The sequence below is a fragment of the Leucopleurus acutus genome (assembly GCF_964270905.1).
Source record: "Leucopleurus acutus genome assembly, chromosome: 11".
NCBI lineage: Eukaryota > Metazoa > Chordata > Mammalia > Artiodactyla > Delphinidae > Leucopleurus > Leucopleurus acutus.
In genome coordinates this window covers 91,523,762-91,809,573 of record NC_139152.1, presented here as the reverse complement: position 1 = coordinate 91,809,573, position 285,812 = coordinate 91,523,762, and the positions used below count along the sequence as shown (strand labels likewise).

Sequence of the window (285,812 nt, the reverse complement as noted above, 5' to 3'; positions counted from 1 at the left end):
TGCCTAACCTGGAACCCACCTATCTCCTGTCTCAGGAAATGCAAACAGGAGGCTAGTTGTAAGTGTCCGGCCTGAAGCCCACTTTTCCTGCCCTATGAAATGTAAACAGGAGGCCAGTTGTAAATGTCTGGCCTGAAGCCCATCTATCTCCTGCCTCAGTTGGAAGAGAAACAAAAATAATTAAATAGATGATTGCACTGCTTATAAATGGTGATGAGTTTTATACATTGAGCGATGGAGTGCTGACATAGAGAATGTCAAAGGAACCCCTTTTGGTCGAGTCATCAAGAAGGCCCTTCTGAGGAGGTGACATTTAAGCAGAGCCCTGAACGAGGGCACAGTGCAGGGTGGGGAGATTTCCAGACGGCGAACCGACCTGAGGTGGGAAATAGCTCAGCGTGCTTAGAGGGTGGAGAGAGGGTAGAGCCAGGTTGTAGGATGGCATGATGAGCTTGGGTTCCATTTTAAGGGGCGCCAGTGAGAAAGTTTAAGCCAGGAAGCGGCTCAGTCTGATTTCTGCTTTAAAATGCTCCCTCTGGCTGCCATGGCGGGGATGGGCTTCCCAAATCCTCCCCAGCCGCCCCTGGGCTCTGAATTCCCCTAGGCCACCTCTGCCCTGGCCTCTTTGTCTCAATCCTCTGCCTGTTTGCTATTGTCGCCTCTCAGGCACAATCTCCTCCCAGGTTGGGACCCCTTCAGCCTCTTCTCTACCCTCAGCACCTGGTGCACTGGCTGACAGCCCCTTCCTCCAAAGCAGTCAGCACCCAGCAAGCCCTTCCAGGCGCTGTGCTGTCTCCCAGGGGTCAGCAGCCTGACAACACGCTTCATGAAAGTGGCCCACCCCCTCCGCTCGGTCTACACCCCTGACCTCATGCAGCAGGCAAGGCTGGGGCCGCCACGGACCGGCACGAGGCCTGGGTTTGCTCAGTTTTATGACCATGCCCGTGTCTAGAAACAGAAAAGCCAGGCGAGTCTAGTAATTGATTAATGTCTCCCCATTAATGTCACCAAGCTGGACTTCTCCCTCCCGGCCCCAGTTGTCCCCAACTCCTCCCCCTCCCCCTCCTTTGGCTGAATCAGGCTGTCCAGGGACACAGGAGAAAAGGACAGAAAGAAGACGTGTTCCCTAGCCTGAAAAGCAATGCAGACACTCCCTCAGATCATCAACAACCCTCCAGCTTTGCGGGGAGTAGACATCCCACCACCAACCAGAGCTGTGTTAGCAGCTGGTGGCCTCTGGGATCAAAGGACAGCATATCTGATGGCTCTGGGGTAAATCGGGTCTCCAGGCCCGGGATGGAGGGTGGGAGCCGGGGAGATTTGGAATGTCCTGGAATGTCTTGGTCTCGTCCCTCTGCAGCCTGGTCACATCCTTCCTCCTGTGACATTTATTGCTCTGGACTGTATGTTTCAGATACCAAGTTTTGGCTTCCTGGAACACCAAGAACCCTTAGAGATCAACCCAGGCCTGTCCGATACCCATGGGAGAGGAGTCACACCCCAGCTAGTCACCCTGGCCCAGGGGAGCCGCAATTCTCAGCGACGGGAGAGCGAGGGCCACAGGGCTGCTCTGGAACCTCTGAGAGTCTGAATCACATCTCTACATGATCAAACTCGTCCCCCACCCTCACCCCTTGCAGGATCACTGGGCACGCCATGGTTAAGAGCTCGCCCTCCGAGCCAGGCTGCCTGGGCTGGAATCTCTGTTCTCCCACTTCCTAGGTGTGTCAGTTTCCCCGTCCGTAACATGGAGATGATAACAGAACCTTCGTGACGACTCTGACCTGTAACGTGCTCAGCACAGGGCCTACCACACAGTAAGTGGTCCAGAAGAGTGGGTGGCTGTTCTTATTTGCCACTGAGGCTTCTCAAGCCAGAGACGGGCAGGGGGCTCACCCACGGCAGCCCCGCAAGACCGGCAGGTCCCAGGCTGGAACGCGGGTCTCCTAACTTCCAGGCCAGCGCTGTGTCACTGAGCTCACAGAGCTCTGATGGCTGCAAAGACCTTGGGAGGTGCACTGCCAAGGCATCGAGCTGCCCCCCAATAGCCACACGCAGAGACACACAGCATCTCCCCAAGGGACACACAGACGAAATCACAGCCAGATGCACAACGTATGTGTACGCCCAGGCTCTGATGCTGAGATACTGACGCTTAGAGCAGTGCGCGCGCACACACACACACGCATGCACGCCCACGCACGCGCACGCACGCACGCACACACACGCACACACACACTCCAGGCTTTTCACCTCACTGCCTTCTCTCTTTCCTTCCTTTCTGTCTCCTCACCCTTCCTCTCCCTCCACCAGCCACCTATTTGTGGCTGTTTTCCCAAAATCCCTGGCCTGTCTGGAAGGAGGGGTGATGTTGTCAGCTCCTGTTGCCAACCAGAAGCCCAAACTTCTGTTCCCAGCCTTAGGTCTCAGTGTCCCTGCTCACCTGGAGGGTCCGAGTAGGCCATGGGGTGGAGGTTTCAGCTGGGGCCACCTCCTCCTACGCTCATCCCCCCGGGGATGGCAGGGGGCAGCTGGGGGCTCTGGCTGAGGCCCTCGGGGAGTGGGAGGGAAGCTGGGGTCTTCATGATCTCCACCATCACGGCAGCTCAGAGAGGTCCAGCCCTCCAGAGCCCCCCACGTTGTATGAAAGATGGAGCCTCAGAACTTTATAGTATCAGGGCGGGAAGGACCCCCTCCCAGCCATCTAATCCAGCCCCTCCTTTTACAGATGGGGAGACTGAGGCTCAGAAAGGGGATGCGATTTGCCCAGGGTCGCACAGCAGAAGCCGACTCCCAGCACGGACTCTCTCCTGGACTCACACTGAGGGTCCTGAGGTTGATCGCCAGCCTGATGCGGACCCCACATGGCACTGCCCACCACTGCTCACTAGTTCCTGCCCCACAGCCCTCCAGGCCCTCCAGACACGGGCTCTGATTCCTCAGCTGAGGCCACACAGTTCTTTTGTGATGGTCTCCAGAGTCAGAAAGCTTCCCAGAGCCTGTCTAGAGACTCGGCTGTGATTTTTTTCCCTCTCCCTTCCTGTTTATTCAACCCCCTTGGCAAATAGCCCCAGGGGAGAGAATTTATGAGAGGGGGAGGAGGGAAGTGGGGAGAGATGGGCTGGGGAGATGAGCCATGGTTGATAAAAAGGAGAGGAGAGAGGAGGGAAGAGAGGATTTAAGGAGAAAGCAACACAGGTTGTGTGTTTGTATGAGCAGGAAGGGCTGGGCTGACCAGCGTCCGCAGGTCCACGGAAAACCCTCCCTGAGAATCTCTCAGCTGGACTGCAGGTGCTCCCATGGATGCCTGGGCTGGGGAGGACATCTCGGGGTCCCCAGGCCACTCCCAGGGGGAGAGGCAGCTGGGAACGCTGCACCAAGGAGCCCCCCACCCTTCTCAGGGTGCCCGTGCTCCCGCCCCTATGCAGCGTTCAGCAAAGCCCTGGGATGCACAGGGCCCCTGAAAGCACCATGTATACAGCAGGGGCTCCATAAAGGCTGCATGGACACCTGGTAGGAAACAGCCAGGCCCCTGGGTTCTTGCCCGGCCCTGACTGATTTGACATGTGGCTTCGAGCAAGATTGTTCCCCTCCTGGGCCTTGGCTTCCTCCTCTGTCCAGTAAGGGGACACGCTGGGTGGTGGCTAAGGGGCGTTCCGGCTCTGACAGCCCAGGGGTTTGGAATTCTAGAGGTCACCAGCTAAATGTCATACAATAGCCTTGACCTCCCCCACCCCATCCACTCCCAGTTCCACACGCAGAGGAGGTGCCAGGGCTCCCCAATATTCCAGCAGGTCCCCGAGGGGCTCACATTCTCACCCTGCCTCCTGGGTGCCTGGTGAGAGCGTCAACCTACACCTGAGACCTGGCTGCTTCGTTCAGGCCTGACTCCATCCACCCACACTGAATGTTCCAGGGAGATGCCTTTCCACGTTCAAACATCATCCTATGTATGGGAGAAACGACGTAATTCTTGGGAGAAAAAATGGAGCGGGGGAAGACATGAAACCAGAGTGGCAGAGCTGGGTGTTGGGTTCATGGAACTTATTATCCTGTTTGGTGATGTCCATAATAAAATGTCACATAATAACACAGAATTTTAAATGCATCTTTCTGAGATGCCTGTGAAATGCACCGTGGGTAGTCAAAGAAAACACTCCTGCTCCAATAATATTAACAGTAATGTGATACCTATTGGCAAGTTTGAAATCTAAGGAGGTTGAGGAGAGTGTAGAGTGCCCTGGGATTTCACAGTGGTTTACGGGGGCTTATGTGTTAATACGATAGAAAAGCTAAACACACTGCTTCTTTCCACCTGTCCACAGAATCAGGCTGCATTGTCAAGTCCCTTGGATATTTTCAAGGGTTTGGAACCATTCTATATAATAAGCACTTAACCGCTTCATGCTAATGAATATGGCTTGCTTAGTGTATTTTTGTTTGTTTTTGTGGGAATTTTTGTTTGTTTGTTTTGTTTTTTGGTTTTTTTGGCCGTGCCGCATGGCACGCAGGATCTTAGTTCCCTGACCGGGGATCGAACCTGCGCCCCCTGCAGTGGAAGCCTGGAGTCTTAACCACTGGACCACCAGGGAAGTCCCCTTGATTAGTGTTCTTTATCTTTGTGATATATGTATGGTTTTCCCCTTATTTTGAATTAAGTATGTCCACAGAATTACTAAGATTATTTTTGAAATGGAAAAAAAGAGTAATTCAGGTCAACTAAATATTTTCATAAAGTTTTAAAAAATGTCCTGTCTCTCTCGTCTCTTCTCCCTCTGTCCCTCCACCCCACCCGACTCCTGCCCCAACAGCAGATCCACTGGTCTCCTGCAGAGTGGTTTTACTCCCTTCCCTCTGCCCTGCTACACGCCCAGGCCTCCCACTCCATGCATTCAGCAAGGACTCAGCAAAGACTGTTTCCTCCCTAAGAAGAATCCTGGGACTGCAGGATGGCTGCAGGACCACAGAGGCCAAAGTGTGACTGGGAATGAAGGAGGCAGGTCAAGATGAGGTCCGGACCATCCTAGCACCGATGGAGGAATCTCTTGCCCTGTGGCGCTTGCATTGGGAGTGATTTGGGGACCAGGGTCTTCCCGTGCCCATGAGGACTCTTCTGAGGTGACTGGCTTTCTGCTGATCCCATGCCCAGGCTCTGCCTACTAACCAGACACAGGAACCTCATAGGACCTTAGGACCAACAAGCCCAGCTTCCTTGCTTGATAGAGGAGAGGAGACACTCGATATTACACAGCAGAGTCTGTGGGCATTGGATGCTAATCTGACCAGCCTCTCCCCTGCAGAGAATCTTGCAGTGGCTCCCACCGCCCACAAGACAAGGTCAGATGCCCTGGCCTTGGCGCCCAAATTTTCAAGACCTGCTCCTGCCCCCCATTCAGCACCACCTCCCACCAGTCTCCCCAGCCTCACACCCTTCCCTCCGTCTTTACCCAGACAGCTCTAATTCCCCCTGTCCGGGTCCTCATCCCCGGGAGGCACACTTGCTCAAGGGGCGGGGCTGGCATTGAAAGTGAGTCAGACTCCAGAGCCCACCGTTCTAACCACTCTGCTCTCCTTCCTCAGCCAGGGCGAGGGAGAGGCGATGGAGACCTGGTTCCTGCTTCCCAAATCTGTGCCTTCCCTTTCACTTCCCGGACACCACTGGGCAGAGGTGAGAAGTCAGGAGGAGAATGGGGCAGGAGTGGGGAAGGCAGGCAGAACGGTCCCGCCCTTTGCCACATCCTCCATCACTCTTGTTCTTGAAAACCTCAGAGAGAAGACAAGTCTGGAGCTGGGCCTGTGCTGGGTAGAAAGCTAAAGTCTTCTGCTTCTCTCTTGCCCCATACCTTTACTTTCAGGAGCCCAGGCAGGACCAAATGAGGGGAAAATATTGCCGCCTGCTGAGGGTGGGGCTCTGTCCCTCCCTGCCCTTTACACCGCCTCCCTTTCGCTGTGACCCCTGAGGCAGACATCCCACTCATCCCCCGACCCTACCTGCTCGTCCACTGTCAGCCTCAGCGTCACTGCGGGATGCTCACCAGGTGCATCCTGGGTAAGAAAGGGGTCTCGGGGGCCCGCCCCGCTGGGTTGAAATCCTACCTCTGTCACTTATTATTTGTGTGGCCTCAGGTGAGAAACGGAATCTCCCTCTGCCTCCGTCTTCTCATCTGGGAGATGGGAGCAGTAGCAGTGCTTGTCTCCTGGGGTCGCTGTGCCAAGGAAACAAGTTAAGATATATTAAGTGTTGCAGATGGTGTCTGGCAAATCATTAGAACACCAGCAGTGTTAGCATTGGGTGCTTAGCCCAGGGCACCAGGCACTGGACTAAGTTTTCCTTCTCAGCTCATCTAGCTGGGTGGCCCTAGGCGGGTTACCTAAGCCACAACTCTCTGCCTCCGATGTGAAATGGGCACAGTCATCACACTGCTTTATAGCACTGAATACAGTGACCAGCACGGGGGCGGCCATTCTCAAGATGGTGTTAATGACAATGATGTGCTTGCCCTCAAGGAGCTCGCAGTCTGGCAAAGGGGCAGCTCAGCAGCTGCGCTCCGGGAGCCCCTGGGACAGTGTGTGGGAGCCGCCAATGCGCCTGGCAGCTCAGCGGAGGCTGCAAGTGCAAAGGCATGGAGGGAGCGGGCATGGCGCCTGCAAGGATAAAGGACACCCCATAGAACTTCTTACCCTCTCCAGGCTTCCTCCAATGCAGCTGAGGGGACTGGCTGGAGGAGGCAGCTCTGTGTCAGTGGGGGGATAAAGAAGCAACTCGTGTCCAAACTCTAATTCAAAAAGACACATACATCCCTATGTTCATAGCAGCACTATTCACAATAGCCAAGACATGGAAGCAACCTAAACGTCCGCTGACAGATAAATGGATAAAGAAGATGTGGTACATATATACAAGGGAATATTACTCAGCCATAAAAAAGCATGAAATAATGCCATTTGCAGCAACATGGATGGACCTAGAAATTGTCATACTAAGTGAAGTAAGTCAGGCAGAGAAAGACAAATATCATATGATATCACTTATATGTGGAATCTAAAATATGGCACAAATGAACCTATCCATGAAACAGAAACAGATTCACAGACATAGAGAACAGATTTGTTGCTACCAAGGGTTAGGGGGAGGGATGGACTTGGATTTTGGGGTTAGCAGATGCAAATTCGTGTATATAGAATGGATAAACAACAGAGTCAGACTGCATAGCACAGGGAACTATATTCAATATCATGGGATAAACCATAATGGAAAAGAATATAAAAAAGTATATATATACATGTATAACTGCGTCATTTTGCTGTATGGCAGGAATTAACACAACATTGTAAATCAACTATATTTCAATTTTTAAAAATTCACAAAAAAAGAATAAAAGAGGCAACTCATGTTCTAGTCATCTCCAAGGAGAGACCATTAAGGAGACATTCTTGGGAAGAAGGAGGAGGGGAGAAACTGGGCCATGAATCTGGAGATCTGGGACCAGCTGCTATGTGACACTGGACAAGTCACCTGACCTCTCTGGACGTCAGCTTCATCGTTGGTCACGGGTGCGGTTTGAGATGCTGATTAATCTGCACTTGCCCCGCTGGCCTGGGAAATCAAGCCTGTGGTCTGGGACAGTTGTCCTGGGTCTCCATGCAGGTCACTTCCCAGATTTCTCCCAGTCCCCTGGGACTTGCTGCATGGGAATGCCAAGCCCAACCTTCTTCAAAGCCACTGGGTATCCAAGCTGCCTGATATCTCCCACCCTCATCCTCCACCACTGTCCTCCAGCCCCAAAGCAAAGGCGAAAGGCTGGCAGAGTCCCGTTTGGTGGAAGGCAAGCACTAAACTTTGTGGCACACCTACTATGTGCCAGATTCTTGGCAGGTGTGAACTCCTTCACTTCTCTCAATAACCCAATGAAAAAACAGTGGTTTCCATTTTATAAATAGGGAAACTCAGATTCAGAGAGGTTAAGTCACTTGCCCAAGAACACCCAGCCAGTTAGTGGCTGAGCCAGGATTCCAAGTCAACGCAAAGTCAGCTGCTTGTCCTCTGCCATGATGCTCTGGGGGCCAGAGGCACACCAGACTCCTGCCCCTGCAGCTCGAGATGCAGAGCGAGGAGGAGACATAAGGCCAGAGAGAATGGAGGCCACCCCAAGCAGGGGATAATGTCATGAGCACTGTCCTCACCTCCAGAAATGGCAAAAAAGTTCCCTTCCTTCTGGGTCTTCTGAGAACCACCTTTGCAACTGCTCATTCATGGAGGAAACAGCCATGCACCAAGCATCTACCACACTCCAGCTCCAAGCTGGGCATAGCTGCAGTGACCAACACACAGTCCCTTCCTCTTGGGGCTCATGGTCCAGGGCAGGAGACAACGGAGGTCCAGAGTGTGCTAAATATCATGGCGGAGTAGCCTGGAGGCTACATGAGCCCAGAGGAGGGACCCCTATGCTAATCCAGAAATCAGGGAAGGCTTCCTGGAAGAGGGTCCAGGTACAAGTGGTTTCTCAGTGGGCTCAGACAGAGGAAGGTCTGTCTTGCTCAATTCTATTTCCCTAGGATTGAGGACAATGCCTGACTAAAGCGAGCTCTCAGGAAAAACAGCTGAAATGATTTGCTTAATTGGAAGCCCCATGACAAAAGATGAAAGCTGTTAAGCTGTTAAGAAAGATGAAGTATATAAAAAAGTGTATCAGGAAGTATATAAAAAAGAAATGAATAGGGTTGAAGATGCTGCAGGTGCATGGGGACTCAAGCGGGCAGTGGGGACGGGTGAGCTCTGTCTTCAAGACCTGCAAGGCACTCACTGGGAAGAGGAAACTGACCGGACCTAGGGGAACCCAAGGGGCAAAGGCAGGACTAATGAAAGGAGGCATGTTGGGCTCAGGGTAAGCAGGAGCATTTCAACAATTCAGCAGTTAGAAAGGTTGAAAGCTGGCTCGTGAAGTTGAGTCCCCTGTTAGAGGGGCTTGAGTTGAGGCTGGATGACCATGTATTAAGGATGCTGGAAAAATAAAGAGAGCAAAGAGCTTGGTGGGAAGTGCTGTCAGCTGACTTTGTAATGTCCCACCTGTGGCTGAGTCTGGGATTTGCCTACCCAACCACCGACTCACTTTAGCCTTACTAACGAAACTCCCATTCAGGGTGGAGCATCACAATGCCCAATACAAAGGCTAAAAATGATTATGCTAAGCCATTTACATCTACTCCATTCCCCTTTGCCAGACCCTTTTCCGGCTTGCTTTGCAGTAGCAGTAGCTATGTGACGCACTTCTGGCCGATGGTATGTAAGGGCAGGTCTGCTGAGCAGACTTCTAGAAAACTTCTAGAAAAAGTCTTGTGTCCCCCACACACCCTACCCACCCACTGCTGAGCTGGCCCTTTTCATCCATCCTCATGGGGATGATGGTGTGAGGACATGATGCTTGGCAGCCATTTTGAGACCATGAGGCAACAAAGCATAAGGCTGAAAACCAATTTCTCAGGATGGAAAAGTTCAAGATAGGAAAGTTTAGCAATTCTATGATACACCATATTTTCACATTTTGACATCTTTGGAATCAAGATATAGCTTATAATAATCATTGGGTGTCAAGAGTATAATTGGCTTTTTTTATTCAATCATTGGAGGTACAGCATGGGATTTGCCCAATACCCCATAAATAATATGGTGGAACCATGATTCCAATCCAGATGTTTTCCATCCTAGCATGTGAAACATGATCTGGGAAAAGGGAGGGAGGGCCACAAACAGACTAAACCCCTTTTATGTGCCAGGCACATGGCCGAGCACTTCACAGGCACTGCTTCTCCTATCCCTCACACCACCCTGAACTTGACCACGGTCACACACCTGGTAGGTGGTGGAAACAGGACTTAGATCATCTGACTCCAGAGTGGAGGCTCACACCATTTGTGTCCCTCCGTCCTCCAGCTGTGCCCCCTTCCAGTTCCACAGCCGAGGGTCTAAGCACAGGAGACATCACCCCCTCACCAGTTGCCACTATCCCTGTGGTTTTCATCCACTTGCCCCTTTCCCTCTGTTCTTCACCCCAAGAGTTTGATCTTCATCCCGAAGGCCATGAGGAGCTGCCACAGTCCTTTTAAGAGGGAAGTGACCTGGTCACTAGTGAGTTATTCCTTTGAGTTAAGCATTGCCCTCTCCAGACTCCTTGCTTAAAAGGCAGGTGCCCCTGGGAGGGGAAGTACACACATGACCTGCCCCTGAAGGGGGCCAATTCTTAACAATAGCCAAGACATGGAAACAACCTAAATGTCCATTGACAGATAAATGGATAAAGAAAATGTGGCACATACAGACAATGGAACACTACTCAGCCATAAAAAAGAATGAAATAATGCTGCTTGCAGCAGCATGGATGGACCCAGAGATTATCATACTAAGTGAAGTAAGTTGGAAAGAGAAAGACAAACACCATATGGTATCACTTATATGTGGAATCTAATATATGACACAAATGAACTTATTTACAAAACAGAAACAGACTCACAGACATAGAGAACAGATTTGTGGTTGCCAAGGGGGTGGGGGGGTGGGGGGGTGGGGGAGGGACGGACTGGGAGTTTGGAATTAGCAGATGCAAACTACTATATATTTAATGGATAAACAGCAAGGTCCTACTATATTGCACAGAGAACTATATTCAATATCCTGTGATAAACCATAATGGAAAATAATATGAAAAAGAATGTATATATATATGTATAACTGAATCACTTTGCTGTACAGCAGAAATTAACACAACATTGTAAATCAACTATACTTCAATAAAATAAAATTTTTTTAATTAAAAAAACCTTAGCATACAGACCGGTTGTGAGTATCAAATAAGACAAAGAATATAAAGTATGTAGCATGGGTCTAGAGCAGAGAACTCTATAAATATCTCGATTACTATTACTATTGTTGCTATTGTCTAATAATCATATCTGTAGGAACGAAGGCTCAGAGAGGGGACATGAATTGCCCAGGATCACACAGCCAGTTAGTGGCACAGCTGGAACCGGAACCTGTGTTTCTCTCCACTTAATATAATAATAAAAATAACAATAATAGCGGCTAACACTTACCATGTAACAGGCACTCTTCTAAGTGTTTTGTGTCTGTTTTCTCACTTAACTCTCACAACTCTGTAAGATAGGTATTAGTATCCTTATTTTATAGATGAGAAAACTGAGGCCCAGAGAAGTTAAAGAATTTTCCCAAAGCCACAAAGCCTGTCAGTGGTGAAGTGAGGATTTGAGCCCTGAGAGTTCCGGCCCCCAAATTCAGCATGTGCTTGTCATATGTGTAGCCAGTTTACTAAATGCCTTCACCCTGGACATGCCTGATGCAAAGACGTGACTCTAGTGGCAGTGGTCAGGCCCCATGACAGGGGAACCAGGTCCGCCTGGTAGGACCCTTCACAGCACACAAAGTGATGGAGCCGCCGCCCCGCCTGCTGCTCCTGGGCGCCTCCTGGGGCCCCCGTGTCGGGCAGACGCTGACTTCCTGAGCTGGCACAGTTGCCCAGCGCCACAAAGCCGTCCCTGGCTCTGCACAGTATCCCTAGATGCCTGAAGGCTGTGTTCAGAGAGGCAGCGAGACCAGGGCCAGGAACACACGGGTGCCAGCCCAGCCCGTGGTCCCCGTGGAGGCTGCAGGCCCCGCATCGGCCCCAGGCAGCGGAAGCATCACTCAACTGCTGCCAGCCTTGGAATATTCACTTCCTGGTTCCGGCACAACCTCTCCCTGGCCTGCACATTCCTCCTCACCCAGCGCTCTCAGCCACAGGGGCAGATAGCACAGCCAGCCTGGTCCACAGCTCAGACTTGCAAAGCGACTCTGTCCTCCCTCTACCGAGGGTGTGCAAACCTGCTTCTTAAGTGGGGCACGTGGAGATGCTTAGAGGCTGAGAAGAGAGAAATTGGGGGGTGATGGAACTGTTCTGTCTTGATTGCGATGGTTAACCAATTGAGTGCATTTGTCAAAATGTGTAGAACTGTGCACTAAAAATGATCGACTTCAGTAGAGAACACTGCAAGAAGCCTGACTAAAAATCATATATAAATGTAAACACAGAAATAAACATAGGATTAGAAAAGAAGGAGCCCGTGGGCACCCGGCCACTCAGACCAGGCCAGCACAGAGGACACTGCAGTGGGAGAAAGCCTGTCCCCTCCCTCAGCCACCTCATGCGGCCCACGGGCGCATCCTGCTGGCTCAGCCCCCAAACACTCCCAGAACCTGCGCCTTTGTCTGGGAGCACCCATCCCTCGGGATGCTTGGGGCTCCCCACCTTGTTGAGCCTTTTTCACATGTGAGGTCCATGTTGGGTTTATTCCCATCACATGTGAGACCAAACTGAGGCTTGGAGGGACCGAGGAACCTGCTCACAGCCTCCCAGCTAAAAACATGAATAACAACAAGGCTATGCATTATCCCTTTATCTTCACAGCAACCTTGATTTTATGGATGAGAAAAATGATGCACAGAGATGTTGGTCAACTTTTAAAATTCATAACTCGTGATTTCCTTGGTTGAAATAAATATAATTTTTATACCTTAAAAAAAAGCACAGAGAGGTCAAGTAACTTGCCCAAGGTCACACAGCTTATAAAAAGGCAGACTTAAGGGTCGAACCTGGAGACTGGCCCCAAGGTTCAGCTCTCAGCCACTATTCTCTTTTCCCACTAAAGAGGCGAGCAGCCTCCACCTCCGCCCTCCCTAGAGACTGTGCTCAGAGCCATTACTCTTCCTAGTGGTTCACTGTGGGCCCAGGCACCTCCTTCTAAGAGCTGAGCTGGCAGGATGGGCAGTCCCCAGGGCAGTCCCATGGGAGGGTGCAATTTAGCCACCCCTGGACGACACTGTCCACCGGTCCCTCCTGTGTAAGCCCAGCGAAAACGCCTCATTCGGTTCTGCCACAGCTGTGTGACTTTAAGAAGTTACTTCACCACTCTATGCCTGGGCCTTGTCTGTGTAGAGGATGATGGTAGCACAAACCTCCCAGGCCACCGTGAGCCTCTAACAAGTGAATATGTGTACAGCTACATCCAGCAGGGACCAACTCTCCAGGAGTGCAACCAGTGTGGTCTCAAATAGCATTTTCATCACTGTGCAAGGAAGGGAAGGTAAAGGTCTAACCGCAGCCAGAGGCTCAAAGTACGTCCACCCGTCCTGCAGGCCCCAGTGATAGAGTCTCACCCACATGCTGGGGCACCGCTCTGGTCTCCTCAGCCCATCCCCATCCAAGGGGCAGGGAGGGTCTCAGAGTTAGACCCCGGGTCTTCCCTCCTGTGGTAACCATCCAGCATCCTCCTTGGAGCCCCTCTTTGGGGTTCTGTCTGTCCCTCCATTTCTTCTGCTGCTGTGTGGATGGGGGAGGGGAGGGTTGGGAAATTTCAGGCCTTGCAGGTCAGGGAGGGGAGGGGATCAGCATCGAGGTCAGCTCCCAGGGTGGTTTCCCCCAAAGCTGCTCCATTGCGTGTATCTTACTGTGTTAAAACAGAGTCTGTCTTTTTTTTTTGGTTACGTGGGATCTTCCTCCACCAGGGATCGAACCTGTGCCCACTGCTCTGGAAGCACGGAGTCTTAACCACTGGATTGCCAGGGAAGTCCAAGTCTGTCTGATTCTTGACCATGAGCATTACTACAAAAGGCTGCCTTCTCCAGAGCACAGTGTCGTCCTACAGCATTTTGTTTAATTCAATTATTTAATGGATGCCTTCCAGATGGATGAGGAGAGGGGCTGTGTTTCTCTTGTTCATGGCTGTATCTCCAGAGCCTGGCACAGACGGCAACTGAGGATGGATAGATGGGTGGATGGGTGGATGGATGGATGGGTGGATGGATGGACGAACAGACGGATGGGCAGACGGATGGATGAGTGGATGGATAGATGGGTAGATGGGATAAATGATGCCCAGCAAAGGCTGGGGCTGGGGCTGGGGGCTGAGCCGGACCATCTGTCTCCTCTCCACCTGCTGTTCAGGGCTGAGAGCTTGTGATATCTACTCTATTGGTCCTTTCAGGGACCTTGGTCACTCTAATCAGTGGGTCGGCCCCTGAGCCCCCCAGACAGGGACAGAGCAGCAGACTAAAGAACAAGATCTGACAGAGGATAAAAGCAGAATGAGGGAGGAGCTGGGGGCAGGGGCAGAGGGTGGGGGCAGAGCTTTCCAGAATAAAAGTCTGGGAAAGCAGAAAGAAAATGTTCATCAGGTGAGGGAGAAAGGGAGGAGGCGCAAAACAAAAGCTGGAGGCAGATGGGATACTTGATTAGAGGAAAGATAAACGGGGCGACGATGCTCCCCGGTCCCTTCTCAGCACTTTGAGAGCTTGCATGTGGGTAAGAGCCTGGCTGATTCCTGAGCACTTTTCTCTCCATTAACACAGCTCAGTCTCACAACATCCTTGAGGGGCAGCATTATTATTATCCTTCCATCAGTGCGGCCCCAAGAAGGAAGACGTCAGCCCCACGCCCCTGAGCCTGGATCCCCCTCCCCCATCGCTGGCTGGGGGACCTGGGTGGATCGTATGGCCGCTCCTAGTATCACCTTCCTCGCCTGTAAAACAGGGATGACAATGATACTACCTGGCAGGGATGTCACCAGAAGGAAACTAGAGCATGCCTGCAAGGGTCCGGTACTCAGGCAGCCCACCATCCTCCTTTCCTCCCTCTTTCTCTCCCTGGACTGAGACGCAGGTGCCCACGTAGCTAGGGAGCACTTGTCTCATTGACGTGGGGGTGGGGCCTGGCCACCAGGACCCTTAAACTCCCCAGGAGATTCTAGTGTGCAGCTGGAGTTGAGAAGCTCTGGTCTAAGACAGAAGCTCTGCAAAGAGACCCCAGGAACTGGTCACAGTAGACAGTGTATCTGGGGAGGGCAACCCAGTGGCCTGGGGCACGAGGTGGAGGGGGAGGGGGAGGATTTTTCTCCGAATACCCATAATACCTTCTGTTCCATGTGCCCATGGTATCTATTCAAAGAGCAAATTTAAATTCTTATAATAATAAGCAAATGGAATTAAATCCAGCTTGACCTGCCCCCAAGATTGGCAGGAAATCCTTAGGGGGGGGCATTTTCTGTTCCTTCCCCTTCCCGTCGATGCCACAGAACCCCAAGGTTACCTGGTCCCTGAAAAACAGAGGTGGCACTGGCCTCAGCTGTGGTGGTTGCCACTACACAGCTATTGTGACTGAATTGTGTTCCCCCAAAATTCATGGGTTGAAGTCCTAAACCCCAGGACCTCGGAATGTGATTGCATTTGGAGATAGGTCTTTAAAGAGGTAATTAAAGTGAAAAGGACTTCCCTGGTGGTCCAGTGGGTAAGACTCCACGCTCCCAGTGCAAAGGGCCCAGGTTCGATCCCTGGTCAGGGAACTATATCCCTCATGCATGCTGCAACTAAGAGTCCGTATGCCACAGCTAAAGATCCACATGCCACAATGAAGATCCCGTGTGCCACAACTAAGACCCGGGGCAGCCAAAATAAATAAATAAATAGATAGATAAATAAACAGATAAATAAAAATAAGTCTTAAAAAAAAAGAAAAGGAGGTCTTTAGGGTGGGCCCTAATCCAGTGTGACTGGTGTCCGTATAAGAAGAGGAGATTTGGACACAGATATGCACAGGTGCAGAGGAAAGGCCAGGTGAGGACACAGTGAGAAGGCGGCTGTCTACAAGCTAAGAGGAAAGGTCTCAGAAGAAACCAACTCCGCTGGCGTCTTGATCATGGACTTCTAGCCTCCAGAACTGTGAGGACATACATTTCTGCTGTTTAAGCCTCCCAGTCTGGGGTGCTCTGTTATGGCAGCCCAAGCAGACTTACTTGTGCAGGAGAGTGGGTCCCTCCACAAACACCTTCAATCCCTGCCACTAGGTGTGGCCATAGGAGGACCAGCTCAGGCCTAGACATCCCCAAGCCCGGCCATCCCCATCCAAGCCCCTAACCCTCGGTTGTACCAGGCTTAAGGCCCAAGGCCTGAAAGGACCCACAGCCCCTCTGCCCCTCTAGTCCTGGAGTTGGGCCCACACCCCCACTGGACAACCTTGCTCAGCCTCTAGAGCTTCAGACAACAAGGTCTTCAGGGCAACCATCCCATGTGACAACCTCTCTGTCAGCCCTGGAGAGCAAAAGGGCTTATACTGCCTTCAAAACACAAAGGCCCGGCTAGCACCCTCCCTTCCTTCCCTCTCAGTGCATCTGCAGGGGTAGACACCATGTAAGGACGCTTCTCAGCCTTCTTGCCTGCCCTGCCGTCATCCTCCTCCCTCCCTCCCCCTCCCTTCCTTCCTGTCCTCCCATAGCCTCAGGACTCCTGCCATTGCCTGCCACTGTGTCACCAAGCCAAGACTGGACCATATGGAACACAATTGCTCTTGGTTTACATTATCATCACCCCCATTGTACAGATGAGGAAACTGAGGCTCAGAAAAGGCAAGCGTTTGCCTGCTCCCAGGTCACAGAACAAGACAAGGGCACAACAAGAGCTCAACCTTTGGCTGCCTGGCTCCAATTTTTCGTGCTTCAAAAGGATCGTCTGAACTTCCCTTTCATGTAAGTATTGGTCAAAGGAGTCCGTCTCTCCGGTGCATGTACAGTAGGATTTGGGTCACAAAGAAACAGGAGGGTTGACACACTTTGCTTAGAGTAAGAGCTACTAGGGCCTTTCCTGGCCACCTGCCACCAATGCCACAGTTTCCCTTAGCAGAGTGCTTGGGTTGCCACCAGATAAACTTTCCTATTAAACCAGAATCCTGGTTCAAGAGGTACCACCAAGCCCCAGCCCCCCAAATCTGCTGGATTGCCCTGGCATTGTCCTCTTTCTCCCCCACTGAAGCCCGGAAATGAGCTGTCACCAGGAGAGGGTGGCCACCACTCCCCCACCCTGGGAACAAGAGAAGGGTGGGCAGACTGCCCAGGCTGATAAAAGAACCCAGAGCCACCGATGGACGTCTCCTTATGCACGCAACACATGCTCATGAACTGTGCACAGTTCCTCGGGCTTGCGGACCTGCAGGCAGGCACTGTCTCTGTCGTGACTGGCTGTGCTGCTCTGGCCAAGTTGCTCGACTTCTCTGAGTTCAGCGGGAGTCACAACACCAATGCCTTAAGATGGGAAAGCGTGCTTGTAGACAGCATGCTCTTGCGCAGGCATCTACTAAGGCACCTCCTCTCCTGCTGTCCCCTCCAAGCTGAGGTTGCAGGGTTGGGCAGGAGAAGGGACCATTTTCCTTTGGTGTCAGCTGTTTGTTTAACGGAGGGCTGCGACAATCCCCAGGACACCCTCGAGGTGTAAATGTAAATATTTACCCGCAGGAGGCCCCCGTCCTGGAGTGAAGCAAGGTCCTGAAGAACATCCCCCAGGGTGGAGCAGAGGGAGGGGGGAGAGGTGGAAGAGGAGGTGAAAAGAGGAGAAATCGGGCTTCCCTGGTGGCACAGTGGTTGAGAGTCCGCCTGCCGATGCAGGGGACACGGGTTCGTGCCCCGGTCCGGGAAGATCCCACATGCCGCGGAGCGGCTGGGCCCGTGAGCCATGGCCGCTGAGCCTGCGCGTCCAGAGCCTGTGCTCCGCAACGGGAGAGGCCACAACAGTGAGAGGCCCGCGTACCGCAAAAAAAAAAAAAAAAGAGGAGAAATCACACAGAAATATTTCTGAAGGAGAGAAAATCCACACGTGGCAGAACTATTTAACAACCGTTCTGCTTGCACAAGAGCTGGCCACGCCGGCACCAGGGTCACGGCCCGGAGAGCGGGTGACGGTGGCTCTGGAGCAGAAACACACACATAGGGCAAACCAGGAGCTCGAAAGTCGATGAAGAGCTGGGCTTCTGCTCCTGGAGGCTTCCTTGTCACTTCACATGTAACGCAGAAAGTTAAGAGCAACGGTTGTCATCATGGAAGCCCAGCCCCATGCCAGGCACCTTCCCACGTGGGGGCAAGTGTGATCCCTAGTCTCGCTTCTCCAGGGGGCGCCTGAGGCAGCCACCGGCCTCTCCTCCAGCATGTGTTCACTGGTATGGCCCGATGCGCCTAGGAGGGATGGGGTACATGAGTGAGACAAAGTTCCCGTCGCATGGAGACAGACCTGACTCAGAGTGTGACACCAGCAACGGAGAAAGTGGACAAAGGGGCGTGATCCCGGCCAGCGTGTGAGGGGTGAAGGAGAGTGAGGTGTATAGAGGGATCGTGATCTGGGCAGGGGCTCGGCAGGTGCAAAGGCCTGGAGGACCAAGCTGAGGGTATCTGGGGAATCGGGGAGCAGGGCAGAGTCGCTGGGACGTCCATAGTTAAGGGGACCATGGGGGGAGCAAGGCGGGGTCATACATGCAGCCCACCGGGTAAGGCAGGCCCTGGGTTCAACCCTGATCTGAGTCCAAGCGGGTTTCACGCGAGGGTGGAGGACAGGATTGGAGCGGAGGGAAGGGCAAGGGCAGAGGCCAGGGACTGAGGCTGCCCGGGCTGTGGGACCCAATCCCTCCCAAGCCAGACCCACCCCAGCTGCCCTGCAGGACGAGGTGCCCCGAAAGCGGATCCTGGTGGGGTTCAGACAGCCCCCCGAGGAGGCCAAAGGGCCTGATGGCCTCTAAGTGGCCTTGTCTATTCACAGATCGGATGGTAGCCTCTCTCCTGGTCACCCGCTGGTCTCAGTTTCTCCCTCCTTCTCCCGAGAGAGGTGCTCATTCTTTTAACCCACTCAGCAGCTGCTGCTGACAAAGCCAGGGTCACGTTCATCTGTGCTGAGAGCCCCCATCTGCTTTGCCAGGGGACAAAGGACAGACCAGTTAACAAGCGAGGGCGGGGGCAGTAAGACGGTGACGAAAAGCGCATCTCAACACAAAGATGACCCAAAAGCCACCCTTTGGGAGCTCCATCCACCTGGAGGCTGCCCTGTGCAAAGCCACATGGGGCTTATCCCCTGTCGGAGGAAACCAGAGACAGCAGAGCAATCGTCTTGGCCCTTCGAGGCAGGCTTCCCTCCCCACAAATGCACAGCGTGGCACTGGCAGAACTGCCTGGCAAGGGGGCTGAGTCTGTATGACTGGCTAAGGGTGGTAATCTCCCCACACTGAAACCCAGGAGGTCCACTTAAATATTCCGGTTGCCATGGCAACCTTCTGGGCTGGCTCTTTCCCTGTCATTCTCCATCGCAAACTGTGGTAGGAAGTTTTTGCTTCAATTGGAAACTTATGGTTGCCAAGGCAACCACCTTAGAGCACACTGAAGATGCAGGTGGGCTGCAGGTGAGGCGGGGATCTGTCTATTGGGGGCCCGAGATGGCTGCATGATGGGCCGAGGAGGGGTCCAGGGCCATGATGGGCGGAGGTGAACACGTCTGGGGTTCTGGAAAGAGAGGACGATGGGCCTCCACAAACACATTCATTCACTCCCTCGCTTGTAAGTCATTCATTCATTCACTCACCTGCACACTCACCACTTGCGCATCCGTTCTGTTTTCTGGCCCGTTTTTGCCTGCGGGCTGGGCGGATGGAGGCGCAACCAACCCTCCACGCGTGTACAGCCCACGTGGAAAAGGGAACAGAAAGTGCCTGGCTGTGGAACCCGGCAGACCTGGGTTTTTGTTTAGACCCTTGGCTCTCTCCTCTTATAAATGGAGTGTAAGACTAGGACCTGCTTCTGAAAATGCTGGAAGTAACAAACACCCAAGTGCCCATAACAAGGCATGGAGACAGGTCTTCTGCCCCCGAGGAGCATGTGGGCAGCAACCGTGGCTCCGGCGTGGTCCTCCAGTGGCAGGGGAGGGCTGATCCCGAGGGGGGGCAACTTGGAAACTGGGACTGGGCCAAGTCAGAGGGCAAGGCTGGTGGGGTCCTCACCCACTCGGAGAGAGAGACAGGAGCCCTTCCTTCCTCCCTTGAGGTCGGTCCCAGAAGGAAGCGACAGGGGGGTGACGTTCCAGGAGGGCCTCCTGGCCTTCGCTTCATCCCAACGACCCCACCAGGCAGCCTTCCTTCCCCCAGTTTTGCAGGCGAGGAAACTGAGCCCCAGAGAGGTGGAATAAGGTCAACCGGAAAGCAAGCAAGTTGATCCAGAATTCAACCGTGGGCCGCGCTCCTTCCGAAATCCCTCCTGTAATTCTCACAACGTCCTAGGAGGCGGATTCCATTATTCCCAGTCCGTGGATGGGAAAGGCCGACCAAGGTGAGGCCACACAGCTCCCCCCGTGCCCGCTCGGCCCAAACCCCCAGACCTGGGGCCAGAGTAGGCCTGTCCAGCCCAGAAGTCACTGGGCAGAGGGGCGGAAGGGGAACTGACAGCAACCTATTATTTCTGCCCCACCCTCAGCCCTCACCAGCCTGGCTTCGCTGGGACCCGGGCCTGGCCTCTGGTCCCGGTGCGAGATGGGGGAGAGGGGCTTGGGCGGGGCCCGCCGAGCTCCTGCAGCCACACGGGGGTGCACACAGGCTGGAAGCCAGGCAGGCAGCTGGGGCAGGACAGCCCCGTGTCCTGCTCCTTCACTGGAATTGTCAACGCCAGATGTCCGGGCAGCGCAGAACTGATCAGAAGCCCCTTAGAAGTGTGAAGGGGGCGGGTGGGAGAAGGGGGGAAGGAAGAAGGTGAGCCGGGGAGGTGCGGGAGTTGCATCTCCTCCCTACGGAGGAGGAAACCATGGTTCAGACGCATGAAGCGATGCATGCAAGGCTCCCAGTGACCCAAGGACATGCAGATCTGAGACTCCAGCCGGGCCTCTGCCTCACCCCAGCGTCCCTCCGGTGACAGGGGGATGCTTCTGTTTCTGGGTCCCGGTCCTCTTCCTCCCCACATGCAGCGAGGGCAGCCCCGGGCAGCAGACCTTCAGCAGCACGTCAGGCCACCAGCTCTTCCTTATTCCTCAAACCCTCCAGGCCTCGTCCTTCCCAGGAACTTGGCCCTTTGCTCACCGTCCGGCCCGGAACGTTCCTCCCCCAGATGGCCACTCACACTCCACGCCGGACTTTGCTTAACGTCCCCTCCTCTGAGAGGCTTCCCCTGACCATCTTACCTGATGCAAGCACCCCCTTTGCTTAAAATAATCAGCTTTGGGGGCGGAGGAGGGGGTGCCAGACGAATGAGGCGAGGCCGCTGTGCTAGGTGATGGGGGTCATCGATCGATTCTCTGTAACTTTCTCTATGTTTGAAATTTCCCATAATCAAAGTTTTTAAAGGGAATTCCCTGGTGGTCCAGTAGTTAGGACTCCATGCTTTTACTGCTGTGGCCCATGTTCAATCCCTGGTCAGGGAACTAAGATTCCACAAGCTGTGCGGCGCAGCCAAAAAAAATTTAAATAACAAATACTAGGGGAGTACCCTGGCGGTCCAGTGGTTGGGACTTCGCCTTCCAGTGCAGGGGGTGCGGGTTTGGTCCCTGGCCGGAGACCTGGGATCCCACCTGCCTAGCGGCCAAGGGGCTGAGGCATGAAACAGAAGCTATGTTGTAGCAAATTCAGTAAAGGCTTTAAAAAAGTAAATAGATAAAAGAAAATAACAAATACTAGAAACTGACATTCCTTCCCCCGACTCTATCCCATCACCCTGTTTTATTTCCTTCGTCGTCTCTGACTGCACCTGACATCTCATCGTGTGTCTAGCTGACCATTTGTAGGCGGCTCCATGAGAGCTGGGCTTTGTGTTGTTCACATCTGAATCCCAAGGGTCTGTGCCGGACACAGAGCTGGTGCTCTGTAAATACTTGCCCAGTCAGCGAACGAATCAGACACGGCAATGGAAGTGCGTTCTGAAGAATAGAAGCGCCGTGGTTCGGGCTTTGGGCCTGGGCCAGTTTTAACCATAGATGTAGGATTGAGAGAGGGATGAATGCATTCCTCATTTATTCATTCCACAAATGTTTAGGAAACCCCTTCTTGCCAAGTCCTATGCTGGCGCTGGATTCACCGGCTGGGTCTCCAGGGAGTGTGTTGGAGATAGGCCAGGTGCTATGGGAACCCTTGGAAGGGAAGCCTCACCCCGTCTCAGGCATCGGGGAAGGCCTCCTAAAGGGAGTGATTTCTAAGTTTAATCTTAGGATGAGTAGCATTTCTCCAGGGGAAGACAAAGGATGCTCCAGGCAGAAGACACAGCCCAGCCAAAGGCCCAGCGATAGGACGGAGCACGGGCCCTGGGAGAACTGCCTACGTCGGTGTGACTGGGGCTGAGAGCGCCCGGGAGGTGCCCAGGGGGCCAAGGCGGGGGTGTTCAGCATGGACCAGCGTGTGGAGGCCTTGATGGGCAGGCAGAGGAGCCTGGCCCTGTACCAAGGGTGACGAGGATGACAGAGAGGGCGCTCCCGTCCCACCTGCCTTTTTTTTTTTAATTGAGGTATAGTTGCTTTACAATGTTCTGTTAGTTTCTGCTGTACAACGAAGTGAATCAGCCACATGTATACATATATCCCCTCCTTCTCCTGCCACTTGTCGGTGCCAACGACGCAGCAGTTCATTCTCACTCCTGGCGTTTCGCGCTCGGTGTTCCCTCCTCCTGGAATGCTCTTCCCTGTCTGCACACGGGCTCTCCTCCTCCTCCAGTCTAGGCACGAGCCTGGGCTGCTCAGAGAGCCTGACCGTGACCAGCCATCAGAAGTGGCCGCCTCAGGCCACTTTATCTGTCCCAGCTCCCTCTCTGCCTCTTGCAGAGCCTGGGACAGTTTCCCTCGCTGCTTCCAATTCTTCTCCCTGCATCCACCCTGTGTGTCCTGTGGCTTTGCAGGATCTCCCCACCCCAGAGGCAGGGTATCTTTTCCCAGCACACTGATGATGGACTTGCACATGACACTTGCTTTGGCCAGTGGAATGTGGGCAGAAGTGTCCTACTTCTGAGCCTTAAGAGGCCTTCCAGGTTGCTCTCTGCCCCCTCACCCTTCTGCCATCCCCAGGAAGTCAGGGACGAGAGAGACCTATGGAGCAGCCCTGAAGCCAGGCCCCACTGAGCCCGGGGGAAATCCACTGAGCCCCAGCAGATCCGCAGACTTGTGAGTGAGAATAAGTGACTGTTGCTTTAAGCCACTGAGTTTGGAGATTGTTAGTTAGGTGGCATTAGCATGAGAGTAAGTGACTGATACACAGGACTTAACACTTTCTCATTAGTCTACCCATTTCACCATTGTCTTATCTTACACTAGACCACTGCCCTGTCTTCAGTGCCTGGCATGGCGTCTGATGCGTGGGAGAACTTCAAATACGTGTTGAGTGAGTGAATAAATGAATGTGATGTCTGGAAGGGTCTTAGGCAAAGGAGAGGCATGAGTGTACAAGGGGCCCAGGAAGATGACTGATTGCTATAAGAGGAGACAGACGTGGTGGGGGAGGATTTTGCAAAGGGGCCAGGGAGGAAGCTCTCGCCACAGTCCAGAAGGGGACAAAGGTGCCAGGACCCAGGAGAGAGCAGAGAAGGGTAAGCGCAAAGCTAAGCCTGACTTAGCCTGTCCTGTAGGCCAGGTTCTCCCTCCGTCTCACCTCATTAAATCCGCACAACCACCATACCAGGCAGGGACTTTGATAATCCCCATTTTCAAAAAGAGGAAACTGAGGTACGGAGAGAGTCAGAAACCTTCCCAGGCCAGGCAGAGAGTGAACGGCCGTCCAGCCCTGGCAATCTCGTGCCACGCCTCGCCACCGCCACTCCAGTCTCACAGTTCAGAGCAAACCTCAGCAGACCCGAGACACTGAGGGCTTTGTTGGAGACCGAGAAATTCACCCGCAGCACACGGGGGACGAGGGGATGGTTCCCTACTGGAGGGAAACCAGGGGGAGTGCGGTTGCTTTTTGTGGTTTAATTCAACCTGCTGGGTCATGGCCCTGGATTGCCTACTGGCCACAGACGCCAGGCTCCAGAGGCCCCTGACTCCGGGTGGGCTGGAGCGAGGCAGAGAGGCGGAGGGCTCCACAGGCCACGCGGCTGCCTTTCCCGCCCTGTTCCTGTTTCCTTCCCACTCCCGAAAAAAGCGCTCCTCATTCATTCACTCCTCCATTGACTTCCAGGCTGTCTGGCAGCTCCAGGAGCTGGAGATGCAACAATGGCTGGACGAGGTCTTATGTATGGGCGGCGTGGGAGCCAGCACGGGGCGCAGGAGAGAGGGCTTCTTTTGCTCTCACACCTGGGCACCTGACTTTCTCAGTGGTGAATCCAGGAGCTAGCATGTTCCAGCCAAGAACTGGTCACAGCGGCCCACTCTCTCCTCACGGCAGCCTGGCATTCCCCAAGCAAGGCTTTGCTCCCCTTCCTCCAGATGTCGCTCCCTGTTAGACCTGCCCACCAAAGCAGAACACACTGGCCCCTGTCCATCAGTGACCCCTGGTGGGTCCTTGGTTTTATTTGTTCCAGTGCTTAGTACAGAGCCGGGCACGAGAGGTCACCGTGGGGTGTTTGCTGACTGGATACAGACAAATTCGTCTGTTCAGTAAATATCTAGGTGATGCCTGCTATGTGCAAGGCTCCAGGCCAGGCGTTGAGCACACCAAGGTAAACCAGAAACATCATCGCAGGCCTGCAAGAACACAGGGTCTGGGGCTGGTGACAGGCACAGATCAAAACATCGCAATACGACGTGATGAGGAACCACATCTGTGTGGTCGCTCCAAGTTTCCGAGTATCAGGTATCACTAAGAATGTCTGCTGGGGCTTCCCTGATGGCGCAGTGGTTGAGAGTCCGCCTGCCGATGCGGGGAACGCGGGTCCGTGCCCCGGTCCGGGAAGATCCCACATGCCGCGGAGCGGCTGGGCCCGTGAGCCATGGCCGCTGAGCCTGCGCATCCAGAGCCTGTGCTCCGCAATGGGAGAGGCCACAGCAGTGAGAGGCCCGCGTACCGCAAAAGTATGTCTGCTGAACTGAATTCAGGGGCTAAACGCCCAAAACTTTTCCAGAACACAGTCAAATGCATCTAACACCGTACTACATTTTCCTTTATGGCCCAGAAGGACCATTAGAACTGTGAGACACTCTGACTGCCATTTCCCAGGTGAGACAACTGAGGCTCAGGAAGGCCACACAGCTAGGACATGGCAGACCTGGAGGGCAAACTCAGACCAGTGTGACCCAGCATCTATATTCTTTCCATGACAGTCCAGCTCCTGTTTTCCAAATAGCCTGGGCTTTCTCCTGCCTTGTCTTCCTCTACCAGTTGGAGAAGAGACCCACTCGCAGCAGGAGGGAAGGAGCCCGGCACAGGGACACGCAGAGCCACGAGGTGCAGACCAAACAGGAAAACAGCAGCTTTCCCAGGGCCCTCCTAGCTGACTCCCATTTGCAACTCATGGGCCAGAGGTAGGTCACATGGTCAACCGAGCTGCAAAGGAGTCTGGGAGGTGGGTGTGTTCCCAGCCCCCAACACACCTGGCCTTCTTTCGAAAGGAAGAAGGAGGATGGACATGGCTGGGCAACTTTGCTGTGCCTGCCTCGTTCTGGATGATGGTGATGAAGATGATCACTGTGGTGATTATCATTATTATTATGGCCATTCCCTGCCTGTCCCCAGCACACCTCCCAGACCCAAGCCAGGAAGGCACTTTTCCCATCCCAGCCCACCACACACACACACACACACACACACACACACACACACACACACACACACACAGACCCTGCATAAGGGACTCCCAAGCCCCCATCCCAGCCACTCAAGGCATAGGTCACAGGGGCTCCCTGCCAGGCTCAGGACCACAAGAGCCCAGGTCCCCAGGATGTGTCCAGATGGGTTCCCAGCCCTGCCCCTCCCCCAGCCCCAGCCCCAGCAGAAACAGCTATTTTGAGAGTAGCTGGCTGGCAGGTGGCACCTCGTGACAGAGCAGTTTTCATCTGAGCCAGGCGGACCCTGGCTGATGCCCTCTGCTCTCTCTGCCTCCCCCTCAGGCCACCTGGCAGCCTTCACTCCCCAGCCTCATGCCCCCTCTCTGAGTCCTCTCCCTCCCATAAAGCTCTTCCCAAACTCCTTCTCTGTCTCTCTCTCTCCCTCTTCCTCTCACCTGCCTCCCAGTCCTATTAAATCCAGCCAACATTCCCTGAGTCCCTAGCAATGACCACAGATCCAATGCTGACGAGGCCTGAGCCTTCACTGTCTGCCAGTCACCAAGCTCTTCTCTTATAACATCATTTCATTTCAACATCAAAGCCATTCTATGAGGCATCCCTGTCCCCACTTTACAGATGTGGACACTGAGGCATAGAGAGGCTCAGTAACTAGCCCAAGATCACAGATCTAGTAACAGCAGAGCAGGGATCCCAACCCAGGCGCCCCGGCAGCTTCACCTCTGTATCTGCATCGTGCTCTTCTCCCCAGGGGCCTGCACTGGGCTCGAGGACACTGGCCTGAGATAGAGCAGCAGCCACCCTTGAGCTCACCATCCGGAGGGGGAGCAGCGAGGACTCGGCCTCCTGGATGGACAGGGGGACCCCTCTGCGCCATCGCTGTGCGGGCAGCCACAGGACTGGAAGGGAAGGAGAAGGTGGCCTCCTACGTTGGAAGAGGCGGGCAGGAGAGAGGAATCCAGGCTGAAGGAACAGCAGGGTCTGGGCAGGAAAGGTGACATGGGCACAGGGCCGGGTGGGGTGAGGAGGGTGGGGCACCGGCTCAGCCCTGAAAGTGGGAGCTTCCTTAAATCTGCACCCCAGGTGCCGTGCTTGCCACACCCCCCTGCCAGCCCCGCGCACGCCACCAGGGGAACTTTAACCAGGGTGACCTGTGAAGGTGTGAGCAAGGTTGAGGAAGGCCAGGGCCCTGAGATCAGAAGCCACATCCACGGCTGGCAGGAGAAGGGCGCAGCTCTGCCCGGCCAAGGCAGGAGCTGTGGCCTCAGCAGGGATTCAGCCGACATAACAGCCCTGCGGGAGGGAGCCCAGAACACAGTCCCCAACCTCACTCCCCTCCACGTCCACCTCCAGCGTACCCATGATGCACACTGCTCAAACCCAACAGGAAAGCAAAGGCCAGGGAGCCTGTTGATGCTTCCATGGTGAGCAGAATGATGTTTCCCAAAGGTGTCCACAGATGCATCCCTGGAACCTTACATGGCAAAAGGGACTTGGCAGGTGTGATCCAGTTAAGGACCTTGAGGTGAGGAGATTATCCTGAATCATCCAGGTGAGCTCTATGTAATCACAAGGGTGCTTAAAGAGGGGGGCAGGAGGCTCAGAGTCAGAGAAAGAAGATATGATGATAGAGCTCGAGGGTCACAGAGAGACAGAGAGGCTGGAAGAGGCTCCACTGTTGGCTTTGAAGATGGAGAAACGGGGCCGTGAGCCAAGGAATGCAGGCAGCCTCCAGGAGCCAGAAGACAAGGAAACAGGTTCTCCTAGAGCCTCAAGAAGAAACCAGTCCTGCCGACACTTTGCCTAGCTATGTGGGGCTGATTTAGGACTTCTGATCTCCAGAACTGTAAGACAATAAATTTGAGTTTTTTGTTTTTATATATATATTTATTTATTTTTATGGCTGTGTTGGGTCTTCGTTGCTGCACGCGGGCTTTCTCTAGTTGCGGTGAGAGGGGGCTACTCTTCGTTGAGGTGCACAGGCTTCTCATTGCAGTGGCTTCTCTTGTGCACGGGCTCTAGGCACACAGGCTTCAGTAGCTGCAGCACGGCTCAGTAGTTGTGGCTCGCAGGCTCTAGAGCGCAGGCTCAGTAGTTGTGGCGCACGGGCTTAGTTGCTCCGTGGCATGTGGGATCTTCCCGGACCAGGGCTCAAACCTGTGTCCCCTGACATGGCAGGTGGATTCTTAACCACCGCGCCACCAGGGAAGCCCTAAATTTGTGTTGTTTTACGCCACTGTTTGTGGTCATTTGTTACAGCGGCCACCGGAAACCGCCACACCGTCTCTGTAGACCAGCCTCCCAGGACAAGAAGCAAGTAGGGAAAGACAAGGGTGGCTCTGGAGGGGCAGACAGTATAGCCCGCACAAGAGCAAAGGTACAGTGGGCATCAAACGCCCCCCCCGCGCACGTGCGCGCGCGCGCGCGCACACACACACACACACACACACACACACACACACACACACACACACGACATGTGTCTAGGGTATGGTAAACTGTCTGCTGGGGCTGGAGCCTAAGACACATGGTAGTAGGTGGCGCTAGAGAGGGTGGGACAGGAAGGCCTTGAAACAACACCAGGAGGAGGAGCTTGGACTTCATGCTCAGCCAATGGGGAGCCATGGAGGACTCCTGAGCGGGAGCAGCTTGGTGAGCTTTGGATTCCATCAGATTCAAGAGGGACTGGACGGGAGTGAGGAGGCTGGAAGGGCAGAGGGAGGAAGCTAGTCAACACGCAGTTGTGATAAGCTGGCTGCCTGATAGGAAGGGCCCTCTGAACAAAAAAAAGGGACCCTACCGGCGGTTTCGGGTCTCCTGTAGGCAGTTCTAGCCCTGGCCCATTGGTCCCCGCCCAACCCTCACACGCATGCCATGTTCCCACATCCAGGCCTCTGTACCTACCGCTTCCCTGGCCTGGGGACACCCCTGCTTCTCTCCCCCACTGAGCTTTCCCAATCTGAGAGTTTCAGTTTGAGGGCACCTCTTCCAGGGAGCCATCCCTGATGAGCCTCTAAAGCCACAGGGGCCTCAGGAACCATCTCGCCCAGCCCCTCCCCTGCTCTTTTTTTCAAATTAATTTTTTAAATTGAAGTATAGTTGATTTACAATGTTGTGTTAGTTTCAGGTATGCAGCAAAGTGATTCAGTTATATATATACATTCTTTTTCCCATATAGGCTATTACAAAATATTGAGTAGAGTTCCCTGTGCTATACAGTAGGTCCTTGTTGTTTATTTTATATATAGTAGCGTGTACATGTTACTCCCAATCCCTAATTGATCCCTCCCCTCCTCTGCTGCTCTCCTGCATCCCCCTTCACCTCTGCTCACATGGCCCACTGCCAGGATGTTCATCACTTGTTCAAACCCCACCCCCTCCACTTCCTAGCAGGTGACTCACCCTCTCTGCCTTGATGTCTCAGCTGTAAACTGAGGACGGTGGTAGCATCTACTTGGTAGGGCTGTTGTGAGGACTAAACAGACACGAACACACGGAGATTCGCACAGGGCCTGTGGGGTGCTGGATAGGCAGCCAGCAATGTGTGCATCTGCTGTAATGAGCCCCAAACTGAGGGCTCAGGGGTGCAGGGCCCCTTCCTGAGCTGAGCTGGGTGTAGTCTTATGCTCACTCCTCTTGAGGCAGGAGATAGATGGGCACCAGGCTGAACAGTTTCTCCCCTGCGGACAGGAACTCCATAAAAGCAGGATGATGGAGGAGGCTGGGCCCGGCCCAGATAAGAGCTAAAAGACTACGTATGCCTCATTCTCGAAGTCAAGGAGACCTCCCCGACTACACATGCGCAGAAAGGCTCCTTGGAAGTCAAAAAGGGAGGTGGTGCCACCCCATAGTAAGTGATGTCAACCACCATAGGCCTCTTCACTAGAATCCATCTTGGCTAAGAGATTCACCCACGTACATACGGACTCAGAACCAGGCAAAGCAAGATGATTGGCCAAAGGAAACCCGGAAGAAACGCCCCTTAAAAGTGATTCAAACTACCACAAGGGCGCGACTCTCTCTCTGAGCCCACCCATATGACTATCCCCACGTACTCTACTCTTTTTTTTTTCTCCTAATAAAACACTTTACTTGTTTCACTACTTTCCATCTTTGTGGGAATTCTTTTCTGCAAAGCCGAAGGGCCAGGGCCTTGTCACTGGCCACTGGTCGAGTGGCTAGCATTTGGTGCTCTCACCGCCGCGACCCGACCTCAATCTCTGGCAGGGGAACCAAAACCCTGCTTCAAGCTGCTGCAGGCCGAGGTCACCCGACATCACTCCCACTGGCCCCAGCCCTGCCCCTAAGTAGGAAGATAGGAGAGTGGGAAAAGGACAGGTGGGGAATTACCACTAACTTGCTGTGTGTCCTTGGGCAAATTGCTCCCTCTCTGGACCATGCCTAGGAGATAGTATAAGGCCAGGACTTCCTGTGGGTGGGCCTGGTTGGGTGGGCAGTGGCAAAGGAACAGTAAGAACACGGGGCTGCTCAGGGAAAACGGGAAGCCATGGGTTTGGGTTCAGTGCAAACCTCCCCACCATCACTGCCCTCCCCCCGGCCTTCCATGAAGTCTGCTGCCTCACACTGGAGACAGGGGTGTTGTAGAAACTCAGGAAAGGGCTGACTTCCACATCTGGGGTGAAGTCACACGTAGCAGAGGGAGCTCAGTGACGCCATGGGAAGCTCCGGAAGCTGGGTTCAGTCAGAGAAAGCAGAGCCACGGGGCCCTGAGGAAGGGGAGGCAGGAAGGGCGGGGGTCCAGTCAACACCTGGATCACACAGCACTAGACATTTTCCTTCTGTCTGGGGAAGCCCAGCAAAAACATCATTTCCTTTTCACTCTCAAGGAGACAGAGGCCCCAGAGGTCACCGGCAGGCCCGCAGCAGAAGCAGGCCTAGAACCCGGGCCTCAGCCTCCAGTAGAGGCTGGAGAGGCCTAGTCGAGAGGCTGATGGGAGGGAGCAGCGAGGGCTGAGGCAGAAGCCCAGAGGGGCTCCCCTTTCCTCCACCTGCCCCTCCTGGCCCAGGCATCAGAGGACAGGCCCACGGGACACAGGCTGCAGCAGGAGGGCCCGGGAACATCGCCACCACTGTGTGGACCAAGTTCTAAAATAAGCCCCAATCGTGAGAGTGTAGTCACCATGGCAACAGGAAAGTTGTTCCACAGAAGGAATCAAGCACAGCTGTCACTGTCAGTGTCACGGGGAAGAGCCTGCTATGGCCAGGCCCTGGGGTAGGCACTTGCACACACACGCTGTCCCACTGAAGCCATCGTCATCCTCATGCTGCACATGAGGGCACCTGGGCTGAGACAGAGGCCCCGGCCAGAGTCACCCCGCAATGGATAGGAATTGGGAGGCCCGGATCCAAACTCCCATCTCCTTCCCTGTCTCCTTGCCTCCCAGGCACACCATTTCTTCTGAGCCTCAGTTTCCCCCTCCCTACCCAAAGCACTGTCAGGGGTAAAGATGGGGGTATTTCTGCATCCCTCCAGCGTGGCAGGGTGGGGGGAGCAGGCATGATCACCCATGAGCAGGGACTCTGGGACTCCTGTAATAATCTCCTGCCCTCTGGGCTTACTTACAGCAATGGCCCTCGTGGGATTCACTAATAGTGCTTCCCTTTGGCAGGTAGTGTTAAACAGACTTGTTAGTTAACACTTTATGAGTGCCCAAGCTTTCTCATCCCCTTCTGGGGACCAGCCCTGTCCTCTGGCCACAATGGCAGGAAATGAGCCAGGTCTAACCAATCAGTCGTTGACCCCATCTCTCTGACAACTATGATTGGTCCAAGAGAGAAGGACTGGCCCAGCAGAGCCAATCAGAGAGCTCCCGTGGGACTGATATGTGGCTACCAGGAAAAGGAAGCTCTTGCTTTCCCAGGAGGTGGGGGAGGTTGCTGAGCTGGGACTTCCAGTGACCTTGTCCCATACACTGGAGAAGATGTGACTATTTCCCAGGCTTCAGTGACAACAGATTTTATTCTAGCTAGTCTAATCAAAAAGAGATTTTGTTTTAAAGCATATTAAGTGGCCGAGCATCCAGGAACAACTGCCCAAAACACACTGCAGAACTGGGCCACCAATGGGGCTGCAGCCCCTGCTTCCATCAGGAAGCTGTGGAAGTCACCACTTGGCTGCCAGCTCCAGAACCATGCCTGCTCGACTTCGATCCATGCAGGGAAACGGGTGCTCCGTGCTCTCTTTCCACACAAAACTCAGTTCCAAATTCTAGTCCATGCAAGTGTTCTTTATGGCAGGATTTATGTTACAACTGGATTGCTACCTGCAGGAGAGCCTGGAAAATGTAGTCGTGGAGTTTTGCAGCTTCTGCAGCACAGAAGGCATGCTACGTGGAGGGTGTGGCCAGTGTGACACATGTCACAGGCAAAGACTGACTCTCACCATCGTCACTATCACCCGAGGAAATGCTGTCACCACTTCCCACACGGCCCTGAGCTGGAGTCAGGGACCTCGCCTGGGTCCTGCTGTTTCCTCACTGTGTGTCCTCCAGCAAACCATCTCTCACCATGGGGCTCAGTCTGTTCTTCTGTCATTTGGGGATGTGGAGACCTGTCCCAAATACATCTCCAAGCAGTTGTGAAGGTCAAGGTGAGAGAGTAGGTGGGAAAGGCCCTGTCCACTGCACAGACCTGAGCACCTGGGGAAGTTATTACTAGTCAGTAAGTGGCTTTAACCAAGAGGAAAATAAACCCAGAGAGGGTGAAATGACTTCCCCAAGGTCAGGTCAAAGTCAGGCAATAAAATGTGGAGGACTAGAACTTGAGACTGAACTCTCCCTTAGGTCTCAGGGGAGTGGGAGGGAGGGAGGAGGACCAGGGAGAAGCGGGGGGGTGGCTCCAGGAGGTGGTGGTGATGGGTTGTATTAAGCTGTCCGTGACTGTACATCAAATTTCCCCAAAACGTAGTAGAGCAAAACAACATACATTTATTATAGTTTCTAGGATCAGAAATCTGGGCAGAGCTCAACTGGGGTCTCTGGCTCAGAGTCTCCCATTGAGGTTGCAGTCAGGGTGTCAGCCAGGGCTGTGGTCTCATCTGAAGGCTCATCTGGGGAGGGGCCACTTGCAAGCTCACTCCCACAGCTGTTGGTCGGCCTCAGGTGCTGTCTGGCTGTTGGCACTACCAGGCAGCTCATGACATGGCAGCTGGCCGCCAGCAAGCGAGAGAGAAGGGGGGGGCACTCCCGACACAAGCCACCGTCTTTAGTAACAAAATCTCAGAAGTGATATCCATACTGTAAGTCCCCTACATACAAACAAGTTCCATTCTGACAGCACGTTTATAAGTCCAACAAAGTTAGCCTAGGTACACAACTAACACAATCGGCTATATAGTCCTGTACTGTAATAGGTTTATAATAATTTTCACACAAATAATACAGAGAAAACAAAGAAAAAATAAAGAAAACATTTTGAATCTTACAGTACAGTCCCTTGAAAAGTACAGTAGTGCATTATAACAGCTGGCATACAGGGGCTGGCATCCAGTGAACAGGCAAGAAGAGTGACTGACTGTTGGAGGGAGGGGAGGGGAGATGGTAGAGCTGAAGGACTGTCAGCAATAGGAGACGGAGGGCGAGCTGCAGTTCCACTCACGCCTGACGTGGATGGCACAGGTTCTGGTTCCTTGCTGGATTCAATTCTATCTACCCTCTTGAAAAATCGATCCAGGGATGTCTGGGTAGTACTGTACTGCGCCAGCTACATCACTGCTGCTTTTCGCCTGCTTCCAGACATCCTGGGCTTGAAGTAAAGATACTGTACTACTGTACTCTATACAGTACTGTACAGGAAAGTACACAGAAGCACAGCCTCTTGTAGAGGATGCACGCACGTGACAATGTACGCCAGACACGCGAACTAAACGTGACTGGACATGCAAACGCATGTTCGCATCTTTGAAAGATCGCAACTTGAAGGTTAGTATGTAGGGGACTTACTCATTCCATTTTTAGACTCAAGTCTCTAGATCAGCCCACACTCAAGGGGGGAGGATGACACAAGAGTGCACGTACCAGGAGGTGGGGTCACCCAGGCCATCTGAGAGGGCACCCACCACAGAGCTTGAGGGAGAAGCCCCACCACAGGTCCCTGCCCCCCAGGCCCAGCCTGCCTCTGAGAAGAAGGTGGGTCGGTGGGGTAAGGGAGGCTGCTCCCAGCTCCTCTGCACCAGCCCTGGGCCGAGGGTGGAACAGCTGAACGGAATCTGCACTTGCTTGTGCCCTTTCCCCTGAGGGGAGAAGATGGAGGAGGGAGAACAGGACAGAGTGCAGGGTTACACACATCAGCAATGGCAGCAACGTGGCCCCCCTCAGATTAGGGTTTTCCAATAAAACAGGAGGCCCCGAGGCCCCAAAAGGCAGCGTGGTATCATGTGAGGAGCACTGGACTAAGAATCAAGAGGTCTGGGTTCTGACTCTGGGTAAGCCCTTAACTGGCTGTGTGTCTGTGAGGAAGTTACACAACCTCTCTGGCCTCAGTCTCTCCAGCTGTAACACAGCGGTGGTGATCTGATATTGCCCAGGTGCTCTTGGGCCCCAATGGTCAGGGTTCCCCTCCACGCAAAGGGGCTCATGATCAGATGGAGGCAGCATAGGGGTTTGGCCTAGGCTTCCACCACCTGCCCCCAAGGCACCTACCCCCAAGGCACCTGCCCCCAAGGCACCTGCCCCCAGCAGCCCTCACCTTCCCCTCCATCCTCTCTCGCTCTGCCTCCCTCCTTAGTGCTGGTTCCCTGGCCTTCCTTCCTGACCCACCATCTGTGTGTTCACACAGCCCAGCCTGCTCCCAACCTCCTTCCCTCTACTCCAGCCACCCCAGCCCTGCTGCCGCTGAGGGGCAAGGTGCGTGTTGGGACCGTGAATAGAACCGGCAGAGCAGCACTCTGGCTCCCAGGCTGGGGGCTTCCGTAAGCGCTGCCGGCCACCCCCAGCCCCAGCCAGCCCCCGTGGCTCCATCTCAAAGCACAAGGCCACCCCAGTACCCACACACCAGGCCTGCACGGAGTCCCTTCCTATTGCAAGATCCCCTAGCGCTCTGTGCTTGCTGACAGGCTCGGCGCCTTCACACTGGCAGCAACATTCTTTTCTGGCCTTACTCCCCCAAGGTAGGCAGGAACAAGCTTTGTTCTCTCTAGTCCCAGGAAACACAGTGGATGCTCAGTAAATTTTCTTGAATGAACTAGAAAAGACTGATAATAACAATGGAAACATTTATAGAGTATTCACCATGTGCCAACCACTCTAGGAACCTTATACACATTAATGTACTTAATCCTCATCACAATCTTATATTGGAGGTACTATTAATATCTCCACAACACAAATGCATGAATGAGTGAATGCCATATTCTTTCAATGGGAAGGCACTAACCCACGAGAGATCAGACACATCACCAGGCATAAAGCATGAGAGGGTGTGAGGGTGAGTGATAAGATAATAATCTATTCCCTGTTACATACATCTCTTTTGATTATCACAACTCTCCAGGGAGGTATAAAGGGCAAAAATAAACAAGGTCCTACTGTATAACACGGGGAACTATATTCAATATCCTGTAATAAACGATAATGGAAAAGAATATGAAAAAGAATAGTGTATGTGTGTGTATAACTGAATCACTTTGCTGTACAGCAGAAATTAACACACCATTGTAAATCAACTATACCTCAATAAAGTAATTAAAAAAAAAATACCGTCATAGGGCTTCCCTGGTGGCGCAGTGGTTGAGAGTCCGCCTGCCGATGCAGGGGACGCGGGTTCGTGCCCCGGTCCGGGAAGATCCCACATGCCGCGGAGCGGCTGGGCCCGTGAGCCATGGCCGCTGAGCCTGCGCGTCCAGAGCCTGTGCTCCGCAACGGGAGAGGCCACAGCAGTGAGAGGCCCGCGTACCGCAAAAAAAAAAAAAAAAAAAAAGGTTTATTTCTCACTTGTGCAACATATCCAATAGAAGGGTGGGAACAGGGATCTCTGTTCCCTGCTGTCCCCGCTGAGGAACCCACCTGGAATTTCCCATCACTGCTCAGGGGGAGGGCAGCAGGAAGAACCATGCACTAGTTCTGAAAGGTCTCCACCCAGAAGTGACATGCTACTTTGGCTCTGATTTCATTGGCCAGAGCACGTCACATAGCAAACTCAAGGGGCTAGGATGTGTAATCTTCGGTGGGCCCAGAAGCAGGCGGAACTGTGGGTCTGGGTGGAAAGTATTGGGTTAACTGAGTCATCTATGGAGTGTCTGCTCTGTGCTAAGCAATGGGAAGAAACACGAAATTTGGTAGGGCCCTGTCTTCCCCGAGCACACCTTCTAATGCGGAAACAGATAAACAGAAGAAAATCACAATCCAGTGAGACTAGAGCTCTGACAGAGGAGAGGGATGCTCAGAGGGGGTCCCTGACCTGGCCCCGGGGAGGAGGGCTTCTGAAAGAGGAAATAACAGCTGAGTAAGGCCAGCCTTCCAACCCAGATCCCAGGTGGAGAAAGGACACGGCAAGGCCTGCCCTGCGTGGACCCACCACCCTAAGCCCCCATCTTGCAGGGTACCCCATGGGGACAGGGGTCTAGCCTCGGTGCCCAATGCCTACCATGTGACTCTGGGCACTTCCGCTCTTCCCTCCAAAGGGGGCAAATAGAAAGTGGGTCCACACCAGGAACAGGGGGGCCTTTCTGGGATGAGGACCCCTGGAGGAGGAGGGGCAGAGAGAGAATGCAGGACCAACCTCCTTTGTACTGGTGGGGACACTCTTCTAAGTACCACTGCCCCTTCTAAAGGGATGGGTGGACTTGAAGCCGGGTGTCGGGGGGGATTCCAAGAGCCAAGAAAGACCCTTTAGATCACCTGGGCTGTGACAGAGACACCAGTGGGAGCCTGACGGCAGGGGGCTAAAAGCAGCTGGGGCCCAGGAGACCAGGTCACCCAGAAGTCCACCGAATTCTAACATCTGGGAAGAGACCCAAGAAACTGTAACAGTGGTCACCACCAGGGAGGGAAAGTGGATGGCTGGGGCCAGCCTGCAGAGAAGGGGGACTGATTCTTCCTTTTGTTTTTTCAACCAGGTATTACCTAAGTGGAAAAATAATTAAACAAGTATGTATTTGACTTGAATAAAAACTTGTATAGGTCTAGGCTTTATAAGCCTCTAAGAGTGTAAGATCCTTCTAAGACTAGGGTTCTCAGAGGCAGCTGGCAAAGACATGGGGGTGAGATGCCCCTGGGTTTGAACCCTGGCTGCACCCACTGCTGTGACTTAATGTCACGGTGCCTCCGTTTCCTGGTCTGGAATCGGAGACAAGGATACCTTCTTCCCCTGGAACATTTTAAGATTAAATTAGATAAAGTATGTCAGGTGTCCTCCCAGGGTCTGGGACACCACGAAGCCTTTGTCTAAACAAAGCAGTGGTGAATACCCAGAGCCTAGAGGATTCTCCAGGCTGAGTCCCAGCCAGGGCGTTTCCTGATTCCCAGGGAGGAACAGGAGGTCCCTGGGAAGCCGCTGGTGACAGCAGGTGGGCAGGGAGGGAGGGAAACAGACACTGCTGCTGTGGCTGGTGCTCTGGCGCCCCCTCCTGGACACTGTCCTCCTTACACCCCTGGGAGAACGGGAGGCTTCACTTTTATCAAAAATCTCCCTTTGTTTGGGGTTATTTTTTAAAAAAGGACCAACGCTAGAGACAAGGTAAGAGGCCCACTGGCTGCTTTGGGGCCCCAGCCCAATATACAGCACTTGGCAAAAGTTCTGCAGCTCTTGTCAATGACTTAGTAAGCACATTATTAACCACAGGCACCACCTGCTGAGCCAAAGGTGATGCCCGCACTCTCGAACGAAGTGCTCTGCCTGCATTGTTTCACTTCAAACTCCTCACACTTACTCAGTCTGCATGACTATTAACCTCTTCTAAAATCTGGGGAAACAGCGGGCTTCCCTGGTGGCGCAGTGGTTGAGAGTCCACCTGCCGATGCAGGGGTCACGGGTTCGTGCCCCGGCCGGGAGGATCCCACATGCCGTGGAGCGGCTGGGCCCGTGAGCCATGGCCGCTGAGCCTGTGCGTCCGGAGCCTGTGCTCCGCAACGGGAGAGGTCACAACAGTGAGAGGCCCGCGTACCGCAAAAATAAATAAATAAATAAAAATAAAAATCTGGGGAAACGGAGGCCCAGGGAGATAAACTAAACTCAGGGCACACAGCCAGGTTGTGGCGGCATTAGGATCCAGGCTCAGGCCTTTCGGCCTCCACCTCGCACTCGGGAAGGCTCAGTACCTGCACCTCCCATTGATTGAGCACTGGCCCCGTGACGGGTACCGAGCTGAGTGCTTTTACACGTGCCGTTCAACTCTGATTACAACTCTTCGGGGTAGTTTTTTTTTCCCCCATTGCAGGGTGACCGACTGTCCTGGTTTGCCCAGGATGGAGGGAGTTCTGGGATGTAGGACTTTTGGTGCTAACACCAGAAATGCCCTACCCACGTTACAGACAAGGAAACAGATCCAGAGAGGGCGATACACTACAAGCAACTATATGCCCATAAAATGGACAACCTAGAAGAAACGGACAAATTCTCAGAGATGGTGATAGACAGCACTGCTATCAGGCGTGGAGCCTTAAGTCTGCATCCAGAATAAGGCAGGTCAAGTAGCTCAGAAAAACAGGCTGAGGAACTTCCCTCGTGGCGCAGTGGTTAAGACTCCACGCTCCCAAAGCAGGGGGCCCAGGTTCAATCCCTGGTCGGGGAATTAGATCCCACATGCATGCCTCCACTAAGGAGCTGGCAAGCTGCAACTAAAGGAGCCCACCTGCCGCAACTAAGGAGCCCACGTGCCACAACTAAGACCCGGTGCAACCAAATAAATAAATATTTTAAAAATCTTTAAAAAGAAAAAAGAAACACAGGCTGAGGGACTTCCCTGGTGGTCCAGTGGTTAAGACTCCACGCTCCCATTGCAGGGGGCCTGGGTTCGATCCCTGGTCAGGGAGCTAGACCCTGCATGCCGCAGCTAAGACCCTGGCACAGCCAAATAAATAAATATTTAAAAAAAAAAAAAGCCCACAGGCTGAGCTGGTTCCATAAGGAAGAACAAAGTGAGAGGGTGGGAGGGGGTGAGGAGAAACAGTGGGAGAGACAAGAAGCCCTTGAAGGCACTAATAAGACCACCCTAGGTTGGTAACCTGGACCCTCCACTTACGGGCTGAGACATTCTTTTCCTTAAAATCCGAGCCTCGATTCCCCATCTGTAAATTGAGGATGTGCTGCTCACTCACACAACGGCTATTTACTGAGTCCCTAAGGCAAACCCGGCACGAAACAGAACGCAAACACAGTAACAAGTAATTAACGGGTGTGAGTCCCTGGCACAAAGTACTGATTAGTCACCAGGGAGAATTCTAGACCCCCAGACCTGGAAGACCAAGCCCTGCAATGGGTCCTTGACTGCCTACAGAGACAGAGCGCTTACTATCCCACAACACTGCCAATCTTTTAGCACGTGCCAATGCATGTCGGTTCCTGTGTGTCTACAAACGTTTCTTTTTAATAAATAAATAAATAAATAAATTTATTTATTTACTTTTGGCTGCATTGGGTCTTTGTTGCTGCACGTGGGCTTTCTCTAGTTGTGGTGAGCAGGGGCTACTCTTCGTTGCGGTGCGTGGGCTTCTCATTGCGGTGGCTTCTCTTGTTGGGAGTACGGGCTCTAGGTGCTCGGGCTTCAGTAGCTGTGGCTCACGGGCTCCAGAGCGCGGGCTCAGTAGTTATGGCCCACAGGCTTAGTTGCTCCGCGGCATCTGGGATCTTCCCAGACCAGGGCTTGAACCCATGTCCCCTGCACTGGCAGGCGGATTCTTAACCACTGCGCCACCAGGCAAGTCCTATCTATGAGGCTTTTTTTTTGGCCGCGGCTTGCAGGATCTTAATTCCCCAACAAGGGATCAAACCCATGCCCCCTGCAGTAGAAGTGCAGAGTCCTAACCACCAGACCACCAGGGAATTCCCACATTTGATAAGCTTTTACTCTGTGCCAGGAGCTTCTAAGTGTTTTCCATGTTTTAACCCATTTAATCCCCACGGCAGCCCTCAGTATCTGGGCAGGGTTTGGGCTGGAGCAGTCTGTGCCAACGGAGAAGGAAAAAGCTTTCTGACCAATTTGAGATGTGGACTCCTCCCTCTCTCTGCCTCTGCCAGGGTTCTGCCTGAGTTGGGGTTCACCCTCCTGATATCACCTGACCCCCCTGATTACTGATCTGCTTCCTCAGGCAAAGATTTCACTGGCAACCTGGCCCAGCCCCAGCAGGACCTCCCTGCCCCCAGGGCTCTCTGGGAGGGGGAGGTCCGGCTGTGAGCACCCTCCCCACTGCAGCGGTGGTGGCATCATCAGCCCCCGCCCACCCACCCTGCTCCCCGAACTGACCCAGGAAGGCATTAACCCGGAGAGCAAGCTGAGCATTTGGGCCTTCCAGTGAGCAGCAGCTCCGGCCCTTCCAGCTTCCGAGGTCCATCCTAGCCCCAGGCCTCCCACCCCATCTGTGCCGCAGAACAAGGCTGAAAGTCACATAAAGTCCTCTCTGGAGCTGCAGGGGACTGCTTGAGAAGAGACCCTGGCAAAGTCTCAGGGGTCTTCCGACACTATGGACACAACATCAGACTTGTCTTTGTCTGATACATGTATCAGGCAGCTCATCTGTACATGAGAGTCCTCAGTGTGATGCCACTGCTACCACTCTTCAGCTGTGTGACCTTGGGAGACTTACTTAACGCCTCTGTGCTCGGTTTCCTCATCTATAATATGAGGGTAATAAACCACGAATTCATGGGGTCTCAGGGAGGATCAGATCATAGAATATACAAGGAGTGCCTAGCACACAGCGGTGCTCAATAACTGTGGGTCGTTGCATTCGTTCATTCATTCAACAAGCATTGTGCTGGGGAACTAGACTCAACCTACACATGAACTGCCAGGGAGCAGGCCAGGGTAAAGGAAAGCACCAGAAGACCCTGGTCCCCAGGTGAAGCCTGCTCCCAGCAACCCCTCCGGCCTAGACGGACCATGTGAGGCAACGACAGGAAGGCAGCCACACACAAGCCACGGAAAGGGGCCTCGGAAGAAACCAAACTCTCCAACCCCTGGATCTTGGACTTCCGGCTCCAGAACTGTGAGAAAATCAATGTCTGCTGTTTACGGCGCCCAGTCTGTGCTATACTGTTATGGCAGCCCTAGCAAACCGCTCCACTCCCCCCCACCCCGCCCCCCAAACCCCAAGGACAAGTTACAGGCTCGCCGGAACTGGCCTTTGGCTGAGTTTGGGTGGAAGGTGCTGGTTACCAGTCGACTGCTCCCAGCCAATTCCACTTCCCACTAAAACAGCTCTCGAGACCCAGAACATGGGGGTGGGAATCATAACTGCCTCTTGCAAAGTTTCCAAATGATAACTTGCTTATTCAACATCGTGCTCGAATGTTCTAAATGCTCACTGAGGTGGCCGATCCACTGTCCCCAGGGCCTGCCACATTCTCCAGCTTTTTTTTTTTTGATTCACAAACAGTAACATGTGCCATGAACTTGGAACCCACTTTGAAATGTTTATGCTTTTTATAAGTTTAATATTAGCACATACCCAGAACACTTCCTGTGTACCAGGCACAGTCCAGTGTGCTTTATAAACACTAACCTATGGAATCCTCACATCTCTCCTGAAGAGACAGTATCACCCCCATTTGACAGGTGGGGAAATCAAGGCTCAGAGAAGTGCAGTTAAGTGGCTCAAGGTCACGAGCTAGAAAGCAGCAGAGCTGTAATTTGAGCCCAGGCCACCCGGCTCCAGGTCCATGCTCTTAACCACTATGCCTTATTGCCTCACAGTGTAGGAGAAACATTGTTCTTTTTGATCTATATCCTATCAAAAGTTGTATTAGAAATCCTTTTAATGTACTCCCTGGCCAGACCATAATGATTAAAACAAACATCAGGACTTCCCTGGCAGTCCACTGGTTTAAGACTCCGCACATCCCAATGCAGGGGGCATGGGTTCAATCCCTGGTTGGGGAACTAAGATCCCACATGCTGCACGGCACAGCCAAAAAAAAAAAAGTCTACTTTGGCTCCTCCAGACATGAAGGTTCCATTTACATCATTTATTGTCAAATACAAAACTGACATACATACTTTTATGTTTAAATACATAAATTTGTTATGGCATCCCAAAATACAAAAACTCCTTTCATGAGCTGATAGATGGAATGCTTGTCTCTAGTATTTTTTTTAAATCCAGTATTTTTTGTGGTTTTATTTCTTAAAGAGTAGAGAATGCGTTAGGCTGCTACTCACAAGCACTTCTCCAAAATCACACATTTCAAGTGGGGACTCTGTTTATTTCCAATGCAAAAAAAGCCAAACTCACATAATCTTCACTACACTTTCCTTTATAATATGGGTCTTGAGCACATCTGCACCGTAAGACGTCTGATCCAGTGCGTGTGAACTGACAGGGGAAGATCACGTTGAGGGTTCCCACTGTGGGAATAAATTAAGCCGTATCTGACTAAGGGCAACTGCAGCGGTGTTAAGTCTCCAGACCACGGGCAGAGGGCCTCAGTCACAGATCCTCATCAGCTCTCTCCTCACTCATGCTTTTTCTCCTGAATTTTGGACTGGAGATGGGGTACAGGGTGGTTCTCTTAGTGGAAACAGAAGTTCAAAGACCCACAGAAACCGGGGATGGGTGGGGGACAAGGGTGCCAGGAGAGGCGCTCAGCCATCTGGGTAGGAAAAGGTGGAGTCAGAATGCAGAAGCCAGAGGCAGAGAAAACCACAGATGCCCAGCCGTTCCTGGGATCCCCTCCTCTGTACCAGGCACAGGCCCGATGGAATATCGGTCACCTCATGCGTCCTCATAGCCACCCCAGGAGGGAAAGACTACTTGTCACCTCCTTCTTACAGATGAGAAAAGGGAGGTGAGAGATTACAGGACTTGCCCGGTGGAGGAGTCTGCAGGAGAGCTCTCCTTGGGCGAGGGGAGGGAGAGATCTGAGAGCAGTGAGGTCTCAGGAGAGGGAGCTGCCTGGGACGGACCCAACCTGGGCCAGGACCCTTCTGCTCAGACTTCACCAAGACCCTGGGCCCAGTCCCGCATTGCTCCCACCCTGGATGCATCCACACAGCCTTCCTGCTCCTCCCTCCAGTCTCTGTGGAGGCTCCGTCGGCTTCCCCAAATGCCCAAGTATTCCACCTTCACAGCCCCTCTGCCTGGAAGGCTCGGGGCTCCACGACCTGTAGCTGTCCAAGTTCTCAGCATGAGCCCCACTCCCGCCCCTACCAGCCACAGCCAAGCTAGTCGCACCCCATCCGGTCCCTCAGCCCTCCGCCTGCCATAGTCGGGCCATCTGCCCCAGGGGACAGTGACTATGCCCGGGAGGTCTTGCCCCTGGACCGGCACCTCCGCCAGGCTGTGGTCCAGGAGGCTGCGTGGTGGGCAGGTTCAGAGCACAGCCGGGTCTGAATCCTGACCCCGCCCTCACTCGCTGTGACCCAACCTCTCCGAGCCTCAGTTTCCCCATCTGTAACAGTAACAACAGCCATGACTGTTGGGGGGACAAGTGCATCCCAGCTTACAAATGTGGGGTGATGTAGCTGGAAAATCACTGCTTTGCAGTCTCCATGGCTTTGGGCACCAACCCTCACTGGCTGAGACCTCCAGTGAGCATATTCCTGGGAGAAAGTTCCCTCTCCATCCCCAAGAAATGCAAACCCAACCCGGCTGCAGGGTTAAGGCTCCCACACTCCTCAAACAGAGGAACAGAAGGATGGGTCCTGCAATGAATGTAGCAAACACTCAAGTGTCTCCGGCTGAACAAGATGAAAAAAGGTAAAGAGGAACCGGAAATGCTCTGATGCTCTCAGGAAGGTCGGCATCCAGACAAGACAACAAAGCGCTGTGTGAAAGGTTCTCCTCCAATTATCAAAGCAGAAATGGGCTTTGAACACGAGTGAGTCAGAGGAAAGCTGATTTAGCCCTTCTCATCTCTCCGTTTCCCGCAACGGTGCCGTCTGAGAGCTTGAAGCAGCTGGAAATTGTGGCACAAAAATACACTGTGATTCAGCAATGACCACACTGGGGCACCAGTTCAAGTCTTTAGGAAAATCAAATCGTCTTACTTTGGGTTTCTCATGACTGTCTTCATTTTTATATGGTAGTTATTTTTAAACACTTTAATAATTTATTAGAATAAGATATTTAACATATACTGGTACATTCGTGCTTTGCTTGAGGTTTTCTATTTCCAAATGTATTTTAAATATCAAATATTTTATTTCACTGATATGTTGTTAATTTTGTGAATTCTACCTTTTTAAAAACAAAATATACTCATATTAGTATTTCAGTATTAGGCAAAATAATGACCAAAAAACTGGCACTGGGCTTCCCTGGTGGCTCAGTGGTTAAGAATCCGCCTGCCAATGCAGAGGACACAGGTTGGAGCCCTGGTCTGGGAAGATGCCACACGCAGCGGAGCAACTAAGCCCATGTGCCACAACTACTGAGCCCACGTACCACAACTACTGACCCTGTGCTCTAGAGCCCACGAGCCACAACTACTGAGCCCGAGCACCACAACAACTGAAGCCCATGCACCTAGAGCCCGTGCTCCACAACAAGAGAAGCCACCGCAATGAGAAGCACGTGCACCTGCAACGAAGAGTAGCCCCCGCTCGCAGCAACTAAAGAAAGCCCGCACGCAGCAACAAAGACCCAACACAGCCAAAATTAAATAAATAAATATTTTTAAAAATGGGTAGATCTGAATAAACATTTTTCCAATAAGACATACAGATGGCCAACAGGTCCATGAAAAGATGCTCAACATCAGTAATTGTCAGGAAAAAGGAAATCAGAACCATGAGGTTATCACCTTACACCTGTTAGAATGGCTATTAGCAAAGACAGTAAGTGTTGGTGAGGGTGTGGAGAAAAGGGAGCTTCCCCTTGTGCACTGTTGGTATGAAGGTAAATTGGTACAGGCACTAGGGAAGAGTATGGAGGTTCCTCAGAGAATTAAAAATAGAACTACCGTATGATCCAGCAATCTACTTTTGGATATTTATCTGAAGAAAACACACACTAACGCAAAAACGTATCTGCACTCCCATTTTCATTGCAGCATTATCTACAATAGCCAAGGTACGGAAACAACCTAGTGTCCATCAGTAGATGGAAAGATAAAGAAAATGTGGTGCATGTACACAACAGAATATGATTCAGCCTTAAAAAAAAAAATAAGGAAATCCTGCAATTTGTGCCATGGATGGACCCTGAGGGCGTTGTATTAGGCACACTAAGCAGGACGCAGAAAGAGCAGTACTGCATGATCTCACTTATAATGTGGAATCTAAAACAACAACAACAAAGCCAAGCTCAGAAATAGAGAACAGGTTGACGGTTGCCAGAATCGGGAAGAGGAGGGGGCCGGAAGGTACAACACACAAGGGAAGGGGTTTAAAGGTACAAACTTCCAGGTATAAGATGTGCCATGGAGATGTAATGTACAGCACGGGGACTATTAGTTAATAATATATACTGGGTATTTGAAAGTTGCCAAGAGAATAGATCTTAAAAGATCTCATGACAACAACAAAACAGTGTGTAACTATGTATGGTGGCAGATGCTAACTAGACCAAAAAAAGAAAGAAAGAAATGGCAAAATTAATTACGGCATATCAAAGAGAACAAACAAACTTGGGAGTTCCCTGTTGGCCTAGTGGTTAGGATTCCAGGCTTTCGCTGCTGTGGCCCGGGCTCAATCCCCGGTCAGGGAACTGATATGCTGCAAGCCGCGTGGCTAGCCAAAAAACAAAAAACCAAACTCAGGCCCAGAGAAGTCAGGAGCCTCACCCAAGGCCACACAGCTTGCAAGTGGCCCGCCAGGAGAGATCCAGTCTACTGAATTCCAGCACCCCTCTTACCTACTTTGCTCTAAGGCTCAGTGAGAATCCACCTCCCTGAATCCAAATGCCATCAGTCTCCCCACAATGCTGGTCCTTCCTGGACACTCACTACCAGTAGCTCTCTTCTCCTAAGCTCAACCCTGTGTCACCCCCATTTACAGATTAGGAAACTGAGGCATGGCAAGTTTCGGTGAATCCAGTCTGATGCAAACCCACGGCTGTCACCCACACACTGGCTGCTGGGGAACAGCTACGGACTTTCCCAAGCACCTCCGCACACTGGATCTTGCTGAACTCTCACCAGTGCTGGCGAGATGCGGGCTGGACCCTCCCCACCGAGCAGCTGCAGAACCTGAGCACAGAGGTGAATGCCCTGCCCAGGAGCCCAAGGGGCAGATGCAGGTCAGAAACCCAGGTCTGTCAGATTCCAAAGCCTGTCCTTGCCCCGCATGAGGGCAGGATGGGGGTGACAGGCCACCCAGTGCAGAAGCCCACAGACATCCAAACACAACACGGTTTTATTATTTCAATAAACTCCAAAAGCACCTTTCCTGGATCTGCACGCTGAGGCAGAAGCCAGACGCAGCGAGGCAGGGCAGCTGGGGTCCCTCTGTCCAGAGCGCGTGGGGGGCTCAAGGAAGTGGAGGTGGGGTGACAACAGCATTCCTGCGGCGGGAGGCGCAGCTCACTTGAGGCGGTAGAGGACCTTACGCTGCATGCGATGCTGGATCTCGCCCCGCCGCAGCATGAGCTGCAGGACCTTGTGGATGGCGTGCTCCGGGTATTTCTGCAGGACACGGGGTCGGATGAGGGGCGTGCCTCCCACGGAACCCCAGACACCCCTCCCTCCGGAAGCCCAGGTGTCCCGTGCTCATCGGGGACTCTCCAGCCTTCACATCCTACCTCTCTGCATCCTAAGACAAGCTCACACTTCCTGAGCGACTACCACGTGCCAGGCCCTGTTCTAAGTCTTCACATACTTGAACTCGTTCTATCCCATAACATCCTCACGCAGCTGGTACTGTGATCATCACCTTTATACAGAAGAGGAAACTGAGGCACGGAGAAGCTAAGTCACTCACTCCAAGTCACACAGCAATTAAGTAGTAGAGCTGAGACTTCAGCTGAGCCCACGTGACTCTAGAACCCAAGCTCCTGACGCCCCTAAACCCCTGTAAGCCTCCGTCTGCTCATCTCTCAAGCCGGCGTGGTATCACCTACTGCATAAAACCGCTCTGAGGATCAAGAGGAGATGACGCACATGAGGGGAGCAGAGCCCAGAACCTGGGATTGTCCCTGCGATTTCAAAGACGGTGACAAGTTGCGCACAGCTTCTAGAAGACCCATCCCTTCTCTATGGGGTCAAGAGCACTGTCCCCGGCGAGCTGGGTGGCTCATCCTCCTGGCTCTGCCCCTCCCTTTCCCCCACACACAAAGGCCAGGCAATGAGGCGAAGGGAGAGATGGAGGGCTGGGGAAGCCTGGCAGACTCCAGCAGGACCTCAGCCACCTCTCCTCTCCCCACAACGTGACAGAGAAAGTCACAAGGGGAGGCACACTGGGGACGGGCCCGGGCCGAGGAACAGCTGCCCCTTCCCCATCCTGGGCCTGTCTGCTGAGCAACAGGACGCAGTGTTAGGTGGCTGGGAACCAGGCCACAGGGAGCCCGCAGGACTCCCACCGGGACGCCGGGAAGGCCCACCTGCTTGGTGAAGTCCTGGACGATGCTGTGCTCCGACACCTGGGATCCAATGGCGAAGCGGCGCTTGAGCTGCTTCTCGATGCGGCTCAGCAGCTCCTGGTCCTCCTGGCTGGTGAAGCCCTCCACCCCTGTGGGTGTGAGGAGGGAGACCGGTGGGTGGGGACCACAGTCTGCCCACAGCGGGTAAGAGTGAGCCAGGCCCGGAAGAGAAAATGAGAGGAAGAGGAAGAGCGTGCCCGGGGACAACCAGGGCCTGACCGAGATGACTGACAGAGACCCAGGGTCGGGGATGGGGCTGACGTGTGGGAAGGATACTGCAAGCAGAGGGGACAGCAGGTGCAAAGGCCTGGAGGTGGGAAATATGCCCATCTCGATCAAAACCCGGTCAAGGGGCCAGGGACATGGCCAGAGTGGGGGCACATCCTGTGGGCCCTGGAGGCCACAGCACAGGTTTTTCTTTGATTCTGGTGAGCAGAACAGCCACTAGAGGGCTCTGAGGAGGGCCACGAGCTGACGACAGCACCTGGCCCCCAGGCAGCTGGATAGGCAGCAGCAGGAAGACTTCCTGGAGGAAATCTATCTCAGGGGAGGGGACCCAGCAGTGACCCAGAAGGGCGCGCAGGCTGCCCCGGAGACCACATCTGTGAGGCACCCCAGCAAGCAGGCTCGTAATTTCCAGCTATTGCCCCAGGATGGATCTCCCCTGCTGACCCAGGCCTGCAAAGGCCTTGGTGTTTCAGCTACAGAGAGGGTTGGGACCGTGGTGGGGGAGCCACTGAGAGGGACGTCAAGGCTCCAAGTTGAAATGAGTCTGCAAGGTAAACTCCTACCCAGCCTGCGAAGCCCAGCTCCAGTTTCGCTACCAGGAAGGCCCTCCAGGGCAGAGGCTGAGTCATCTTCACCGAGGGGACGGCGGGGCGATCAGACACCACCCACCTCCCTGGCTCCAGCCACACGGGCCCTTGAACATGCCGAGCCTGCTGCCCTTGGGGTCTTGCCACTCAGTCCTCGCTCTACGTGCCAGTCCCTGCTTCCTGCCACCTCCTCAGAGCCCACCCGGACCACCCGAGGATGGTCCCCAACATTCCTGACCTGCTGGGCTTCTCCCCTCCGTGCTCTTTACCCCCTGAGCTTGATCTGTTTGCCTCTTTGCTGCGTCTCCCCCGTGGAGAAGGGGGGCCTCACAAGGCGCGGACTTAGAGATCTGCTCACTCCTAGACTCCCAGCACCTAGAACAGCCCGGCAAATTCTAAGCACTAAGTACCTGCTGGGGAAGGAATGAATTCGTCCCAGGGGAGCCTGGCACAGAATCAGCGCTCCAGAGGTGCTCAGAGGCTGAGCCCGAAGCAGGCAGCAGGACTTAACGGCAGCCTGAACCCCGCTGGCCTCGGGGTCAAGAGACCTGCATTCTAGCTGGGCGAACGGTGACCTTGGGCACTGTGAAAAGGCCTCTTTGGGTGTCAGTTTTCCCATCTCTAAGAGGTGAAGGGCTAAGTGCCCAGCCTGGCTTCTGGGGGCAGCTGTAAGTGAAACGGAGGAAGAGCTCTGGAAGCACTCAAATGGTTACGGCTCAAAAACAGGGGTTCATGCAGACTTCCCTGGAGGTCCAGTGGTTAAGTCTCCATGTTTCCACTGCAGGGGGTACAGGTTCGATCCCTGGTCAGGGAAATTCCATATGCTGCGTGGTGCAGTCAAAAAAAAAAAACAAAACAGGTGCCAACTACCATTCTTCACGGATGATAAAACTGTGAATTATAATACTGAACTGGGTCAAAAGAATTGTGCTCCAGAGTCTGGAGAGAGGCTGTTCTTCCCATCTTGGGGGAAACTGGCTGGTGGGGGCTGGGGACAGGAGACGGGCTTATTCCCAGGAGGAAGCATGGAGAAGCAACGCAGAGAAGCAACAAGCACAGCAGGTGTCCAGCATGAGCCCTGCCCACGGAGCCCACAAGCCACCCGAGCCTGGGTCCCTGCGTCTGCTCACCTGACAGGGTGCCGGACAAGGCGGCATCCAGCGTGGACACCTGGAAGAGCCTCAGAGCCTCCTCCACATCCGCCTCCGTGGCGAAGGGCTGCAGCTTCATCTTGCTGAGGGCCTCAGCAATGCGCACGACGGCCTCCAGCTGCCTGTGTGGGAGCGACGGGACGCCAGGGCAGACTCAGCCCATCTTCTCTCCTCATCCCACCCTGACCTCCAGGAGGTGCCTGCCCCAGGCACTAAGAGTACAGGGGTGACTGCTGGCTGTCCCCGTGATCCATCTCCCTCAGTAACAGAACCCCGACTTCTATTCTAGCAAGTGGCGCCCACCTAAAAGACATTTCCCAGACTCTCTTGCGTCTAGATGTGTCTGTGTGACTAAGATGTGGCCAGTAAGCTGTAAGTCCAAATATTTTATGGGAACTTCAGGAAGTGTCCTTAAAAGATGGACCTTTCTTTTTCTTCCTCTCCAGCCACCTGGAATGTGGAGGTGATGGCTGGAGTTCCAGCAGCCATCCTGGACGATGAGGATAAGGGTGAACCTGAAGGAGCCCAGGTTGCTGATGACTGAGGAGCCATCACATAGGTAGGACTACCTACCCTCAAATGTTTTTACAGAAGAGAGAAATAAACTCCCAATTTACTTAAGCTACTTCACGTGGGTTTTCTATTACATACAGCCAAATCCACTTCTAACTAATCAGTGCTGGAAGCAAGATTCAAACGAGGTAGGTTCAAGCTCTTAGTCACTCTACTGCATAAACTCACAAGAGTGACAAGAACTAACAGCTGAGAAAACTGTGATCCAGAAAAGGAAAGCAATTTCCCTGCAGTCACACAGTGGGCTGGAGGCTAGGACCAGGTCTCCCTGGACCCCAGGTCCCAGCCTGGACCCTCCTTCACCCTCAGGCTTCCCAGCGATGAGGGAAGCTAGACCGAATTCAGAAGAAAGGGTTCCAGATTTTCTCAACAGTAAACAAAACAAGAGATACAGATGATCAGGGAGGCCACTGTTTTCACTCCCAAAGGAGTGCTCCCTGCTCCGCAGCCCTGACCATGGCCTGCACCACGTAGTCAGCAACAGCCCAGCCCCAGACTTGCTGGGCACATCGTGCCTTGTAAACCGAGGCATCTGCCCAGCCCGGCCCTGGCCTGCCCGCCTGCTCACCGCACGGTGATGGGGATGCTCGAGCGGCGGTCACTGTCCCTTTCGTGCTGACGGGCCCCGCTCCGCATGATGATGTACCGGTTCTTCAGCTTCTCTGCAGCCTCTGCCGACAGCCGAGGGCCGCACTTCCTGCAGGATGGGGAGTGGCTGCCATGAGGCCAGGAAGAAATCTTGGGGTACTCACCCCATCCCCGGCCCTCTGCTGGCTTGCAGACATATGCTTTCCAGGCCCACCAGACGGTGGCCTCTCAGCGGTCCTCCCCCCAACACATTCAGGGACAAGATGCACAATGACACCCACAAGAGGCTCCCAGAGACCGCTGTCCAGGGCAGGGAGCACGCCAGGCTGGGGGTGGGGGAGGGGAGCAGCAGGGGTGTCTGCTCAGGATCTACCCCCACCACCCCGCAGCCCCCCCCAGCCAACTGAACTGTCACTGATTTAAGGCAAGCCTTAGCTCACCTAATCCAACCCTCATGCTGCGGATGAGGTGAGCAAGGCCAGAGGGAGGGAGAAAACTCCCCATAAGCCACGTGGGACCTGGCGTCAAGGGAGGACTAGAATCTGGGGCTCTGAGACTCACACCCAAGGGCCCAAGCCTCTGAGGACAGGGCCATGAAGAGCTCAGGCATGACAAAGACCCAGGTACCAATGGGCACCGCACCACCCATCACCCAGGAGGAAGCGGTGAGTAGGGACCCACCTGAATGCAGCACTTCACTTCCCATTAGAAAGGCACTCAAAGATCCCTCCACCCTTGGGTTTTAGTTCCAATAAGAGACAGCTGAGGTGTGTGTCCAGAATCTTGGTACAGGGGCTAAAAGCACAGCCTTTGGAGCCAGGTACCTGGGTTCAAGTCTTGGCTCCACTACCTCCTGTCTGTGACCCTGGACAAGTTACTTAAGCTTTCTCTGCCTCAGCTTCCCCATCTGTAAAATGGAATAATACACCAACCTCATAGGTCTGGGAAGAGGGATGGTGTTCACTTATACATAAAACTCTCAGGATAACATCTGGCACAGACTAATTACTATGTGTATGACTATTGTCATTGTCATCTGTGAGAACGACAATATTTAAGGTTGCAGCTGCCATTTACTGAGTATTTACCTGGTGCAGGGCTGTGCCACTCACTCATCATTTTGTGTGATCCTTACAAAAACCCTAGGACACAACCACCCCGGGAAAGCGAGGCTCAACTGACTTGACCAAGGTCACACAGTGGGGGCAGGAGTTACCCAGAGCCCATGTCCACAAGCCTCCCTGCACACCAGAGTCAAGGGGGTCTTCAAGACCATCTAAATTCTTTTTATTTTTTTGGCCTCACCGTGCAGCATGCAATATCTTAGTTCCCCGACCAGGGATTGAACCCATGCCCCCTGCATCGGGAGCGTGGAGTCTTAACCACTGGACCGCCAGAGAAGTCCAGAGACAATCTAAATTCTCCACCTTCGCTTCGGAGATGGAGAAACTGAGGCCAAGAGCCACTGAGCAACTGTGCGGGGTCAGGAAGGAGCAGAGCTAAAATCCTCAGGGCCTGATCTCAGGCATCCTGAATGGGGCCCTCTCCCACTCCAGGGGAGCCGGGCAGCCCCACCCCTGCGGGGCCTGCATCCAGGACTCACGCGCGGCAGTAGGCGATGAACTTCTTTAGCTTGGTCAGGTCGATCTCGCCCTCCACGGCCTGGGTCTGTGTCAGCGCGCTCACGTGCAGAGTGATGACGTGTTTGGCCAGCATCTGGGAGGCAGAGGGGACACGGGGTCAGCCCACAAGCCTTCCCAAGCCAGGTCCCAACACAGAGGTGGAGCAGGCAGGGAGGGAAGAGCTGCCAGGGCTAGAAGTGGTGGAGAGGAGGAGGCCCTCGCTTTTCCTGCGGGTTGTCAGCTGGTAAGACGACATCCCAGAGCTGCCAGGCCCCTCTCTGCCACCACGAGGTGCAGCTGCCTGAGAACAAGCCTCCACTAAGGGAGGCCAGGCCGAGAGGCAGAGACAGCGGCGCCCAGACGACCCAGAGACCTGACCCAGCCGAGCCTCGCACCTCCAGGCTTGTCCATTACATAAGCGCTGGAGTTCGTTTCAGAAGCTGACTGACCAAAACTGGGGTTCTAGTACTTGCATCCAAAGGCCAACCCCCTCATTTCACACAGAAGGGACCGACACCCAGGGAATGACTGACCCCAAATCTCACGGCACCTCGAGCACAGGAGAGGTAGGACCCGGGACGCCCAGTGCAGCGCTCCTGGAATCCACAACCCCGCCTCCTTGGTGGCCCACTCACGGGCCGATCTGGGGGCCAAGACTTCGGGTCAAGCCCCTTGTCTGCCCACCCTCGCCCCCCAACCCCTAGAACCGTGGGCCTGGCTGGAGTCCAGCCCCCCACGCACCATATCCCTCTCCTCGTTGTGCTCGTCCTTGACGATGAAGATCATGTCGAAACGGGACAGGATGGTGGGCATGAAGTCGATGTTGTCCTCCCCCTTCGTCTCGTCCCAGCGGCCAAACACTGAGTTGGCAGCAGCCAGGACTGAGCAGCGGGAGTTGAGGGTGGTGGTGATGCCGGCCTGACAGGGAAGCGTGGGGGGAAGCAGAGGACAGGGAGATGGGAACGCGGGGTCACAACCCTCTCAGGTGCGCACACCCATGCCTGCACGCACACACGCACACACACAGGATTCCAGGACCACTGCTGCGGCCAACAGAGGTCGGGCCGCTCAGGGCAGCCTGAGGACGGGGCCAGAACCCGGCCCCTCCCAGCACCCCGGAACAGCTCTGCCGGGCTGGACCAGGGAGGATGCTCACCTTGGCGATGGAGATGGTCTGCTGTTCCATGGCCTCGTGGATGGCCACGCGGTCGTCTTCTCGCATCTGTGTAGGAGATAGAAACGTCCACCAGACCCAGGTGAGGGGCCGGGGCACGGTGGCAGCAGGAAACCCTACAGGAGCTACCATTCCCAAGTCCCGACCCTGTGCCAGGCCGATGGCAGGAACCGGGTCACCTCTAGTCACGGAGACAGTGTGTGGGCTTGGCTCTCCTCTCCCCACTCTCAGGTGCGGAAACTGAGGCTTGGAGAGGTGCAGCTACTTCCCGATAGTACCGGGAGGTCTCCACATCACAGGTGGTTTCTGCCGTCCAAGCACAGAAGGCCACACCCCCAGCCCGCGGCCAGCAGGCACCACCACCACTGAGCCACCACCACACCCTGCCAGGCTCACCTTGTCAAACTCATCGATACAGACGACCCCACCATCGGCCAGGACCATGGCTCCCCCCTCCATGATGAAGTTCCGGGACGAGGGGTCCCTCATCACCGAGGCTGTCAGGCCAGCCGCGCTGCTGCCTTTCCCGGACGTGTACACCTGGGGGAGGGAGGCGGGAGGGTCAGGGCCCATCATGGCTCCATGCTGACCCAGTAAGTCAAGGGGCCCCAGGAGCTAGGGCTCAACCAAGGTCACACATCACAGCTGGCTGCAGAGCACAGACAATCTCAGTGTTCCTCCTCTGATGGGGGGACCACCCCAGCCCCAGCCTGGCGGCTCTCCCACAGGGGAGCGTTCACATCCATCACTCACCTGAACCCCAAGACTGTCCCATGAAGCAGCCCCTGGGGGCCCAGCTCACGGAGGAGCAAACTGAGGCCGAGAGGAGAGCAGTGACACTGTTCCAGGGGGCCTCGGGGCTGGGTCGACTCCTGACTCCCAGGAAAGGCATCCCCACCCTGAGTCCCTTGTCATCTATTGCTATCGATGTTAAGACTTAGCGGATGGATAAACTGAGACTCAGAGAGATTGGGTGACTTGCTCAAGGCCCACAGCCAATTACCAGCCAGGCTGAGACCAAACAAACCCCATCGAGTCCAGCACTCCGCCTGCTGCCCCAAACCTACACATGCTGTCAGCCCCCTTCCTCCTCTATCCTCTGCGGCCCCGCCCGCAGCCTTCCTCTCCGCAGCGCAGCTAAGGCGGACAGAGGTCACCCTGGGCACTCACCCCGATGGGAGAGCACTTCTCCACAAACTTTAGCAGCTGGGACTTGGCCGTCCCCGGGTCCCCCAGCATCAGCAGGTTGATGTCTCCTCGGCGAGTGAGGCCGTCGGGGAGCCTGGGGGAAGGTGGGCAGGCGGGCCAGGTGAGCAAGGCGAGAAACCCAGGGCTGGGTGGTCACAGTGGTCTGGCTGGCGGCCCCCGACCTGTCATGAGCCTCAGAGCAGGCGGGGAGGCAGGGGCTCTGGCCTGAGAGCCACGTTCATAGCGAGCTGTGTCCCCTAGCCTCATCCGTGGTAACTTGCTTCCAAGGGAGGGGAGGTTCAGAGGAAACGGCACTTAGAGCTGGGCTTGGGCACACACAGTCAGCATCTGATAAACACCCCCCAACCCAGCTGGAAAGAAGGAAAGAGAGGGAGCCACCAGCGGGCCGCACGCGGTACTGTGGAGGGGACACCGCGAGGGCAGGCTCCTGGCCCCAGCGCACGTGCCTGTGAGCAAGTCCCTTTAGCTCTCTATGCCTCCACTTCCTCGTCTGTGAAATGGGCTCGATCGTAGCTTTCTCACAGGGCTAATCTGGGGACTGACTGGGTTGGAAACACATAAAAGCACTCAGAAGAATGTCTGGCACGTGGTGAGAACTCAGTAACTGGTAGCTGCTAATATTATTACTTCCTCTACCTCTACTATTTTATTTTAAAAGGACGGGACGTCCCCTGAGTAAGAGGCTTTCACCCGTCTTATTCATGTGGAGACTTGGGTTCAGAGAAGTGGTGTCTCTTGCCCAAGGTCGCAAGGTAAATAAGCAGCCCTGAGAGATGTCACCCCGGTCTCAGACTCCAAGCCCGAGCTCTCCCCGGCACTGGCCAGGCCCCTCACACCGCCAAGGCCCCGGCCTAGCCAGGGCCGGGCAACTGCTCTGGAGGAAGGGTGTGGGCCAGCCCCCAGCCGGCTGGCAGCCAGCCTGGGAGGCGGGGAGGGTGCCTGAGAGGGGCAGGCGGGGCTGAGGGTCCTGGGCAAATAAATGAAAAGGGCATTCATGTCCTGACCACCTGGCAGCTGCCCTCCTGCGGGCAAGTCACTAATTCCCCTCCCCGGGGCCTGGATACCCACCTCTTTCGGGAACCCCCGAAGAGCAGGCAGGCAATGGCCTTCTTCATGTCTGTGCCCCCAAAGATGGAGGGGGCGATGCTCTTGGAGACGACCTCGTAGACGCTGGGGAGGGCGGCCAGGCGCCGGAACTCCTCCTCCTCCTGCGGGGTCACGGCCCCAGCAAAGCTGCGGCCTGGGCGGGCAGAGCAGGGGCCTGCGTGAGCGCCCCGAGGGAGAACGTGCTGCCTACAGCCCACCGCCCTGGGCCGGCCCAGGGCCTCCCAGAGCAGGGCCCTCAGAGCCAGGCAGCACAAGCGTCAGTCTGAGCAAAGACAGAACCCCAGGTCTCCGCACCAGGCGTGGGCCTGTGTGTTCCAGGGTCCAGCGAGCAAGCGGAAGAGTGTGGAGGGCGGGGGGGTGACCTGAAGAGGGCCAGGTGAAAGGGCCCTCAGGGACATCTTCCATCTTGCCGACGGGGGTGACACGGCGTCTCTGGTGAGAACAGCACCGCTCACCCGGCTGCCGTGCGGGACAGAGCGCAGGGGCAAAGGTGGACACGGGGAGACCAGGACGAGGCCCACCGACAGCCCAGGGGAGGGACGACGGGGGTTCAGCCCAAAGCACACTCACTGGAGCCATCTGTGTCCACCTGGATGCCCAGGACCCGAATGTAGGCGCTCCGGATGCCCACGCCCACCCTGTCGCGGCCCCTGCTGGTGGTCAGGCCAAACTTCTTGATGGAGTAGATGCCCATGATGGTGACCCTGTTCCCAGGGACGACCTTGTCACACAGGTACCTGAGAAGAGGATGGGGAGGAAGAAAGTGAGAGGCTGGTGGGGGCAGGGAGCCCCTGGCTCCCCCGACCCCGTCACACTCGCCGTCCATCCACCTCGCCATCTCTACACAAGGCCCCAGCACCGTGGGCTCCAGCCCCCGCACCGCCCAGGGCCCTCTCCCTCTCACCACAACCCAGCCCATGCTTGGACGGCCCAGCTGCTGGAAGGAAGACAGGCCTTGGCCTGACCTCTCCACGGGCCTCAGGAGCTCATCCATTATGCTGGTTGGAGTTGGGGGGCACCCACCCCAGCCCCTCAGGTGCCCCGCCTCCATCTCATCTGCTGTCAGACGCACTGCAGGACCCCCCCCTCGGCCATCTCGGGGGAAGCCCCCCTCCTCACGCCCTCCCAGCCTCCCTGCAAGGGCCGCGCGCCGCTACTGCCTCTTTCACGGCTCCACGAGCTCAGCCAAGTCATTCTGCCTCTGGATTTTAATTTCCTCTTTAAAAAAAAAAAGGTGTTGAGGGACTTTCCTGGTGCTCCGGTGGTTAAGAATCCGCCTTCCAACGCAGGGGACACGGGTTCGATCCCTGGTCGGGGAACTAAGATCCCACGTGCCGCGGGGCAACTAAGCCTGCGCGCCACAACCAGACAGAAGCCTGAGCGCCGCAACAAAAGATACCACATGTCACAACAAAGATCCCGCGTTGCCGCAACTGAGACCCAGCACAGCTAAATAAGTAAATAAATACTTTAAAATATATATATGTGTGTGTGTGTATATATATATATATATATATGTAGAGAAGAAAAGAGAGAGAAACAGGAAGTCTCTGAGCCCCTCCAGCCTGTGCAGCACAGAAAGGACACTGGGGCGTGTATCCGTACTCTGCTGCTTAGAAGCTGTGTCACCTCTCTGAGCCTGGGAGGGGATGATAAAGTGATCTGACCTGCTGGGTTACTGTGGGATCAAGTGAGGTACGAGGCCCAAAAGTGCTTTATCCACTAGAGTCATATCCTCTAAAGGACCCTCACTGTCTTTGTTAACGTTCTATGACTCCCCTCTTCCCAGACCCCACTTCCTGAGCTTTGAATAATCTAATCATAGACCATTTGAATAATCTAATAAATACCGAATATTTAATCTGTATTAAGGAATTGTGCTAGAGACACAGTGTAGAGAACAAATGTATGGACACCAAGTGGGGGAAAAGGGGGGTGGGATGAATTGGGAGATTGGGATTGACATATACACACTAATATGTATAAAACAGGTAACGAATGAGAACCTGCTGTACAGCACAGGGAACTCCACTTCTCTACACAGTAGAAACTAACACAACATTGTAAAACAACTATATCTCGACCAAAAAAAAAAAAAAAGAAAGAAAAAGGAACCGTGCTACACACTCAACATGCATTTTCCAATTTAAATCTCCCAGCAGCCTGATGAGGTTAAGGCCTGTCACTGTCCCCGTTCTCCTGGTAAGGAGCCCATGTAACTTGCCCAAGAGCCTGACCTCTACACCTTCCACAGCCACTAAGGAAGCTAATGACCTACGGAGCCCCTCCTCCGAGAAACGTGCAGCACAGACCATCTGCACGTGATGTCGGGGTGCAGGAGCCCAGCTGAAGAAGCCCAGTCCACAACTCCACACCTTCCTCCCAGGTCACCAGGAGGGGACCGGGCTGGCCCAGTACCCTCTCCCCCTTTCCAATCACCCAGCAACATCCAAGGAAGAATCTTAACAGAAAGCCTGGGGTGGGCGTCAGGCTGGAAAGAGGCTCCCCCAGCTACTGGCTGTCCAGCTCTGGGCCTCCCAGTTCTAAGAGGGCTGCGGAGACTCTGCAGGAAGAACGCGGGCTGGCAGCCCAGCCCCTCCACTCACTGAGCCGGTCACACATCCTCGTCTGCAAAGAGGGGTGGACCCGCCCCTGCAGATTATGGGGAGACGAGATGAGAGGGAGCATGGGGGCGGCACCAGGCACGGAGCAAGTGTCCTGTAACCAGCCACCCTCCCCCGCACCCCACTGCGCTCAGCCAGCCACTCGCGGCACCCAACTCAGGGGCACGGCCAGGGAGCCCGCTCACCTGTCGCAGTAGAGCTGCATGTGTCTGGGCATCTCGCCGTGGGGCACCGCATCCGGCAGCTCCTGCAGCTTCAGGGTCTGGAAGTCCACGCACTTGCACTTGTCCGGCATGATGAAGTATGGATCCAGCGGGCACTTGGGGCGCCCGGCCTGATCCCTGTCGGTGGGGAGGAGAAGGGTCACCAGAGCTGCCCCCAGAGCCCCAAGGCCAGCAACAAGCTAGGGGTCTCCGGGACCCTGGGAGAAGGCCCTAAAGGAGGGCAGCTCAGCGGGGGATACCCACAGGGCTAGGAGTGGGGAGACCTGCACACAAACGGTATTCAAAGCCCGAGACAGGCAAGGCGGTTAAGTATAGAGAAAAGAAAGGTGGCTGAGGCCTGAGGTCAGGAAGCTGAGGGGAACCAGCAGCCAGAGAGGCTAGGGGCCCTTGCGATCAGGGGTCAGCAATGGTTTTCTGTAAGGAGCCAGAGACAAACATTTTCAGTTTTGTGGGCCACGAGGCCACACACTCTGCCTCCGAAGCGCAAATGCAGCCACAGGCAACGTGTAAACGAAGGAGCCTGGCATGTTCCTGGGCCTTCCCTCCAGACCTGCCCCAGCGAGCCAAGGTTTGCTGTAGAAGACTCCCGGTGGACTCCCAACCCTGGCTCCCGGCACAGGTTGTCTGGGCGCCCTGGAGGGACAGAACTCACCACTGCAGAGGGACGCCACCGCCCCAGGGCATCAGGTCTGCCCCAGGCCCACAGGGCACACCACTGCCCCAGCCCCTCCCTGCTGCAGGTGGTGCAGGCCGGGTCCTCCTCCTTCACATCTCCGCTGAGATGTCACCCTGTCACCCCCACCGTGCCACAGGGCCATGCAGAGCCCACTCACGTGTTGCACTTCCTGGGCAGGGCATAGCCCTCCAGGCCGGGGCGCATGGCGACGTTGGTGAGGGTGTTGCGGCAGCTGCGGCACTGGACGGAGATGCGGGTGGCCTTAGCACGGACCCCAGAAGCGGCAATGATGATGCCGGGGATCTTCACCAGGTGTGACATCGTGTCCGACTGCAACAGAGCCACGGGGAGGGTGACTGGTTAAAGGGAGCCGGGAACACCTGAGATCACGTAAGAGAATCTTTTTCTAATGTGTACTGAAGTATTCAGGGATACAGGACCATGTCTGTAACTTACTTTAAAATACTTTAGCAGGGGGCTTCTCTGGTGGCGCAGTGGTTAGGAATCCGCCTGCCAACGCAGGGGATGCGGGTTTGAGCTCTGGTCCGGGAAGATCCCACATGCCGTGGAGCAACTAAGTCCTGTGGCGCCACAACTACTGAAGCCCACGTGCCACAACTACTGAGCCCACGTGCCACAACTACTGAAGCCCACGCGCCTAGAGCCCATGCTCTGCAACAAGCAGCCCGCGCACGGCAACGAGTAGCAGCCCCCGCTCACCACAACTAGAGAAAGCCCGCACACAGTGACGAAGACCCAGCACAGCCAAACATAAATAAGTACATAAATAAATTTATTTAAAAAATAAATAAAATAAAATACTTTAGCAGAAAAAAGAAAAAAGCAAATAAGGCAAAATGTTAACAGCCATTAAATCCAAGCAAAGGTAGATGGGGTTCATTACACTATTCTCACTACTTTTGTCTGTGTGATATTTTTTTTATAATAAAAAGCAAAAAATAAGAAAAGCTCCTTTCAACATCATCTCTTCTTCCCCCTCCCAGAAGCTTTTCTGGGACAGACAGGCAGGCTACAGGTTCGTGCTGAGGCCCTTCAAAGCCCAGAAGGTGGGGAGGGGAGGGGAAAGGTTCGGGAAGGAGGCTGCCCCCCCAAGAAGTGAGACCAGAGGCATGTGTTGCTGCCACGGCCCGGGGACCCCAGACGGGCTGAACCACCCCCCCGCCCCCCGCAGAGCTTGTCTTCTGGAAAACTATCTACAAGCTGCAGGAAGCCTAGCCCTCCAGGACCCCAGGGTTGGAAAAGACTGAGGCTGCCTCAGCCCATAAGCCACCCCGACAAGCGATCCTTCTAGAGAGGACCCCTCCTCTACCACTGGACACCCGTCACCCGAGGCAGGCCAGTCACTGGGTTTTCCAGTGGGTCTGAGAATAGGAAGCTTGTCCCATGTGGTGCTGAGCTTTGCTTCTCTGAGGAAACAGCTGCCTCGCAAAACAAGTCCAATACCGCCTCCGCAGACAGGCAAATGCGTGATGCTTGGGTGAGTTCCACACACGGTCCCAGGTCCCCTCCCCGGTGCTGGGCACACAGACGAAGCCAACACGCTCCACAGCCTCGAGAGCCCACAGCCCAGCCCTGCTTCTGGAACAGAACTGCCATTGTGCTAATCAAGGAGGATTTGGCAGGGACCCCAGCCAAGCTGCAGGACACGGGGATTCCAGCAAAGACCAGGGCGTGGCCTTCTGGTAACACAGAGGTGACACTACCTGGGCCCACAGTTCAAAGGCACAGCTACACGCATCCTTTCATTTGCTTCTCACGACAGCCTCGTGACAGAAGAACCAACGTCAGGCTCTCACTTCCTCCTCAGGAAGCTCTCCTGTCCCACCCCTGCCTGTTGTATCAATTCTTTCACACGGCAGCCCAAGGGAACCTTTGAAGATAGAATCGGCCCGTCCTCCTACCTAACCTTCAACTCAAGCTGCTTTCCACAGCAGCCAAGGCCCTGGCCATCTGGCCTCTCTACCCACTCCCTCCCTTCCTCTCCTCCCACCCTCACTCCCTGAGGTCCAGCCACACTGGCTTCTTTCTGTCCCTTGAAACCTGCTGCTGTCCCCACCCCAGTACCTTCGCACCTGCTTCTCCAGGAGCCTGGAACGCTCCTCCCTCAGGCTGTCACAGGGCTGCGTATCCCTCAGGTTTTCGCGCCAACATCACTTCCTCAGAGGGGCCTTCTCCGACCACCTCCCGGACCCCTGGCCACTGTCACATTGCCTGTTTCCTTTGCTTCATGACTCGTATCACAGACCTGAAATCAGCTCACTGCTCCTTGTCTGCTTCTCCCACTGTAAGCTCCATGGAACCAAGTCCTGTCTGTCTACAGTGAGGGTCGGTCCCCTAGCACCCGGCGAGGGGCAGTCACTCGATAAGCGCTCGTTGAATAAAACCAAAAAAGACTGGATGGCAGACTGGCTCTGCCAAACTCTCCCTCGGCCTCATCACTCTCCAGCCATGCTGGCTGTCCTTCCCTCGGCCTGGCACACACCCTGCCCCCCTTGCCTCGCAGGCTTTGTACCAGCTGTGCCCTCCCTGCCCCCCCGAACATTCTCTCCCAGCTGTTTGCGTGCTGCCTGTTCTCACCCTCAGATCTCCACTCAGACGTGCCCTCCTCAAAGCAGCCTTCTTGATGTTTTCCAGAGGGGCCCCCACGTTTTCTCATCACCCTCCTGGTTTCTCCCATTGCTCTTACGGTCATCTACAGTGACCATGGGTGATGTTCACCGGCTTATCCAGTCTCCCCGGGGACAGCAGCTTGTCCTGAGTTCACCACTGTTTCTCCAGGACCCAACTCACGCCTTGCCCACAGGAAGAACTCAGCAAACATTTGCCCAATGAGCTAAGTTTTCAGGGGCGCAAAGAGGCTCAGAAAGGTCGAGTGAGTTGCTCAGGGTCACACAGCTGGCACCCAGGTCTCTCTCCAAAGCCCCTCCTCACATGCAGCCGCCACCGCCACCCTTCAACTGGCCTGAGTGGACCCACCTTCAGGCTACGGATGCTGGACGGGCTGGCATCCGACTTGAGCATGACTTGGATGTCCTGGAGCACCTCGTCGCCAGCAGGCCGGGGCCGGGTCACCTCATCGGCCACCTCCTTGGCAGCCTCCTCCAGCTGGAGAGGAGGAGGGGGGCAGGCTGTGAGTGACCAGAGCAGGGCCAGCCCTGGGGGTTCGGGGCGGGGGGCGGGGAGGTCCCACTCACCAGCTGCAAATGCTCAGCCGGCTGCTTGTACAAGTAGTCGGCCAGGTCCTCGTCGAAGCTGGCAAGGTCCTCCATCTCCACCTCGATCCAGTACTCCCCCAGGTTATAATGTCGCTTGAGTTCATCCCTGGGGTGGGGGTGGGGAAGGAGAAGAGGAGACAACGCTGGCTGAGGTGCGCCCACACCCTGAGTCTCCCACACCACTTGCCCCGCCACCCCGCTTCCCAAACACATCTAGTTCCAGGCGGTTCTGTTATTTAACCCTGCAGAGGTCCCCCCACTGCTGAAAGGCATCCTCCAGAGAAAGCTCCACGGAAGGGGTCCAAGCAGTAATCAAAGGGCAGTTCAGCGCTCACAGACAGGGTTCTGTGCACAGGTGTCTGGAGGACTCTCACTGCAAACCAGTCCTTTCAGTGGACTCCTCGGAGCCTTTAATCCTCTCTCAGATACTAACAAGGCACACGGCTAGAACCTGGAGATTGAAGGCAGCAGAGACCATGCCTGTCTTGTCAACCACCAGAATCTTTTCACAGAGCATCCTATGGGACTATTATCCCAAAAACACATTCGGGGGCCACTGACCTCCTCGGCCTCACCCCTGTCTACCTCATGTCCGGAGCCGCATATAACAGCCAGCCTGGCCCCGAGAGCCCCTTGCTGTAACACGCCACCCCATACCCTGCCCCTGCGTGCAACTGCTCCTATCTGAAATGCCTTCCATGCTTGACACTCTCCTCTCAGCTCAAGGTCACCTCGGCTCCCCTGGAAGCCTCCCTAACTCCCCTTGTACATTCCTCCTTTGCGGTAATTATCACTTTGTAATTTATTTGTAGCTCCCTATGCCTCATTCCCACTGACTTAGAAGCTCCTTGAGAGCAAGTAGTATGAATCTTTTCATCTTTGCATCTCAGAGTCCAGCACATAGATGGTCACTGTCGGCTGATGCATGAATAAATGGAGGCAGGAGTGGCTGTGCCGTTTTACTGATGAAGAAACTGAGGCCCAGAGAGACCGTCACTTGGAAGTCACTCAGTTAATAATCAATCAGGCCCGAGCCTGGACCTGCAAACTCACGTTCTCTGCATTTTAACAGCCTATGAGAATCTGGTGCGACGGCACCAATGTACAATGACTAGGAACAGGGGCCTTGCCCAGCTCATTCAGTGCTGCAGCCCAGCACCTGGAACAGTGCCTGGCATGCAGCAGGTGCTCAGTCAATAGGAGGTGACTGAGTGGAATGAAGAATGAATGAATGAGTGAAGTAAAACATAACTACCATCTTCACCTTTTGCACCCACTGAGAACTTGGTTTACACGATATCGCAGACATTACACGAAAGGACAGTAACAAATAAATGAACAGGAACAAATCCTGGACGAAGAACCCAGGTGAGTCACTCAATCGTTAACTTTAGATGTGAAACGTACAAAACCATACGCCACGGGGGTGCGGGGCCCAAGTGAGTGGACGAAACACCGCTGGGACCGCACCTCCCCTCCTGCACCGCTCCGGCCCGCACCTGTACTTGAAGGTGAAGCCCGTGCGGTCCGTGCCCACTCGGTACTGCCGCAGGAACTCCTTGAAGCGCCTCTGCAGCTGCGACTTGCGGGCCTGCCCCTCATCGGCCGCGTTGTCGCCCCCGAAGCTGTCGCTGTAGAAAATGCCGGGGTCGTCGAAGCCCGACATGACTGCACCTGACGCGGGGACAAGGAGCTGGAGCAGATTCGTGGGGGGGGGGTTATGAGGCCGCGCGGCGTCCCCTCCGACACCTGGGTCCTAGGCTGCGAATGCGGGACGGGCGTGAGCCCGGTACCGCCTCCCGGACCCCTACCCCAGTTCTCCCAGGAGAAACCCCTGCCCAGACCTACTGCGCCCCAAATGCAGATGCCTGTCGAACCCTGGGCCCGGCTCCGCGGTGCCCACTCCCCAGCCCCAGTGGCCTCACCTCTCCCTTCCCGCGCTCCCTGGAACCAAAGAGACAAGAGCCCCGACAGTCCGCCGCCGCCTTTCGCGGGAAAAACCAGACGCAGCGTTTGGACACCGCGGCCGCTGCGCCCTCATTGGTTCGCCGGGACCCCGCGGCCAGCGATTGGACCGTGCTGCGCCCGCGAGTCCCGCCCCCCACGAGCGGGCCGCCGGAAAGGATTGGCGGCAGGGCGCATGACGTCAGGCCTCCTGGCCTCCTTCCGGGCTCCATTTTGTGTTCTGGACAATTTGGCGCGAAACTGACCCGGAAGTAGCGGCGGGGCGGGGCGCAAAGATGGCGGAGGGGCGGGCCGAGGGCCGGCGCGGGCGTGCGAGGGCTTTTCTGTGTACTCGTCTTAAACCTTTTTCAAAGTCTCTGGAGGAAACGACCCCTTTCAGAGTCCCTGAGAAGTACCCCTTGCCGGGTGTGAGGCTGCTTCCCCCTAGCGGCTGGAGGGGGCGCTGCCTGCTTGCGCTCCCAGCTCTCACCCTAAACACGCTTCCAAAAGTGGGGGATTAATCATCAAGAAGCCACCTCTGGTCTCGTTAGCGCCTCTAGGACGAAACTCAAACTTGGGACTCGAGGGATGTTTCCTTAGACCCGATTGGTGATTTTTTTTTTTTTTAGTTGTATAAGAGTTTTCATTATCTGGCAATGCTGAAAATTTGTGAAAATTCATGACCAGATTCCCAGCCTAACTTTAAAAACGGGAAGATCTGGCAAAACTTGACGGATTCTCAAGCGGCAATAAGCACTGCATAATCTCCCCTCCCTTCTTTTCCATTCTCACTGGCAACATGAACTATTTTTTCTAATGTTTATTATTTATTTGGTTGCACTGGGTCTTAGTTGCGGCAGCCTGGCTCCTTAGCTGCAGCACGTGGGCTCCTTAGTTGTGGCATGCAAACTCAGTTGCTGCATACGTGTGGGATCTAGTTCACTGACCAGGGATTGAATCCGGGCCCCCTGCACTGGGAGCGCAGAGTCTTAACCACTGTGCCACCAGGAAGTCCCACAACCTGAACTGTTGGAAAGAACTTTTTATTCCATAGGCTACATTGGCACATACTTACGGGGAGTGTTTAAAATATGAGTCTGTGTATAGGGTTTCAAAATTAGATCAAACGAATCTGAACCTTCAGGGAAGTCCCTCTGCATGGAGACATAGCGTTAACTCATTCTATTTAACAGTTCTTTTATTTTCCACCGTGTGAAGAGAATACAAATTATTCAGCCATTTTCCTGTTAGTAGAATTTAAGATGGTTCTCTCTCCTCTCCCTCTCTTCCTTCCTTCGTCACTACAAACGGTATCAATGCCCTTGTCACAAAAAAACTGGCAACAGGGCCCAGGGTGGGAAGAGCTAAGTCGCTATTTTGAGTGCCTACCCTTGGCATACATATCTCATGAACAGTGGCTCCTGGACCTGGTTGCACCTTGGAATCTCCCAGGAAGCTTTTTTAAAAAAATACATTTATTTATTTATTTTTGGCTGCGTTGGGCCTTCGGTGCTGTGTGCGGTCTTTCTCTAGTTGCGGCGAGCGGGGGCTACTCTTCGTTGCCGTGAGCTGGCTTCTCATTGAAGGGGCTACTCTTTGTTGTGGAGCACGGGCTCTAGGCACGTGGGCTTCAGTAGTGGTGGCTCGCGGGCTCTAGAGCGCAGGCTCGGTAGTTGTGGCGCACGGACTTAATTGCTCCACAGCATGTGGGGTCTTCCCCGATCAGGGCTCGAACCCATGTCCCCTGCATTGGCAGGCAGATTCTTAACCACTGCGCCAAAGCTTTTCGTAAACAGCGATTCCGAAGTCCTGTCCCAGATCTCCAGAATCAGAACCTCTCCGGGTGGGGCCCAGGATATGCGGGTGTTGTGATGCCACCATCCACAGACTGGGGTTTGGAAGCCACTGGACTCTCCTAATAGCTGTAGGAGGCAGGTGTACTGTTAGTTTCAAGGAGACTTGAAGTGACTTAACCAAGGTTCCAGACTTGGTGACAAAGCCAGAACTAGGGAGAGGTCTCCTGGCACCCAATCCTCAGTCACATAGGAGTCGTATAAGGAAAAGCCTTGTCCCCTGCTTTGCTAAATACACCTCCAGCCAAGGGCTTTCACTCTCCCAGACTGGGAGGCTGCATTTCTACCATTTCAGTGGCTTTCGGGACTTCGGAGAGTGGAAAAGACTTGGGTTTAGAACTGGCCGGACCCGGTTTAAATCCTTCCTGACCCTCAGAGAGCGTTAACTCTCCTCACAGCTTTTCTCTGAGGATCAAATGAGATGATATCATGGGTGAGATGATTAGCAGGAATCACAAAACACTGATCTCCCTTGTTTCATAATAGTATTATACACTGTTGGTATTTTACATGCATCTCATTTGCTTCTCAAAACAGATGAGCTGGGTCTCACTGTATTCATGTTAAAAGTGACAGAACTGGGCCCCCAAAAAGGTTAATAACTAACCCCAAAGGCAGAGCTACAAAATGGAGTAGCAGGGATTTGAACCAGGGATCGTACTCCAGTCCCTAGGGTTCACCGTACAGGACACAAATTTTACCCCCGAATCTGCTCATTTCAGCCTAACAGGGAATCCCATCCTCAGTAAGGCTGAGTCTTGCATCAAGCAGCGTTCACCACAAAGATCTGCCCACCGACTGCTTAAAGGTTTACCACCCCCCCATCCTCAGAGCAGAGCACAACATCCCAAACCAGCTCCTGTCATCCCCACCTTCACCCCTTCTCCCCACCAGGCTTTCAAGAAACAAGTGAGGACAAGTCAGCTCCCCAAAGGTAACAGAACCCAAGAAAAACACTTCAGGTTACTATTAAGCCATGTAGTTTATTATTTCACATAAAAGTTAGCGACCAAGGCCACAGTGCTGTTAAACCCCTCCCTCCCACCCCAACCCTGTTATAAAAACAAAACAGAACACAACAAAATACCGCAGCTCAGGCCGAGTCAGGAACGAAAAGTGGCTCCGACGAAAACAAGACGGAAACACGAGACACAACATCTTTGCATATTTATACAAAAACTGCCACGGCCCAGGGGGCAGGCGGTCACAGCATGTCAACAGGGAGACCGGGGACCCAGGGCATTTGGAGGTTCACGACAGCGGTCACTTCTGGCTACATCTTTTGGGCTCTACTGCAGGAACGGGGTGGGGAGGGTGCCCTCAAGGCTGGGCAGGACCCCTCGTCCCACTCTAAAGTTCAGGTCATTGGCTGGACGTGCTTTTGGTTGGGAGAGATGCCGCAGACTCCTTTCTTCCAGAGACAGAGGGACGCAGGGAGACGGCAGGGACCCCAACAGCTGCTCCCACCCCCCATGCCCAAGGGAGGGAAGTCGGCCAAGAGGCTGTCCCTCTCCAAAAAGAGTTCACGGCCAGGAGCCAGCATGCTTACATTCACAAGGTGTAAAGCCCCACGGCAACCGTTGCCAACAGAAAGCTGAACATGAGGACCCATCGCATGAGCGGCACCTGGGAGAGGATGCTGAGCTGGGGCTTCCCCCTGGACGCCTCCGTGGGAGCAGAGTCTGAAAGAGAAAGGGGACAGTGTCAACACCAGGAGGACAGAGGTGGGCCCGTCTGACATCACAGAAAGACAAAGCAGAGGGGCCTCAGCAGGGTCTAGTACAGTCCCGCTCAACGCAAACCAGTAGCCCTCCGGCCACTGCTGACATACCTCCGAAGACAGGGAGCTTACTACTTCTCCAAGCTCTCCAGTCTTCCATTTTCAGCTACATTGTGAGGAAGTACCCTCCAGGGATACCCAGGGGACCACACTTTGAGAACCAGTGCGTTAGGGCCAAGTCCCCTCACCCCCACCAGGTAGCCAATCCCACCAGGACTGGCCACATTCCAACGTTCCCGGGCTCAATCCCGCCAACAGAGGGGTCGACGTGGGCCTAGCACACATGAGAAAGCCGCAGGGCAGGCGGGCGAAGGCGGCCCTGGGAGCAAAGTCCTGAGGTGACCTGCCAAGCAAGTGGCTGAGCCTCACCTCTCCCCTCCCCCAACTCCCAAAGTCACACTGCCACCCACCGGGGTGTCAGGGGACATTGGGTGGAGCACTCCGGTGCTTTTGGAAGTTTCCCAGATGTTCTCTCAGCACAGCCACCCCGTCGAGAGCTGTCTGAGAAGTGTGAGGGAGGGACTGACACGAGACACGACCCCGAGGTTACGTGTCTTCCCTGCGTCCATGGCAGGGGAAGAGCTAGCAGCTGTCCTGGGCTCCCTGCCCCATGTCAGGGCGTCTCTGCGTGGGAACCATTAAAAGGTCCCCAAAGGAACCTCAATTAAGAGGGGAGAGGGCTTTGCCGTGACTTCTGAGGGTCCTTGGTGTGCAAGTCTTCCTTTCGAGCCAGTGACCTAGAACGAGCCCAACCTCCCTGATTCTAGAACTGGGGAGACCGAGGCGTGGAGGGGTCACCCACGTGGCTGCAGTCACCCGCTGAAGGCTGGCCCCACGCCCTCTGCCCACGCCCAACTTCACATTTAAAACATTGAGGAGACAGAAGAGTCAACAGGTGCCGGAGCCAGAGAGCTGCGCCACACTCCCTCCAAATGCCGCCCCCTGGAAGCCCTCACCTTGCGCCCTGCTGCCAGCCCGCCTGCGAAGGCCTGGTGCCTGCGAGGGGCTCTGGTCCTTGGCGTCCTGAGTCAGCAGTTCCTGCAACTCCTCAAACAGCTGCAAGACAAAAGACACATGTCTCTGTGAGAGGTGGGGACCGGCCAGCTGAAGGGAGGTTTGAGGTGTGTGGTTGTGAAACGTCAGGACAAAATCACGGGAAAAGATACTGGACATCCATGGACCTTCCACCCCGCTTAAGAGATAAGATGTCACAAGTCATCTGACCCGCCTGCCTGCTCCTCCCCAAATACTCCCCAGTAACAGCCACCGTGAATTCAGAGTTCACCGTGGCCACTCACGCCCTTATGTTGCATCCCTCTGCAACTGATGTCATGAGCGGTACCCTAGCAGGCACTCCATTCTCTTGGTGAGATTCGCCCCTGCTAAGTGTGCTCCATGGTATTCATGAGCCAGGGTTTACAGATGAGAAAACTGCAGCTCCCAGAGATTCAGTGCCTGGGGCGAGGCTATCCCAGAGGTCAGGCAGCACAAGCCAACTCTCCCATGGGGCTCTGGCTCCAAAGCTCCCGTTCTTTCTATCCCACCTCTCTGAAAGACAGATTTTCTTGGAGGACTGACCAGGTTTTGTGGGTGATGATGTCGTTTTTTAGGGGAATGCAAGGAAGGGGCATTGCTCCATTAAGGAGTGCTCAGACCAGGCTCTTCTGGGGTCCCAGGCTGGGAATAAAGAGCCAGGGAGAGCATAAGCTGGGAGCCCCAGTCCCCATGGGGCCTCCAGGTGGGGGGAGAGCGATGGGATTCTCAAACATCCGGATTAGAAGAAACCTCACTCGCCCTGGGAACACACCCACCCCCACCCCTGCCCAAGAAGTCATCCTTCAAGGAAAGGCCTCGCTTGAAGCTCACCTTCCCCTAGATTTGAGACACTTACAGAAAGACACACCCAGCCTTCCTGGCTGGGCTGAGGCCCAGAAGGCGGAGGCCACATCTACAGCACCCATAACCCCTGCAGTGCCAACCTGGCTACACACAAATGCACAGGCAACTTGTATGTTGTCACAGAGGATTGCCACAGAGTGCCACAATGGTGACGCTCGCATCCCACAATAACCAACCATAGCTAATATTAGACAGGTGATGCCATGCCAGGCGTGCTATTAGGACCTGATGGATTTAAATTTGCTTAAACCTCACAACTCTTACGAGATAATGTCATTTCCCCATTTTACAGACAAGGAAACCGAAGTACAAAGCGATTAAGGGATTTGTCCAACATCACCCAACCAGTAAGTGGCAGAACTGGAACCCTGGCCCCCGAGCCCCTGTCCCTAACCGTGACCCTCGGCCCCCACCTCCCCTGCTCTGCGTGAAATGTCCCTGGAGGGGCAGCTGGGGGACGCGGCGGCCACGCAGGGCAGCCAGACCCTCACCTGGATGTTGAGAAGGAAGGCAGCCTTGGCCTCATCGAGGACCCTCTTCTTGACCTCGGGGGTCATCTCCAGAGTGTTCATACGGGAGCGGTACAGCTGCTTGAACTTGGTGGCACTGGCGATGTTGGGGAAAGTGAAGAAGGCCAGGCCCTCTCCGGAGCTGGGCAGGTCCAGGGCCTTCTGAGCGATCTTCTTGAGGACCTGGCCCCCGGACAGGTCACCCAGGTAGCGGGTGTAGGTGTGGGCCACCAGCAGCTCAGGCTCGGCGCGCCCCACCTCTTGGAGTCGCTGCACGTAGCGCCTGGTGGCCTGCGTGTAGGGGATGGCCTCCTGCCAGCGGGACCCGTACCAAAAGGCCATGTCCTGCTCGAGGGCCCCCCTTCGGTGCAGCTCTTCCGGGAAGTAGAGGGGAGTATAGACCGGGTTCTCCTTGTTGCGTTCGATCTCCTCCTCCAGGGCCACATAGATGTGGTACAGAGATGCCATTACCAGCTGAAACCAGAGCGAGCAGGTCGGTATAAGAGCTCCCCATCCAGCCCCTTCACACTACTGCCTTCAGAGGGACCCTCGTCACCTCCCCGGGCCGGGCCCCCACCTCCTGCCAGCCCCTCCGATCTCCTCCACACAGCAGCCAGAGGGAGTGTCACAAGAGAGAAATTCGATCATGCGCTGTCTGGGCCTAAAACCCTTTTATCACACTGCATAAAACACGCAGCCTCACTTCATCCTTGGAAAAATCCAACAAAGGCATAGCTATGCCCATTTTACAGAAAAGGAAACTAAGGCCCAGAGAGAGTATGTGACATGGAGGTCACACAGCTAGTAAGAAATGGAAATGGAGCCAAGCCCAGGCATGGCTAGGGGGGCCATCCTGGCTCTGGAAAACGTACGTGAATGAAAGTACTTATAGGAGATGCCAGGCACCTCCGGCCTTTGACCTCTCGATGACCATCTACAGGGCATGGTTCTCCTCCCCAAAGGACCCCTCTGGAAGCTGAGCTGGGGGACAGGGCCAGTGCTCCTCGGTTCGGGGAACTCCCGTTACACATTAACTCTCTAGTTTGAGTTTGAAAGAGGACAAAGGATAAATGCTCTGGTGGAGGTTTCCAGATGATTTCTGAGCCATAAACGTTCACGGCAGCGCCATTTCTCACCGGGGCAGAAAGCCAAGCAGCCTGGTACAGAACAGCCTGGGCCTTCGACTCTGACCGGCCTGGTTCTAACCCGGCTCAGCCAGTCCTCAGCTGTGTGACCATGGATAAGCCACTCGCCCTCTCTGGGCGATGTGAGGTCTGAGTGGCTCTGCACGAGTCAAGCCTTGGTTCCCTTCCCTGCAAAGAGGAGTAATCCAACCACACAGTAATGGGCTGGTGTGCAGGTCCAGCAGGATGACACAGGTAAAGCGCTAGGTGCAGCCGGGCACTTAGCCCTTGAGTCAGAGGCCACGGTGATAAAAAAATGCTACCTCCATCAGCATGATCCGAGTGAGCACTGGGTCCTCTCGCGGACCTTTGTGCTGCCTTTGAACTCAGCGGCTGAGAAGAAAGACCCAAAGTCTACAGTGCCTGGGGATGGGGTACTCCAGCAGCCATGTCCCCACTGCCTCTGCCCCAGCCTCATTTCAGCAACTGTAGGTCAGCTTTTTTTTTTTTTTTTGGGCGGGAGAGGACAAGGGAGCAAGGGCATAGGCCAGGGCCCCAACCCCTTAGAGCTGCACCTTAAATCTCCCTTCACTGAAGCACCTCTCATGTTGGAAGTGGGAGAGGCTCCCGAAAGCAAAAGGCAGGGGTGTCAGGAGTGGAGGGCTACAGCTCCCCAGCCCCACAGCTCAACCGGAACGAGCCTTTCCTCACACCCAGCACCTGCCTGGTTCTTTGCCACATGCTTTCCTTCTATTTTTATGAATTTCACAGTTGTACTGGGAAATAGCAAAACCTGTGCCTCACATACAATGGGCACTTAAGAAAACCCTGCAGGGAATTCCCTGGCAATCCAGCGGTTAGGACTCTGAGCTTCCACTGCAGGGGGCATGGGTTCGATCCCTGGTCGGGGAACTAAGATCCCGCATGCCATGCAGCACAGACAAAAAAAATGAAGAAAAGAAAACCCTGCTGTTGAAAAATCTCATTTCATTGATGAGAAAAAGGTACCTTAGGGTGGATAGATGAGGTGTCCTTAGTCTTACTATTAGGAAATGGATGTGCTCGGGCTCGAACCCACATTCCCCCTTGCCTTCAGAGGCAGATGAGAACTAGATCAGAAGCATAAGCTCTGAAATGAAACCAGCCTTGGTTCCCTTTTGGCCTTTCCCATTTACCTACTGGCTGTGTGACCTTCTGGTAATTACTTAGTCTCTCTGAGCCTTCCTTTCCTCATCTTCCTTATCAAGACTGAGGCACTAATTAGAAATTAAGTAAAATGCCAAGCAGAGCCTAGGTGGTCAGCTGATGGTAGTACTGCCCCAGCCCCTCCACAACACCACACAGCAGGCTGTGAATCTGCTGTGTGACCTTGGGTAAGTCACCTCCCCTCTCTGAGCCTCAAAGTCACGATCTGTAAAAAGATTCCCTTGAACATGCCCATCTGGCCCCTCAGCATCCCTGGTCCCCACCCCCACTTAAACCACTGCCCTGAGCCTTGGGAGCACCCACACCCAACATTCCCTCTGCCAGGGCTGGTACCACCAGGCCACATACCTTAAAGCCTTCTCGGGTCACCTCGCCCTTCTGAAAATTCTTCATGAACTGGGCGTTCTCCGCCAGGGTGTGCACCTCCTTGGTGGCCTCCTTCAGGGCCTCTGACAAATCCTGGGGCATACTACAGAGAAAGGGAGGAACGTGAACAAGGTGGGGGGCTCTGAGCAGAGTTCTTCCCAACGTTGAGCTTCTGAGGGTACCCCCGCCTGTCGGCAAGACTTAAAGAGATTTCAGCTTTTATCAGGCTTCTCTGCAGAAATCCAGCCTCCCACTTAATAAACAGCCATGTTTCCAACTGCCTTAAGATGCAGCCCCGTCCACACTTTTCAGTCATTAAGATACTATGTAACACGGTCCCCCCCAAACCAAGAGGGAAGTCCTGGTACCAGTTATTCTCAGTGGAGGAGAGGAGGCAGCAGCACAACCCAGGGAGAAGCAGCAGTTGACAGGATTCACATTCAACTTTGTAAGTGCTTTGATTGGCTTTTAGACCCAAGATTTAATTCATTAACTTTGTTGAGCTCAGATACAAATCTCATGACCCCTTATAATATTTTGCTCATCACAGAAGTGTTTGAGTTAAAAAGGCTAAGTAAATTCAGCTCTACTCAAGAAAAAGTCCCTTTCGGCGAGTATTTCTGCCGTATGTCTGCAACCGCCTCCCGAGAAAAGGGTCATTTCTCCTTTCTCTCCCACACCTCTTCCAGAAACATCATCCCCTCTTCTGTATGTGCTGATCAAATTCTTGGGAGAAGGAAAGGAGCCAGACTTGGAGGGGGACAAACCAAGGTTCACATCCCAGCTAGCCAGGGAACCTTGGCCTTGCTGCCTCCCCCAGCTGTGCCATTCTCATCGGTAAATGGGGACACAGAAGCCACGGTGATGTCCTGCTCCTGCATTCAACAGGTAGTGAGAGGTGGATGCGGCCAAGAGGGGGCTCTAGTGAGAAAAGCAGGCACTCACAGCCAGCCTTGGACAGCCCCCAGGATCTCGGATTCAGCACACGGCCACCTCCAAGCACACACAAGTCCAAAGCCAAAAACAAAGTTGGATCCCACGGCAACACTCCCATCGGGTCACCCACCCGGAGCCAGGCATGTAATTCATCTTTCATCGCTCCGACTACCCCACCGGGCGGGACTGGAACCCCGCTCCTCCTTGTACCAGAACCCAAGAGACCGGCCGCCCAGCGAGGTCGCTTCCTGCTTCCCGGCTGAGTCTCGGCAGCTCGGCAGGAGGGCAGGGGCAGGGGCAGGGGTCGCCCCTCCCGGGAGAGGCCGGTCCCTCGCCCCGCGCTTGCCTGTCGGGCTGCGGGCGCTCCATCCTGCGGTGGTGCTGGTGCGGGGTCCGGTGCTGGCTCCGACGTCTCGGGACGGGCTCTTGGAGGCGGGAGAGCGACTGTGCAAAGCCCAGACCGTGCCGTCTATTTATCCCCGGGGCGGGTCACGTGGCCGCCGCCAGACAGCCGATCCACACTTACTGGCCCGACATTGCAACACCCGCGAGGGCCGGCGCCCCGCCCGCCCCTGGCCTGCGGGGGTGGAGTAGGCGCGGTCATATGACCCTTGGAAAACAAAGCTATTTAAAACAGGACGTGAAAAGAAAAAAAAAAAAAAAAACCAACAACTTCTGGAAATCTGAGCAGCTGTGTGATCCTGCCACTTCCAGAGCCTCCCACCCAGTGATGGGACTTGAACGCTCCAGGGGTCTGAATGGTTCCAGAGGGCTGGGAGGCCGCGCTTCTCAGAGCAGGAGGTGTGTGGGGGGGGGTGGCAACGTCAGGGACTCTCCGACCCCAGAGCCTGCCTGCAGTTCCCCGCTTCCCCTCCCCAGCCTGCTCCCTAAGTATCACCTCCTCCCAGGTCCCTCAGCTGGCAGCCTGCCTCCTCATACACCCTTTAAATGTCCACTTAGGTCCTTTTATTTTTTCTTGAGAACCTACTACGTGCTAGAGACTGCTGTTTTCATGGTTCATCCCTCCAGTTACCCTGTGGGGTAGATCACTACCATTTTACAGACAGTGAAACTGAGGCTGGGGAATGAAGTGACATGCCCAAGGTCACACATAAAGCAGGAAGACGGGACCCAAGCCCCAGGGTGAGTCCAGGTCGCTGCCTGCCTCCTCCAGGCCTTCTTAGCACTTGGTACCCAACCGGACAGCAATGCTGGTCATCCGGACCACCTCCCTGCTTACCTGTGTAGGGCGCTCTTCCAGGACTCATCAGGTCTGATTCGTCTCACCCTCAGTGCCTGCACCAGGCCTGGAACGGAGCTGGCTCTCTGATCAACTATGGAATTAATTATGCAGGAGATTGATTCCTTAGGACTGGGGATAAGTATGTCACTGGGTGAGCCCAGATGACAAAACAAACAGCGAGGATGATTCCTAAAGCCCCTTCCCAATGCTGCAATACTGGATTCTAGATTAAACAAAACAAACAAAAAAGGTAATTTTGGCTCATTACAAGGATGTTGTTTGTAAACAGGGTAGCAAGTGCCCCATTTCTGAAGGAATGTGAGTACAGGCTTGAGGACCGCCCGTCAAGCACGGATTCCCCAACTGGGGAACTACGGTGGCTGAGGCATTCCTTCCCAGCTGTACCCCTATAGGAGTCTCCAATGTTTGGAGGAAGTCTGGAAGAACCAGGCAGGTATGGGAGGTCAGTGTGTCCATCCAGTCCAGAGTCAGAGCTCTGGCCCATGATCCACACTCTTCCAGGGTCACTGACCTGAATTTCAGTCACCAAATCAATCCAGTGACCTGGGGGTTTCTGAGCCTCCTAGATAGAAGGGCTATACGCCAAGGAGTTCAGCTCTTGGTATAAATTATATACCCACCTTCTGCTTCAATGAACAGTGATAGCAATACGAACAGCTAATGTTCACTGAGCACTTACTGTGCGCCAGACGCTGTACTGAATGCATGTATTAACTGATTAAATCCTCATAACACCTCCATGAGGTTGGTACTGTTATTGTCCCCGTTTTACAAATGAGGAAGCTGAGGCAGAGAGCTTAAGGGTTTGAACCCAAGCAGTGTGGCACAAAGATTTCAAAATTTAAGGTGCAGTGTCATCTCCCAGAATACAGCGGAGGGGGAGACCACCCGAAGGAACATGGTTATCCCACTACAGCCCAGAAGTCATCTCCGAGGTTGTCCTTGAAAGGCTCATGCTACAGAGGGTGGCATTTACTGGTTCACAAGATTCACAGACGTCAGACCTAGAACTGGAGCTGCTAAAAGATTTCAAAAAAGAGTTGCCAAGAACTTTCTAGAAAGAACAACTATTAGAAACAGATGCCCCCATTAGAATGTAAGCTCCAGGAGGGCAGGGGCTTTGCTTTGTTTTGTGAAATCTCCAGAGACCGGAACCATGCCTGGCAAGTAGCAGACAACATCGAATGAATGAATGAATAACTAAATAGTTGCCACAAGATCTCTTTCTGGTAAACATGATAATATTGCTAGGCTGCCAGAAAGGGCTGGAATCAGGCTACAATTACGAATTGTGATCTGAGCCAAACTTCATTGAACACTTACTGTGTGTAGAACCTTTACGTGCAAGATTGCATTTAATCCTGGCAACAGCTCTGTCATTTTCATCTGCGTTTTGTCCATGTAAATATTAAGGCACAGAGAGGTTAAGTAGTTTTCCCAAGTCACACAGCTAGTGATAACAGAGCCAGGATTCAAACCATGGCACTTTGAAGCCACAGCCCATACTCCTGACCCCCACACCACATGCCTTCTTACAGGGGGGCTAGTCTGTCCTCCAGGAGTTTAGAGGATAAGCGTGTGAAGGTCTGAATGCTTCCCATCAGCCTGTCCGTTCAGAAACCCCAGAAGGTAAAGCTCGTGTGATCTGACATCTTCGTACTTAACGTGGGGGAGCAGAGGGCCCAAGAGGGGAGTGACGTCCCCAGGCTGTGCCCCGTAGGACACAGAGCCTTCAGTGACCCAGAGTTCCTGGCTGCCAGTCCGGGTTTGCTACTCATTCCAGCTTCTTCCCTGGGAGCCCCTGACTTGGTAAGAAGAGACCACCCCTCCGTCCCAGACGACCCCAGGGCAAAGGAGGCCGGGTAAGAGTTGATCTAGTGTCTCGTCTGTCCCAGTGTTGAGCTTGTGGCCCTTCTCCGTGCTGATTCAGCTTCCTGACTTACCCCCTTCCCTGTCCTCAAGCAACTGGAACGATGTGAATGGTATTCTTTCTCCTCCTGTGGTAGGCTGAGGTTCACATCCTAATCCCAGAACCCCCGCATATGTTACCTTACATGGCAAAACGGTTTTTGCAGATGGGATTAAATTAAGGATCTTAAACTGGAGAGACTATCCTATATTATCCTCATGGGCCTAATGTGATCAGAAAAGTCCTTATAAGAGGGAGGCTGGAGGGTTACAGGTACGGAAGGTGATGTGATAAGGGAAGCAGGACACAGAGAGATTGGAAGATGCTGTGCTGCTAACTTTGAAGATGGAGTTAGGGGCCACGAGCCAAGGAAAGCAGGCACCCTCCAAAAGCTAGAAAAGGCGAGGAAGTAGATTCTCCCCTAGAACTCCAGAAGGAATGCAGCCCTGCCCACCCATTTCAGGACTTCTGACCTCCGGAACTCCAGAGAATCAATCTGTGTTGTTTCAAACCACTGTGTTTGTGGTATCTGCCACGACAGCTTCGGGAAGCAGGACAGGGATGGAGAGACCCTTCCTGCCATTTCCCAGCGTTACAGCTTTATTGCATCAGAGAACCCACCACCCTCTCTCTGGGATTTCCTTTCAGAGTCAAATGCTTGAGCAGCTGAAACGGGCCAGTTTTGTATGTGTGCTGGAGGTACGAAGCTGAAGAGGCTAGAAGCCCACCGTGACAGAATGTGGGTGCTCAGGGTCCTAATGAAGTCTGGGCCTGGGGAAATGATCCAGAAAGGGGGCAGGGGGCACCAGAGACAAATGTGAGTGGAAATCGGAAAGAAACACTGGGGTCTGCTCTGAGCCAAGCATTCTCCCAGGCGTGGTCACGTTTCATCCTCCCCAAACCCAGGAGGTGGGTGTTTATCTGTGGTGGGCAGAATCATGGTCCCACGAAGATGTCCTTGCCTAATCCCTGCAACCTGTGAATATGTCCTATTACCATCGAATAGGGGCGTACTTTGCAGATGTAATTCAGGTTACAGACCTCAAAGCAGGGAGATCACCCTCGAGTCTCTGGGTGGGCCCAGTCTAGTCACAGTAGAGAACTTTCCCAGGCTGGAGGTGGAAGAGACCTGGCAGGAGAAGTCAGAGAGACGTGAAGTGTGAGAAGGACTCCGCGATCGTGATGCTAAATCAGAGTCCGGTCAGGGCGGGCCATACAGGCTGGGAGATGTCGGGGGTGGGATGTTGTTTTGGGGCCGCAGGGAAAAGGCACAGCCGAGGCCCCTGGTGGCACAGACCCGGCAGGGACAGGCAGCAGCATGGAGGCCAGTGTGGCTGCAGCAGAGAGTGGGAGGGGACAGGGCAGAAGATGGAAGCACGAGAGATGCGAACAGAGCCTGTAGGGCCTGCAGGCCGTTGTAAGGACCTTCTGCGAGTAGGGGAGACTGCAGGGCTTGGAGAGGAGGAGTGCTGGGGTCTCACTTGGGGTTTCCTGGGATCAATCACTGGTTGCTATGGGTGACACAGGACATGGGCAGAAGGCTACCTACTGCACAAATCCAGGGAGAGATGATGGTGGCTTGGAAAGGGCGGGGAGAGAAGTGGCCCAGGACATTCATATTTTAAAGGCAGCACTACCAAGAATGTCCGAGGAACAGGAAATGGGATGTGAGAAAGGGGAGAAGTCAAGGATAACTCCAAAGATTTTGGTTCAGCCAAGTGGGAGGATGGAATTGTCAGTTTTCCGCAGTGGGGGAACCTCAGCAGCTCAGTCTTGGACAAATCCATTTTGAGATGTATGGGACAGGGCTTTGCCAACGCTGTGCAAACACTTGAGTGGGAAGCTTCTACCCTCTTCTAGAAGTTTCACTTCCTCCTGCCAGCTGTGAAAGCTGCCCTTTCACCAAGCACCCCGTTGGAGGCTGAGGAAGCAGCTGGTGACTCAGCAAAATCTGCCTTTCCTGTCTCCGCCAGTCCCCCCTCCCAACCATGACACAGCAGAAACGCAGCTGGTGAGAGGGCAACGTGGAAACGGAGACTCAGCATTCCGAAGGCGCCGCCCCGCCCGCCTGCCTGGAAAACAGAAGTGGTTTGGACCGCAGGGAGGGGCCAGGGCTGCAGCTCCCGAGGCTCCAAAGTGAAAAACAGAGGCAAGGCCCCCGCTGAGGCTGGGGGAACACGGGGTTGGAGGGTGGGCGGCCTCTAGCTTCAGCTGGACCGGTATTCCAGGGGAATCGGTGGACCCCCGCCTGGGTAAACAGGGTCACTCAGGGTGTCCTGACCGCACCCATGCCCCACACAGACCTTGACCCAGCGGGTGTGGGGCGGGGGGTGGCATGGGGAGCGCAGTAGTGATGTGCAGCCTAAATGGACCACAGCCTTCCTCTCCGCAAGGCAGACGAGCCCAAGTCGTGAAAACCATTCTCAGTCTGGACTGTAAAACGCTGAATCTTTCAGGGTTGTGAGAGACCTCATAAGGAAGGTTGAAACCCCACCAGGAGAATGGGAGAAAACGTTTGCTCCACGTGTAACAGACAAAAGATGAACGTTCCTAATAAAAGAGCTCCTCATGTTATATGTGTATAACTGAATCACTTTGTCCACTTGAAACTAACACAACGTTGTAAATTAACTGTACCTTAACACAAATAAAAATAAAGTAAAAAAGAGAGAGGAAAAAAAAGAGCTCCCCAAAGCAGTAAGACGGTCACCAGGAAATGTTAGCAATTTTTTTTTTTTTTTTTTTTTTTTGCGGTACGCGGGCCTCTCCCTGTTGTGGCCTCTCCCGTTGCGGAGCACAGGCTCCGGACGCGCAGGCTCAGCGGCCACGGCTCACGGGCCCAGCCGCTCCACGGCACGTGGGATCTTCCCAGACCGGAGCACGAACCCGCGTCCCCTGCATCAGTAGGCGGACTCTCAACCTCTGCACCACCAGGGAAGCCCCAATGTTAGCATTTGATAGGGGTTGCTTATCATGACCTTCCTGGGAGGGCTGGATGTCCTCATCCACAAAAATGCAGGAGAAGGGGGGGGGCCCTGGCCCTGACGGAACACCTTTTCATTCCTTATCTCCTGTACTCCTTCTCCTGCCCCTGATTTTGCTGATAAGGCAACTGAAGTGTTGGCAGCATTCCTCTGGTCAATACGCATGGCTAGCTCCACATGGCCCCTGAGATAAAGTGCAAACTCTTTAGCCTGGCACTCTGAGCCCTCGGCCACGTCTCCAGTGGGAGGCATCTCACCCTTCTTGCTCCGTCACACCCTGTGTGCCTGTCTCAGGAATGCCTACCTCCCCCTGAACTACCGAGGCTCGCACGCCTCTGGTCCCTCTTGCCTAGAATGCTCTCTCCTGTCCCTTTGCTGGGCTGGTCACCTTTCAAGACTCAGCCCAGAAACAGATTATAGGCCTCCATGAAATAGCTAAACCTATAAAACATATAGAATAAATCATAAAGGAAAATCTTACTGACCTTAGATTTGGCAAAGATTTCTCAAATACAACCAAAAAAAAAAAAAACAAAAAAAAAGCACAAAATATTAAAGAAAAAAAACAACCAATGGGACTTCATTAAAAGTTAAGACTTTTGCCCCTTCAAAGACACTGTGACCAAGAAAAGAGGCGTCAGAGACTAGAAGAAAATGTTTGCAAAAATATATCCACCAAAGGACTTGTCTGTAGAATATGTAAAGAACCAATATGATTCAATAATAAGAAGGCAAATAAGTGAATTTTTAAAAACAGGTAAAAAGTCTGAACAGACAATTTACCAGAGAAGATATGTGAATGCTAACTAAACACATGAAAAGATATTCAAGTTCATAGGTCGTTAGGGAAATGCAAATTAAAACTGGTATGAGACATCACTACACACCTATCCTAATGGCTAACATTAAAAGCTGGTTCTTCCTGCTGCTGAGAATGCAGAGCAACGAGAACACTCATTTACTGCTGGTGGGAAAATAAAATGGTACTCGCAGGAGGCCAAGTGTGACACCCCCCAAACTACCAGTTTGGTATGAGGGTTATTTTGAGCTGAAGACAACTGAGAAAGAGCAAATGCCAGGAAACCATTCTCTGCTTTCCCCCTTACTTGCTTCAAAGCAGGCTTAGACAACTCCAGACTCTTAGCCCAGGGATGGCACTCAGAGGAATCGGCATAACACACCTTGCCAAATTAACCCTTATCTTCCATTAGTTTCCCCCATATATTTACCCTCCCCCAGCTTGCTGCCCCCCAAAGCCTAAACTCTTTTTCCTTTTTCTTGTCACCTGTCTACACATTTATTCTAAGATGCTACATAAGCCCCAGTTCTGACCACTCTTTTGAGTTACTCAGCACTGTGTTCCTCCCATGTGGATGTACGCTGTGTGTGTTAATACACTCTGCTTCTCTCTTATTAATTTATCTTTTTAAAAATTAATTAATTAATTTGGTTGCACCAGGTCTTAGTCGCGGCTCGTCAGCTCCTTAGTTGCAGCACGTGACTCCTTAGTTGTAGCATGCGAACTCTTAGCTGTGGCATGCATGTGGGATCTAGTCCCCTGACCAACGATTGAACCCGGGCCCCCTGCATTAGCAGCTCAGAGTCTTAACCACTGCGCCACCAGGGAAGTCCCTAATTTATCTTTCATCGGCTTAATTTTCAGGGCCCCCAGCTGGGAATCTAGGAGGGTAGAGGAAAAAGGTTTTTTCCTCCCCTACAGTACAGCCACTTTGGAAAACGGTCTGGCAATTTCTTAAGAGGCTAAACATACACCTACCGTACACCCCAGTGATTCTACTCCTAGGTACCTATTTGCCTACAAGAAATGAAAGCATATGTTCACACTTGTACATGAATGATCACAGTGGCTTTATTTGCAAAAGTCTCAAACTGGAAACAACCCATCAACAGGTGAATGGATAAACGAATTGTGCTATGAACATACTCTGGTTACTCAGCAATGAAATGGAATGAACCATTGACCCACACAACGTGAATGAGTGTCAAAATGATTACGCTGAGTAAAAGAAGCCAGGCCCCCTGCAAAAGAGTACTTACTGTATAATTCCATTCATATAAATTATATAGGAAATGCATATAGAACTATATAAAGTTTCAGGAAATGCAAACTAATATAATCAGATCAGTGGTTATCTCATTGGAGGCAGGGATTACGAAGGACCATGAGGAAACTTTTGGGAATGATGAACAAGCTCATTATCTTGATTGTGGAGATGGTTTCGTGGTATACATATGTCAAAATTCATCAGTTTGCATACTTTAAATACGTAGAGTTTATTGTATGTCAGTTACATCTCAATAAACCTGTAACTCAGCCCAGACTTTGCTGACGTTCTCCCCTTCGCCTTATGGGGTCCCCCCACTGAGGTCCCTGTGTCCCAGTTGCCCCCATCCTGACCGTGAGCTCCTTGAAGACAGTGAGGACCGTGTCACTTCTATGCCCAGAGCCTGGCACAAGGCAAGAAATCGGTATGTATTAAATGAATGAAGCTTAGCAGGGTTAAATCTCCTGCTGATGGTCACACAGCTCACCTAGGACTTGAGGCCAGGTGTGTCTGGCTCTAAAGCATGCTGAAGTTCTACAACACTGAGCTGGGCCTAAGGCAGTGAGGGGTGGAGAAGGACCAGTACCTTTCTCGAACACTGCCTAGCCTCCATTAGCACAGGTCCAGGGGCTGAAGACCTGTGGCGAGACCAGGCAGCAGTCCAGTGTTTGGGAGCTTAGACGGCTGGAGAGCTGGGCCAACATGGAGCCTGACTATGGCTCCAAGACCTGGTTGGACCTGGTTCAATCTGATCACAGCACTTGTAGGTAGTGTAGACTGGTCAAAACAATGAACCCTAAGCAAAAGGACTGCCGTCAAATCTGGGATTCATGACTTACCTCATGTGTATACTTCAACCCCACTAAGCTTTTATTTCGTTGTCTGACAAAACGAGGAGACATAATTGCATCAGCTCAAGGGGATGTGGTGAGGATTAAATCAGTTTAATATCTGTGGGAAGCTCAGAGCCGGGCCTGGCACAGGAAGCCTGTAATGAGTGTTAGGTGTTGTTTGGTCAGAAAGGGGCATCCAGTTCCCCTTTCAGGATCCCCCAGAGCCTTCTTCCTATCTAGAAGTCTCTGGATGGTTCTGAGTAGGGTGGGGTCACTAACATCTGACAAACCTTGCTCTCAGTTGGGAGTTTTGAATATCAGATTCCTCATCTTTATTTTTTTCTCAAAAAGTAATCTTTGAAATAATTTCAAATATGCAGAAGTTGCAGGAATAATACAGAGAATTCCTGTGTTTTCACCTAGATTCACCAGTTGTTGGGTTAGCATTTGGTCACATTTGTTTTATCATTCATCCTGTCTCTCTCTTGATTTTTTATATATATACATACTCTTTTTCATATAATATATATTTATTTATTCGTTATTTTTTTAATTAAATTTTTTAAATTTTATTTGGCCACAATACATGGTGTGCAGCATCTTAGTTCCTTGACCAGGGATGGAACCCATGTCCCCTGCGTTGGGACTGCAGAGTCTTAACCATTGGACTGCCAGGGAAGTCCCCATATAATATATATTTTAAATAAATTTTTCCTGGCTCATTTAGTATGTATTATATCTGGAAGACTGTCTCTCGTAACCTGCAGTACAAGTATAAACATCAGGAAATTTGACTTTTATACAAATCATTATATAAACCCTATATGCAAATCTCACGAATTGCCCTCAAAGGTCCTTTATAGCCCTTTCCCTCAGTCCAGGTTCTAACCCAGATGCTGCATTGCATTTAGTCGTCCTGCTTCTTTGCCCTCTGCAGCCTCTGTTTCATGACTGTGTCGTTTGGGGATGCTCCGGACTGGCTGTTTCCCAGACGACCCTGCCTTTGACTAGATCCCCATCTCCTGAAGAGGATCATCACGCCCACCCCACTGGGCTCTGCAATCTGCAGTGTGAAGCCTCCAGCACTGCGCCTGGCCGCCAAGAAATGTTAGTTCCCTAAAACAGGGATGAGGCGAGGACAGCAGGCTGGGAGGAGGGGAAGGGAGGAGGGGAGGAGGGCTCGCCTTGCTGGACTCCGCTGTCCGAGGGGACGTGCAGTATCCAGGGAGTCACCGCCTCCCCCCCCCGCCCGGCAGCGGAGATTTTGCCCAGAGAAATTAAACCGGGAGCAGCTGGAACCGTGACTCAGCGAAAACAGATCTCGGGACCGTGACTCAGCGAAAAGCCGCAGGGGACCGTGACTCAGCTGTACGTGCCTGGGAAATGATTACTCAGCAGGGCAGGCGGAGCCCGGCCACGTGCGCTGGCGCCCAAGCAGTCCTCAGGAAGGGGACAGCGTGCCGGCCTTGACCGCCGAGTCCTCCCCAACTCCTCACTTTTCTGAGAGCCAACAGCCGTTTAACACCAGGGCCAACCGTGCAGGGCTGTTGGGAGGCTTACATGAGCTCATGGCAGACGTTCACAGGGTACCTTAACAAATGACCTGGAGCGAGTGACACCGCCACTCACTGCCTCAGCAGTGTGGGAACTGCTGCAGCGCCTCGAAGGTGGTTGGCCCAGCCGAGTGATCAGCGATTTCCTTCTGCCTGATTCAATAAATACTTGGTTGTCTCTCTGAGACTTCAGTTTCCCCATCTAAAAACTGAGGGACAGGGACTTACCTGGTGGCCAGTGGTTAAGAATTCACCTGCCAATGCAGGGGACACGGGTTTGATTCCTGGTCGGGGAAGATCCCACATGCCGCGGAGCAACTAAGCCCGTGCACCACAACTACTGAGCCTGTGCTCTAGAACCCGCGAGCCACAACTACTGAAGCCCACGTGCCTAGAGCCCACGCTCTGCAACAAGAGAAGCCACAGCAATGAGAAGTATGTGCACCTCAACGAAGAGTAGCCCCCGCTCACCGCAACCAGAGAAAGCCCGCGTGCGGCAACGAAGACCCAATGCAGCCAAAAATTAATTAATTAATTAAAGAAAAAGAAATTAACAACAACAAAAATACCTGAGGGACAAGATAAGCTCCCTTCACTTAATGACAGTCCATGGTCTATTATCATCCTTGAAGCTTAGATAAATTTTTAAAATAATCTGATTTACCCACCAGTTATGAAAGTACTGCATGGCTATTTGCAGCAGTGAAATCTGTAATCTCACACTTGCAGACAATCAGTGTTAATATGCTAGCATTTTTTTAATTGAAAAAATGAAAAAGTGTGTCATACTCACAAAGGAGTAAGTATACAATATGATATGTAAGAAACAGTGAGCACAGCTTAAGAAATAGGTGTCTTTCTTTACAGCCTTTTTCTTTGCAAATTCTATATGTTGTGATCATGTCTATTTTGTGCCTTTTTTCCCCTTTTACTTAACCATTTTCCTCAAATATCACAAGCCCCTTGTAAGCATCATTTCAAAGGCTGCACAAAAATCCACTAAGTGGACATATATATTCATTCAACATATAATATACCTAAGTGGCCAGCCCCTATGTTTAACCTTTGGGTTGTTTTTTCTTTTCTTTTCCTTTTTTTCTATCAAAAGGGGAAGATGAGTATTTAAAACAAACAAACTAAAATAACCTCAGTGGATTTCATATAGCAGGGGAGGGGCATAATTCACATCAGAGATTTGCCTTTTTGATTTTGGAACACACTTTGCTGCCTCACACCCACCCCACAAGGTCTGAAAGGAGAAGGTGAAACAGAAGGAGAAAGGGTGGAGAAAGGGTGGAGGAAGGGTCAAGGGGGAGGGGCTTCTGAGACAGGGTCCTTCAGCTGAAGCTGGAAAGTCAGCCCACGGAAGTCAGAATACAGCCCAGCTGCTACACTGAGGCTTAGGGTGAGAAAGTGGTGAATGGCCACTGGGCTTGTGGACAAAGGTAGCAAATATTCAACTTTAAGGTGCTGCCTTTGCTGCGTGCCCTGGAATTCTCCTCCACCACCCCAGACCCTCAGTCAAAATCTGCAGTTCACAAAAGTCTCAGGCAGCGATCTTTGCAGAAATGAAAAAATGGGTTCCCTGAGAAGAGATGGAGGCTTCAGAAGCAAGAAATGCGGGCAAAGGGGGGTGGCCTGGGGGACTGTGAGCTCCCCCAACAAGAGATGCCTTGTGGGGGGGGGCTGGGGACTTTGTATTTGAAAATTAAAAAACAGGGTGTTTCTACATAATTCAAGAAGTTGGGGCACCAGGGAGGCACACACTGGGTTACACATCATTGTGAATAACAACAAAAGGAACATCTTCAGGCAAAAAGTGTTTCCTTATATAAAGTAGATAAACAACAAGGACCTACTGTCTAGCACAGGGAACTATATTCAACATTTTGTAATAACCTATAATGGAAAAGAACCTGAGAAAGAATATATATGTATATATGTATAACTGAATCACTTTGCTGTATACCTGAAAGTAACACAACATTGTACATCAACTGTACTTCAGTAAAAGAAAGTTTTTTGAAAAAGTGTTTCCTGCATTTTTGACTATGGGTTTCCATAGAAACCTGAGAGCAGAATTACTGGGTCAAAGCATATACATATTTTTTAAGGCCTCTAGAGTCTTTTACCTAATTATAGGTAAAAGTAAGTTATTGCTTTTTAAAACTTTGAATATTTCCCACATTTTCTATAGTAAATATGACTTTTATTATTGAAGCGGGGGGGGGGGGTTGTTTTCATTTGTTTGAGTGACAGCCTGGGGGAAGGACCACCTCGGGGTCCTGTGAGCAAAGGCAGCGAGGGGTCCGGGGCCCACCCCCTCAGGAAAGGAGAAGGGATTCTGGGGCTCCAGGAAGAGGCCTGTGATGCTGCACCCAGGGTAGGGAGGAGCCTTCTCACAGGTCACTTGGCAGCCCTCACCCCCAGTACATCAGTGTGTGACTTTGCCCTGAGCAGTTGGCTGGGCAGCTGGCTGTAGGTATGTGTAAGTGTGTGCCTGTGCGGTGTGTGCCTGTGCTGTGTGTGCATGTGCTGTGTGTGCCTGTGCTGTGTGTGCATGTGCTGTGTGTGCCTGTGTTGTATGTGCCTGTGTTGTGTGTGCCTGTGCTGTGTGTGCATGTGCTGTGTGTGCCTGTGCTGTGTGTGCCTGTGCTGTGTGTGCATGTGCTGTGTGTGCATGTGCTGTGTGTGCCTGTGCTGTGTGTGCCTGTGTTGTGTGTGCCTGTGTTGTGTGTGCCTGTGCTGTGTGTGCATGTGCTGTGTGTGCCTGTGTTGTGTGTGCATGTGCTGTGTGTGCATGTGCTGTGTGTGCCTGTGCTGTGTGTGCATGTGCTGTGTGTGCATGTGCTGTGTGTGCCTGTGTTGTGTGTGCCTGTGCTGTGTGTGCCTGTGCGGTGTGTGCCTGTGCTGTGTGTGCCTGTGCTGTGTGTGCATGTGTTGTGCAGGGATGCAGTGGGGTGGTGGAGGAGGCAATAAGGAATGGAGGAGAAGCTTGGTGGTGTGTTCAAGGGGGGGAAGAGCTCTCCTCCCTCCCTCCTCCCGCCCAGAGCTCAGCCTCAGCCTCTGCGAGAAGGGGAAGCAGAATTGGCTGATATGTGCCCCTGTGGAGTATGGGGTGAAGTTCAAGGTAGCTTATGCAATAGGAAAGAAGGAACCTAACTCCACATTGGTTCTGTTTCTTTTACTTGAACCTTTGTATTCTATTGCTTTTGCTGCAAGTTAAGAATGTTGCCTGTAGCCTGAAATACACAGGATAGCCCATTCTGAGGGCTCTGACCTTTAAAGGGCTAACACTTTTCCATGCATATAGAGAGAAAATTTGCAGAACAGGGTTTCCCTGGTGGCGCAGTGGTTGAGAGTCCGCCTGCCGATGCAGGGGTCACGGGTTCATGCCCCGATCCGGGAAGATCCCACATGCCGCGGAGTGGCTGGGCCCGTGAGCCATAGCCGCTGAGCCTGTGCGTCCGGACCCTGTGCTCCGCAACGGGAGAGGCCACAACAGTGAGAGGCCCGCGTACCGCAAAAAAAAAAAAAAGTTGCAGAACAGAGAATAACATTTGTCTTGTTGGAGGGTTCCAGGAACATCATGACCTGACCTACCTGGACAGCTGCAAGAACAAAGGATTCTGACAACACGAAGTCTACAACAACCAAACACCCGCCCCCACTGCTTTAGAACAAAAGAAGCCTGAATTCTATGTTGGGTAAGATCGTTCTTTGGGACACTAGTCCACCATCTTCTCGGTCAGCTGGCTTTCCGAATAAAGTCACTATTCCTTGCCCCAACAACTTGCCTTTTTTTTTTTTTTTCGGTACGCGGGCCTCTCACTGTTGTGGCCTCTCCCGTTGCGGAGCACAGGCTCTGGATGCGCAGGCTCAGCGGCCATGGCCCACGGGCCCAGCCGCTCCGCGGCATGTGGGATCTTCCCGGACTGGGGCACGAACCCGTGTCCCCTGCATCGGCAGGCGGACTCTCAACCACTGTGCCACCAGGGAAGCCCATGCCTCTTGATTTATTGGCCTGTCGTGCAGTGAGCGGTACGAGCTTGGACTCAGTAGCACTTAGGGAATGTTCTAGGCAGAATTGTGTCCCCCCAGAATTTATACGTTGAAGCCCTAACTTCAACGTATGAATGTGACTGTGTTTGGAGATGAAGTTAACAGGAGGCCCTTAGGGTGGCCCTAATCCAATGTGACTGGTGTCCTTCTAGGAGGAGAGATACACAGAGCCCCGGGGCGCATGCCCAGAGGAAGGGTCATCTGCGAGCCATGGAGAGAGGCCTCAGAAGAAACCAGCCCTGCTGACTGTTGCACCTCCAGCCTTCGGAACTGGGAGAATGAATGTGTGTTGCCACCCGGTCTGTGGCACTTGGTCCTGGTATCCCTAGCAAACTAACATGGGGTCCCCGACTCCAAAACCTGGAGGGACCCTGAGAGACCAGACTTACCAACTCTGCCTTCCTGTCCTCTTCTCCCTTTCTCCCTTTTTATTGTGAAAGCATCTCAGACCTTCCAAAAAGCTGAATGGGACAGCATGGTGAGCACCAGCACACCCGTCCCTGAGGTCACACACTGATGACACTTCGCTGCTTTTGTTTCTCTCCCTCCTTTTCTTTTTTATAGGCAGACCTTGGAGATATTTGCAGGTTCGGATCCAGATCACTGCCATAAAGCCAAGATTGCAATAAAGAGAGTCGCACAAATTTTTTGATTTTCCCGGTGCATATCAAAGTTGTACTATACTGTAATCTAAGTGCGCAATAGCATTATATCTAAAAAAACAATGTATATACCTTAATTTAAAAATACTTTCCTTATCATGCTAAGTGAAGTAAGTCAGATAGAGAAAGACAAATACCATATGATATCACTTATATGTGGAATCTAAAATATGACACAAATGAACTTATCTATGAAACAGAAAACAGACTCACAGATATAGAGAACAGACAGGTGGTTGCCAAGGGGGAGGGGGTTGGAAGAGGAATGGAGTGGGAAGTTGGGGTTAGCAGATGTAAGCTTTTATAGATAGGATGGATAAACAACAAAGTCCTACTGTATTCAATGTCCTATGACAAACCATAATGGAAAAGAGTATTTTAAAAAAGAATATATATCTATATATCTACATATATCTGAATCCCTTTGCTGTAAGCAGAAATTAACGCAACATTGTAAATCAACTATACTTCAACTTAAAAAGTTAAAAAATAAAAATATTTTCTGCTACAAAATGCTATCATCTGACAACACAGGGTTGTCACAAACCTTCAATTTGTAAAAAAAAAAAATGCAGTATCTGCAATCACAGTAAAAAGAGGTATGCCTGCATTCTTTTTTTCAGCACTGTTTAGAAGTAAATTGCAGACATCATAACCCTTCACCTGTGAGAGAAAGGGCTCATGCTATCATCATCACACTAAAGAAGGTGACCGCTGACTCCATGATGTCCTTCACCATCTGTCCACATTCCATTTCCCCAGGGGATCCCCAAAACAGCTCTTTAAAAGACACCTTCCTCCCCCATAACCCAGTCAAGTTTCACACCTTCCTTTTGCTTGTCATGTCTTTTTAGTATCTTTTAACAGTATCTTTTTTTTTTTCTTTTGTGGTATGCGGGCCTCTCACTGTTGTGGCCTCTCCCGTTGCGGAGCACAGGCTCCGGACGTGCAGGCTCAGCGGCCATGGCTCACGGGCCTAGCCTCTCCGCGGCATGTGGGATCTTCCCGGACCGGGGCACGAACCTGTGTCCCCTGCATCGGCAGGCGGACTCTCAACCACTGCACCACCGGGGAAGCCCTTAACAGTATCTTTTGACATTAACTTGTGAAGAATTGTTTTGAAAATTTATGTCAGTTGCCTTGAAAATGTCCCATGTTCAGGACTTTCCTGATGGTCCAGTGGCTGACTCCATGCTCCCATTGCAGGGGGCCCAGGTTTGAACCCTGGTCAGGGAACTAGATCCCACATGCTGCAATGAAGATCCCGTGAGCCACAACTAAGACCTGGCATAGCCAAATAAATAAATAAATATTAAAAAAGGAAAACAATACTCCCATTTACCATTGCAACAAAAAGAATAAAATACCTAGGAATAAACCTGCCTAAGGAGGTGAAATTGTATTCAGAAAACTATAGAACACTGATGAAAGAAATCAAAGATGACATAAACAGATGGAGAAATATACCATGTTCTTGGACTGGAAGAATCAATATTGTGAAAATGACTATACTACCAAAAGCAAGCTACAGATTCAATGCAATCCCTATCAAATTACGCATGGCATTCTTCACAGAATTAGAACAAAAAGTCTTACAATTTGTATGGAAACACAAAAGTCCCCGAATAGCCAAAGCATCTTGAGAAAGAAAAACGGAGTTGGAGGAATCAGGCTTCCTGACTTCAAACTATATCACAAAGCTACAGTAATCAAGACAGTATGGTACTGGCACAAAAACAGAAATATAGATCAATGGTACAGGATAGAATGCCCAGAGATAAACCCATGCACATATGGGTACCTAATTTACAACAAAGGAGGTAAGAACATACAATGGAGAAAAGACAGCCTCTTCACTAAGTGGTGCCGGGAAAACTGGCAACATGTAAAAGAATGAAATTAGAACACTCCCTAACACCATACACAAAAATAAACTCCAAATGGATAAAAGACTTAAATGTAAGACCAGACACTATAAAACTTTTAGAGGAAAACATAGGAAAAACACTCTTTGACATAAACCACAGGAAGATCTTTTTTGACCCACCTCCTAGAGTAACAGAAATAAAAACAAAAATAAACAAATGGGACTTAACTAAACTTAAAAGCTTTTGCACAGGGAAGGAAACCATAAACAGGACAAAAAGACAACCCTCAGACTGGGAAAAAATATATGTGAGTGAAACAACAGACAAAGGATTAATCTCCAAAACATACAAAGAGCTCATGGAGCTCAATGTCCAAAAAACAAACAATCCAGTTAAAAAATGGGTGGAAGACCTAAATAGACATTTCACCAAAGAAGACATACAGATGGCCAAGAAGCACATGCAAAGATGCTCAACATCACTAATTATTAGAGAAATGCAAATCAAAACTACAATGAGGTAACACCTCACGCTGGTCAGAATGGCCATTATCAAAAAAGCTAGAAACAATAAATGCTGGAAAGGGTGTGGTGAAAAGGGAACCCTCCTACACTGTCGGTGGGAATGTAAATTGATACAGCCACTATGGAAAACAGTATGGAGGTTCCTTAGAAAACTAAAAATAGAACTACCATATGACCCAGCAATCCCACTGCTGGGCATATACCCTGAGAAAACCATAATTCAGAAAAAGTCAAGTACCACAATGTTCATTGTGGTACTATTTACAATAGCCAGGAGATGGAAGCAACCTAAATGTCCATCGACAGATGAATGGATAAAGAAGATGTGGCACATATATACAATGGAATATTACTCAGCCATAAAAAGAAACGAAATTGAGTTATTTGTAGTGAGGTGGATGGACCTAGAGTCTGTCATATTTAGTGAAGTAAGTCAGAAAGAGAAAAACAAATACCGTATGCTAACGCATATATATGGAATCTAAACAAACAAAAAAATGGTACTGATGAACCTAGTTGCAGGGCAGGAATAAAGAGGTAGACATAGAGAATGGACTTGAAGACAGGAGGTGGGAGGTTGAAGCTGGGGCAAAGTGAGAGTAGCATCGACATATATACACTACTGAATGTAAAGTAGTTGGCTGGTGGGAAGAAGCAGCACAGCACAGGGAGATGGCTCGGTGCTTTGTGATGACCTAGAGGGGTGGGATAGGGAGGTTGGGAGGGAGGCTCAACAGGGAGGGGATACGGGGACATGTGTGTGCATATGGCTGATTCCCTTTGTTGTGCAACAGAAACTAACACGGTATTGTAAAGGGATTATACTCCAATAAAGATCAAAAAAAAAAAAAAAGAAAGGAAAAAAAGGAAAAAAAGAAAATGACCCATGTTCTAGATTTGTCTTTTTTCTCCTGATTAGATTCTGGTGAAACATTTTTGGCAAGAATACTATGTGGTTATGTTAAACCTCCGCATAAGGTAAATAAGGAAACTGAGATCCAGTTAGCTGGCGGCAGAGTTTAGATGCTTTTTATTACCAGATTTTTAATTTGCCTTTATTAGGCCTATGACTGATTATGTAGGACTTTTAGGAAAAGTGCCTTTGTGTCAAGTGGGAGATGCTCACTAAACAAAGGGAAACAGACTTATAAACGATGCTATTCCTTCTTTATAAAGCCTGGTGGTTAAACACATCTAGACCTGGCTTTGAATCCCGTTAGTAATAAGCCATGTGACCTGGTCAAGTCTATTACTGTCTCTGTGCCTGGGTTTTCTTATCTGTAAAATGGGGATAATTATAGTATCTACCTCCTAGCTTGTGTGAAATCAAATTATCCATGTCAAATATTTAGCATTGTGCCTGGCTTGTTATAATTGTTTGATAAAAAGTAATTATTTCCGTGGATATGTTTTTTTTTAATTTGTAACTGATATTTTCTTTTGAATAAAAAGCGACATATAAAAAACAGAGTTTTTAAAAGAAGCTTTTCCATGTGATTTGTCAACTATTTTTTTCTCAATCACTTCTTTCCTCTAAGCTATTCTTTTTTTTCTGTTTTAATATTTTAAAAATTGAAGTACAGTTGATTTACAATGTGTTAATTTCTGCTGTACAGCAAAGTGATTCAGTTATACATACATATATACATCTTTTTTAAAAATATTCTTTTCCATTATGGTTTATCATATGATTTTAAAAATATATTTATTTATTTTTGGCTGTGTCGGGTCTTAGTTGTGGCATGCGGGCTCTTTGTCGCATTGTGCGGGTTTCTCTCTAGTTGTGGCTCATGGGCTCCAGAGTGCGTGGGCTCTGTAGTTGTGGTGTGCAGGCTCAGTAGGTGTAGCATGCAGGCTCATTTGCCCTGTGGCATGTGGGATCTTAGTTCCCCGATGAGAGATTGAACCCGTGTCCCCCACATTGGAAGGCGGATTCTTGACCACTGGACCACCAGGGAAGTCCCTATCGTAGGATACTGAATATAGTTCCCTGTGCTATACAGTAGGACCTTGCTGTGTATCCATCCTATATGTAAAAGCTTACATCTGCTAACCCCAGCCTTCCACTCCAGCCCTCCCCCAACCCCCTCCCCCTTGGCAACCACCAGTCTGTTCTCTACGTTGGTGATTCTGTCTCTGTTTCATAGGTAGGTTCATTTGTGTCATATTTTAGATTCCACATATAAGTGGTATCGTATGGTATTTGTCTTTCTCTTTCTGACTTACTTCGCTTAGTATGACACTCTCTAGTTGCATGTGGATATGTTTTTATAATTATGATGATTGAGAAATGAGTGCCCTGGTCCTGCCCCCTGCCGCCTTCTCCTCTCCCTGAAGTGAGTGAGCAGGAGGGAGGTAGAGGTGGGGAAGACCTGGAACTTGAGCGAGCCCCACACAGGAGGAAAGGCATGGCCTGAATCTGGAATGTCACAGGATTCTCTGCAAGGCACAGGACTCAGGGCTTGGGGACACTGGGGCGCAGTCCACGCTGTGGACCATGTGAAAGACGTCTGAGGAGGTTGCTGCTCTAAGCCTGGAGCCATGATCTTCCCCCAGAGCCCCTGGGAGGGTGGGCATTCATTGTACACCTGAAACTAATACAAACTTCTATGTCAATTATATGTCAAGAAAACTGGGGAAAAAATGAGTAAAAGAGTGGAGTGGCTGAGAGGAGGGATCGTTTCTCACCTCAGCATCACCCGGCGCATCCTGACTGGCGCCCCCGTAACCATCGCTGCTCTTTCCCAGGTCCGTCTTCTTGTGGCGGCTGCCTCATCTCTCCTTCCTCTCTGTCCTCGTCAGCCCACTTCCTTCCCACATTCCTCCCCAAGTGCCTTTCAACTTGCGCACCTGCTGTTTCCTACACACGCGGGGGAGGGGACCTCAATTCTGCCTGCCGCGATGAGGACCCCCACTTTACAGATGAAGAACCAGGGCTCCCAGAGCTGGTGAGGCAACAGGGAGTCAAGGTTAGACCAGGGGACACAGGAATTGTGGCGAGGGGTGAGGACCGCGCCTCGTTCGTCTGTGTCCCCTTGGAGTGGGGCATGTCTGCAGCTGGACGGGGTGCCTGACTGGCCGTCTCCTCAGGTTTCCCAATGAGCCACCTGCTCGCCTCACCACACAGGCAAGTCCACTTTGCTGCCCATCAGCAGAGCCACTCCGGAGGCTCTTTGGAGGATTGCGGTGGATGCTGGCTGGGCCCCCTGCGATTCTAGATTTTTCTCGTCCCAGATGAGTTACTTACTGGGAAAGTCACTCTCCCTCTGGGCTTCATCAGACTCCTCTGTGAGATGGAGATGTTGGATTAGATCAGAAATCCTGACCTCAGAGGCCTCCAGGGGGCCCGGCAGGCAATGTGAGTAAGGGAAGTTAAGGGGTAGGGGCCCATGGGTCCCGTCCAAAGGGAGCAGTTGGAACTCAGCTCCAGCCAGCTCTTGCCATGAAAGACACCCTCTTTTATTTATTTATTTTAAAAAGAGATGAGAAATTTCACAGGTTATTTTTTTTATTTTTTTTTTTGGACATTGACAATAAACTCAATCGAAAAAAAAATCCCCTTACGAGACTTGACATGGCCCGCGAGCTGCCAGTGTGAGCCCTGTGGGTTACCTGGGTCTTCCACTCCCTCCTGTTCTCCATCCGGTTCTCTGATGGTTTGGTGGGTCTGTGATTCCTGGGCGGGTCAGGTGGGGTTGATCTGGGATGAGATTTCAGAGATGGCAATTCCTGCCTCCTGTCCTTCCACACATCCCCACGCTGTCATGTGTCACCCGACATTCCCAGGAGGCCACACATTGCACCAAACAAACATTCCGTGTGCTGAGTGCTCAGGGACCAGTGTCATCCTGTGCCACTGTCATCATTCTACCCAGGTGAGGTCTTCAAGGATGAATCATTGTGGGCCAGCCCTGCAGGTTTCACGGAGACTGGAGCCCTGTAGGTTTTTACTAACAAAAAGTAAAGAAAAATTCTGATTGTTCCCTGTGTGTCAGGGAGGACGAGGGCTCTGACTTATTCCGTGACGCATCCTCAGAGCCTCAGAGCCTAGTACATAGTAGGCTCATAGCAGGGGAGGGTCACGGTGACTGTAATCCCTGCGGGGGGCAGCGGCAGGACTTGAAGGTGGAAATACTGAGCCCAGATTTCCGAGGCCTGAATGAAAGCAAATCAGGATCAAACAGCATGGGGCGCACTAAGAGTTTGCCTTAACTATTTTTTTGTTTGTTTTTAAAAAAATTATTTACTTGGCTGCACTGGGTCTTAGTCACAGCACGTGGGATCTTCGTCTCGGCGCACGGGCTTCCCTCTCGTTGTGGCACGTGGGCTTAGTTGCCCCGCGGCATGTGGGATCTTAGTTCCCTGACCAGGGATCGAACCTGAGTCCCCTGCGCTGGAAGGTGGATTCTTAACCACTGGACCACCAGGGAAGTCCCTTAACTCTTAATTATATATGTTTTTAGAGTAATCTTTAAATGGTTACTTTTAAAGTACTCAAAAAATGGTATAGATGATCTTATTTGCAAAGCAGAAATAGAGACACAGATGTAGAGAACAAACGTATGGATACCAAGGGGGAAGGGGTGGGTGGGTGGGACGAACTGGGAGATTGGGATTGACATCTATACACTGTCGATACTGAGTATAAAACAGATAACTAATGAGAACCTACTGTTTAGCACAGGGAACTTCACTCAGTGCTCTGTGGTGACCTAAATGGGAAGGAAATCCAAAAAAGAGGGGATATATGTATACGTATAGCTGATTCACCTTGCTGTACAGTAGAAACTAACACAACACTGTAAAGCACTTATACTCCAATAAAATTAATAAAAATAAATAAAAAATAAATAAAAGTACTCAAAGCGACACAAGCTTGTAAGTTTTGAAGCCCAGAGCACTTTTTTTTTTTTTTAAATTATGGTAAAACTACATAACATAATATTTACCATTTTAACCTTTTTTTTTTCAAGAGGGTATTCAATTGTTTATTTATTACACATGATAATGGATGATACACAAGCTTCATTCCCATCTATATCTGGTACCATAATCCAATTTAGATATATTGCATAGGGTGTGCCAACAATCATATTAATAATCAAAAAACTCCATGACTTGGCTTGGGTGACCCTCTGCACGGTGAACTCCAGGTCACAACGCAGTAACTGTCAGTTCAACTACGCCAAGGTTTCAGAAGACAATAGCTTCTCCACCAGAGCAGGTTGTAAATATATTTTGAATGGAACCTGGCATCACTCTGAAGGAATACTAACTTCACACTGTTGGGGTAGTTTACCAAAATGGCTTCAGAGTAGCCTAACTTTACACAGCACATTTAAAAAAAAGACACATTTATTCAGCGTCACGATCAGACTATTATATTTAGCAATCAACAGCATGGGTGCAAAAAAATAAAAATTTGACATTAAAACCCTTTGTTGGAATGCTTTCCACTTTCCACAGAAGAGAAACTAAAATAAACTTTTATACAATTAGTCACAAATACAGTCCTCGAGTTTTTTTGCCCATACACAGGAGTATTGTCTAAAACGTGTCTTCTTTGTAGCAGCTAGGCCCTGCCAGCGCTGTGCTTGGCTGAGCTCACAGATCTGCTGTAACCCGTAGCTTCCCTGTCACTCCTCTGGCTCCCCTCTCCTGCTAAGCTTTGTTTCCTGGCAGTCATCAAAACCTTCTGCCACTGCCGTAGCTACTGCTGCTGGTGGAACCACCATAGCCACCTTGGTTTCGGGGTTTGGCAAAGTATTGGCCTCCACCACCATAGGGGCCAGAACTTCTGCCTCCAAAGTCTCCTCCTTTCATGGGTCCAAAATTTGAAGATTGATTGTTGTAGCTGCCAGAATCATTGTAGCTTCCACCATCTCCAAAATGGCTTCCATCGTTACCAAATCCATTATAGCCATTTCCACTGCCACCACATCCCCCGCCACCACGGCTGCCACCAAAGGCACCTCGACCCCTGAAGTTTCCTCCACGACCACCACCAAAGTTTCCAGAACCACTTCGACCTCTTTGGCTGGATGAGGCACTAGCCATCTCTTGCTTAGATAGGGCTTTCCTTACTTCACAGTTGTGGCCATACACAGTGTGGTATTTCTGAATGACAATCTTGTCTACAGAGTCACGGTCATCAAAGGTTACGAAGGCAAAGCCTCTGTTTTTGCCACTGCCTCGATCAGTCATGATTTCAGTCCGTTCAATTTTCCCACACTGTTCAAAATAATCTCTTAGGTGATGTTCCTCAGCATCTTCTTTAATGCCACCAATAAAAATCTTTTTCACAGTTGAGTGGGCACCAGGTCTTTGAGAATCTTCTATTGAGACGGCCCTCTCTGGTTCCACAACTCTTCCATCCACCGTGTGTGGCCTTGCATTCGTGGCTGCATCCACCTCCTCCACAGTGGCTTATGTGGCAACCCCGAAGCCTCTGGAGCGCCTGGTGTCTGGATCCCTCATCACCACACAGTCTGTGAGCACTCCTCACTGCTCACAATGGCTCCTCAGACTGTCATCGGTTGTTTCAAAGCTCAGACCTCCGATGAAGAGATTCCTCAGCTGTTTGGGCTCTTTGGGTGACCCTGACTTAGACATGACGGTAGTGGAGGCAGGGGGGAGACGTCAACGATGCTTACTCAGTGGCGTCCACGGGCAGAAAGGCCATTTTGACCATTTTTAAGTGTACCTTTCAGTGGCACTAAGTACATTCACATTCTTGGGCAACCGTCACCACCATCCACCTCCAGAACTTTTTCATCATCCCCGACTGAAACTCTGTTCCCATTAAACAATACGCCAATTAGCTTTTATGGCTTAACGATGGGTCGGTGGTGGGGGTCTGGTCAGGTGGGATGGGCCTCTGTGGGAGTCGGTGGGCACCCCATCGCTGGAGGTGAGCAAGCCGACTGGTGTCAGATGCAGGGATTAGCTGAATGGCGCCAGTCCATGACCCTGCACCGGTCTTCACCAGGATTCTGTCGGAGGATGAGACAAAAAGCCTCACTTGTTGCTGAGGTGGGAGGTTTTGCTGTGTGGGCTTTTTGTGTGTCCCAGGGGACATGCAGTTTACCTGGATTAAAAAAAAGCTGTCCAGTAATGAGGCTCCATCATACCTCACACAGCCCACAACCTCATCAGGCCAGTGTGAGTCCAGACCTGAGACATGGTGAGCTCATTCGTGCTTCTGCCCATTCCATCACTTTCCAGAATACATGATAGCCCCCCTCCACCCCTGCAAGAGGGTGCAGACACTGTTGGTTGTCTACTTAACAGCCATCCCCCTGCCCCCTCGATGACAGACCTTCACTTTGTTGGGGATTCAGATGTACTCAGGGAACGTGTGCCCAGTGCCAGGGCATGAATCATGATCGTTCTAAGGTGTGGACTCTGAGCCATGTTGTGGTTGTTCCATTCCTCTTTGCCACTGTAATCATGGTGGTAAATTCCAAGACGGATGGATGACTTGGTCAGGAGCTCAGGAGTGGCTTGTCTGAGCTGAGCCCTGAAGGGTGAGTGAGTTAACTGGGGGTTGGGGTTGGGGTGGGGCAGTGCTAGAGAGAACAGCATGTACAAAGGCCCTGTGGTCAGTAGGGTATGAAACTTCTGAGGTGAGAAAGCCAGCCTGTATGTCTAGAGTGCAGAGAGTCTGGAGAGGGTGGCAGGGCCCAGACCCCAGAGGCCTTGCGGGACGGGCCAGGAAGTGGGCCTTTAACTCAAGAACAAGTGAAGGGTTTTAGGTGTGTGTGTTGGGGCTTGGGGGTGCAGGTGTTATAAAACATGGTCAGATTCGCCTTTTGAGATTTATTCTGATTGTGTGTGAGGAAATCACTGGGGGGAAGGCAGAGTTGATGCTTTAATCTTCTAACTTTATGTCCAGTAAAAGTCCAAAATCCTCCACAGTTTCAGAGATTCCTGGACACTTATGTTTTCACCACTTCCCCTGCCATTCTTGCTTCTTCCTGAGCGATTTCTGCTCAGTACTGTGCTGACTCAGACATGAAACTTCACCCCTTCTCCATTTCCATAAAACCCTCCTCTTGACAAATACTGGTGAGTGGAACATAGATCTTGGGGTCATAGAGAGGGGTGATATCAGGTCCCACACAGAGGACACTTCACAGGGCATCTTAGATAAGTCTATTCTTCCAGACCTTTTGGGGATACTCTGTTCCCTCCCCTCCCCCAGTCCAGTAGTTCTTCTCCAGATCTTCCCCCAACCCTTTGCCTGGTCACCTCGGCTCCTCTCTCCTCCTCCCCTTCGCTTGTCTCTGGGCTCCCCTCCCCTCTACCAGGGGGCATTGGAACTGTAGGATTCATCTCCCACCGACACACAGAGCAATTCCGCTCTCCCCAGCTCCCTCTCCAAGCTTGCAGATCCCAAGTCACAGTTCACAAACCTGACCATGACTTCTGTTCATTTTCTCCTACGCCTGCCTTTGATGGAGCCCAGTCTCCCATTTGCAGCCTTTTTGCAGCCTTTTTGACACCTCTGGCGGTTTTGTTAACTTTCTTGTTACTTTCAAGCATGAAAAAGTCCAAAGTTAAATCTCACATCTGATTGAACACCCACCTCCTCAGTTCCCAGGGCCTTACTGGAGAGACTTGGAGGGGGTGGGGTGGCCTGCTCCTTTACCCCCCTTCCCCCTGTCCTTTGGGTCCCTTTCTTCTCTGGTGGGCTATGGTGGGGACAAGAAACACAGAAAGGGCCTCATCTCTTATCAGGTGGCGCTGCCGTGGTCCTTTCTGTGTGATGTCCCTGCTTCTGTGGCCCTCATTGGTGGCTCTTGATGTCCCCTGTGTGGCAGGTGTCTATGCAGTCTGGATAGACCGGCGATGGAAGGAAGGAGGCTGTACTGGCATTTGTGTTGGATGAATGAGTGGCGGGATGGTGGATGGATCGGTGGTGCACAGATGGGGGGAAAGGGACGCCGAGAGATGGAGGAGGGAATGGAAGGCATTGGGTGTTCGCACCTGGAGGTCTCTGACTGCCCCTGTCTGGCCCTTAAGCTCCATGGCAACATCTGAGAAGGCTCAGCAGTACCCATTCTTGATCCTCAGTGGGTGGGCAATGGGTAGAGAACACGGTGGGAGAGTAACCGGGGAGGGGTGAGGGAGAGAGGGGATGGGTCTTCTCACCGCAACTTGGGGTCTAAAAGCTAAGATTCCAAGTGCCAGGGAGGGTGGGGCAAATGGGACTCAAACAATTTGAGAGTCTGGGTTTGCAGGTGTCAGAGGGAAGAACAAATCTGACTCCATATTGGATCTGTTTCCTTTAACCTGTGTATTCTACTGCTTTTGCTACAAGTTAATCACTAAAAGAATGTTGTCTATAACCGGAAATATACGGGATAACCTATTCTCAAGGCTCTGACCTTTACAGGTATAACACTTTTCCATTCATATAGAGCTAAAAAGTTGCAGAACGGAGAATAACATTTGTCTTGTTGGAGGTTTATAGGAACATCGACCAGATCTATAAGCTGCAAGAATAAAGGTTTCCGGCACCAAGAAGTTTACAACAACCAGCCACGCCCCCTCCCCTTTTAGTATAAAAGAAGCCTGAATTCAAACCCCGGTAAGATGGTTCTTTGGGACACTAGGCAGCATCTTCTTGTTCTGCTGGCTTTCAGAATAAAGTCACTATTCTTTGCCCCAACAACTCATCTCTCGAGTTACTGGCCTGTTGTGTGGTGAGCAGTATGAGCTGGGACTCAGTAACACAGAGTTGAGGTGGGAAGTGGGAGCAGACTGTGTCCACAAGGGAGAGACCAGTGCAGAAGCCTGGGGTCAAGAATGGCCACGTGCGCAGTGGTTGAGAATCCGCCTGCCAATGCAGGGGACACGGGTTCGAGTCCTGGTCTGGGAAGATCCCACATGCCACGGAGCAACTAAGCCCGTGGGCCACAACTACTGAGCCTGCGCTCTAGAGCCCGTGAGCCACAACTACTGAGCCCACGTGCCACAACTGCTGAAGCCCGCTCGTCTAGAGCCCATGCTCCGCAGCAAGAGAAGTCATGGCGAGGAGAAGCCCGCGCACTGCAACGAAGAGTAGCCCCCGCTCATCACAACTAGAGAAAGCCCACACACAGCAACAAAGGCCCAACACAGGCAAAAATAAATAAATTAATTAAAAAAAAAAAAGAATGGCCACGTGTGGTGAAGGTGAAGGCCGAGGCCTGTGGGAGCTTGGCGGGTGCCCTGGCCGATGGTGAGCTCAGCTGTCCTCATCCCCTGCCCCTTTAGGTGGTGGGACTGCCTCAAACAGCGGGCAGGCCCAGTGGGGCTGGACAAACAGGCTGCACAGTTAGTTCCCACGAACGAGCTGCTGGGGCGCGTCTCGCTGGAATGAGAAACTACCTCGGTAGGCGATGCAGTCCGATTATGACGCACAAAAGGTAAAGTATGCTAACTCCTCATTGCATTGCAAAGTGTTCTGTAGGCAAAACACCAAGACCAACAAAAAACGTGCAAATTCAGGTCCTGGGGAAACCGTGATAAAGGAGGTCCTTGGTGGGAGAAGTTTTATAACCTGCAGACCAGTTGGGGAGCATTAACATTCTGGGGGAGCCAGGGGTGCGTACAAGGGGCCAGGAGGTGTTTCCATGGAGGGACTCCCAGCTACCGTCCTTTCCCTGCTCCCTGCTGGGCAGGTTCCATGGGGGACCTGGATTCTAGTCCTGATTCTGCCACAGATTTGCTGTGTGGCTTTGAGCAAGTCTCTGCATCACTCTAGGCCTGAGAAGGGACCCTGCCTTGCTTCACCCTGGCAGCCCCCTTCCTGCAGGTGGCCGGAAGCTCCTGCAGACTAAAGGGCACGTCCAGCCCAAGCTCCCCAGAGGGCAACCGGTGTGCTAGCAAGGAGGTGGCCCAGGGCCTTCCATGTCTGCTGACCTGGCCAGCAGGCATTTTCCCACTCCTGTGGCTCCTGCAGCGGGAGAAGGACCCTGGGACCCCGTGTTGCCACTTCTGTTAGGAGGATTTGTAGCCTCCCATTTTTTTCCCAGAGGGAGGATTGTGGAATTTGGGGGTTGAGGGAGCAGAAGAGCAGAGTGGGAGGAAGCCTCAGGGTCATTTAATCAATCTCCTTGGTTCATAGTTGGGGAAACTGAGGCCCAGGCAGGAAAGGGCTTGTCTCAAGTCAAACTGTAAATCAGTGGTGGTATGGGCCAGAAGCTGTGTCTGCTGATCCCCCACCAGGGCTTGGGGCCACACAGTCTCTGCCGGACAAATAAGGCCTCCACCCTGGCCTCGCTGAGCTCTCAGGCTGGGCTGAGGGCTGCCTCTTCCGGGGCAGGGAGGCCCCTCCCCTCCCTGGGCCACTGTTTCCCTGTCTGTGATACCACAGTGGCCCAGCCTGGACTGTGGGGAAAAGAGGGGTGCAGGCTGCTCTAGGGCAGGGGCAGGGAGAGGCCACAAGATTCCTGAGCCAGAGGCAAAGGGAGAAGATGGGGCCATGTGAGGCTGCTTCCCTAGCTTGGTCCTGCTGCCCAGGGCGGGCAGAAGAGAGCCCTGCCAGCTCACTGCCTTGGAGCTGCTCTAAAACATAGTAGGTGGCAGTGGGGACCAGGACAGCCCCTAGCCCAGGCTCTGGGTGCCTGTGGCCTCCTCGCCTCCACCTCCTTCCTGTTCTGCTCTGCTCCTGGCCCCAGTGGCTGGCCCTTCCTGGGCTCCCAAGGCCAGGTTGGCCCAAGGATGGATCAAACCACCCTCAAATCCCTAACAGGGGTGTGGAGGTGGGTGTTACATGTGGTCACTCCTCGGCAGAGCCAGTGTAGGTCAGAGGTGATGCTGTTCTAGGATGGGGTCCAGAGCAGAGTGGTCATGCCCTGGGAGGATGGCCAGAGGGGCCAGGACTTTGTATATCTGACCAACTGTGGACTGAACTGTGTCTCCCTCAACTTCAGCTGTTGAAGTCCTAACCCCTAAGACCTCAGCATGTGACTGTATTTGGAGATAGGGTCTTTAAAGAGGTAATTAAGGTAACGTGAGGTCACTAGGATGGGCCCTAATCCAGTATGACTGTGTAAGAAGAGGAGATGACGACACAGATACACACAGAGGGAAGACCATGTGAAGACACAGGGAGAAAACGGATATCTGCAAACCAAGGAGAGAGGCCTCAGGGCAAACAGCCTGCTAGCACCTTAACCTCCATGCCCCAGAATTACGAGATAATATACTTCTGTTGTTTAAGCCCTCAGTCTGTGGAACTCTGCTATGGCAGCCCTAGCACACTAATACACTGGCCAAGGACTTTTGTGGTGTTTTCTGATGCAAGAGGTAGGCAGGGGTAGTTTGGAGGTGTCAATACTAGGTTTGCACAAACATTTGGATGGTTTGAGGAGACAGCGGGACTCAGACATCACTTTGGAGTCTGATCATTCTTCTTAATGTGAAATCTCCTCTTCCTCTTCCACTCCTGTCCTGAATAATTGGTTTAAAGCCATCAGATGGGACCAGGCAAGGCAGGCAGCTGCCTTGAGGCGGGGCTGGGCTGCAGTGGCCCCTAGTGGGGTGTTGGAGCCTGCACTGGGCGAGGAAAAGTCTGAGCAGGGGCTCTGGTGGTCCATCCAGGGATGTCAGGACCCAAACAAGGTGAGGACACCTACAGGGCCGGGGCAGCGGGGACAGTGGGAGACTGGCTACTGATGGGACTGAGCAAGTAAGTCTGTGCACAAAGGGCAGCAGGAACCAGGCTTCTCACTGTTATCGAAGGGGGTCATAGGGAACGGGGAAAACTAGAAGGAATCTCTGATATTGGGTTGTGATTGGAGTTGTTGGTGTAAACTTGTGCTTTTCTGCCTATACAGGTAGAACTAGACATACACAGGGGTCTGAACTCGGCGTCCGCTGAGCAGGCCCACAGGAACGAGTGCCCCCCGGGCTTCGCAGGAGGCACTCAGAGCTCCCTTTTGCCGGCCCTCCCGGCTTGTCAACTCGGTGGTGCTGGCCCCACTGGCCCTGCTACATGCAGCGCTGCTGCCATCTCGTGGTCGCTGTGGGACACTGTCCTGAGCCAGGGTCACCCCTGGAGAAGGGGTTGGGGGCGCTTCCCAAAGCTCCCCACTGTGCAGAGCCCGATCCAGGACCAGCGGGCAGACCCTGCCTCTCTCTCATTGCCGGGATCAAGACACTCCGGTCCCACTCAGGGGCAGCAGCTCAGACCCAAGAGAGGGGCACAAGGGCCCTGTTGTTGGAACTGCTGTCTGGGAGGCAGCGAGCACCCTTGAGAGCTGGGAGAGCAATACCAGAGGCTGAGCTGGGGTCTCTGAAATTACCCAGGAGTTGGCGGGGCAGTGCCCCTGGCTGGGTGTCAGATGCAGAGGCCGTTCTGGATGGAGGGGGTACCATCCATGACAACATGTTTGGAACATTTCCTTGACAGATGTTGTGGTACTGGTCCTCTCAGTTAACCCTCATGACAACCCTATGAAGCAGCAACTGCTATTAGCCTATTTACAAGTGAGAAAGTTGAGGCACAGAGAGGTTAAGTAATTTGCCTAAGGTCACACAGTTCAGAAGGGTAGCATCATGATTTGCTGTTGTATGACAACTGGAGAGGCTGGATGTTGACACTGGGATTGGGGGGTGGGGTCAGCGTCCAGGCCCAGGGTTGGGTCTGGGCTGCGGTGGGGGGTGGTGGTCACGGAAGCCGGGAGGGTGCAAATAGGGTGAAGGCCCTGCTAAGGGGCTTCTAGGTAGCTCTGGTCAGAGCTTCCTCCAGGCTCCAGGGACTGCCTCCCAGGTGGCCCCTCCCTACCCACCTGCCTGCCTCCACTCAACCTCCCTACACCCCTGGCCAGATGCCATTTCCGAGGCAGAGGGCCCTGCAGGAGCCACTGGTGCCTGGTTAATCCTGAGGCGGGGGCCGCAGCCCGAGGCTCCCGCCTGCAGCTGGTCCTCTTTTACGTGGGGCCGCATGACTTCCCGCTGCTGTGATTGGCCCAGGACCTGTGGCCTCAGACACCGCCTGGTGCCAGGAAACCCAGCCTGGCCAGCACCAGTGGCTCCTGCCGGGGCTCCCTCGCCCAGCCCAGCCCAGCCCCAGATGCCTTCTCTCTCGAGGGGTCCTCAAGGTGGGGCTGTCCAGAGCTGCGCCCTCCGGGGAAGCCTGGACACCTTCATGGCAGGGCTCTTTGGGCAGGCCTCACCTCACTAGCCTTGGGTCCTGGTCAGAGGCCCTCCCCGGCCTCCTAGCCCCTGTCACTTGGCATTAGTCTCCCTTTCCTTCATTTCAGAGAAGGTGGCACGTTTGCAACTTCCACCTGTCTATATTGCCCCCTTCCCTCCACGTGACCCATTCACCAGGCCCGTTCACCTCTGTATTCCCAGCACCTAGAACCATGCCTGGCGTGCAGCCGGCGCTCCTACCCACACGCAGCAAAGAACAGGTCACTGGGCAACTTTAGCCATTCACAGGCCACGAGCCCCTGCAGCCACCGACTGAGGGTTCCCTGGCTCGCCGTCGCTCACCTGGAGGAGGGGCACGCAGAGGGGAGAGGCAAGGGCGCCAAGAGGAACAGGTCCCGCTCTTCCCTTACTTAGGGTGTGACTGGTCCTGGCGTGCCCCGGCCTCAGTTTCCCGCTTGTAAGCAGTGGTCAAAACCATCAACCCCGCAGGACCGTCGTGAGGCATGGAAAGGCCCAGGCCAGGTAGGGCCCACAGCAGGCATGTGGTGGGGATGGAGGGGAGGACCTGGGAGAGCTGGGGAGCTGCAGGGAAAGGGGAGAGGCCCCCAGTCTCCCAGGGGCTCAGGTCAGGTCCCAGGACAGATGGCTGGAATGGCCGTGCGAGCAGGTGGCACACCTGTCTGAGCTCAGCGGCGCAGCGCGCCCCACTGCGCGTGTGTGAGCATGAGTGGCGGCCGTCCAGCCTAGCCAGCGGTGGGGGTGGGCAACCCACCGAGTATCCCCACAGTCCTCTCGTCTGACCGCCAGGTGCTGCCAGCCTCATGATACAGGTGCACATTGTGAAAAAGATGGTCACCAAAGCCAGGTGCTTTAGGGACCTTCTCAGGCTATGAGTCAAGCACAGACTTCGGCTCCGGCTCCAGACGCTGGTGGTCTGGTGTGTGGTGGCTGGCCGTCGGCCAGAAGCGGCCAGAAGCGGCCGGGGAAGGGGCCTCTGGAAGCGACCTGCTGTCATGAGTGCTGACGGGAGGAGGCGGCCGGGCCAGCAAGATAAAGCAGACTGGGGAGTCGGGCCGCGGTCCCCAGCACCCAGCCGCCTCTGCGTGACCTAAAGCAGAAGACGGCGGGGGTGCTGGTGGCCGTGTGACAGCACGGTACACCAAGTTGGGCTTCTTCCCAATTTTGAGTCCCAGCAGCCTCGGCAGGGCTGGCAAGGCTCCACCACCTCGGCACAGGTGTCACTGCTGAGCAACTAGGCAAAGCTGGACCGTGTCCAGGAGATGCTTAATACCTCGTTAAAACCACTGCCTTCCCCTTACCTGGGCGGACACAGCTAACTTACGCAGGACGTAGGCGGTAACCTTGAGTTTGGACCAGCTGAGCTTGTTAGGACTGACGGGTGAGGGCCCAGGGCACCTCCATCTCCTGAAAAGCTGTCCGGCCAGGCCGATGGCTGGCTACCCAGGGACAGTGATATGGCTGCTCCCCTTGGGCAGGGGTGGTGGGGAGAGGAAAAAAAGGTGGTTTAGGTTGGGGAAATGGGTCAGATGTCACGTTCAGCCGCCTTTCCTCCAGGCTAGCTCCTCTGCAAAGCTCTGAATCTCGGCCTAGACGATAAGGCCCCTCCTCCCTGCTTAGGGGATGGACAAGCCTCCCGTCCCCGACCGACCGTCCCGTTGTACCCGCCTCCCAGCTGCTTCCCTTGCCCCAGCTCCACCTGGAGGGCTGGCTGAGCCTGGTCTCCTGTGTGCACGGCTCTAGGCCACGCCTCAGAACGCATGTACAGCCCACCCGCTCGCTGCTGATGGGAGCTGGGGGCTGCTCAGAGACCCAGGTGAGCCCCACTCCAGCTGCCCAGGTCCCCTGGACCCAGGCATTCAGACTTCTGCTGTCCTTCATGGGCTGACCTTTCAGGCAGATCAACTGTTCCAGCCCCCTTCCCTCCCACCACCGAGTGCTGGGCCAGGGGGCACCAATGTGCCTCAAGCAGTGGCTCCTGGAGAGCCTGGTGTGAAGATCCCAGACCAGAAAAGGTGGTACCCCGAGACCTGGGGTGGCTGAACTGCCATGGAGATAAGAACTGACGCCCGCGCCTGACCTGTGTGCCCAGGCAGCCACGCTGAGCCTCAGTGCTGTCATCTGCAAAATGGGGACGACGCACTGATGCGTGAGGAAGTGCCCAGCACCTGAGAAACAGCTGCACCTGGGGTGGCTCACATGACCCACTGAGTCACAGACTCAGTCTCTGTAAAACAAGATGCAACTCTGCTCCGCCCCAGGTTGTCGAGACGATTCCACGAGCCCACGTATAGCCTGGTACAGCGCCTGGCACCCAGGCCTCAGACGGGATGGCCGTATCCTCCCTGCAGGCTCTCTGCCCCACCATCCCCACACCTGCTCCGTCTCTGTGATCACAGTGCTACTGCTGCTGGGCAGGAGCCAGCCTGAGTGCGGACGGCAGTGTGAGGCGCTGAGGATGCAGACGCGTCACTCGTGGAGAGCAATGGGGCCACTTGGCAGGTAACGCGTGGCTGGAGCCTGTGCTGGTGTGAGCTGCGGCTGGGTGCCCAGGCCTGCGGCTGCACCTGCCTCGCCTGCAGATGCCCATCTCACGGGTGGCCCCCAGCCCAGCCCAGCCCAAAGGAGTCCCTGCCTCTGGCGAGGCCAAGAAGTCACCTCCTCCTGGAGACTGAACACTGCTAGCAGGATGCTTTTCTACCTTTAATTGGGGATACAAAAGGCACCTCTCCCAGGACAAGAGGATCAACCAACAGGTGCGGAGGCCCAGTGCCTGGTGGAGCCCTGCGTGGGAGGAACAGAGGAAGGCCGGAGGGCGAGGAAGTGGAGGTCGTGGGGGCCACAGGGGCCCCAGGCATCCCTGGAAGCCTCCCCTGGCGGCCTGGGCCTGGCGAGGTCTCCCCCCACCACGTGCAGCTTCATATCTGGACAGCGTGCGCTCAGCAGAGGGCCACACGCCCTGCCCTCGACAGCTGGCCAAAGCCTTTGGGCTCCAAGGCAGGGCCTGCGGAATGGACCTGAGGCTGCGACAGAAACTTCTGCTGTCTCCAGCCCACGGCCAGGCCTCGACTGTCAGTATGGGCTCGGAAGAGGGCTCCTCTGGGCACGGGTCCAGGGAGGGGCAAAGGGGACTCACGCTGGGGCAACCAAGCAGCCGGCCTCGTCTGTCCCGGGGCCTCCGGGTTCTCAGCCAAGTCGCGGTGGTCAGTTGGGGTGGGAGGGGAGGCAGGGGTGTCCAGGGTTCCGAAGTGCAACTGACCTGTTCCCCCAATTCATCCGGCTGCCCCCCACACCCCCAGGCAGCGCGGCCCCAACCTCAAGGGGGAGAGAAGGGCATACGTAACAAGCCCCCCCAGAGCAGCCGTGACGCTGAAGGAGAGACAGGTCCCCGCGCGGGGTGTGGGAGCAGCGGGGGCTCGGGCTGCAGGGTGCCAGACCCCACACTCATAAGGCAAACAGCACGTCGTCATCCTTCTCCTGGGTCTTCTTTCGAGGGGCACTGCCAGGCGGGGGACCCGGGGGCCCCTCGGCGGAGGGGCTGGAGACGTTGGGCAAACGGTCAGCCACTTTGGCTCGTTCTTCCAGGAACTTGTCAAATTCTGGAGGAACGAGAGGGAGGCTGCGGGTGGGCTCGGAGGCTGGAGCGGGGCAGGGGTGGGCAGGGCCAAGGTCTACTACCTTCGCTGGTGACGCCCTTGGGCTCCTCCGCATGGTTCCCCTGAGAAAGCAGAAGGTGAGGTTAGCTGCGGCACTGCGGAGCGGGCTGGGGCGCAGGCTGCTGACCCCGAGGGGTCCAGACCTCGGCCCCACCCCTTCCTGAGCCCCAGGCCTTGGCCCGAGCCCCTGGACTTCTCTGAGCCTCGCTTTTCTGCTTGGTGGCACTCACAGGGTTGTCGGGAAGCTATAACAGAGGAGTACTTGCAGAGGGCCAGGCGCAGGGTAGGGTGCCCGGTGGGCCCCTGACAATCGCTAGTCCCTTCCTTCCAGTGTCTAGAGGGGTGGGCAGACTCGCCCCATGGTGGAAAGGCTGACACCCAAGCCTGAGGCCACACATGCTCACGCTGGGGGCTGGGGAGCGGATAAGCCTTCACCCACCAGATGAAACGGATGGACCTTCTCCTGACCTCCGGCAGAAACATGGTCTTGGCCACTTGCAGAAGGCGGCCTCTGGGCCTGGAAGTGCCCAGGCCCTTGATCCTTGGTGCCAAGAATTGGGGGGCGGCTCTGGAGACTGCCGCCCCCCACCGCGGGCGCGGCACCCCTCGCAGCTATCAGCCTCCCGACCTGCACGAGGGGGCTGCCGAGCTCAGTGCTCCCATGGTCCCGGCTGCCCTCGGCCCACCTGTCCTGTGCACAGTGGGACCTCGATCGGCAGCAGGCTCAGGGGAGGGAAGACCCCGGAGGCTGCGAGGGGTGCGGGGCCGGGCCCTCCTCTAAAGGGAAGAGCCGGGGGAGCGGCAGGGGAGGGGACACCAGCCCCGCTAACGCCCTCTCCTCACCGGTCGCTCATCCTGACCCCGCCCCCCCGTCACCTCCTCATGAGACAACAGGAGCCCCGGGTCAGGTGGGCGAGGAGGGGGCCGGACTTACCACGTCCGTGGACAGCCACTGCTCGATGTCTTCCATGAGGCAGGCCTGGGTGACGGGGATCTGGAGGGAAGGGCAGCGGGTGAGGGCAGTGCGCCTCGCCGGTCTGGGGCCCACCGGCCGCGGTCTGGGGCAGTTGCCCACCCCTGGGACTCCTCCCTCATGCGATGGGGCCAGTCGGACCTGCCCTGGGAGTCCTGCCCTGGGGGCCAGTCGGACCTCCCGTCCCCGGCAGTCCCTCCAGGATGGCTCCTGCCCAGCTGCCTGGGACCCCAAGTTCTGCCCGTTGTGCCAGGCTGTGGGCAAGGGGGAGGCGGGGCCAGCAGGCTGAGCAGGGGATGGGGAAGGGCTCCTGACAGCTGGAGCAGGGCCACGAGGAGAGAACGGACCCCCGGCTCCTACAGGCCAAGGGTGCGGGCTTGCTGCGCAAGCCCAGGGCCGGGACCAAGCACAGGTGCTCAGGGGCATCTGACACAAGAATATTCATAGCCCAGGGAGCGGCCAGCCAGCAAGGCTGAGGCAGGGGGCACGACTGCAGGCTGTCCCCCTACACCTCCGCAGACTCAGCGTTCGTGGTGGAAGGGGGCAGAGGTGGGCCGGGACAGAGGGAGGGGCCGAGGCCACCAGATGAGGCCAGGCCGGTGCACGCCAAGGGGCTGCGGCTATGCACGGGGACACGGCACTGTGGCTCCACCACACAGGCTCCTGCACAGAGGCGGGGGGCTGAGGGCTGGACTGGGGCAGGGCTGGGGCCTGGGGGCTTCCCACGCGAAATGCGTCTACAGCGGGAGAATCCAGCTGGAGGTCAGGGGCACAGACTCTGGGATCAGAGAGACCAGACGCTGGCCGGACCCCTGCGACTCGGCGCAGGTGACTCAGCTTCTCTGACCCTCACTTCGCTCATCGTTAGAGAGGATGACAGTACCTACCGTCCAGGTCCAGATCGCTGTGAGGAGTAAACGAGACGAGGGAGCTAAAGAGCTCAGCACAGCGCCCGGCACAGCGTAGGTGCTCGGGGAGACGCGCTTACCACTCAGCTACTTTGGGAAACAGAGGGAGAGCGGGTCTTTCTCCAACCAAAGCCAGGTCAGTCCCCAAGCCCCGTCCTCAGCACCGAGGGCCCCAGGGGGCAGCAGGAGCACCCAGAGAAGAGGCAGGAGCTGACTTCCCAGCAGCGGCAGCAGTGACTTCTCTGGGCTGCCCGCCTCAGCCCCCTCTGCAGGCACTCGGCCCAAGCCCAGGAGAGCCCCGGTCGCCTCCCGGCTGCCACAGGGGCTGCCCGGGCCTTGCTTCCAAGGCAGCACCGAGGGGCCGTGGAAGCGAGAGCAGAGGGAGCCGGACCATGCTGGGTGGGCACCGGCAGGCCCTTGGCTGCCCACCCTGCTCTCCTCTGGTTCTGACGGACAGTACCGCCTGGGGGGGCCCCCTGCGAGTGTGCCCGGCCCCTCCTCTCCGTGCCTGGTCTCACCATCCAGTCACTGAGGCTCTTCTCACTGCCGCCTCCCATGTGGGTGAGAGAGGGTCACGCTGAGGGTGGCGGGAAGGCCAGGGCCAGGGCCACCGGTGCGCTGGGGGCCTCCTCCGGCAGGGGCCTGCTACCGTCTCAGGAGCCTCTGTGCGCGCATGTGCGTGCGCACGCACCCAGGCTCGTGCTGGGCTGGTGGGCGGTAAAAGGGGACAGCAAGCAGCAGAGGGCGCCTCCCTGGGGGACTCCGGAGTCCTGGACGGGCAGGGCAAAGCTGCTCCCCTACTCTTCACCCCAAGGGTCCCTGGGGGTGGGGAGCTGAGCAATCCTGGATGGTGGAGTAGGCAGCCATTAGCCCCGCACTGGTTCTCGGGGGATTCTGATGGGCACCCAGGGTTAGGAGCATTGCTCTACCCGGTCCCCTCATGTTTACTGATGGGCAAAGAGGAGATCCCTAGGGCCCCAGAGCAGACCGACAGTGGAGGAAGCCTCGGGTCCTGGCTCCCAGCCCATCACCCTGTGACTGCCTTCTCCGCCTGGACAGACCCAGCCTGGGGCCTGTCACATGCCATCCAGCATCCCCACCTCCCAGGACTCACTAACCCCGGGGGGCAGCCACTGGCTGCCCACAGAGTCGGCACTTGATTCCATTCTGTACATTGCTGCCCGGGATCATGTTCTGACAACCGAGAGGGAGAAAGCCTTACCCCCCAGCCAGACGTAAGCACCTCGGAGCAGATGTTTATGACCTGGTTTTAAGGAAGTCACACTCTGATTTGGTGGAAGTCACTTAAATCTCCCAAGTCGTCAGAGATGAACGAGCAGAACTTAGCCAGCGCCTGCTTTTCTGCAGGCAGTGGTGTGTGCGTGTTTCTGCCCCGTGGCCGCCTGCCAGGTGGGGCAGCAGTCAGGAGACCTGCATCTACTGCTCCTCATGCCCTTGCGTTGCCGTTGCTGTGTGCCCCTGGGCAAGTGACACCCGTCCTGGGCTGCAGCGGTCAGCACAGCCGGGCTATTCGGTCAGCCTCCGCCCATGGGAGGTCAGGTGGCGTGGGAGGGAAGGGCTTCCCGAGTGTCCTGATTCATATGGAGTCCTGGAGCCAGAATGATGGCCCCTGGGAAAGGAAGGCTGAGCAGCAGGGGAGCACCTCTGCTCCTTAGAGCTCCACAGGCCGTCTGGGGTTCTTGTTACCAGCACTGGCTTCCAAGCTGGACAGACCAACAGCTGTGAGATCATGGGCAAATGACCTCAATTCTAAGCCGTGGTGTTCTCCTCTGTGACTGGGAAAAACCACACTGCAGTGATGTAAAGGTTAAAAGCTTCACTGCGTGCCGGGCACTGTGCTAAGGATGTGACGTCTGTGGTCTCACTTAACCACCCTCTGTAATTAACCCCTCATCTGTAAAAGGGGATACCTTAAGGGTTTGTGTGATGACTCACTCAGTAAGCTGGGGTCGCAGGGTGCTTAGCACAGGGCACAGGCTCAACAAATGACTGCTTACAAAGAAAAATGGTGGGAGGCTCTGAGACGGGGGCGGGAACGCGCTCTGCGTGGCAGCAGGTCCACAACGCACAGGAGGCATCTGAGTCCTTGCTGGTCCCACCTCCACAGTGTTCCAGGTCTTGCCCTGTCTTGACTTGGGAATGACTCCCAGGATGCTGGGGACGCCTGTGGGGAGTCGCTGGGGATCCCTCCTGCACCCCCTGCCCCGCGCCCCACTCCAGAAGACTGGGCAGCTTCCACGGCCTCCTGACCGCTCTCCCAGCTTCCAGGCTGGGTCCTTCTAAAATGGAAGCCAGATGAACGTTCCCCTCTGCTCAAGACTGCTCAGGGCTCCCACCTCATGTGGCATAAACCCAGTCCTCCCAGTCGGGCTCCAAGCACCCAGTCCCACCTCAGCCTCTGAAGCCCTACGCTGTCACCAACCCTCTCCTCTGCCACGCTGTTCACTGCCCCTGCGTCTCCAGCTCCCAGGTCCTGCACTTTCTAACCACCTCCCAGGGAGCTACTCAGCCCACTTACTGGGACAGAGATTCTCTCTTCCCTACAGGCACCCAGAAACAAATTCAAAGGTGCGAGAACTGTACTTGGGACCCTTGCGAGGGGGAGGGGTCGCCCACAGCGCCTGCTCGGTGTGGGCACGTGGCTGTCACTCCACACAGTCCAGGAGTTAAATGCAACAAAAATGGCGCCCTTGGATGCCGCCCTGTGGTCTTAGGGTCTGTTCTCCCGTCCGCCTCTGTCCACACTCCTGCAGATAACAGGTCTCTGGAGGGGCAGTGAGGCCGAATACTGACTCAGCTCCCGTCTGCCCTCTCAGGCTGCCTATTATAAACCACCGTGGGCATCGCTGGGCAAGCATCCCCCGGCCCTCCTTCCGGACAGGCCCCAGGGTGGCGGCAGGGCCCCTCTGCTTACCGCTCCGGTGCTCTGCTGCCGGGCATCCAGGGCTCCAGCCAGGCCATCTGTTGCTTGAGGGGCTTCGTATTTTACCCTGAAACACAGAGGCCACCGTGGCCATTACGTGCCGCCCTTGCCTTACCAGGCATGCCAGCTGACGTGAGGACAGAGGCGGCTGAGTGGGGATGAGCTGGACTCACAACCCGTGTGGACTTGGGACGTGCCTGGGCAGGGGCGGCTCAGACCTCAGGAAGTGTGCCAGCTCTGCAGGCCTGCCTGAGGATGGTAGGAAGGGTCTCATTTCCTGCCTTTGGGAACCGGGATCAGACGTGTGACCCGCGTGACAGGCAGAGCAAGGCTGGAGAGGGGAGGGAAGGTGTTGGGGGCCAAAGACCAAGACCACCAACCTCCTGTGACCAGATCTGGATGAGAAATAGCGTCACTGACCCCACAGCCATAGAGAATTTGCATCTAGACCCTTTTCCGAGCTGCTCCCATTCCATAATTTCAGAAATCATGGTTCTGTGCAAGGCTGCATTTGAATGGGGGAATCCCATTCTGCAGCTGAAAACAAACGTGCAGACTACGGGTGAGGATTCTCAATGTCCTCTGGGGGAGGCCGGCCGGCGGGTACTGGGAGGAAATTGGAGCTGATACCACAGCTTCCGGACAGAGGAGGACGGGGAAGAAGATGCCTGTGGTGTCTGAGGTGAGGTTCCAGGGGAGCGAGAGAATAAACCAGGAGTGGGACTGGGTGCTAACGAGGGGGCTGGGTGTCTCTCTGACTGCTACAGAGGGGACGTCCAGGGGAGGCTTTGGGGACTCAGCTCCGGCACTGGGAAAGAGCAGGTATCCTTGCCCTGAGCTGCTGGCGGAGAGGAGGTGAGACCGGGTCAGTCATTGAGGCACAGACGAGGGCACGGAATTCTAGGCTCAACGGGAAAGCCGGTACGGATAGAGATGAGGGCTCTTCTTCCAGGTGGGGCGGGTTGGGGAGCATCTCACCCTCTGCTGGAGCCAGGGCTGGTCCAGCTCGAGGCTTCAGGAGCCGAGACCATAGCACGTGTGACTCTCGTAACGCCAACCTGCCCCCCTGGGGACTGGGTAGACTGGCACTTAAACAGGCCTCTTGAGGAAAAGCCCCAAATTCTCAGGCAGCCTCTCTGAAGAGCAGCTGTCCGCTACTCCCACAGGACCTGGAGGCAGCCGGAGAACGCGCTCATCAGCGAGCTCACCGCCCCCCACCCCCCAACGACTGGCGCCCATGCACGTGGGCTGCGGCCAAGCCGGAGGCCGGGCGGCGGGCGGGGCGCCCAGCCCTTCTGGAGGGCAGCTTAGCACCCCTGGCTAATCGGGGCAACAGGAGCTGGCGAGGAGGAGGAGATGCCGAAGCCTGAGCAGCGCATCCTGACCCGGGGAGGCTCTGACTCTGGGGTGGAAGTGGCCGTGCACCTAGGATACAGTGGGTGCGCTGTGGGGAAAGGCAGGGATGAGGCATGTCCAGCCCCAGGAATGGACAGAAAACGACGATGCCCTTCATTCAAAAGAACCATGTGTTCCTTCCTAATTACTCCCCACCATCTCGGCTTTTCCGTCTCTCTCCTGCTCTCATACAGCCCCCAAGGCCAAAGCCTGGTCATCCCTGGGGGCTGTGCCTGCAGTGGTGGGGCCCACACGACACACACGGGACTGCCGGCCCTGTGCCTGGCGCAGGAGGGAGGAGGGCCACCCCTCAGGTGGTCTCGGTGAGGCTGAGGGGCAGGGGCTGGACCCGGGGCCACTTGGGGTGACACTTGTCAGTGCCTGAAGAAGACACAGCGGCACTGGGGAGCAAGTGAGCGTGGAAGACGTTGAGAAAGAGAGCACCCTTGGGCTCCCCTGGTGGCGCAGCAGTTAAGCATCCACCTGCCGGGCTTCCCTGGTGGCAGTGGTTGAGAGTCCGCCTGCTGATGCAGGGGACATGGGTTCGTGCCCCGGTCTGGGAAGATCCCACATGCCGCGGAGCGGCTGGGCCCGCGAGCCATGGCCGCTGAGCCTGCGTGTCCAGAGCCTGTGCTCCGCAACGGGAGAGGCCACAACAGTGAGAGGCCCGTGTACCGCAAAAAAAAAAAAAAAAAAGAATCCGCCTGCCAATCAGGGGACACAGGTTCGAGCCCTGGTCTGGGAAGATCCCACATGCCACAGAGTGACTAAGCCCGCGAGCCACAACTACTGAGCCTGAGAGCCACAACTACTGAAGGCCACGCGCCTAGAGCCCGTGCTCCGCAACAAGAGAAACCACCGCAATGAGAAGCCTGGGCACCGCAATGAAGAGTAGCCCCCGCTCACCACAACTAGAGAAAGCCCCTGTGAAGCAACAAAGACCCAATGCAGCCAAAAATAAAAATAAATAAATTTATAAAAAAAAAAGAGAGAGCACCCTTGCTTCTGGCCAAACCTGGCTAAGGCGACCCTAAGTCTGCTCACCCAGATGTCCCCAATGGCTCTACTTGGCATCCTGAGTGGAAGAGCCTGGTCAGCTGGTGAGGCCGTGATTGTGCCAGCTGTGGTCGGCACAGGCCAGAGACTCGGTGGGCAGAAGAGGTCTTGGAGGGTTCAAAAGCCCCAGGGTACAGGGCAAGGTGGGGAGTCCAAAGGCCAGCCAGGTGACCAGGGCTAGAAGACCCAGCTGATGCATCAGAGAGGGACGGCCAGGGAGGCTGGCAAAGCAAAGAGGAGGCTCGGGCACTCCCATCCCGCAGGGCGCTTTCTGCTGGGGTGGAAACCCCGCCCCAGGGAGGGCCTGCAGGAGGACCCACGACCTGAGACGGCACTTGCTGCCCTCTCAGTACGTCTTCCCTGGCCCCGGCGTCTCACATTCTCCCGTCTCTGACCCTTTGCACGTACTGTTCCATGGCCTGAAGTGGCCTCCTTGACCTCCCCACTGCGTGGTCCAGTCCTGAGTGCCCTCTGCAGAGCTGCACGCACCTCCTCCGAGTCCACAGTGCTGGGTCCGCCCCTCCAGGACGGCACCCGGCCCTGCATAGCAGCGGTCCGCATGCAGGTCACTCCCCCCGTGAGACTGCGGGCCCCAGGGGGCAAGCTCGGGTGCGCTTTTCTCTGTTCTTCAGGACCCCGCTCCCCAGAGGAGTGACGGTGCAGCAGCAAACCTCAGCCGGGGTGGGGCTCTCGGGTAGGCTGCCCTCCAGGCTGCAAGTCCCCCCAGACTCATTAGCCTGCAGCAACACAGCAGCCTCAGTGTGCCCCTAACTCCAAGGTGACCGTGAGCCACTGGTCCTGGAGCACCTGGGCTTGGGAGTACAGGCTCTGCCCCAGCCTAGAGGTGCGGTTCACGGCGCAGGGCTGGTTAGCCTAGTGGGCAGCCTGTCAGGTTCCACCTGATTGGCCAGGGTGGAGAGGGGATCCCCCTCTTGGTATCCCCCAAGACAACAGAATGACCACTAGGGAGCTGGGGAGTCTGCTGGGAAGGTCCCTGAATCCAGAGCTTTCCTTGGCTGTACATGCTGGTTGCCCTGGGGTTATAAGCAGAGGGCTGACAACAGCCTCAAGCACACTACTTCCAGCCTGTGCGGAGCCGGTCCCGGGAAGCTGGCCCTGCTGGGCACTCGGCCGCGTGCCTTGGCTGCTGAAAGCCTCTCCCTGATGGAGATGGACAGTCCCAGAGGAGGACAGAGGCCCAGCTCCGGTGCAGAGCAGGCAGACTCGGGTGGGGTAGCAGGACTTCTCTGGCCGGTTACGGAACAGCAGAAATTACTGGTCCAGCCCCCGAGGGCTTGGTACACAGCCTACAGTGCAGTGGAGAGCTGGGCTGGGCTGGAGGCACTGTGTTTTGGAAACAGACGGCCCTGGGTTCCCAACCTAGCGCCTCCAAACATTAGCTGCCTGACCTGGGGCAAATGACCCAGCCCCTCAGTGTCTCGGTTTCCTCATCTGAGCGGATCATGTAGGATCCTGGCACCTAGCTGGTCATCAACCTACAGGCATCCCTCCCCCCATCCATCGCTGCCTGTAGGGCACAGGGTTCCCCGGGCCTCCCAGGATTGGCTCGGGGGAAAGAACTCTGCTATCCTGAGGGGGTGCAGGCAGGGGCTGGTGTGCCCACCAACAAACTGGGCTCAGGGACCTGGAGAGAGGCCCTCCCCTGATAGGGGGCGACCCAAACTGCAGGGGCCCAGGGCGGGGCCCGGCCACTCACTCTTTGCGTTGGTCAGCCAGTGAGCTGCCCCGTGTCAGCGCAAACATGTCAAACTCATCTTCCAGGCGGCCAGAGGTCTCCAGAGACTGCAGGCCAGCCCTCACGCTGCTGGAGCCCAGGTCTGTGGGGACAAAGAGGCCACGTGAAGGGTCTGCCTGGCTGTCCTTGGACACTGAGCCGTGGCTGAGCTGCTCCCTGCCAGGCCCAGGTCGGTTCTGGAGAAGCAGCGTGGCCTGGAGTGGTGGTGGGGGCGGGGTGCGTATGGACGGAGCAGGCCACCTGCTGGCTGAGGGACCAGGGGCAAGTCACTTCCTCTCTCTCAATTACTTCCAAGGGCTTGGCGTGAAGCAGGCAGCCAATAACGCTCATCACGGTGACGACGGTGGCAATGGCTAACGCTTACCAGGAGTGCACTCTGGGCCTGGCCCTGGTCTAAGCCCACTCTGTGCAGAAGCTTATCCAGGCCTCACGATGACCTGTGAGCAGGGCCCATTCCTGCCCCTGTTACAGAGGAGGAAAAGGGCCCAGGATGTCCAAGTGACGTGCCCAGGTTCACCAGATGATTCAGGCCGGGGGAAATTCACGGTGTTGATGGGAAATCACACAACAGTGGGATTTCTGAGATCTGAGGGGGCTCAGGAGTTGTGAGACTGCAAGGGAGGGTCCCCTGTGTTTTGTCCTGGCCGCTCAGCCTTGCAGAAAGATTCAGCACTGGACCCTGGCGAGGAGGGGTCTGGGCCAAGATTCTGCTGTTGGCACTCCAGCTGCAACTGTGTAATGGGACGGCACCCCCAGAGCTGCAGGGGTGTCCGCAGTATGTAAGGTACCCTCAGCCCAGAAACCCGCACGCTGCACTTACTCATTCCCGCCAGCTGGGATGAGAGGCTGCTGGTGGCTGCAGGGTCAGGGCCCATGTCGATCAGGTCAGCGGCCACCTCGGCCTCGCTTGGGGCCTGGGGGCAGGGGAGAGGCCACCGTCATCCTCCCAACCTGACCTGCAGCCTCATTCCCTTCTGTCCTGAAGCACTGGCGCCTTCATTCTTTGCCTGAGGGTCTGTCACCAGTAATACCCCCCCCCCCACACCCCGTCCCTGCAGCAGTGATTGGGAGTCAGGGAGTCTTGCTCCCTCCCCTGGGCCTGTCTAGCTCAGCTGGAGGCCCGGGAGGCTCAGAAGACCCTGGGGCATCAGCTGGCGGCAGAACCTTATCCACCCTAATGGCACAAGGACACAAAAACTGAGAAGGGGCCCCGCTGGAGATTCTGGCTAAGAAGGCACATCCCAACCAGGACACCTGGGGAGGGAAGTGGGCCCAGCCCTCCTTCTTCCCATTATCACGGAGAAGCAGCCTCTTACCTTGGCGGTCTGGCCTGTTCGGAAGCGTTCAAACCTACGAGACAGAAAAGACCTGAGTCAAAGAGAAGGACTGGGTGGCCCCTTAGCACAGCTAGGCCAGAGCTTTTCCCACTGCAGGTCTCAAAACCAACAGAGTGGGTCACAAACAGGGTGATGACACGGCCTGGTTTACCCTGGACAGATCCAGTTTATGCCTGCTGCCCCAGGGAAGTATTAGCAGGGCCTGTTTTTCACTTGCAAGTGTCCCAATTAGATTATCAATTATCTGGTCACCTTAGTCACCATTAGCATTAAATAAACAACAGGAATAGACTAAAGCAGAAAAGGAAACGGGGGTGCGTGCACACAGCAAAGGTAAGTACTGGTTTTTGGAACTTGTTCGGTAACATACATTTGCGTGTGTGCGTGTGTGCGTGTGTGTCTCTAAAGCGGTGTAAGGAAGACACACTGCTTTATGGAGCCATTTAAAACCGCCCTAGACAGGTCAAGGGGCTGGTGGGCAGACTGAGGACTTCGGTCTGAGATCTGTTCCTGACCTGGCCCTGTCCCTCACTGTGTGACCTTGGGTAAATCACCTCACTTCTGAACTTCAGTCTCCTGTCTATTAATAAGCAGGTGACAGTGGAACCTGCCTCCCAGGTGTGAGGATCAAGCGAACCACCCAACAAACGTAAGGTCTGATGAATAGGCGTCAGAGGGGTCCCAGTCACCCCTAGATCGGGCCCTTGGGCCACCTCACGGCAAATGGCAGGGGCTCTTAGTCCCACCAGGTCAGCGAGCAGGAGAGGCCAGGCAGCCGTGGCCTGCCACGGCCCCGCCCCCTCACCTGATTCAGAATCACTCAGCAAGTGTTTGCTGATGGATAAAACCACGAAATGAACCAGTGGCTGGAGGCGGCTGGCATAACTGGTACCCTGTGCCAGACAGCCTGACCACCGAGTGCTTTATAGGCATAACCGCACGGGCCCTCAGTTATCTACAAGGAATCATGAGCTCCGTTTTACAGATTCAGAGGAAGCATGGGGGACATCATTTCTGCAGGCCCAGCATCTCTCCCTGTCTTTATAACAGCACCTAAGTGCTCCTCTGGGGAGCTGCTCCCCCCCTTTCCTGTGATCCCGGCGGGACTGTGGTCAAGGGGGCCTGTCCCCTCCCACACCTGCATCCCACAAGGACGCTGAGCCAATCAGAGTTTCTCGTGGGGAGCTGACTCTTGGACAGAATGGTACAAGGTGGGCAAGCGTTTGGAGTCCATGTATTCATGATGACACCCTGGGGTCATGGTCCAGGAGTTTCTGCCCCGGAGGCCCCTGAACTGCCCTGGCATCTGTCCTTCCTGCCCCACTGGGAGGCCTGACTTTTATTCTTCTTTGGATTCTGAAAGCTATCCATTCAATAAAGGCTGTTCTCCTAATGACTTCTTTTTCTGCTTAAGTTAGAAAGCTTAAGCTGTGATCCTGGATGCAGGGACGCAGGCGGCAGGAAAGGACGTGTGGGGTGAAGGGCGGGCGCTCCTGCCTACGCTGGACGAAGACAGCTGAGGGCATGTGTGCTGGGCAGCTGGCCTGGTGTTTGAGAGGGACATGAGAAGTCAGAGGGTGTGAACAGGGGAGAAGGGAAGGAAGAAGGTGGGGCGGCTGGCCCGAGGCGGGGCAGACAGCGGGGCTACCGTTCGTGGCGCAGGAAGACGTTGTTGAGGTTGTCGTTGACGATGAGTAGCTCCTCCGTCAGCTGCTCATTGGCGACGCGGGGGATGAGCTCCAGGACCCGCTGCTGCATGGCTCGGCATGTCCGGTTGAGCTCCTGCCAGGGGAGGAAGTGAGACAACCACGGCTGCTGGACCCGGAGCGAGGCCGTCTCTACTGGACACCTGGCCCTGGGCGCAACTTGGAGGCGGAGAGGTTTCCAGACTGGACTTCAGGTTGCACAGAACAGCTTTTGGGGTTCTACGGACGACCACTGGCATCTCATTTCTAAGTGTTTAGCACACAGGAGACGACCAACATGGGGGCCGTGCTGTGGGTTTAACCTGGCTGTGCGGCCCTCAGGGTGAAGCTCCTGCCCTCACCTCCGCATCGCGGAAAAATCAAGACTGTGAGGTGGCTGGTGGAACACCTGCCACTTCTCTGGGTGCACTGAGGTTTTTTGTGACCAAAGCATAAAAAATAAACTGGATGATCCAACTATTATCCCAACTCTGAATGTCTGCCTCATTACTCTTTTTTTTTTTTTTTTGCGGTTCGCGGGCCTCTCACTGCTGTGGCCTCTCCCGACTGCGGAGCACAGGCTCCGGACGCGCAGGCTCAGCGGCCACGGCTCACGGGCCCAGCTGCTCCGCGGCATGTGGGATCTTCCCGGACCGGGCACGAACCCGTGTCCCCTGCATCGGCAGGCGGACTCTCAACCACTGCGCCACCAGGGAAGCCCTCTAATTTCTTTTTTAATGCTTTTTATTTTGGAATAATTTTAAATTTACAGAGAAGTTGCCAAGATAAGACACACAGGGTTCTTCACCCAGCCTCTCCTTAGTCTGGCATTTGTCAAAACTATGACATAGATGTGGGTTCAGTGCTGTTAACTAACTACAGACTTTATTCAGGTTTTACCAGTTTTTCCACTAACGTCCTTTTTCCTCTGTTCCCACATTGCATTTAGTCACCACGTCGCCAAGTGACTCTTAATCAGTTAGTGTTATGTATTTAAACTTGTTTGGGAAAAAGAAAAAAAAATAGAAGCCGAAGCATTTACAGGCTTTTTATTTGTAGGACTGAGTGTTTCCGTCCTCAGGTGCCTGCCATCAGGTGGACAGGGGCCCGGGTCACGGTCCTGAGGTCCCAACAGATGGTCGGGCACTGCTGACGGTGGCCACGCGCCAGCACTTTTCTCCTGGCATCATGAAGACCACTGATTTTGGTTCTTTTCAGACCCTGCTGCCCCCGCCTCCCCCCAGGCCAGACCCTCTCCCGGGATTTCCTCTCTTGCCTGAGCTGGGGCAGGGCAGGCCCAGGGGACTTCCAACATCCTGCGGGCCTCCCCTCTCCTCCCCACATGACCAAGCACACCGCAGCTTTGTCCCTACTTCCTTTCCTGCCCCTCTCAAGAGCAGAAGAGCAGCTGGTGGAGCCAGGGTCCTGGGTTCATACCCCAGCTCTGCTGCTGACCAGCCCTGTGACCCTGGGGGCATCCCATGACCTCTCTTTGCCTCAGTTTGCTGACCTGAGATGTGAGGATAACAAGAGTACCTACCTCATGGGGGGGAGGGGGAGGATTAAGTGAGTGAATGTACATCACGTGTCCACATCAGAGCCTGGCACACAGGACATGCTCAGTGTGCATCAGCGGTCCCTGTGTCACCCCTGCCTGCCAGCCAGCCTTCTGAGTCCCCAAAATCGCTCACACCCGCAAGGCCTTGGCTTGGGACACCCAAAATTAACTGCGCTACAGCAATCCTGCTGCTTCCCAACTCACTCAAGCTTCTGTCATTTATTCTTTTAAAAAAAAAGAAAAATTTTTATTTTTGGCTGTGTTGGGTCTTCTTTGCTGCACGAGGGCTTTCTCTAGTTGTGGCGAGCGGGGCCTTCTCTTGTTGTAGAGCACGAGCTCTAAGCACACGGGCTTCAGTAGTTGTGGCACTTGGGCTCTAGAGCACAGGCTCAGTAGGTGTGGCGCACAGGCCTAGCCGCTCCGCGGCATGTGGGATCTTCCTGGACCAGGGATTGAACCCATGTCCCCTTCATTGGCAGGCAGACTCCTATCCGCTGCGCCACCAGGGAAGCCCTGTCATTTATTCTTCATATTCGTGTGTTCACTCAACTGTGAGACTCTGACTTCACTCCCCTCAACCCTGCCCCCTGCTCCCACCATAAGGTAAGGACCCCGGAGCAAGGACACTGTGTCAGCTTGGTCGGGCCCAGGGACGGAGAGATGAGCACAACCCAGCCTCGCCCTCCAGGAATGTGAGGCCCAGCAGGAATGACACAAAAGGAGGTGATCATGCCAAGCCCTCTGTCCCCTCACAGGTTCAGGTTGACTCCTGGGCCTCGGGGGTCCCTAGCTTTCTTGGCGTGTGGGGAGGGTGCCTTTCCCCACACACAACCCCCTCACTCAAGTGGGGCCCCAGCTGGGGGTGGCACCCTGGGGATATCACGTGACATACGGGAGCCCCAGCCTGCAGATCCCGGCTCAGGCCTGCCTGCTAAGTTTCATATTCTGAAAGGTGGACACCTCACCTTCCAGCTTTTCCTCAAGGCCACTGATGGGGAGCTATTTGCAACCAGGCACAGGGAGGGTGTTTTACGTGCAGAGCCTTATTTAATACTCAGGTCAAACTTGTACCACAAAAGCAAACTTACCGATGAGGAAACTGAGACAAGAGGGGCTGTTCTGTTCAAACCACCAAGTGGTAGAGCCCCGAGTTCCAATCTGATGGAGCCCAAAGTCCCTGGCTTTATCATCTCCCACTGTGACCCAGGGGCTCAGAGTCCGCCATGGAAAGCACCGCGGCGGTGGCGGGGCCGGGCGGCCGAGCCGGGCGACCGCTGCTCACCTGTAGCAGCTCCAGGTCTGCCGGCTCTGCCTGGGTGGGCACAAGCTCCGTCAGCATCTCCGACATCACCCTCACGTTCCCGCTCACCATCTCCAGCTCACTGCGCAGCTTCCCGATCTGGAACACACGGTTGGCCCCGCTGAGAGAGGCCGGGGTCTGGAGCCTCTGCCGCTCCTGGGACACAGCCTGACCCTACCAGCCCGACCTGCCGGCACCCTCTCTAGGCTCCCGGGCCACAGCCCTGCGCCAAGAGGCCCATGGTAGGCTTGCCCTCACCCCCGCTGACCCCCTTACAGAGATGTTAGCAACTGTTACAAGGCGCCCAGTGCAGGGAGAGGCCAGGAGGAAAGAAGCTGAGGGCGGAGGTGGCCCTGAGTGTGGCTGGAGGGCTCTGGCATCTCCTGGGTGCTTGGCGCCTAACAAGGCCCTGGAGGGGGGGGTTCCCCTGAGGGGAGAGGAGGGAGGCCTCCCTCCTAGGAGGACCCGGTTCTGTCTTGCTCCTGGTCCGCTTTGGTGCCCCAGACTCTTCCAAGGATGAGGCCCAGTGCCGCCCCCCACCCTGAGTATGAAGCTGAGACTGAGCACTCGTTAAAGGGACGTGAGCAGGTTTTCAACGATCAGAGGGTCCCAGTCTTGGCTTGGGGAATAGCTGCAAATCGAGTCGCACAGTCTCTGCACTCAGGCGAGGTGTGGAAAGGCCCCTGCCGCGGCGTCTCACGCGGCGGGCTCTGCGGCGTTTCCTGTCCTCGTGGACGACGTGGACACTGTGAATGTCCAGGAAGGGGCCAGTGTGGACGTTCCCAAACCTGACCTGGTTGATGACCCCTTCGATCATGGGCTACCTCACGGGTCTAGGATTGAGCAGCCTACGTTTTGGGGAACGCTGGTGCGTCCTCAGTTGGCTGAACCAGCTGATTTCAGAATCAGTGTCACCAAATAAATTCACGGCGCCTGCCTGTGAGGGCAGCCACCGCTCTGATCACCTCTAAGGCCCAAGCACTTAATGTATGTTGCCACTTAACCTTGACCATAGTCTCATGAGGAAGGTATCACTGCCCAACCCTTACAGATGAAGAAGTGGGAGTGCAGACACAGGCCCACTACGGTTTGCCAGCAGCTTCCAGACCCGTAAAACGTTTGGTACGTTTGGCCTGTTTAACAAACGCTCCTGGCAGAAGCAAGGGAAAAACAACTGATCCCAAACCCAGCGTGTCCAGGTCAGATGGGACCTAATTACAAGGAGTCTGGGAGTTACATCAGTGCTGCCTGAAAGCCTTAACGTGTCCCAGGAGACGGAAGGGGACTCTGAAATTAGACAGACTACTCGGTCTTGTTTAGCAAGAACCTTCTTCCCCTGGACATAATCAGAGTCTGAATCCACACAGACTTCAGGCAAACTGGTTCAAATTATAACCAGGTGAGATCAGTTTTGGATCCCAGGGTGACTTTACCACTTTTATGCACTTTTAATTATTGGGCCTGTTAGGAAAACGTTTCTAGTAATGTTATTTGTAACTCTGGGGGTTGATTTCTTAACTTGCTATAAGTACAGAGGTTTCTCTTTAAATAGGTTTGGGTATGAAAGGCTGTTGGTAAGTTTATTTGTTTGTTAAGACCAAACGATACCGTAGAAGTTTGTAAAACACCTCAAAAGTGGGCACCCCCAGTGTGCAGGCCTCGAGCAACCCCGCCATCCACGACTAAAATGACCGCGCACCCAGGAATGCCGGTCATGGCTGTGGATGTCCCTCGTAGGGCGGCGGCTAAGGCTGCCACAAACTGCTCGGGGCCAATGTGCAGGGCGCTGGCCTCACTGGCAGGAGGGAGGGGCTGAGGGACAGGCGGCCTGGTCTGAGGAAGGCAGTCTTGCAAAGCTACTCACGGGGCCCCAGAAAACGAGGCCCAGGCCCGGCCTCCAGGATCTTACACTAGGCCTCAAACCTTCTTCTTGGGGCTTGGTGGGAAGCATCATGGTGCAAGGCAAGGGTTTAAATTTTTTTCTATACAGATGTTTTAGAAACGTTTTTAGCAAGAACCTCCGTCCAAATGAAATCTTACGTGAGACCCTGAGCAAACCCCAGCAAGGAAGTGGAGCCGCTGCGGCCGAAGGGCTGCTTGCTGGGTGCTTCCTCTCCCTGGAGCTGCCCGCAGGGCTCCACGGAAGGCACAGTTTGGAGAAGGGCCCAGGTGCAGGACAGAGCCTGCCTGGAGTCAGATTTGCGCTTGAATCCCAGCTCTGTCTCTGCTGAACTGTGTGGCTCTGGGCAAGTGAACTGATCTCTCTGAGCCTCACCTCCCAACAGGAAGGATGACACATGCCCTGTGGGGCTGCCCTGAGGACTGGGCAGAGTAATTTCCACACTGACAGGGGCCTGCCCTGACTTGTGGGGAGGGGGAGGCCCACGTCCTGACCTGTGTGGCTACGGCCCAGGCTTGTTTACCTGCTCAGCGGTTGGCGTTATGGGTGTGTCGCTGGGGAGTAGGGCCAAGGTGGGCAGCGGGGTGGTGTGCTGCCCGGAGTCCCCTTGATGACTGGCATCAGTGCCCACAGAAGAATTCTGTCCTGACGGTGTCTCTGAGTTGAACACGGTCTAGAAGGCAACAAGCTGAATCCGTGAGGCTGGCAGGTCGGGGCCACCAGGAAGCAGCACCTGCTCTGGGGGTGACTCCCGCTGCCCCTGCCCGCCGCTCCTCACCCTCTGGGGCGTGTGGATGGGGGACAGCATGTCCAGGTCGGTCATGGGGAACTCCAGGCCCTTCCTCCGCAGGTCCTCGTAGACAGCGACCACACCCGTCAAGTCGGGCGAGCTGCGGAACGCGTCAGCCCAGGACTGAGAGGGGACAAGGGGACACAGCCGGTAACCACTGCTCACCGGCTCCCCTGCGAGCCTGCTTGCCAGCCCCCAGGGAGCAGAAATTCCCTCCTGGACTCGCTGGTCCTTTGGTGGCATCACCTGGACAGCCCGCTCCACAGCAAGGCCCTCAGCCAGCAAGGCTCCCCCCGAGCCCCCCTTAGAGGTCCCGTCGGCAGAGGAGCAAGACGGACCCAAGAGAACAGACGCGAGAGCAGCAGTGGCGGGGGCACCGTCCTCCCGTCCCGCCCGCGGCCGCCCGCGCTCACCTGGATGAGGGTGAGCACCTTGTCGTGCACGATGGTGGGCGGGTTGTTCTTGGGCAGGATGGTCTTCACCAGCACGCCCTCCACGAAGTCCTGGCTGGCCACCAGCACGTGGAAGCGGTGCCCGCAGTTCTTGACGCAGGTTTCCAAGACCTGGAGGCCGTGCGGTGCCCGTGAGCACCCAGCAGAGGAGCGGGAGCGCCCGGGTCCCCACCCTCACACCCCACCCATGTCCCAGTGGGGAGGCCCAGCAGAGGATGCAGCTCCCTGAAGTGAGACCCAGGACATGGAGGAGACGGGATCACACCAGATTCGGCAGCTGGCTGGCTGGGGTGGGGAGGGGACTCGGGCGGGCAGAGGGCCGCGCGCTGGCTGGAGGCCCCTGGCTGAGTGGCTCTGGTGCCCACAGAACCCTGTCCCGAGGCCGTCTCTGAGCTGAACACAGTCTAGAGGGGAGGTGGCTCTCCAGGTGTAAACCAGAGAACTTTCAATCAAATGGCGACTTCGCGGCCTGCGACAAAGGCGCCCACCTTCCCTCCCCGCTCCTGTCCCCGCTCCTGCCTCTCTATTCCCGGGCAGGAGCTGCCTCTGATCTTCAGTTGAGCAGATGGATCCAGATGTAAGTGCTGCCACGGGGGAGGCGGAGACAGAGTGCTCGCGCCCCCACTCCCCAGCCAAGCCCACCCTGACTGCCAGGCTGCCAACTCCTGCCTGTCCCGCCCTGCGGTGAGCAAGGACTGTCCTCAGCCTCTGGCCTTTGCTTTATGTTCATTTTTCAGGGCCAATTAGGCCAAGTGCCAACTGGAACCCAACTTGGGTACTGCCCCCCAGAGGCCTGGGTGCACTGAGCTTCTGTGTCACCGGCAGGTCCTCTGCCCACGCGTCCCATGACGGGCCCTTGAGGGATGTGGGCCTCAGTGTGTCTGCTCCCTGCACCGGTAGGTTAGAGAGAACTTTTCCAAATAGCCTCTCTTGCCACTCCTCGTTGGCCAGCCGTGTAGACAGGACAGTGCCTTGAAGGCTGACCACAGCCCTTGAAAGAGTAGCCCCAGGGGGGCTGGGAGTCCTGCTGGGCCCCCAGGGGACTGTGGTCCCGCCGTGGATGGAGGGACGGGGCACTCACCGTGAGAGCCAACATCACCTCGTGGAAGTTCTTATTCCCCACGATTCTCTTCTTCACTGCTCGGAAGGCATCTTTGGGGCTGGGAAGAAGGACAAGAGGAAGGACGGGCTGAGGCATGGAACCTCCTTACCCCACAGAGGAGGCTGCGCGCCTAAGGTCAGGAGGCACTGGGAGACGGAACGGCTCTTATTTACCCGTCTCCCTTGGTCCCGCCCTGTTTTGTGTGTCCAGGTTCTAATCACATCAGAATCTTCCTGTCCCACCAAAATCCTCAGTAGATGACGACTGCTTGGCAGGGATTCTCAGTGTGCAGTCTCTGGACACCCTGCACTAGAATCCCTTAGTGGGGAGGTGTGAGTGCTTGTTAAACATGCGGAACCCCAGACCCGACCCTAGACTCCCTGAAGCAAGCTCTCAGGGGATCTGCATGCCCACCGTGCCCCTGGGGCTTTATATGCAGTAGTGAAGGTTAAGCACCAATAAGCTACAGGCACAGAGTTCTTGTGCCCCATCCTGGCCAGCTCCTCTACTCACCCCTGTTTCCACCCAGGCCTTATCAGGCACCAGATGTGCCCACACCAGGCTGGGTGCTGGGACGCACTGGTGAATAAGACCCTCGGCCCTGCTTCAAGGATCACATGTTCCAGGGAGACCCACCCAAGGGAGGGAAGCAAGCAGGTCCCGAGGTAAGAGCGAGTGTGCATGTGTGAGTGTGTGAGTGTGGGCGGGCGGGTGGGTGCCAGAGGTCAGGGAAGTCTTCTCCCAGGAGGTGGCGCCACAGCTGAGCGTGAAGGATGGGATGCAGCCAGTTGCGGGGAGCAGGGCACGCGGTTCGTGGAGGCAGGAGCCTGGACCAGGGCCCGGGCAGGCGGGCGGGGAGGAGATGAAAGGAGGCCGCTTGGGGGAAGGTGGAGGGAGGGGCTGGGGAGGCCGCATGGTCATGGCGGGGAAGCCGGCGGCAGCCTGTTCTCCCCGCCTCATCGGTAACTCCACTGACGCCCCCAGGCCTGCCGCCTGCACCCTTGCCGCTCAGCCCTGTACAGGGGAAACCCACGTTGCCCGGACTGTCCTGGCCTAGGAGTCTTCGTGGCCCCCCCAACTTCCACATCTACCAGGTAGAAGCCCAGCTAAAATCCGCTTCGCCCGTGGCACTTTCCCAGTCCTCCATCTCCTGGGTGCACTGACCCTGGGACTGCCCGGCTAGAGAGGATGCTCCCTAGAGGCCAGGGGTGGCGTCCTCCTCTGACACTTTGCCTCCCCAGAGCCCAGCACGCTACAGGAGCTCAAGCAACACTTCTTAGGCCGGGAGGGCCTGTCCTGCTGTCTGCTGGGCATCTGTCAGACTGTCAGTGCCAAAGCCATCATGGGCAAGTCGACAGAGTCGGGAACCCTGACATGACATGGGCCCCCCGACAGGAGTGAAGGCGGCAGGCAAGGCTTTCTGGAAGAGACCTGCGTGGGGGTGGCTGTGACGGAGATGACACGAGGGGTGAAGGGCCACGGCCCCTGACGGGGTGGGACCCTGCCCCTGAAGTGTGAGGGCGCTTTTCAACCCAATGCCCTGGGGCAGCTCCTCGCCCTCCGGGCTCCATCTCAGGGGAAGGTGGCTTCTGTTCCTGGCTTGGCCACTCCCCTGTGGCCACGTCAGCTCTCTAAAGGGACTTGTTTCCACTCCTTACAGAGTGACCCAGAAGTTCTGGCCTGTGTGCCACTACTGTGGGCTTACCGTGTGTCTAGTACTCTGCCAGGAGCACAGCACAAAGTGGGTGGCACGGAGGCCACACACAACCCAAGGCGGGAGTGGACAAGAGACTAAAGCTTAGATGACAAGCTCTGTGAGGTCAAGGGTCACATCTGCCTGGCTCACTGCTGGGTCGCCTGGGCCTCGTGCAGAGCCTGGAACCCAGGAGGTGATCAAATCAATAGCACCTGAACAAGTCTGACCCCAGTTCTGCCGACGTTTACAAGGGAGATGGGGACTTGCTTCTCCAAGGACACAGCAGTGACTTGCAGCCCCGGCATTCAAGAGGCTCTGAGAGGTTTTCTGCCTCAGTCTCCTCTCTTGGTGGCCCTGCCGCCCGCCCACCACTCTCACCCCCGACACTTATGAGTCCAGATGCAGGGCAGCGTGTCCCCTCCCAGCGCCTCGGCAAGCCCATGGCACACGGCTGGGGAGCTGGAAGGTTCTGGCAGCCCCCGTGCAGTCCTAATTGGCCTTGACCGTGTGCTGCAGACTCCCACAGCCTCCTCAGGCTCTGAGCTGGGTGCTCCCCGTCTGCTCCCTCCACACACAAAGCACCACGTGGTGAGACGAACCCTCGCAGGGCAAATGGACCATCCCAGTGAAAGATGGGAGAGAACTGAGGCCTGCTCCAACTGCTGAGCCTGTTTTTCTGGAACAGAGGCCTCATCTGGCGCTTCTTGCTGGCTGTGGTCATCACACCCCTCCCACCCCTTCCCTGGTTTCTCCTGAGAAGGACAGTGACCCTGCATCCATCCCCTCGCTGCTCCCCTCAGGGCCTTGGGCAGATTGCTGGAAGGATGGAAGAGCTCTTCTCTGAGACAAAGACCCAGAGAGGTAAAGTGATTTGCCCAAGGTCACACCGCTGGTCAGTGATGCCGGTCAGAGCCCAGGAGCCAGGACCACGGTGCTTGCCCCACACCATGTCTCTGGCGGGGCTGCCTGACCCCAAGCAGGATGCCGGGACCCGAGCGCCAGAAATGCTCGGCCAAGGCTAACCCTGACCAGCCTCTCGGGTCCACTGCACGTTTACTCCCCTCCCTGCTGGCCTCAGAGCTTAAGGAAACGAAAGTCCGTTCTTGCTCACTGGGGAAGCTAGGGGTCCCTGCTGCACAGTCTAGCCTGCAGCATGCAGATGGGGCTGGGGGCTTCCTCCTAATTCTAAGAGCTGCCAGCTGGCCTTGTCCTAGGAAGATGCCGTCCAGGTGACGTCCTAGGAAGGGCCAGTCGACTGCACTGCTGCTGCTGGGTGGGCCGCACACCCCATATCTCTGGGCTTCTCATCCATTTGATGAGACAGTCAGACTAGATCGTGGTTCCGAAACGTTTAAGGTGTGCTGCTGTGGCCGCCCCGCCGGCGTCCCGCCTCTCCCCGGGGGTCCTCACCCTTCCTCGGTCTCATTGATGATGTCGCAGATCTCCATGTTGAGTGCCCAGTTCTCGCTCTGCAGGGAGCCATCTGTAGCTTTCTCTGAGGACAAGAAACCACAGGTCACACCGGCGTGTGGGGTTCCCAGACAGACAAACTCAGCGGGAGTGGGGAGGACAATGGGTGCTTTCCGGGCACCCGAGATGGGCCAGGCACCATATAAACGGTGTCACCTTCATTGCCCCATTTCGTCACTTAATTGTTAGAGTAGCCGTGCGGGGCCGGGGAGGGAGCCATGGCTGAGTCTACCAGATGGGTGAGCGGGACGGGGATTCAGGGGGCCTGGCCTCAGAGTGCTTGTTTTTGACACGACAATATAGAGACAGGGTTTTGTTTTAGATTTTTGTAAAGAAATGTTCCCTCTTGACCCTTTTATTATCTTTTGACTTGGAAACCATTCACATGGTTCAAAATGGTTCAAAAGCTCCAGAGAGGCATCGAATGGAGAGTAAATCTACCGGCCTCCCCTGCCCCCAGCTCCCTCTTCCTGGAGGCCCCCCGTTTCCTCTCAAATCTCCCAGAGATATTCTTTACCTCCAAAGCCAAGGACACAGGGTTTTAAATCCCAACTCTGTTACCAACAGGAGGCCTGGCCGTGGTCTTCCTCTACAAGCTAGCTTGTCTGTAGGTGGGTAGAAGCGCCCCGGGGTGTCTGATAATGCAAACCAGGCATATGCATGGTACTTGGTCCAAAACAGGTACTCAGTGGGTGGTGGGTCTTTTTTATTTTTTTTCAATTGAGGTGAAAGTCACACAACATAAAATTAACCATTTTAAAGTGAACAGTTCAGTGGCATTTAGAACATTCACAATGCTGTGCAACCATCCTGTCTATCTGGTTCTTGGGGTCAGGTCTCCAGGCCAGGAGCCACTACGAGATTCTCCGGGCCTGTCGAGGCCACAATTGGTGGCCCTTTGCTGTAAGATCTGCTCAGTGTTGGGACCTGGCTGCCTTTCGTGTGCTCTAGTGTGAGAGGAGGTGGGCGAACAGTGAACACAGGAACAGAACATACTATAGGACGTTCAAAAACGTTCTTTAAAATCGAAGTGCTGGGGCTTCCCTGGTGGTGCAGTGGTTAAGAATCCATCTGCCAATGCAGGGGACATGGGTTCGAGCCCTGGTCCGGGAAGATCCCACATGCCGCGGAGCAACTAAGCCTGTGCGCCACAACTATTGAGCCTGTGCTCCACAGCCCGCAAGCCACAACTCCTGAAACCCGGGCGCCTTGTTGCTCTGCAATAAGAGAAGCCACTGCAATGAGAAGCCCGTGCACTGCAACGAAGAGTAGCCCCCGCTCACCACAACTAGAAAAAGTCCGCGCACAGCAACAACGACCCAATGCAGCCAAAAATAAAAATAAAACCCCCGAAGTGCTGTCCTTGCATTCACATCACCACTTTCCCTGCCCTCTCCATCTTCTAGATTCCATCCTCATGCAGACCTGACTTTAAAACGAGTTCCAATTGGACACAAGATGGCGTACTAGGAGGATGCAGAATCCGTGTCTCCTTCCAACCAGGGCACTTATCAGGCACTGGTGGGGGACCACAGACACTTAAGGGGACGGGAGGAACCCCCAGTGACCGGCTTGCGGGATCTTGGTTCCAGGGCTGGAGGTTGGGCCCGAGCTCCTGTGGTGGGAGCTCCGAGTCCAAACCGCTGGACTAACAGAGAACCTCAGACTCCAGGGAATATCAGTCGGAGTGAGGCCTCCCAGAGGTCCTAATCTCAGCACCAAGACCTGGCTCTATCTAACTGCCTGCAAACTCCAGTGCTGGACGTCTTAGGCCAAACAACCAGTAAGACAGGAATACAGCACCACCCAACAAAAACAAAAAAAATGAAACGACAAAAAAATTTTTACAGATGAAGGAGCAAGGTAAAAACCTACAAGACCAAATAAATGAAGATGAAATATGCAACCTACCTGAAAAAGAATTCACAATAATGATAGTAATAAGATGATCCAAAATCTCGGAAACAGAACGGAGAAAATACAAGAAACGTTTAACAAGGATCTAGAAGAACTAAAGAGCAAACAAACAGTGATGAACACCACAATTACTGAAATTAAAAATACTCTAGAAGGAATCAATGACAGGATAACTGAGGCAGAAGAACGGATAAGTGAGCTGGAAGGTAAAATGGTGGAAATAACTACTGCAGAGCAGAATAAAGAAAAAAGAATGAAAAGAACTGAGGACAGTCTCAGAGGCCTCTGGGGCAACACTAAACACACCAGCATTCGAATTATAGGGGTTCCAGAAGAAGAAGAGAAAAAGAAAGGGCCTGAGAAAGTATTTGAAGAGATTATAGTGGAAAACTTCCCTAATATGGGAAAGGAAATAGTCAATCAAGTCCAGGAAGCGCAGAAAGTCCCATAAAGGATAAATCCAAGGAGAAACACGCCAAGACACATATTAATCAAACTATCAAAAATTAAAAACAAAGAAAAAAATATTAAAAGCATCAAGGGAAAAACAACAAATAACATACAAGGGAATCCCCATAAGGTTAACAGCTGATCTTTCAGCAGAAACTCTGCAAGCCAGAAGGGAGTGGCAGGACATACTTAAAGTGATGAAAGGGAAAACCTAGAACCAAGATTACTCTACCCAGCAAGGATCTCATTCAGATTCAACGGAGAAATTAAAACCTTTACAGACAAGTGAAAGCTAAGAGAATTCAGCACCACCAAACCAGCTCTACAACAAATGCTAAAGGAACTTCTCTAAGCAGGAAACACAGAGAAGGAAAAGACCTATAAAGACAAACCCAAAACAATTAAGAAAATGGTAATAGGAACATACGTATCGATAATTACCTCAAACGTAAATGGATTAAATGCTCCAACCAAAACACACAGACTGGCTGAATGGATACAAAACAAAACCCATATATATGCTGTCTACAAGAGACCCACTTCAGACCTAGGGACACATACAGACTGAAAGTGAGGGGATGGAAAAAGGTATTCCATGCAAATGGAAATCAAAAGAAAGCTGGAGCAGCAATTCTCATATCAGACAAAATAGACTTTAAAATAAAGACTATTACAAGAGACAAAGAGGACACTACATAATGATCAAGGGATCAATCCAAGAAGAAGATATAACAATTGTAAATATTTATGCACCCAACATAGGAGCACCTCAATATATAAGGCAAATGGTAACAGCCATAAAAGGGGAAATCAACAGGAACACAATAATAGTAGGGGACTTTAACACCCCACTTTCACCAATGGACAGATCATCCAAAATGAAAATAAATAAGGAAACACAAGCTTTAAATGATACATTAAACAAGACGGACTTAACTGATATTTATAGGACTTTCCATGCAAAACAACAGAATACACTTTCTTCTCATGTGCCCGTGGAACATTCTCCAGGATAGATCATACCTTGGGTCACAAATCAAGCCTTGGTAAATTTAAAAATTGAAATCGTATCAAGTACCTTTTCTGACCACAATGCTATGAGACTAGATATCAATTACAGGAAAAAAACTGTAAAAAATACAAACACATGGAGGCTAAACAATATGCTACTAAATAACCAATAGATCGCTGAAGAAATCAAAGAGGAAATCAAAAAATACTTAGAAACAAATGGCAATGAAAACATGACGACCTAAAACCTATGGGATGCAGCAAAATCAGTTGTAAGAGGGACATTTACAGCACAACAATTCTACCTCAAGAAACAAGAAACAACTCAAACAACCTCACCTTACACCTAGAGCAATTAGAGAAAGAAGAACAAAAAAACCCCGAAGTTAGCAGAAGGAAAGAAATCATAAAGATCAGAGCAGAAATAAATGAAAAAGAAATGAAGGAAACAATAGCAAAGATCAATAAAACTAAAAGCTGGTTCTTTGAGAAAATAAACAAAATTGATAAACCATTGGCCAGACTCATCAAGAAAAAAAAGGAAGACTCAAATCAATAGAATTAGAAATGAAAAAGGAGAAGTAACAACTGACACTGAAGAAATACAAAGGATCACGAGAGATTACTACAAGTAACCATATGCCAATAAAATGGACAACCTGGAAGAAATGAACAAATTCTTAGAAAAGCACAACCTTCCGAGACTGAACCAGGAAGAAATAGAAAATATAAACAGACCAAGCACAAGCACTGAAATTGAAACTGTGATTAAAAATCTTCCAACAAACAAAAGCCTAGGACCAGATGGCTTCGCAGGGGAATTCTATCAAACATTTATTAAAGAGCTAACATTTGAGAAGAGCTTCCTTCTCAAACTCTTCCAAAATATAGCAGAGAAGGAACACTCCCAAACTCATTCTACGAGGCCACCATCACCCTGATACCAAAACCAGACAAAGATGTCACAAAAAAAGAAAACTACAGGCCAATATCACTGATGAACATAGGTGCAAAAATCCTCAACAAAATACTAGCAAACAGAATCCAACAGCACATTAAAAGGATCATACACCATGATCAAGTGGGGTTTATCCCAGGAATGCAAGGATTCTTCAATATATGCAAATCAATCAATGTGATACACCACATTAACAAATTGAAGGAGAAAAACCATACGATAATCTCAATAGATGCAGAAAAAGCTTTTGACAAAAGTCAACACCCATTTATGATAAAAACTCTCCAGAAAGTAGGCATAGAGGGAACCTATCTCAACATAATAAAGGCCATAAATGACAAACCCTCAGCCAACGTCATTCTTAATGGTGAAAAACTGAAACCATTTCCTCTAATATCAGGAACAAGGCAAAGTTGCCCACTCTCACCACTATTATTCAACATAGTTTTGGAAGTTTTAGCCACAGCAGTCACAGAAGAAAAAGAAATAAAAGGTATCCAAATTGGAAAAGGAGAAATAAAACTGTCACTGTTTGCAGATGACATGATACTAAACATAGAGAATCCTAAAGATGCTACCAGAAAGCTACTAGAGCTAATCAATGAATTTGGTAGACTAGCAGGATACAAAATTAATGCACAGAAATCTCTTGCATTCCTATACACTAATGATGAAAAATCTGAAAGAGAAATTAAGGAAACACTCCCATTTACCATTGCAACAAAAAGAATAAACTACCTAGGAATAAACCTACCTAAGGAGACAAAGGACCTGTATGCAGAAAACTATAAGACACTGATGAAAGAAACTAAAGATGATACAAACAGATGGAGAGATATACTATGTTCTTGGATTGGAAGAATCAACATTGTGAAAATGACTCTACTACCCAAAGCAATCTACAGATTCAATGCAATTCCTATCAAATTACCAACGGCATTTTTCACAGAACTAGAACAAAAAATTTCACAATTTGTATGGAAACACAAAAGACCCCGAATAGCCAAAGCAATCTTGAGAAAGAAAAATGGAGCTGGAGGAATCAGGCTCCCAGACTTCAGACTATACTACAAAGCTAGAGTAATCAAGACAGTATGGTACTGGCACAACAACAGAAATATAGATCAATGGAACAGGATAGAAAGCCCAGAGATAAACCCATGCACATATGGTCACTTTATCTTTGATAAAGGAGGCAAGAGTACACAATGGAGAAGAGACAGCCTCTTCAATAAGTGGTGCTGGGAAAACTGGACAGCTACAAGTAAAAGAATGAAATTAGAACACTCCCTAACACCATACACAAAAATAAACTCAAAATGGATTAAAGACCTAAATGGAAGGCCAGACACTATAAAAAGGAAAACATAGGCAGAACACTCTATGACATAAATCACAGCAAGGTCCTTTTAGACCCACCTCCTAGAGGAATGGAAATAAAAACAAAAATAAACAAATGGGACGTAATGAAACTTAAAAGCTTCTGCACAGCAAGGGAAACCATAAAAAAGACGAAAAGACAACCCTCAGAATGGGAGAAAATATTTGCAAAGGAAGCAACTGACGAAGGATTAACCTCCAAAATATACAAGCAGCTCATGCAGCTCAATATCAAAAAAACAAATAACCCAATCCAAAAACGGGCAGAAGACCTAAATAGACATTTCTCCAAAGAAGATATACAGATTGCCAACAAACACATGAAGAGATGCTCAACATCACTAATCATTAGAGAAATGCAAATAAAAACTACAATGAGGTATCACCTCACACCAGTGAGAATAGCCATCATCAAAATCTACCAACAATAAATGCTGGAGAGGGTGTGGAGAAAAGGGAACCCTTTTGCACTGTCGGTGGGAATGTAAATTGATACAGCCACTATGGAGAACAGTATGCAGGTTCCTTAAAAAACTAAAAATAGAACTGCCATATGACCCAGCAATCCCACTACTGGGCATATACCCTGAGAAAACCATAATTCAAAAAGAGTCACGTACCACAGTGTTCACTGCAGCACTGTTTACAATAGCCAGGACATGGAAGCAACCTAAGTGTCCATCGACAGATGAATGGGTAAAGAAGATGTGGCACATATATACAATGGAATATTACTCAGCCCTAAAAAGAAACGAAATTGAGCTATTTGTAATGAGGTGGATGGACCTAGAGTCTGTCATACAGAGTGAAGTAAGTCAGAAAGAGAAAAACAAATACCGTATGCTAACACATATATATGGAATCTAAAAAAAAAAAATTGGTTCTGATGAACCTAGGGGCAGGACAGGAATAAAGACACAGACGTAGAGAATGGACTTGAAGACACGGAGAGGGGGGAAGGGTAAGCTGGGATGAAGTGAGAGAGTGGCATGGACACATAGCCACTACCAAATGTAAAATAAATGGCTAGTGGGAAGCAGCCGCATAGCACAGGGAGACCAGCTCGGTGCTTTGTAGACCACCTAGAGGGGTGGGATAGGGAGGGCGGGAGGGAGACGCAAGAGGGAGGGGATATGGGGATATACGTATGCATATAGCTGGTTCACTTTGTTATACAGCAGAAACTAACACAACACTGTAAAGCAAGTATACTCCAATAAAGATGTTAAAAAAAAAAAAAAGAAAAAGACCAAGTTCCAGCAGAGTGTGCAGAGACAATTCCATACTCTGCTTGTCTCAGGCAACATTCCGCCCCGCACGTTACTCCTGCGGGTCTGTCAGGACCACACACGAGTTTTTAACCATCGGTTGGATCAGCATTTAGGGCAGTAGCCAAGTTCCCCCATCACGGCTGTGTCTTCGGCTTCAGAACCTGGCTCCAGGCTCAGAGCCCTCACACCCGCGGCCTGAGTGCACCCGCGGGCATAGCTCTGTGGGCATCTCCCAGGAGCCCCGATGGACCGGGCACACGGAGCTCTTATTCCACGCGATGGTGCAAGGGAGGCTCTCTCACCACCCTGCTCTCGGGTGAGACCCCTCACGCGTCCGTCGCACAGCTACTGACGTGGCAGGCCTGCTCTAGGCACTGGGGATGCGGTGTGGACAGATGGACACGGTCCCTGCCCTGTGGTGCCCAGAGAAGCCGCACTCCGAGCCAGGCCCGTCAGGATAGACGGGGCAGACTCCGTGTGACTGGGCAGGGCCCTCTTCCAGCTGGGCAGGCAGCCCCATCCTGTGGGCAGAGCCTGGGCTGGGCTGGCACAGTCAGCTCCCTACAACGGTGGCTTCCATGATCCTGGTTTTGAAACTGGCCTGACTTCAGTTCCACCCTGGGTCCCCCTTGGGTCCTGCGGGCTGGATGGATGCCAGGGTGGCCCAGGACACATGCCAGGCAGCTGAGGCATCCAGGTATGGACCCAGCAGCAGGGTGGGTTGCTTTGCTCCTGGGTTAGGGCTGAGGGAGGGGATGAGAAAGGTTGCCCTTTAAATGGGTGAAAAATGGACTCGCTCATCCCACAACTATGTCCTGGGTGTGGCTTCTTTGGGCCACACTCCCACCCCTGGAGTCACGCACATACTGAACCACATAAGAAGAACCAAAGAGAGCTGGACAAGTGCCTCCTGAGCGGGGGGTGGGGGTGGGGTGGGGGGGTGGGGGGGGTGCTGGGCCCTGCTTTGGAGGGTCTGGGGATGGCGGCTGGTCAACCACGCAGAACTGCTCCTCCTTCGGAAGCCACGTCTCAGTGACTTCCTGGCCTGGGGGATTCGCCAACCTGACTCCCGACCGCCTCTAAGGGGCCCCTGAGTCCTGCCAGTTCCAGCCCCTGAGGCTCTCTCCATCCCGGGCCTTCCCTTCCCGCCCTGCCCTGGGCCACCGCCCCAGCTGGGCCACCGCCCCGCCCTCGTCAGCCACGCCTCGGCTCCTCCTGCCTCCCTGCCCCCATGCGTCCTCCATGCTGACCCAGAGTGAACCTTCTGGAGCTTGAAAGTGACTGTGTCCCTCCCATGCCCCTTCAAAGGCTCCCTTGCCCCCAGCTGGGCCCTGGGAATATTTTAACTTCCCAAGTTAGATGCTAGGTAACACCAAGCATTTGTTAGCTGTTTGCTGTTTATGTAAAGAAGGTGATTCAACCCTCACACCTACAAGGCTACACTATTGCCCTTGTCTAATGCGGAACCTGAGGCCTGGAGAGGTCACACATGGTGGAAAGGGAGGATGGCTGTGGATGCCACTGCTCCCGCCTCCCATCAGGAGTCAGGGAGCTCTGCTTTTCCAGAAGGATCCGCCTGGACCCCTCAGGCCATCTGCCCCCTCCTCCACTAGCAGCCCTCTCAGTGGTTCCACCATTGGATCCCCTATGACCTCTCCCAGTGACCGCTGAAAACGATGGGCGCCTCCCTTCTCCTGTGGGAGAGAAGGGCGGGGTTTCAGAAGGGATTATGATCATTTTGGAACAGCAAGCGGGCTGCTAAGGGGGCAGCTGGGACATTTATGAGTTAGAGGCAACCCATCCCAAGGAACCAAGGTGGATGTATCAGGACCCCTGGAGCGTGAGTCTGATGCTAACCTGAGTACAGGTGCCAAGTTCTTTAGTCCTGAGTGCCAGTCGTGGGCAGAGCCATTAAGAGGATGGAGTTTTTTGGAGGGAGTCGGGGGAAAGGAGGGAGCTTCAATCAGTCTAAATAGGTGTGGGGGGGTGGAGAGGAAGAGGAGGAAGGGCAGAAGAGAGACAAGAGCCATCTGGTCAATTCCAGAAGAGAGGTGTACCCAGACCCCTCCCCTCAGATCTGGGAGAAGTCTAAGACTTCCTTAATAAACATGTCCAAGGGGCAGGCATGCTCCGTTAAGGGCAGAAATTTAAACCCACAGGAATCTGGGGATATGTGTTCTATTTTTGGTTTTAACCACAAAAGTAACTCAGCTGGCTATTTTAAGAAGGGGGGATAAAAACACTGACAATGGTTACCAGTTCTAAAAGACAGCCCGCTGACTTGTCCAGCTCTGGGCTGTTGGCAGTAACCTTCAGAGGCCCTGCCCTTGTCCCCAGCTCCTGAGGAAGCTGGGCCCTGCAAACCACCTGCTGTTGTCGGGGGCTGGGGGGCGGTGGATGGGGTCCCCGGGCGTCCTTCTGTCTGCTCTGTCCTCTCCACGTGGGGCTGGTGCCCGCACAGCTGGGCTGGGCGGTGGCACAGCTTTGGAGTGGGATGAGCCTGTCCCCACCTCTGAACTCGGAGACCACGCGCAAGGATCCGAGCCTCAGAGTCTCGGTTTCCTCATCTGTGAAACCAGGAGAAGACTGACTGCCTCCCTCACAGGTGTTGGGACTCTTCAGCCAGACAATGTACGTATGGTGTCAGCTAAAGGGCAGCGACGGGTCACTGCTAAGTCCCATGACTGTGACTTGGACCGAGAGCAGCAGAGTGGCCACCAGACACTCTCCAGCTCCGGGGCCCTGGTGCCAGCCTGCGCATCCTCGGGGGCACCCTGGGTATCTGGCGAGCCTGCCCTCTCGGCCACTGGGGAAGCCCTGCTTTGCAGGAAGCCATTTCTGCGGCAATCAGGGGACCCGTGGTCAGCACTGTGGATGTGAGTCACACTGGCCACCTCCTGCCAGGTCAGCCCGAGGGCAACAGCCTAGAGCCTTCTCCCCACCACCCTGCATGCTCACTCACCGGGGCTCCAGCTGAGGGTTCCAGCTGCTCAACGCCTCCATCATCACGGCCACGGCCCTGGCTCAGGCACTGTCTCCCACCCAGACCTGGACCGTCACCTCCACACTCTCCTCTTCCAACATAAATCCAACCAGTGCTTTTCTCTGTCTAAATGTCATCCATGACCCCCCCACTGCCTGAGGGTCAAAAACCGGACCTTTTCAGGGGCTGAGAAGGACAGCTGGGCCTGAGCTCAGCCCCGACCCACTGTGTTGTTCTCCCTCCCTTTGCGGACCTTGTTCTTTCAGGCGTTGGGGCTTCTGCCTGGGATGCCTGGCTCCCCTTCAGGCCGGCACTGGTTCACAGGTGACGACGAGACCACCCCCCACCGGCCCACCACACTGACTCGCTGGGCTGTCACCACACACCAAACACGGGGCTCTGCACTTCACAGCAGCTCCGCCGGCCCTCACCACAGCCCCTAAGGCAGAGGATGGGTACGCTGAGGGGCACAGAGAGGCCAGTGGCTTGCCCATGGTCACACAGCTTGTACGTTGCAGAGCAGAGGTTTGAACCCAAAGAGGTCTGGTTCCCAAATCCGTACCCTTAACCACTAGATTATGTGCCTCTCGAACATACTCAGCATGTGTCACGTAGGCCCTGGGAGACGTCAGAGAGCAAAACCAACCAGGTCCTGCCCTTGGGAAGTCTACAGTCTGGTGGGCGGCCACAAGTGACATTACAGACGGCAAAAATGCCCCGACAGAAAAGAGCAGGCACTGAGACAGTAGAGGGGCTGAGATTCAGACGAGCCGATGGGGACGGCTTTTAAGGCCCTACCCCAGTGTCAGCCCCGCAGTGTCACCTCCAACTGGGCAAACCGTGCCAGGCCTCATCCCGCACTGCGGCAGTAACACTGTGGACAACAGCGACCAAATGACCGGCCTTCGCTGCATGTCAGCCTGCGCAGGACGCGGCGTGGACCTCTTGTTACTGCCCTACAGCCGCCACCACGTGTGGGCACAGCTGATGCCCACACCTGGCAGTGGAGTACAGGGATGCAGAGACGGGCCCGGGGGCCTCTGGACCCGTGTGCTCTCCCTCTGCTCTGCCCCCGCCTGCCTCGGCTGGACCCTGAGCTCCGGGGACATCTCTGTCTCACCGGGGCCTACCCTCTGGTGGGAAGGAGGGTAGAGGTTCGGCCAACGTCTGCGGAAGGAGCGGCCGAGCCTCCAGACCCCCTTGCCGCCCCAGTTCAGTGCTGAGCACCCGTCCCCACCCCATCCCGGGGAACATTCCTCATGTTTCACTGACCCTAAGCTCCCTTGTCCACTCTTCTTTTTTTTTTGGCCACGCCACATGGCTTGCGTGATCTTAGTTGCCTGACCAGGGATCGAACCTGGGCCCCGGTAATGAAAGTACGGAGTCCTAACCACTGGACCGCCAGGGAATTCCCCCCTTGTCCACTCTTGAGCCCCTCTGATACTGGGATGTTTCTTACAAACGATGACCTGTCAGAGCTCAGTTGGTAGATTTTTCTTTCTAGATTCAATGAAATATGGTTTGTAAATAGTAAGGAACTGTCTTAAAGGTCAAGGCCGATAGCAGCCCTAGTCCCACCTTAACTATGACCAGGTCTAGGGCAGGGCTCACCCACCCGGGGGATAGGGATAGAATGGGAGTTAGCTGACCGTGATCAAGAAAGCAGTGACACGGTGCGTCAGCTCTACCCAGAGCTCCCATGGGGGCCCTCTTTCAAGATCCTTTTCCCATGACTGGCACCCCTGCAAAGGTGCCCACAGCCGTTTTGTTTTTAGTCCACATTCATGGAATGTCATCTTTCCAGTGTAACGGCCACCTACTAACGTCACTCAAAGGAACGATGGTGAACCTCTGAGGAGATTTCCTTCTAGTCTTTACTGTTTTCAGGCTTTAAAAAACACATCTGCATAATTTTTTTTTAAAGTGTGTAATGGTACTGTGATTATGGCTTGTTTGTTGGTTCCTACATGGGAATCCTATTCCATGCCCTTAAGAGACACGCTGAACTATTTATGAACGAAATGATATGCTGTTTGGAATCTACTGTAAGTAGTACCCACCCTTTTGCTCGACTCCACTCCCCCCACCCACCAGCTGCCTCCATCCCTTGCCCAGTGCCCCTTTATCCCATCTGCCCCCCAGCTGCCTCCTAGATGCCCTCTTCCCGCCCATCTATTCTCCATCCTACGACACGCTCGGAGCAGCTACTGTGCCAGGTGCTAGAGAGGCAAAGAGGGAGAAGAGAACCCCTGCCCTTAGGGAGGCCCTACAGCGGTCAGTGAGAACAGCTGGACAGGCGTGTTCAGTGCAAAATGACAGGTGATGTGACTGAGGTCAGTCTGGGGCGCTGTGGGAGCCGGGAGCAGGGGGTCAGCACCTCAGGGGAACCGGGAAGGCTCCGGTGAGGAGGTGCCGACTGAACTGAGCACAGAGCACAAGCTGCCAGGCTGGGGAAGGTGAGGAGGGATGTTCCTGGTAGAGGAAGAGCACATGCTGAATGAGTGAATCCGTGATGAAACCTCAGGGATGACGGGAAGAAGAGCAGAGACGAGGGGCCTGAGGGTCAGTCTGAAGGGCCTGAGGGAGGGAGAAAAGGCCGTGCTGAGACGGGGAAAGGTCCAGGAGCCCAAGGGAGGCTGAGGGTCAGGAGGGAGCAAGGCAGCCGGAGGAGAAAGGCAATGATGCCAATGGCTTGGCAGACCAGTCTTCAAAGCCAGACAGAGGGAATCAGGCACAGACACCCCCTAGCCTGCCCCCCAGCCGCTCCTTCCTCTTCCCCACCCAAAGCAGCAACCCCTCTCCCCTTTGCCAGAGCCCGGTCCAGGAGTGGGTGAGCTACCCAGTCCGGATCCCTGGGGAGTACAGGGTGTCGGCGGGGCCTTGTCAGGGAGGGGAGAGCCTTGTCCACCCCCCCACCCCCCGGTCTCCTTCTGTCCTCTCTTCTGGGAGCCAGCATGGGAGCACGGCGCCTGGAGCTCGGGCCGAGGTGACACGCTCAGGACACGAAGCCAACATATTCAGGACAGAGAAAGAAAAAGCCTGGACGTTGCAATGCATCGTGGATCTGTGAGACCAATCCTGGAACTGCCGACCTTCCGACTTCTTGCCAAGTAAGCCCAGCGCGTGGGGCCGGCTCGCCTGTCTCTCGGTCACTTGCAGCCGAGGTACCCCGAAGCCTGGTGGCAGCCTACGGCGTGCAGACCGGCCTTCTCCCCGCTTCCTCCTCCCATCGCCTGGGCCTTCTGCCCGCTGCTCCCTGCGGGGCCTGCCCTGACCCCCAGAGGGCCTTCCCCTCCATGCTGGGCCAACGGCACTCTGCGCGCACCACAACCACAAGCTCTGCTTAGTGTTACAATAACCCTATAGCATTTACTTCTTTGTTTCTACGTCTCTCTCATTAGGCTGTGAGCTCAAGGGTGGAGGTTACAGCTTGTGAGTCCTTGAATTCTCTACACCACACAGGATGACCGGGCCTGTGAAAAACCTGCAGGATGTGCTTGATGAATGACTGAATGAAGGATGAGGCCGTATTCACCATGACCATAAGCCCTTAGAGCACTTTAATTTAAATGAAGTACTCCCACCCTTTGGCCTCATTGATCCCTTAGTAGCGGTTGTGCAGAAATCCTAATCTTTCTTCAGCTCAGCAGTCCTGCGAATGTTTTTAAAAAGTACCGTGTGCCTCCTTCATCTGACCTCCACGTTACCATCCTCAGTTCCTGTGACCACTCCATTCTGGAAGTGACTTCTAGAGCCTTCACCGTTCCTACTGATCCCCCTGGGATACCGCCCAGCTGTGCTGTCCTCCTGGAAACAGTGTGGGAACCCACTCACCTGCCCACGTGGGATATGGTATTTGTGTTAATTCACCCTGTGACTACATTGGATGTTTATCGACTCTACTGCATGGAACTGACTCCTGCAGAGCTTGTTGCTGTGAAAGACACTCTCCACTGGCCCACACTGTTTAGCTTTTCTAGCCTCCCTTGCAGCCAGAAGAGGCCCTGTGTTCTGGCCACTGAGGTGTGGGTGGAATTTTCTTCCCAGTGGCTCCTGGGGAAGTTTTTCCTCTCCTGATAACAGAGGCAGCACCAGAGGGTGCCTTCACCTGTGCTCTCTGTTATGTGGGGTCTAGCAAGAGGAGGAAACCAATATGCTGAAGGTTGGGGTGGTGGGTGGAGAAATACAGAAAGAACCATTAGGAACAAACTCATCCTAGATGGACCCTGAACCCAGACATTTTCACTCTAAAGGAAACCCGCCAGGTCCCTTTCAATTCTAAGGGGAAGCAATGAGGCGGGAAAGTTAGGAGAGTGGGATCTGGACACAGACAAATCCCAGTGCAAGTCCTGACTCGAGCACTCACTAGCTGTGTGTCCCTGAGTGAATTCCTTAACCTCTCTGTGCCCTCGTTCCTCCCCTGCAAAATAGGGATAACTAAAGCACTCACCTTCCAGCGTTATGTGAGGAGGAAATGAGAGAATGCACTTCATGTGCTTTGCATCCCACCTAGCACAACAGCTAACACCAAAACAAACGTTACCAACTACAAAAATATCAACCTAAAAATCACTGTGTGAAAATTTCAAGCATTCCCATAAAATAGATTTTTAAATCACATACATGCAGAAGCCATTCATTTTTCCCCAGCCAGCACTGTCCTGAAGCCTATTTTCCAAACGAATAGCTCTTTCCAGACCTAGCATGGAAAGTTCCATCAGTCTCCTAAGCTGCTGAGCCATCCTTCCTCAAAGCCCTGGCTGCCTCTCCCCTGCCATTTTGTAACCACAGGCCACAGGAGGAACTCTAAAATACTTTACAGAGGCATAACTTTGGCAACCCACAATTTTAAAGTTGATATAACTAACTATAGTACCTAACTGAAGAAAATTTCAGTTAGATGAAGGATGGCTTTTAAAAAACTATCTAGGTAAGAAGGAGCAAGGCCATGAAAGTAGAGGCGTGAAGGGGCTGGCCAAGGTGTATATGACATTCTTTTTTTGTTCCTCCAACCCACGAATGTAAAAGATGTTACTGACAAATGTATGTATGTAGGTATGTACGCACCTATCAAGAGATTTAAGGAATTGCTTGTGCTATTATGGAGGCTTGGGAAGTTCAAAATCTGCCGGGTAGACCAGCAGGCTGAAGACCCAGAGGACAGATGCAGCTTAAGTCCAAAGGTCGTCTGCTGGCAGAATTCCCTCTTCTTGGGAGGCCAGTCTTTCTTCTATTCAACAGATTGGATGAGACACACACACACTACGGACAGTCATCTGCTTTTCTCAAAGTCTGACTTAAATGTTCATTTCATCTAAAAAATACCTTCATATAAACGTCTAGATTAACGTTTGGCTAAATATCTGGGTACCATGGCCTGGCCAAGTTGATACATGAAGTCAACCACCCCAAGGGTTTATCCTGCATCAATACAAACAAGTTCCACTGGAACAGGGGACACCTCTGTCTGTCCTCCAGTTCTCCTGGTCTCAGCCTGTGTGGCCTCGCTGGCTCCCCCCCCCGCCCCCCTGCCTCCCTCCTTCCTTTCTCTACCTCCCCTGCAGGAGCAAAGCCCAGGTGCTCCCCACGGGTCTTGCACAGCTGCTTGGCTCTCTGTGGCACTTTCTGGTGCTTTCTCAGTTGTCAAGCTTCCCACCTCCGTGGGGGCGGAGGTTCTGTCACTTGCCTGCGGGATGCGGCTGGGAAGGGGAGGAGCTGGCACTTGAACCCACATCTTCTGATGCAGGGTCTAAGCTCTGACCCTATTCAGACTGCTTACGTCCCTGTGGTCAAAACGTGCCACCTGGGAACATGCTAGGTGCGCTCATGGGCAAACGTAAAGACATTTTTAGAGTTACCTATTTACTTGAATGTCGAGTAGAAGGGAAAAAACACAAACTAGCTTATCAAAGTCATGATTTCAGGATATAATCACACAGGATAAGGTCAAATTTAAAAAGTGAGTGAACAAAAGGAAAACACTCTGAAAATAAAACTAAAGGTGGTACATGAAGGGCAGACACATATCATAAAGGTGGTACACGAAGGGCAGAAGTCTGGAGAGTGCTAGCCTAGACCGAGGCCTCCTTGGTAAGAAGGTAAAGAGTTAACTTGTCCTGAATCCTCCTGCTTCTCACGGGGTGATGGTCCCAAGCTAATTAGAAGACACTGAGGGTTTTTGTTTCTTTCTAAAACCAGAAGGACGGAACTCCAGGACTTTACTCTTATTTCTTTGAGCTCAGGGAGGGAACAAAACCTATTCACCAGTTCCATCTGTAGGGTCAGGCAAAGGCTTTAATTCCCAAGTGAGAACCGGCTCCACCCCGCAGCCTGAAACCTGACCTGTCTGTGGCTGTGGCTGCCACCCAGCCTGCGACTGCTCATTCCCAGTGACACCAAGACCAGACAGAGGCTGTGCTGGAGCCAGGGCCCTGGGTGGGCACCTGGGCTCTGCCTCAAACTTAGACTACATCCCAGCAATGATGATAATACCGGGTAAAAAATCACAACAGCTAACAATTACGGACAATTACAGTCTGGAGGGCACCGGGCCAAATGCTTCACAACGTGACAATACTACAATTTCCCAACACAGCAATGCAGCAATCCCAACTGATACGTGCTATTATTATCCTCATTTTTTAGACAGGGAATTGGAGAACAGAGAGGTTAAGTAACTTGCTCCAGGTAACAAAGCAGGTGAAGGATAAACCAGGACTCAGACCACCTGGCCTGACTCAGGAGCACATCCTGGATGGTACTGTGTACCATGCGGCTAGCTGACACAAAGCCCTTTCTAGACATTAGTCCCTGTTATCCTTAAGACAGAAATTCTGGGTTCTAACCTGGCGCCAGCACTTATGGATCAAGGTATTGGAGCTTCAAGATGCAAGGGCTCCCCACGGCACAGAGTGGGAAGCGGTAGAGATTCTGACTCAGGGGGTCCAGGGCTGGAGCATCCTCAAACATCTCTGACAGGGGTGCTCTGTGACCCCAGTTTGAAGAACAAAGAACTTAACCATTCTGCCTCTGGCTAAGAGGTCAGCAAACTATAAACCCACGTGCCAAATGCAGTCTGCTTTTGCATGGCCCACAAGCTAAGGATGGTCTTTACATTTTTAAATGGTTGAAAAAAATCCAAAGAAGAACAAATTTCATGACCCGTGAAAATTATATGAAACTCACATTTCAGCGTCCATAAATAAAGTTTGATTGGAACACAGTCATGCCCTTTCATTGACTTATTGTCTGTCTGCCGTCGTGCTCTGAGGGCAAAGTTGAGCCGTTTGCAGCAGAGGCCATATGGACCATAAAATCTAAAATATTTACTATCTGGCCCTTTAAAGTCTGCAAATCCTGGTCTAGTCTACTCTGCCAGCCATGCAGCATCCTCCTTACAGCCTCCCTCCCCTCCAACCTCTGCCTTCATACCTCCAGGGTCAGGGAGCTCACCACCAAACAAGGCAGCCAGGCCCACTGTGAAAGGCGCTGGCACTGAGCTCCTCTGGTAACCGGCCACTCTGCCCTCTAAGCCTGTGCAGTCGGTTCTATCGCCCCTCCGCAATGCCCAGCCGTGTGCTTCTTTCCTCCAGCATCAATCCTTCCTGTCCCCATCGTCCCCTCAGTTGTTCAATTCTCTGGGAAACAGAGGGAGGACGGTGGCACCTCTGTGTGACAGGTAAGGGAGGCAGGGGAGAAGGAGTGTGACATAATCAGCAGTGGAACTGCAGGGGGACCCAGGTCTCCTGCCACCCCGCCTGGTGTCCCCTTGACAACCTTGCTTGAGTGTCCAGTTTGGTTTCCACTCATCACTCCCAAAATGGCAGCCCCGAGGGCCCGAGGTGTTCTCTTCCTGCTAATGCCTATGGTCTCTTACCTATGACGCCTCCCGGTGGCCGCCCTGGCTTGGCCTTTGTGGAACTAAGCGTGGCTCTCCCCGACCTTTCACCTCTCCCGTCCAGCCCAGGACTCAGTCTTAGGCTCTGGGCTCTCCGCCTGGCCCATCTTGCTCTGCCGCACCCGCGGCCGGGGCTGGTCCCCAGGCACTGCCCATGCTCATAGTCTCTGCTGCTTGCAGCTTGCTCTCCTGAGTCGCCTGCATCTCTAGTTCAAAGTGCCAGGGGTGAGCCGACAGCCTGAAGTGGAATATGGGGCTCTTGGGTTGCCTTCTGACGTCTCTCTATAAGACACAGCCAGTAAGGGCTGTCCTCAGAGAATACCTGGGAAGGGTTTTTAAATCCTTGGAAGAAGAGGGCTGTGTCCACACCAGCTAGTACTCAGTTATCTGGGATCTTTTCAGCCCCAGGCTGCTGCCCGCTGGGGAAACGGGAAGCTCTCCTGGTAGATAAGGGTGTGCGGACAAAAAACGTCACCCGCCATTTCAGTAAACAAAGGCAGCTGTGGCCATCAAGCCTCTGGCCACTGCAGCACCCTCCCCTCACCCAAGGTGCACCTGAGTGGAATTCAGGATGGAGAAAAACAGGATATTGGCACTAGATACTGAAGATGCATGTCAAAGGACTGATTTCAATAAGCCCAGACTCTTGCATCTTCCCACACAGAGGAAAGCGCTAAAATCATTAACTTGAGATGTCTGTTTTTTGTGATTAGCAGTAATCTTTTTATGTTTGACTACTTTTTTTTTTCCCCCCAGCAAAAACTCCTGTATATCCTGGCTCCTCCCTCACCTCTTTGGAACAGTCCCTCAGAGCTAGCTGAGAGGCTGCCTCGCAGGCTGTAATCCTCAGTAAGGTCTCCAGATGAAACATAATTCTCAACTTTTAGGTTGTGCATATTTTTCTTTAGTGGACAGCTGAGTGACCTGGAAATGTGCACAGGTCCAGGTGTGCACTGCAATCGGAAAAGCTAGTCTGTGGGTCAAACGATAACTGTATGTTGGAGGGCTGGGATGCTGCATATTCCAAACAGGTGTTGATCAGCCAGAGGCAGTGTGGTGAGGGTACGAGAGAGGACCTCGGCTTTGCAGCCAGAGACTCTACTGAGCTGTGAAACCTTGGGAAGTGACACCTGCCTTCAGACTTACCTTTAGTGACATGGGAAAAAATAGCAAAACCCTGCAGGGTTGAAACCGAGTCCCCCTAAAACCGACGTCCTCTGCCGAGTTCCTGATTAAGCTCTCCATCCAAAACTATTCCCTTTCTCGTCCCACACCTGTTCCCCTCAAGACTTACGAATATCAAAGAAAAGGGAGCTTTGAAACTGAGCGGGACCCTGTGGGGTCCTTCCGGGCACAAAAGCTTTTCCGTGTCCCCCTTCCCTCCCTTCCTTATTTCTTGTTTGTGGGAGAAAGGCTTCAGTCTCCTAAATCTCCCCGAGTGCCAAAGTGCAGATTCAAACAGTTACTAATTAGGGAAGGGAGGGAAGGCAGAAACAAAGGAAAGGCAGTCAAGAAACACTGGTGCAGCGATAAAGCAGAGTCCCAGCTCCGCCTCGAGGGATTTACTTAACAATCTGATACAAATCTCTGAGTTCTTCTGCTGGACCTGGGGGTGCCACCCAGGGGGAGGATGGTGACTTCAGGTCTGCATAAGCAGACCCCAGAGTGGAGGGAACCAGAAGGTTGATGCCTGAGATTCCTGGAGCACCATCGTGTCACCTCCCCACCAACCAATCAGAGGAAAGTTACAGACCCTGCACTCCCCCCAACCCCGCAGCCAATTTTGCCTTTAAAAACTCCTCCCTGAAAACCATCAGGGAGTTTGGGTCTTTGGAGCACAAGCAGCCCATTCTCCTTGCTTAGCCCTTGCAATAAACCTTTCACTGCCCCAAACTGTTTGGTTTGTTTAGCCTCACTGTGCATTGGGCACACGAACTTGGGTTCGACAACAGGGTCGTGATACCAGCGTGGCACCTGGCATTTGCTCACAAACTGTTACTTTCCTTTTCTCTTTTCTTTCCTCCTACTATGCGCCAGGCACCATGCTAAGAGCCAAGGGTCTGGATCAGTAAGGTACAGCACCTGCCCTCAGGAAGCCCAGGCTAGCCGGGGAGACACAAGCACAACTACTAACAGAATGGGACAGTGCTTTATTAGTGTGATGACGGTGAAAATAATAAAAATGACAATGATGTTTCCCCAGCACTGACAATGTGCCAGGACCTGTCCACGGAGCAGCTCACTTCACTCTCACAACCATCCTGAGAGGTGGATGCTGGTATAACCCCCATTCCACCCAGGAAGGAGCAGAGGCTCAGAGCCCAAAGGCAGACAGTGAGGGAGCCTGCAGAGCTAGGGTGATGGGAGGGCACAAAAGCAATGGCTGGATCTGAAGGGGTCAGAGAAAGCCTCAGGGAGGAGGTGATGATGCCCGGGGCTTTGAAGGATGCACTGGGAGCAGGCAGAGGGAGCAGCAAGCACAAAAGGGTGTAGGTGGGTGGCTGGGGACTTTGTGAGTTGAGTCCTTTGTGAGTTACTTTGTGAGTAACTTTGTGAGTTAATCACCCCTGATTAACACCGTCAGGACCCACTGTGCTCAGGGCTGCCAACTGGACAGGACTCTACTCTCAACAGAGAGATGGAGTTGGCAGTCTTGAGAAGAGATTATTTCACCCCTGCAGTTTACAGAAATGCAAGCAGCTAATACTAGGTCATTAGTAATAGTAATCACAGCCAATCAGGGCTGTTGCCGTCTCTTTATCAAAAAAAGAAAAGAAAAAAGGAATACTGAGGGTATTAACTCAAATGGCAGACATTCTTCATTTAATCCTACTTTTAGAGCTTCTTCAGCTTTGGTTCAGATATCAGGGGCTCAGGGCAGTTCATCTCAGCTTTCCTATCACTTCACTGGGGTCCTTGGGTGAGTCCTAGTCTCCACCTCCCCTCTCTGGGCCTCAGTCTCCTGTATAAAATGAAGGGGATGGGCTAGAACAGAGGGTTTTAATGTGTGGTCTCCAATCCAGTGGCCATCTCAGACCTATAGGGTCACGAACTCTGGGGATGGGGCCCAGCCTTCGATGCTTTAACAAGTCTTCCAGGGGATTCTGATGAGAGCCCTGGGTCACAAGAGCCCCAGGGTAAGGACTGTTCCTGCAGTAATCCTTGCTCTGTGCTCTAAGGTATTAAGGGTTAGTAACTCTTTGGACTGAGTTATCTCTTGCCCAAGACAGGCAACCTTTCAGAGTAAGAAAAGAAACTGTTTTCTTTGACCATCTAAAGCCCAGAGTCCAGATGAGCTTTTCTAGAGAGGCTCAGACACATGTGGCTGACTGTGAAAGCCAGAATTTTTTGGGGCGGGGAGGGGTAGGAATTCTCAAACTTGGCATGTGATGAAAGCAGTGGTATCTGCAGCTAGAGAAATAAAGATGAGAGACAAGCTGCCTTCTCTTTTCAGCTCCAAAACAATGACTCACCTGTGCGTGTGTGTGTGTGTGTGTGTGTGTGTGTGTGTGTGTCTGTAGTAGGTGGGGCAGGGAGGTGGCCCTGAGAGGTACAGCTTCCCCTCTCTCATCCAGGAGCTTCCTGGTTGTAAATTCTCTACTGACAGCCTCCTCTTGAAGACATTTCATTACAAAACCTCAGAAGAGCCGCAAATGGCCACGGGGGCGATTTCAACAGAGCTGGGTCAACAGACTTAAGCGAGGTTTGGCTTCCAAGATAGTAAGAATGGAAAGAATATCTTGTCTTAAAAGATCCAATTTTCCCAGTTTGAACTTAAGGCTAAAAACCGTCAAAAAGTTGGAGAGAGTTTCACAGTACTGCCCTGGGCTTCTTCATGCAAGGAGGCACACCCAGACTGCCCTGGAGAAGTGTTAGCGGTTTGGGCCACGGCCTGTGGGTCCTCTCTGCGTTGGTGGGCAGAAATGAGTGCCTATGAGACCAGCTGTCCAGCCATTTTCAGGAATTCCAGACCCTCACTTGGCAGTGTCTCAGTAACAGTAATAAATATTACCACTTTCTTTTATAGAGCATCGGCCACGTGCCAGGCGCTAAGTCCTTTACATTTATTAACGGGTTTAACCTACACAACAACCTCACGGACGTAGGGATCATTATTATCCCCTAATCACAGGTGAGGAATCCTCCCTACAGAGGCAACGTCACAGAACTAATAAGTCTCCCGTCAATAGGGGGCGAGAGATTCAGGAGATCTGGGCTCTGAGTGAGCCTGAGTCTCTGCCACAGGGCTTGGCCATCCCCTCTACTGAGAAAGGAGGGAGACCGAATCAGGTGGTTTCTAAGATCACTCCCAGCTCAGAGTCTGCGACTCCATGCGGTCCATCTGATGCCGGTTGGTGAGGGCGGCCAAGGCCGGCACGTCCTGAAGCTTTGGCCTGGCTTCCTCATGGAGCGGGTTCCTCAGCGTCTAGCCCCGGCCCGGGGGAGGCAGGGCTCCCTGTCCCCCTCCCAGCAAGACGCCCACCCAGCCGCCAAGCCCTTGTCTCCTGGTCCTGGAGAATGGACTTCTAGCCCTTCTCAGGTATCCGTGTCCGCAGCGCCGAGTGAGACAGGAATGAGACGGCAAGGGCCCAGGCGGCGCGACTTGCGCCGGGTAGGCGACGAGAGAAACATTCGAGGGGCCCATGGACTGCAAAACCACGCAGTCCCTTTAACCCCCCAAACTTTCTCCCTTGATTAGCGACCCCAGCAGCCGCACATTGGCTGAGTCGCGGCCGCCAGGACCCGCCTTCTCTCTTTATCTATTGGTTGCTGTCGGTATCCATCACAAGCCGAGGCTTCTTAGTGGACCTCGGCTTTTGTCAATCAAAGCAGGCGGGCGGCTGGGCGGGGCCAGGTCAGGCAGAGACACTCCAGCCTCGTTCCTCTCCCTGCCTCCCTCAGGTGTGTAACTGGGGACCTGGAGGCGCGCCGGGGGGCCGGTGCCGGGCGCGGAACCCTGCGCTGGGGTTGGGCCGGGCCCCGGGGACTTACCGATGCGCTGTCCCACTGGAGAGCTGAACGGGTTCCCCAGGAGAAAGTCCATCGCCACGGCTGCCGCTGCCGCTGCCACTGCCACTGCCACCAAGCCGGGGAATCAGCTGACAGCAACCGCGAGCGCCGGACCCGTCACGTGACGCGCCGGACGGTCCTCGAGGAGGCGCGGCTGGGGCGGGGCGGAGGGAGTCTGGAGCCGGCCGCAGGCCCCGCCCCTGACATGGAGGGTCGGCGCCTCGAGGCGGAGGACGATGACTTCACTGCGGTGTACTCGGCGTCGGTGGACGTCACGCACGACGTCGGGCGGCTGCGGGCCTGGGGCGCTTGGGTCTAAGCCACATCCTTCACGTCTTTTTAAGGATTAGGGGCGTTGTCTTTGATCTCTACACACCCAGAAAACCCAGTCTCAGACCAGGGAAATGACTTGGGTAAGGTTACCCAGCAAGCTGAGACTCCAGCTCTCGCTCTTAGTTTTAGCCTCTAGGACCTCACTATGACTACACACCCACTGCTGGGTTTGACAGCCTCTCTGGCCTGTTGTCTCCCTGCCCAGAGAAGACTCTTCCTATTTGAGATCGAGGTCTCCCGGCTGCAAAATGTATCCTCTTTGCAGCCCAGATTCCGTTACCTCAAAATAGGAGGGAAGGGCCAAGGGTTTTGCGACACCTTGACACTGAGAGCCAACTCAGTGAATTGCAGCTAGGGACGGGCTAGGGCCCAGGGTGGCAGAAAGCACACAGATGTCACGAGTGGGTCCTGGGACCCATCTCAGCCATTCATTTACTGTGTGATTCAAACAGTGGGCTTCCATTTTCTCTGGATTCTGGAATTAGGTCAAGGACCTTTCTTTTTTTAGGTCACTGGCTCCTTTGAGAAAGTGTAGAAAGCCGCGGAGCCTTTCTGAAGAAAAAAGGCAGAGATACAATTTGACCTCAGGGAGTTTCTGGGGTCCCTCAGGTGCAGCAGTGGACCCCAAGCTAAGAATTAAGAATCTCAAAGGCTCTTCGCAGCTTTGTAATTCTAATATCTTCAACCTTCTCGTGTGCTGTGTTTCAGCTATGTCATCTACTCATTAGATACCAATATTAGATCTATTGGTTATTTTTTTTTGCTTCTAATGACATGCACTCCAAAAGATACAATAACCACTGCTTTGGTAGTTTGGGTTACTGCAGGATGCTTCAGTATTTTTTGGGCATATCTGTGAATTTTAAATTTGAAAGGCTAGTAAATTGCAGAAATTTAGGACGATAGAAAACGTGAATTAGATCTTAATCACTTCCGTTAATCTGAGCAGTCATAGGGGCTGACATCTTTACCGTACAACATAAAAGCTTTATGGACGTCATGTACTTCTGTGCTTTGAAGTGTTTTAATAATGCTCATGAGACCTGTTAATACATGCCCATACCCCCAGTAGTCTAGATGCTCTTTGAGGGCTGGGATGCTATGTCCATTTCTCTCACTGTTGTGCAGCACAGTGACTAACGCATGAAAATCTAAATCAATCTACCTTTCTGTAATGGTATTTGGACTATAAGGGGAGATGTACACTTAAGATGATCTTCATGTCAGGTACCTTCCATGTTTTTCTTCATTTAAACATATTGCTTGGTTGTATGGAATATATTTAGCATGATTTTCCATTGGATTCTTCCATTAACAACCTTTAACATCCCCATGTTGGGTGGTGATTTAACCAGAAGTTCTTGCCTTCTTGCACCACTCTGGTTTAAAGTGATTATGGGCAGGGCTTCCCTGGTGGCGCAGTGGTTGAGAGTCCGCCTGACGATGCAGGGGACACGGGGGTCCGGGAAGATCCCACACGCCGCGGAGCGGCTAGGCTCGTGAGCCATGGCTGCTGAGCCTGCGCGTCCGGAGCCTGTGCTCCGCGACGAGAGAGGCCACAACAGTGAGAGGCCCACATACCGCAAAAAAGCATCGATTAAAGTGATTATGGGCAGATCTTGGCTTTCTGCCAAGAATAAAACAGCCATAAGTTTTATGCTTCATGGTAAGAAACTATATACCCCCAAACAGGGAGTGAAATCATAGCTCTATGTAAACAGAAAGCTATTTAGCTATTATATTAGAAATGGAAGTGTGTGGATTTTGTCAATAGATAGGAATGTAAATTGCAAACATTAAATGTAGTACAGAACTAATTAAAACTATGTGTTCAAAGTGTTTCCTAACAGGAACAAACTCATTTAGTAAAAAAGTCTGTTTTAATTTAATTTTTCCTTTTAAGTGTTTTAGCAATATCAATATCAAAATGCCAGACGCAAGAGAGAGGAGATATGGGGATATGTGTATATGTATAGCTGATTCCCTTTGTTATAAAGCAGAAACTAACGCACCATTGTAAAGCAATTATACTCCAATAAAGATATTAAAAATAAAAAGAAAAAAAATCTAATGCCTTCCTAAGGATAAAAATGTTTTAAGTCCTTTAAAATTGACATATTGCATAAATGTAACATAGTTATATCCTTTAAGTACTTTTAGACAAAAAAATCAAGATACTTTGCCTCCAAAGCTTAAAGACAGCAGGATGACAAGAAAAGTGAGGTCTGTATAGTAAAATCCAGCTAGGACAAAAGGACGTTTGAACAATGAAAAGGTCTGACAGTTTTCCTACAATCACATTTGCTCAGGACTGCATATAATGGGGAAGGATTCTGATGAATTACATACACAATTTAACTTTGAAAGTGGCCTGGGGTTGAAGAGAGCCTCAGCTTTGGGCTCAACTGTACCAGTGTGTTTATTCTGGCTTTGCCATTTATGTAGCTGTATAAACTCAGGAAAAGTACTTTTCTGCATCTGTCTCATTTGTAAAGGGGGATAATATTCATAAAGCCTTGGGGAGGAGTAAGTGTGATAAAATATGCCAATCACTCTAGTCGTTCAGTAATATAGCTGTCTCTTTTTTGCTGCCTCTCCATAAGAAGTGAGCCTTTCAACCAATCATAGTATTTTGCTATTTATGACTATTAACAACCTTGTGTTTGAATTGAAATTTTTACTTTGAAAGGTCTGATCTCATATATTGAATGTTCACAACTACTAAACTTCATGTCAGGCTGGCTGGCTTCAAGGCTTGTAGACAGGGAAGTGACTAACACTATTTTACAGATTAGACTGCAGATGCCCATAAAGATTAAGTGACCTATCCAATCCAACATCACTCAGTAAGGACAGTACTGAAACACATGGTTTAGCACAAGATTTGGATGTGATTCTTATACAAGACTCATAGGTATTTCTTGAGTTAGGCCAACAATGTAATGTACAGACAATTTCATTTGCCAATGAATAGAGCTACGCTTATCAGAGCCACTGGCTTTGCAGTTTGCAAGAGAGAAGATGGGAGTCCGCAACGTAAAAGTTACTAGAAACAGAGCAAGATGTTTGTTAGGAAGATGGCTATGATCAGAAACTTGACCTCTATTCCAAACGGATTTTTTTTTTAAAGAAAATTATGGTAGGATATAGTGTGAAAGACAGGTTTAAAATTTCATAGCAACTTTCGTTAGCAACAGGGAAAAGATAGCTGACACTGGACTACAAATATTAAAAATGTGATTTTTAATAATATAAGTACAAAATTTTATTTCTTTATACAACTGTAATGGGATTTGGATCAAACAGCTAGAATTTATTTAAAAAACAAAATAAAACAATGATATAAAAATTGCAAGAAGGTCTGAATCCAAAGTTTTTCCTCTAATAGTACCAAATACCACAAGGAACAGATTATTATACAAATGTGTACAAATTTTAAATACAAATACAATAGGTTTGGATTTTAAAGGAAAACAAACAAACAAAAAGCAGGTCCTCGTCAGGACTTCATTAATGTGTACAAATGACAATGGTAGGACTGACTTCTTTCCGTACTAATCCACGTCTCCGAGGCCCTTCCTTGATACCCTGTGTCAAACAGAAAACTGACATGGGTACAGAGGAGGCGTGGGATAGGTGCTAACACACAAAATTAAACCAGGATTTCTGCTCTTCGTGATTTTGGTTCCCAAGAATTCCTGTTTCCTTCTGTTTCCCAGTTAAATTTCAAAACTGCTCTGAGGTGAGAAAGGCATTAAGCAGCCAGAATACCTTTAAGAAACACAGCCCTGTGACCACACTGGTGGGAAAAAAGGAAAGAATTAAATAGGATGCAGCAGAATTAAATAGGCTGGCGGCACTGTCCTCAAAGATCTACTTTGATGCTGCAGTGCTCTGTCCAGGCCAAGGGAAGAAAGCAGTCACCTCAGAGCTTGGTTTTGACGGGGACTCTCAAACCGAATTTAAAAACAATGCTGAAGTGCTCAACTGTTTTCTTTGGAACTGGGAAGCAAAAGCCTGGTTCTTTGGAAATAAGGGCAGCTGGGAATGGTAACATTCCTTTTTATTTACTTTCTTGACATTATTCATTTTTAAAGAACTAGAATCCCAACATAATGATTCCTTTTTGAGGCACGATACCTTAAAGTGTAGATGATTTGGAGTTTGCAGAGGAGACCAGAGGAAGGAAGGGAGGCAGAAATGACAAATCTGTATCTTCCACATGCTGTTGCTGGTGGAGGCTCTTGTTTTTAAATTATATATACAGAAATTTACAGGATAAATTAAAATCTAAGAGAGTTTTAAGAGTTAAATACACATAATTAAACACACATTCACACACGCACATAAATAACCCTACATGAGAACAGAGTACTTTTTTCGCAATTCGCTTATGTGTGGAATGCAGAACGCTGTGTATCTGCCCAGCAGGGGAGCCAATGAGATGAACCCAGGAATCAGCCTGGGCAAAGCTCACCTTCCACACCCGCCAAGCAGCTAAGCAGCAGAACTGTGAGCTACGCTGACGCGGCCAATGGAAGATACCAGCTCTTAGTTCTGCAGACCAAATGCTCTGGGTCAGCTCACAATACAGGCCATTCAACTGGTGGCACTGACAGCTTTACCCTCTCCAGGGCTCACAAATCTCCTTGGCTCCGGCTGAGGCTGCCAATGGTACCAATGACTACAATAAGTTTTGCGACATGGACACTGGTAGAGCAGGAATTGGAATGAACCCCCTACTAAGTTCACTTAAGCCATCGCAATAACTTTCAGATGGGAACGATGTTATCACTTCCCACCTAGGTCACTTCAAGTTGAAAAGCTTTGTACTTTCAGTTAACTGACATCTTCCCATAATCTTTCCCATTACATTTCAGACTGTAAGACTGGTAAGGCAAATGGTCAGTGATGGGTCTGGAGGTACAACTGAGTTTGGAAAAAAATCACATTTTAGCTGACCTTAAAGCGATGCACTTGGCATCCAGAACAAGCCCCCAGCCCCCAAGTTACACTGATTTTTAAGGCAGATTTATCCACCACAGTAGAAGAATCCCAAGCCCATATTCACGCCAAGGTTTCCTCTTGGCTAAACCTTTGCCATTTCATAAAATTATTAAAAGCAAAGTAGTTACAGTCCTATGTATATATTATACATTATATATATAGATATATATATATATGCATATATATAAAAATTTAAAACCTACACCCAGATGCCAGTGAAGGGATCTGGAACAGTCACATATACACAAGCCAGCAACAGGCAGGATAAGGTTTCTGTCCCAGGAGTCTTTGCTGTCACAGTCCAGGCATGATGTAAGCAATGTTGTCTAGTGTGTTTGACTGCAAAACAAAGGAAAAAGGTTCAGCTGAAGAGTATTTTACCTTAGTTCCCTGAGACATATTTCTTTATTCAAGGGAGAGAGATGAGAAAGAAAATCTAGAGTTAGAGAAAACAGGGAGAGAGAAGATGTCACGCAGTTGTCTGCTATGCTGGGAGCTTTTCTGCTGGCTTCTCCCGTTAACCCTAGTAAAATAGAGGCAGGAGACTCCTGTACTTCCTTTGTCCCTGGAAGAGCAAATAGGCAACACAGGAGGTGCAGTACCTTAAGGGCTACAACGCTTCCCTCCAAAGGAGAGAAATCTTAGGAAACGGCGTGTTTGCTGTTTCACTGAAAGCCTGGCAGGCATTCAACACTCAGTGTCATGTTCATGGGGCGACAGCCTATGGCAACGCTGTATCCAGGAAGCCTATGGGCTTGTGCTTCACAGGGCTCTTTAAGGCAGGGCCTCTCTGGCTCCCAAGGGGTCTGGCCCCCCAAATCCCAGGAAACAAGGAAACTCACCAAGACCTGTTTGGGACAGCCATTCAACTCAGGTAGTTGTGTGGTCAGACACGCCAAGGGGCCAAGCGCACAGATGATGGAATCCAGAAGCACTGACAAACTGCCGGACACAGCAACCATGCCCTGAAAAGGAGAGCGTGACAGGAGAGGACTGAAGCTTGACTCACACTCCTGAGGCTCCCTCCAGGCTCTGGGTGAGTTCCTTGCATGGTTCTTTAAGTCCTGGGTGGTTCTATGAAACTTGTGGCAGAAATGGAAGGTCTCTGCTTTGATAAGAATACATTCCCAGGTTTCCTTTCTATATTCCTAATCCACTGTACCCTCTGTGAGACCTTAGGTTAGTCACTTAGGAACAGTAGGAAAAAACCCCAAAAAACCTATATCGAAAAATCGTAAAAAATGCCTCATCTATTCTGGAGACCTGCTGGGAAGATTTGTGGAGATCATGTATGCAAAAGTATTTTTCTTATGAACTCCACAAATATAGCTCAAATGTGATAACCATGAGAATTCTACACATTAACATTTAACACACACACACACACACTTCACATATGTGGCTTTTTTGATAGTGGATGATACCACTTTTCTGTTCTTTTTAAAATTTAACTTATAAAATGCATATTGTTTATATCTCTGTGATTCAAAGACATAGCAAATAAGATTGCTTGCTACAAATAATGCTGCCCAGCTCTTGTATAATCTGCTTCAACCAGAAGTACTGTGAGGATATGTCACCTAGGAAGGCAGCACAGAAGCGTCCTTCAGAGAATGAGCTCTGGGCTTGAGATGCAGGGCTGAGAACCTGGCTATGTCCCACTCACCGAGAGGGGCAAGCGGCTTTCTATACTGTGCCTGAAAAACACAGCACTGACAGCATCTGTAGCACGGAGTGGGTTAAGTGAGACAACAGACATCAAGTACCTGGGGTGGTGCCTCGCACCTGGGAAGTGATCAGAAAGTATCAATAATGATTACTACTATTACCAACATCTTCATCTCCAAAACTGCCTTTCTGGCTGCCTGCTAGGGCTTTCATTTTGGATATTTCTCAATCTCAACATACGGTAAAGAGAAATAACCTACCCTTCCTCCTAGCATCCCTTCCTCTGCTAAAATCACTACCATTCACACATCTGCCCAGTCTCAAGGCCTTGCCACCGCTGACTTTTCTTTCCCTTCATTCTCCTTGTCCAATGTCTCCCCCCACTTCCAAGGCAGGCAGCAAAGGGTTAAAAGCATGGACCCTGAGGTCATACCACCAAACTCAAGGCTCTGTTTCAGCACTTATGGGCTAAACTCTAGAGAAAGTTCCTTAACCTAAGTCTGTTTTTCCTTCTCTAAAATAAGGGAACACAAATTTTGTTTCACAAAGTTGCAGTGTGAATTAAAGGAAAGGATCCATGTACAGCACTCTGAACCAAAGCTGCCTGAGTGAGCATTCAACGGAAGACAGCAATTAGGAATATTATTCCATACTTTTGCCCTACAGTTAATGATAGCTAATATTTTATGTTCGACTCTCCCAATAAGCAACCTGAGAGTAGGAACCAAGTCATACTCATTTTTATATCCTTCCAATAAATACTGGGGTTCTGCACAGAGTAAGCTCTCAATAAATATTTGTTAAATTCAAATCTTTGTCATGTCTAGTCTAGATTATTGTTATAACTTTTCCCTAATTCTGGTCACTTTTCACTCCCAATCTAAAATAGAAGATATTCTCAGTGAAAACCAAATGAGAGCTCTGATCATTCCTCCCTACTCAAAAAATTCCAGTAGTTCCTGAGCAGTCATTTCCCTCTGTAGTTTGGACTATGCCCTTAATATTCAGCCTTCCTCTACCCTATGCATTGGATCTTCTAGTTTTTCATCATTTTAGCAATAAACCCCTCTGGAAATAAAACGTTAAGTGGAACCCCAATATATAAAACAGCTAAAAGATCTGGTTGAAGTGGGAATGGGGGGTCTAGAGCCCCACTGGGTCTCTTTTGGCCCATCTCTGCAGAAAACTCCAGGGCCGAGAAGCAGATGTTCTCTTGGTTTACGATGTCTCTCTCCAACAGCTCCGTGATACCAAGTCCTGCTTATCCTTCCAGGTCCCGCTGGAACTCCACATCCCCTTCACAGAGCCTCTCCTGACCCCCTAACTCTCTGCTCTCGAGCGCTACTGTAACTGCTTCAGGTGGCACAAAGCCGCAGAATGAGAGCAGGCTGAGAAGTGGGGCAAGCTGTGCTCGGTCACAGCGAGTTGTGTAAACTTGTAATAACGGTCACTTAATTTCATTAGGTTTCAGGTATTCAGTCTTTAAATGAGCAAACTGTATAAATTAGTGTTCCTTAAAGTGTAGTACGTTTACTAATTTCAGGTGGCGTAGAGGTGAACATTAATTATTTGATATAAATCCATTTTGAGATATATTAGAAAAAAGATTAGAGTATCTCACTTGTGATATCGAGGACATCATTGTGAAAGCATGGATAAATTTATTTAAATAAAAATATAAATAAATCAGGAGCTTGGGATGAACATACACACACTACTATATATGACAGATAACCAACAAGGACCTACTGTATAGCACAGGGAACTCTACTTAATATTCTGGGATAACCTATATGAGAAAAGAATCTAAAAAAGAATGAATATACATTTATGTGTAACTGAATCACTTTGCTGTGCACCTGAAACTAACACAACATTGTAAATCAACTATACCCCAATAAAATTAAAATTAAAAAAATACAAAGTAAATAACAGTATAAAGTGGTATGTGGAAATGGCAAAATTGTGAAGATATACACAAATGATTAAAGTCTGGGAAAAAGTGGAGTATAGGGGGAATGGGGAATTACTGCTGATGTATATGGGGTCTCTTTCGGGGGTAATGAAAATGATCTGGAATAGACAGTAGTAATGGAGCCACAAATCTGGGAATATACTATAAGCCACTAAATTCTACATTTTAAAAGGGTAAACTTTATGGTATGTGAATTATATCGTAATAAGACTGTTCCTTATGTTAAAAAAAGGGGACTAGAGATTCTGCAACATTCTTTCCCTTTTCTGGTCAATATGTATATGTAACTCTCCCACAGCAACCGCTCACAGAAGCTGGCTTGTTTTATTTGCTAATTATTTATCTATTTTATCTTTCCAATTAGATTGTAAGTTTCCTGAGGATACGAAATCATCATAATTTCTACTCCCCCCAGTTTTTGGAATAATGCCTAAGTACTCAACAACTATTTGTTAAACTCAATGGAAACATCAGGGAAAATCTGGAATATGGAAGGTGAAAAACACAAATCATTTAAAATTTTAACTTTTTAGGAAATGTAAGAATGTCTAAATATGAAAAATAAATAAGGATCCCAGAATATTTTATTCTGGAAATATCTATATCCATTCAAGTATCTGGGCCTACAAGAAAGCAGCTGTTTTGACACCTACTAAATTTTGAGAAATTGGCCAAAGAACTTAGACAAAGCTTCATCTCTTGCGGCCTTTGGCATTTTATTTGTTGAATGATAATCCAACTTCCACATAAAAGCAAGTGAGTAGTTTTATATCCCTACTCTGATTTCTCAGCTTAAAGATGGCTTTAGTAATTCAGACTGATTTCTTTGCTGAAATGTCCTATTAGGACCCAGTGGAAAACTGAAATACTACACTACTTACTGAGTTAGCCAGGGAGAAATATGATTAGAAATTGAATATGGTAATAGAAATGGAACATGACAGCTTTGCAGGTTAAGGGATTTTGAAATTGAAGCTTAAAAGGACACAGATCTCCTTAGGGTACATAGAACTGTATGATTCAAGTGCAGAGAAATGAAGAGCTTGAGAACCTCAATCTCCCAGTTGCTACCTACTTTCAAAGCAGTAGAGGAACACTTAATCCCCTGTACAAGCTAATCTGTCTATTGAAAACCTTGCTGGAAATGCACAGAAAAACTCTCTTAGAAATAATAATGATCAAAGCTTCCATGGGATTTGTACTCATTTTTCCCATTGCATTTTTTAAAAATAAAAATGAGTTACAGGATTATATGTCAATTGTATCTCTGTAAAACTGGGGGAAAAAAAGTTACAGGGTAGTCTAATTTCCTTTTGTGCCATTGTTTCAATAGGACGGTATTAGTGTAAACTTTGAGAGCCAGTAGGTAGATTCCATATCTCTAGATGTTTCTATTACCATCTCTCTTCTCTATCACTGTATCCTGAGCACCTGGCATAACCCAGCATACAGTAGTTGCTCAATGAATGTATGTGGAATGAGTAAGTGGATTCAAATTATATAAGCAACTGGAGTCATGCTGCTGGCAGTGCCCTCACCTCCGTTTCCTGCAGGCGGTGTCCAATGAGGCTCAGGGACTCTCCCAACAGCTGGAGATGAGCAGCCACGTCGATGGGCTCTGTCTCAGGGGCTTTGGCTGGCGAGGCGGGTAACAGCATGGTGGTGGGTGGGGATTTCTTTTGGGGTGACAGTACTCCTGCAGAGGAAGCTGAGAACAAAGACAAAATAGAGAAAGCTTGCCAATATTCTTCCAGATTTTCCCTTTTTATGAGCTCTACCAGGCATTAACAAAATTATGGACTGTGGGCCAAATCTGGCTCATGACTTGTTTTTATATTGGCCTGTGAGCTAAGAATGATTTTAGATTTTTAAATGGTTGTTGTAGAAAAAACAAAGAGGAATATGTGACAGAGAATGCATATGGCCCTCAGACTCAAAATATTTACTCTCAGGGACTTCCCTGGTGGCACAGCAGTTAAGACTCCAAGCTCATGCAGGGGTCCCAGGTTCGATCCCTGGTCAGGGAACTAGATCCCACATGCATGCCACAACTAAGAGTTTGCATGCCGCAACTAATGAGCCCAAGAGCTGCAACTAAGACCCAGTGCAACCGAATAAATTAAAAAAAAATTAAATAATAATAAAAAAATAAAATATTTACTCTCTGGCCCTTTACAGGAAAGCTTGCTGACTTCTGACTTAACATTTTCTAGGGCTTCCCTGGTGGCACAGTGGTTGAGAGTCCGCCTGCCGATGCAGGGGACACGGGTTCGTGCCCCGGTCTGGGAAGATCCCACATGCCGCGGAGCGGCTGGGCCCGTGAGCCATGGCCGCTGAGCCTGCGCGCCCGGAGCCTGTGCTCCGCAGCGGGAGAGGCCACAACAGTGAGAGGCCCATGTACCGCAAAAAAACCCACAACATTTTCTAAATTTTTTTGGCAACCCTTAATATTTAGTAATAATATCTGGATATCAAGATCTGCTTCTAATATAGGCTCTTCTCTCCATTTCTTAGTGAGGAAGCAAAATTCACAGTGCTCTAGGGAAAAGAATGAAAAGAGGAGAGGGATGTGGTCACTACCTTTCACTTTCATGGAACCTTCTGAGCTGGATGCTTTTCTTTTCACAGTTGTAGCTTCTGCTTTGTTCTGTTTGTGTTGCAGATACTGAGCTTTTTGTTTCCAAATCTGCAATCAGATCAGGGCAAACAGATTTAAAAGGGCAAAAAAGTAAAAGGGAAAGCAGTCATGGAAGAGGAGAATGAAGAAAAGAAAGGGAACAGTGGAGGGGAGCAGACAGAGGGTTAATGTTAACTTTTAAGCTGGAGGGTCAGTGAACAGCCTTCAGATAGCGGTGACAGTAGTATCTTAGCAGAGGACCACGAATACCCCCCAGTGCTAATGGTCACATTGCAGCATTGATTCTATGATCACTCTAAGGTTGAAATGTAAAATCATAGAGGAAACATCTGGCTCATCCTAATGTCCATGTGGTTTAAATATTTCTTCTAACCTGCCGGTTGGAAACACCAATACTAGGATAACAATGACATGGAAAACAGAAACTAAAGATAATTGACCTGGGTGAAAAATATATGTTGTTTTCACCCAGATGAGCTGTACCTTAAAAAAGCAAGATGGTAATTCTAATGCCTAGACTACCCTCATATCATCTAATTGGAAAGTAACTGTGATTCAAATATGACTATTTATCATTGTCTTATTAGCTTTTTGACAGGAAGGTTTATTATTTGGTAATGGTTGATGAGGATGATGACCTGGAACCTACTTACCTAGTAAACATTGTCCCATGTTTTTATTATTTGCTGTGACTATCAGGTGGACCACTTTCCTCAGTTCTCAGACCACAGCTGACTAGTAGGTGTTTGTGGTCAAGGTTTCTGACTTTAGATTCTCTTTTAACACGACTCATTGCCCAAGTTACATCATCTTTTGGCTCAAATGTCAGGTTGGTGGGAAAAAATTAGATGAGGTTAGAAGACAGCCTCCCTGCAGCTAAATCCTCATGTAGAGTGAACTGGCACCAACTACTTTATTGCCCTCTGCTAAACCATTTGCCACTGTTTGGGATGGTGTGTCGGAGGATCACACATTTTGGAAGGCATAAAGCAATGAAAAATGTGTCCGTTGTAAACTGTACTTACCAGTTTGTCCTTCTCTGGCAATTGCTTCCACACCTCAGCCAGTTTTTTGCTCAGTTCCCCAAAATCTAGCATAAAAGAGTAAAAAAAAATAAAAAACAGAAACAACCCAAAACAGTAAAGGTTTAACCATAAACAAAACAGATGACTGATAGGAGCAAAAACTAGGAAAAGGGTCTTGAAGATCAGATTTAAATAGCACAAGAGTCTTTCAGAAAACCAAACCAAACCCCATCACTTTCCTTGATTCTTTTCTGGAAGGAAGGGGCTGTTTTGGTGGCCGTGAGACAGGCTCAAATTCTCACATGTCTACTCTCTAAGGACTTATTCCTTAAGCATCTTTCTGGTATCTTTTAATTTGATTCCACGGAACAGGGCTTATCTACTTAAGTTAGAGAAAATATGTTATGGAGAATTTGACTGATTAAGAGATGTTAGAGTTTTACCGAATTTCTGAGAGCTCAGAGACAAAGAAGAATTTCCCTAGAGCAGCTCGGAAGCGATCTGCCAGACGTGTAATGCTGTGCTTCCACATGTAGAGCGAGGTCGTGCTTTATAAAGCACATCTGTGTCTTTCACGGTGCTTCAGTGTGCCTCACAACAACCCTGGTGAGCAGGTTGGGAAGCTAGTTCACACATTGGGCAAATGAGATGTGCAGAGGGTACGTGACTTGTCTAAGGCCTGAGGTGTAGTGTGCTTCTCACCTCACTAACTTCCATATAGAGACAAATATAAACAATGTAATATGTCATCTCACTCCGACTCTATACTGAGGGCAGTTTAAGGAAAAGGTCAACTGTAGAACCTTGGAAAGAAACAACTGCGTATTTATGTACTGTGCTTTATGGACGGGGTGAACTAAGACAAAATCTACAGTGACTTGCACAACTGAGGAAAGAAATGAGATTTGTGTTCTTTTCATACTATGGGAATAAGTTTGCCTGCTGACTGGATTAACTGCACTGCTTCAGGGACACAGATGGAAAGTAAAGCACTAAAGATGAGAAATGTTCTTACCTATGCCTGGATGGTCAGCCACAATGGTTACACGATACTCCTTACAGAACACCTGGTAGGCCGACATGTTCTTCTTTTTTGGCTAGTACCACATAAAAATAGAACAGGGTAAGACTTAATTAGAACACAGGTTGAGCAACCTTGCATCTATGGGAACAAAACAAAAAAGATACCTGCACTTTTTCATCAAGAGTGCTAAATTACTAACCAGCTTTCCTAAACACGATAATTAATTTTTAATCCATGTTACTTATGACTCAGAGATGAGTATCAGTTTTACTTTAGAAGGTAAAAACCACATGCTAAATTAATTTTAGATTTTTCAGGTTGTTGCAGCTACTTGATAATTATTTGTAACGCTCTTCCTCCTTTCTACAAATGTTACATATTTCGGTTAGAATTAAGTGCTAAGAAAATCTTTACCTCTCCTTGGGTGTCTAGTTTTCATCTTCTTTGAAAATAAGAACCACATAATTTCCCTTTGCTTTGGGGCCAGAAAATCAAGAGCTAAATTTTGTTCATATTGTTCCTCTGGTTTTGATTTCTAATCTTAAAATTTTCCTGATCCTGCTTTGACTGTCACTTGTAGTTTATCGTTATTTTATTATTCACATTCTTGTGGTCCAAGGTGAGAAGTAAATAACTGAAGACAATTCTTTGGTACTTAACGTAAGATGAACCTCTTTCACTTCAACAAACTGCTTTGTACTACCTGAAATACGTTTATTCTTCACTTATGACAATTCCAAAAGCAATGCATGATTTTTGAGAAACAAAAACAAAATGAGCTTTTAAAACCAGTTCAATGAGGGATATATAAAACAAAAGATACTATATATTACTATGCATCCCATTTTACAATTATCCATAGACTCAGGAGAAAAGAGCTTTCCTACCTGAAAAGGTGCATTAGATAGCACCTGTTCAAATCTCTCATTTTGAGGATGAGAAAGGAAACTTAGAAAAATAGTGACTTCCCTGGGTCCTGCAGCTATGCCAGTTATAACACGAGAATGGCTACAGCCTAGCCTGACCTCCAGGGCTATGCATTATGGGCCAAAGAAAAAAAATATGTTGTAACAGAAAAAATTACTTTTCAAAAGAAAAGATTATCCCTTTGTAACCATTATCTAATAAACTGAGATGTCTTCAGTCTGGCTTCCTTACAACCTCATCTGTAAGTATCAAAACATGATGATCAGTCCTCCATCGCCTCCCAAGATAGTCCTTTCTGGTCCTGCACTTATAATGACATGAACAGTTGGTTGGTGCTTTAAAAGCTACCGGAAACTTCTGTTTGCCTCAAGAATCTGATTTTACAACCAAAACAAACCAACAAACACAGTCCTGTCTTGTGACTTCAGAGTTGCACCTTGTTTTTAAATGAAGCCTGATCACACACTTTATTCACCTTAGTTCTTTTTTTTAAAAATTTTATTTATTTATTTTTGGCTGCATTGGGTCTTTGTTGCTGCGCACGGGCTTTCTCTAGTTGTGGTGAGTGAGGGCTACTCTTCATTGCGGTGCACGGGCTTCTCACTGTGGTGGCTTCTCTTGCTGCAGAGCACGGGCTCAAGGCGTGCAGGCTTCAGTAGTTGTGGCACGTGGGCTCAGGAGTTGTGGCTCGCGGGCTCTAGTGCGCAGGCTCAGTAGTTGTGGCGCACGGGCTTAGCTGCTCCACGGCATGTGGGATCTTCTTGGAACAGGGCTTGAACCCGTGTTCCCTGAACTGGCAGGTGGATTCTTAACCACTGCATCACCAGGGAAGCCCTCACCTTAGTTCTTAATGTTGTTTTCATAAAACAACTATCCTCAAAGGCCAAAGACTAGCCAAAACTTATGACAGTAAAAAAGCTGTGTGATGTCTCAGACTTCAATTCCAAAAGGAATTCTGAAACCATTTTTGAAGAATGGAAACAACCCTGAAACGTCTTCCAAAGTAAACTGCTTTGAATGAGATAGCACTTCTTTGGCTATGAAAATTATGCCATGTTTGTTATAAATTTAGCTTCAAAAATTTTAGACTAATCTTTTAAAAACAGCTTATTCATAGGCCTGACATTTGGCCATAAAATAAAACCTGCAAGGAGTTTTAACAATGTTTTCTCAAACATGATATAAGACTATGAAAAGTCAATGCTCTCTATTCCACAAGGCTATCTACAGCTATAACATAAAATTGAACCTACCTTTACAAAATTAATCACAACTCTTACCCAATATGTTAGATCCAAATCCACACAGTGAAGAAAGGGGTTCCTCTCATAACTCTTATAAAGGACTTTATTCAATTATGTAGAAAATATACCAGCATTTATTGAGTATCTGTACTGGGTACAGTGAGTAGTTAAGAGGATGAGCTTTTGGAGCCCAGATCTTATTCTAAGGCAGTCAAGCAGCATAAAATAGTGGAAAACATGAGATGTAAAGTTTGAAGGCCCACCATTTTTTCTCACCATTTTAGCTTCACCTTATACTAATTATCTGATCCTGAATAAAACGCATGAGAAGTGGATTGCTCTCTGACATGTGATATTTAAAAACAGAATTTTGTTATTTATTTATTTACTTATTTGGCTGTGTCGGGTCTTAGGTGCAGCACGCGGGATCTTCACTGCCATGTGTGGGATCTTCGTTGCGGCATGTGGGATCTTTTAGTGGTGGCATGCAGGATCTTTAGCTGCGGCATGTGGGGATCTAGTTCCCTGACCGGGGATCTAGTTCCCTTAGCAGGGATCAAACCTGGACCCCCTGCATTAGAAATGCAGAGTCTTAGCCACTGGACCACCAGGGAAGTCCCCTGACATGTGATATTAAAAGTATTTAAATGGCAAAGAAGGAAAAACAGAGACTAAAAAGAAGGAGACTGCAAAGGAAAGAGAAAAGAAGTAACCTACCAAAGTATTCTGCCATTCATTTCTTAATAAATATTTACTGAGCATCCACTATGTGCCAGACATTGGGAATACAGCCAAGAACCAGACACATAACCTAACAGAAAAGACAGATAAATATGTCATAATAAAATGCGACAATATTATAGGGAAACTACTGGGTGTTACAGGAACATGTATGAGGAGCACCTCACAAATCAGGCAATCGAAGAAAGCCTCTGGAGGAAGTGACGTTAAACGTACATTGGAAAGCTGGGTGGGATTAGCCAGGTGAAGAGTGGTTACGGGTGTTCTAGGCTCTTAGAGTGGTGACACTCATGAGAGAGAGAAGTAGGAGATGATCTCAGAGAAGCACAGAGTGCTTAGAGACGGATGCCTTGTAACCTGTATTAAAGAGTATGGACTCCATTGGAAAGAAGTAATGCAAGTATTTTAAGCAAGAAGTCACATGGTCAGGTTGCACGTTAGGACCATGGAGAATGGACTGGAGCAGAGCAACAGCGGAAGCAGGAAGCCCGATGGGGATTGGGGGGCTGCTGCAGGAGTGCCCGAGAGGGATGATGAAGGCCTACAGTCAAGACAGTGGGGTTGGAGAAAGGCAGATAAATTGAAAGGGAGGGAGAAGTGACAGGATTTATCAGAGATAATGTGAAAAAATGGAAAGAGCCTGGCCTTTGGAGGCCGACAGAGCTAGGTTAGAATCCTGACCATACTATTTACTAGTTAACACAAACTGCTTCATTTCCCTGAGCTTTAGTTTCCCTGTCAGTAAAACTTGGTTAATACCATTCCCAGAGGTGGGAATTAATCAGCGTTTGGCACTTCAGTAGGTACTCAGTCATGTTATTTCTGCGGTAGGCAGAATTCCAAGATGGCGCCCAGGATTTCAGCCTCCTGGTGGACACACCCCGTAAAATGCCCTCCCCTTGACTGTGGGCAGGACTGGTGCTCCCGTGATCATGTTATGTTATATGGCAGAAGGGAATTTGCAGATGTAATTAACGTCCCTAAGTGAGCTGAATCTGAGTGAATCCAAAGGGAGGTTATCCTGAGTGGGCCTGACCGTATCCAGTGAGCCCTTAAAAGAGGTGAGACCCAACAGGAGACTCTCTCCTGTTGTTGGCCTTGAACTTGAAGACAACAAGTTGCCATGAGTTTTACAATTGCAAGGGCCTGAATGCTGTCAACAACCTGGAAGAGGACCTCCAGCCTCAGCTAAGAACCCAGTTCTAGCCAACACCTGGATTCAGTCCTGTGAGAGATGGAGCAGAGAACCCAGTGGAGCCCTGTCTGGACTTCTGATCTACAGAATTGTGAGCTACTAGATGGATATTGTTTTGAACTGCTAGATTTGTGGTAGTTTGCTATGCCACAATAGGAAAGTTCCTTTCTATTCCCTCTGTATTTTTCAAAATAGAAGTTGTAGCATCCAAAAAGCTAATACAAGATTTTTTAAAAATAGAAATTCTGGTGAGGGAGGATAGAGTGAAATCTTCTGACCTAAATCAGACAAAGAAAATAGCAGCAAGGCCTTTACTTTAAACTTTCGTTTCAGTAGTAAAGGTCCTATTTTTAGCGTTCTTCTGGTAAAGTTAGTCATGTTCAGATGCCACGCAAGTGAGCTCTGGGTGCTGCATCGCCTTTATTAATTTAGTAGCAGCCTCACATCCCCAAATGCTCTAAGTGATCCAATCCTTTCAAATCCCCCTTTACTGGGCCCAAGATAAAATGAGGTTGCATTACAAAGAAAGGCATGAGTTCATATAAGTTCTGTTTGGCTATGAGAGAGAGACGGAGAGAGGGAGATATGGATTGATTAGTCTGTGTGATTCTGCTCTAAGAACCCATTCCTTGGAGTGTGTGTGACAGCATGAGATCTGCTTTCCCCAGGCAGTTCCTGTATGTCTCCCTCAGCGTGTGTAACTCGCTACCCAAGTGTAATTCTGATGTTTGGAGCTGACATAGTTTAAAAAATAAAATTATGGCTCTTTAACATATACCAATGACTTCACCTGGCGAAGAGAGTAAAATCCAGGTGCACTGGGCTGACATTCTGTTGGACTGAGCAACTGCTGGCCTTCATCGTGGAGCCTTCCTAAGGGATTTTCAAGGGAAACTCTGACAATTTTCACCTTATGTGCTGACCTCAGAACCTAACCATTGTGCTCTAAGATGCAACTCAGGCCTGTGGATCCAAAGTTTGGAATTCGAACTTAAGGGTTAAATTTTTTCCAGGGAACAGACATCTTTCTACATTAATAGTTAGAAATAACACAAATAATGATCTCGAGACATCAAAATATTTCCAAGTGACTCTAAATGCAAGGCTAGTAACTGCACCCTAGACTTTCTAGTGCAAGAAAACAGTGTGGCAAGTGAATCACAGTAGTTACATCTGGAATAACATGGACTCTCCTTTAACAAAATGTTAATATTTTAAAAACTTGGATACTTTATTACTAGCAGCAAATAACTAGCAACAAATCCACTTAAGTGTGACTCACGAAGTTGTAATTTTTACAGCCAGAACTTCTTTTTAAATGTTTGAGGATACGTGTCACAATATCAAGACCTTCTAAGAGCAACTTTTTTTTTTTTTTTTTTTGCGGTACGCGGGCCTCTCACTGTTGTGGCCTCTCACGCTGCGGAGCACAGGCTCCGGACGCTCAGGCTCAGCGGCCATGGCTCACGGGCCTAGCCGCTCCATGGCATATGGGATCCTCCCGGATCGGGGCACGAACCCATGTCCCCCGTATCGGCAGGCGGACTCTCAACCACTGCACCACCATGGAAGCCCTAAGAGCAATTTCTTAATGCCCTGTTTAAAGCAGTCACACTGAATTCTCTTGAGAAACTGATAGAAATCCCTCTTCAAGCCCATCTATGAACCTATAGCTTAGGTTTAAGAACCTATTTTAGTTTAAAAACCTATTTTAAAGGATAAAACATCTGGGAATTAAGGCAAAACATCATTTATGAATCTTCAAAATAAAACTTGGCTTTCTTCTGCTGATGACAGGAACCCAATCTCTTCATTGATGTTAATACTGTGTAGGAGACACTGTTACCAAGGCTTTACCTATAGAAACTCATTTAACCCGCCCAGCAACCCTACGAGGTAAGTTCCGTCATTCCTGCCATTTTAAAGATGAGAAACAGATCCAGAGTCATTTACCCAGCGAGTGGCAGGGCCACCATCTGATGCTCCTCTGAACTAACTTGACTCAGATCCCTAAATGCGATCTGGCTAAAGGAAAGGGTGACAGAGCAGTAAAGTTTTCACACCAAAGCTTTTATTTTAACCATTCTGAATGGGAATCTATTTCTGCTCTCTCTCATAATACACCACTGAATATAAATTAAACATTCTTTCTGGGTCCTGTAATCAGAAAAATCTGGGTTCAAATTCCTGTGCTGCCACTAAACAGGTGTGCATCCTGGGGCAGGTTATTTCACTTTGAGCTTATTTCTGTGAAATGGACAGGGTAATACCTACATCTCATTGGGTTCCTGTGAAAATTCACCAATACACCATAGATAAAAAACGTAGTGCAGTGCTTAGAACATACGAACAACTCAGTAAGTATAGCTCTTATTATTACTGTAATTTACTAAAGCCCCCTTCCTGCCTTCCACATGGTTACTTTTAACCTGCTGGTTGGACCTCCTGTGGTTCTCTGAACATCCTATGCCCTCTTGGGCCTTCACATGCATTTCCACTCCCTGACTGGAATACCTATTTGGCCTTAAGTTTCAGTTCAGGGCTGCCTCCCCCTGAAAGCTTCTTGGACACCCACAGGCTTTCCCTGGCACTCTGCACCCACCTCTGCTGAGGTTCAACACTCTGAATGCTTTCCAACCCCTTACTACACACGGAGCTCTTTGAGAGCTAACACTGTACCTGATTCAGTGCCTGGCACAATGTAAGTGCAGAATAAATATGTACTGAATGCATAACAAAGTCTCAGAATTGTGTGTGAAAAGGCCAGTACGCACATTCATTTGTGTTACCTCGTCTGCTTTTCACAACACCCTCGTAGGTGAAGTTCTACGAAGAAAACAACGGGGTCAGAATGGTCCCCTGACTCCTCTCCAGCTGATGTTCCTTTCCCCAGTGCCCACGACGTGCTCCAAGGAGCTGTAGGAAACTTGCTCTATAACATCTGCTTTTGGTCCTTAGAGACCCTGTTTTCGTTCTGGTTCTTAACTGCTTTCCAAATAGGTGACAGCTACAGAGTTTGCTTCCTAAAAGGTGGATGTTAATATTAAAAAGCAAAAGAAAACATAAACAAGAGCCCTTTTGCTTAGTCGAATATGTGAAATGAGTGCTTGAAAAAAAACTTTTAAAAAGATGTTTTCAAGTATATTTTATATTTCCGAAGAATGTGGGATGAAAGCAACAGTCGTTGTTAACAGCAGCTACTGACTGAGCCCTGCCCTGTGTGTGCCAAGCGTGCTATGTGTACACCTAATTTAATCTAAATAACCCCATTTCACAAGTGAGCAGAGAAGCGAGGAAGCAATCTCAAGAGAACAAGGCTAGTAAGTAGCAACAAGAACAAGAACCAAGTCTGCTGAACTCGAGTCCAAGCTTTCCGCCCCTTCATTTCAACATCTGTATGCTTCCATAGGACAAATCTCAGACACCAGTGCACCATGTCAGTCTCCCTTACCCTAGAACCTACTTTTAGCTTTGTCAAAGATTGCTTGTGGCACCGGGTAACCGTCTCTTAAGTTTTAGAAAGGCATGTGCTACAGTGGAAAGAGTACAGCCTTGGGGTTAAAGAACCTCCATTAAAATTCTGGCTCCATGTCTTTTCTTCTCAGCTTCCTCCTCTGTGAAAGGGGACTAACAATACCTGTCAGTCAAGACCCCTATGTGTGCAAAAATGCCTCAGAGAGCCTGGCACATAGCAGGCTCTCAGAGATGGTACCTCCTGATTTGTACCACTTATCGCTACTGTTACTCAGTGTCAGTCTTAACAGAGGGAGAATTTATGTAACACCATGACAAGTCTAGTTATCTCTCAGAATTTAACTTTTTTTTTTTTTAATTTATTTATTTTGGCTGCGTTGGGTCTTCGTTTCTGTGCGAGGGCTTTCTCTAGTTGCAGCGAGCAGGGGCCACTCTTCATCGCGGTGCGCGGGCCTCTCACTATCGCGGCCTCTCTTGTTGAGGAGCACAGGCTCCAGACGCGCAGGCTCAGCAGTTGTGGCTCACGGGCCCAGCTGCTCCGCGGCATGTGGGATCCTCCCAGACCAGGGCTTGAATCCATGTCCCCTGCATTAGCAGGCAGACTCTCAACCACTGAGCCACCAGGGAAGCCCTATCTCTCAGAATTTAGTTTATTAAGTAGATCAACAGCAATGTCTGAGTGTGTCAGGCACTAGGCCACTGGGCCAGGCTTCATTTGCTTAGAGGAAATGAGAACATTCTGGAAACATACAGGTAAGTGAAGGCATTCCTCTGAAGTGGCAACGTCACAGATTTTAGTTTGAGTGGAAGTGAATGGGCTTTTACTGATTTAGTAAAACCAAAAGTAAGGTATTTCTGAAATGTTACCATATCCTGCTCCTCCAACATAAACCAAAAGCTCCCCACTCCAACGGGATGGTCTTAAAGCGGAAACGATCATCAAGGTATCACCATATGATTTCTCTCTCCTCCTGGAAAGCAGGATTCAACAACAAAGAAACAAACAGGCAAACAGAAAAGCTAAAAAAAAACTCCCTAAATGAAACTCCACACTGAAAGCGTCACCATTCACAGGGGAGAGAGTCCAATCTCCCTTCTTTGTATCAGTCAAAATTCTCCAGGAAGAGTGCCCCACTGCTGCCTTCGCTTCTCACTCTCCTGTGAACTCTGCCAGCCTGGCTTCCATTCTCCCCACTACACCTGAACTCCTGTCTTCTCAAGCATGAGACCAATCTGTTCTTGAAACTGTCTTCCTCCCTCTGCGATGCTAAGCCCTCTCAGTGTCTCCTCCAGCACCACGGCCCCTCTTTCAACCCTGGTTTCAGGTGGTCCACTGAACTCTAGGTCTCGCATTTCCACTGCTCCCTGGAAAGTCTACTGAGATGATGACTGTAACAACTAACATGTATTGAATGTTATTTAGCTAATGTGCCAACACTGTGCAAAGCCAAGGTTCCCAAACTTTGTTGGTTCATGGTTCCTGTGTGGGTCTTCACGTGGTACGTGCTTTTTATCACAGCAATCACTGAAAGGAATGGAACATAAAAAGACGTTGAAACTGTGAATTACTTTGCGCTAGTAGTTCATGAGGTACCTGACAGATGGCAAGTATGACTGTTTTTTCTGAAACATTAATGCTGAAAAAATCTAGTGGTGCAACTGTGAGTCTGCTGTGGCGCCCCAGAGGGCCTTGGCACACCGAGGCCCTGAACACCTTCCCATGTATTACCTCACTGAACCCTTAACAACCCTACCAGGTAGGTCTATCATCATCCCCACTTGTAGATGGAGAAGTCATGCAACTTGTCCAACATCGCATAGCTTCGAAGTGGCAGAGCCAGGAATGCAGCCCAAGGGGTCTGGCTCCATAGCCACGCTCTTAACCACTTAGCTATGCTGCATCTCTAGATGCTTGTATCTTGGAATCTAAATCTAACTTTTCTTCTTCTCCCAAACCAGCCATTCTCTTGCTTCTCTATTTTCATTGCAGTCTTGGTCACAGATTCTAGGGTAGAAAGGGCACACAGAGGCCTCCTGCATTTCCACCAGGGGGCTCTCTGTGTGTGCTCACTGCAGGCCGAGGGAATGCTATTCCTGAAACCTTCCTTTCTATCTCTAGGTGGACTTTCAGATACTATTTTTTTTTTTGGCCGCACTGCTCGGATTGCAGGATCTTAGTTCCCCAGCCAGGGATTGAACCCGTGCCCGTTGCAGTGGAAGCGCAGAGTCCTAACCACTGGACTGCCAGGGAATTCCCTCAGATAGTTCTTTTTTTATACTGAAACAAAACCCAGGATTTAAAAAATTTCTTTATTTCTTTGGAAAGGATTTTTTTTTAAAGCTCCATGGAAATTTTCATGCACAGGTCAAGTTTAAAAAACATGGTGTAGCGCTTCCCTGGTGGCACACTGGTTGAGAGTCCGCCTGCCGATGCAGGGGACACGGGTTCGTGCCCTGGTCCGGGAAGATCCCACACGCTGTGGAGCGGCTGGGCCCCTGAGCCATGGCTGCTGAGCCTGCGCGTCCGGAGCCTGTGCTCCGCAACAGGAGAGGCCACAACGGTGAGAGGCCCGCGTACGGCAAAAAAACAAAAACAAAAACCAAACCATGGTGTATGTCCCATAAATAATCTGTTGGCTAAATAAATGATTACATTCAAAGTATCAGGTTTCAGGTTTGGACAGTCACAGTCAAATACTGATTCATAGTAAGATTTTTTGCTATAAACTGAAATTCACTTTTCACTAGCAACTGCTAGCTGCATGGGGGAATTATAAATAAGTCCCTACCCTTGAGGAGATTACAATTTTATCTTGCAAGCCACCCAGGTTCACAACCTTAAGGGACATTTATATACTCATTTATGTTTCTGGCTCCCCAGAGCCAAGCCCAGCTGCCAGATCTTGTCAGTTTTTTCTTCAGAGTCTTTCTTGAATCTGTCTCTTCAATTTTATTTCTATCAGGCTTTCATTACTGACCTCCGACTATAATAACCTCCTGGGTGATCTGCCACAAGTCTCTCCTCGGTCTAAGTCACCAGGTATAGCTTCATCATTTTATTCTTAAATTATCATTTACAGCATATTTAAACTCTGCTCATAACCCCAAAGTGCCCATGGCCAAATCCCTTACTTTGGCATTCAAGATTCTTTACCATTTGCTTACAACCTACCTTTTCGATGCTATGTTTTCATCCACATATTCATTCATTTGACATGTGTCACAAAATGCTTACCAAGGACACCGAGGAGTTGAAGGTAATAACATCAAGGTGGCTGAGAGTCCCTAAGGAACTAAAACGCCCTCAAGGAATCTTCAGTAGGGGAAATCAAATACATACAAAGATGAATCCAATATAAGGAAGACAACAAGTGCAGTAACTTCCCATAGCAAGGGTGTTATGGGAATTCAGAAGTTAATTATAACTGGAGAGTCAGGATGTCTTAGGGGAGGTGGCATTTGACTGCATTTTGAAGGGAAGGCAGGCCTTCAATATGTGAAGAAGAAAAAACAAGGGGAAGAAGGTCACTGCAAAATACCATCCAAGGAGTGGAGCTAAGACGGTAAGGAACAAGTATGGTCCCCACACAGTACACGCAAAGCAGACTAACAGGAGGTAAGGCTGAAGAGGGAAGTTTCGGGCTAAATCACAATTATGAATGCTTGGTCAAGGGTTTGGACTTTGATACTTATTCATTCAAGAAGTATTTACTGACTTTCTACGATGGGCCAGACTGTGGGTTAGGTACAAGGGACAGAGTAGACAGCAAGACAGACATGATCCCGGTCCTCCTGGAGCTTATGGGTCTAACATAAAGGCAGTAAGGATGCTCTGAGGATGTTGAACAGACAACTGTCATCATCAAAGTGGTCCTTAAGTTCATTCTGGCATCAGAGTAAGATGAATTTTGCATGGGGGAAGAAATGGAAAGGGGGCCATTTATTACTACATTAAGTAGTAATGTACTTAATGAGAGGGATGAGGGAGGGATGAGGCAGTGGTGATAGAGGGCATAAGGGTGTGGAAGTTATTAAAGAGGAAGAGTATCAGGCCCAACAGCTGAGTGGAAATAGTGGAGGGTGTGGGCAGGGAAGAGGGAAATGTAAAAGTGAACCATAAGGTTGGAAAAAAATCAGAACAGTGGTTGGTTTTAGGGGTGGGGATTGACTGAGAAAGGGTATGAGAAACATCACTGGGTATCTGTGATGAGGGTAATAGCTGTATCCTGATAGAGGTTTGGTCACACAGGTGTGTGAACTTATCAAAACTCATCAGGTGGTATACTTAACATCTGTGCTTTTTACCACATGTGAATTTTACCTAAAAAAAGCCCAGAAAACAAGTATTGAGCTGAAGTTAATGATATGCAAGCTGAAGTGTTTAGGGGTGTGTATGTGATACCTACAACTTACTTTAAGATACATTAACAAAGATAAGATGGATTGATGGATGGACGGATGGATGATAAAGCAAACAGCAAAATGTTAACTGAAGAATCTCAATGGGTGGCATATGTACAATTCTTTCAATACTTTCTGTTTGAAAAATTTCATAATGAAGTACTGAGAAAAATAATCAGCATATAGTTTTTAGTTTGGATTGACTGGTAGGACATGCGGACTACAGAAGGAGATGGAGGAGGAGATGCATGTTTAAGGGTCTGGATGATGAGCTCCATTAGTGACACATGGCTCTGAGGTAGCCAAGGCACCCAGGAAGAAATATTTATCAGACAGTTGGAAACATAGGACTAGAGTTCAGCTGTTTTGCTATGTTGCTTCCTAAACCTCTCTCTGCCTCCATGTGTTCCCTTCTGCTGACAACCTTTTTCTTCTTCAGAGCTTTCTCTGAGCACCCTGCCCTCCTCACATTTAGCACTGTAAGATTCGTTTACGGCATTATCATGTATCACTAGAATGGAAATTCTTGGAATAAACAGACTCTTACACAGCATATGTACTATTTCATGAAACAATTTTGGAATAAACAATGAATAAAACCCACCCTAGTATTGGACTGTTCAGTTCTTGATGCTCACACTGATTCTTAGCTCAGAAGGTACAGTTAAAAAAAAAACAAGATACAGCTTTTTCTTTCTGATCTGTATACTTGCTTAAAAGGCACTCCTACTAGTGGAGAAAATCACTTGTGACTCAATTATAGACTGAAATGAAATCGCCAATCCCATATTCTTAATATATTTGCTTTTCTCTTTCTTAGCTGCCTTTCTTTCAGGTTTTACCTGACATTTAACTTTGCAGAGCAAAGGAAGAAAATGGTTGTCCTTAGGTGGCAAAACTATTATTTTTTTTCTTTCTACTATTCTGAATTTCTAAATTTCTAGAAAAATAAAATATTACTTTGGTAATCTGGGGAAAAAGTTTATCTTTTAAAGGAAACCTGTAATGACACAGTCATCAGCCCCTGTACTGTAGTACAACTGCTAGAAAATTTCTTGAGTTGTGAGAAAATCAAGCCAAGGCGGCTGGTCTCTCATTCCCGTCTCCTCAACAACAGTGAGCTCACTGAGGTCAAGAGCTGTGTCCTCCTGCCCCTCTTTCCACCTCTTAACTCCTATGGTAGCACTGGGCTTGGCACACAGGAAGCACTCAAATGGTGAGAGCACACACGTTGGACACTAAAAAGAATACCAGAAAGTAGCCAACACCAGTTCGTGGGAAGCCGTTAGCTTATTTTGTTAATCGGTCATCATTCTAATTTTTTTTTCCATCATTCTAATTTTGAAAATCTATTTTTCACAATGAACTCACAGAATGAATACGTTTTTATCTCTCTCAGCTGCCTCAGCCAGACAGCGCTGCTGAGTGAAAGAAATTGGGTTTGGCTCCTTCTGTGAATTTTAAGGGCCAGTTAGAATAAGCCTCTGTATTTCTAAACCTATGCTTGGCACGGTGGGAGAACAACTCTATCAAGAAAACCCATGAATAATTAAGGTCGCTCCTATTTTTGTACCATTGGTAATATTTTCTACTTTATATCATTCCAGCAGGTTTACCTTGCTACATTCCCAGCGGTTCATCTGCTTAATTCCAAGTCCCCTTACTACTGTCAAGGAAAAACCTGCTTCACCTCCTACCCTGCATCATACTTTAAAAAATGCCTTACCTTTTCTCCTCTGTCCCTCTCTTTGTCCTTCTCCTCTCTCTTCTTTTTTTTCTCACTGTGCCCATCTGTGTGGAGGCCAGGAAGCGGTGGAGGAGGGGCGGCTGCTCCAGTGTACGGGATGCTGGGCGGAGGGCCGGGCGGCGCTGGGACCTCTCCCACTGCTGCAGCGGGAAGTCCCGAACTTCTCTTGGACTTGGAGTGTCGCCTCTCTTTATGCTTCTCCTTGTCCTTCTTCTTCTTGCTCTTCTTTGACTTCTTTTTCTTCTTGATTTCCCGGTAAGAATCATCGATCACTAACTCCCCTGCCTCTAGCTCCCCGCCAGAGGAGGAGTCTGATTCTACTAGAATAGGTTCAAGCCCTGAAAGATCAAGGTTAGCACTGTGGGATTCTGGGAACTGGGAGGCATCAGACCCACAGCCTTCAGGGCCAGGAGACGAACGTGAGTCTGAGGATGACTTGTGCTTCTTCCGGGCTGTTTTCAGAAAGCTCTGTAACTCATGTCCTAGGAGTAAAGCACCTTGCTCATCCCGAGCTGACTTCTTAGAGGATTTTTTCACAGTTGCTTGTTGAGAGGGGTACTGAAAAGACTCCTCATCAACTGAGCTGCTTCCCTTCTCCTTTGGTGAGAGAATAAGTTTCATCTTTAACCCATCAGGCTCACGAAGGGTCAGCGTCTCTGTGTTCACATAGAGTGGTTTCATTTTTTTGGATTTGTGGGAACCACCATCCTCCAGGGACAGCTCCCCACTGCTTCCGCTGACTTTCTTCCTGTGGTGTTCCTTTTTACTCTCTGAATGGCTTGAAGAACTGGAGGACTTTTCTCCTGTCTTTTTGGAAGGCTTGGTGCCTGTTGCCAGAGGGGAAGTGATCGCTTTCAACAGGTCCATAGCTGTATCAGTAGATTGCGGGCTAGACTTTTTCTTTTTCTTCTGTGACGACTCCAAAGACGAAATATCTAGAAATAATCAAGAGAAGTAATTGTCCATTTGACAAAGCAACTTCCAGCAAGTTTCCTCTCTCACCAAAAACATCCAACTAAGATGAGGAAGAGGCTAACAGGAATGATTGGCGGGGAGGCCCTTCAACTGATTCCAAACATTCAGAGACGATGCTCATGTGCTTCTTGGCTTGGTAGATTCTGCCTCTGACCCTGGAGACAGTTCTTGCCACTCAAGTTGTTTTTCTTCACTGAGTCTTCACAAGCAACCAAAGAGAGCATACCCAGAAGAATGGACCATAGCTGCAGGATTACGAGTAGTTACAATTTAGATTACACTGAAGACAAAGCATCATTTGTTCCTGTGTTCAGGACAAATCCATTCTAGGAAAGAGTTAGTCTTGTCAGCTATGTGCACAATATAGCTAAGAAAAACTGGTCTTGTGAGTGGATACGCGCTGGATTGAGAAGTAACCACAGGTGCAGGCCAGAGGGCCCAGGACTACATATGGCAAAAGGGATGCTAGACAGCAATGGGCACAAGATAAGTGGATGATTGAGGGGAGAAGGAACCTGGTACCTGGTGTATCACAAATGAAGACTGTTCTTCTATGCTGAATCCTCCAAAATACCAGCCCTCCACCTCTCTCCTCCTTCACACTGGTTTATCGGCACTCAGAACAAGAACCACTGTCCTGTTAAATAGGCCACTGAGTCAGCAACATCTGGATCCCTTTCCCCTACCCCGACTCCAAGAACCAGTGATGTGTTTCTCCCGCCTGTTGCCCCTTCCCATCCTTACCTCCATAGTAGTAATCATCAGAGGAGTGCTTCCTCTTTTTCTTGTGCGTGTCCGTCCCCAAGAAGTAAAGTTCACTATCCTAGAATTGAAGAGGAAGAAGAATTGAGCAATGGATAAGATGATGAGGCAAAGGCAATTTGGAACCAGTGTTGTTTTCTGATGATTTCTGACTTTGGAAAATAAAGTAAAACACAGGAAATAGTGAAAATAGATGTGAATGATGTTTATTTTTCTTTTTAAATGTTTTTCAAAGAAACCTCTTTCTTCAAATACTAGGAAACATGATACGAAATAGTTTAAAACTTTCCTAATTCAAATGTTTAGAATTTACCTTCAACTTCTTCTTGGAAGAATTCCTGACCTGAGCAGCGATTTCTTCCTCTTCCCTTAAAAAATCTTTGTAAGAACGTTTCTTTTCTCGTTGGCTTCGGCCAGCAGCTAGCCCTATGTCCTCAAAGCTGTGATCACCATCAAAGCAATCTGAGAAGCACAGGTTCATTTGGGAAAGGAAATGAGAAAGTCAAGTAAGTCACAACCAAATCGCCACATATGAAATGCAATAGTCCCTTCACTTCCAAATTAGAATCATGTTATTTGGTAAGTCCACTGGAACACAGGGCTAGATCCAAGGGGACAAGAATATGTCTTGATGACTTGGCTGCAAATACAGGAATCAAACATGAAGAAACAATGCTTCCACGCTATGCAAAGGCCCAAGGTGCATCCTTAGACATGGTTTCTTAGTTGTGATTTGGCAGGTGGACACAGACTTGCAGAGGTAAGGCTGAAAAGAATAAGGATTCGTGTGCTGTGCTGCTCTGTGGGTGTCCACTGTGTGACTCCTATCCTCAGACTCCTGCACACTGGAGCTGGCAAGGACCACGAGTGCTGCAGGGGATCACTCCAATAGACTACAGAGACTTATGGTTCAGACTCTTGTGTTGGAACCCTGTCCTGGTTTTCGTTTCCATGGGCCCAGTCTGGGGATGACGTGGAGTTTTACTAGTGCTCTGGATCATCACTTGGGAGTCCAGGCTGTGATGGCCAGTCCTGGTCTCTATGTCCATGGGCTGCAAGGATTGAAGAGGACACCCCCTTTGGAATGCTTCTCAGGTTAAGGGGTCATACCTTCTTTCTTCACGGAGTCATCATAAGCCATGGCGGTCCTGCCGGGCCTTTGAGAATGGGTCCCTGTGTCCAGGCTCCTTCCCGTCTACAGGACCAGGTCTGAGAAACAAAGAAGGAAAACCCTCCTGTAATGCGAAATCACTGTGGAGAAGCAACCTTCCAGATGGAAATGCGTAGTGATCCAAGGGCAGCCTGGAAGGGCAGCAAGGAATAAAGGAGTGTCTTGTCACCTCCTCTTTCTGTTTGTAAATATACTAGGGATGAAGCTGTAGGAAGTGCATTAGGCTTAATTTGATTTGATTCATGAATTAAAGCTGTTGTTTGGGGAAGTATATAAAACACCTCCTATATAAAAAAATACTTCAAGATTAATGAGAACTTCTGACATGCCAACAGGTCTGACAACACTGAGACAGGGTGAAAACCGACATTAAGTCAGAGGGATAGGTTCAATCACGGTTACAAAATGCACAGATAAAGCAGGATGCAGAGGAAGACAGGTTATACCATGCATTCGAGACCACAAAATCCTACCATTTGAATCGGGGAAAGGCTAAAATCTATTGTATTGCAATTTAAACAGAACTGATGAGAACATGATAGTGATATTAAAGATCTTGAGAGCATACTTTTTTGGTATGCATTTTGTTGGGCTCTCTGAATTTGCTCAAAATCAGAGAAGTGTAAAAGTAGGCACACTTCTTATATTAGTTGCCCACAGAACAGCTTTCAACTCTATCAAGCCTTTCTTAAAGGCTATAGGTGAAAATAAGGAGGAATTGTCATCTGTCCACTGGTGATGAAATTTTTATCATTATTAAGATTTTCACTGATTTGAAGAACTACAAAAATTTAAATGCTCTAAATATTGTCTTAAATTTGTTAATTTTTTTTTTTTTTTTTTTTTTTTTTTTTTTTGCGGTATGCGGGCCTCTCACTGTTGTGGCCTCTCCTGTTGTGGTGTTGTGGAGCACAGGCTCCGGATGTGCAGGCTCAGCGGCCATGGCTCACGGGCCCAGCCGCTCCGCAGCATGTGGAATCTTCCTGGACCGGGGCATGAACCCGTGTTCCCTGCATTGGCAGGCGGACTCTCAACCACTGCGCCAGCAGGGAGGCCCTAAAATTACTTTTTTGGCATTCAAGTTTATACGTCCATTTTGACTTTGAAGATGACAAGCCATGAACTGCACTCGAAGGTAAAGTTCTTCAAATAATTTTAGGACAGGCAATGTCACAATTCCCGCAGGAAAAGTTTTTTCAGGAAATTTAAAAATTATATACTAAATATATTGAAAATGTCCTCATTCAGTTAGTGAAACGCTTAAAAGTTGATCTGACTGGTTATTTACTTAAATTTTATTTTACCTTCACCACTATAGTGGGGTTTAGAAATGCTGAAGGACACTTCAATGAGACATTGCCAGTCCCTTCAGGAAGGTATGGGTAATAGTGAAGTATGTAACTTATGGGAAAGAAAAGATGAATTAACAAGGGAAAATTTCATAAGAGTTACATTTAAAATAAACCAAAAGAAAAAAGGCCTATTTGCACAAGTCAGATAAGATACAATGCACAGATAATGCCTAAGTTGAAAACAGAAAGAGAAGTATTACCAAGAATGATTTACAAGTCAGATTCAGAAACATAAAAAAGCATTTCTCCACTTCCCTAAGAAGTGGAATGAATGAACTTGGTCAAGGTAAGAGTGAAGAAATGAACTGGGTTATTTTACAGGTAATTGGAGAACTATTTACTCAAAGGGCTTTTCACAGGAAATGAAGGTGATATGAGGTCAGGTCTCATGTAGAAACTACGAGGAGGCAAGATACTTAATATAGCCAGTTTTTCATGTTCCAGCATTAGGCATTAAACTTTCTCAAATAGAAATTACTGTCATCCCCTGTCCACCCAAGTGGTGTAACTCCACAAGGGGTTAGGGGAGGGGGATCATCATAGGGAATTATATCCATTCACTTAAAAATAGTACATCCACTCACTGGCACTAAAGTAGTGAGCTTATTAGAAGAGTATATGGATCCCATTAATCTTCATAGGCCGATAATGCCAAGAAATACCACATCTTGAGACCTCAGCTTAAATGTTTTTCATGACAAATGGAGTTTGGCAAAGAACGTTTGAGAAATAATGGGCAAAAAATCTTAAATATTCAACATCATCAGTGTGTCCACCAATCTGTTGTCAACAACAAAATGCTCTTCTGTATGACGCAAAGGCAGGTCCTGAGACTTATAACCAGGCCTTCCCTTTGGTAACATCAAAACTAACATAAAACAGAGCTGAACAACGAACAGTCAGAATAGGAGTTAAGGACCTCTGAAGACAGTATGAGAAAGAAAACAATGATGTCACTGGACTGTGAAAAAGTGCTCATGGTCTCATAACTGACTGCTTTGAAAAACAGCCAGTGGATGAAATAATTGTAAAAGGGAACAGAAAATTAGGAGCTGATCCTCAGAGGCACAGGGCAGCACAGAAAACGTGCTGGCTGTCAGCATTATGTATTAGAATTAGGCCCGCTACTATTCAATTTTTACAAAGACATGGAAGAGCACTTTATAACTTACAAGATTAAATAACCCATAGTAAAAAATGAACAGGGCCTGAAGGCAAGTCTAATTCAATAAAGAACTGGGACAGCCAAGAGCTTAAAAAACTAAGTTTAGACACAATGGACTATCTCACTCACAGCCTGGGCAGACTGATAGACCCTGAACTTCTGGGTTCTTTAAAATCAGGATATTATTGCAGCCCAGAGGTTAGTTTTGGTTGCTGACTCATAGAAGAAAGATGAAACCAGATAAAGAAGTCTCAAGCAACAGTGTGGAAGAAAGGCAGAGTTAGGGCAACATTTATATAAGATCAGACGACTCCTGTGATATTCTTTCCAGGTCTTGAATATTATCCACGATAAATTCAGAGTCCAGGGTTAGGCAGCAGATTGTCAGGATTAATGAAAACGAAAAATATTAGGTTTGATATTCACATTAGAAAACAGAAGCCATAATTACATTAAATGTTGGCAAGTGTAAAACAGGTGTTAAAGCTCATTCTCCCGAATTCCACAAATTTTGGAGTTTACAGAATCCAATGTTGTCAACTTCAAGAGGCAGGGATAATTTTACAATTATGTTCCTCTCAGTGGGCTAAAAAATGACAACAGAAGTAAAAGTTCATTACTTAAAGCTGTTTATGGAAGTAAGAAATATGCCATCATAAAAAATGTGTACTTTTGAAAGGTGCAACTTATCAAATGGCTCTTGTGGGACTTTTCTTCAGGAGATGAAAAAGGAGGCAGAGCTGCTCTTCCACTTGTAGGTAAGTACATGCGTGATGTTCAGGCTTTGCTTTTAGAATTATCAAAGGAATCAGGGAAAAACTGAAAATCACCAGACGCAGTACTTTGTTCTTTTGAAGGTCCAAATTACAAATACTGAAAAAAAAAAGTTTCAGAAGGTGATTTTTTGAGGTCATCTGAGCCCCAGCAATCACTAACAAGCCTCTTCATCCCAAAATGTAAGTGTGTATTGAAAAAGACAAAGTAAACCTCGGAAACGGGGCAGTAAGCAAAATCCTGAGACCCAGGTCCAGTCCAGGAGGACAGCCTTGCTCAAGATTCCGTGTTCTCTTCTTCCAGCACTTCTTTCAGGAACTCAAATTGCCAGGGCAGGAAAAGGAAGATGCACATCCAGCTGTTGCCAGTTTCTGAATTGTTGTCGTTGTTGTTACTTCTAGGATAGGAGCAGGGGATGTCTTCTCATTTTCGTCGAGATCGCCTCCAATCTCAGAACCCAGCGACTCCGAATTCTTGCCACTCCCTTCTCCGCGAACCTACCTATGCAGCACTCACAGCCCCTGCCAGCTCTGGGAACTGCAGAGATCCCGACAGCCTGGGATGGGGACTGAATCCTCACTGTAGTGCAATTGAGCGGAACCACGACGACCTCACAGAGCGGCTGACAACACACATTCCCAAAAATCCAGCGGTACAAATTTTGACAAGCCTTGTCCAATCAACGGGCTCTAGTTTGGATTCAGTTTTTTTTATTTATTCTGCTATGGGGGAATATAGTCAGCCATCAGGAGGCAGGGAGATAAATGGTTCTCTTCTGCCCCACAGAAAATAAAGTGAAATCTACAAGTACCAGCTTTGGGGGGAAATGGGCCTGGATGGAGAAAAACCTACTCGGAAGGTATGTTCAAACTGGGTCGCACGCAAAGAGTACACATCACACCGGGTTATTGCTACAAAGAGCCCCAAGGACCACCGTCTTTGTGGTCCCCACGGCAAACCAACAGGATTCTCCCGGCAGTTCTGCAGCAACAGCTAGTTCAATAAAGCTGTGCGAAGGTGCGAAGAGGAAAAGAGGAAAGCTCCTTGCATCCTCTCCTGCCAGCCGCGGCCCCGGCCCTCCCATCACCCGGCCCCCTGGCTCCTTGACAGCCCTGGGACCCTGCGTCCCGGGTCCTGAGCCAGGCGGCCCCACTCGGGTTCCCGCGTCCCGGCGGCTCCCGGCGCCCCCGAGGGCGGAGACTGCCGGGCAGGGGGAGGGGCGGCCTCGGCCCGCGGGCCCCCGGGGCGGCCGCACGCCCCCTCCCGGCCCGCACTTTCCCGCCTTCCCCATTTGAACAGCTCCCGCCCGCCTTCCTCCTTCGACCCGCTCCAGCCCCTTCCCGGGGGCGGACTGCGGCCGCTACTCCAGTCCCCGGCTCGGCCCCTGGGCTAGGCCGCGACGGGCCCCGGGCGCCCTCAGGGCGGTGTCGCGGCCCGAGGCGGCGGGTGGTGGCGGGGCGGGGCCACTGCCGCCTGGGGGTGGGGGCCCAGCTCGGCCTCGTGGGGGCTCCGCTCGCCGCTACCTTCACTAGGCTCGCTCGGATCCCGCCTCAGCGCCGCCGACCGCCGCCATCTTGGAGAAGGAGAGAAAAGCGCGAGCGGCCAGGGAGCCTCAGTCGAGCCCAGAGCGCAGACTCCGCTTGGGAAGGGGAATCCCGTTGGTGCAAGAGTGCCGAGCGCATCGAATGAGACGCTGAGCTTGCTGAGCTCCGGAGCTGTCCTGTGGTGAGAATTTGCTCTGTGCCGGGCTTGGGCTAGAAGTTTCACGAACACGATAGCATTTGATTCTCACTGCATCCCTGTGAGGTAGGTTTTGTCACATTTTACAGGTGAGAAACAGGCCCAGAGGGAGGGGTTAAATGATTTGCCCAAGCATACACAGGTAGTTGGAATGGGAGATAGATACTACTCCCAAGTCTTCTGAGTCTCAGTGAAGTGCTCTTTCCAAAAAACTTTGCTATTTCCTTCAAGATATTTTTATACAGTAATTCCTGTCTTTGCAAAACCTAGACCATGCAGATTAATAGCAGTGGTGCCTGTCTGGAATTTAGCGTCTACATTTGGGTGTTTGGCGTATTTAGGGTGAGGTGGCAGAATATATCTTTACAACAATGCACTGTAAAATAATTTGCATGGCACATCATCTGCATTTCTCCCCATAAATTATTTGCATTTAAAAGTTAGAAACAGTCTTCAGAGAAATGAAGAGATGCTACACACAGGAGAGAAATTTTTTTTTCTGTTTTGCTCTGGAAAATTTAGGCCAATGGGTAGAAGTTACAGTGTGCAGATCTTGGTTCAATATGAAGACGAATTAATTTTTCCAGAGCAGTTCAATTACGTTGGGCTACTTTTTAAGGTAGTAGTGAGCTCCCTGTCACCAGAGGAGTCCAAGCAGAAGCTAGTGTCCTAGTTTCTGTAGAGCAGAAAGGTTACAGATATAGAATGGCTTCTAGAGTTGTGAAACCCATGAGACTCTATGCAAAATTGTGTGTTTGTGCACATGTGTACTTTTCTGGGGTTTTGACCCCATCAAAGATTAAGAACGTCTTAACTAGTGGGCTTTCCATTCCAGAACTGACTCTTGGTTCAGTGATGTTTTCACCATATTATGCTCTCTTGAGACAGAGCTGTTGAATAAATTCCCAAAAGGTAAACACAAATAATAAAAAACTAGCATCATGACCTTCTCCTCAGCCCCTATCCTGCTCACCAAAAAGACTGGCAATGAGTTTCACCAAAAGGTATGGGATGGCCCTTCTGGAACACCTTGCCTGACATTAGGCTTCTCAGCTAGGTATTTAAGAACCTCAAGAATGTATTTCCCTCTTGTTCTTTAGTACTGGTCAGGATGTTCTTAGTTGTATGTGACAGAAACCCAATTCAAAATAGTTTACCAGAAAAGGAGAATTTATTGGCTGGCATTATTGAAATGCCCAGTACCTTCAGGTGTGGGTGGATCCAGGGAGGGACTCAAGTCTGTCTCTTGACATCTCTCTTTGGTGCTTTCTTCTGAGTTGGCTTTATTCTTAGGCTCCAGGTGGTGACGGTGACAGCTCCAGGCTTTATCGTCTTAATTGCTAGCAATGTCCTTGGAGAGGAAGTTTCTTTTTCCCATTTGTTTTGGTAGATATCATGGGATTGACTCTTCTTTCCTGAATTCGATCGTGTGTCCAAACAGAAAGCAATTGGTATGAGCAAAGGTGTGGGGTATGCTGATTGGCTAAGTTAGGTCACATCCTCACCCCAAAAGTAGGTCAGGCAGAACCTAAAGGAAAGTCAGAGGTTATTGTCAGAAGGGTAAATGGGTGCTAGGTAGGCAAAAACCATAGCTGTTCGCCTAACTGTACTACTAGCTTGGACCTGAATGCCTCATGAGTCCCATTTGTCCCATTCCTTCTTTTATCTCACCTGAGGATGGGCATATCAAGTTATTGCTCATCGTCACCTCCTGTAGACTGGAAGTTGGATCGCTCCTCTGTCTGTTCTCTCTGTTAACTTGGTCTTAGTCTTACATCACTGCATGTGCATTCATTCATTCATTCAACAAATATTTATTGAAAACACAGCATGCGTCAGGCACTGTCCTAGATGTTGGGCATAGAACAGGGAACAAATCTGAGAGTCTTTGACCCCTTAGAACTTACATTCTAGTTGGCTTGGAGGGCAGAACATAAAAAATAGGTACCATGTTAGATGATGCTTAAAGGTAGAGAAAAGTACCTGGAAGGGATACCAGGATGGGGTGGAGGTGGTAAGGATTGTTATTTAAAACAGCTATCAGGAGAAGCTTCTCTGATGAGTTGTACACTGGAGGCCATCTCATCCAGAAGTAGGTCAGTGTGGGAGCCCGGAGGTCATAGATCCTGGAATGGATGCTGACGGAAAAAGATTCTCTATTGAATATCCTATCATGGTTCTTTTGTTTCTGAAACTTGGAGAGAGAGAAAGGAAGACCTGCTTGGTAGCCTGAGTTGGTCATGGTAGGCTTTGTGAGTGATAATGCCTTGTCCCATGACGAGTGGAGGATGGCATTTAAGATATGTGAAGATTGGGCACTCCCCGGGGCTGGTGCTGTTCTCTGGTCCACCTGACCCAAGTAAAACTGTCCAGGGCATGGCAGTAGCAGGTGGTGGCCCAACAAGTTGTGCTTCATTTGGACATTTTCTTCTTCAGACCATTTTTCTGTGCTTTGCCCTTTTCAGCTGGGTTTTAATCGGCTTCTTTGTGCTAGGCCTGACGGTCGATGCAGTGATGGGTTGTACATTAGTCAGGGCCCTTTTGGGAGTGACTTCTGGGAGTGATGGGACCTAATTAAAACTACCTAACGAGGGAACGGTTTTTTGGATATGACACCAAAAGCACAAACAACAAAAGGAAGAATTGGTAAGTGGGACTACATCAAGTGAAAAAGTCTCTGCACAGAAAAAGAAACGATCAACAAAATGAAAAGGCAATGAATGGAATGGGTGAAAATATTTGCAAATCATATATCTGATAAGGGGTTAATATCCAAAATATATAAAGAGCCCATGCAACTCAATAGCAAAAACCCAAACAATCCAATTAAAAACTAGGCAGAGGAACTGCATAGACATTTTCCTAAAGAAGACATACAGATGGCCAAAGGGTACCCAAAAAGGTGCTCAACATCAGTACTTATTATGGAAATGGAAATCAAAACCACAATGAGAAACCGTATTCTGTTAGAATGGCATCATCAAAATGACAAGAAATAACAAGTGTTGGTGAGGATGTAGAGAAAAGGGAACCCTTGTGCACTGTTGGTGGAAATGTAAATTAGTACATTCATGGTGGAAAACAGTATGAAGTTTCTTAAAAAAATTAAAAATAGAACTACCATATATGATCCAGGAATCTCTCTTCTGGGTATTTATCCAAAAAAGTGAAAAAGGATATCGAAGAGATAGTTGTACTGCCATGCTCATTGCAACATTATTCATAATAGCCAAGACATAGAGACAACCTAAGTGTCCATCAATGGGTGAGTGGATAAAGAAGTTGTGGTACATGTATACAATGGAATATTATTCAGCCATGAGAAGGAAGGAAATTCTGTCATTTGTGACAGCATGGATGGACCTTAAGGATATTATACTAAATGAAATGTCAGACAGAGAAAGACAAATACTGTATGATATCACTTATATGTGGAATCTGAAAAAGCCAAACTTACAGAAAAAGAGAGTAAAGTGGTGTTTACCAGAGGCTGTGGGGTATGGGAAAAGGGAAGGTTTTGATCAAAGGGTATAAACTTTCAGTTGTAAGATGAATAAATTCTGGAGACCTAGTGTACAGAATGGTGACTATAGTTAATAATAATGTACTGTGTACTTGAAATTTGCTAACAGAGTAGATTTCAAGTATACTCACTGCACATACATACAAATGATAACTATGGGAGGTGATGGATATATTAATTAGTTTGATCATTTCACAATGTATACATATACCAAAACATGTTGTACACCTTAAATTATAAAATTTTTTATTTGTCAAAAACAGAAGAGTCACGAACCTACAACTGTATATAGAGTTGTTCGTAGTATTTCCTTATTATTGTTTTGGTGTCTGCAGGGTCTGTAGTGATATCTCCTGTTTCAGTCCTGATAATGGTAATCTCTGTTCTCTTTCTCTCCCTCTCTACCCGCTTGTGCTCTCTCTCTGTAAATTTATTGATTTTTGTCTCATTGATTTTTTCTGTTGTTTTCCTGTTTTCAATTTTGTTGGTTTCTGCCCTTAACTTTATTATTTCCTTCTTTCTGTTGCTTTGGGCTTAATTTTTTCTTTCTTTCTGGGATCATTAGGTGGAAGCTTCAATTATCAATTTGAGATATTCCTCTTTTTTTTTTTTTAGTTTTTAAAAAATTTATTTAAAAATGAAGTAACGTTGATTTATAACATTATATAAGTTTGATGTGTACAGCATTCATATTTCTACTTCTGTATACCCTACAACATGCTCACCACCAAAAATTTATTTTCCATTCATCACAATACAGTTGATCCACTTTATTCATTTCACCCTCCCCCCACCCCTTCCTCTTTGGTAACCACTACTCTGTTCCCTGTATCTATGTGTTTGTTTTTGTTTGGCTTGGTTTGCTCATTTATTTTGTTTTTGTTTGTTTATTAGTTTTTTATATTCCTGTATGAGTGAAATCATGGTATTTGTCTTTCTCTGTCTGGCTTTTTTCACTTAGTGTAATACCCTCAAGGTTCATGCATGTGTTGTCCCAAATGACAAGATTTCATATTTTTTATGGCTGTGTATTATTCTATTGTGTATATATGTGCCACATCTTCTTTATCCATTCATCTGTTGATGGGCACTTTGGTTGTTTCCATTATCTTGGCTATTGTAAATAATGCCATGATGAACATGGGCGTGTAGATATCTTTTTGGATTAGTGTTTTTGTATTCTTTGCATAAATACCCAGAAGTGGGATTGCTGGATCATATGGTAGTTCTATTCCTAATTTTTTAAGGAACCTCCATACTGTTCTCCATAGTGGCTGTACAAATTTATATCCCGCCAACAGTGTAAGAGGGGTCCCTTTTCTCCACATCCTTGCCAACACTTGTTATTTCTTGCCTTTTTGATAACAGCCATCCAAACAGGTGTGAGGTGATCTCTCACTGTGGTTTTGACTTTCATTCCTCTGATGATTAGTGATGTTGAACATCTTTTAATGTACATGTTGGCAGTCTGTATGTCTTTTTTGGAAAGATGCCTATTCAGCTTCTCTGCCCACTTTTAAACTGGGTTGTATTTTTTTTTTTTTTTTGCTGTTGAGTTGTATGAGTTCTTTATATATTTGAGATATTAGCCTCTTATTGGATATATCATTTGCAAATATCTTCTCCCATTTGGTTGGTTGTCTTTTCATTTTATTGATGGTTTCCTTTGCTGTACAGAAGCTTTTTAGTTTGATGTAATCTCAGTTGTTTATTTTTGCTTTTGTTTTCCTTGCCTGAGGAGACATATCTAGAAGATACTGCTGAGACCAATGTCAAAGAGCATACTGCCTATGTTTTCTTCTCAGAGATTTATGGTTTCAGGTCTTATATTCAAGTCTTTAACCCATTTTGAAATAATTTGTGTATGGTGTGAGATAGTGGTCTATTTTCATTTTTTTGCACGTGGCCGTCCAGTTTTCCCAGCACCATTTATTTATTTGTTTATGTAAATTTATTTATTTATTTATTTTTGCCTGCATTGGGTCTTTGTTGCTGCTTGCGGGCTTTCTCTAGTTGTGGTGAGCGGGCGCTACTCTTTGTTGTGGTGCGTGGGCTTCTCATTGCGGTGGCTTCTCTTGTTGCAGAGCATGGGCTCTAGACATCTGGGCTTCAGTAGTTGTGGCACACAGGCTCATTAGTTGTGGCACATGGGCTTAGTTGCTCCATGGCATGTGGGATCTTCCTGGACCAGGGATCGAACCTGTGTCCCCTGCATTGGCAGGTGGATTCTTAACCACTGCACCACCAGGGAAGTCCCCCAGCACCATTTATTGAAGAGACTATCCTTTCTCCATTGTATGTTCTTTGCTCCTTTGCTGTAAATTAATTGTCCATATATGTGTGCGTTTATTTCTGGGCTCTCAGTTCATTTCCATTGATCTATACATCTATTTGTCTTGCAATACCATGCAGTTTTAATTACTATGTGTTTGTAATATAGTCTGCAGTCGGGGAGTGTGATACCTCCAGTTTTGTTCTTTTTTTCCTCAAGAATAATTTGGCTATTTGGGGTCTTTTGCGGTTCCATATAAACTATATATCTTTTGTTCTTTTTCTGTGAAAAATGTCCTTGGGATTTTGATAGGGATTGCATTGAATCTGTAGATTGCTTTAGATAATAAGGACATTTTGACAACATTAATTCTTCCATTCCATGAGCACAGAATATCTTTCCATTTATTTGTGTCTTCAGTTTCTTTTAACAATGTCTTATACAGTAAGTCTCCTACATACAAACCTTCAAGTTTCGAACTTTCAAAGATATGAATGTGTGTCACATGTCCAATCATGTAAGTTAGTTCACACGTCTGTCATACATTGTCATGTGCATGCATCCTCTACAAGTGGTTGCGCTTTTGTGTACTTTACAGTACTGTGTAGAGTACAGTAGTACAGTATCTTTATTTCAAGCACAGCATGTCTGGAAGCAAGTGTAAAAGCAGCAGCGATGTAGCTGGTACTGCTGTACTTTTCAAGGTTTGTCTTTTTATGTATTATTTGTGTGAAAAGTATTATAAACCCATTACAGTGCAGTACTATATAGCCAATTGTGTTAGTTGGGTACCTAGGCTAACTTTGAACAAATTGGACTTAAAAACGTACTCTCAGAACGGAACTCGTTTGTATGTAGGGGACTTACTGTAGTTTCCAATGTACAAGTCTTTCATCTCCTTGGTTAAATTTATTCCTAGGTGTTTTATTCTTCTTTATTGCAATTGTAAATGAGATTATTTTCTTAATTTCTGTTTCTGCTAGCTCATTGTTAGTGTATAGAAATGCAACAGATTTTTGTATATTGATTTTGTATCCTGCAACTTCACTGTATTCGTTTATTTCTAATAGTATTTTGATGGAATCTGTATGGTTTTCTATATATAAAAATCATGTCATCTGCAAATAATGACAGTTTTACTTCTTCCTTTCCAATTTGGATGCATTTTATTTCTTTTTCTTGCCTAATTGCTCTTGCTAGGACTTCTAATACTATGTTGAAGAAGAGTGGTGAGAGTGGGCATCCTTGTCTTGCTACTGATTTTAGAGGGATAGCTTTCAATTTTCACTATTGAGTATGATGTTAGCTGTGGGTTTGTCTTATATGGCTTTTATTATGTTGAGGTATGTCCCTTCTGTTCCTTTAGGTGTAAGGTTAGATTCTTTATTTGAGATTTTTGTTTCTTGAGGTAGGCCTGTATTACTATAAACTTCCCTCTTAGTACCATTTTTGCTGTATCCCATAGATTTTGGTATGTTGTATTTTCATTTCCCTTTGTCTTCAGGTACTTTTTGATTTCTTCGTTGACCCAATAGTTGTTCAGTAGCATGTTGTTCAGTCTCCACATATTTGTGATTTTTGCAGTTTTCTTCTAGTTTCATTCGATTGTGATCGGAGAATATGCTTGATACAATTTCAGCCTTCTTAAATTGCAGTCTTTAATTTCAATCTTCTTAGCTTTACTGAGACTTGTTTTGTGTCCCAGCATATGGTCTATTCTTGAGAAAGTTCCATTTGCACTTGACAGAATATGTATGTTGCATTTGGTTGGAATATTCTGTACAAATCTATCACATCCATTTGGTCTAATGTTTCATTTAAGGCTGCTATTTCCTTGTTGATTTTCTGTCTGGATGATCTATCTACTGATGTAAGCAGGGTGTTAAAGTCTCCTACTATTATTGTGTTGCTGTCAATTTCCCCTTCAGGTCTGTTAATAATTGTTTTATATATTTTGGTGCTCCTATGTTTGGTGTATAGGTATTAATCACTATTATGTCTTCTTGATGAATTGTCCCCTTTGTTATTATATACTGTCCATTTTTATCTCTTGTTACCTTTTTGGCTTGAAGTCTATTGTGTCTGATATGAGGATGGCCACACCTGCTTTCTTTTGGCTTGAAGTATTGGCTTGAAGTATTATCTTCCATCCCGTCACTTTTAGCCTATGTGCGTCTTTAGAGCCGAGGTATGTTTCCTGGAGGCAGCTTATAGTTGGGTCTTGTTTTTTTTTTTTTTGCGGTACGCGGGCCTCTCACTGTTGTGGCCTCTTCCGTTGCGGAGCACAGGCTCTGGATGTGCAGGCTCAGCGGCCATGGCTCACGGGCCCAGCCGCTCCGCAGCATGTGGGATCTTCCCGGACCGGGGCACGAACCCGTGTCCCCTGCATTGGCAGGTGGACTCCCAACCACTGCGCCACCAGGGAAGCCCTGGGTCTTGTTTTTTAATCCCTCCAGTCACTCTGTGTCTTTTTAAAATTTTATTTATTTATTTTGGCTGCGTTGGGGTGTTCACTGCTGCGCACGGGCTTTCTCTAGTTGTGGCAAGCAGGGGCTTCTCATTGTGATGGCTTCTCTTGTTGTGGAGCACGGGCTATAGGCTCGTGGGCTTCAGTAGTTGCAACACACGGGCTCAGTAGTTGCAGCATGCAGGACCTAGCGCATGTGGGCTTCAGTAGTTGTGGTGCATGAGCTCAGTAGTTGTTGCGCAAGGGCTTACTAGTTGTGGCTTGTGGGTTCTAGAGCGCAGGCTTAGTAGTTGTGGTGCGTGGGCTTAGTTGCTCCGTGGCATGTGGGATCTTCCTGGACCAGGGGTTGAACCCATGTCACCAGCATTGGCAAATGGATTCTTAACCACTGGGCCACCAGGGAAGTCCCACTCTGTGTCTTTTGATTGATGAATTCAATCCATTTACATTTAAGGCGATTATGGATATATTAGGATTTGGTACTGCATTTTAAAAAAATAAATTAATTTAATTTTTATTTTTGGCTGCGTTGGGTCTTTGTTGTGGTGTGCAGGCTTCTCATTGTGGTGGCTTCTTTTGTTGTGGAGCACGGGCTCTAGGAGCACAGGCTTCAGTAGTTGTGGTGCATGAGCTTAGTTGCTCCGTGGCATGTGGGATCTTCCCGGACCAGGAATTGAACCTGTGTCCCCTGCATTGGCAGGGGGATTCTTAACCACTGCGCCACCAGGGAAGTCCCGATACTGCCATTTTATTTTCTGTTTTCTGATTGCTCTATATGTCTATTGTTTCTTTTCCTTGTATTTCTGGCTGCCAGTTTGGTTTGGTGGTTTTCTATATTTTTCTGAATTTCCTTTTTTAAAAAATATGGCGTTTCTATGCTCCATGTTTATGTTTTGTGGTTACCCGGAGGCTTGTATAAAATGCCTCAAAGATAAAGTAGTCCTTTTTCTGTTGCTTGCATCTTATCTTCATTTAGTTTTATGTATTCTATCCTTTACCTCTTACCCTTTTATGTTTCTTTTGTCTTAAATGATCCCGTTTTATGTTGTGAGTTTGTTGCCAAACTGAGATAGCTGTAGTTATTTTTCTGCCTTCTTCTTTTCTCCCTTTAACCTTTATGCTGTAATAGAGCATCATGTAAAAACCTATACAATCTGATAGAGAGTTGCAGTTTTCTGGTTCTGTCTGCTTATGACCTCGTTCAAAGTTTTGTGTATTTTGACTACTTTTTTCTGGTAGAAAGCTCCTTTCAACATCTCTTATAAGGCAGGTCTAGTGTTGATGAACTCCCTCAGCTTTCGTTTGTCTGGGAAGGTCTTTATTTCTTGTTCATATATGAATGATTACTTTGCTGTATAGAATTTTTTTTTTTTTTTTTGCGGTACGCGGGTCTCTTACTGTTGTGGCCTCTCCCGTTGCGGAGCACAGGCTCCGGACGCGCAGGCTCAGCGGCCATGGCTCACGGGCCCAGCTGCTCCGCGGCATGTGGGATCTTCCCGGACCGGGGCACGAACCCGCGTCCCCTGCATTGGCAGGCGGACTCTCAACCACTGCGCCACCAGGGAAGCCCTGCTGTCTAGAATTTAAAAAAAAATTCTGGCCACACTGCACAGCTTGTGGGATCTCAGTTCTCTGATCAGGGATTGAACCCAGGCCACGACAGTGAAAGTGCTGAATCCTAACCACTAGACCACCAGGCAACTCCCCTAGAATATTCCTGGGTGAAAATTTTTAATCTTTCAGTATTTTGAGAATGTCATTTTACTCCCTCTTGGCCTGTAGGGTTTCTGTTAAGAAATCTGCTGATAGCTTAATTGGAGTTCCTTTGTAGATTACCATCCTTTTCCCCCAGCTGCCTTTAAAATTCTTTCTTTGTTACTGACTTTTGGCAATTTTAATATTATGTGTCTTGGAGAAGGTCTTTTTGCATTAAGGTAATTAGGTGTTCTCTTAGTTTCATGGACTTATATATCCAGTTTCTTCCCCAGGTTTGGGAGGTTCTCAGCTATTATTTCTTTAAATAATCTGTCTGCTCCCTTTTCCTTCTCTTCTCCTTCTGGGATACTCATTATTCTAATGCTGCCCTTCCTAAAAGAGTTGAATAGCTCTTGTAGGATTTCCTCATTTTAAAAATGTCTTGTTTACCTTTTCTCTTGTATCATTTTTAGATTTCTGTCTTTGAGCTCACTAATTCTTTTTTTCGATATAGTCTGCTGTATTTCCAATGCTTTTTAATGCATTCTTTATCTCGTTTATTGTGTCCACCAGCTCCAGAATTTCTGTTTGGTTCTTTTTTAGAATTTCAATCTCTTTGGTAAAATATCCTTTTTGTTCATTAATTTTATTCGTGAGCTCATTAAACTGCCTTCCTGTGTTTTCTTGCATCTTGTTGAGTTTCTCCATGACAGCTGTTTTGAATTCTCTATCCATTAGATTGCAATATTTTGTGACTTTAAGTTTGGCTTCTGGAGAATTGTCACTTTCTTTTCGTGTAGTGTTACTGTGGCTCTTCATGTTGTTTGATGAATTATTCCTCTGCTGATATTAAAAGACAGGTTAGGTGTTTGATTCCTTTCTTTTGTTTTCTGGTAGGTGGCGCTGTCCTACACATTCTTGGTTTCTCTTGCCTGAGCTGCCCCTGGTAAAATTTGAGCGTGGCACTTTCCAGCCTCCACTGGCTCTGCAAGAGGTGTGGCTCTGTGCCTTTGTTGTTGCTTCTTGTGCCACCTGGGTGTTTGCTGCCTTGCTTCTGCCAGAGCCTCTGTCATCACCGGGATGGCGGGCTCTTCCCTTGCATCTGGGACTCCCTGAGTCACAGGCTCTGCTGCTGTGGAGGGAGAGGGGCGATGCAGGGGAAGAAGCCAGGGTCGTGCAGGTGCCTCTACCTTGTCCATTGTTGTTGGGTTCATGAATTCTGCCACTGTGAATGGAGGGAGGCGGGGGCTGGGATCACGTGTGCCTCAGCAGCTGGAGGGATGGGGTCCCAGGCCTCACTGCTGCTGCTGGCCAGTTAGCAGTGGCAGTGGGCACTGGTGTGGTTGGGTGACTGGAGTCATGTGTGCTGCCTTCCTTGCTGTCCCTGGGTTCTCTGAAGCTGTGGGCTCTGTGCCTGGTCGGAGGGGTAGGATTGCAGGAACCATGGCTGCTGTTCCCTCCTCTGTGTGTTACAGCCCACCCACCTTTAGACATGCAAATGTGTGAAATTCTTCGGCGACCTGTTATGTTGGGCAGAGGCACCTTTGTTGAGTTGTGGATTTTTTTTTACTGGCTGTAGATTGACGGGGAGAGACAAGAGTAGATTTTTCACTCTGCCATGTTTCTGATGTCTCCCACATTTCTCTTTTCTAATGTGTGCATTTAATGCTATACATTTCCCTCTTGTCCCTGCTTTAGCTGTGTCCCATGATTTTCATATGTTTTATATTCATTCAGTGTTATTTGTCTATTTCTTTGAAACTTCCTCTTTAACTTAAGGATTATTAAAAGTGTGTTGCTTAGTTTTCAAGCACGTGGAAATTTTTCTGTATCTTTGTTTCTAGTTTGATTCCACTGTGGTCCATGGATGCGCTCTATATTATTTTATTACCTTGATTGTGGCAATTGTCTCATTGGTGTTTATATATGTCAAAACTTCATCTAATATCATACTTTAAATATGTGCAGTTTAATACATGTCAATTATATTTCAGTAAAGACATCAAAAATATCAGAAAATAAGAGACTTAGATAAAATTTCTAGAGATGAAAGCTACAATGTCTGAGATGGAAAATATACTAAATGGGATTTATGGTCAATTAGACACTGAAGAAGAAAAGTTTAATGAACTTTAAGATATAGCTAGAGACACTATGCAAAATGAAACAGAGAGAAGAGACCCCCCACCACCAGCAAAATGAAGAGTATCAGTGAGCTGTAGGAAAAGATTAAGTTTAATGTAAGTGTAATTTGAGTCCATGAAAGAGGAGAGAGAGGAGAGAGAGAGGATACAAAAAAACTATTTGAAGAAATATTGGTATCAAATTTTCCAAATTTTCCAAAATCACAAACATAAAGAAAATGACACCAAGGCACATCATTAGCTAATTGCTTAAAACCAGTGATAGAGAGAAAATCTTAAAGGCATAAATAGAAAAAGAAGACATTTTGTGCAGAAAAGACTTAACATTGCAGACCTAAGACTACTATCCTTAGAAAATTTGGCCCTTGGCTGGTGTCTGTGAAGTTGGATTTTGGGGTGGGGGGTTTCCACCCTTTCCTAACTGGTAGGAGTTGCGCACTGTGCCTGCCATTTGTGCAAACAATGTGATTTAAGATGAACACCTGCTTTCTCTTTGGAAGTCTGGAATTTTAGTACATGCTAGGCAGAGTTGGCATGACCAACCCCCCAATATAAGCTTTGAGTATCCAATGGGCTTCTCTGGGTAGGAATATCACACATGTTCCTTCATTTTTACTGCAGGGGAAGAGTGCACTGTGTGACGACTTATGGGAGAGAGAGCATAAGGAAGTCTGTACATGGGTTCCTCCAGGCTGTTCCTGTGTCTTTTCCCCTTATGTATACTCACTGTGTGCCCCTACTGTGTATCTTTACTGTATTGTATCCTTACTGTGTATCCTTATATGTTGCTATAATTAATCTTAGCCATGAGTACAGCTATATGGTGAATCCTATGAGTCCTTCTAACAGATTTCTGAATATGTGGGTGACCTTTGGGACCCCACATATATTACACAAAAAAGAGCACAGATAAGGATGACATCAGACTTCTTGTTTGAAACAGTGTAAACCAGAAGACAGTGGAGCACCATCTGTAATGTCCTGAAAAAGAAGTCAACCTAGGATTCTATACCCAGCAAAAGTATCTTTCAAATGAAGCTATAACTGATATAAAAATGAAATAATTTCAGAAGCTAAAAATTTCATTACCAGCAGACTTTCACAAGAATGTTAAAGGAATTCCTTTAGGTGGAAGGAATATGATCCCAGATGGAAATCTGGATCTGCATAAAGGAATAAACAGCACTGGGAGTGGTAACTATGTGTGTAAATGTGAAAGCTTGTTTTCTTTGAAATCTCTTTAAGTGAAAATTGGCTTTTAAAAGCAAAAATAGTCACAACGAATTGTGGGTTTTTAAAAACATATGTAAAATAAGATGAATGACAACAACATCACAAAGGTCAAGAGTGGTAAAAAAGGAAGTAAAGTGTTGAAAGATCCTTGTAATATATATGAAGTGGTAAATATCACTTGAAGACAGACTGAGATAAGTTAAAGATGTATAGTGTAAATCTTGAAGCAATCACAGAAACACTCAAAAGAGTTATAGCTTATAAGCCAAAGAAAGAGATAGAAGGAAATCATAAAAATACTTAATTAGTCCAAAAGAAGGCAGAAAAAGAGAGAAAAGGCAACAAAGTAAAGATGGGAGAAACAGAAAACAAGTAGCAAGATGGTAGGTTGAAACCAACCATATCAATAATTGCATTAAATGGAAATGGCGTAAACAATACAAAAATAAAAGAAATTGACAGGTTGGGGAAAAAATCTCCTAACTATATGCTGCTTATAAGAAACCCACTTTAAATATAAAGCACAAATAAATTAAAAGTAAAATATGGAAAAAAATATGGTGCTATAGACTGAAGTTCCCCCTGCCCCATCAAATTCATATGTTGAAACCTAATCCCCAATGTGATGGTGTTTGGAGGTAGGACCTTTGTGAGTTAATAGAGTCATGAGGATGTAGCCTTCACAAATGGGATTAGTGCCCTTGTAAAAAGAGATGTAGGAGAGCTTTCTTCCTCTCTCTTGTTCTGCTCTCTGCCACGTGAGGATACAATGAGGAAAAGACCATCTGCAAACCAGAAAGTGGGTTCTCACCAGACACTGGATCTGCCAGCAGCTTGATCTTGGACTTCCAGCCTCCACAACTATGAGAAATAAATGTTTGTTGTTTCAGCCACCCTGTCTGTGGTATTTTGTTACAGCAGCCTAAGACATTCTAAAGAAAGCTGGAGTAACTTTTTATATTAGACAAAGTAGATTTCAGAGTAAAGAATATTACCAGAGAGAAAGGGGGGGGGTTATTCACAATGATAAGTAGGTCAATTTATTAAGAGGACATAACAATCTTAAATGTTTATGGTCCAATAACAGAGCTTCAAAATACATGAAGCAAAAGCTGATAGAACTGTAAGGAGAAATAGACATATACACAATTATATCAGAGATTTCAACAACTGTCTCTCAATAACCGATAGAATAAGTAAACAGAAAATCAGGAATGCCACTAAAGACTTGAGCAGCATGTTAATTGGCCTAATTGACATTAACAGAACATTCCACCCAACAGCAATACATACTTTGTAAGGGCACATGGAACATTTACCAAGATAGATAGACTGTACAGTGAGCCCTAAAGAAAGTCTTAATAAATTTAAAAAGGATTCAAGTCATATAAAATATGTTCTCTAACAACAATGGAATTAAATTAGAAATTAATAACATAAAGATACTTGGAAAATTCTCAAATATCTGGAGATGAAATAATATACTTCTAAATCATGCATAGGTCCAAAAATAAAAGGGAAATTAGAAAGTATTTTGAACTGAATTAGAATGAAAATAAAACATATCCAAATTTGTGAGATGCAGCTAAAGTACTGCTTAGGGGAAAATTTATAGCACTAAATACATCTATCAGCAAAAGACAGGTCTCAGGGCTTCCCTGGTGGCGCAGTGGTTGAGAATCTGCCTGCTAATGCAGGGGACACGGGTTCAAGCCCTGGTCTGGGAGGATCCCACATGCCACGGAGCAACTAGACCCGTGAGCCACAGCTACTGAGCCTGCGCCTCTGGAGCCTGTGCTACTCAACAAGAGAGGCCGTGATAGTGAGAGGCCCGCGCACCATGATGAAGAGTGGCCCCCGCTTGCCACAACTGGAGATAGCCCTCGCACAGAAACGAAGACCCAACACACCAAAAATAAATAGATTAATAAACTCCTACCCCTAATATCTTAAAAAAAAAAAAAAGACAGGTCTCAAAGTTTTAAATCAAGGACATCAACTTTCACCTTAAGAAATGAGAGGAAAAAAAGAGCAAATTAAACTCAAAATAAGTGGAAGAGAGGAAGTAATAAAGGGAAGGGCAGAAATCAGTAAAGTGGAAAGCAGAGGAAAAATAGAGAAAAGAAATGAGACTGAAAAATGGATTCTAGGCTGGGGAAGAGAAAATCCAAATGAGTCCGTAGTACCAGAAAGTAAGGAGAGTTCTTAACAAAGAGAGAAGGGGGTGAGGGTATGTCAAAGGGACAGATGAATCAGCCTGAAAGGACTCCCAATGGTCAAAGCTGGAGCAATTCAAGCAACAAACTAAATGATATATTGGATCGTAACACAGATTATAAAATAAATATACATGAGTCTGTAATGATATAAATGAATGAATGAATGAATGAATAAATAAATAAATAAAGGAGAAGAGACAAATATGCATTGTAGAAGAATCCCAAATAGTATATGCAAGACACCCCTGGCCCCCACCAGGAGGTTGAGCTTAATTCCCACCTCTCCATTTGAGAGTTGTCTAGACTTAGTGACTCAATTCTGAAGAGTAAATTATGGAAAGAGAAGATAGTAAGTGTTGATGCAGAATCCTGACAAATGCTACCTTAACCAAATGATACTAGTCATCTCTGATATGCCAGATGAGAAGGACACTTCACCTTGAGGTATTCTTCCCCTACATCCATTACTCCGGACAAATCACAAGAAAATACATCAGACACACCCAAATTGAGGGACCTTCTCCAAAATACCTGACCAGTACTCCTCAAGACTGTCAAGGTAATGAAAAACCAGGGAAGGCTGAAAAATTGTCACAGACCAGAAGACACTAACACAACAAAACATGAAGTGGTATTCCAGAATGGATCCTGGAACAGAAAAAGGACATTAATAGAAAACCTGGAAAATCCAGAGTCTAGAGTTTTGTTAATAATAATGTATCAGTGTTGGTTTCTTAGAGTTGACAAATATACAACAGTAATGTGAGATAGTAATATAAAGGGAACCTGAAACTGGGTGGGTGGGGGGGTGTATGAGAACTTTCTGGACTATCTTTGCAAGTTTTCTGTAAGTCTAAAATTACTCCAATTATTTTATTTTCAAAAGGTCATCCTTTGAGAAGATCAATAAAATGGATAAATCTCTAGCTGGACTGATCAGGGAGGAAAAAGAAGAGAAGGCCTCAGAAACCAAGCTGCAGAATGCACAGACACAGAATTTTGTCTTTGCTGTCCGTCTGTGTTGACACGTACACAACCAGGTAATTTATTTTCACAGATGTATAGTATTCTATGGCGGCAATGTACCAAATTTTATTTATTCATTTTCATCACTAGGGGCATTTATTTATTAATTTATTTTTGGCTGCATTGTGTGGCTTGCGGGATCTTCGTTCCCCGACCAGGGATCGAACCTGGGCCACCTGGCAGTGGAAGCGCAGGGAAGGCGGTGGACCACCAGGGAAGTCCCACTAGGGCCATTTATTTATTTATTTTGTTTATTATTTATTTATTTATTTTTGGTTGATTGGGTCTTCGTTGCTGCGCGCGGGCTCCCCTTGTTGTGGCGAGTGGGGGCTACTCTTCGTTGTGGTGCGTGGGCTTCTCACTGCGGTGGCTTCTCTTGTTGCGGAGCACGGGCTTCAGGCGCGCGGACTTCAGTAGTTGTGGCATGCGGACTCAGTAGTTGTGGCTCGCGGGCTCTAGAGTGCAGGCTCAGCAGCTGTGGCGCACGGGCTTAGTTGCTCTGCGGCATGTGGAATCTTCCCGGACCAGGGCTCAAACCCGTGTCCCCTGCATCGGCAGGCGGATTCTTAACCACTGCGCCACCAGGGAAGTCCCCACACCGACTTTTTTAAAGACTGTTTTGGAAGGGAAATGCTGGGGGTGCTCCGGAGATGAATAAACTCCCACCTGACTCTCCTGGGGGCTGCAGAGTTGTGCATGAGGTAGACACACACCCCCTTTCCATCCTGCACAGTGTAACTGGGGCCCTGCATGGTCCGTCTTGGGGGCATAGTAAAGGTGATTTCTTCAGAAGAGTTGATTGAGAAGCAGAAACATAGGTCAGTGTCAATACATTTTCCTTAAAAAATAACGTACACATCAAACTGCGCTTTGTATAAAGCACTTACATGTGAGTCATCTTATTTAATCCTTAGAACCACCCTTCAAAGTAGACAGTTAATTTAATCGTATACAGATACATCTTATTTATGGGAAAGGAAACTGAAGTTCAGAAGGGTAGTTACTTGCCTCAGATCCAACTGCAGGTAACTGTACATGCTGATCTCTGAACCTCTAATGATAATGACACAACTCTGGGGTTGGAAGGTGGGGCTGATGAGAAACTTCGGGAAAGCCGATGGCCAAATTGGCCTGCCTGGCTTTGTGCTGTGCGGGGCACCTGTGTCCGAGCTTTGGGGCTCTCTGAGGCTTTCCTCTGTGTTTCCACTAGAGGGCACTGCTGGCCCAGTTTAGAAGTACTTACTTTCCCTACAATTTAAGTGTGGTCAGAGCAGGAATTGCTATAAAAGCCAAAAAAGCTTAAGCTTCAGGGTCTCTCACTTGCACAGACCCCTTCTACTTTTGTACCCAATTTTGCATTTATAAATTTGAATTATTTTTCCACAAGAGGCATCTCTGCATAAGCTTCAGACCCCCCCCAAATCTGTATTGACCCCGGCTCATGCAAATACTTTGAGAACTAAGGGCTGGGAGCTTTGAGACACTGACCCTTGTGAGCAGCACAGAGAGTAACTTTCCACGGGACGTGGCTGTCCCCTCTTTTGGACTGTGGACCCCCAGAGAGCCGGACTCTGCCCTTTTTTTTTTGGCGGTACGCGGGCCTCTCACTGCTGTGGCCTCTCCCGCTGCGGAGCACAGGCTCCGGACGCGCAGGCCCAGCGGCCATGGCTCACGGGCCCAGCCGCTCCGCGGCATGTGGGGTCTTCCCGGACCGGGGCACAAACCCGCGTCCCCTGCATCGGCAGGCGGACTCTCAGCCACTGCGCCAGCAGGGAAGCCCAGGACTCTGCCCTTTTTGGCCTTGATTCCTGGCCTGTAGCACACAGTAAGCTGTCTACACGTGTCTGTCGAGTGCATAAACGAGGCGCAAACATCGGCCAGTGTCACTGCTTTTATCTTTTCCTCCTTCTCCTCTTTTGTCTCAGCTGCTCAATTTCCGAGGTGGGGGAGGCGGTCTAGAATTCATCTGAGGCCCCTCCTGGCCAGAGATTTTCTCTAGATTCTCTCTCTGTTCTCTCTCCTTTTTTCTCCTCTGCTGCCTCTCATCTGACTCTTAATTTCTCTGTTTCTGCCACCTCCCACCCCTGCACCCAGCCTGTGCCTTAACATGGCCAGAACCCCCTTGGTTCTGCTAACACCCTTGGGGGAGGTCTGGAGTCCTCAGCAGGGTGTGGTTTTCTGGGTTTCTGTGTCTGAGGAACCAAGAATGATGCTGGGTGGGTAGCGTGGGCAGGGGGATGGGGAGAGGGTCAGCTACCCTTTTCTCAGCACCCGCTCAAGCACGAGGAAAAGCTTTGCTCCCTTCCTGCCTTGTCCCCCTCTGCTGCCCCCATTAGCTTCACTTTTCCTCCCACTCTGCCATCCTGGTTTCCAGAGCCACATTGGCCAAGGAAGAACCAAGGGCTCACACAACAGCCCTCTCTGGCCGCTTCTTGGACACCGTTTCTGGTTTTCCTTCCATTGCTCTGATGGTTCTTTTGCAGTCTCCTTCCTGAGCTTTGCCCCTTTAATTTTGGGGTTTTGCAGGGTTGCATGCTCCTTTTTCTGCCTTTCTTGCTCTGCACATTCTCCCTCGGTAAGCTCATCCACTCGCCAGGTGTCTATTGTGTGATACCCCGATGACTCACAAACTCTGCAGCCAAGCACGTCCTCTGAACTCCAGACCCATCTCTGCCATGATATTTCCATTGGCACTTCCAACTCAGGCGTCCAAGGTTTTTATCATCTTTTTTGAGGTATAATTTGTATATAATGTGATTGACCATTTCAAGCGGCTATCTCAGTTTTGGCAAAGGCACACAAGAGCATAAGCTCTACCATGCTCACGATATAGAACATTTCTGGCACCCCCCCCCCCAGTTTCCTCATGGCCCCCTTGCCTCCCCCATCTCTGGCCCCTGGCGACTACTGATCTGCTTCCTGTCCCTGTATTTTGCCTTTTCTGGAATTTCACAGAAATGGCGTCCCACAGAATGTGCCTGGTTCCTTTCACGTATGGTAATGTCTTTGAGATTCACCCATGTTCTGTCTTGCAGCAGTAGTTTGTTCCTTTTTATGACTGAGTAGTATTCTATTGTATGGATATTGCATGATTTGTTTCTCCACCTACCAGTCAATGAACGAGGCATCTAAAATTAACCTAAAAGTCAGGCAGAGCTGCCTGGGTTTGAATTTAGACTCCGCTACACATCAGCTGTATGATTCTCAGCAAACTGTGTGGCTTTTATGAGCTTCACGTTTCTCAGCTGTACAATCAGGACGGTAATGCCTTGCTCGTAATGTTGCTGAGCGGATTAACCGAGCTCGCCGATGCCAAGCACAGGGCTGTGTGTCTGGTACTCAGTAGCATCACCATGTGGAGGTATTGGACCTTCTTGACCACGTGGGGGCACAATACACACTACTGTCTCCCTCTCATACTGCTGCAGGCAGATCCCACAGCTCTCTGGTTATTTGCAGCTGAGAACTTCAATTCCGCATTCTAGTTCGTGCCCTCTTCCCTCCCTGCAGCGCACACTTGACCCAGGGCAGCAGGGACCCGCACGGGGTGGGGGATGAGAAGGTTGAGAGCCAAGGGGCCCCCGTGTGGGTTTCTCCGAGGGCCCTGTGGAGACCTCTCCGCGGTCCTGCCCCCTGGCCATCCTTACCACCCGCCCCCGTGCCGTTGCTGACGGTGGAGCTCACAGCTTCTTCCTCCATCCTCTCTCCAATTCTTTTCTTCCCCGTTGAGTTAGAGGGAAAGTTGGAAAGCCTGCGACATTAACACAGACTCAGCCTCCTTCCTTTCAGGCCACCTGGAGCAGGTGCTGGGGTGCCCCGCCCCCCCCAAAGTGCCCGCTTGCTGACTTCTGGGGCAGCCCCTGCATCTCTTTGCCCCAGAGCTTTCTACGGGGGCCTTGGCAGGAGTGGCAGACAGAAGTGCAGGGAATCAACAGCCCAGCAGCAGCCCCCAGCTGATGGCTAATGAGTGTTGGTGAATTAACCCCCATTGTCCCCTTGTCCCTTGATGGGGGATAGCTCTGGGGCTCGTGCTCCTCCCTGACCCCAGCGCTCCCCAGCGGGATTCAGCTCCGTTGTTCAAGGGGTCCCTTGCTCAATAACCAAACCCTTTTCACTGCCCTCATTTCCCCTCCTCTTTCTCACTGCCCTCTTGGTGTTTCCTGGGATCATCTCTCAAGTGAACCACTTGTCCTTCAACCCTTGTGTCAAGGTCTCCTTCTGGGGGAACCCAAAGGGAGACTGAGCCCTAATCTTTGTAAGTGGTTTTCTTGAGGTTGGCTGGGGGAGGGGAGGGGTATGTGGCAGGAAAGGAAAAGTGGCCGCCCTCTCCCCGTAGATCAAGGCTCTCTTCTCTAATGCATCCCCTTAAATTTAGATATTAGCTCTTCTGCTAATAGAGGCTGGAGGGGCTCTGGGAGGGGGGATGACTGGGGGGCAGAGGTGCTTCTGTCTGCTCTTAGATCCTCCTCCGTGGCTGTGTCACAGCTCTGTTCAGACGTGAGAGTATTTGGTGTCCATTGTCCTAAATTTGGGGGTTTATGTACAACTTTGAGACAATAGGAGAAAAAACTCATTCATAAGCACAACACACAGTACTTAGGTACAGTACTTAGGTATTAGTTTGCTCGGGCTGCCACACAAAATACCATAGACTGGCTGGCTTAAGGAACAGATATTTATTTCGCAGTATTCTGGAGGCTGGAAGTCCAAGGTCAAGGTGCTGGCCGATTGGGTTCCTGGTGAGAACCCTCTCTCTGGCTGGCAGCCTTCTCGTTGTGTCCTCATGTGGTAGGGGGACAGCTCTGGTGTCCCTTCCTCTTCTTATAAGCTCACTAGTCCCATCACGAGGGCGCTACCCTCATGACCTCATGTAAACTTAATTACCTCCCAAAGGCCCCAGCTCCAAATGCCATCACATTAGGGTTCAACATATGAATTTTAGGGGGACACAGTTCAGTTCTTAGCAACTTGTTAAAATGGTGAGGATTTACCTCTGTCCGCTAAAATCTGTTTCTACTCCTCTATTCCTTATCTAGGGCAAGACACTCACTCTTTTCATCCTTGATTCCCTCCTCCTCTCATGTCCAATCAGGTGTCAAGTCTTATCAGTTATATCTCCGAAGCATCCCCCGCATTCCCCCTTCTGTCCCTCTACAGCTTCTCTAGGTCAAGCCCTCATCATTCAGATCAGCTAGGACTGAGTATCAAGAAACTCTGCTGTAGTGGCTTAAAAAAGTAGAGGGCGAATTGATCATATGCAACAAGAAGTTTGGGACAGGCCTTCAGGATCGGAACGGAAGCCCAAGGATGTCGTCAGAGACCCTGGCTCCTCCTACTTTTTTTTTTTTTCTTTGGGGTACGCGGGCCTCTCACCGTTGCGGCCTCTCCCGTTGGTTGCGGAGCACAGGTTCCGGACACGCAGGCTCAGCGGCCATGGCTCACGGGCCCAGCCACTCCGCGGCATGTGGGATCTTCCCGGACCGGGGCACGAACCCGCGTCCCCTGCATTGGCAGGCGGACTCTCAACCCTGCGCCACCAGGGAAGCCCTCCTCCTACTTTTTCTCTTCCACCATCCTCAGCGTTGGCATTGGTTCTCATGGTCACAAGATAGCTGCTCCTTCTCTGAGTATCACTTCCACATTCTAGGCCATCACTCCTTTTAATTGAGAGCCTTTGTCTTTTTATTTGGGAAGGGGCCCCTTCTCTAGAGTCTTCCATCTACGCCTCAAGAACCATGTCACATGACTCCCACGGGTCTCAGGGGAATCTGGGGAGGTGAGTATTTCACTTTCCAGGCTCTATAGGAGAGGGAGGCAGGGGAAAGGGGAATGCAAATGGCTTTAGGTAGCCAGTCCTGGCATTTGCTACATCATCCCTCATCCCAGCAGCCTCCTAACTGATCTTTCTGTCTCTGTTCTCACCAGAGTGTTCCCATTGACAACATGTCTGTCTTAGGGTCATAAGAAACCATTATATGCAGCAAATCAATTACAGTACAGATGGTAATAATAACACCCATGACAAATGTCTATTATATGTGTCCTGGTGTGTCGAACTTTCAGGACTTGTGAGGTGTAATTCTAAAAGTCACTTTATTATTGTCTCTTCCTGTCCCTCTAACCCTGGCTTTAGAAGAGTTGTCCCTTCCCTGGTGCTGGAGGAAAATTCTGGTGTCCTCATGGCTCTGTGGGTCAGCTGAGGCAAGAGAAACCCGTGTGGTCACTTTAAGATAGAAAACAGAACCTTTGTTCGGAAATTGGAATGTACAGTCCAATCTATTAGTCAGCACTTCAGTGTGTTTCCAAGGTAAGATGCCTCCCTCCCCCATCCAGCTGGGCCGACTGCAGGTAGGGCTCTGGCTTTGGGAAGGAGATGGTCCTTCTCTTTTTCCCACTGAGAGTTCCTATTTCTGGCTCCTCTGGGGTTGTGGAGCATTGGGTAGGAGCATGTGGAGGGTAGGAGGAAAAGGGGTCAGGAAAGTTCTTATTTGCCTGGTGGCGTCATCACATGCCTTCCAGATATTTGGAGTGGTCGGTGGAGCTGACCTGCTCTTTCAGGCGCCAGATGGATTTTCTGGGGATCCCACTGCTGCCCTCAACTCCCATTCAATTCCCCTGGACACTTCTGCCTCATCAGCTCCTGGATTTCCCACAATTCATTCCCACAGACCCTTGCAGTTGTTAGAGTCCTCCTGACTTGCAAACCCTGGGTCCTTTCCCAGAGGCAGATCCTGAGACCAACCTTTGTGTCCACGTGGTTTATTAAGGAGATGCTCCGCAGAGAAGCCTGTAAGCAAGTTGGGAAAGGAGGACAGGGAAGGGGAAGAAGCCTAGCAGCCGCGCGACCTTAGGCGAAGCCGCAGCATCGTTCTGGTTCCATGGGAAGCTCTGGAGTGGATATTAAACCTCAGAACACTTCCCCACTCGGAGCTTTGGGCTCTGGGCTTTCATACTGTCACACCAGACAGTCACTGGCTGAGAGCTGTCATGGGGCTGGGGGACGGGGTTGGAGATTGGGGGTGGGAGGTGGACTGCAGAGTTGCAAAGTCACTCCAGTAGCCCAAAGGGCAGGCTTCCAGAGAGAGTTTACAGGTGTAGCCTTGAGAATCAAAGCACCTAGAGGCTGGGTGATGGGCACACAGGACAGGTCAGAGCCATCAAAGGGGATGTGAGCAGGGCACCAGCAATGTCCCCAATACCATCCCTACTAGGCTGGTTTTATTTTATTTCCCAAGCTGGTTTTTCCAGCCATCAGCCCCCTTGTTTATCCTCGTAGCTGAAATCTTCTTGGCATTTCACCTCCCAAACTCCCTTCCTAGAGGCTGAACCCCGTTGCAGGAAGAATAGCATGTTGTGAGCATCTCTCTGCCTGAGGCCACCCCCCACCCCTTCCCTTCTCCCGACATCCCTCACAACTCATCACCATCTGTGTAAACTTGGACATACACTTTGTGTATTTCTGTAATGTTGTCAGCTGCCCATAGAGCATCTAGAATATTTTCGCCCATTTTGGAGTGCTGGTGACTCAACTTACAGCAATTTATTCCACAAAAGCAGACAATAACTCAACTGGCAAGAGGGGGAAAAATAACCCTACCAACCCACCACAGTCTCCCCGTGCTGGCGCTCAAAATGGTAATGCATGGAATAGATTACTGCAAGTAATAGGCTTGGTTGGCAGACGTGCGAGCTGAGTTAAATGCCTTTTAAGTAAATCTCAGCGTGTGTTATCTGTTCACTCAGACATGTGTGCATGGAGACAGAGGGAGGCCGTGTGGACAGACGGCACACGCTGTAACTTTCATTATCCCACACTGAGGTTCTTTGTTAATAACCACAGTCAAAGGCACTGCAGATTTTCTGATCTCTGTGACAGGTGGCTACCAGTGTGAGGTCGAGGCATTCATTCATTCATTTGTTCATTCATTCCCCAAGCCATTGTGAGGCCCAGGATGCACCAGGCGTTGTGCCGGGCATTGGAGGCATAGAGATGCAGAGATGGGTCGACAAGGTCCCAGCCCCTGCCGAGCTCACAGTCTGGTGGGAGGAGACGAAGTGATAAACAGGGCAGGTGATCAGGTGTTCACGTGCTGTGAGATTGGGCAAGGTCTGGAGCTTGCTCTGCAGAGTCACAAGCTCTGGAGTCAGACTGCCAGGGTTCGAATCTGGGCCCTGCCACTTACTTGGGCAAGGTGCTTACCCTCAGTTTCCTCATCTGCAAAGTGGATAGAAATAGTGCCTATCTGATAAAGTGGATAGAAATAGTGGATGGGAGGAGTAAATGACACATGCATGGCAGAGTGCCTGGTTACACTTAGTGCTTAATAAATGTTTTTTGTTGCTGTCGTGATTACTGACATCTGTACAGGGCCAGCATAAGGAGGGTCGGGAACGTTTTGTTGGAGAGGGTGATGCTTGTTCAGAGATTTGAGTGGTGCTGGCGCATCTAAGCCAGGAAAGGGACCTAAGTGCAGGGAAGTAGGGTGAGCAAAGTTCAGAGTGAGGGGCAGGTGACAGGGCCACATTAAGAAGGTGCTGAGCAATGGACCACAGACTGGTGGCTTGAACGATGATTATTTTCACACGGGTCTGGAAGCTAGAAGTCAATGATCAAGGTTCTGGCTGATTTGGTTTCTTAATGAGGGCTCTCTTGCTGGCTTGCAGATGGCTGCATTCTTACTATATCCTCACATGGGCTTTTCTCTGTGCAGGTGAGGGGAGGGGAGAGAGAGAGACATAGAGAGAGAGAGACAGAGAGAGAGAGAGGGAGAGGAAGGGAGGGAGGGAGAGAAAGAGAAAGAGAAAGAGAGAGAGGGAGAGATCCTTGGTGTCTCTTCCTCTTCTTACAAAGGACACTAGTCCTATAGGATTAAGGCCCCACCCTTATGACCTAATTTAACCTTAATTACCCCCCTAAAGGCCCCATCTCCAAATACAGTCACATTGGAGGTTAGGGCTTCAACATGTGAATTTTGGAGAACACAAACATTCAGTCCATAACAGAGTCGTTGGAAAACTGGATCTGAGAATCATGTTTCTCTGTTTACTAGCGGTGTGACCCTGGGATCTATAAAATTAGGCCAATTATAGCTAACTCTTGGGACTTTTGCATGAATTAATTCAGGTAATACTTTGTATTGAAGTGGAAGAAAATGTTGAAGGCTGTGGTTCCTTAGTGGAATGATGGAGCAGCGTCTGGCTCCCAGAACAACGCAAGGGCAAGAGTATTTTCCGTGCCCACCAGTGGAGAGGTCATCCAATCCAGTGGCCCACTGACCCGCTGGGAAGTCAGAGGGAATCTATCTTCCATTGCACATCCATCCAAGAGTTCCTCTCCTGCTGCTTTGGACAACCCATGCTGCATGAGCTACTGGGGCCTTTTGTATCACAAGGTGCTGGACCTGTCACTGCCTATTAAAACCACACACAACAAATCTTCTCATTGGTCCTTTCTCCACTCCTGCCTTCTTCCTTAGCTAGGGCATGAAAAAAACACAAAAAGGAAATTTGGACAATCTAACAAGACCAGACAACAAGTTGACTGTAGATCAGTGAACCTCAGGAATGACTTTTAAGTTTGCTGTATGTCGAGCTAATGCTATGGCGTTCTTATTTTGCATAAGACTGGCATCTCAACGATATCATTGCCGATTGACTAATGCTGTGGTCTCCTATCATGTTAAAAACATTGTCGCTCATATAAATTGTAGGCCACTTTTTATCTGTTTTCAACAGGAATCTCATGCAAAGAATGATCAGTCCAGAACCCAAAAGTAGCTGAACAGGCAATTTAATTTTTTATTGCAATCCTCTTGAGAAAATGACAAAGAGAATTGGCATTAAAAGGAATAACAAAACTTCTTTTTTAAAATAATTAATTAATTAATTTTTGGCTGTGTTGGGTCTTCGTTGCTGTGCGAGGGCTTTCTCCAGTTGTGGCGAGCGGGGGCCACTCTTCATCGTGGTGCGCGGGCCTCTCACTATTGGGGCCTCTCCCGTTGCGGAGCGCAGGCTCCAGAGCACAGGCTCAGTAGTTGTGGCTCACGGGCTTAGTTGCTCTGCGGCATGTGGGATCTTCCCAGACCAGGGCTCGAACCCGTGTCCCCTGCATTGGCAGGCAGATTCTTAACCACTGCGCCACCAGGGAAGCCCACAAAACTTCTTAATACTCATTTCTCCTTATTTCTTGTACTCTTCATATCTCTCACATACATAAAGCTCCCCTCACCCCAATCATCCCAACCATAATGGCCCTCTTGCTTTTGTCCCTCCCACCCACTTCCATTACTATATATTTATTCAATTTTGTGTTCTCTCTTATGTGCCAAGTTCTGAATATAATGGCAAACCAGAGGCACGTGGTTCTTGCTTTCTCAAGTTTACATTTTCCCCCCAGCTTTTCCCAGGTCTGTGTCCACCACTGTTATTGTCATCTCTCACCTAGATGACACCAGTGGCCTTAATTTCTGCCCCTCTTCCACCCTTGCCCTGTGGATCTGCCGCTCAGACTGCCAGTCTGGGTTCTTGTCCCTGAGGTTCTCGCTTCTTTCCCTCCCTCCCTTCATTCCCCCTCTCTCCCTCCCTCTATCTCCCTTTGTTGAGATATGATTCAGTTTACATTCTTTGATAGAAGATATTTAGTATCTTCTCCAGTCTCCCTAGAAGATGCCTAGAAGCCACTATGTGAAATTTATAACTGGGAAAGGAGTATTAGGACAAGAAGAACAGCTCTGATATTTGGAAGGAACTGTAGAGATTATCTGGTCCAATGTCTGGGGGTCTAGGTTGAAAGGACCCCCTCTGCAATATTCTTGGAATCGCCCAGACTTGGCCTTGGCTTATCCAGCACGTCATTTCCAAGGGTAGTTACCTTTCTATGCTGTTCCTGGGAGTAACCCAACACCTGGAACCACAGGTGCTTGGTAAGTAACTGTTCACTTTTGGGTAAATGGGGAACTTCTTCAGAAAATGGGGAACTTGCCTCAAGAAAGTTCTCGATATTGAGCCCAAATCTGCCCTCCTATCCCACGGCCCTGTTGTTCTGAGTGCTACCCTCACAGAACGGTAGCTGCCAACGAAGCTCTCCTTTCCAAGATCAATTTGAAGACAATTTCTGCAGCTCCTCTTTAAAAATTGTTTTTGGTGTCTGTTTCTGAGCCATATAAAGGAACTGTGCTTCGTGCTTTGTCTTAATATCAGCGTCCTGGAGTCTTTTCTGTATTGGGATTTGCAACGATCCCATATTGAGACCAAGGGAGACTCAGGTGGTGAGGGAGGCACAGCTGGCTTGCAGAAATCACTTAGTGAGCTGATGCTCTTCCAGGACTCATCTCTACCCAATCAATAGATTGCAACTGGATGTATAGATTTTTTTCATTCATTTATTTATTCATTCGATCTCTCATTTATTTGTTCCACAGACATTTGTTTAGCACTTACCATGTGCCAAGCCCTGTGTTAATCACTGGATACAGAGATGAATGAGAAATCTTATATTCTCAAGAAGCTGTTAGCCTGGTGGGGAAATCGGATATGAAGGCAGATAATTCCAATACATTGTGATACGTACTATAATAATCATTATAGTGCACAAGGCACAGTGGGAGCTCCAGAGAGGGAGGATCCATTCTACATAGCAGATGGGGTCAGGAAAGTTCTCACTGAAGATCTGACACTTGAGCTGAATTTTGGAGGTAGACCAGATAGGTAGATGGCATTGAGGAAGGTGTTGGAAGAAACCACCAGGGAAAGGTGCAGCATATGCAAAAGCTTGTAGGGGGCATGAAGGATCGTGGTCTGTTTGGGGAAATAGGTTGTTTTCGGTTGGCAGGGTGAGAGCATATGTGTAGGAAAGCAGCAGGATGGAGAGGGAGGCAGGGACAGACCTTGGAGGACATCAGCTCAGAGCCACTTGTGTATTCTCAGCACAAGTTTGCTCAATCTTCTGTGTTTAATGTGGAGTTCTTAGCGTTATGGAGGTCATAAAAGAATAGCCAGATTTAAAATAATAATTATAGAAAACTTGAACATACTCAAAAATTGAGATATAGTACAATGACTTCTCATATATTCATCAATAATTACTGTGTTTTTGTTACATTTGCTGTATCCATTTTCTTTTCCTTTTTCCCTGCTGAAATACTTGAAAGTAAACTTCAGACACTATGGCATTTCATCCCAACACACTTTATTATGTATTTCCCAAAAATGGTCATTTTCAGGAATTCCCTGGTGGTCCAGAGGTTAGGACTCTGAGCTTTCACTGCCGGGGCAGGGTTCGATCCCTGGTTGGCGAACTAAGATCCTGCAAGCCGCACACCATGGCGATAAAAGGAAAAAAAAAAGGTCATTTTCTTATATGGAATCACAGTGCTATTAGCACACCTAATAAAATTAACACTGTTTTCTTCATATCATCTAATATATAGTTTATATTCAAAATTTCCCAAGTGCCTTAAAAGTATTTTATAGGAGTTGGGTTGTTTCACTCAGGATCCAGGTGAGGTGGGAGGGGAAGATTTTCATCTGAATTTGATCAATAGATGTATCAATAAGGATGGTGGGCAGGCTGAAGGATGGCTCCAGTCATGCCCACCCCCTGGTATGTCTAAATCCTTCTATGTGAGTGGGCAGGACCTGTGACTTCCTTCTACCCAGTGGAATATGGCAAAGGTGCAGACTTCTGTGACTGGATTATGGAAGATGCTGACTTCCGTTATATTTGTGGAATCTCTCTCCTGATGGCTTTGATGAAGCCAGCGGCTACGGCTACGTTGTGAGCTGCCCTCTGGGGAAGCCCAGATGGCAGGGAACTGAGGGTGACTTCCAGGCAACAGCCAGCAGGGAACCAAATCCTTTCACAACCAGAGTCCTTTCAGATGAGACCCCAGGCCCAGCAGACACCCTGCCTGCAGCCTCTTTAAGGGGTCCTGAGCCTAAGACCCAACTCTGCTGTGCCCAGATTCCTGGCCTCCAGAAACTGAGATCATACACATGTGTTGTTTTCGATGGCTAAGTGTGGTGATTTTATGCAGCAATAGATAACTAATATAGATGTGTTTGGTTGCTAGTAATAGAAAACCCAACTACCAGTGGCTTAAAGCACAAGGAGATTAATTGTTTGCCTAACAGGAAATTAGGTAGTTACAGGGCTGTTTCAGCAACTGAATGGTGTCATCAGGGACCCAGATCTTCCTATCTTTCTGCTCTGTCAAGTATTCTTGCATGTTGGGTAATGTCTTTTATCATGAGGGCAGTATGGTTGCCTCAGCTTTGAGGATCATGCCCTCACTGCAGTGACCAAACAGTAAGGGAGAGGATGTCTCCCTCTTACTAGATAGAAATAGCTTTCCCAGAAGCACCTTGTTGTCTCCTCTGAGTATCTTTTTTTCCAGAACTGGATCGAATGCCCATTCTCAGACCTAATACCTGGCAAAGGGAAATAAGATTGTACAACTAGTTTGGACCAATCAGTCATGGTTTATCTCCTGAGCTAGGCACTTTGTCACCTGAATGAAACGGACGTTTTATTAGCAGGGGAGAAGGGAGGAATGACGCCTAGGCAGGCGATGGTCAGTATCTGCCGAAGCAACACTGCACGCCAACAGAGGGATGCGTATGACCTTTTCCACACGTTGAACCTGCACATCGAGCCTCTTCCCTCAGCCTGGCAGGAGCTAGAAGGAACTTTCTCTCGCTCTGGCTGACAGCTGCAGCCAGCACTGTATTGTCTTGTCATGGATCCGAGGATAACAGGCATTCAGTGATCAGGGCTGGGACCTTTTGGAACATGTTTTTTCTAACTCAAATGAAAAAAAGGATACACATGCATTATAAGACTGTGCATCACAATGTAATGAGTCAGTAGGTGTCAAAATCTGGTTCTGTCATTATCTGCGATGTAAAATTGGGAAGTAACCTCGTGACCTTCAGTTGCTTTATCTGCAGTGCCCATTTGATTTTTTTTCTTTCAACATTTCTCCTTCTAAAGCTGGGGTTTACTAAAGGGCTATATGCAAATTTTTTTTAACATCTTTATTGGAGTATAATTGCTTTATAATGGTGTGTTAGTTTCTGCTTTATAACAAAGTGAATCAGTTATACATATGCACATATCCCCATATCTCTTCCCTCTTGCGTCTCCCTCCCTCCCACCCTGCCTAGCCCACCCCTCTAGGTGGTCACAAAGCACCGAGCTGATCTCCCTGTGCGATGTGCAAATATTTTAACCAGGGGACTCCTAGGGACTTTAATTGGAGCCCATTGCCGAGGGCTTGTATACACTACATTTGGAAAGGGAGGCCTGAAAACTCCCCTCCTGTTGCCAGTAATTCTCTCTCTTTTCCTTATTTCCGGGAAGGACAATTCTCATGTTTTGAGGAGCACATCTGGTGTGTGGCCTCACGCCATGGCTCAATGCAGACAACGGTGACTGTCTCAGTAGGATGGGGTCAGGATGGACTTTTTTTTTTTTTTGCAAATTGAATGAAGTTTAACTGGGAATGGGTGGGAATGTCCATTTATGTATTGCAAATGAGCATGCAAAACCTGACATATTGGAAGGAGCAGAAACTCCTCCAAAATTCTCCCCTGGGGAGGGGCACGGCTCAGGACCCAGCTGGCTGTCGTGTTTAACTAAAGCAGCTGATAAAAGCAGAAGCCTAGTTCTTCTGGAAGCAGATTCCAGCTAAAGTGAAGGATATAAGTACTGACACAGCTGCAGGGCTGGGGGTGCGTCCGGGAGACCTGCGTTTCTCAAATGCACAGTAGAATCATTTGGGAAGTTTATAGAAATCTGGAGGCCCAGACTGAACCCCCATGCCAATCACGTTAGAATCTCTGGGAATAGGATCAGTAGCTTTTATAACTCCAAAGCTGATTCCAATGTACAGCCAAGTTTGAGAACCGGTTATCGTTCTAGACCAGGGGTCCGCAATCTTTTCTGGTAAAGGACCAGGTAGTAAATATTTTTGGCTTTGCTGCCCATGTGTTCTCTATCGCAACCACTCAGCTCTGCCGCTGTTGCAAAAACAGCCTTAGCCAATGTGTAAATAAGTGAGTCAGGTGGTGTTCTAATAAAACTTTATTTACAAAAACAGGCAGTGGGCTGGGTTTGGCCCATGGGCCCTAGTTTTCTGATCCCTATTCTAGACCCTGCAATGCAGTTTGGGCTGCAAGCATCACCTGGGATCTTGTTGGAAATACAGACTCGTGGGCCCCATTCCAGACCTACTGGATCTGCTTCTACATTTAAACAAGATTCTCCAAGTGATTCCTATGCACATTGAAGTTTAAAAAGCAGTAATCTAGACCATTGGTTCTCAAAGTGTGGTCCCTGGATCAGTGCCATTGGTATCCCCCGGGAACTTGTAGAAATGCAAACCCTCAGGCTCCACTCAAGACCTGCTCAGTCAGAAACTCTGATGCACCTTAATGGTTGAGAACTACTGGAACCGACAAGTGGTTCTCAAACATTAGCTTATTCTAGGAGATTTAAATAATCTCCAGGCTCAGGCTTCACCTTGGACCAATTAATATCAGAATCTCTGGGATGGAGACCCAGGCATCGGTACTTAAAAAGTAATTCTCCAAAAAAAAAAAAAAAAAAGTAATTCTCCAAGAGATTCCAAGGTGTAAGTGAGTTTGAGAACCAGTGCCGTAGGCAGAATGGGCACATTGAGAGCATGGCCATCCGCTTGGGTGGCGCTTTACTGCAGCAGGCAGTGGAGGGAAGGCCCACCCTGGGAAGCAGGTGGGTAGCAGATACTGTTGATTGATGAGCCAACAGCTTCCTCTACCTTATTTCCCTGCTCGGAGGAATTATGTGCTTCATTAGATGCTGGGCCGTTACTCAGCCCCAGGGAGATCATGAGTGGTCAAACCGATGGATAGTTCAGGCATAGGTGTATGAGCCAGTCTTGGCCCAGGGAACTGAGAGGAGGCCTGTTGTCTGTTGCTCTGTAAAGATTTTAAAAAGTACATGATAGGAAACTTCCTTTTTGCTGGATGTGATGTGTGATGCCTGAAAATACTGTAGCCTTCTTGGGCCCATGAGGCATGATGAAGATTGTAGAGCAGAGAGCAAGTAAGCGCTTGGGTCCTTCAAGGTGTTGAATCACTGAATTTACCAATCCTGGACTTCTTTGGATTTCTTGTTACGTGAGATAATAAATTCCTTATCATCTAAGTCACTTTCAGTTGGGTCTTCTATTACCTGTAGCCCAGAGCATCCTAAAAAATTTAGGGGCGTAATTACAGATTCACAATGTCAGGACCCCAGAGGTTCGTCTGCAGGTTTAACAAAGCCATCTATGGCAGGGGCAGGGAAACAGAGCTAACATTTACTGAGTGCCTATCTTGGGCCAATGGCTTTTTCTTCTGTGATCCATGAAATACTCATAAAAATCCCGCAGTGGAGGTTTCTGCCTTCATTTCATAGGTAGGACTCAGAGAGTTTGCAGTATACTTCAAGTTAAATAGTGGACCCAGGATTCAAATACAGGTTTTTCTAATTTCAAAGTCCATCCATGATCTATAGACATATGGGAACCTACTTGTACTAAGACTGCGAGATTTTAAACTGGGGCTCTCAGCCTTAGAGAGCGGGGCTGGTAAGCAGGGCCCCCCTCTCTAAAACATTCATTTACTGGGAACAATGAAGGGACGTAGTTATCATAAGTCGAATGTAGGCAGGGATCTCTCTTGGAAACAAGGCAAAGCTCTCCTTGCAGAAGTGAGGCACAGGGAAGGGTCAGGCCAAGAGCACGGTGCTGTACGTAAAAGAAGCCTTGAGGCTGCTGTCACCCCTGTGAGTCTCCTGGGCATCTTGTTAAAATGCAGATTTGTATTCAGGCGATCTAGGGTGGGGCCTGGGATTCTGCATTTCTAACAAACTCCCAGGTGATGCTGATGCTGCTGGGCTGGGGACCCCACTTAGAGTTTCAAGTGGTTAAATCCATCCCGCTGAAGCTCAGTCCTCACTCTGTCTGACTTGAGTGGGTCTGAACCCACAGCCAGGGCAGGGTTGCTAAATGGCCTTGGGGAGAGGAGGGCTCTAGGGCTGGGGGCCCAGGTGGGACCTGATATAGGGCTACAGGGTGAATCTAGTGCCGCTGTCAAAATGGTTTCTGGAATTCCTGAGAAGAGAATTCAGAGGAGATATCTTTGGGGAAACTTCCAGAAGCAGCATTTGTCTTGGGGTCAGTGTGATATGGTGAAACATATATGGGTTTTGAAGTTGTTCATTCATCCCTCTGCCCAGCCATCCACCTGTGCATTCAAGTTGGCATTCATTTATGCAGTAGCCATGTGCCAGAACTGCTCTAGGTCTCCTTCTGGCTCTGTCCTTTGGCAAACCATTCTATTTCTCTGATTCTTTATTTCCTCATTTGTAAAATGGGGATGAGCATAACAGTCACTTCACAGGCTTGTTGTAAAGTTTGGCTGAGACAATTGAAAGGGAAACTGCTTTTTAGATCATGAAAAGGCACCATGAATAAGGAGGAAGGTTGTTTTCTCATTCACCATGTCTTTCTTCATCAGGTGCTCCTAGAGGCAGTGCTGGTGTGAGAAGCTCTTTGAACTTCTGACTTGGGACTGGGATCGGGGAGAATGTTACCATGTGATACGGCACATCCTCCTCCCTCCCCAGGCTGTCGAGGCGATTCGGTCTGTGTCGGGTTTGTTCCTGGGCCCTTGTGTAGGGCTGAGATAATGGGTCAGGGCAGAAACAGTCACTCAGGCTGGCTGGATTGATTAATGTGGGTGGAAAAGGAAATGCAGAAAGATACAGCTCAAAGCCAGAAGAATACACATGAAAGGTGTGAGAAGACGGAAGAAAGATAAGATGGACTGATTGGGGGAAGAGTTTAGGTAAGTTTGGAGAAAGAGAGAAGAGGATTTTAGAGGGTGATTCATGGGAGCTATTGAGAGAGTTGAGGAAAGAGGAGTTGTGAGATGTTTGTTGTGTGTTATAGACTTTCCTTCTTTAGAAGTTATGTGAGGCTCTTCAAGTAAGGATTTACCTTGCTTTTCAAAAGAAGAAAACCAGAGCATAGAGACTGTTGGTTTGGAATATGATACTGGGTCACATGCAATATTGGGTCTAGGTAGAACCCTAAGACCACTTTTTTTTTTTTTTTGTAAAATATTTATTTGGTTGCACCAGGTCTTAGTTGCGGCAGACGGGCTCCTTAGTTGCAGCTCACGGGCTCCTTAGTTGCGGCTCGCCAGCTCCTTAGTTGTGGCATTTGAACTCTTACTTGCGGCATGCATGTGAGATCTAGTTCCCTGACCAGGGATCAAACCCCGGGCCCCCTGCATTGGGAGCGCGGAGTTTAATCCACTGCGCCACCAGGGAAGTCCCGCCACTTGGCTTTTTTATTTTATTTTATTTTTTTTGCGGTACGCGGGCCTCTCACTGCTGTGGCCTCTCCCGTTGCGGAGCACAGGCTCCGGACTTGCAGGCTCAGCGGCCATGGCTCACGGGCCCAGCCGCTCCGCGGCATGTGGGATCTTCCCGGACCGGGGCACGAACCCGTGTCCCCTGCATCGGCAGGCGGACCCTCAACCACTGCGCCACGAGGGAAGCCGCTGCCACTTGGTTTTATAGGGATTACACGGAATGAAAGTAATGATGTTACAAATATACTTATACATATACATATATGGAAGAGGGGGAGAGAGAGAGAGAGAGAGAGAGAGAGAGAGAGAGCGAGATTGATTGATTGATTGATTTGAGGTTCTCCCAAGGAAAGGAGCTTTCTATATAATGTAACCTTCATCAGGAAGACACTCTGATACCATGGAAAGAGCATTCTCGACTTGGGTGTCAGACCCACGTGGTAATCACTTCCGGTTTTGCCACCACTTGGAGATGTTTGTTTCTTTAGTTCTCAGTTTCCTCCTCTGTGAATTGGCAACACTATCTGCCATGCCCACGTTGTGAGGGTTAAAGTAGAATAAGAGGCAGTAAAGCATTGGGGAACAGTGAAGTGTTCTGCCCGTGTGAAAAGCATAATGAAGGAGGAGATTGCATTTAAAATTAAGGCATCCATGGCAGATGCCCAGCACAGCCTCCGCCATAGTCGTTTCCTTCCCACCTCCTTTCTTCTTAGAGCATCCAGGCTTTGTTGAGGTAATGAGTGCCCAGATACTCCGTGGGCCCCTCCCTAGTTGGGAGGTGGAAACTGAATGCTGACTGGTGTAAGCTGAAGACAGTAATCCCATTCTCCTGGCCAATGGTAGGTTGAGGCATAAACATGTGATGCAGATTATCCCATGAGGCTGCTGGGGACTTGTGGGAAAATTTCCCTTCATCCTTAAAAAGGGGCAGAGGGTGGACACCTGCTCCTTCCTGACTTTGGACATTGTCACATCAAGATGTGATGCTTTGAGCTGGGACAGCTATCTTGCAAGCATGATGGAAAAGCCAGGAGAACCACAGAGAAACCAGCTGGATCCCTTATGTCATGGAGCTGCTGATTTATACACCCCGGAAGCAATTTGTCTGTGCGCTTCTTGAGATATAAAATACATTTCTACAAGCCGCTTTTAGTTAGGCATCCCTTTCTGCACTCATTCTTCACTTGTTTGACAACTATCTGTAGATGTCTGACTGTGTATCAGGACCTTCAAGATACCGGGGCTAAGGTGGTGATATCCCTGCCCTCACGGAACTTACTTTCAGATGTGGGAGGTGGAAAATGGACAAATCAGTAAATAAAACATAGAGAATTTCAGATGGGGATGAAGGCTGTGGGGAAAAATAAAGTAGGGAAGGGGGTCCCGGAATAGGGTTGGCCTCACCACCTGTAGAACCGAATGAGACTGAGAGTGCCGGGGGTCCTGGGCTTCTACTGGGGACTGACGCAAATGGACATAAAGGCCATGATGAGAATAGACCCGGGGGGGGTCTCCAGACATTTGGCAGTCGTGAGTATTGGGCCAGGGGAGAGGGAGGCAGGGGGTCTTACTAGGAGCTCACCTTGTTTGGGGGCCCCCTCTTTTTTTAAATACATATATTTTCTTGTCCGCACCGTGCGGCACGTGGGATCCTAGTTCCACTCCTAGGGATGGAACCCGTGCCTCTTGCATTGGCAGCTTGGAGTCTTAACCACTGGACCGCCAGGGAAGTCCCTGGGCACCCCCTCTTTACTTGGCTGTAGTAAAGGGGATGTGTGGACTGAAGGAAGTGGGGGTGTTGACATGACATGATCTTCTGAGCTTCCTTTTGACCCCTGAAGGCATCCCGATGATGCCTCATCCTCAAAAGTAGCGCCCCCGCCCCCTTCCACCTTGGAGCTGAGTATGGCTGGGACGTGGGTCCGCGGTGGGATTTAAGGGGAGGCTGGCATTACCACCATGTTCATGGCAGGGGGATCCGCACACTGCACAGCTGTAAATTGTGGTCCGAAGGGTCAGGCTTCCAGAATCCCTCAGACCAGCATTTCATCTTCCTGGAAGGCACGGCTGTCATGTGATTTGCGTTCTGCTCCTGTAGGGACTGAGGGTCAGAGACAGGGGCTGAGGGGCTCAGTCTCCCCTCCCGCACCCCATCACTGGCCACCCTGAGCCCCAGGACAGCCGGCTGAGGCGGAGGTTGAGCCGTGGCGTTTGTCCATCTCCTGTCATGACTCAGCTCTTCCAACACCCCCGGCTGCCACAGAAACCCCCAAAGGAGCAACACAGCTAAGGAGGCCCCTCCCCGGGCTATTACTAATAATGCAGATTCCAGAATTAGCAGGAATTAGCACATTCCAGGCCAAGCAGGGTCAGCACTGATTGGCTTTGTGGCAGGGCTTACAAAGGACAGATCCAAAGGCGGGGAGCCTCCCAGGGCCTCTTGCCCCGACACACTCCCATACAGCACGGCGGCACCATGGCAAGGGCACGGCTCAGGCTCAAGGCAAGCGCTGTGTTCCCATTCACCCTCCAGCACTTACCAGCTGGTCACTTTAGGTCAATCATGTAATGTCTTGGAGACTCGCTTTTTTCATCTGTAGAAGACGAGGACAACGCATCCCCCATAGGGTTGCCATGGGAATGAGGATAAGCAGGATAATGGATGGGTAGAGGATAAATGTTAGGTAGTGTTAAGAACCTGGGCTGCTCTTTCCAGCTAATAGAGCAGCATCCCCCTGGGGCACTTGGAGTGGCACAGGCTCTGTAAGTGACATGTGTTTTTTCTTCCAATAAATTGTCAGAAGCACAGGAAAAAAAAAAAAAAAAGAACATAGGCTGTAGGTACAAGTCCCTGGGTCTGAACCCGAACTCCTCCACCTCATAGCTGTGTGAAGTTGGGCAAGGGCATGACTTGGGACCTCAGTTTACTCATCTATCGAATAGGTGTGTTAATAACACCTACATGATGGGATTGTTAGGACTTCATGAGGTAATGCAGGTGAAGCTCTTAGCATAGCGTCTGGTGCCTAGTAAAGTTTCATTCAATGGTTGACATTCTTAATTTACTGTTATTTCAGGTTACATGACTTTCGATTGGAAGACTCTGTACTGAGCACACTCAAACCCTCGGGCAGTTAGCAGTTTGAACAAGGAAAGGGAACTCAAGTGTCTTGACTCTCCAGTTCCTTTGATTTCCCCATGACTGTAATTCCTTTCCTCCTAGACTAGGCTCCAGCACTCAGGGCTACAATTTCAGGGTAGAGTAAGGAGCAGGGGATCACAGCCTTTTGACTCGTTCTATGTCAGCCCCAGGTGTTTCTGTAGAAGTCATAAACTGACTCAGTGTCAGAGCTATAGATCATCTGGTTCAATACTTCCCATTTTACAGGCAAGGAAACTGAGACCATAGTCCCAGATGGTAGAAGAGCCTGATCATCTGACTCCTGGGGCAGTGTTCTTTCCACTACCTTACACTGCTAGCTGATTAACCCGGCACTCATTCCCAACATTTTCTCCCTTGATTAGTCAATCTAGAGTACAGCTAGGTGTTTTAATGTGGTCCTATTTTAGCCAATGAGATGTAAGTGGAAATTTGTTATGGGTGAAGTGAGGCTTCCAAGAAAGCTTTTGCTTTACCGGTAAAAGGGATAGGTAGAATTGTCTTTGCTCTCCTCTGCCTTTCATCCTGCCTGGAATGTGGACGTGATGCCTGAAGCTGTAGCAGCCATTTTATAACCATGAGGGAAAGGCTGAGAAAATTGCAGAGACACTGCCCTGACATCATTGAGCTAATGAGTGGATTCTGGCAGCCCCTTGTTTGTTTGTGTTAGTCAGATGTTCTGTTACTAGCAGCAGAAAGCATCTCTAACTGCCTTTCCCCTTGTTGAACTCTTCTTAGAGGTGAAGCACTGAGCTCTTCAGACAGGAGGAAGGGCCTGCATGGAGGGTGGGGGCCAAGGAGATGCTGGCTGCTCTTACAGAGCACTAACCCTTGGATCTAGCCATTTTTAGACGTAGCTTTTGGTTCTCACTAGACTGTGGGGTCTCATTCCAGCCTATGACTTAGGGCTGAGAGCCCAGTTACCAGTTAATTATATGGGCTGCTGCAGGGTGATGTTTGCAGGCACTCCCTGCAGCACAGCGGCCTGTGAATACAGAGTGTTATTATCATTAACCCTCCACTGGCCTCCAGGAGCCAATGGAAGTGAACCGTCTTACTTGTTTGAGAGACAACGAGAGAAATGTAATTGTGATTTAATTCTTGGCTCCTCTGAAATGTGCCTGTACACTGCTCAGAGGTGGGAGGGGGAGAGACAGTAAAAAGAGAACACTTCTCATGGGTGGAGGGGAGAAAAATGGCAGCGTGAAGGAGCATCGATCTCCATTTAAAGGACCGTTTTCTATGTGACATTTTATAAATTATTTCAAATATAATCTTGAATATAATCAACAGTCACGCTTCTGCCTACCTCCCTGCACTCTACATCTTCCCCCACCAATCTTCGAAGGAAAAGATCTCAGGTAAGCCTGCCCTTCCATTGAATCCTCCAGAATTGAAAAAAGCTGAAATTATGGCTTAAAATGACCTCTTAGCTTAAATGAAGGTAAATCTGTGAAGGTAAATCTCACGGAAAAGAGACAGTAAGTTTGGCTTCTGTGGCTCAGGGTGGCTCCCCTCCTCACAAAGGCGATGCATTACTAATTAATTAATTAATTAAACAGTTGTGTGGTGGGCACTCTGTTTTATGTATCTGGCCCACTCTCTGGGAGCAAAGATTCTGTCTTACGTATTTCCACAAGATACAAGCTGTTTAATTAGTGATGATGTGATGGATGCTGGTGCCAGACTTCCTGGCTTCCAACCCTGGCTCTGCCACTTAGCTGTGTGATCTTGGGCACATTACTTTACCTCTCTGTGCCTCAGTTTCTTATCTGTAAACCGGGGATGATAATAATACCTACCTCCTGGAGTGGTTGTGAAACTAAGGGAAAGAGTACGTGTAAAGCTCTTAGCTATAGCTCTAATGTGTTAGCAGTCTCACTGTGCCTGGTACATGGCCAGGTGTGGTTAATGCTGGAAGAATAACTCCAGTAGAATTGGTGGTAGAAAGAACAGCTAACGATTATTGAACCCTTATCCTTACCAAGGCACTTTGTTAAGCTTGTTGCATCCATTATCTTATCTAATTCCCAGGCCAGTGCTGTTCATTCACTCACTCACTCACTGACCATGGTTGCTGGGTGCTGCACTGTGCCAGGCATTGTGTGTACAATGGAGAACTCAAGAAACAAGGTCCCTGCTCCAGCCAGTTACATTAATTTACATTCTCGTGGGGAGACAGACAAGAAGCTAACAAAGATGTCACCTACTGTGAAATGTTATAAAGGGACAGGAGAGATGCTCTGAAGAGACGCCACATAGCGTGGGAAGTAGGGCATCGTGGGAGGAACTATTTTAGGCAGGGTGGTCGAGGAAGGTCTCTTCACGGAGATTACCTTTGTGGAGACTCCCATGATGGGAGGGAGCGGGCCATGTTCCTCAATGGATTGGGAGGAGTTAGGCAGGCATCGAGCTCTCATGAGACTTTTGTTTTGGTGGGAGAGTCAGATGTGATGTCTGGACCTACAAGCAAGGGTGACAAGAGCTGCCACAGGAAAAATGCAGGGCACTCTGAGGACACCACCTATTCATGTGTCTCTCCTCTACAAGTGACAGAAGCCCCACTCGACTGGATTAATGAAAAGAGGGCCCTGCTGGTTCAGGTACTTTCCAAGGTGGGTTAGGTCGGCTTCAGGCATGGCTGAATCCAGGTGTTCTAAGGGTGGCTTTAGAACGAAGTCGCTGCTTCACTTCTCAGCTTGGCTCCGTGTGGGCTTTGTCCTCCACAGGCTCTCCAAGTGGTGCTCTCAGTCCCTACCCTGATTACCGTGGTCAGGAGGATGGTCAGAGGCCAGGTCGTGTGCCCACCCCGCCCACTCCCTGAGGACTGACAGTAGGCTTCTAGAAGGAAACTCAGGCTGGTTTTACAGGAGAAGGTCTGCCAGGCAGATGGAACGAACAGGCTGCCACCTAGTCTGGGGGCACAGGGCGGAGCTTCTTGCGGAAGTGATGTTCAAACAAGTCCTGCAGCTGAATAGCGGGGAGAGAGCCAGCAGGGTAGGGAAGAGAATCAGACTCTCAGGGTTGAAAGGGGTATAAAGTGAGGGGTCCACTCCGGGACACTTTTGGGGAGTAAAAGAGCGCTGTTAACCATTGCACCGGGACAACCGTGGCAACGGGGACTGCGGTGGGCAAACTGCGACATAGGGCCACCCTACTTAAAGTCATCTTTTTTGAACTTCTTCTGATACTCAGCTCCCCTCCATATCCCTGCTCAGTGCTTCCCAGCCTTGGCTTTCATGCCTTCAGGGCCGGGACTCTCACTACTTCATGTATAAGCCTGTTTTCTTTTGGTTCAGGTCTGCTTGTTTGTTTTTCTGTCTTTTGCACCCAAATTTATTTCTCTGAAGCATCCATCCATTGGTCCAGGTCCCGGATTCAACACTTTGGAGTACAACACGTTTTTTTAAATTGAAGAGGAGTTGATTTACAACATTGTGTTAGTTTTAGGTGCACATATGTATATGTCTATATTATTTTTTGATTCTTTTTTCCATTATAGTTTGTTACAAGATATTGAACATAGTTCCCTGTGCTATACAGTAAATCCTTGTTGTTTATCTATTTTATATATAGTAGTGTGCATCTGCTAATCGCATTTTATCCCTCTCCCCACTTCCCCTTGGGTAACCATAAGTTTGATTTCTGTGTCTGTTTCTGTTTGGTAAATAAGTTCATTTATGTCATATTTTATTATTTTTGGCTTTTTTTAAACATCTTTATTGGAGTATAATTGCTTTACAATGGTGTGTTAGTTTCTGCTTTATAACAAAGTGAATCAGCTATACATATACATATATCCCCATATCCCCTCCCTCTTGTGTCTCCCTCCCACCCTCCCTATCCCACCCCTCTAGGTGGTCACAAAGCACCGAGCTGATCTCCCTGTGCTATGCGGCTGCTTCCCACTAGCTATCTATTTTACATTTGGTAGTGTATGTATGTCAGTGCCACTCTCTCACGTCATCCTGTGTTATATTTTAGATTTACATATAAGTGATATCATATGATATTTGTATTTCTCTCTCTGACTTACTTCACTCAGTATGATAATCTCTAGGTCCATCCATGTTGCTGCAAATGGCATTATTTTATTTTATATGGCTGAGTAATATTCCATTGTGTGTATGTACACAATGGAATATGTGTGTAGGTTGCTTGCATGTCTTAGCTATTGTAAATAGTGCTGCTATGAACATTGGGATGCATGTATCTTTTTTTTTTAATTAATTAATTTATTTTATTTATCTTTGGCTTCGTTGGGTCTTTGTTGCTGCGTGCAGGCTTTCTCTAGTTGCGGTGAGCAGGGGCTACTCTTCATTGCAGTGCGCAGGCTTCTCATTGTGGTGGCTTCTCATTGCGGAGCACGGGCTCTAGGCGCACGGGCCTTCGGTAGGTGTGCCACGCAGGCTCAGTAGTTGTGGCTTGCAGGCTCTAGAGCGCAGGCTCAGTAGTCGTGGCGCCTGGGCTTAGTTGCTCCGCGGCATGTGGGATCTTCCTGGACCAGGGCTCGAACCCGTGTCCCCTGCATTGGCAGGTGGACTCTCAACCACTGCGCCACCAGGGAAGCCCCGGCATGTATCTTTTTGAATTAGAGTTTTCTCTGGAAGACAGCATAACTGCTGAAGTACAGAGCCAGTGTTTGAACTCGCTGCCTGACCCCACTACGCGGCACAGCCTCCCAGGCTTTGAATCAGAAGATGTGCATTTGCATCCCAGCTTTGCACATGCCCGCTGTGTACTTGGGCATATTGCTTCACCTCTCCAAGCCTCAGTCCTCTCACCTGTTAAAATGGGTTAACAGCTACAGCCTCCAGGAGGATGGCCGTGAGTATCATGGGTGAAGAGGCTGTTTGCAGAGTTCTATAAAAATCTTCAACTTCCTCAAATGGCTGAGACAGTTGAGAAATCTGTCCCAGTGCCAAGCCTCAGTGTCTTCACATTGCCCGTTGCATGTAATGGACTGATTGGTTCCTGTTGCACTGAAGAAAGAAACCAGCTCCAGAGGGGACCGGCCCCCGGGAGGGTCGGAGCCGGGTCTGGGTGTGTGTCTGAGTCCGAAGGGAAGTGTTTCGCAGAAGTTTTTTCTTAACAACCTGCACACAGACTAGCCATTTCCCTCACCGGCTCTGTGGTCGGAAGGAAATATCAATAACATGACTAATTATGGAAATTGCATAATGCACCATTAGTTAGTAATTATGACTTTGTCAAGCGCCTGTTAATTTTTATGTAAGAACCACTCAGTGTGTGACATGGAAATATTAGCTTGTCATCCAGCTTTCCTTTCTGGTGGGGGAGAGTGATCTTGAAAGTTTAGGTTAATGATGTGTCGGGGTGAAGGAAGAGGAAGAGGGGGAGAAGGATGAGGGGAGGGAGAGGATGGAAAGGGGTTGGGCAGCAGAGGAGCGTGTGGCAGGACAGGTGATGTCACGCGTGGAGAGATGCAGATGCTCCCATCTGCATGGGACCCAGGAGCCGGCCTCAGAAGGTGACTCATGTCAGATGGGCCTCCCACTTCTACCCCAGAGCCAAAGAGTTTGCATGGGGTGTTGACACATTTTCCTAGTAAGACGGCTTTATCATTTTACAGCCTCCCCGGAGATTCTTGGCATGTCTCATTTTGCTTGAATAAATTATTAATTTGGTTTAATTAGGCTCATCCAGCTGCTGGGAGGCAGGTTGAGCTAATTCAGGATTCCTATGTGGGTCTGCATGCATGCTTGGCTCTGTGGAGATGGGGGTTGTGGTGGAAAGCTCTTGGAAGGAAGGGGGAGGTAAGGTTTTCTGCAACTCCATCCACTCGTGACTGTTTCTTCTTGGGCACCCGCCAACCGAGAGACAAGTGCTAAGAACCTTTGTCTTTCTTGGGACACTTGGATCCTTAATTATGGTGGCAGAGTTGCCTAGGTCAGGAGAGGACATGGTTTAGAAGAGTGGATTCTGTCAAGGTGTCTTCCAGCCTGATGTTCAAGGAGCTTCACAGTCAGGCGTTGCCTCTACCAAGTTCATTTCCTTGGAGTTACAGACCCTCAAAGACTGCTTCAGCTGACAGGCTTTAGAGCAACACAGCTCTGGGTTCAGAATGTAGCTTTACCCCACATAGCCCTTTGAACTCCGGAAGTTATGTCAACTCTCTGTGGCCTCTATCACACTGAGATAATAATGCCCTGCCCTTGCACCATCACTGTCAAGATGAATGGAGATGATAAATGCATGGAAACTTCCTAGGATGTTGTCTGGCCCATTGTATGTGTTCAGTAAATGGTAGCCGTGAAGTTCATGGGAGAAGCAGGGCAGAAACGGTTACAGCTACTTTATACATGGGGAAATGAAAATCCACGGATTTGCCTTGGACAGATGAGACGAAATCCCTATCCATTGTTCTACCAGCCCCATGGGGGGGCTTGCCACCTCTCAAGGCTGACATTGGCTATTTAGCTGTTTATGTTTTTCGACAAAAGTTTGTGTTTTCACCGGCTGTGAAAACAATGTGCTTAAGAGCCCTGATTATATTTTAATGGTATTCAAATCCCTCTGACACTTCTCCCCATGTAATAAGCTTTCACGATTTAACTTGTTTTGGGGAGAACAAAATCATCTTCATGGGTTTTGTGATTAATAAACCTGTTTCTAAGCGGCAGCACAGGAATCCATCTCTCCCACCTCTGAGCCCTGGAGCCCGGCTGCGAGCTCAGACAGCACATCTATGCTGGGTCTTCAGTGGTTCTTTCTGTGTTTGTCTCCCGGGCTAGGCTTCAAGCATCTGGAGGAGATGCTTCTTCCCCCAGGTTGGGGGCTGCAGACAGCACGCTCTTCCAGGCTAGGAGCTCTGTCTCGTATCTAGGGACCTAGCTCGCTAGCTCAGTGTATGACACCTGGTGGCCTTTCTAAAACGTCTTGATGGATAAAGACAAGATGCTTAACAACAAAGCTGCAGTGGGTGTCATTTAATCATTCCTCGGTGTTCAGAAGGCTCCTAACATCTCAAGGCCATCCATTTAAATCAATCAGCACGCACAATAAATATCACCACCGTTGCACTGCTTCTGTGCCCACGTGCCAGCTCACATAATCAGAGGATCAGAGACTCCCTTGTTTACAGAGAGGAGACCAAGGGCAGAGGAAGCAAGCAACCCGTGCAAGGTCACCTGTATTTAACTCTTCCCTCTCCACGGCCCCTTTCATTAATTGGTCCGGCATTGCTGACTCTTCTGATAATATACATAATATATATGATATATACCACATATATATATTTAATCCTTTCTCCCCCACTTTATGCCAAGATTGCTGCAACCCCTCCTCACTGATCTTCCTGCCTGGGTCTCTTCCATCTCAGGTTGACAGATTCTCTTGAAAGAGGGTTTGTCTTATTCTACTTCTTAAAAGAACCTACTGTGGCTTTTTCATGCCTACTGCTTGTCTAAGGAAAGAAAAACTATACAAGCTTGCTCAAGAAAAGTGTGTGTGCATGCGGGTTGGGAGGGGTTACAAAATTTGTCCAAGTGCTTAAAAAAGTGCTTGAGACATGGTACTGTATAAGCATTGGTGCTGCTGGTGATATTATTGCTTATTATTGTAGTTGCTGTTATTTTTGTTATTAATCTCTAATAGAATCCAAGGGTAACAAATCAGTGCCGCAGGACCTCATGGGAATTAGAATTGAGACTCAGCAAATATGTGACTTCTTTCAGGAAATGTTCTTGGCACCGCTATGCTGTAATTGGATTATCCGAGTGGCCCCAAACAGTCAAGAACCATTATCCCAGTTCTTATCAATATTGCCTTTGGATCAAGCCAGACATCAGGGAGCTGTGTATTTGGACTTTACTGTCTTGGCCCTTGTAGAACTGCTTTCATATAGGCCTTCATTGAAGGGCATTAGAAAAAGCTAGGGCAAAAACCGTGTTCTTGGATTTGTTAAAGAAATATCTAGAAAGTGGTATCCATTACCTTGCATACTTTCCCCTGTACTGGGGACAAATTTCTCTCAGGTCTCTGCACCAGGGAGAGCTGTCATTCTTCTTTTGGTTTGTATTTGATGCTTTGGACATTGGGAATGTTACAATAATGTTCACGTTTCCCTCTTTGCTTTTGCTGCTGGGAATCTCAGAGTTAACTCTCCAGCTGACCTCCAGCAAGGCTTTATGGATGCATTTTATGTGCTAATCTGACTTCATCTTATATTATTTTCAACCTATTTTCCTTTTTCTTTGAGTTCATCATAAAAATTCTGTTTTACTATATGCATCTCTGTAAGCCACATTGATTCCTTTTGGATATCAAGTAGTATATCAGCGAACAAATGTTCAGCCATATCCTTGTCCTACCCCATCCTGACCCCAGAGGGTGCATCAGAACAGAAAACCCCTATAGGCTGTCAGGCAGAACCCATTCCCAGATCCCATATAGGTGAATTTTTAACCCAGTGTTAAAATCTCAGTCTTTTAACTGGAGAATTTAGTCCATTTACGTCGATTATGATTTATATATTTAGATTCATTTCTGCTATTCAATTTTGACTTTTATGCATCTCACTTTTTCTAGCGTTTTTACCTTTCCTTTCCTATTTTCTTTTGCCTTGATTGAGATATTTTAATCCTTATTTCAGTTTTACCTCTGTTTGTCTAGAAGTTGTACTAAACCTATGTTTCTATTTTTTGTGTTTTCCCTAGAAATATATATGATAATAATATATAATATTATTATATATTATAATATATTACAACATATATATTATAATTAAATAAAATATACTAAAGTATAACAGGTATTACTATATATTCTTATATAGACAATATAAGAATATAACATGCACAAATGTAATATATATTATATGTAGCATATACATATCTATGACAATGTTCTAAAATGAATTAACATCTTTACCTTCCTCCCGAACAAAGCAAGGCTATGAGAATACTTTATTATTATCTGCCTCCAGGCTTCTTTGTCATTGTTCAGTATTTCAATTCTTGGTTTTTTTGAACCTCATATATTGGACATTATTGTGAATATTTTATAAAATCAATTTTTGTTTAAGTTTATCCACATATTTACCATTTATTTGTTCCTGTTTCTTCTTTCATGTGAAATCTTCTCTGGGATCATTTTCCTTCCTTGTGAAGCACATCCTTTAAAAGTTCCCTTTGTGAAAGTTTGTTGGTTACTAGTCTTTTCTTTCTCTCTCTCTCTCCCCTACCCTTCCTCCCTCCACAAATGCCTTTATTTCACCTTTATATATAGTTTTTCTCTTGGTGCAGAATTCTAGGTTGATGATTACTTTCAGCACTTCGAAGATGTTACTTCACTTTTCTGTGGCTTCCATTGTTGCTATGAAGTCAGTTGTCAATCTGATTATTCCTTTGTGTGTATTGATAATAGATGCCTTTTCTCTGACTTGTTTTGAGACTTCCTATTTAATCCATTCACTGCCCAAGTAATATTTATTAATGGCTATTATGTGCTTGGTGCTCCTTCCTTTCATGGAACCTATACCCTTGGATCTTTGGCATTCTGAAATTTGCCTTTGATGTATCAAGATAGGGATTTCTTTTAAATTTATCTTGCTTGGGGCTTTCTTGGGTTCCTTGACTGTTCAGTTTTGTGTCTTTCGTCAGTTCTGGTAAAACCTTAGTCTTTTTCTTTTTATGTCTGCAAAAACAGCCTGTTCATCATTCTCTCTACTCTCTCACTTTCAGTTCTAATTAGACATGTGTTGGATATTTCACTCTATTCTTTATTTCTCTTCACTTTTCTTATCTCCATTTCTGTCTCATGGGCACTTTGAATAACTTCTTTAAATCTGTTTTCTGTTTTGCTGATCTTCTCTTTGGCTAGTTCTAATTTATCTCCTGAGTTTTAATTTTTAATTATATTTTTATTTCCATAATTCTATTTTAAACATATGTCTGGTGATCTTGATTGCTTCTTCTTTCTCTGTCATGCTTTAAGTTCCCTCTATCCTTCCCTTGCACTGATACCACACTGTCCTGGTTACTGTAACTTTATGGTAAACCTTGGAATCATGTAGTGAAAGTCTTTTAACTTTATTTTTCAAGAATTCTCTGGCCATCTTAGGTCTTTTACATCTTCATCTGTCTTAGAATCAGCTTATCAGTTTCTTCAAAAAAGTCTGCTGGGATTTTAACTAAGATTGCATTGAATGGTACATAAATTTGAAGAGAATGGACACAGTATCTCCCCATTTATTTAGACCTTTAATTTTTAATAGAGAAGTCTTGCATGTCTTTTGTTAGAGTCATTCTTTGGTAATTAATTTTTAATGCTATTTTTAACTAGGTTGTTTTAAAAAAATTTAATCTTTCAATTGTTCCTTTCTGGAAATACAATTAATTTTTATGTACTGGTCTTGTATCCTGTGAACTTGCTAAATTCACCTATTAGTCTTATTGGTGTTTTTGTAGATTCCTTAGAGTTTTCTATATAAACAGCTTTTTTCATTTGGGAGTAAATATGTCTTTATGTTTTCCTTTACAATATTTGTGCTGTTGTTCCATTTTATCACTTTATTGCACTGGATAGGACTTCCAGTATCATGCTCAATAGAAGTAGTGCGAGCAGACATCTTTGAGTTCTTCCAGATCTTGGGGAGCTTCAGTGTTTCACTATTACATAGGATGTTAGCTGTAGATATTTCATAGATGCTCTTTATCGGATTGAGGAAGCTCATTCCTATTTCTGGTTTTCTGAGAATTAAAAAAATCATGAATTGGAATTGAGTTTTGTCAAAGGCGTTTTTTGAATCTTTTGAGATGATCATGTGATTTTTATCCTTTATTCTTTTAGTGTGGTGAATTGCATTGATTTCTTTTTTTATATTAAATCAAGTCTCGAGTTCTTGGAATAAACACCACTTGACCACGCTGTATTATATATTTTTACTCTCTTGCAGATTCAATTTGCTAATATTTAATTAAGGGATCTTTGCATCTATGTTCAAAAGGATTATTGGCCTGTAATTTTCTTTTCTTGCTATACCTTTTTTCAGTTTTTGTTATTGAATTTTCGCTGGCCTCATAAAATTAGTTGCAAAGTGTTTCTTCCTTTTTTACTTTCTGAAAGAGCTCGTAACAGATCCTGTGGTGTCCCTGTCCACTCCAGATACCACTTTCAGGAATGAAGGGCTCATTTTTCCAGCTTCTGGGAATGGTGCCTGTTGATGAATCAGCCCCAGGAATTGCCCTGAGACAAATGGAGTTGTATTGCCTACTCTGCACCCAATGACTAGGTTGATGTAGGACTACAAAGATCTGGACCCCTCCTGTGTTTGGGATGACTTTAAAGAGGCTGAAACCTCTGTTGCAACTCCATCATTGTTCAACTTTTTCTGTTCAATCTTTCTTCCTTTGCTCCATTATAGATGTTGTTCCCAAGAGCATCCCCCAATAAACGACTTGACTAAAACTCTATCCCAATGTCTATTTCTTGGGGGGCTCAACCTATGACAGAGTTTATGTAAAGTTGGTTTTATTTATTTCTTAGATGTTACAATTCATTAAACCATCTTGACCTGGAATTTTCCTTGTGGGACTGTTTTGATTAAGAATTCAATTTCTGGGATTTCCCTGGTGGTCCAGTGGGTAAGACTCCACGCTCCCAATGCAGGGGGTCCAGGTTCGATCCCTGGCTGGGGAACTAGATCCCGCATGCATGTGGCAACTAAGAGTTCGCATGCTGCAGTTAAGAGTCTGCATGCTGCAACTAAGAAGTCAGCATGCCACAACAAAGACTCCGCCTGCTGCAATGAAGACCCGGCGCAGCCTAAATAAATAATAAATTTAAAAAAAGAATTCATTTTCTTCAATAGATATGGGGCTATTCAGACTTTCTAATCTTCTTGTGTTGGTTTCAGTAAGTTGTGTTTCTCAAGGGATTCATCCACTTTATCCTTTGTCCACTTTGCCCAATATTAATATAGGCACACTAGCTTTCTCATGCTTAGTGTTTACATGGTGTGTCTTTTTAAAAATACTTTTAATCTGTCAGTTTCATATATAAAGTGCTTTTGTTACAAATAGCATGTAGTTAGGTCTTGTTTTCTTATTTACTCTGATAATCTCTGGTTTTGTTTTTAAAATTATTTTATTATTTATTTATTAAAATATTTTTTATTGGAATATAGTTGATTTACAATCTCTGGTTTTGAATCAGAATCCTTAGTCCTTTTACATTAATGAAAGTATTGAGTTTCCTTCTTGGTATATGTTTTTATTTTGTCTTATCTATTTTTTTTTTTTTTTTTTTTTTTGTGGTACGCGGGCCTCTCACTGTTGTGGCCTCTCCCGTTGCGGAGCACAGGCTCCGGACACGCAGGCTCAGCAGCTATGGCTCACGGGCCCAGCCTCTCCGCGGCATGTGGGATCTTCCCAGACCGGGGCACGAACCCGTGTCCCCTGCATCGGCAGGCAGACTCTCAATCACTGCACCACCAGGGAAGCCCGAGTTATATAAATATTTACCCTCATATTTATCATTCTTATTTCTCTATTTCTTCCTTTAGATCCAGGCTTCCATCTGATTTAATTCCCCGTAAGCCTGAAGAACTTATTTTAGCGCTTCTTATAGTGCAAGTCTGCTGGAGATAAATTCTCTTAGCATTTTTGTCTGCCGAAAATATATTTCTTTCACTTTCATTTTTGAAAGATATTTTCATTGGACATAGACATCTTGGTTGACAGATTTTATTTTCTTTCCCCACTTTAAAGATGCTGTTTCACTGTTTTCCAGCCACTTTTGTTTGCATTGAGACGTCAGCTGTCATTCTTATATTGTCCCTTCCATATATGATATGGCCTTTTTCTCTTGACACTTTTAAGATTTAAAAAAATCTTTTCAGTGGTTTAACTATGATGTGCTTAGGTGTGGGTTTATTTGTATTTATCCTGCGTGGAGTTCACCATTCTTATTGGATCTCTGGGTCTAAAATAAATTTTTGAATTTTGTGTAGAGATGAAGTTTAAAACAAAGTTTAATAAAAGTAAGTTTTGATGAACCCATCACATACATTTTCTACTCTTCTCAATATAGTGGCAAGAATGCATTATGATTTAAAAGTTTTCCCACCACAGAGGAGATACAAATCTTCTGGATTGAAAAACAGAGAGAAAATATTTAGTGAAGTTTGGAGCTTCGTTGTTTACTCCCTAGAAAGAGCTCTGCCTGTCCTTCCTTTCTGAGGAAAAATAAAGGGGAGAGGAAATGACAGAATTTCTCAGTTAATTATGGTACCTGAGAGCAGAGGGAACATGTGCCCCCTTTCCTGCATAAACGCTGGGAAAATGGCAAGACCCCATGATTCTCCTGTGCTCTATTTGGCCTGAGGAATTGAGTAGAAATGGTTCCAGGTGTCTGTCAGGCAGAGATTACTGGGTCAGTCTCTTAAGTTTCCTGGGGAGCAAAGAATGCCTTTTCTGGATTCCACTTGTATTACTAGAGGTCAAGAAAAGCTTCGGTCTTCCCCCAGCGAGTTTTCTGTAGGCCCTCAGTAGAATTTAGCCTGTAGGCTTCACTGTTGGGACAAGGACGCACAACAGTGCAGACTCTCTGAAGATGCCACGTGGTTAGATAATAATGTCTGAGGATCAGATTCTGCTCTTTATACCTGTGCTTGGACATTATTTAACTCTTAAGAATATGGGACTATACAGTAGGAAAGTAGACTAGAAACTGAGTGAGGTTTAGTTTCTGCCATCAAAGAAAATGAAGCTTAAGAGAGAAATTAAATGCAGTGACAGCAATATAAAAAGTTTTATTTCTTGTATCTGTGAGCTTTTGGACTGTGCAGATTCCATCTGCAATGGTGACTGTTATTATTATTATTGGGATATCAAGTGCTTCCGCTAGGACATCCCCAGCTCTCCTTGTGTCAGTTTATTAAGCAAGTCTCACAAGTTTATTTACTGTATTATGTCATATTATACTCAATACTTAATAGATATCCCATAAAGATTGAATCACATGGTTGAATTCTTTTGACATATCGAGCCAACTAAAGTTGTGCTGGTTTGCCTCCTGGATGCCTAGACCACTTTCTGTTTTAGTGTTTGGTTCTTTGTGGGTTTCTTTGTTTTGTTTTTTTGTTTTTTTCCTAGTCCACTATTTAGGCAGGAGCCAGTTGGGACAGTTTAAGGGGGAAGGGAAAACTCAGTGGGGAATATCCTAGGTCTTTACCGAGTGCACTTGACTACCTGAAGCAATTTTTTACCTTCTTCCTTAATCGAATCTCAGAGAATTCTGTGTTCTTTTTCAGCACATGCGTCACTCCCATAGTATACCTATAGTGAATGCATATGCCATTATGTTAGAGTTAAAACCAGAAGAGTGATTTGGAAACACATCATGGCAGACCTTGATGCCAAGCTGATGTGTTTGGACAGAATCCTGTAGGCATGTGGAGTACAGAGGCATTGGATTTTAAACTCTGGGAGAAACTTGATAAGAATGGTGTTTTAAGAAGATTAGCTTGTTTTTCTGGTACTGAGACATCTAGGAAGCTTTAAAAAAAAACAACAACAGAAAACCTGGATTATTTTTTCTTCGCTTTTAAGGAAAAAGAGACCAATTATAAAGTGATATGGGTCAGGTGGGCATAGAGGGGTTAACAGTAGGAAAAATACAACTTCTAGGGACTTCCCTGGTGGCTCAGTGGTTAAAAATCCGCCTGCCAATTCAGGGGACACGGGTTTGAGCCCTGGTGTGGGAAGATCCCACATGCTGTGGAGCAGCTAAGCCCGTGTGCCACAACTACTGAGCCTGCGCTCTAGAGCCTGTGAGCCACAACTACTGAGCCCGCAAGCCACAACTACTGAAGCCCGTGTGCCCTGGAGCCCGTGCTCTGCAATAAAGAGAAGCCTGTGCTCCACAACAAAGAGCAGCCCCTGCTCACCGCAACTAGAGAAAGCCCGCGGGCAGCAACGGTGACCCAACACAGCCAAAAATAAATAAATTAATAAATTAATTTTAAAAAAAATCCATCTTCTAGACACAACATAGAGTCTCTGCAACTTTCTACATCCTCATATGTGCAGGTTTCCAAAGGTGATGAGACCCTACAAGAAACGAAATATTGAGATCTAGTGCATCTAGGATCCCAGCTCTAGTGCCTCCTCCCCCAGAAAGCCTTCCAGGATCCTTCTAGCCCCCAAGCTAGATATTTATCGGTTCCAATAAATATTTAATAATTTATTGTGATTATATATATGTGTATATAATTATGTATATGAATGTATATGAATCTGTCTCCCTGTATATCAATTTACCAATTTATCATGATAAATTATTGGCCAATAATTTATCAACTTACCAATTTATCATGATAAATTATTGGCAAATAATTTATTAATTTGCCAATTTTATTGGTTCCAATAAATATTTAATAATTTATTGTAGTATTTAGCAGTTCCAATTTTAAGGCTCGTATCATTTTTTTGCCTTGACTGAGAGTTAATAGCCCTGCCTTATATGCATTTCCAGACTGTGAGCTTTTTGAGGGCTGGGAAATGCTTTATCTCCAACATGTGGTGGGCACTCAAAATGTGGTGGTTAAGTACACGGGAACATCTAATATATGTGAACCACTGACACTTATGAATCCTCAAAGGGAAAAGAAGATTAGTACCTGGCAATTTTAGTTGGAAGTGTATTTAATTGCATGCATCCTTTGAAGAGAGGAATTCCGGTAAGCTAAGGGGTGGGAAATTTTTAATTCTAATCAGAGTTTGGGATCCACAGGGAGAAAATAGTTTATCCAAGGTCACCTATAAAAGGAATAGAAAATTTGACAAGGAGTTTCAGAAACAAGTGTAGAATGTCCATCTCTTGTGCATTCCAAATTAGGAGCAGGGATCACATGCGTTACCTCTGATGGGAAGCAAGAATTGGGCTTTGGGATCAGACGTTCCTGAGCTCTCATCCCGGCTGTACAAACTCTCGGCTGTGTGACTTTAGCCAAGTCACTCAACCTCTTTGAGTCTCAGTGGCACAGGCTTTGAATCCAGACTACTTGAATTTGAATTCTGACCCCGTAAAGAACACAACTGTGTGACTTTGGGCAAGTCACATGTGCCTCAATTTTTTTCATTTGTAAAATAGGGGAGATCATAGCACTTGGCCTTAAGAGTTATTGTGAGAATTAAATGTGTTTTAATACTTGTGAAAGTGGTTTATTTTTGTTTTGTTTTTTTTTACATCTTTATTGGGGTATAATTGCTTTACAATGGTGTGTTGGTTTCTGCTTTATAACAATGTGAATCAGTTATACATATACATATGTTGCCCTATCTCTTGCCTCTTGCGGCTCCCTCCCTCCCACCCTTCCAGGCGGTCACAAAGCACCGAGCTGATCTCCCTGTGCTATGCGGCTGCTTCCCACTAGCTATCTACCTTACGTTTGGTAGTGTATATATGTCCATGCCTCTCTCTCGCTTTGTCACAGCTTACCCTTCCCCCTCCCCATATTCTCAAGTCCATTCTCTAGTAGGTCTGTGTCTTTATTCCTGTCTTACCCCAAGGTTCTTCATGACATTTTTTCCCTTAAATTCCATATATATGTGTTAGCATACGGTATTTGACATACAGTAAGCATACAGCATGTCATTATTATTATTATTTTATTACCCTTTATTACCTATTATTATTACCCTTTATTACCTATTTATATTATTATTTTATTACCCTTTATTACCTATTATTATTTTATTTATTATTATTTTATTACCCTTCATTATTATTATTATTTTATTACCCTTCTGGGTTGTGTGGATTATGTATAAACATATCTATAGTATTCTCTAGTGATTTTAGTTCCAGGCTTGATACTAACAGTCATGGAATAAGAGGCTGGTTAGCAAATATGCATACACTCTTCTCCTGATTGTTTTAGAAGAAGGGGGCAGTGAGGAGAGAAGGAGCATGGCAGTGGAGAAAGAGAAATAGTAAAAGGAAGTGGGATTGATGAGGCAAGACAGAGTAAGGAGGAGAGTAAAAGAAGGAGAAGTGTGAGGGAGAGAGCAGCAGAAGAGAGAAAGAGACAGGGAGACAGATTCATATACATTCATATACATATGTATTCTTTTTCAGATTCTTTTCCGTTATAGGTTATTATAAGACATTGAGTATAGTTCCCTGTGCTATAAGTAGGTCCTTGTTGTTTGTCTATTTTATATACAGTAGTGTGTATCTGTTAATCCCAAATTCCCAATTTATCCCTTCTCTCCCCTTTCCCCCTTTGGTAACCATAAATTTGTTTTCTATGTCTGCATGTCTGTTTCTGTTTTGTAAATAAGTCCATGTGTATACTTTTTTAAGATTCCACATGTAAGTGATATCATATGATATTTGTCTTTCCCTGACTTACTTCACTTAGTATGATAATTTCTAGGTCCATCCATGTTGCTGCAAATGGCATTATTTCACTCTTTGTTTTTATGGCTGAGCAGTGTTCCATTGTATACACCACATCGTCTTTATCCACTCATCTGTTGATGGACATTTAGATTGCTTCCATGTCTTGGTTATTGTGAATAGTGCTGCTATGAACATTGGGTACATGTATCTTTTCAGTTCATTGAGGTTTTGACAAGTCAGGGCTCACACTCTTTCTGACTCATTAAAGGTAAGGACTTCACACTATCTTCCGCTATTCTGAAATATTTACCAACTAATTAACCACCACCTTCCAGCTAACAGAGGTAATTGCTGGTCTCTGGGGGAGATGGTCCTTTGGATGGCGGCAGCGTAAGGACAGCACCTGGGGGGCTGGGAGAGGCAGAGCTGGGGCTGCCTCTCCTTTGGTCCCAGCTCCCCAACCAGCTGAGCTTTGTCTGTGGCACCTTCCTGTTAAGAAGACCAGAAAGTTAACCCCCCAAATTTGGAATCAATGGGAGCGTCCCCTCCTGTGCCTAACCCCTCTGCCAGCCATTCAGCCATTGTGCATTTGGATGTACTTGGATGGATGCCCCAGCAGAGAGAATCCACAGAGAACACTGGCTGCATCTCCCTGGCATTCCTCAGATGCTTCTGTGATGTTCAGTGCTCTCCGATTTCTCTTTTCAGTCACAGGCGTCCCTGGCTCCGGTAGACATGCCTGGCTTAACCTCTCTCCTCTAATTTCTGGGAGACAGGGCAGTGGAAGGGGCTTGCTTCAGAGAGGAGAGGAAGCAGAGAATAGGGACGGCAGCATTTTAATTTTCCATTCGGACACTTCACTAACATTTGGCAAGAGGTCGCTGGCTTTGTGTAGACGGTCTAGTTCCCGGGGCTGCCAGCTGTTCAAAGCTTCCTGGTGGCCGCCAAGGGCATGACCACATTCTCCTGCCCATCAGTGCCTGTCCGGGGCACTGCTTGTTGGCACGTCTCAGGGATGGGAGCTCTGAGAATGGAGGCCGGCTGTTGAAAGCCCGGGCGAAGGACGGTGGTGGGGAGAAAGGCAGGCCTGGGACAGTGCAGAGGAATCACGCTAGGGACCCATAGGTCTGCCGGGAATAAGCAGAGAGCATGGTCAGAGCAGGCACTGGGTCTGCGTGAGGAAGACAGGTGAGAAGCAGCGGAGCCACTCTGGGATCAGGTGGGCAGTAAGGTGTAATTTCCACATACGCTGAGCATCTCCTGGGTGCGAGGCTTGTATTTCTGTCCATATCTGTTTCCTTCCTGGTACAGTTGCTGAGCTGTCCTATCCGAGGCCGTCCCTCCACCTGGGCACTAGACACCCTCTATCTTCTTGAGGACAACATGCAGCTGCTCTCCCCTCTCCTGCAGTATCAGTTTTTCCTTCTAAACTCTGGGTGGTTCCCATCAGCATACAAACATGCTGTAATTACAAAATCCTTCTTTGACTCCGAATTTCCCTCCTATGGCCCCTTCCCCCTTTCTTTACTCCCTTTACAGCGAAACTCTTTGAAGGAGTTGACTGTTCTCCCCATCACTCACTCTTTTTTTTTTTTTTTTTTTTGCGGTACGCGGGCCTCTCACTGTTGTGGCCTCTCCCGTTGCGGAGCACAGGCTCCGGACGCGCAGGCCCAGCGGCCATGGCTCACGCGCCTAGCCGCTCCGTGGCATGTGGGATCTTCCCGGACTGGGGCACGAACCTGTGTCCCCTGCATCGGCAGGCGGACTCTCAACCACTGCGCCACCAGGGAAGCCCTCTCACTCATTCTTGAATCCAATCAGGCATTTGCTCCTACATCTCCCACCAGCTTAAACCTCCAGTGGCCACATCTAGTGGGTATTTGTGTTCTTGTCTTAACTGACCTCTCAGCGACTTTCCACCCTGTTGGTCATTCCTTCTTTCTAGAAACACTCCCCTCTGTAGGCTTCACGAAACCACACTTTCCCTGTTTTTCTTGCTGTTGCCCTGCTCATTCTCTCACTCTCCTTGTCTGGCTCTTCCTCCTCTCTTCAACTTCCAAAGGCTGACCTAGACTCCCTATACCTTGACTCCTCTCTAATTTATACCTTTAGCCCATGCCTATTTGAAGCTAGGATGTGTATATCCAATTATCTGCTTGACAGTTGCCTAGTTCTACTTGTATATTTCACAAACATTTCAAACTTACAACTCCAAAACGTAACCCTGCCCACTGTTCTCACTATCATCTCTCACGTGGATGACACCATTGCCTTAATTCTGGTCCCTCTTCTACCCTTGTCCTGTGGATCTGCTGCTCTGACTGCTTGTCTGGGTTCTTGTCCCCAGGGTTTTCCTTTCCTCCCTCCCTCTCCCTTCCTTGCCCCTCCCTGTCCCCTCCCTCAGCTTCCCCCCCCCCCCCATCAGTGTTGCTGCATGCCTTTTCTGTACCAGGCCCTGAGTGGCTGCTGGGGGTCCAGAGGTGATGGTAGTGTGGTCCCTGTCCTTAAGGGGCTCCCAGCCAGGGTTCCTCCTTGCTTTCTCTATATGCTAACTTCCAACTCACTGATGAATTTTTTGCTTTGGTATCTGTGTCCTCTTGTTTGGGGGCTGACACGAGCTCCTAGAAACACCATCCAGGAGCTCAAGCCAACATCTGCTTCCAGAATCAAGAGCTGAATCTGTGGAGTAGGGTGTAATACCAGCAGCCAAGAGTGAGAGGGGACCAATTATGAAAGTGAACTTAGGCCCTAGGAAGCACAGAAGGTCAAAATCAGGAAGTCTAGAAATGGGTGAGGCCAGAAATGGGACCCTTGTACACTGTGTTCAGTTGCACAGGTTGTGGACTGCACAAGAGGCTGCCTACCGTGGCGGGCAAGTAGGAACTGAAATCCAGCCTTTGTTCCTGACTACTCTTTTGCCTTGAGCTTGAACCCCAGTTTCTGGGAGAGGCTTTTCCCATAGTGCCCTGTCTGGTGTGGGTCTCCGCTGCTCTTCTGGTCCTTACTTCCCTCTTTGGTCTTCCTAGCTCTTGTCAAACTTGGAATTGTGCATCTACATGCTGACTTATTTATTACTGGATGTCCCCCCAGGCTGCCAGCGCCCGAGGGCAGCAGCCCTCTCTGTCTGGTTCCCCGTGTGTATCTAGCACCTAGCACATTGTGGGCGTCAGTTCACATCTGCTGGATGAAGGACCAAGGGCAGAAGCAGAACAGGGGATGGGGGTAAAGGAGAGGATGAGATAAAAGTGCAGGGGGTAGGCAACAGCAGGTGAGTAGGTGAGACCCACACCCAGTTTTCCTAATTAACTGAGCCCTGTCTGGTTCCCAAGATCTCACCAGCTACTCCTGGGTTCCTGCTCAACCTGCCCTTGGCCCTTCCAGGCCCTTGTATTGAGCACCTGCTGTGTGCCAGGTCCTACACTAGATGTGGGTGATAGAGGAGGCTTGGACCTAGTCCAATCCTAAGCGAACTCACTGTCCCTGGTGAGATGAGGCTCGTGGAGCAGAGAAGCCGGCATGGACGCAATGGGACGAGTGCAGAGAAGTGGCAGGGGAACCTTGTCTTGCTGGAGAACCAAAGGGGTCTCAGAGAGGAGAGGGCACCTGGGCTGGGACTCGAAGGAGGCATGTGATTTCCTGGGAGGAAAGAGAAGTGGGGAGAAGGGCACTCTGGCCCGAGGGAGCAGCAGCTGGATGGCCCAACAGCAAGTCGCGTTCTCTGTGGCTGCAGCATGGGCTGTGTCTCAGCTACTGGGCTAAGTGATTCAATACTTTCAACCACTCGGCCAGGTAATTATTATTTGTTCTGTTTTACAGATGAGGAAACTGAGGCGCAGGCAGGCTAACTGGGATGGCCAAGGCCACACAGTGAGAATGTAGTGAAGATGGTGGAGGTTTTGGGAAAGGATGTGCATGTGAGAGGGGATCCTCGTATCAGTCTGCTCAGGCTGCCACAACCAAGCACCACAAACTGGGGGCTTAAACAGCAGAAACTTATGTCCCCACAGTCCTGAAGGCTAGATGCCCACCATCAAGGTGTTGGCAGGGTTGGTTTCTCCTGAGGCCTCTCTCTTTTGCTTGCAGATGGTGGGCCCCCCTCTTGTTTGGGGGCTGACACGAGCTCCTAGAAACACCAGCCTTTTGGGAAAAGGCACTCCTTTTCCCTGTGTCTCAACGTGGTCTTCCTTCTGTGTGTTGTCTCTGTCCTAATCCCCTCTTCTTATAAGGACATCAGTCATAATGGATTAGGGCCCACCCTAAGGGCCTCATTTTAGCTTAATTACCTCTTTAAAGACCCTATGTCCAGTACAGTCACATTCTGCGGTCCTGAGGGTTAAGGCTACAACATACGAATTTTTTCGGCTCATCCCAGCTGTATGTGGAAGCTGGAGACCAGGGAGGAGCCACGGCACAGCCTGGTGAGGGGTGAGAGGATGCTCTGGGGTGGAAGGTCCCGGCGTCCGTCCTGTCTCCAAATGCCTGCAGCCTGTCTTAGAGATGAATTGGGATGTGGCTCTCAGGGAGAAAAGCCGTGATCTCCAGAAGGCCCGGCACAGATGCTCTCGAGGAGCATCCCCTCTCTCCATCCTGTCTCCATACTGAATTTGGGACATCCTTTTCTTAAAGGAGACTAATTGATAATCCAGGGTGATAAAATGTTATCACTGTCATCCCACTGAAATGCAACGGCAATGCCAGGTCCTATAAATCACCCGGAGCTTAAAGAGGAGAGTGAAATGAGCATTGCATTCTAAACCACAAAGCCCATTAATCACATGGCCACAAACCATAAGTATGACAAGTACATCCATCAATCCCTCACCTTTCTTTCTGGTCTGCGAATGCATGCATTAGCAACTTAATGGCTTTAGAAGGCATTTTCTCCTATGGACTCCGAAGCAGAGAGTATTTTATGAATAGCCTCATGGGCCCAAAAGGAAGGAAGAAGGAGTCACCTTTCACCAGTGCTCAGGGGCATCCCAGGCGGTGTCCAGGCAGTGGCTAAAACTACTGATTCTGCCTGTATTCTGGAGACGCAGGAAACGGAGCCTGGCTGCTGGTGGGAAGGGGCCTTCGGTGGCCACGACCCCCCTGCTCCCCCCACTCCACATTTGTCCCCCACAGCTGTGGCTCCTTGACCTGAAGGCTCAGGCCTGCCCTGAGTTAGTCTTTCCCCGGGATTGGAGAGCTTTAGGTAGCTCGAGTTTCATGCTGGAACCACGTCCATTCCTGCTATTTGAGCTACTTTGATTTTGGCTTAACGATGGGCTTCTGTCTCCCCTTTGAGCCTGTGTTTGCACCTTACACCTGAGTTCTGTTCCCTTCCTTGTTTGTCCTCCATTCATTTGTTCTATAAACACTTTCCAGCACTTTTATGCATGAGGCTCACTGTCTGTGCCTGACTCATGGGAAACCTAGGTGAAGAGACACAGCTCCTGCCCTTTGGGGCTCACGATGGAGGGGGAGGGGGAGATGCACCCCGAGTGTGGCAACGCAGAGACAGAGGTCCACAGATGGCAAGAGCCCTATCCTCTGCTTAGTCATGGGAGCCCTTACTTGCCACCCGCATCCTGACATCACAACATGGCCTTGCTGGGTATATGGATTTCAGCTCCCCAAAGATGCTGAGCTATTTTCAGTGTTTTAGCTCACGTTCTTCAGCCTGGAAGGCCTTTCTCCCAGGTCGATGGCTACTCACTCTTCCAGACCCAACCAACTCAATGGTCCCCTTCTCAATGGAGCCGTGACCCAGTCCCCCAGGCAGCCTGGTCTTGCCCTCCCTTGAGCCCTTTGTCACTTACTTATCACTTGTCTGTGTCTTCTGCTGGTCTGTGAGCCCCGAAAGGGTGGGCACTGGGTCTCGTGCAAAAAGCCGAAGAGAGGAGCTGATGTTTGGCAGGTGATTAATAGATAGTACATAGCACACTCCTGACCTCACGGTAGCTCCTTCCATGTGCATTTCTGTCTTACATGTCTTTGCACCATGTATTAGTTTTCCATTGCTGCTGTAACTAATTACCACAAACTTGGTGGCTTGAAACAACATGAATTTATGACGTTACATTTCTCACTGAGCTAGAAGTCTGAAACAGGTCTCCCTGAGCTAAAGTCATAGTGCTGGCCGGGCTGCTTTCGCTGGGCTCTGGGGAAGAATCCCTTTCCTTACCTTTGCCCGCTTCCAGAGGCTGACCCTTGGCCCCCTTCTTCCACCTGCAAATCCGGCAATGTTGCATCTCTTTGGTCACTCTTGTGTACTCACATGTCCTTCTGACCACAGCCAGGAAAGAGTCTCTGATTTTAAGGACCCATGTGCTTAGATTGGGCCCACCTGGATAATCTAGGCTAACATCTCCATCTCTAGGTCCTTAACCTTGATCACATCTGCCAAGTTTCTTTTGACGTGTCAGGCAACATATTCACAGATTCTGGGGATTGGGACACGGACATCTTTGTTATTTTGCCTACCGCACACATACCGTTCCCTCTACCTGGAATTTCTTGCCTCCTCTGTGTCCACCTGGCTAACTTCTGTGGACCTTTCAAGGCTCATTCAAATATCCTTCTCCCCTGCCTTCCAAGAAACTTTCCCTGCACTCCTTGTGTGCTGGGAGTCAGTCACTCCCTGCTTAAGTTTCTGTGAAGCCACCTGTATTCTACTATAATTATTAGTGTATATCTCCTCCTCAGCTAACAACAAACAAAGTCTTTGGCATTGGGGTCTCTGACTTAATTGTTTCTATATCCTTAAAATCTATTCAAATGTTGGACATAAAAGTGCTCTGTGTTTGTGGAATGAATGACTAATTATGTTTTTTTAATGCAGTTGTATTGGAGAGAGTGGAATTCAAGGCTTATAATTTAAAAGGAAATCTGATTTCAACCTAATCATTCCTATAGGATTTCAAGTCTTATCTAAAGGCCTTTTATATCTTAAATGTTTTTTTCTTGATTACAGTCTCACTGCTAACTTTCTGATATATTTCCTGCCATGTTCTTTTCTATGCCCATATTTAGGTATTCCAAAATTACATATTTTTACCTATGGGTATTGTTACATATTCAGTTTTGTGTCTTGTATTGTTATTTAATATTTTATTGTGAGCAATTCTTCACGCCACTAAATGTTTTTGGAAAACATGACTTGTCATGCATGCTTGTATTTCATTATATGAATGTACCATTACATGTTCATTATGTGTACATTATATGAATATACTTGACCATTTCCTTGTTCAATGTCTGGGTCTCTATTGCAATTAATCTTGTGATGACTATCCCTATATATGAATCTTTGTTTATATCTTTAATTATTTCCTTGGGTTAAATTTCTAGGGCCAGAATTATATGGCAAAAGGATGTATACTTTTTTTTTTTTTTTTTGTGGTACGTGGGCCTTTCACTGTTGTGGCCTCTCCCGTTGCAGAGCACAGGCTCCGGACGCGCAGGCTCAGCGGCCATGGCTCACGGGCCCAGCCGCTCCGCAGCATGTGGGATCTTCCCGGACTGGGGCATGAACCCGTGTCCCCCTGCATTGGCAGGTGGACTCTCAACCACTGAGCCACCAGGGAAGCCCGGATGTGTACTTTTAATGACTATTTCAAAGAAGGTTGGACAAATTTATACCTATTATGAAATATATCAGCTCAACTTTTGACATGTTCTAATGAATGTTTCTTAACAGGAAACAACTTTGCATATTTCATGGGCAAAAAATTGTGTCTAATTGTCATTTTAATGTACATGTCTATGTTAGTGAGGGTTTGTATTTTGCTGTTTATTAACCTTTTTTTCTTTTCCTTTTATAAACTTCCTGTTCTTTGCTCATCTTTCCACTAGGGGTGAATGGTTTTTTTTGTTATCTATTTATATATCTCTGAATATAATGATATTAATCCCTGTGCCGTAATATTTCTGGTAAACATTTGCCTCACTTTGTTATTTAAAAGTCTCTTTTCAGATAGCAGCTGGGGGCTGGGATCATTCAGCGTGTCCCCACCCGCTTTCCTTAGGGAACGACATTGACCTACCTCCGTCTCCAGTGAAGGCGACAGGGCTCCCAGCCCCTGACTTCAGAATCTTTCATTTTGTCTTCGAAGGGAGTTGAACTTGAAGCATCTTTCTTAGGTCCTCTGGGACGAAACCACTTTGCAGGCTTGAAATCATTCATTTCCCCCGTTTCTTTTCTCTCTGCCGTTCCTCACAAATTATCTCTGGCGGCTGTTAAGCATCTTTGGGTGGCTTTATACTTTTGAGTGCTTAACGATCCTTTTCTGGTTCATCAGAGAAAGCAGATTCTTTTCCTCCTTCTTTTGCCTCCTTGGGAAATTCTGGGCTGTAGGCATCTTTCTAACAGAATGACAATTCTTAGGAGGGGTGAAGATCCTGGACAGCGCCCATCACCCAGTCTGGATCCAGGCAGTTCAGTAAGGGAAATAAAGGCCCAGAGGGTGTGGGGGTCCCTCAGGGCCTCACGGATACGTGATGATGAAGATGAGCTGCATTAAGTGAGGACTGAAGGAAATAGACAGTCCCTCTGCCGTGGACTGAATGTTTGTGCCCAGCCCCCAAATCCATATGTTGAAATGCTAACGCCCCCCCGCCCCCCCCCCCCCCGCCACCGCCGCCAGGTGATGGTTTTAGGAGGTGGGGCCTTTGGGAGGTGCTTAGGTCATGAGGGCAGAACCCTCATGAGTGGGATTAGTGCCCTTATTACAGAGGTTCCAGAGAGCTCCCTTGCCTCCACCATGTGAGGTTATGCTGAGAAAATGGACCCTGAGCCAAGAACTTGGCCCTTATTGACACCAAATCTGCTGGCACCTTGATCTTGGATTTCCCAGCCTCCAGAACGGTGAGGAACACATTTCTGTTGTCTATAAGCCACTCCGTCTGTGATATTTTTGTAACAGCAGCCTGAACAGACTGAGACAGCCTTGCCTGGAGAGGCAGTAGGCTAAGGGTATGACATACCCAGAAACTGCCTTGAGAAGCATGTTCTCACCAGGGTGGCATGTTGTAGTCACAGGTCTGCCGAAGCAGGACCCCCATCCTCTCTGGGTCTCAGAATCCTCCTCTATGAACTGATGGGACCTAAACATTTCAGGAGTTTGCTATTCTGTGGTCGTCCATCCAGGGCAGAAGTGTGTGCCCTGGTATTACCATCATTGGCTTTGGACCAATCCCCCACAAATACCAAGGGACAACTCTATACAGGGGTCCCTCTGGCAGAGCCTGAGCCCATGGGTAATCCTTCCTGCTGCTTGAGGCTTTGTCTCTACCACCAAAGTCTGAGTATAGGTGATAGAAACTTAGATACTAGACTTAGATACTTAGATTTATGCAAAATCCTGTAGTGTGCACCCACTGATGGGGATTTTAAGGGAAGGACCTGGGAGCTAGTGGGCTGGAAACCCCAGGTCTGAAGCTTAAACTCTTTTGCTACCTGACTTTTGCTGCTTCCTGCCACCAGGGCACAGCTGGCTTGAGCAGGAGGTGTGTCCAGACATCAAATGGTGGTCATGTATGTTTATCACTAACCCTTCATAGTGTTAGTGGAGGAATTATGGAATATGGTAGAATAAGACATTGCATCAGTTACTATAGCCACAGTAATGCTGTATAACAAACAGCCCCAAATCCAATGACTTACAACAATAAGCATTTATTTAGCTCAGGAGTCTGCAGGGCTCAGCTGATCTGGGCCAGGCTTGGCTGATTTCAGCTGTGGTCACTGAGGTGTCTGGGGACAACTGCTGGTCACCTGAGTGGCTCTGCTGGTCTAGGCTGCCGTCTCATGTCTAGGGTTTGGCAGGTGTGGCTGCGCCGGGATGGCCTCGGTTGGGGACAGGTCACATGTCTCTCACTGGAGGCCATCCAGGCATGTTTGTGGTGATGGCAAATGCAAGAGCGAGAGCAGAAACAAGCAAGTGCTTTGTCGTGCCTCTGCTTCAGCTCCATTTGCTAACACCTCTTTGCAGGCAAGAAAACCCCATGGCTGAGCCCAGAGTCGAGTCAAGGGTGTGGGCAGTTACACGGCAAAGGTCACGGACACAGGGAGGGGTGAAGAATTAGGGCTTTTAAAGCAACTGGTTTATCACAGACATGGAACTCTGCTGTAATTGTTTTGAGGGTGAGCATTTCAGATTTGGGGGCTTCTGGACATTACATATCCCACATTTAGGGGTGAGTGCAAATGCTCAGATCATATACTCAGGAAGGCTTCCCGTTCTTACAGGGATGCGCTGGGCAATCAGGAGATGACTCGATTAGGAAGTTTTAAAAACCTTCCGTCTAGTGAGCCTTAACTTAGCCTGGGTGGGGAGACAGCGACAGCAGCCATGCCCCAAACAATTGTTCACACGTTATGGGGCATTTTACTTATTCAGCCTTTAGAGGGTGATAGGTGTGTGCTTGAATCAGGAACCCTTGCCCTCACTCCACTTCTCCTCGGATGTGATGCCCCCAGGTTGGCAGCTGCCGCTATAGAGGAGGGAGGAGGGGACAACTATCTTTGCCTGTGGCTTTCCTGAAAGAGATGATATTTAAGTTGGGTCTTGATGGATAAACAGGAGTTCACCAGGCAGAGAAGGAGAGAAACGTCATTTTAAATAGAGGCAGCAGCACACGTGCAAAGATACAGAAGCACAAGAGGGCCTGTGGGCGGGGGATCGCGCTCAGGAACCATAATAGCTGATACTCACCGAGCCCTTGATGCGCGCCAGAGCCTTTCATGGAATATTTTTACTTCATCTTCGCAGAAAGCCTTTGCGCGAGGTGCTGTTATTATTGCCATTTTATAGGCGAGGAAATTGAGGCACAGAAAAATTAACTTATCCAGACGAGTAAAAGGCAGAACCAGGATTCAAACCCAGAGACCTCTGGCATGAGAATGGGCTCACTCTTAACCCACTCTGCTGGTTACCCCAGAAGTTAGTTGGCACCCATGACTCAAACACAGGGGTGGGGGTACATTTCAGGATGAGCCAGAAGCCCGTTGGATTTGCCAAGGGGACCCCCTTTCCAGGGGCTCCGTCCGTGTGTGGGGGGGGATTTCTCTGACTCTGGTCCTCTCCTCGGGAGCAAGACCCATCTGGGTTGTGCTCTTGTCTGAGTCCTGTTCACAGGCCCTCTGCCTTAGGATTCCCTCTCTAGGGAGGGGGTGAGTAGGGAGAAATGGGGAAGGCGGTCAGGGGCCTGCTCCAGGTGGGGCCCTCAGCCACTGGGGCGAAGGCCAGGCCCGGCCAGCGTTGACCGAGGAAACTGCAGCCTTGGCCTACCCTCCTGCCTTTGGCCTGAGAGCTGTGTGGTTAGCTGTGCCGGAGACCAGAGGGACCTCAGAGGGCATGAGGAAGTGACATCCCAGGCCAGGTGATGTGTTTTACCTGCCCACCTGGACCTATCCCCAGAGCCCCAGGGGACCTCAGAGGAAAGTCAGTCCAACGCCCTCCTCTATGCAGGCAGCCCGGCAGGAGACAGACGGCTCCCTCAAACTGGACAGAGTGTACTCAAGGGACTGTTTACAAGGTGCAGGTGGAACTAGGAAACCTTCAAGTGCTGGTGAGGCTTCCCGGGCCTGGAAGCATCTGGAGGCACCATCAGTCCTCCACCTGAAGTTGCAAAGGGCGCAGCTGCTCAGGATCTGGAGAGAGTTGTAGCCATAGGAGAGGCCAGGAGACCAGGGGCTTTGGGTTGAGGAAGGAGGGAGCTGGGGCATAAATACTCCAGCCCCTGTCTCCTCCCACCCTCCAGTCTCCTTCTGCTGCCTACCATTGATGCTCCCCACAGGGAGCCAGAGGGTCAGGGGCAAGAAATCAGTGTGGCCCAGTGGCATCAGGCCCCTGAGTTTAATTCCTGGCTCTGCCACTTGCTGGCTGTGTGACTTTAAGCAGATACTGTAGGTGAATCTCAGGGTCCTTGCTGGTATAGTGGGGACAGGGACACTACAACCAGGATTCCAGTGAAGGCTAAATGTGATGGTGGTTCACCCCTTCCAAGCCCTGTTCCTCATGGGTTTCTAAATATATCCTCTTGTAAGCTCCCCTCCATCCCTGTGTGGTATCATATTAGCATCTTTATTTCACAGATGAGGATGCTGAGCGAGCGTAGATGATTTGTCATCCCGGCGAATAAGCAGTGGCCCCAAAGCCTTGGCCACCGCGCAGGCCACACCCCCTGTGACAAGTGGTACCAACTTCATGGAGCGCCTGAGATACCTAAGCTCAGAACGTGGCACTGAATATTCTCACAATAACACTTTGTAGACGGATATGAATGAATAGCTACTGGAACTGTATGAAGCACTTTCCTTGAAGTGACCTTAGCAGGTGGGATTATCATCCTCATGGATGGGGAAACAGATCTAGGGAGGTTAAATGCTTTGTCTCAATCCTACTCTTGCCGTCAGTTTAATTTTAGCACATGGTTTTGCAGCTTTGGGGAAAAATAAACCCAGTATTGTCACTGTCTGCTCATGGGATTATGCGGTCTGGCATATTTAGAGGGGGGAAAAATGGGAAAGTTTGCAGAAAAGAAATGCTATGTTCTCCATCCAAGGGAAAAAAAAAATACTTGGAATAAAATAAAATGCCTACCTCTCAATTTTTCAGTATTTTTTTTTCTCTAAAATGTTATATCTCTGACAAGGAGCGAAACTTTGGCCTAGGCCAGGGTGACCTGTCACCGTGAGTAAGGTGGAGGGAGAAAAATGAGCCAATTCGTTTCTAAATGGCTCTGTAACTCCAGGGTGTTATCGAGCAGAGACAAAGGACACCCCATAATTCTTGGGAAGGGAATCAGGATCTCTGGAAAGCGGCACAGACGCTGTCCGGCCCGCCGCAGCCCCCCTGCCACCCTGGGATCCGAGCTCCATAAATACACAGAGAGATCGATCTCCAGGCGCTGCTGATTTCCCCTGGCCATTATTGATTGTATTCTTAGATGAGTGGAGACTTTTCGACCAGAACCAAGCTCTGTGTATCTTTCTTGGAAGTCTTTGCAGTGCCGAGAGCTCGGCTGAGAGAGGAAGCTGTGTCTCTGTTCCCTTCTCAGGTTGCTGCCCGGCAGCTGTGTCCTGGGCTGGGGGAAATTAGAGGTGTGTCTGTCCGTGGACTCCTCAGTCTTCCAGGAGGTGTCAAGGTTGCGAGTTTCCGCAGGGGAGAAGAAAGTGGCTTCCGCTGATGGCATCTATAGATGTGTTCTATATTCATAAAATCAACCCCAATGATAATTCCTTGTGCATGAACGCAGAGGGGGTGAGATAGCCCCTTGCAGGGTTTCTCAAACTTTAAATGTGTAAGTTACCTGGGCATCGTGTTAATAAAATGCTGTCTCTGACTCAGCGGGTCTGGATGGTCCTGAGATTGTGCGTCGCTTACAAGCTCCCAGGAGATGCTGGTGCTGACGTTGCTGGATCTGAATAGCCGAGGGTAGACCCGGCACCCTCTCAGGCCGTGCTTGCGAGCCTTTGCTCCTTAGGGCTGCCTTTAATTCCCTTCTTAACCCATTCATCGAACATATATGAGCTTCTGCTTTGTGCCAGGCCCTGTGCCGGGTGCTGGGGGCAGACAAGGGATGGAACACAGTGCCCGCCCTCAAATTACCCACAGTTGGATGGGAGAGACCACTGTTTCACAAGCACTGCTAGTGCAGTGTGATTCGGTCTTGAGTCCTGCTGGGGGACCACCTCCTAGGTGAGGGGCTAATAATTCTGCTGGGAGGCCTCAGGGAGGTGACACTGAAGCTGGATATTGAAGCGAGATGGGAGCCTTTGAGATGCAGAAGGTGGAGGCAGGCAGGGTGAATATCGGAGGCCTGGAGGTTTGAGAATATTTGCTAAGACCAAGGAAACCAGAAGGTTGGTTCGGTGGATGTGGAGTGTTGCTTTGGCTGTTACCACCAGCCTGGGAGTTTTTTGAGGTCAAAGGCCTCGTCTGGCCTATCTCTGCACCCCCAGCCCTGGCAGACTGCTCAGCAAATACCTAATTAAACCAAAATGAAGCTGATTTGTTCACTTTGGGCAGAAGTGCTCATGCTTTAGTGTACATCAGAATCTCCTGGTGGACTTGTTAAAGCAGGTTCATGGCCCTCACCCTCAGAATTTCTAAAGCAGTAGGTCTGGGTTGGGGCCCAGAATTTGCATTTCTAACAAGTTCCCAGGCGATGCTGTGCTGCTGATCTAGGAACCACCCTTTGAGAAGGGACAGTCAACATTCAACATCATTGTTTTCAGATAAGTGATTCATTCCTCTAGGGGGAGGGGAGTGGGTGGGTTCAGAGAAGACAGTATGGATGAATGTAGAAAGCATGGCCTTTAGAGCTGGATAGACCAGGTTTAATCAAGTTCTGCCACCTGTGTGACCTTTATGTGATGCTGCTTTCACTTTCCCCATCTGTAGAATGGGCACAGTCACACCCATCATGCATTGTGGTAATAGGCATTTCCGTCTCCTCCACAAAGAAAGGGACTTCAGATCTGGGCATCACAGGATAGAAGACAGACAGTCCATAATACCCATCATAGGACTCTTTTGTAAACTCTCAAGTGAAACCCAATTTAATCTAGCTTAAGAAATAAAAAAAAAAATTATTGGCATATATAACTCAGAAGTGTAGGTGTCTGGAGTCAGGAATGCCTGGATCAGGAATTCAAATGATGCTCTCAGAGCTCTCTTTCCATCTTTTGGCTCAGATTTCTTCTGTATTGGCCCCACTGTCAGGTTGGCTCTCTCCCTGTAGCAGCTTTGATGATCTAGGTAGCACCAGGATTTTATTGATCCCAGAGAAAAGAGGTTGTCTCTCCCAATATCTCTGGCAAAAGCCCCAGAGATTCCTTTGATTGGCCTGGCCTGGGTCATGTGCCCATCCTGAACCAATCACTGAGCCTGGGGACGGAGAGCTGTGATTGGCCAAAACTTGGTCATATGGAGACTTAAAAAAGAGAGTGTGGGGAGAATTGTTGAGAATTTCCCCTGGAAAGCTGCTCTATGGCCAGAAAAATGGGGGCAGGGAAAGGATGCCCGGCATTTACAAATTGCCTTGCTTTCAAAGAATTTCTAATCTGGTGTCTTCATCATTTTAGAATTCCTCTCAGTCTGCCTGGCTTAATGAGGTTTTTAAAGGGCTGATAAGGACTTCAGAGCACCTCATATTATAATAGTATCGAGCATTCACATGACACAAAGGGGCAGGTGGGGTTTTATATATCAATTTTACTTATTCTTTTCAATAAGTAGGCACTATTCTTATTTCTTTTCGTACAGATGAGGAAACTGAGGCACAGAGAGGTTAAGTAACTTGCCCAGTGTCACAGAGCTAGTGATTGGCCGAGACAAACTGCAAACCCAGGCAGTCTAGTTGTCTGTGTGCCTAACTGCTATGTACACCATCTTGCAAATCTTGAAATCTTATTACTGAAAAATTTCTTAGAGATGATCTCAACCAGTGGCATTCCCCCATCTCCCTACCCCATGCCCCCCCCTTTTTTTTTTTCAAACTTGAGGCCTGGAGAGGAGGATTCATTTGCCTGTGGTTATGCAACCCGGTAACACACAGGATTTTGTTTGTTTGCTTTTTTAACATCTTTATTGGAGTATAATTGCCTTACAGTGGTGTTAGTCTCTGTTTAAAACAAAGTGAATCAACTATGCATATGCATATATCCCCATATCTCCTCCCGCTTGCCTCTCCCTCCCACCCTCCCTATCCCACCCCTCTAGGTGGTCTCAAAGCACCAGGCTGGGCTTCCCTGATGGCGCAGTGATTGAGAGTCTGCCTCCCGATGCAGGGGACACGGGTTCGTGCCCTGGTCCGGGAAGATCCCACATGCTGCGGAGCGGCTGGGCCCGTGAGCCATGGCCGCTGAGCCTGCGTGTCCCGAGCCTGTGCTCCACAGCGGGAGAGGCCACAACAGTGAGAGGCCCGCGTACCGCAAAAAAAAAAAAAAAAAAGCACCAAGCTGATCTCCCTGTGCTATGTGGCTGCTTCCCACTAGCTATCTATTTTACATTTGGTAGTGTATATATGTCCATGCCACTCTCTCACTTCGTCCCAGCTTACCATTCCCCCTCCCCGTGTCCTCAAGTCCATTCTCTACGTCTTCATCTTTATTCCTGTCCTGGACCTAGGTTCTTAAGAATCTTTTTTTTTTTTTTAGATTCCATATATATGCGTTAGCATATTGTATTTGTTTTTCTCTTTCTGACTTACTTCACTCTATATGACAGACTCTAGGTCCATCCACCTCACTACAAATAACTCAATTTTGTTTCTTTTTATGGCGGAGTAATACTCCATTGTATATATGTGCCACATCTTCTTTATCCATTCATCTGTCGATGGACACTTAGGTTGCTTCCATGTCCTGGCTATTGTAAATAGTGCTGCAATGAACACTGTGGTACATGACTCTTTTTGAATTATAGTTTTCTCAGGGTATATGCCCAGTAGTGGGATTGCTGTGTCATATGGTAGTTCTATTTTTAGTTTTTTAAGGAACCTGCATACTGTTCTCCATAGTGGCTGTATCAATTTACATTCCCACCAACAGTGCAAGACGGTTCCCTTTTCTTCACACCCTCTCCAGCATTTATTGTTTGTAAATTTTTTGATGATGGCCATTCTGACCGGTGTGAGGTGATACCTCATTATAGTTTTGATTTGCATTTCTCTAATGATTAGTTATGTTGAGCATTCTTTCATGTGTTTGTTGGCACTCTGTATATCTTCTTTGGAGAAATATCTATTTAGGTCTTCTGCTCATTTTGGGGTTGGGTTGTTTGTTTTTTGATATTGCACTGCATGAGCTGCTTGTATATTTTGGAGATTAATCCTTTGTCAGTTGCTTCATTTGCAAATATTTTCTCCCATTCGGAGGGTTGTCTTTTCATCTTGTTTATGTTTTCCTTTGCTGTACAAAAGCTTTTAAGTTTCATTACGTCCCATTTGTTTATTTTTGTTTTTATTTCCATTACTCTAGGAGGTGGGTCAAAAAGGATCTTGCTGTGATTTATGTCATAGAGTGTTCTGCCTACGTTTTCCTCCAAGAGTTTTATACTGTCTGGCCTTCCATTTAGGTCTTTAATCCATTTTGAGTTTGTTTTTGTGTATGGTGTTAAGAAGTGTTCTAGGGCTTCCCTGGTGGCGCAGTGGTTGAGAGTCCGCCTGCCGATGCAGGGGACGCGGGTTCGTGCCCCGGTCCGGGAAGATCCCGCATACCGCGGAGCGGCTGGGCCTATGAGCCACGGCCGCTGAGCCTGCGCGTCCGGAGCCTGTGCTCCGCAACGGGAGAAGCCACAACAGTGAGAGGCCCGCGTACAGCAAAAAAAAAAAAAAAAAAAAAAAGAAGTGTTCTAATTTCATTCTTTTACATGTAGCTGTCTAGTTTTCCCAGCACCACTTATTGAGGAGGCTGTCTCTCTCCATTGTATATTCTTGCCTCCTTTATCAAAATAAGGTGACCATTTGTGTGTGGCTTTATCTCGGGGCTTTCTATCCTGTTCCATTGATCAATATTTCTGTTGTTGTGCCAGTACCATACTGTCTTGATTACTGTAGCTTTGTAGTATCATCTGAAGTCCGGGAGCCTGATTCCTCCAGCTCTGTTTTTTTTCTCAAGATTGCTTTGGCTGTTCGGGGTCTTTTGTGTTTCCATATAAATTGTGAAATTTTTTGTTCTAGTTCTGTGAAAAATGCCATTGGTAGTTTGATAGGGATTGCATTGAATCTGTAGATTGCTTTGGGGAGTATAGTCATTTTCACAATGTTGATTCTTCCAATCCAAGAACATGGTATATCTCTCCAACTGCTTGTATCATCTTTAATTTCTTTCATCAGTGTCTTATAGTTTTCTGCATTCAGGTCTTTTGTCTCCTTAGGTAGGTTTATTCCTAGGTAGTTTATTCTTTTTGTTGCAGTGGTAAATGGGAGTGTTTCTTAATTTCTCTTTCAGATTTTTCATCATTAGTGTATAGGAATGCAAGAGATTTCTGTGCATTAATTTTGTATCCTGCTACTTTATGAAATTCATTGATTAGCTCTAGTAGTTTTCTGGTAGCATCTCTAGGATTCTCTATGTATAGTATTGTGTCATCTACAAACAGTGACAGTTTTACTTCTTCTTTTCCGATTTATTCCTTTTATTCCTCTTTCTTCCCTGATTGCTGTGGCTAAAACTTCCAAAACTATGTTGAATAATAGTGGTGAGAGTGGACAACCTAGTCTTGTTCCTAATCTTCGAGGAAGTGGTTTCAGTTTTTCACCATTGAGAACAACATTGGCTGTGGGTTTGTCATATATGGGCTTTATTATGTTGAGGTAAGTTCCCTCTATGCCTATTTTCTGGAGGGTTTTTATCATAAATGGGTGTTGAATTTTGTCAAAAGTTTTTTCTGCATCTATTGAGGTGATCTTATGGTTTTTCTCCTTCAATTTGTTAATATGGTTTATCACGTTGATTTATTTGCATATATTGAAAAATCCTTGCATTTCTGGGATAAGCCCCACTTGATCATGGTGTATGATCCTTTTAACGTGCTGTTGGATCCTTTTTGCTAGTATTTTTTTGTGGATTTTTGCATCTGTGTTCATCAGTGATATTGGCCTGTAGTTTTCTTTTTTTGTGACATCTTTGGTTTTGGTCTCAGGGTGATGGTGGCCTCGTAGAATGAGTTTGGGAGTGTTCCTCCCTCTGCTATATTTTGGAAGAGTTTGAGAAGGGTAGTGATAGCTCTTCTCTAAATGTTTGATAGAATTCACCTGTGAAGCCATCTGGTCCTGGGCTTTTGTTTGTTGGAAGACTTTTAATCACAGTCTCAATTTCCATGCTTGTGATTGGTCTGTTTATATTTTCTATTTCTTCCTGGTTCAGTCTCCAAAGGTTGTGCTTTTCTAGGAATTTGTCCATTTCTTCCACGTTGTTCATTTTATTGGCATATAGTTGCCTGTAGTAATCTCTCATGATCCTTTGTATTTCTTAGTTGTTATTTCTCCTCTTTCATTTCTAATTCTATTGATTTGAGTCTTCTCCCTTTTTTTCCTTCATGAGTCTGGCTAATGGTTTATCAATTTTGCTTATCTTCTCAAAGAACTGGCTTTTAGTTTTATTGATCTTTGCTATTGTTTCCTTCATTTCTTTTTCATTTATTTCTGATCTGATCTTTATGATTTCTTTCCTTCTGCTAACCTCAGGGTTTGTTTTGTTCTTCTTTCTTTAATTGCTTTAGGTGTAATGTTAGGTTGTTTATTTGAGTTGTTTCTTGTTTCTTAAGGTAGGATTGTATTGCTATAAAATTCCCTCTTAGACTGCTTTTGCGGCATCCCATAGGTTTTGGGTCATCGTGTTTTCGTTGTCATTTGTTTGTAGGTATTTTTTGATTTCCTCTTTGATTTCTTCAGTGATCTCTTGGCTATTTAGTAGTGTAGTGTTTAGCCTCCACGTGTTTGTATTTTTTACAGATTTTTTCCTGTAATTGATATCTAGTCTCATAGCGTTGTGGTCGGAAAAGATACTTGATACAATTTCAATTTTCTTAAATTTACCAAGGCTTGATTTGTGACCCAAGATATGATCTACCTTGGAGAATGTTCCATGAGCACTTGAGAAGAAAGTGTATTCTGTTGTTTTTGGATGGAATGTCCTATAAAGATCAATTAAGTCCATCTTGTTTAATGTGTCATTTAAAGCTTGTATTTCCTTATTTATTTTCATTTTGGATGATCTGTCCATTGGTGAAAGTGGGGTGTTGAAGTCCCCTGCTATGATAACACACACGATTAAATGTTGGTCTTTGAACGCTGAATCTAGTGCCCTTTCTGCGACACTGTCCCTCTCCTGCCCCCTGCTGGGTTCTCTGGAAATAGTCACTCTTCCTAAGATTGTGAAGAAATCAGCTGGACTGCAGGCTGTGAGCCCTTGTCTTGGCATCCCCAGCACCTGGCCCTGTGGTCCTGTGCTTGTGGACACTCTCTACGTATGAGTGCTTTGGGGCAACACCAGAAAGCGTTTCCTTATGTGTGGCCCAGTCCAACTCCATTTCTTCTGTTCTGACCACCGGCAGGCTGTGCCCACTGGGGCCACGGACAACCTACAAGCCTCGTGGATAAGCCCCTGCACGTTTGCCTCTGGTCGGCACTGCTCAGGAATGACATTTTCGGGCTTCCCTGGTGGTGCAGTGGTTGAGAGTCCGCCTGCCGATGCAGGAGACGTGGGTTCGTGCCCCGGTCCGGGAGGATCCCACATGCCGCGGAGCGGCTGGGCCCGTGAGCCATGGCCGCTGAGCCTGCACATCCGGAGCCTGTGCTCCGCAACGGGAGAGGCCACAGCAGTGAGAGGCCCGCGTACCGCAAAAGAAAAAAAAAAAAAAGTCATAAAGGAATGCCATTTTCCCTGCCACTCGAAGTGGGGTCTGAGGACCACCAGTACCAGCCTCTCCTGGGAGCGCCTTAGAAATTCAGAGTCTCAGGCCCCGTCCCCAACCTGCTGTCTGAATCTGACCCGGCGATTCCTATGCGAAGCCTCCTCGTCTCCCAGGCTCTTTGCTATCCTGGAGAGAGGGCAGCGTCACCACTAGGTGGGGGTGTTGCCTGGGCAGAGGCCAGAATGGAGCTGCGGGATCGCCAGGCCGAGCCGAGCAGAGGCAGAGCCAGCCAGGCTCTGGGCTGCAACCGAACAAATGTCTCAGGCTTCAAAGTGTCCCCACCGTCCGCACCCATGTGTCCCCCAACTCCCAGCAATCTTGGGATGTTTCAAGATATACAAACTAGCCCTAAGGAGAACGATTTCCCCCACGTAGACGATTCAGAGAAAGTGCCCCAGGCTCTATAGACACCCTCAAACCTGGGTTAATTCCATGTGTCCTTGAGGAGACAAGAGGGTCCAGGTGGCCCAGCCGGGAAGCGGCTAAGTTGGAGTCCCATTTGAGGGCCTTGGCTCCAAAGCCGACGCCCCTCTGTCCCTCCGCACTGGCCCCAGTAATGCCCTGAACACCAAGCGCCTTGTTGGAATGAATGTCTATTCACATTGGGGACTTCTTTGAAGGATGTGGGCAGGAAGGCCATCAGGCTGTATAAGTCCCGGCCTTTTGTCCAAAAAAACTTGTCACTGGGCATTGTGGGTCTCGATGTCACTCTCTCAAAGCTCTGTGTGTGTGTGTGTGTGTGTGTGTGTGTGTGTATGTGTGTGTTTACCATCTTTTTCATCAGGGAGTGATATTCCTCCAGTCCCTGGCTCTGCCACTAACTAGCTGTGGCAGACAGGTCACTCAACCTCTCTGAGCTGTGGTTTCCTCATCTCTGAGGTGGGGATGACAGTACTGTCTCTGTGTTTGTTGTGAGGATTACAGTCCAATGTCATTATCAAGTGAAGGTGCCTTCTCAGCTGCAGAGCACTGTACCAAGTGAGATGTGACTGGGGCTGAGGGGCAGGACAGACACTATTGTACCAATGTCATCCTGGCTGCAGAGGTCCCCTCACTGTTCCCCATCCTCCATCATTCTCACAATCCAGCCTCTACACAGCAGCCAGGGTGATGTGGTAAAACCAAAAATAAGATGCAAACTATTATATAGAGAATGGATCAACAGCAAGGTCCTACTGTAGAGCACAGGGAGCCATATTCAATATCCTGTGATAAACCATCATGGAAAAGAATATGAGAAAGAATGGACATGTATGTATAACTGAATCACTTTCCTGTACAGCAGGAGTTAACACAACATTGTAAATCAACTATACTTCAATAAGATAAATGTTAAAAAAATCAAAAATAGTTTATGATCCCGCCCACCCCTTAAAACCCTTCAGTAGTTTCCCTTTGGCCTTAAAATGAAATCCAGTTCCTTACTCTGATCTACAAGACTCCTCTGCTGCCGTGTTCCCCCCTCAGCGCATCCTACTCGCTCTCATTCCCTCTACCCCTTCTTGCTGTCTGTCCGTCACTCCCACCCTGGGATCTTCGCATTTGCTCTTCCCTGAGCCCACTTTGGGGTGGCTACCTCTTTCTTTTTTCATTCAGACCTCAATTTCAATGTCACTTGCTCAGAGAGTCTGTCTCAGCCCACCAGGTCCAAGTGGCCATCTCGCCCCTCTCTTGGGACAACCTCTGATTTAAATTCTCTGCACAGCATCCTCACTGTCTGACATTCTGCTTGTCTACGAGTGTAGTCTCCCTGGCTAAAGTGTAATCAGTGTTTCAGAAGGGATCTCGCCTGCTTTGCTCACCTTGTCTCCCCAAGACCTAGGACAGTCGATGCCTGGCACACACTAGGCACTCCATAAATCTCTGCTGAATGAATAAATTCACAGTCCTGACTCCTGGGAATGCGCCCAACCCAGGAGGAATAGCCAGATATTTTCATGGGCTTGTGGCCCCGTGTAGCTGTGCCCCGGCGTGCTCACACCCGCGGGCATGGGGGAGAAGCCGCCATCTCTGCCCCTTTGCACCCTGCCTATGAGGGATTGGAGAAATTAGGAGGGAGACACCTGCTTGGCCAAATCGCTACATGAAAGCATGGGTTTTCTCCGAAGCCCGTTAATTCTCACGAGTTGGGAGAATAGTGAAATCTCATTTTATAATGATGCAGTGTTATCTCACACTTTGGGTTCTGTTGTAATTATTAAGCAGGATGGAAAATAAAGCATCCAAATACCATAACTAACTTTCAGATCAGAACAGATGTCAGCTTGGGGAGGGCTAGCAGCTCTGGGGCAAGTGTTTTTTCTTTGCCTTCTTTCTGCCACTGCCTGCCCATCCCCTGCCTCTGTCCCTCCTTCTCTCCATCCGTCTAGACTTGTGTCCTTTAATTTCTTTGCTCACGTGGCCAGCAAATGTCCACCAAGCACTGCTGGGGGATGGGCACGTTTCTGGAGAAGGAGAAGGAGAGCGAATTCCTCCTCATCCTGCAAGGCTTAGCGCAAGCAAGCATCACCTCTCCCTCCTGGCTTCCTGGGCCCTTTCCTCTCCACTCTCCTGGGAGTTTGTTACTGCTTCCTCTGAGCAGCTGGGCACCCAGTGCAAACTCCATATTGAATTTGCACCTAGAACTTGGTGGAAGATGTGTTAGAGGTTTGCATGTGAGTCTCCCCCACCAGACTGTCTGCACCTTGAATGCAGGATCATTCCTTTCTTGTGTATCATCATATCCCAATGCCTAGAACAGAACCTGGCACTTAATAGCTGCTCAGTGAATATTTGTTGGATGAATTAAAGTTCTTATTCATTTCTCTCTCTCCAGGAACTAGTTCATGGTCATGCTTGGGAAACATTTGTAGAATGAATGACCAAGGGTTTATCTTCAGATGGAGAAGGGGAGAGACTCGGGTAGGGGGAGTCACGGGGGGCCAGAGGAGGAAGGAGGATGGGGGTCTGTATTCGTTTGCTAGGGCTGCTGTCACAAAGGACCATAGACTGGCAGGCCGTCACGTTTGTTACTCTTAAGGAGGTGAAAACTGGACCAAGAGACTCTAATGAGGAAATTGACGGTGCCTCGGGTTGCAGGGTGTGGGTGGTGGGCATCTCCTTCCCCCTCCTGGCTGCCCTCTTCCAGCTGACAATGGACAGCGTCATTCGGGGCACATCTCTGGTCCGGCCACCAGGGGGAGACAGAGCTCCTAGCGCCCGCTCCACGGCTGGGAGCCAGACCCGCAGGGGCAAGCCGGCTGGTGGCATCACCTGGTCACCGGTGTCCTGCTGCGGACCCGGTTACGAGGCAGCGGAGTGTGATAGCAAAAGCCCTGGCCCGTGTGTCACGAATCCCAGGTTGGGTGGGGGGCTCGGTGGGCGTCCTTGGGCTTGTCACTCGTCGGCTCTGGGACGCCCCATTCGTAGCACCGAGTGGCTGTCCTCCCCACTCTCCAGCCTCCTCCCGGCCCTGGCGTTCGGCGACGGGGATGCTGAGCCCCACATCTGGCTGCCATCTCCAGCTGTCACGCAGGATTAAAAATAGCATAATGATGGCAACGTTTTGGGGGGTTCTCTCCCTCCCGTTTTTGAGCATGTGAATTTCTTTTCTCCCAAGTTAGGGGAAGAGTCCTTGATACAATCAGGATTATCCCGTAATGCTTAATGAAGGTCTCCTGGTGCCGGGGCGCAGATTACTCTAAGCCCTTGCTAACCCGCTGCGAGGATGATAGAAATCAGCACTGGTGCAAACCTGTCCCCTCAGTGCTGACAGGGCTGTCGGAGGAGGGGGTGTGAGACCTTGACCCTGAGGCTGTGGCCTGGCTTCCTGAGACAGGGATTCAACCAGGAGAGGGGGCTGGGTGCCTATTGTGCACCAGGCAGCGCTGCTGTCTTGGCAGGTGCTCTATGAGAGGGGCACCGTTGGAAGGAGCCCTGGGGGGAGACGCCCCACTGGTTCCCACCCAGTTCTGCCTCTAGCTACTGTGCGCTGGAGAGTTAGCCACTCCTCTGCACAGCACCTTCTCAGAAAATGTGGAGAGTAGGTTCCATCCTGCAGGTCAACATTATTTGATTGGTCCTGGCTGCCTGAATGTCTCACTGAGAAGCACGTGAAGGCCACATCCATCGGGCTCTTCAAAGGCAGAAGGCTATGATTGATTAGTGATGTCTGCCATGGCCCAGACTGGGAGAGTATAAATGCTACTCGCTTATCACCCCTGGACCAAATGAACTCTAAGGCTCATTCCAACTCTGGTATCTGATATTCATCCCATGAGCAAAACATCCATAATATTCTTACTGTGGCTTCTTACTAGCTCCTTTAGACATCATTTTCTATCAGATGTTGGTGGTGAGGAGTGTATGCGGTGGTCCTGTGGTTTGCTACGCAGCTCTCAGGCTGGAGCACCCATTTCCTTCCCTCAGTTGCTGGGATCGGAGGCTGCTGGTGGCTCACGGCTGAGTCCCTTTCTAGGCATTGCGCTCGGTTGAAGAGAGTGACTTTGTCCTAGATAATCTCCCAGCCCCCTGCCAGGAGCCCCCTGTATGCAGTGACTGGTCCCTTGAGGAATATCATTCGGGACAACTTCGAAAGGCCATCCCAGCTCTGGAACCGTTCGTAGGAGCAGCTGAGCTTCTGTAATCACTGCGTCTGAGCCCAACTTTTCCCTCTGCCCAGTCCTGCAACCTGTGCTTTCTCAGAGGTGCTGGAAAGGTCCCTGCCTACCCCACCCCCACCAAGAAACAGCCTGCAGACACATCTCCATCTCAGAGTCGGTTTCTAGTGAACCCAACCTAAGGAGGGTGTGAGTCCAGAGCGGCCCCATGCATGTCAGTGACCTGGGTCTCCTCAGTTCCTACGTGTCTTGCTCCCCTGCCTTTGAGCGAAGCTGATCCACTGGGTTCACAGCCTGTCGAGAGGCCGTGCTTGCTGGGAAGGGCCAGCTAATCAGTAGGTGCCACTGTCCCTTCTCACCTCGTGACAGCCTTCCAACCATCTAATCAGATGATGTCACCTCCTGCAGTGCCTCCCAGCTCTCGGTCCTTGGTGCTGTGAAGCTGGCCCTCTGCCTGTCTCTAATCAGGACACCTGGCATTGGATTTAGGACCCACCAGGATAATCCAGGGTAAATTCTTCTTCTCAAGATCCTTAGTACTGTCTGCGAAGATCCTTTTTCCAGATAAGGTAGCACTCGCAGGTTTCGGGGTTTTGATGCGGATATTTGGGGGCCATTTCCTGGCCTGCCGTGCCTGCTAGGGATGGAAGGAGTGGGTGTTTGTAGGAGGTACAGTCTATTGTCAGGGCCTCCCGGGCCAAACCAGCATGAGAGCCGGGGAGGTCAGCTGTCCGGTCAGGGCGAGTCTCCTTTTCTTTCCCTGACCTCTCACTGCCCTCCCCTCTGCTGCCTTCTCTGAACAGGAACTGTGTTGTGTTTCTCTCCACTGCTGCCCCCGCAACCCCCCAAATGGGATTCCAAGGACAAAATGGTCTGGAGACGGTCCTGGTGAGAGGAAGCACAGTTGTGGACCAACACTGGCCCACCTGTCAGGGCCCCTTGTAAGTCTGTCCCCAAAGCTCAGCTTCTTTTTTTTGTTGTTGTTGTTGTTGTTGTACGCGGGCCTCTCACTGCTGTGGACTCTCCCGTTGCGGAGCTCAGGCTCAGTGGCCATGGCTCACGGGCCCAGCCGCTCCCCGGCATGTGGGATCTTCCCGGACCGGGGCACGAACCTGTGTCCCCTGCATCGGCAGGCGGGCTCTCAACCACTGCGCCACCAGGGAAGCCCAGCTCAGCTTCTTTTTTGACATGAGTTACAAATTCAGCTCATTTCTGGATCATGGCCCTTCTGGGAAATTAATGGAACCAAAAGAAATCTCGTTCTAAAATTTCGACACTTTTCATGAATCAGTAGTCCACTCAAAAGTCAATGTTCTTTTATGGCATTGACTTTGATATCGGCCCTAGTTTGGTCAGGAAAATGGAAGCCTCCCTGTGTGTTCCAAGCAGGAAGGTTTACTACAGAAGCAGGGGCCTACGTAACAGTTGGAAAAGTCGGGGGGACAGAGGTCTGAGGAACTGCTCCCCAAATCCAGGGATGTTGACCTGGCCTGAAGCACTAAAGCAGGTGGTTCTCAAAAATCTGCCAAGAAACAGCTGCAATGCCTGGGGATCTCTAGAACCTCCTTCCAACCACCTTGGTTGGTCGCAGTGAAGCCAGTGGTTCTCAAGATCTGCTACTTCTTGAGAATGATGCTTCCCCTTCTCTTCCGCCTTCCACATCTCATGCCAGCTCCTTTCAGTGGCAGACTCTACCCCAGAGTCATATAGGCCAGGAGGTTCTGTAAAGTGTGATTCCCACGTTGTCCTCTGTAATGCAGAGATCATAGAAGGAAGGAGTGAGGGAGTGGGCTGGAAACAAGACAATTGGCATGGGTTTCAAATGATTTTGCTCCTTCTGAAACCTGCCTCTTTCTTTGCTTTCTCTAAAAAGAGGACCCTATTTGCCAGGGGCTGGGTAAGGGGCCCACAATATCTTTGGGAAATGAGATGGAGGAGAGCATCCACTGTAATTTAAAGGATGCTTGGAGAGGGGCCCATTGGTGAGGCAGTAGAAGCAGCCTCGTGTAGGGGACAAAGCCTGGGCCCTGCAGACAGATTGATTGGGGTCAAACCCTAGCTCGGCTCTTTGACAAAACCTAGCTCTTGGTTTCCCCACTTTTCATTGCGATGAAGATGTACTTGTCAAGGAAGGGGGATAGAACATGTTTTATGTAACAGTATGTAGTTTGAGTGATAATTTTTAAATATTTAGATGTATGGTTATGGCTGCTAGGGTATATGGGAGCTGGGGCAAATACTTGCGGGTCCCTGTTTGCGTGAACAGCCCTGAGCCACGCCAGATCAGCGTGCCAGCCTCTTCTGTGGCCCAGTCCCAAATCATCTCAGCAAAGAAGTGCCACGCCAGCCAGTGGGGACAATTTGCTCAGCCCCCTTCCTGGAACCGGAGTTGGGTCATGGGCCAGAGAAAGGGGCTGGGGGTGGGAGGGAGAGGGTCAGAGAGCGCCACCAAGGGGAGAAGCGGGAACTGTGGCCCACGTAGGACCCAGCCTGCACTTGCAGCATCACTCCAGGCTGGCATTGCTGGCTGTTGCCGGTCAGAGGCCCTGGAGGAGGGTTAGAACTTTCGAGAAGGCATGCTAAACGTGGGGCCCTTGGGCCTGGGCCGTCTCAGGGCAGTACTGCGCACGTCACTTGGGCCTCCATCTCGTCTCCCCACAGATGTTGGGAGTGGACCTGATCCTGCCCAGGACACAGTGTGGCCCAGCTAGGTCTCGGTCTAGTATTTCCCAGATGAGCAGCAGGTCCCCCATATGCAGGTGCTCTCTGCCCAGACTCCCCCTCCATAGGAGTGGGCTTCCCATTCCCCGTGAGCCAGCTCGGATACTGGAAGTGTCCTCCTTTCCCAAAGAGCATCTTTTCTCAGAAACCTCTGATGGCTTTCTTCCTGCTCTCAGGTTAGAGTCAAGGCCCTAGCCTGACATTCCAGGCCCTTCCTGAGCTGGCCCAATGAGCCTTTCCAGGCTTTTCTCCTGCCACTCTCCCTGTGCAATTGCCTCTGTAGCTACTGGGATGATCTTTTAATTCCAGTTCAATTTAAATTGAATGAGCAATTACCTGGTGCTGAGCTCTGGGCTGAGTATTAACTAATAAAACTCCCAGGCAGTGGTTTCTGACCTTAGGCTCCTGTAATTCCCTCTTTTTAGAAGGATCTTCCCAGCAACCCTCCTCCTCCTCCAGATGTCACGTCCAATCCAATTCAAATTTATCACATATCACATATCAAAGATACTCACTGGTGAAGACCCAGGCTTTGGGGTCAGACAGTTTGAGTCCCGGCCCTGACATGTACTAGCCATCTAACCTCGGGTAATCTACCTCCTCTCCCTGAGCCTCAGTTCCTTCATCTGTGAAATGGGGATAATAGTAGCACTACCTCACACGGTTGTTTTTTTAACTTTTTATTTTATATTGGAGTATAGTTGATTAACAGTGTGGTGTTAGTTTCAGGTGTACAGCTAAGTGATTCAGTTATACATATACATGTATCTATTCTTTTTCAAATTCTTTTCCCATTTAGCTTGTTACATAATATTGAGCAGAGTTCCCTGCGCTATACAGAAGGTCCTTGTGGTTATCTGTTTTAAATATAGCAGTATGTACATGTCAATCCCAAACTCCCTATCCCTCCCCCACTCCCGTGTCCCCTGGTGACCATAAGTTGAGGATTCAGTGAACTAATGAAGATGATGAGGACACTTAGAGCCTGGCCATAAGCCTAATATCTGGCACTAGTAAATGTTCAGTAACTGTTAGTGGTTACTGTTATCCTGGCTGTTAATTGTCTACCTTCCTGGTCCTCTGCACCCTGCTGCGATGAACGCACACAGGTGGCACAGCCCCTGCTCTCAAGGAGCTCACAAGTTGGGTGTAGAAGCAGATAGGTAATTCGAATACACTGCGTAAGTTCCATAATAGAGGTTTGAGCTTGTCTGCCGGCGGACTCAGGGAAGGCCTCACAGGAGGAGGTGTCCCTTGGGCTCACCTGGAAGGAAGGGCAGGGTGGTGGGCAGGTAGGGAGCATACATCTCCAAAGTGAGGGGGTCGAGCTGGGTGATGCCCGATGTCTGGTATAAGATGCCTGGAGCCAACTGGACAGTCAGGTAACCGTTAGGCTGCTGTCCCAGGCGAGGGCCTTGAGTTGACTCTGGCCTGGTCATCTTGTGACGCCAGTGGCCGTGGGGAGCCCTCCTTGTGGGAGAGCCGAGGGGGCTCATTTTCTCTCTCCTCGCCTCCCTCTCTGGGACCTGATTCGGGCACGTTCCTCTGCTTGGAATGCCTGTTCCCCTCCTGGTGGACTCTTGAAGCTGAATCTGGCCTCTGCACCCCGACACCGAATTAAGTCTCAGAAACAGAGTTTTGGGTGAAGTAGGAAAGAATAGCTTTATTGCTTTGCCAGGCAAAGGGGGCCACAGCGGGCTAATGCCCTCAAAACTGTGTGTCCCAACCTGGAGAGGGTCCTGAGAAGTTCTATAGTCATGGTTCAAAGAGGGCTGCACTATTGTTTCTTTCTTTCTTTTTTTTTTAAACATCTTTATTGGAGTATAATTGCTTTACAATGGTGTGTTAGTTTCTGCTTTATAACAAAGTGAATCAGTTATGCATGTACATATGTTCCCATATCTCTTCCGTCTTGCGTCTCCCTCCCTCCCACCCTCCCTATCCCACCCCTCCAGGCGGTCACAAAGCAAGGAGCTGATCTCCCTGTGCTATGCGGCTGCTTCCCACTAGCTATCTATTTTACGTATGGTAGTGGATATATGTCCACGCCACTCTCTCACTTCGTCCCAGCTCACCCTTCCTCCTCCCCGTATGAAGAACCTAGGGGTAAGACGGGAATAAAGACACAGAACTCCTAGAGCCTGGTCTTGCACTATTGTTTCTTCACTGCTCCTCCCTTGTGTCCACATCCCCTCCCTTTCCTACTTAGCATCTGTTTGAACCTGCCCCGTGGAACTCAGGCAAAGGCATGGAGGCTGAATGAAGCCTATTTCCTGTAATCAGGAAACGGGGGACACAAAGGCTTTTGTGCCCAGGTGCCCCACAGAGTCCTGCTCAGTATCACTCTTACTCACCCTTCTGTGCGTGGCCCAGGTGGCCCTTTGTGTCTCCGTGAGCTCCCTCGGCACCGCCATAGACCCTGGCATCCCCACTCTCGCGACACCTATTGCTGTGGGCTATGGCGTTTTGTTTACCTGCTCGCCTTCTTCCCCAGTAGACCGAGGGCCTCGAGCACGGGGCCTCTGGAGGCAGGGTTGTGACTCAGTATTCCTCGAGTCCCAGTGCCTAGCAGAGCTGCTGTTTGCTGATGGTTGTGTTGATTCCCAGAATTCCAGGCCTCGCGGGAGAGACCCCGCGTACAGATGCACCCATTTTAATTAGCTGGCCCGGCCTGTCTCCTAAACAGTCCCGTTTGGGGTTTTCTGCACATCCTGACTGCTGCATTCAGCCTCACCACCTCTTGGGAGATGGGGGGAAAATGAGGCAAATGGCTTTCAAAGGCCCAATTACGGCAGCCACAGTCATTCATTCCAGGCGGCTCCAGCCCTGCTGGTCTCCCCAGGTCATTGGCTGTGATTTGGGGGTCCTGGATGGAGATGTTTGATGGTTGAAATGTGCCAGTGTGATGCCATCCACCATGTGCTGTCCCAGCCTGTGCATCATCTCATCAAACCCCTCCCGTAAACTCTGAGTCAGTACCACTCCCACTTTACAGATGGGGAAACCGAGGCTTATGGAGGTGAGGGGACTTGCCCACTGTCATGCAGGTGACAGCAAAGGCAAGGACTGTGGGAATCCCGCTGTGCTTTTTCTTCTCAGCTGCTGGGAGCCTGGACCCACCGACCCTCCAGTTCTGGGGTCAGGAGAGACTGAGCAGTCAGCTGACCAAACTTTTGGCCAAACTTTACCTTTTTTTAAATTGATGTATAGTTGATTTACGATGTTGTGTTAATTTCTGGTGTACAGCAAAGTGACTCAATTATATAGATATGTATCTTTTTCATATTCTTTTCCATTATGGTTTATTACAGGACATTGAATATAGTTCCCTGTGCTATACAGTAGGACCTCGTTGTTTATGTGTTTTATATATAGTAGTTTGTATCTGCTGATCCCAAACTCCTAATTTATCCCTCCCCGACCTTTCCCCATTGGTAACCATGTTTGTTGTCGAAGTCTGTTTCTATTTTGTAAATAAGTTCATTTGTATCATCTTTTTAGATTCCACATTTAAGTGATATCATAATTTGCCTTTCTCTGTCTGACTTACTTCACTTAGTATGATAATCTCTAGGTCCATCCATATTGCTGCAAATGGCATTATTTCACTCTTCTTTATGATTGAGTAGTATTCCATTGTGTGTGTGTGTGTGTGTGTGTGTGTGTATCACATCTTCTTTATCCATTCATCTGTCAGTGGACATTTAGGTTCCTTCCACGTCTTGGCTATTGTAAATAGTGCTGCTATGAGCATTGGGGTGCATGTATCTTTTCGAATTAGAGTCTTCTCTGGATATATGCCCAGGAGTGCGATTGCTGGATCACATGGCAACTCTACTTATAGTTTTTTAAGGAACCTCCATACTGTTCTCCATAGTGGCTGCACCAATCTACATTTCCACCAACAGTGTAGGAGGGTTCCCTTCCTCCACACCCTCTCCGGCATTTGTCGACTCTTTAATGATGGTGGTGTGAGGTGGTGTCTCATTGTAGTTTTGATTTGCATTATTTCTAACACCAGAACACCAGTGAACATTCTCCAAGAGAAACCCAGGAAGGGAAGAGGTGAGAAGGAAACCCTTTCAGCTGACCACCTGCTATGGGTCAGGTGCTCTGCTGGATACTGGAGATACATTCTCAGTTCAGCCTCACATTATTTCTGCCAGGAGACAAGAACAATCCCAATTTCTATGATGACAACACTCAAGTTCAAGTTCTCTGAATTGCCTGAGGCCATAGAGCTAGAAACTATCAAAACTGGGATTAGAACTCAAGTTCAAGGCTTCCACTAGCTCATATGGCATTATGAAGCTCATTATGCACGTTAGAAGAAGGTCCATCCTCCAGGCAGATGAAGCCCTGTACCAGGATGCACTGCTTCATGAATGGGACCAGGCGGTATTCCAGCAGACCTCCTCACTCCCTCAGCTGCGCATGTTTGTGCAGTGCGCGACCTCAACAAATGTACATGGCAGCCCTGCCTGAGTCTGCCTCCTAACCGTGTGCTCTTCAAGTCACGTCGTGCCACCTCTCAGCTGGGTGGAATTGCCTCCTCCATAGACATTCCTTCCATGTAGTGGTTGGACGAGAAACATAGAATCACAGAAGGAGTAGAACTGAGGTCATCAAATCCTAGTCCCTCATTTTCCAGATGAGGAAACTGACAACCAGAGGGTAGAAGTGACTGCTGAGGACACATCTTGAATCACGAAGAGAAACCGCTAGCTCACCAGCCTCCCCACCCAGTTCCCCTCTCCCCCAGGAAGGGGCTTGGCCTCAGACCACCTGTCCTCAGTTCTGGGAATTTTATCCCAAACCATAAGACCATCCAGGTCACTGTCAGGCCCTGACGCCTGGCACTGATCAATTTCCTTTCCTTTTCAGGACGACCAAGAGTTTGGGCCTTCACCCATCACCCTGGGGATTTTGCCAAAATGTCTCTTCTGAGGACACACTGGTGGAAATTTGGTGAGTGGCTTTTTTCCTGTATGTTACTCTCAAGGGGTAGAGCCCCCTCACTGTGGTTAGAATTAAATGAAAGAAAGCATTTGATGGCAGGCACATCGGTTCCCAAGTGCACGGAAGGGCTGTTCCCTCCCTCTGTCCTCTCCCTGGTCCTGCTGCTTTCAAATACAGGAGGGGCCCTTCTTCAAGATATTCATGCTTCCGAGACCAGGGTTGTTGGCAGCGGAGATATTCAGAGGGTTTAAGCCCTGGCAGTTCCTGGCACTGTCTAATCAGGACTGATGCAGGCTGTAGCTAGGCAGGGTCCTGGGGACCCCTGCGGCTCCCTGAGGCCGCATGGTGGGTAGTCCTAGGGCAGAGGCAAGGGGCAGGGTTGCGGGCTCAGAAGAGAAATGACTCGATATTTGGCACATGGCCTTCCTGTACCCGTGCCTCTAGGCTTACTGTCACCCCTGGTTGTTGGTGAAAAGTGGTTGAGCTCTGATTCCACCCCCACCAGCCACTTTCCCCAAGTCTGGGCCACGCCCAGTGGAATCAGAGAAGTTGCCCGCTGACCAGGTCAGAATTCCAGCTGGAAACTTTCTCTGGGATGGGGTGAGGTGCTGCCCTCTCCTCCCTTTACCTTTTCACCACTGTGCCCTGCTGGTGACCCAAGTTTATGGGGCTGCCTATCTTCTCCCACAGCTGCAAGGGGAGCTTGCACTGATTACACTTGACGAAGCACAAACGCCCGTCCTGCTCTGGCAGGAAGGCAACATGGGCTCTAATTGTTTTATGGGCTTTTCACACCCAGAGAAGAGGGGGAGAAGCGCCAGCCACACGGGGTTTCTATTCTACCGTTGCCTCCGTGTCAGCCCCTCCCGAGTCCCCAGAAGGCTTCAGAGTGGTGGAGAGAAAACATCTCAGAACTGGCCTTTCCACTTGGTGAAAAGAGGCAGAGGGCTCCCCCAGAGCCAGCCAAAGCCCCCCATCTTACTAGTCCTCCTGCCAGGCCTGATGGTGGGCACTGGGTTCTGAGCCCAGCCAAATGGGGGAGGTATGCGAAGCCTGCTGTGTGGAGTAGAAAAACTCACTGCTGTCATCAACATCACGGCACCCCTCCCGTCCTCCAAACTCCAAAGGCTGACATCTGTCATCTCCCGGTGCCGCCAACAGCCCAGGAGTGGGTGGGATGGGGGACGGCCAGGAAAAGCAAAGATTACTACCCACACTTCCCAGATGAGGAAACTGAGGCGAGGGATGGTAAGGGACCTTCCCACGATGGCACGGCTGAGCAGCGGAGCTGGGATCTGAAAGGCTCCTGAGTCCCAGTGTGTCCTGTCCGGTCTGCATCTCAGCCTCACTCTAACCTCCTCTCCTCTCCCCCCAGCCTCTTCCCTCTCCTTCTCTCTCTCTTTCTCTCTTTGTGCCTGTCTCTCTGTGTCCATTTCTCTCTCTTTTTTCTGTCTGTCTCTGTCTCTGTTTCTCTCTGTCTGTCTCTATGTCCCTATCCCTCTCTTTCCCTCTATCTGTCTGTTTGTGACCCCTTTTCAGCCAGCAGCTGAGACAGTGAGCACACCTCAGATCCAAACCTTTCTCCCATTCACTCCCCTCTGCTATTTTGTTATCTACTTGTATACACCATTAGCTTTTATCTTGTTGTGTCACATATATCTCCGTACACTGCCTTGAAACCTCTGGGGAACAGAACAAGGCAGGGCAGAGATAAATACATTGAATTTAAATGTGCCAGGTTAGGTGAAAGCAAAGTTCACCTTTGCAACTGAGAGAAGATTCCGCAGCTGCGTGGGCTTCCCGCTGCTCCCCCACTTGGCTTCCCTCCTGCCCTCAGAGACTGGACTGAAATTTGCAGTGAATTCACAGATGAATTCACTTGAACTAGACCAGAGGTTTGCAAAGTGACCCGTGGAGCCTCCAGGCTTCTGTGCCCCCTGGTGCTGCAGCATCTGTAACTCAATGCTCCTGGCTCCCAGTTTCCACCGGAGGAAGGAAGATTTCCCACCTAAGGACAGTCTGAAAAGCCGTAGAAGTAGATGGGCTCTACAGATCTTTCAAGTCCTGAAAGTTTGACGATAACGTCCCCTTTGGGAAGGAGCAGGATTCAGAGTCACCCCTGTGCTCCGCAACCTGTCACTTCCAGGACCCCAAGATCTTTCAGTTCAGGATGAAGCCAGCCAGGCTCCTTGGGTACAAAATTAAGGAGGTGCGTGCTCTCAGGGCTGGGCAATACCCCTGCACTTTAAGGAGTGAGTGCCCCCTTAAGTTTGTGCCCTGCATCTTTTTTGTAAAATTTATTTTATTGAAATATAGTTGATTTACAATTTGTGTTAATTTCTGCTGTGCAGCAAAGTGATTCAGTTATACATATATATACACATGCTTTTTCATATTCGTTTCCATTGTAATTTATCATAGGACGGTAGGACCTTGTTGTTTATCCATTCTATATATACTAGTTTGCACCTGCTATCCCCCAACTCCAAATCCATCCCTCCCCCACCTCTCCTCCCCCTTGACAATCACAGTTCTGTTTTCTGTGTCTGTTTTGTAAATAAGTTCGTTTGTGTCGTATTTTAGATTCCACATGTAAGTGATTTCACACGGTGCTTGTCTTTCTCTGTCTGACTTACTTCACTTAGTAGAATCATCTCTAGGTCCATCCACGCTGCTGGAAGTGCGCCCCGCATCCTGCTTGCCTTAGCGTAGTTCCCATTTCTGCTTTGGCTGCCTTTTTTCTCTCCTGCACTTTGCTCTCTTGGATCCTTTAAATGTGCTCAAATCGCACCCCTATGTTGGAAAACAAACACCTCCACTTCGACCTTGACCCCACGCTCCCCTCCAGCTGCCACCCTGCCTCTCTCCTCCTCTTGGGTGCCTATATGTCCTCTTTCTCCTCCCTCCTTGGCCCACGCCGGTCTGGGTTCCCCCAACAAGCCGCTCTCACTGTGGTCACCAGTGTTCTCCACGCTGCTAAATGTGCAGATATTTTTCGTTATCTCTCTTCTTCCTGAAAAGCCCATCTCTGTTGGCTTATTCGATGCAGTAGTGTCTTGGCCGTCCTCCCACTTCCCTGGACACTTGTCCTTTGTCCCTTATCTGGCATTAAGTGTCAATGTTCCCCAAAGCTCCCTCCTAACTGCTCTGCTCTTCCCATCCACCGTCATGCCTTCAGTTACCACCTGTATCCCACGTCTTCAAAATCTCTATCTGTAGCCCAGCCCTCTCTGCAGGGTTCCAGACCAGTACAGAAATGGTCACGTGTCACCTCCATTTGGATGTCTCCAGCGTACCATGAAATCCACATGTTTAAAACTGAACTCAAGCTCTCCCTGTCTCCCCCTCCACGTCACCCCCAAATATCTGGTCCTGTTTGTTTTGTCTTTTCAGTGTTTTCCTAACTGAGACCTGGATTATGTGGAAGAAGGTAGGTGTGTCTAGGTGGGAGGAGTCATGGAGGGCTCTGTGACCTTTAGTCCTAAGCGGGGGAAGGAAATTATTTAATTGTCAAAAACATGACAACACTGTCAAAAATAAATTAAACGAGGCATATACGTTGTGAAACATGAGTCAGCGTTCTAGTCACTCTGAGATGCTATATTCATGAAAAACTTTTCATCAAAAAAATTTCGTGCTATGGTGAAGTCTGTGGATGATAACACTTGGTGACATGAGCAAACTCTATCATCGCATTCGAGAAGCCTCTGTGTCATCCCCCTACCCCACTCCCAGCTCACCGAAGGGGACTCTGCTGCTGACTTGCAGGAGAAGCTCCCCAGAGGTTGCCAGTGAAAGCAAAGCCCTACTTGGCACATGCTGTTCCCACTGCCTGGAATTCTGTTCCCTAATTCTCTCCCCTCTTCAGCCTGTCACTATTCCCTTCACTCGACCTAGTCTTACTCATCCTCTGGTTCTCAAGTTAAATGACACTTCTTCCAGGAAGCCTTCCCAGAATCCCTAATGTCCCCCAGGTCCCCCCCTTACGCATCCCTCCTGGTCCTCGAGCTTGCCCTTCCAGGCTCTAATCAAGTGATAACTTACCTATTATATGGGCTTGCCTGCGGCCAGCTCAGCATCACTGTCACCCTTTCAGTGTGGAGTGAAGCCTGGGGCTGCCATTTCCCAGAATCCCCTTCCCAGGATGGTTCTGGGTTAGAGTTGGCCAACAAGGCACTTGGGGGACATGTGATCCGTGGAAGAGAAACAGAGCCATTGTTCTCCAGAGGCACTGCAGCTGACAGGTGTGCAGACGTGAGGCTGGAAGCAGCGCCCAGGTGGGCTTCTTGAGGGGCACCTACATCAAGGCTGCAGGCTGAGGTGGCTCATGGGAGCTTCCCAGTGGCCTCTGGGTGAGCTCTTGAAAACCAGCTCATCAGGGGTGGCTCCCTGCCTTCCAGCATCATGCAAACCTCAGATTTCCTACCCTGAATCCCTTCATACTTGGAATACACAGAGTGGCTTCTGTTTTCTTGACAGATTCCTCACTGATAAAAAAAATCATGTGTGTGAATAGTGTTAATATCTGTCTTCCTCCCAAACCATAAGCCCCATGTGGTCAGAGCCAACATGATGTGTGGCTGTATCCCCAGATACCAGTCTAAACTGAAATAGAATCCACATAGTCCCATTTAACAGATTGGAAGACTGAGCCCCAGGGTAGATCACAAGATAGTGGCAGGGCCGCCATCAACCTGTTTCTGAGTGCATTCTTTCCCTGCCATGAAGGCACTAGAAACGGAAGGAAGGACTTATTCCAAACAGCTTTTGAGTGACTCTTTCAGATGTTAGCTTCCTCCCCCCAGTCAAGATGCTAGTCAACTGAAACCAAACCACAGGCTTCTCACTAATACAACTGAGTTATTATCACCACTTTCCAGTTGACAAAATTATTTCTTATCTTTGTATTTTACAGGTATAGCAATAAAAATTATTGTCAAGGGCATTATTACAATTTTTAACTATTAATGGAATTATGATGCCTGATGGAGTATGGGCAACAAAATATACTCCCCACAACATGCAGGAACCTTTTGTTTATTATCTCTGGGCTTTACAGTTACCATAGCAATAAAATTCATACTCACTGGGATTATTACCATTTTCAACAACTAATAGAATTATTGTTTTTGAGTGTGGTTTTAAGCCTTAGAATAAAATGTAATCCCATCAACAGTACTGAAATTTTTAATGTCCTTCAACATTATCGTAAATGATCAATATAATAACAGAACTCCTCTAAACCTGTCATTGTCACTTCTCCTTCAACCACGGGGTCTTTGTGTTTCTCTTGTTATGAGATCTAAATTTGTCAAGGGAGCATTTGAGGCATTTGCTCATTATACAAGCATTTAGTAAATAGACCTCATGCTAGAGGTGGAGACTTCCAGAATGAATAAGACAGCCTAGCATGGTAGTTAAGGGAGCTGGCTTTGGGGTCATCTGGACATGAGCTTGAATCCCAGTTCCGAGGGGTGTCCCTGGGCAAGTTTTCTTACTATCTTTAAGTTTCAACTTCCTTAATCCAACCCCCCCCTCCAAGAAACACCAAAAAACCCAAAAACAAAAACCCAAAAAGGAAACCATTTCCACCTCTCAGGGTTGGAGTGAGGGTCAAAGGTGACTATCTTGTACATGCACCCCTATGTTCATAGCAGCACTGTTTACAATAGCTTAGACATGGAAGCAACTTAATGTCTGTCGAGAGATGAATGGATAAGGAATATGTAGTGTATATATACAATGGGATATTTCTCAGCCATAAAAAAGAATGAAATAATGCTGTTTGCAGCAACATGGATGGATCTAGAGATTATCATACTAAGTGAAGTAAGTCAGAGAAGGACAAATACCATATGATATCACTGATATGTATGTGGAATTGAAATCTAAAATACGACACAAACGAGCATATTTATGCAACAGAAGCAGACTCACAGATATAGAGAACAGACTTGTGGCTGCCAAGAGGGAGAGTGGGTAGAGGAGGGTTGGATTAGGAGTTTGGGATTAGCAAATGCAAATTATTACATAGAGAACGGATAAACAACAAGGTCCTACTGTATAGCACAGGGAACTATATTCGACATCCTGGGATAAACCATAATGGAAAAGAATATGAAAAAGAATATATATACATATAGTTGAGTCACTTTGTTGTACAGCAGAAATTAACACATGGTAAGTCAACCCTACTTCAATACAATTTAAAAAGAAGTGACTATCTTTGCAATATGCTTAGGAAGATGCTTGGCACAGAGTAGGTGCTCAGTGAAGGAAGGTAGTCGCTGTGTTTGTGGTTGTCGCTGTTGTGATAATCTATCCCTTTCTCTGAAAGGACGTGCGTTCTAATGGGGAGGGGCATCAGCCTGCAGTTGTGACACATGCTGCACAGACAGCCATCTAACCTAGCCAGGAGACAGTGGGGTGGGGTGGGGGGCTTCCTGCTGGGGGTGACCCCTAAGCCGAGTCCTGAAGGATGGGTGGCGTTGACATTGAGGGATAAAAGGAGATAAAGGGCCGTGGGCTTCCCCGTAGGCTAAATGACCCCCCACCAGGCCACTCTGTGACTTTGAGCAACTCCCCAAACTTCTTCCTTCTCAACGTGTGGAAATCCATTACTAGTAATACAGGGAGCTCGGAGAGTCTGCAGGCTCTTTGGATGAAAGAAAGCATTATCATATTAACTAATTACATGAATTAAAATAAGTTAATTAAATAAATGACTTAATGAGATTAGTGCATTTGTTGTTTAATGATCCGTTACCGCTATTGATAATAATAATGGATTCTGCACTATGACAGGTGACAAGTCTGTTGTCGAGCGGTGGAATTTGAAACCACAGAGGAGCCACATAGGTAGGGGGTCAGAGAGGATCCCCTCAATGGTACTTTCCTGCTTGGGCTGCTACTCCCCTGGCCTCGTCCTGCAAAACCTTGGGGTGAGAAAGGTCAGAATGTGGCCAGGGGGCTTGTCTTCACCCCTCCGTCAGGTGACTTCTCAGAGCTTGCGTTTCCTCACCTGTAAAGGGGCAGGGGCATCAGTGATACTGGAATTAGGTCATGTTCACACCTGAGTCGGGGATCCCCCCGAGCGGAGCCTGAAGCAGAGGCTGATGAGGGCGTCCCCAGCTTGGCACTCGGCCTTGCTGTCTATCTGGGCAAACTCATCAACTTGACCTTCGCAGACGAGGCACAGCCATGTGGCCGGAATCCATCATCTCCATCGATACTGGACACTGTGGTTCCGGGGCAGCATCTCCCACCCTTATCAGAAGGATAACAGGTCCTTGCATTGGTTTCCCTCCCGTCCGGTGTTTATTTCTCTTGGTCCTCACTCCTTCTTGGATCACATTTCCAAATAAACCATCCACACGCAAACCTTTGGGGGAACCCAGGCACAGACACTGGGTACCAGAAATGGCCCTAGTGGGGAATTCCCTGGTGGTCCAGTGGTTGGGCCTCTGCACTTTCACTGCCGAGGGCTCGGCTTTGATCCCTGGTCAGGGGACGAAGATCCTGCAAGCCGCACGGTGGCTCAGCCAAAAAAAAAAAAAAAAAAAAAGGACTGGCCCTAGAAAGCAGTCCTGAGGATGACTGTAGCCTGCAGAGGACAACTGCCCCCATATTCCTCAAAGATGCCGGTTTACTCTCCTTCCGTCCTAACTGAACCCCGCCCCCGCCTCCACCCCCTGTGTTCAC

The 285,812-nt window shown here is 49.6% G+C and overlaps 4 protein-coding genes, 1 long non-coding RNA gene and 1 pseudogene across 7 annotated transcripts; 1 reads left to right on the top strand and 5 right to left on the bottom strand.

The window, feature by feature from the left end:
* Nucleotides 1–46,033: 46,033 nt before the first annotated feature.
* On the bottom strand, nucleotides 46,034–64,202 carry MCM5 (minichromosome maintenance complex component 5). The gene is made up of 17 exons (XM_082849599.1): nucleotides 64,139–64,202; nucleotides 63,713–63,887; nucleotides 62,193–62,319; nucleotides 61,975–62,103; nucleotides 59,135–59,307; nucleotides 58,263–58,418; nucleotides 56,024–56,190; nucleotides 55,415–55,586; nucleotides 54,308–54,419; nucleotides 53,534–53,677; nucleotides 53,120–53,185; nucleotides 52,705–52,881; nucleotides 51,945–52,057; nucleotides 50,322–50,450; nucleotides 49,160–49,302; nucleotides 47,176–47,303; nucleotides 46,034–46,261 (listed from the first exon to the last, which is right to left on the bottom strand). The coding sequence occupies exons 2-17, from the start codon at nucleotides 63,877–63,879 to the stop codon at nucleotides 46,160–46,162; spliced, it is 2,205 nt and encodes a 734-aa protein (XP_082705725.1). The 5' UTR covers nucleotides 63,880–63,887; nucleotides 64,139–64,202; the 3' UTR covers nucleotides 46,034–46,159.
* Nucleotides 64,203–67,089: 2,887 nt separating this feature from the next.
* HMOX1 (heme oxygenase 1) lies at nucleotides 67,090–74,716 on the bottom strand. Its single transcript, XM_082851217.1, has 5 exons — nucleotides 74,177–74,716; nucleotides 72,877–72,997; nucleotides 70,181–70,672; nucleotides 68,747–68,846; nucleotides 67,090–67,692 (listed from the first exon to the last, which is right to left on the bottom strand). The coding sequence occupies exons 1-5, from the start codon at nucleotides 74,197–74,199 to the stop codon at nucleotides 67,562–67,564; spliced, it is 867 nt and encodes a 288-aa protein (XP_082707343.1). The 5' UTR covers nucleotides 74,200–74,716; the 3' UTR covers nucleotides 67,090–67,561.
* Nucleotides 74,717–97,240: 22,524 nt separating this feature from the next.
* LOC309968503 (heterogeneous nuclear ribonucleoprotein A1-like) lies at nucleotides 97,241–98,167 on the bottom strand (annotated as a pseudogene). Its single transcript has one exon. The product of its transcript is annotated as a heterogeneous nuclear ribonucleoprotein A1-like (transcript).
* A 10,244-nt stretch (nucleotides 98,168–108,411) lies between these two features.
* On the bottom strand, nucleotides 108,412–154,661 carry TOM1 (target of myb1 membrane trafficking protein). Its single transcript, XM_082849598.1, has 15 exons — nucleotides 154,559–154,661; nucleotides 131,640–131,724; nucleotides 128,513–128,591; nucleotides 127,393–127,542; nucleotides 126,968–127,102; nucleotides 126,713–126,862; nucleotides 124,272–124,388; nucleotides 121,395–121,528; nucleotides 119,726–119,759; nucleotides 119,230–119,323; nucleotides 118,371–118,491; nucleotides 114,194–114,269; nucleotides 110,312–110,371; nucleotides 109,400–109,439; nucleotides 108,412–109,320 (listed from the first exon to the last, which is right to left on the bottom strand). Exons 1-15 carry the CDS (start codon nucleotides 154,608–154,610, stop codon nucleotides 109,166–109,168), a joined length of 1,482 nt encoding a protein of 493 aa, XP_082705724.1. The 5' UTR covers nucleotides 154,611–154,661; the 3' UTR covers nucleotides 108,412–109,165.
* A 5,513-nt stretch (nucleotides 154,662–160,174) lies between these two features.
* On the bottom strand, nucleotides 160,175–189,745 carry HMGXB4 (HMG-box containing 4). 2 transcript variants are annotated; one of them, XM_082850532.1, is made up of 11 exons: nucleotides 189,698–189,745; nucleotides 184,823–184,921; nucleotides 184,026–184,174; nucleotides 183,695–183,773; nucleotides 181,955–182,910; nucleotides 168,238–168,319; nucleotides 167,223–167,287; nucleotides 166,140–166,245; nucleotides 165,098–165,267; nucleotides 160,759–160,881; nucleotides 160,175–160,255 (listed from the first exon to the last, which is right to left on the bottom strand). In XM_082850532.1, the coding sequence occupies exons 2-11, from the start codon at nucleotides 184,851–184,853 to the stop codon at nucleotides 160,211–160,213; spliced, it is 1,806 nt and encodes a 601-aa protein (XP_082706658.1). In that variant the 5' UTR covers nucleotides 184,854–184,921; nucleotides 189,698–189,745; the 3' UTR covers nucleotides 160,175–160,210. The 2 variants fall into 2 exon arrangements, with proteins under 2 accessions (XP_082706658.1, XP_082706659.1); XM_082850533.1 differs by lacking the exons at nucleotides 184,026–184,174; nucleotides 184,823–184,921; nucleotides 189,698–189,745 and adding an exon at nucleotides 183,473–183,587 and having other exon boundaries at nucleotides 183,695–183,767.
* LOC309969022 lies at nucleotides 189,738–278,100 on the top strand. Its single transcript, XR_014326600.1, has 3 exons — nucleotides 189,738–189,980; nucleotides 206,354–206,507; nucleotides 278,037–278,100. It is a non-coding gene; the product is annotated as an uncharacterized lncRNA (long non-coding RNA).
* Nucleotides 278,101–285,812: the final 7,712 nt, after the last annotated feature.

Bases quoted from the DNA above. Each gene is read 5' to 3' on its own strand.
- MCM5 (XM_082849599.1), bottom strand. From the start codon at position 63,879: ATGTCGGGCTTCGACGACCCCGGCATTTTCTACAGCGACAGCTTCGGG. The intron at 55,587-56,023 runs GTGAGTGTGCTT...CTGCCCGCCCAG, and splicing joins GGTGGACACAGATGGCTCCA to GCCGCAGCTTTGCTGGGGCC. The intron at 50,451-51,944 runs GTGAGTCCTGGA...CCCATCCTGCAG, and splicing joins TTCATCGCCTACTGCCGCGC to GAAGTGCGGCCCTCGGCTGT.
- HMOX1 (XM_082851217.1), bottom strand. From the start codon at position 74,199: ATGGAGCGCCCGCAGCCCGACAG. The intron at 68,847-70,180 runs GTGAGGGTCTGG...TTTGTCTTGCAG, and splicing joins CCTTCCTTCTCAACATCCAG to CTGTTTGAGGAGTTGCAGGA. The intron at 67,693-68,746 runs GTGAGGGCTTCC...TTTCTCTTTCAG, and splicing joins GGCTGGCAGCAGGGCGCAAG to ACTCTGCTCCCACGGAGGCG.
- HMGXB4 (XM_082850532.1), bottom strand. From the start codon at position 184,853: ATGGCTTATGATGACTCCGTGAAGAAAGAAG. The intron at 183,774-184,025 runs GTAAATTCTAAA...CTTCAATTCTAG, and splicing joins CTTCCAAGAAGAAGTTGAAG to GATAGTGAACTTTACTTCTT. The intron at 166,246-167,222 runs GTAAGTACAGTT...ATCTGATTGCAG, and splicing joins TGCCAGAGAAGGACAAACTG to ATTTGGAAACAAAAAGCTCA.
- TOM1 (XM_082849598.1), bottom strand. From the start codon at position 154,610: ATGGACTTTCTCCTGGGGAACCCGTTCAGCTCTCCAGTGGGACAGCGC. The intron at 127,543-128,512 runs GTGAGTGCCCCG...CACGGCCTCCAG, and splicing joins AGGTGATGTTGGCTCTCACG to GTCTTGGAAACCTGCGTCAA. The intron at 119,760-121,394 runs GTAGCCCCGCTG...TCTGTCTCGTAG, and splicing joins GTCTTCCTGCGCCACGAACG to GTTTGAACGCTTCCGAACAG.